General features: G+C 38.5%; 1 protein-coding gene across 4 annotated transcripts; it reads right to left on the bottom strand.

Annotated features, from left to right (window-relative positions):
• Positions 1-12,809: 12,809 nt before the first annotated feature.
• VPS8 (VPS8 subunit of CORVET complex) lies at positions 12,810-249,372 on the bottom strand. 4 transcript variants are annotated; one of them, XM_024244828.3, is made up of 47 exons: positions 249,287-249,372; positions 236,621-236,866; positions 235,186-235,254; positions 228,561-228,691; positions 226,776-226,869; positions 222,770-222,802; positions 221,765-221,819; positions 212,544-212,668; positions 211,690-211,776; positions 209,152-209,219; positions 207,706-207,859; positions 207,543-207,602; positions 205,895-206,002; positions 201,648-201,728; positions 198,708-198,878; positions 194,825-194,899; positions 193,715-193,750; positions 192,735-192,825; positions 192,256-192,302; positions 190,969-191,058; positions 175,638-175,684; positions 166,940-167,162; positions 163,065-163,154; positions 160,738-160,789; positions 149,088-149,130; positions 147,584-147,656; positions 147,164-147,283; positions 142,309-142,380; positions 137,463-137,582; positions 135,807-135,863; positions 133,907-133,989; positions 132,770-132,854; positions 131,865-131,963; positions 125,997-126,086; positions 122,088-122,134; positions 104,804-104,951; positions 97,756-97,845; positions 95,599-95,641; positions 91,890-91,993; positions 80,958-81,039; positions 80,512-80,594; positions 69,811-69,891; positions 67,388-67,557; positions 64,060-64,225; positions 41,029-41,082; positions 16,913-16,993; positions 12,810-13,539 (listed from the first exon to the last, which is right to left on the bottom strand). In XM_024244828.3, exons 2-47 carry the CDS (start codon positions 236,771-236,773, stop codon positions 13,390-13,392), a joined length of 4,281 nt encoding a protein of 1,426 aa, XP_024100596.3. In that variant the 5' UTR covers positions 236,774-236,866; positions 249,287-249,372; the 3' UTR covers positions 12,810-13,389. The 4 variants fall into 4 exon arrangements, with proteins under 4 accessions (XP_024100596.3, XP_054409074.2, XP_024100597.1 ...); XM_054553099.2 differs by lacking the exon at positions 147,164-147,283; XM_054553100.2 differs by lacking the exons at positions 12,810-13,539; positions 16,913-16,993 and adding an exon at positions 34,157-34,355.
• Between the last annotated feature and the right edge of the window lie 5,095 nt (positions 249,373-254,467).

The following is a 254,467-nucleotide window of genomic DNA, read 5'->3' as shown; positions in this document are numbered from 1 at the left end:
AATGTTCAGACCAGTTACCTGCCTTCCCCAAATGGTAATAGGAAGGGTTTTCCCAGATCCTCCTTATCACCCATCATAGCCAAATGGTGGGCATGTGACCTGGAAACACAGCTGGAGCCCCCTGGGGCTGGAGCAAGGCAGGTGCAGCTGCTTGTTTTCATATCCTGGGCCTGGCTCCTAGCCTGCTTGTGATCCTCCAAGCTCCCAAGGCAGTATCAGCAGAACCAGGTGCTATTGCTGAGTCTAAAGATATTTCCAGATAAGAGACTTTGCCCCCAGGGACCTGCTAGTAGAACGTGCGCTAAGTGCCACGAAATGGGACAGGGTCAGGCTTCCTGATGGCAAGAACTGGGGCTCAGCTCAGGCCTGCCACATCTCCAGGGCCTAGCACTGCCCAGCTCTCAAGTCTGTGTCTCATCTACCATTAGATGAGACGAGAGGGCTCTTCAAACCCAATCCAAAGCAGATGCTTAGGGAGGCATGACCTGAATGTAAAGATGCTGCAATTTACTCAATTGTGCTGTGACTTGAATGACAACTAAAGGAACTCTTGGGGCTGATAAAATAGGAAAGGGGCTGAGGAAGAATAATTTGTTGGTGTGTGCTGGTCCTGGTTTGAACAGAGGTCCTGATAATCCCATAAACTGCCTTGATTTATTTTTTAAATTGACAAGTACAATTTGACATATTATGGTGCACATCATGATGTTTTGATATATGAATACATTGTGGGATGGCTATATCGAGCTATTTAAATGTATTACCTTATATACTTATATTTTTGTGGTAAAAACAATTAAAATCTACTCCGCTTGCAATTTTCAAATACACAATATGTTATTAACTGTAATTACCAAGATACATGATAGATCTCAACTTATTCCTCCTAAATGAAATTTTGTGTCCTTTGACCAACATCTCCCCAACCTCCCAGCCTCCAGTAACCACCATTTCACTCTTTGTTTCTGAGTTTGACGTTTTTACATTCCCTATATGTGACATCATGCAGCATTTATCTTTCTTTGGCTAGCTTATTTCACTTAACATAATGTCCTCCAGCTTCATCCATGATGTCATGAATGACAGGATTTACTGCTGCTGCTTCTTTTATTTGTTTATCTATTTATTTTGAGATGGAGTCTGGCTCTATTGCCCAGGCTGGAGTGCAGTGGTGCAAGCTCAGCTCACCGCAAGCTCCACCTCCCGGGTTCACGCCATTCTCCTGCCTCAGCCTCCCCAGCAGCTGGGACTATAGGCCCCCGCCACCACGCCCAGCTAATTTTTTGTATTTTTAGTACAGACGGGGTTTCACTGTGTTAGCCAGGATGGTCTCGATCTCCTGACCTTGTGATCCACCCGCCTCAGCCTCCCAAAGTGCGATTTGCTTCTTTTTAAAGGCTGAGTAGTATTCCTCCGTGGATATAGACTGCATTTTCCTCATCCATTCATCTGTTGGGGGTCACCGAGGCTGACTCCTTTTCTTTGGTATTGAGAATGCTGCTGCAGTGAACATGGGAATGCAGACAGCTCTGTGACATATTGATTTCATTTCCTTTGGATATATTCCCCATTGTGAGATTGCTGGATCATATGGTAGCTCTATTTTTAATTTTTCAAGGAAGCGCCATACTGTTTTCCATAATGCCCATACTGATTTACACTCTTATCAACAGTGTACAGGGGTTCCCTTTTTTTCGTATCCTCACCAACACTTATTCTCTTACCTTCTTGATAACAGGCATTCTGACAGGTGTGAGGTGGTATCTCATTGTGATTTTGATTTGCATTTCTCTGATTAGTGATGTTGAGCATTTTTTCCATACACCTGCTGGCCATTTGTGTGTCTTTTCTGAGAAATCTTTAGTCAGGTCCTTTGCACATTTTAAAAACCGAGTTATTTTCTTGCTACTGAGTTCCTTAGATATTTTGGATATGAGCCCCTTATCAGGTGTATGGTTTGCAAATAATTCCCCCCATTCCATAGGCTGACTCTCCATGCTGTTGTTTCCTTTGCTGCACTGAAACTTTTTAGTTTGATGCAATCTGATTTGTATTTTTGCCTTTGTTGCCAATGCTACTTTTAGGATCATATTCAAAAAATGTTTGCTCAGACCAATGTCATGGAGTTTTTCCCCTGTGTTTTCTTTTGATAGGTGTTTGTTTTTTGAGACAGGTTCTCACTCTGTCGCCCAGGCTGGAGTGCAATGGCATGATCATGGCTCATTGCAGCCTCAATCTCTCAGGCTCAAGTGATCCTCCCATCTCGGCCTCCCTAGTAGCTGGGACTATAGGTGCACACCACCACACCCAGATAAATTTTTTTGTATTACTTGTAGAGACCAGGTTTCACCATTTTGCCCAGGATGGTCTCAAACTCCTGGACTCAAGTGATCCACTTGCCTCGGCCTCCAAAAGAGCTGGGATTACAGGTGTGAGCCACTGCACCTGGCCTCTTCTGGTAGTTTTATAGTTTCAGGTCTTACATTTAAAATTTGAATCCACTTTGGTTGATTTTTGTACGTGGTGTGAGATGAAGGTCTAATTTTATTCTTCTGTATGTGGATATTCAGTTTTTCCAGCATCATTTATTGAAGATATTGTCATTTCCCCACTGTGTGTTCTTGGCATTTTTGTGGAAAATCAATTGACTGTAAATGTGTGGATTTATTTCTGGGCTCTCCATCCTGTTCCATTGGTCTATGTCTGCTTTTGTGCCAGTACCATACTGATTTGTTATAGCTTTGTAGTTAGTTTTCAAATCAGGTAGTATGATGCCTAGAGCTTTCATTTTCTCCCATAGGAAGCAAACAGTATTATTTATTGCTACATAACAAATTACTCCCAAACTTTGTTGCTTAAAATAACAATAAACATGTATTATCTCATACAGTTTTCAGAATTCAGGAATTTGGGAACATCTTAGCTGAGTGATTCTGGCTCAGAACCTCTCTCATGAGATACCAGTCAAGCTGTTAACTGGGGCACCAGTCACTTGGATGTTTGATTGGGACTGCAGGATCTGCTTCCAAGCTTATTTGTGGTTGTTGGCAAGAAGCTTCGGTTTTTCCCTTATGGGCCTGTACATTGGGCTGCTCACAAAATGGCAACTGGCTTCTTCCTGGGTGAGTTAAGAAGGGGAGGGAGGGAAGGAGAGAGGGGAAAGGATGGGGAGAGGGGGAGGGGGGTGGAGAGGGAGATGGGGGAGGCAGAGAGAGAGAGAGGGACAGAGAGAGAGAGAAAAGAGCACTAGCAGATGCACAACCCATATGAAAGTTGTAATGTCTTTTTTTTTAAAAAATTCAATTGACATATAATTATACATATTGATGGAGTACTGTATTAGTCCCTTCTCAAACTGCTATAAAGAACTACTTGAGACTGGGTAATTTATGAAGAAAAGAGTTTTAATTGGCTCACAGTTCCACAGGCTGTGAGGCCGCAAGAAACTTACAATCATGGCGGAAGGGCTAAGGGGAAGCAGGCAACTTCTTCCCGTGGTTGCAGGAGAGAAAGATCAAAGGGGGAAGTGATACACACTTAAACAGATCTTGTGAGAACTCACTCACTATCACAAGAGCAGCAAGAGGGAAACCCATCCCCAAGATCCAGTTACCTCCTGCCAGGTCCCTCCCCCAACACTGAGGATTACAATTCAACATGAGATTTGAGTGGGGACACAGAACCAAACCAAATCATTCTGCCTCTGTCCCCCCCCAAATCTCATGTCCTTCTCACATTTCGAAACCGATCATGCTCCCAACAGTCCCCCAAAGTCTTAACTCATTCCAGCATTAACTCAAAAGTCCAAGTCCAAAGTCTCATTTGAGACAAGGCAAGTCCCTTCCGCCTATGATCCTTTAAAATAAAAAACAAGTTAGTTACTTCCAAGATACAATGGGAGGGCAGACATTAGGTAAATGCTCCCATCAAAAGGGAGAAATTGGCCAAAACAAAGGGACTACAGGCCCCATGAAAGCCCAAAACCCAACAGGCAGTCATTAAATCTTAAAGCTCCAAAACAATCTCCTTTGACTCCGTGTCTCACTTCCAAGACACACTGATGGAAGGGACAGGCTCTCATGGCCTTGGGCAGCTCCATCCCTGTGGCTGCTTTTGTGGGCTGGTATTGAGTACCTGTGGCTTTTCCAGATGGTGTGAGCTGTTGGTGGATCTATCATTCTGAGGTCTGTAGGATGGTGGTCTTCTTCTCACAGCTCCAGTAGTCAGTACCCCAGTGGGGACTCTGTGTGGGGGCTCCAACTCCATATTTCCCCTCTGTACCACCCTAGTAGAGGTTCTCCATGAGGGCCTCACCCCTGCAACAGACTTCTGCCTGGACATCCAGGTGTTTCCGGACATCCAGGTGTTTCCAGACATCCTCTGAAATCTAGGTGGAGGTTCCTAGGCCTCACAGGCCCAACACCACATGCAAGATGCCAAGGCTTGGGGCTTGTACCCTCTGAAGCAACAGCCCAAGCTGTACCTTGGCCCCTTTTAGCCATGGCTGGAGCAGCTGGAATGCAGGGCACCATGTCCTGAGGCTGCACAGAGCAGGGGGCCCTGGGCCTGGCCCAGGAAAACATTTTTCCCTCCTAGACCTCCAGGCCTGTGATAGGAGGGGCTGCTGTGAAGGTCTCTGAAATGCCCTAGATACATTTTCCCTATTGTCTTGGCTATTAACATTCAGTTCCTCTTTACTTATGCAAATTTCTGCAGCTGGCTTGAATTTCTCTCCAGAAAATGGGTTTTTCTTTTCCACCACATGGTCAGGCTGCAAATTTTCCAAACTTTATGCCCTGCTTCCCTTTTAAATATAAGTTCTTTTTGGTTATGCAAATGAGCATAGGCATTTAGAAGTACCCAGGCCACATCTTGAACACTATGCTGTTTAGAAATTTCTTCTGCCAGATACCCTAAATCATCTCTCTCAAGTTCAGAGTTCCACAGATCCCTAGGTTAGGGACACAATGCTGCCAGTCTCTTTGCTAAAGCACAGCAAGTGATCTTTGAGGTGACCTTTGCTCCAGTTCCCAATAAGTTCCTCATCTCCATCTGAGACCATCTCAGCCTGGATTTCATTGTCCACATCACTATCAGCATTTTGGTCAAAACCATTCAACAAGTCTCTAGGAAGTTCCAAACTTTCCCTCATCTTCCTGCCTTCTTCTGAGCCCTCCAAACTGTTCCAATCTCTGTCTGTTATCTAATTCCAAAGTTCCTTCCACATTTTCAGGTATTTTTATAGCAATGCCCTACTTCTCTGGTACCAATTTTCTGTATTAGTCTGTTCTCACACTGCTATAAAGAACTACCTGAGACTGGGTACTTTATGAAAAAAAGAAGTTTAACTGACTCACAGTTCTGCAGGCTTTACAGGAAGCATGGCTGGGAAGCCTCAGGAAACTTACGATCATGGCAGAAGGGCAAAGGGGAAGCAAGCAACTTCCTCACATGGCAGCAGGAGAGAGTGTGAAGAGGGAAGTGCTACACACTTTTAAACACCAGATCTTGTGAGAACTATCACAACAGCAAGGGGGAATCCGTGCCCATGATCCAGTCACCTCCCACCAGGTCTTTCTCCCAACACTGGGGATTACAATTCAACGAGATTTGGGTGGGGAAACAGAGCTAAACCATATCAGGTACATAGTAATGTTTCAATACATATAATGTGCAATGATCCAATCAGGGTAATTAGCATAACCATCATCTCAAACATTTATCATTTCTTTGTTTTGGGAATATCCAATTTCCTTCTTGTAGCTATTTGAGACTACATTATTAACTATAGTCATCCTACAGTGGTGCTGAACACTAGAACTTTTTCCTCCTGCTATTTATTTTGTATCCTTTAAAAAATCTCTCCCTATTCCCCTCTTCTCCCTACCCTTCCCAGTCTCTGGTATCTTCTGTTCTACTTTTTACTTCTATGAGATCAACTTTTTTAGCTTCCACATATGAGTGAGAACATGCAGTGTTAAACATTCAGTTCCTGGCTTATTTCACTTAACATAATGTCTTCTAGCTCCATCCATCTGTGTTGCTGTAAATCACAGGATTTCATTCTTTTTCATGGCTAATATTCCATTGTGCATATATACCACATTTTCTTTAACCATTCATCTGTCGTTGGACACCTAAGGTTGATTTCATATCTTGGCTATTGCTAATAATGCTGCAATAAACATCAGAGTGCCGATGTCTCTTCAATATACTGATTTCCTTTCCTTTGGATAAATGCCACATTGTGGGATTGCAGGATCATATGATAGTTCTATCTGTAGTTTTTTGAGGAACCTCTATACTGTTCTCCATAGTGGCTGTGCTAGTTTACATTCCCACCGACAGTGTCTAAGAGCTCCTTTTTCTCCACATCTTTCCTTGCCAGCATTTGATATTTTTTGTCTTTTTGATCATAGCCATCCTGGAGTGAGATGATACCACACTGTGGTTTTGATTTGCATTTCCCTGATGATTAGTGATATTGAGCATTTCATCATCTATCCATGGCTATATATGTCTTCTTTTGAGAAATCCCTGTTCATATTATTTGCTCATTACAAATTTTTTTTTTCTGTTGACATGTTTGAGTTTCTTGTATATTCTTTTTTCTTTCTTTCTTTTTTTTTTGGATGCAGGGCCTCACTGTGTCACCCAGGCTGGAGTGCAGTGGCATGATCATGGCCCACTGCAGCCTCAACCTCCTACGCTCAGGTGATGTGCCCACCTTAGCCTTCTGAATAGCTGTGATTGCAGGGACACACCACAATGCCTGGCAAACTTTTTGTATTTTTTTTTTTGTAGAGACAGGGTTTCACCATATTGGTCTCAAAATCCTGGACTCAAGTGATCCACCCACCTCAGCCTCCCAAAGTGCTGGGATTACAGGCGTGAGACACCACGCTTTGCCTGTATATTCTGGATGCAGATATTCAACTCCTGTTGGATGAACAGTTGGCAAATATTCTGTAGGCTGTCTTTTCACTCTGTTGATTATTTCCTTTGCTGTGCAGAAGCTTTTTAGTTTGAAATAATCCTATTTATTTTTGCTTTTGTTGCCTGTGCTTTTGAGGACTTAGTCATAAAATCTATTCTCAGATCAATGTCCTGAAGTGTTTCTCCTATGTTTTCTTCCAGTAGCTTTATAGTTTTGGATCTTCCATTTAGGTCTTTGATCCATTTTGAGTTGATTTTTATATAGAGTGAGAGGTGGGGTCTAGTTTCTTTCTTCTACATATGACTATCCAGTTTTCCCAGCATCATTTACTGAAGAGGGTGTCATTTTCCCAATAAGTGTATGTGGTGTCTTTGTCAAAAATCAGTTGGCTTTGTCAAAAATCACATACATGGATTGATTTCTAGGTTCTCTATTCTGTCTATGTATATTCTTATGCTGGTGCCATGCTGTTTGGTTACTATAACTTTGTAGTATATTCTGAAGTCCAGTAGTGTTAGCCTCCAACTTTGTTCTTTTTGCTCAGAATTACTTTGGCTATTCAGGGTCTTTTGTGTTCCATACACATATTAAGATTTTTTTTCTATTTCAATGAAGAATGACATTGGTATTTTGATAGGGCCTGCATTGAATCTGTACATTGCTTTGCGTAATATGGACATTTTAGAAATGTTAATTCTTCCAGTCTATGATCATGGGATGTCTGTTTGTGTCTTCTCCAACTTCTTTTCTCTTTCTTTTTTTTCCCCCGATACAAGGTCTGGCTCTATCACCCAGGCTGGAGTGCAGTGGTGCCATCTCAGCTCACTGCAATCTCCACCTCCTGGGCTTAAGCCATCCTCCCACCTCTGCCTCCCTTTTAGCTGGGACAACAGGGTTGTGCCACCATACCTGGCTAATTTTTGTATTTTTGGTAGAGATGAGGTTTCACCATTTGCCCAGGCTGGTCTGAAACTTGTGAGGTCAAGTGATCCTCCCACCTCGGCCTCCCAAAGTGCTGGGATTACAGACAAGAGCCACTGCACCTGACCTCCAATTTCTTTAATCAGTGTTTTCTAGTTTTCCTTGTAGAGACCCATCACCTCCTTGGTTAAATTTATTCCTAGATTGTTTTTATTTTTTGTAGCTGTTGTAAATGGGATTGTCTTGATTTATTTTTCAGCTAGTTTGTTATTGGTTATTCAGCTAGTGTTATTAGAGAAACACTACTGATTTTTTCATGTTGATTTTGTATCCTGCAACTTTACTGAATTCATTTATCAGTTCTATGAGTTTTTTGGTAGAGTCTTTAGGTTTTTCTATTTATAAGATCGTGTTGTCTGCAAAGAGGGACAATTTGACTTCCTCTTTTCACTTGCCTGACTGCTCTGGCTAGGACTTCCATACTATGTTGAATAAGAGTAGTAAGAGTAGGCATCCCTGTCTTGTTCCATTTCTTGGAGGAAAACCTTTATCTTTCCTCGTTCAGTATGATGTTAGCTGTGAGTCTGTCATACGCATCCTTAATTGTGTTGAGGTACTTTCTTTCTAAACGTAACTTATTGAGAGTTTTTTTTTAATCATGAAGGGATATTGAATTTTATCAAATTATTTTTCTGCAGGTATTGAGATGATCATATAGTTTTTGTCTTTCATGCTATTGATGTCATGTATCATGTTTATTGATCGGCATATGTTGAGCCATCCTTGTATTCTTGTGATACATCCCACTTGATCATGGTGTATTATCTTTATAATCTTTTTGATGTATTGTTGGATTTAGTTAACTTGTTTTTTTTTTTTTGAGACAGAGTCTCACTCTGTCACCCAGGCTGGAGTGCAGTGGCGCAGTCTTGGCTCACTGTAACTTCCAATTCCCAGGTTCAAGCGATTCTCCTGCTTCAGCCTCCCAAGTAGCTGGGACTACAGGCATGCACCACCATGCCCAGCTAATTTTTGTATTTTTAGTAGAGACAGGGTTTCACCATGTTGGCCAGGCTGGTCTCTATCTCCTGACCTCAGGCGATCCACCTGCGTTGGCCTCCCAAAGTGCTCGGATTGCAGGCATGAGCCACCATGCCCAGATTACTTACCTAGTATTTTGTTGAGGATTTTTGCAGCTATGTTCATAAGGGATATTGGCCTATAATTTTCTTCTTTTTGTAGTGTCCTTGCTGGTTTTGGTGTCACGGTTAGGCTGGCTTTGTAAAATGAGTTAGGAAGAGTTCCCTCTACTTCAATTTTTTGGAATAGTTTGAGAAGAATTGGTACTAATTATTTTATAAATGGTAGGTAGAACTCTGTGGAGAAGCCGTTTGGTTCTGGACTTCCCTTTGTTGGGAGACTTTTAAATTACTGATACAATCTAATTATTTGTTATTATTCTGTTTGGGCTTTCTATTTCTTCATGATTTAGTCTTGGTAGGTGGTATATGTGTCTTGGAATTTATCTATTTTTCCTACGCTATCCGATTCGTTCGTGTATATGCTTGTCCACAGTCGTCTATTATGATCCTTTTTACAGTTGTAATGTCTTATCTTTCATTTCTGATTTTGAGTCTTTTTTTTTTCTTAAGTCTAGTTAAAGGTTTATGGATTTTGTTTATCCTTCCAAAAAACCAACTTTTGGCCAGGCACAGTGGTTCATACCTGTAATCTCAACACTTTGGGAGGCCGAGGTGGGAGGATCGCTTGAGCCAGGAGTTTTTTGAGACCAGCCTGGGCAACATAGTGAGACTCTGCCTCTACCAAACGAACAAAAAACAGTAGCTGGGCATGGTGGTGTGCCCCTGTAGTTCTAGCTACTCGGGAGGCTGAGGGAGGATCACTTGAGCCCAGAAGGGTGAGGCTGCAGTGAGCAGTGATTGTGCCACTGCACTCCAGTCTGGGTGACGAAGCAAGAGCCTGTCTCAGACAAACAAAACCCTCTTAATTTCATTGATTTTTTAAAATTATTTTTCTAGTTCTAGTCTCTATTTCATTTATTTCTGCTTTGATCTTTATTATTTTCCTCCTCTTACTAACTCTAGGCTTAATCTGTTCTTTTTTATAGTTCTTCAGGTTGTTATGCCAATAGGTTATTTGGAGTTTTTCTTCTTTCTTGATGTAGGACTTTATTGCTATAAACTTTCCTCTTAGAACTGCTTTTGCCACATACCATAAATGATATTTTTATGGGATGTTTCCATCTTCATTTGTCTCCAGATATTTAAAAATTTTCGTATTTCTTCTTCGACCCATTGGTTGTTTAGGAACATGTTGTTTAATTTCCACAGATTTGTGAAGTTCTTAAAATTCCTATTACTGATTTCTAGTTTCATGCCATTGTGGTCAGAAAAGATACCTGTTATGATTTTCAATCTTAAATTTGTTAAGACTTGTTTTGTGGCCTAAATATGGTCTACCCAGGAGAATGTTCAATGTGCACTTGAGAAAAACGTGTATTCTCATGCTGTTGAATGGAATGTTCTGTATATGTTTGTTAGGTCCATTTGGTCTAATGTGTAATTCAAGTCCAGTGTTTCTCTATTGATTCTCTGTCTGGAAAATCATTGTTGAAGTCCCCTATTATTGTATTTCAGTTTATTTCTCTCTTCAGCTCTATTAATATTTGCTTTATAGACTTGGGTGCTCTGATGTTGGGTGCATATATATTTACAACTGTTGTATGTTCTGGATGAATCCACCCCTTTATTATTATATAACTTTGTCTCAATTGACAGTTTTTGACTTAAAGTCTATTTTATCGAAGTACAGCTACTCCTGCTCTCTTTTGGTTTCCTTTGCACAGAATATCTTTTTCCATCTTTCATTTTCAAGCTACGTGTGTCCTTAAAGGTGAAGTGAGTCTCTTTTAGGCAGCATATAGTTAGTTCTTATTTTTAATCCAATCAGCCACTCTGTCTTTTGATTGGCACATCTGATCTATTCACATTCAAGGTAATTATTGATAGGTAAGGACTTACCACTGCAATTTTGTTCATTGTTTTGTAGATCCTTTGTTCCTTTCCTCCTCTCTTGCTTGCTTTCTGATTAGATGATTTTCTCTAGTGGTATACTTTTTATTCCTTGCTTTTTATCTACCTACTATAATTTCTTGCTTTGTGGTTACCATCAGGCTTACATAAATCATCTTATTTATTTTTTTGAAATGGAGTCTCGCTCTGTACCCCAGGCTGGAGTGCAGTGACACCATCTCGGCTCACTGCAACCTCCACCTCCCAGGTCCCAGCTCAAGCGATGCTCCTGCCACAGTCTCCCAAATAGCTGGGATTTCAGGCACACACCACCATTCCCAGCTAATTTTTGTATTTTTAGTAGAGACAGGGTTTCACCACCATGTTGGCCAGGCTGGTCTTGAACTCCTCACCTCATGATCTGCCTGCCTCGGCCTCCCAAAGTGCTGGGATTACAAGCGTGAGCCACCGTGCCCGGCCAACATCTTAGTTATAACAGGCTATTTTAAACTTATTACAACTTTGATTGCATAAAGTTCTGCTTTTACTTCACCCTTCCCACATACATTTCATGTTTTTGATGTCACAATTTGCTTTTTTATATTGAATACTCCTTTTGCCTTAGTTCTTTACACTATAAAAGAAGAAGAGGAATAATTGAGTTTTGCTTTGAGAATATCAAGTTCCTTTGGCCTTAATTTTAGGCTCAATGAGAAACCTTTTGATACATAACTTGGGGCAGGTAGCATCACTGGCTCTGGAATCACAATTCTGAATTCCGCCTGCTCTGCTACCTCTTTGGTATGTTACCTTGGTGAAATTACTTATCACCTCTGAGCCTCAGCTTTCTCATCTGTCAACTGCGGTTGAGACTGTCATATAGCTGTGGCAGGCATCCAAGCGGTGATGACTTAATGGTTCAACCACTTCCCTCAATTTTATCTCCTGATACCTTCATCAGGAAGCAGTACCCTTGTAGCCCAGGTCTTGGGAGAAGTTATATAATAAAAGCTAAGCTAGCATTTCTGGGGTATTTGCCATGTGCCTCAATGGCACATAGCAAACGTTTACATGTATTATTTCATCTTCATAACAGTTCTGTTTATAAAGAAACAGAGGCTTAGAGAGGTTGATTGATTTGTTGATTATACGCAGTACATGGCAGAAACAAGATCTATTTTCTATTTAAGGGTTAAAAATTTCTATTGGCCAGGTGTGGTGGCTCATGCCTGTAATCCCAGCATTTTAGGAGGCCGAGGCAGGTGGATCACCTGAGATCAGGAATTCGAGACCAGCCTGGCCAACATGGTGAAACCCCATCTCTACCAAAAATTAAAAAATTAGCCAGGCGTGGTGGTGGGTGCCTGTAATCCCAGCTACTCGGGAAGCTGAGGCAAGAGAATCGCTTGAACCTGGGAGACAGAGGTTGCAGTGAGCCAAGACAGTGCCACTGCACTCCAGCCTGAGCAGCAAGAGTGAAACTCTGTCTCAAAAAAAAAAAAGAAAAAAAAAATTTCTACCTAGTTTATACATCTATTTCCTGTGAGTTTGGTTAGTATCAGTCCATGAGAGCCTGATCATTCCAGTGCACTGAGAAAAGGATCATCTAAGTATGTAAGGTGGAAACCTAGGTGTCTGGGTGTGACGGCCTCCTGCGGTGGTTGGTTCAATGATATACGAAGTCCCATGGCCAAAAACTGAGTAAGTACTATTCTCTTTGGCAGCCCAGCCCCTGTCACAGGAGCATGTGGGTGGCTGGGCTGCTCTGAATAGAGCTGACGATGGAGCTGCTTATCTGAATTAAGGAGGGTTGTCACAGGCAGGATTCCTGACTTCGAGCTAATAAAATTGTGACAACAGGGCTCGAAATGTCCTCCATGACTTGACAGACTGAGAGCCAGCCAGCCAGGAGACCTGCAGAACTTAAACACAGAGCATTTATTGTTAGAAAGGGCAAGTCTTACACTCAAATAGGTTTTAACATGAACACATTAAAGGGAGACGGCCCTGGCCCCCACAATGTCTCTGCTTTCTCCAAGGCATGCTTCAGTTATACTGCAGCCTGGCCAACCACTGTTCCTGTAGAAGTTGAAGTTCCTCCGTATTATCCAGCAGCTGGAGGAGATGGAGTACGGCAGACTCTGGAATGCCATTTGTGTGAGTTCCTCCTACTTTCTAGGCTTCAGGGTAAATGGAAAAAGTCCCAACAGGCAAAATGTATTTTCTAAAAAGCTGGACAGAGGTATGTGACATTCCTTTGCTTAACAAGCAAAACAAAATCAATGAGTCTGGTGAACTGACGCCATGACAACAATGTGGAGAAGACTGGGAGTCTACACTGGGAATGGTGCTGTGGACGCTCTGGGCACAGGAGCCCAATTTGGAGCCTCTTCTCAGAAGCGTGGGAGGCGGTGGAGGCCAAGCCCACCAGAGGCGGGGCCTCTCCCCAGCTGCCTTGGGATCATCTCTGGTTCTCCTGTGCCAGGCTCCACGGAGTCATCAATCCTCAGTCACAGGTGGGGGAATGAGCTGTAGCTGGAAGTTCTCATTCTGGAAGATGCTGTTGAAAGCAGGAGCATTCTGCGAGCCACTGAATGGCCTATAGCTCTCGCTGCTGCGATTCTGGGAGAGTTCCGTGAGGAGAGCCAGCTGCAAAGGAAGGACACACATCAGCTAAGGTTTGTGGGGAGCAGAGGGAAGAGAGGCTCCTGAATCCACTGCTTCAGGTACATGAGAGACAGCGCTATGTTGCAGGAGTAGTAACATGCAGGGTTTGAATCTTAGGTCCATATATCACAAACGAGCAGTGTGACTTTGGGCAAGTTCACTTCATTTTTTAGGGCCTAAATTTCCTCATTCATTAATGAGACTGGACTGGTTCGCTCCCAAGGGCACTCAAACTGTGCTCTCCCTGGCACTGGAGAGCTCTCCCACTCTGGGCCGGCCCTGTGCTGAGGGCTCCTCCAGCTGCTATGGATGGCCCTGCTGCCACCCTTCTCTCCCTGTGGATGTGCCCTGGGCTGAGGAGCTCTGTTCTCAGCTCTGCTCGTTCCAGGCTCTCCGTCTTGGTGCACTCTCCTCGGGGTGAATGACTAATTATGACCACTGGCTCTGACCTCTCTTTTGTAACCTGGAAGGCTTCAAACAGACACCCAGCTGCCAACTCAAACTCAGGGGCTCCAGAGTGGAACCCCTGGATTCTACCTTTTCCTTCAAGTGAGTCCTTCCTGCTCCCAGCTTCCTTATTCCCACCAATGACACTAGCAGTACCCTCATTCGGTCAGTGGCTCAATTCTGGAAGACCTGCCAAGGAGGACAGAAGGATAGGAGGAGACGCTAATGTCGGCCTGTTAGGAAGCCAGCGCTCTGCCACTCAGGGGGACCATCCCTTTCACCTAAAGAGGGTTTCTGCAAAAGTAGGGAGCTGGCAGCCTGGCTCTTGAGATGCCCTTGATGGTCAGAGGAGAGACGAATTCTACACTCAAAGTCCTTAGACTTCCTGCCTGATTAGGGTCTTTGCCTGTTGCTTCCCAGAACATTGTGAGTTAACTTCCACCCCACAGAGCTAATGTGAAGGAAAACTCAGAGCCCAGATCAAAATGGTCCCTAATAACAGTAGTTGGGACCTGTGGGATGGGCCACCGTGTCCACTACCAACACTCTAAGGGACCCTGCGTAGGCTCACATGGAGGCCAGTGAAAGCCTGGTCCATGGGGAGTGCACAGCTGAGACGAGGGGGCCATCAGACTCCTCAGGGCAGCCCTGTCTGTGTCTACCAAACACGCCAGGAGTCCGAGGGGATGTCTAACAGCCTCTGGTGACTGTATCAAGTGTCTTTCCATGACAGGCACTTTGCTAGGTCCTTGACATGTGTGTTATTTCTCATCCTTCACAACACAGTGACTTGCCCTCGGTCACCAGCAGTGAGTGGCGGTGTGGGATTCACCCGCCAGGCACCATGTCTTTGAGGTGCCCTCCGACCTCCGGCAAAGGGTTTTTCCCTCACACAGGCAATGGTGGCACAAGCTCACATGTGTCCATGTGTCACTTCTGTGGAAAACTCAGTACCAGTGGCTGTGGTAACTGGGAAGACATCTGAAGGCCCCGAAGTTCTGTCAATTTATCAAAAGTAGTCCAGGTCCTGGCCCAGAGACACATGTACGGTCTCATTCACAACTCAGTAACTCTGACTCAAGCTCTGACTGCAAGTTGCCGAGCAGGCCCACTCAAGCACTACTCCAGGGGCCAAGAGATGTCCCTTGCTCTGTCCGAGTCCACTTCGTGCCACTTCCTTCTTCCATAACCCTCTCAGTTGCCCATCAGCCTGCGACGTTCTCTGCAATGACTGTTATGTACGATGCCTTGAACAGAATGAGCCACAGATGCTCAACTCAACGCTTTCACATCCTGACACTGTGAGGTGGGAAGATCAATTGCAAAAAAAAAAAAAAAAAAAAAAATTATTTCCCAGGAAAACAGATATTTTTGTATTCCACTTTGGTAACTTTGTGATCCGGAAATCAATGAGCCTTAAATAAGGGCTCAACAGTTTGAAGCAGAAGAACCTCCTTGGAAGGCCCAGAAACCCAACTCCTGGGGCAGAGCTTAGCTGAGGCTGGAAAGGGATGGGGGTGAGGCCAGTTCAATAAAGCTGCTGGACTGCATCCAGGAGACCCCTAGAGAAGCTTCCTGGAATAACAACCTCTGCCCAGACCAACTCTCAAAGAAGGAGCCCCACTCTTTCCTCCGGCTGCCAAGTAACCTAGTAGGTTCTGCCTAAGAAAGGGGAGTGCGTGAAGGAGGCCCAGGTAGAGAAGCAGAGGACACAGCAGTTTGCACAAGCTCGAGACAAGCTCAGGAACAAATGGGACCAGCTAGAATTGAGGTGTGATTTGGGGAGTAGAGAAGATGGCAGGGTTTGGACTCATTCTTTAGGTGGTGGAGATCCAGAATGTGTTGTAAGCAAGGGAGTAACATGACATACTTGGTTTTAGAAAGGGTAGCCAGGCAGCAGCATGGAGAAGGGACAGAAGGGTTTCTAGCCAATCAGAAGACCTGCAGTGGCCTCCGTGAGTGATAAGGAGGCCCCACCCGGGGTAGTGGTTGAAAGGGGGATTAGTAGACAAGATCCCACAGGATATCCCCAGTCAGGTGGCAGGAAGGTGAGGAGTGAGCCTAGTGCTGCCAGGTCTCTGCTCTAGGTGGCTGGATGACAGAGGTATCATTCCTGAGGCAGGCACTAGGCACGAAGAACAGGTCGAGAAAGCGATGAGTACACATCCAAAGTGCCTGGGGGACACCCGGTCTGATGTGGTGGCAGCGACTGCTAGAAGCCCTCCAGTCTGTACTCTTCTTCCACAGTTAGAGTAGACCAAGAATTGTAGCCCAAGGTCTTCTGGAATAAAAATCAATTTTCCCAGTCTCCATTGCAGTGAGGTATGGTCATGGGTCTAAATTCTAGACAATGGAGGTAAGTGGAAGCAACCATGTTGAACCATACGAGTTTAAGTCATGTGCTAAGAAAGGCAGAGCCACAAGACAGAAGAAAGCTGAAGGGAGGTACGTGGATGTGCCCTGGCTGCTGCATTTACACTTCTCTCTTGCTTAAACCACTATTACTTTGCATTTGTCTTTCATGGCCAAAACTAATTCAACCAATGCAGATGCCCAGGAGGGTCTAGGGCTTCGGACAGATTGGGCACCTATCCATATCCTAAGCAAAGCCCTCCTGGGATCAACCTTCTGGCCTGCTCTCTCTGGAGGGAAGTCAAACACAGAAGCCCTTCTGTGTCCTCACAGCTCATAGTACGTAGGGGACAGAGCTTTCTACTTCCTTTGCTCTCTTTGCCAAGCTCTGAGTGCTCCCTGGGGCCAGGGTCTGTTGTCCATGTAGCCATAACAGGGATACCAGGGCACCTTCCAGGCTAGAAGGAGGCTAGAAGGAGGTTCCAAGACACTGCCTTTCTAAAGCAGTAAATTATAAATAGGGAAATAAAAATATAAACAACCACACAAACATTACCCTGGAGCTTCCTCGGTAGAGACGGCAAAGCTGATCAAATGCTTGGATTTGCTGTGGATCCAGAACAGGTTCTGAGGTTCCCTGAAAAATAAAAACTGATACGATTAACATCACGTGGCTAGGCAGCCTCTGAACTTGCTCTACATGATGCTGAAGCAGAATATGGTGCTTCCTTCATTCTCCTGAAAACAATCCATGCTACCAGCAATTAGTGAGATATATACTGAGCATGAGTAAGAAATCGGCACGTCCCCTAAGATCCCTCCTTGGTGTGGCTGCAGGTTGACCTGTCTGTGGACCCTTTTCCCAATGGAGTTTCCAAATGTCCCGTATGTATAGGTTCCTTTCAGGTTTCTTGATCCCTCTTTGGCACCATTATGCAGAGCTAGTTAGTTCCTTGCAGCCTTGCATTCCCATGTCCATCACTTCATATGGCCAGCAAAGATACCCCTTTTCTCTGTCATGGTAACAGCAGATGCACTGTCATTTAAAAATCTCATCCTCTCCCTGTTTCATTATAAAGCTGGTCACCACCTATGGGGTTGCAAGATTCGTCTGCTGCTTTTGGGAAAAGGGCCGGTCTAGCCTGCTCTTAACAGCAGCCATGTTTTGTTCCACCTGTTATTGTGGTGGGACCTGCCAAACTGCAGTTCTTCTCTCAGTGGACCTGATCCAACTCATATGCAGAGAGAAGAAATGGGATCCTGGGGGAGGCGGCCATAAGCTTTGGAGTCAGAGGAGAATCTGGATACTAGTTCTGACAGTAACCTGCTATGTAACTTTAGACAAGTCACCTCACTTCTCTAAGCCTCAACTGCCTCACCTGTGGGAAGGAAGGGGTAATGCTTACCTTTTGAGATTACCAAAAATTAAATGAGATATATATTTAAAGTGTTGCCTGCCTAGTACCAGGCGAGGGCTCAGTATACGCTAGCTTTTCTTACAATTCAGAGATACCCATAGTTAACAGTTGATTTCAGAAGTGTTTTTGTTTATGTATAAGATTAGTAAAAGGACGTTTTTCTTTGCCCTATATTATGAACCTGTCCCAAGCATCTGCACTGCACAGGTTGGTGGGTAAGAGCCTGCACTGCAGAGTTCATCAGCCTAAGCCCAAACCCTGGCTTTAGCAATTATTAGCAGCATAATCTTAGGCAAGTTCTCCGAGTTGGGTACTTTTTGCTTGTTTGTTTGTTTTTGCTCACATAGGGATAATGACTATAGCTACATCACATAAAGTGGCTACGAAGATTCAAGAAGGTAATGCACACAGAACAAGTAGTAGATGCACAGGACTCTGCAAGTTCTCACTGAGCGCTACTAACTAGAGAGCACAGGAAGGCCCGCAGGTACTGCGCACAGAGCCAGTCTCCAGGAAGCAACATCGTGTGGCCCTCGTCCTGATGTGGCTACAGAAACAGAAAGGAAGGGGACATCAGAGCAACGTGCACAGGCAAAACTGGGTAATGAAGGAGGCTGGGGGATGTGCAGGAGAGGGTATGCGGAGCGTGAAAGGGAAAACTTCATGGAAATGAGAGCTGCTAAGGTCAGCTCCCTCTGTCTTGCTCCCAGTGCCCAGTACTGTGCTTGCACAGAGCAGCCACAGAGTCATCATCTGCTGATCAAATGAAGGGAGGGGAGGGCCGGCATGCAGATTTCTGATTTCTTACTATTTATCACTGGCGTTGTAACCAACCCTCGCCATGCAGTAAGAACACAGGGCAGGGCTCTGACACACTTGGGCTCAATCTGGACTCTGCCCAAGACTAGGTGAGTGGCTCTGGGCAAGGAATTTAGCTTCTCTCTGTCTCAGTTTCTTTCTCTGTAAAATTCTACTTTGCAGAATTGTTGTGAAAATTAGACATAATGTATGGGCTTGGCATCTATTTGATGTTCAATCAATGGCAGTAATTACTGCAATTGTGTTGTTTATACTCCTAGAGAGAAGTGCCCCCCTAGAAAGAACAGTGGGATGAAATCAGGAAACATGAACTCCAATCCTGTTACCAGCTCCCTGTATAACCTGAGGAGGTCACATCTCCCCTCTGAGTCTATGTTCCAATTGATCAAAGGGCAATGCCACCTCAGGCCACACTCCACCATCCAGGGAAGAGGTGGGCACCATGAGATTAACAGGCATTTAGCGCATGAAAGTTTCAAGAAAAATAGTAATGTTTACTGAGCCTACTCATGGCTTTTATCTTTTATTGCATATTCGGAAGCAAATTAGGGGCAATGTCACAAAGACACATGGCAGCCCTGAAGAGAATAACAGTTTCTGTCTACAGATGCCAAATTAGGGTCAGACAAAAAATAAAGGGGGAGCAACCAAATATGAACATAATCTCTGTTCACATCCAAAAACATAAAAGTATTCTCAGACCATTAAACCCCCCAAAGATAAAACTGGTTAGGAGTGATTTTCCAATTGGAAGAGAAGGAAAAATTTGCTGCTGTCTGTTAGAGCAAATTTCTTTCTTCCCATGTAACAAAGTCCAGTGTTAAGAGCTAAAAATTAAACTATAGAGAATATGAGAGGAAGAAACAGTGGCAATCCTGGAAATGACCTTGTAGTACTCAGCATTAAAGTAAATCCTGTGGAAAACGAGGTCCTGATGATCTCTGAGAGCCCCAGGGAGAGGGGTGTTGGGCTAACATGCGGCGCCAGCACATTGCAAATCTCAGTGACTCACAGATGTGGAAGTGGGAGCAGTAACTACATCCGCTGGAAGGAAGAAAACAAACCAGGCCTTTCAGGATCCACAGACCTCTTTTTTTTTTGAGACGGAGTCTCGCTCTGTCGCCCAGGCTAGAGTGCAGTGGCGTGATCTCAGCTCACTGTAACCTCAGCCTCCCAGGTTCAAGCGATTCTCCTACCTCAGCCTCCTGAGTAGCTGAGATTACAGGCGCGCACCACCATGCCCAGCTATTTTTTGTATTTTTAGTAGAGACGGGGTTTCACCATGTTGGTCAGGCTGGTCTTGAACTCCTGATCTCAGGTGGTCCACCCGCCTCGGCCTCCCAAAGTGCTGGGATTACAGGAGTGAGCCACCGTGCCCGGTCACAGACCTCTTAACAAACATATCAAGCTCTGATATAGGAAAACCACCATGATCCACTGCCACCCTACTGGCCAAGTTCTCAAGAACAGGGATGGTACTACTCCTAGGGATACTGGACACAAAGCCTTCCAAATCATACTCGAAGACACGGACAGTCACAGAAGCCTGAGCTCTGCTTGTTCGTTTCTTACTCTCTACAATTACTAAGATCCTGAAATCAAAACCCTAACATTTCCTTTCCTAATTATCTTTCCACGCTAACACGAGAAGATCAAACCTAGTTTGCGAGAGACACGGGCCACTTTGTATAATTCGTAACGTGATCATGTCTTTTCGGTATTCTAGAAGCCTCCACAGGTGCTTCTGTAAATTTCTGGTGGCAATGAAGGTGGAGATGGAGTAGGACGAGTGGAATGAGCAGCATATTTCCCCCTTTTCTCGCTGCCTGCCCTCCACCTCCCTTTCAAATCTTTCCCTGTATCTGTTATAGCCTCAGCCAGCCTTTTACCACCACCTAAGCTGTTTCACACTGGAGGTCCTTAATATTTAAAAGTTTTGCTTAAATCAAAGTTTGGCTTCAGAGATAAAGGAAAAGCCACACACCTCCTTCCCCTCTGCAAACAGGAAATACCTTTTCTAAATTCCCACCCACAACAGAGTTTGCTCTCAGATTGAACCTGACTCTTCAGAGCCCCTCATTCTCCAATGCCTCAAAACTCTCAGTAGGTCACAGCTAATAATGAATTAGGTAATGAAATAATACAACAGGCAGACAAGTTGCGAAGCTGCCTAGAGAGAGGAGGGGAAATGTGGCAGAACGTCTCTGCAGGAGATTCATTTAGAGTAGTAGTCACGACCCGAGAATGAGCAGCTCTAAGGGAGGCGAGTGCTTGAGGTCACACAGACAGATTGAAAGGCTCAGTGAAAAATAACCTTAAAAACCCAAGCCCTTCAATACCACAATTAAAAAGAAACAACATGGTGACCGTTCACAGCACAGGGGAAAAACGCTGGTTTACGTGTTCTCAGATGCAACAACCCTCCCTCCCCTGCTGCAGCGGCTCGCTTTATCGATCGTGTAATGACCATGTGCCGGCCACTGTTACAGGTACTTAGCATGGATCATCTCATTTAATCATCTCAAAAACCCTACGACATACGTACTTTTCTTATTGTTATTTTACAGGTGAAGAAACTCAGGTCCTGGGATTCAGTGCTATGCCAAGGTCACTCTGGTTGGTGACGGAGCCCAGATCTGAATTGGGAAAGTCCAGTTCCAGAGATGCCTTTCGTCTGCCATTCTCTTGGCAGCAGTATGGAAGAAGCCTGATGAAAGTCACTTTTTTTTTTTTTTTTGAGACGGAGTTTCACTCTTGTTGCCCAGGCTGGAGTGCAGTGGTGCCATCTCGGCTCACTGCAACCTCCGCCTCCCGGGTTCAAGTGATTCTCCTGTCTCAGCCTCCCAAGTAGCTGGGATTACAGGTGCATGCCACCATGCCCGGCTAATTTTTGTATTTTCAGTAGAGACGGGTTTTCATCATATTAGTCAGGCTGGTCTCGAACTCCTGACCTCAGGTGATCCGCCTGCCTCGGCCTTCCAAAGTGCTGGGATTACAGGTGTAAGCCACTGTGCCCAGCCGAAAGTCATTTTCAAGGGACCTAAAAGGTTGTGTGAGGAGCAGTGTAGGACTTGCCTAGGTCAATTTGCCTAATCTAGCTCCTGTGAAACTGACGGACACCTGCCCTCCTTCTGGGGATCCTTCATGATTCTGCTTTAATTTCAAAACTCATCCCATCATTCTATAAAGTATAAACAAAAGACCCAGGAGAGAGAACGAGAGAACAGCTAATGGAAATAAATATAGCTACTAGTGTTCTGCTTAAAAATGACTTTGGAAGCCTAGACCAAAGCCCAGTGTTAAGAACTAAGCTTCATTCTGCAGTGAGACACTTCACATACAATGTCATGACAGTTTTGGGTACACACTAGGCGTTCACGAATGCCTTCTGCCATCACAGAAAAAAGTCTGAACTTGGCTCTGACACTAATTAGTTGTGTTGATATCCCTCATATCAGTTAGTTCAACTACAAACGGGGAAATCTCTGCACAGCCTACCTTACAAGGCTCTTTCTTGTGAGGGAAGGGCTGGGAAGGGAAATGGAGAAAGCTCATTTCCTGTTGTGCATTATTCTCTGGCCTTCTGCTAGCTGCATTTGTGTTTAATGTATACATTAGCCCAATGAAGGAGAAATTATTTTCTCTAATTTACCTGTGAGGAAACTGAAGTTTAGACATATTAAAATACAGCTTGTAAGAGACAGGGTAACTCTTGATAACAGGTCTAACCCTAAAGCCCACTATGACATGTTAGTGACAAACATAAGGTGCTCTGAATGTATACAGTTTCATGGGCTGCTCGTGGACACCCTGGGTTGCCTGGTCTGTGTCTGTAGGGGCTGATGCTGCATCTGCCCGAGTGCCTACCGGGATCCTGTGTGGTGCCATCATAAGGTTAGCACTAGGTGAAGGCTGTGTCATTAGATGAGGGTACCTAAGTATATTCTATTTGGTGTTGGTCACCTGCTTTTGCTCCCTTACAAAGGAAAATATCCCCTAATTGGTTTAAAGTCTTTGAAACCCACATACTGTTCCCACACAGGATTGGTGTTCCATGCCCAACCTGCTTTGAAAGGCAACAGCTTGGGGGAAAATCTGTGGTGACAAAAGCTGATCATCTCATTATATATTTAAAAACATGGATTAAAAAGTGTAGAATACAGTTTGACTTTTTAGATAACTAACGTAGCTCCTTGGTCAACTTCATGAGGGCCTTCCTGTTGTCTTGACAGGGTTGGAGAGGGGGGCATCTCAGCGTACCTGCTTCACAAGGCGGAAGCTCCAATTCCCAAACATTAAAAATCACTGCCGGATGCTGCCAGCCACAATGTAACGGAGATATTTTCCCAAGTCATCATTATCCCGAGATGCCAGGACAGGGAGCAGGACCATTACAAACGGGGACACTGATAGATGACAGTGAGACTGACCCCCTTCCAGGGGCCACTGTCCCGTGCAAACTTGGAGTCTTGCCACATGGCATACTGTGGCCATTCCATAATTACATTTTCTTTTTGTCAGTACAGGAAGATCTTTAAAAAATCCAGAAAGATTTATTGTTAAAGGGCATGTACTAGGGAAAGGGATACTGGGATACTCTGGGGATCTGCCCTAGCAGAACTTCAAAATAAGCCTCAAAAATAAGTGGCTGATTTAACAGTAATAGCTTGCCAGAAAAAAACCTCAAAAGTCTCTAAAGGAAGACAACACAATCCAGATGCTCAACAACACAGAGTAGGGGCTCTCTTTTAAGGAGGTGTTATGATGTCTGGAATAATACCCACCATCAGTTGCTATTTCATGGAAAACCAGGGAGCAAAATTTCAATATTAGGATGGAAGAAATGTAAATTCTAACTAGAACACACCTAGGATATTTGTAGAAAACAAGAAAACATAAAAGTCCCAAGGCTGTGACTTGTCAGACACAGCAGACTGCACCAACCACCTGCCCATATTTCACATTCATCTCCTCCTCCTTCCCTTCTGCTTTAGCCAATGGAGAGTCCCACTGTTTCCCAAACATGCCCAATCCAACGTTTGATACTATATGAAGAAGTGGGAGCTTTCAGGGCTGGCACAATTGATTTGAGACAGAGGTCCAGGCAGAAGGCTACGCTCTGCAGTGACAGAATGTCAGCCATCAGAAAATACCACACACATTAGAGCAGCACAATCTGCGAAGCTCTGTTCAAATTCCATGACCTTTACAAATGGGTGATAATTCAGCACAGTGCAACTAAGAATGGCCTACTGAGTTCTTTTAATGCACAGTAACAGGCTGCTAGTGGCTCTGCCACACATACTGAAGAGAAAGAAGATAACTGCCATGTATTGTAGGAAGTACCTAAAAGCTTCATCAGGAAACATGTTGGAGGGGAAAGGCCCATTTGTAACTCGATCAATAATCTCAGCATCCAAGAAGATGGCAGCCGTGAGGGAACTCCTGTTTTGCTGAGGGAGTTCCCTTCCATACAGAGAGGGCATAGGATAGTATAGAGAACTACTGGCACTGAGATGGTCTCACACACAGCCCCATAATAAGACACACATATGACAGTCTGAGCGGGAACAGACAACTACTCAAGCAGAAGTGTCATATTAAGAAGCGCAAAACCCACAGCCATTAGCTCTCAGTTGCATTGGCAAGGGAGCTAATAAATGATGTTAGCTAAGTCTCTGATGATGAGCTGTAAGGCTCTATCCTTGGTTTTTTTTTTTTTTCCTTTGAGATGGAGTTTCGCTCTTGTTGCCCAGGCTGGAGTGCAATGGCATGACCTCGGCTCACTGCAACCTCCGCCTCCCAGGTTCAAACAATTCTCCTGCCTCAGCCTCCCGAATAGCTGGGATTACAGATGCGTTCCACCATGCCCGGCTAATTTTTTGTTTTTTTCAGTAGAGACAGGGATTCACCATGTTGGCCAGGCTAGTCTCGAGCTCCTGACCTCAGGTATTCTGCCCGCCTTGGCCTCCCAAAGTGCTGGGATTACAGGTGTGAGCCATCGTGCCTGGCCAACCTTGGCTTTTTTATATACAAATACTTTATCAATAGCTTAAAGGGAAAAGAGGCCTATCCTTGGGAGGAAAAAAATGATTCCTGAGGGTCAGAAACTGAAACAATGTAAGCAATGCCTTGCACTTATAGCTCCAGAAACCAAGGGTATGTGCATCAATAGCACGTGTGAACAGAATCGGGAGTTTGACATCAGTATGTTAGCTGTGAATCAACTGTGCAAAATGGCTGCTAAAAAAGTTAATGTGCTTTTGGTTCCATTTACAGAAACAGAATGTAGAGTAAGGAAGATGATGATGTCATTTTGTTCTAAAATGACCTCACCTGAAGTACAATGGTAATACTCAAGGACATGTGGTATGATAGGGTGGAGAAGATAGAGGAAATGGATTGTGGATGTTCTGCCTGGACAAGAGACCACCAAGGGCTGGAGATTCAGGACCTCGGCTACATGAAGGACTGGAAAGTCTGCTCTCTAACAGAAGGATTAAGCTATTTTTGGTAGGTCCTAGGGGAAGGACCAGGATCAATTGGCAACACCTACTACAAGGAAGATTTATCTTAGTTAGAGCTTCCAAAGATGGAATATCCTGCCTTAAGAAGGTGGTTTTCAAGCAGAGGCAGAACACTGCTTGTTAAAATGGATGAGGAGAGAGGCTACTTCTAGCACGACAGCCTGAGGAGCTCTGTTATAGTCTGGATGTTGTTCCCTCCAACACTCATGTTGAGATTGGAGCTCCAATGTTGGAGGGGCCTAATGGAGGTGTTTGTGCTATGGAGGTGGATCCCTCATGAATAGATCAGTGCCTTCCCTGAGGGTGGGAGGTGAGTGATTTCTCACTCTATTAGTTCCCATGAGAGGTGGTTGTTTAAAAGACCCTGGTACTTCCTTCCCCTCCCTCTCCTGGTGCTCCTCTTGCCATGCTGAAACAATGCCCAAAGAGTTAAAAACAATCTACGACTAACAGAAATTCTTGAGTTTGCAAGATAGCAGATAAGGAACAATTTGCTAAAATGCTGAAACTTCCTCTACTTGTGAGATTAAAAAACAGGTTGAAATTGGCTGGAAGCAACATGGCTGACTGGAGTTTGTGCAGAATGAGCTCGCTGATGTCACAGCTCAATTTCTACTGCGTATTTCATACTAATTCTTCCCAAATTTGCACATGAGACCCACGAGGTAGCATGCAGAGATAAACACGCATCCCTGAGGACTTTCCAGACCTTCTTTTTTCTTCTACTAATCACCTGCTAATCCCAGAATCTACCCCCTGAACCTTTTCTAATAAAATTACTGCCTTAAAGCCAGCATAGGGAGACAGATTTGAGCTGGACTCCTGTCTCCTTGTTAGTCAATTTATAATAAAAAGCATTTCTTTTCTAAAAAAAAAAAAAAAACCCCACAGTGTCATAGCGTTGGCTTCTAACGTATCAGGCTAGTGATGCCCCTTTTTCTTGGTAACAATGTGATCTCTGGACATGTTGGCTCCCCTTTGCCTTCTGCCTTGAGTGGAGGCAGCCTGAGGCTCCCACCGGAAGCAGATGCTGGTACATGCTGCTTGTACAGCCTGCAGGACCATGTGCAAAATAAACCTCTTTTCTTTATAAATTACCCAGCCGTGGGTATTCCTTTATAGCAATACAAGTGGATTAAGATAAACTCCAAATAAAAACTGGTGAAAACTATAAAACGAAAACTCCAAGTATTTAAAGACCAAATGAAGAAACTATCCTCCCTACACTATGAAAATTTGATGACTATGGTTTGTGAACTGACTGCTCCCTTCCCCACCTTCAGAACTCAGTAAGGTAGAACTCCACACTACTGCAACCAAGAACAGCAGGCTCTCTTTATCCCAAGATCACAGTTGGAAGGCTTTCTTCCCAGTAGGAGCAGGACTTTGGTATTTTTCATCCTGCCATCAGTGTTGCTGGGGCTAAGTCCTAGGTGAGTGCAGTCAAGAGGTAATGGGGGTTCCCTTCTTCTGGAAGCCTCTACTCATGGAATGGAAGCTCTACCTTGGGGGCTGTGCACTGCAAAACTTCAGTCTCTGATCACCCTTGCCCTGGATTATGAGTCCAGGAGAGGCAGTCCAGGGGGCTGCTTAGGCTCTCACCTGAGGCTGCTGCCCCTCCCCGCTTCCAACAGCATTCAACAACTAGACTGGGGGATGACATTCAGAGAAAAGCCTGCCATTGTCCCTTCCCCCAGCTCCAGAGCCCCAGCTCAGAGATTTTTCCTTGGGAAAGAAGTAGGCTCTAAAATAAATAACTCCTAATCTTTTCCCAGAGGAACTGACTTCACTTGCAACTGAATATAGAGAATTTCAATCCTAAGTGTGTTCTTAAGAACAGTGGAGTTAGTGGTGAAATGCAACTGGGAAGAGACTTGTGGATTTAATGAAGATACAACCTAGACTATAGGCTGGCTACTTTGCAGAAGATAACTGAGGAAAAAGACAACTGCAGGAGACCTTGTGAGGTCAGAAGAAATATCAAAACTAGCTCCCAGAAACTATTACTTAAAAGAAACTGCAATTTGACTGGATTAGTTTATAGACAATTTATGTCCTAAGGCGTTAGTGGAAACAATAGAGCAATCATCAGGCAATTTGTAGAGCTTAACAATGGGGTATGGTCAGAGAAAAACGTCATTCCAGGGTGACTACAGACATACCCAAGGCTACACCTACTTGAGAAACAATATCAGAAGCTTAATATTGTGGAGAACAACAGACTTTACTAAATTCATCTAGCCAGTCACCAATAACAAGCCCTGGGGGTAGGGAGACCAGTACATAGGATATACAATATATTTTTCTAAAATGTACAGTTTCCATTAAAAAGTTATGAGGCATGCAAAGAAACAGGAAAGTATGATCAAACCCCAGGGAAAAAAGCAGGAAACAAACTGCCTGGAAGAGTAAACAGATGTTAGATTTAACAGAAAAAGATTTCAAAATAGTCATTATAAATATCTTCACAGAACTAAAGGAAAGCATGGTTTACAAAGTAAAGGAAGGTATGATGACAATATAACATCAAATAGAGACAGTATCAATAAAGAGATACAAATTATAAAAAAGAATGATTGAAAATTCTGGAGTTGAAAACTACAACGGAAACAAATTCACAAGAAAGGCTCAACAGTAGATTTGAGCCAGCAGAAGAATTGGTGACTTAAAGACAGTTCAATAGAGATCACGCAAGCTGAACAACAGAGAGAAAAAAGAATAAAGAAAAGTGAACACAGTCTCAGAGAAATGTGGAGTTATCATCAGCCCAATATATGCATAAAGAGAGGACCAGAAGAGGAGAGAAAGGAGAGTGAAAATATTTGAATACATTATGGCTAAAAATGTCCTATGTTCATTGAAAAACAATAACCTACACATTCAGGAAGCTTAACAAATTCTAAGTAGGATGAAAACAAAGAGATCCACAAACAGATACATCATAATAATATATCTGAAAGTACATAATAATGTAATGCCAAAAGTCGGTAACAATGTGAAAAACTTGAAAACAGCAAGAGAAAAATGGCTAGTAATTTATAAAGAACCCCAATAAAACTAACAGCAGAAACAATGGATGCCACATATTCAAAATGCTCAAAGAAAAAACTGCCCACTAAGTTTTCTATATCCAGCAAAGCTAGCTTTCAAAAATGAAGGTGACATAAAAACTTTCCCAGATAAACAAAAACTGAGAGAATTTGTTGATAGGCAGACCTGGCTTATAAGAACTATTAATGCAATTTCTTTGGCATGAAAGCAACTGACTATGGAGGGTAATTCAAATCCATGTTAAAAAAAAAGGAACTGCAAAAGGTAAGTATGAAATTACAAAGTACAGTATAAATGCATATTTGCTTTTTTCTTCTAATAACTTATTTTAAAAAGCAATCATATAAAGTGTATAATAAAATGTTGGGCTTATAATATGTGGAAATGTAGTATATGTAACATTTGCACAAAGGAGGTGGGTGAAAACAAAGCTTTTACTAAGCTACGGAAATGACTACTGATGGTAAAGTAAAAATTACAACAACATATTGTGCATTTGTAACATTACTAGATGCACTACATATAACAATATAACTATATATGTACTATATATTACTAGAGGTACTAAATATATTTTGTGGTATGTGCAATACCACAAAAGTGGGGGAAAGGGAATAAAACTATATACGAGTATATATATAAATGGAATTAAGCTACTTTAAATCAAAAGCTGAATATGAAAAGCTAGGATGTATATGGTAAATCCTAGGCCACCACTAAAAAAAAACCTGAAAAACTGTTAATCATTAAAGACTTCATCAAAAAGATATACAGCACCATTTATTAAATAGGGAGTCCTTTCCCCATTGCTTGTTTTTGTTGGCCTTGTCAAAGATCAGGTGGTTGTAGGTTTGAGGCTTTATTTCTGAGTTTTCTATTCTGTGCCGTTGATCTGTGTGTCTGTTTTGTAACAGTACCAAGCTGTTTTGGTTACTGTGGCTTTATAGTATAGTTTGAAGTCAGGTAGTGTGATGCCTCCAGCTTTGCTCTTTTTGCTTAGCATTGCTGTGGCTATTCATGGTCTTTTTTTGTTCTACATGAATTTTAGAATAGTTTTTTTCTAATTCTGTAAATAATTATGTCGGTAGTTTGGTAGAAATAGCACTGACTGTAAATTGCTTTGAGCAGCATGGTCATCTTTATAATATTGATTCTTCCAACCATGAGCATGGACTGTTTTTCCATGTATTTGTGTCATCTCTGATTTCTTTCAGCAATGTTTTGCAGTTCTCCTTGTAGAAGATATCTTGGTTAACTGCCTTCCTAGGTATTTCATTTCATTTCGTTGTTTTGTTTTGTGGCTATAGAAAGTGAGATTCTGTTCTTGATTTCATTCTCAGCCTGAACACTGTTGGTGTATGGAAATGCTACTGATTTTTGTACACTGACTTTGTATCCTGAAACTTTATTAAAGTCATTTATCAGTTCTAGGAGCCTTTGGCAGAGTCTTTAGGATATTCTAGGTATAGAATCATATTATCAATGAAGAAAGATAGCTTGACTACTTTGTTTCCTATTTGGATGCCTTTTATTTCTTTCTCTTGCCTAACTGCTCTGGCTAGGACTTCCAATACAATTTCGAATAGGAGTAGTGAGAGTGGACATCCTTGTCTTGTTCCAGTTTTCAAAGGGAATGGTTCGAGCTTCTGGCTGTTCAGGATGAGGTTGGCTGTGCATCTGTCAAAGATGGCTCTTATTATTTTGAGGTATGTTCCTTTGATGCCTAGTCTGTTGAGGGTTTTTATCATGAAGGGATGTTGGATTTCATTGAAAGCCATTTCTGCAAATATAGAGACGATCATATTGTTTTTGCTTTTGATTCTGTTTATATGCTGAATCACATTTATTCATTTGCATATACTGAACCAATCTTGTATACCAGGAATAACGCCTAGTTGATTGTGGTGAGTTAACTTTTTGATGTGCTGTTGGATTCGGTTTGCTGGTATTTTGTTGAGGATTTGTGCATCTATGTTTATCAGGGATATTGGCCTGAAGTTTTCTTTCTTCATCGTGTCTCTGCCAGATTTTGGTATTAGGTTGATGCTGGCTTCATGGAATGAGTTAAGGAGGAGTCCTTCCTCAATATTTTGGAATACTTTCAGCAGGATTGGTACCAGTTCTTCTTTTGGTAGAAAGAAGTATAATTCGATAGAACTTGGCTGTGACTCCATCTGGTCTAGTGTTTTTTTTTTTTTTTTTGGTTGGTGTGTTTTTTATTACTGATTCCATTTTAGAGCTTGATATTGGTTTATGCAGAGTTACAATCTATTCTGGATTCAATCTTAGGAGATTGTGTATGTTTCCAGGAATTTATCCATTTCCTCTAGAATTTCAAATTTGTGTGTATAGAGTTGTTCCTGATATTCTGAGGATCTTTTCTATTTCTGTGGGATCAGTTGTAATGTCATCTTTGTCATTTCTGATTGTATTTATTTAGATCTTCTCTTTTTTCTTTGTTAACCTAGCTAGTGGTTTATCAATCTAGTTTATTTTTTTCAAAGAACCAAGTCTTGGTTTCATTCACTGACCCTTGGCAAATAATTTTTTGCTAAGTCTCCAAAAGCAATTGCAACAAAAGCAAAAATAGGCAAGTGGGACCTAAGTAAACTAAAGAGCATCTGCACAGCAAAAAAAGCAAAAACAAAAACAAAAGCAAAAATACACACAAAACAACAAAACTATCAACAAAGCAAACAGACAACCTACAGAACAGGAGGAGATATTCTCAAACTATGCATCCAACAAAGACCTAATATCCAGACTCTATAGGGAGCTAAAACAATAAGCAAAAACCAAATAACCGAATTAAAAAATGAGCAAAGATCATGAAAAAAGGCTCAGGATCACTAATCATCAGAGAAATGCAAATCAAAACCACAATGAAATATCATCTCACACCATCAGGATGGCTATTATTCACAGTAGCAAAGACAGGTAATCAACCTAAATGTCCATCAATGATAGACTGCATAAAGAAAATCTGGTACACATGGAATACTACACAGCTATAAAAAAGAATAAAATCACATCCTTTGCAGTAACACAGATGAGCTAGTGGCCATAATCCTAGGCAAATTAACACAGGAACAGAAAACAAAATACCACATGTTCTCACTTATAAGTGAGAGCTAAACATCGAGCACACATGGAGATAAATATGGGAACAACAGACACTGTGGAATACTAGAGGGTGGGTACTATGCTTACTACCTGGGTGACAGGATTCACACACTAAACTACTTAGCATCACTCAATATTCCCACGTAGCAAATCTGCACCTGTATCTAAAATAATAAACCCTGTATCTAAACAAATACACCCTGTATCTAAAATAAAATTTGAAAAAAAGATATGCAAATGGAAAATAAGCATATGAGTCAAAAGACAACATCCTATATCATCAGGGACTTGTGAATTTAAGAAAATGAGATACCACTACATACCTATTAGAATGGCTAAAATTCAAAACACTGATACCACCACAACACCAAATGCTGGTGAGGATGTGGAGCAATAGAACTCTCACTCATTACTGCTGGGAATGTAAAATGGCACAGTCACTTTGGCAGACAGTTTGGCAACTTAAAAAATGTAAAGATAGTCTTACCATATAATCCAGCAATCATGGTCCTAGGTATTTACACAAATGAGTTGAGATGCCCATACAAAATTCTACACATGGATATTTACTGCAGCTTTAGTCACAATTGTCAAAATGTAGAAGCAACTAGGATGTCCTGCAGTAGGTGAATGGATAAACAAATTATAGTCCAAGCAGACAAGGGAATATTACTCAGTGATAAAAAGAAAAGCGCTATTAAGCCATGAAGACACCGAGGAACCCTAAATGCTGACTGCTAAGTGAAAGACGCCAAGTTAGAAAGCCTATAAACTATGCAATTACATGCCATTCTAGAAAAGGGAAAACTATGGATACGGTAAAAAGATTAGTAGTTGCCGGAAGTTTGCAGAAGGCGGCAGGATAAATAGGTGGAGCACAGGGATTTGGCGGGCAGTGAAGCTATTCTGTATGACGGTGTAATGGTGGATACATTTCATTATACATTTATCAGAACTCACAGAATATACAACAGAAAGAGTGAACCCTAATGTAAACCATGGACTTTAGTTAATAATGTATTAATATTGCCTCATCAATTAGAACAAGTGTATCCCATCGATGCAAGATGTTAATAATAGGGGCAACTGTGGGGGTGGCGAGGGAAAACGAACATATGGGAACTCTGTGCTTACTGCTCTACTTTTCTGTAAACCTAAAACTACGGTACTCTTAAAAAATGAAGGGGCCGGGCGCGGTGGCTCACGCCTGTAATCCCAGCACTTTGGGAGGCCGAGGCGGGTGGATCACGAGATCAGGAGATCAAGATCATCCTGACTAACTCGGTGAAACCCCGTCTCTACTAAAAATACAAAAAAAAATTAGCGGGCGTGGCGGCGGGCGCCTGTCGTCCCAGCTACTCGGGAGGCTGAGGCAGGAGAATGGCGTGAACCCGGGAGGCGGAGCTTGCAGTGAGCCGAGATCGCGCCACTGCACTCCAGCCTGGGCGACAGAGCGAGACTTTGTCTCAAGAAAAAAAAAAAGGCTATTAATTACAAAAATTATTAACAAAATCAAAATGCTTATTAACTGATAACCAAATTTTGGTTAAGCTTCTTTCCTTTCCCCAAGCCCCTGAACTCTGACCCATTCTCAGCCTGACCCAGAGTACAGAATCTCTCCTTTAAGGGTTGCTTCTGAGAATCGGCTGACCACAAGGAAAAGCATCTCTGATCAACTGTCCATTCCCTCCATCCACTCCTTCATACCTGGATCTTTCTAGCTTTGTTTACCCACCCCCTCTTACGAAATAAATTTCCTTTCTGTGTGATCTTTGAGACCCTTGCAGATCTTATGGTTGGAACGTTCCCCTTACTGCAATAGCCCTCTCACCATAGAGGTGAGATTTTTCTGAATGAAGTCTCTCTTTACATACATCCAGATTTTTCTTTGAAAGACAACACATTCTATTAGTTTAGGCTGTTTAGTTAGTTTTAACTAAAATCATTCACTACATCAGTGAACATGCAACTTTTTTTTTTTTTTTTTTTTTTTTAAGACGAAGTCTCGCTCTGTTGTCCAGGCTGGAGTGCAGTGGTGCAATCTCAGCTCACTGCAACCTCTGCCTCCCGGGTTCAAGCAATTCTCCTGCCTCAGCCTCCCAAGTAGACTGGATTACAGATGCCCACCATCACACCTGGCTAATTTTTGTATTTTTAGTAGAGATAGGGTTTCATCATGTTGGTCAGGCTGGTCTCGAACTCCTGACCTCAAGTGATCTGCCCGCCTTGGCTTCCCAAAGTGCTGGGATTACAGGCGTCAGCCATCGAGCCCAGCTGCACTTGTTTTTAATACAATTATAGACTCATAAGATTTTAATGCTTCAAGGGATCTAAAAATCAACTAGTCCAAACTCTGACCAAAGGCAGGAGTTTGACCAACAGATATTCTGTCACCGACCAAACACCTCTAGTAGTAGGTAATGTAGTGTCACTCAAGATAGCTTGTTCTACCATTATGAAATTCTCATACCAAGCTGACATCTCCATTCACACAGTAGCTACCCACAGGTACCAGTTCTGTCCTCTCAACAATTAAGGATGCCTATGCTTTCTTCCAGTTAGTGTCCTCCAGATCACTGCCCTCAAGGTGTCTAAAGGCAACTAGACTCCAGCTTCTTCACATCCATAAAAAGGCATCTGTCTTACTGAGGTTTTCAACTCTGCCGATGCAAAAACAAAGATCAAATCATGTTCTCTGTTTCCTTTTTTGGGGGGGTGTTCGGTAGAGGCAATGAAGTCATATTTGGAGTCCTATTAAGACAAATACTCTAGAGAGAGAAGCATCGCTATCCATCAAGGGCTATCATTTTGTTGTTTATGAGAACTCGCATCTTTGCAGGAAAGAGTTAAGGATGAGGCATCAAAAGGTGAATGTATCTTTATTTTATTTAAGCCTCCATCAAATGATGGCTAGAAAATGCTGCATCTATCTTAGTGCTTTCTTCATTTCCCTTGACTTCTGTGAAACTATCAACCAGCCATTCTTAGGGCCAGTGAGCTGAGACACTGGGGCCAGCTTTTCCGGTTGTTATGGAAACAGTGGCTTTGTGAGGCTTTTTCCCTAAAAAAAAAAAAAAAAAAAAAAGCCAACCTGTAATTCAACAAAAATTATGAGCAAGTATAGCTGTCTATATTGCTGACATGAGCAGCAAGACTGGGAATTGGTTATAAAAACCTTACTTCATAAGAACACCTGGAACAACAACCAAAAAAAAAAAAAAAAAAATCAGCCAGGCATGGTGGCTCATGCCTATAATCCCAATTACTCAGGCGGCTGAGGTGGGAGAATCGCTTGAGCCCAGGAGTCTGAGGCTGCAGTGAGCTATGATTGTGCCACTGCACTCCAGCCTGGGCAACACAGTGAGACATCATCTCTTAAAAAACTCCAAAAATCAGCTCCAAATTCTTATAACTTACCTGAATACTTAACAAACTGAAAATCAACTTCTGAGAGGCTTGGCTATGATATCCACCAGTTCAGTCACCATTAACATGTAAATGTGCTGAGAGAGGGAACTGTATTTCTTCACTGTCCTTTGTCCCTCTGAACCCTGGCACCTAACAGGCTTACGGAATATCTACTGAATGGACTCACAGAACTATTGGAAAGGCTTTCCACTGTCTCATTCCCTGTGCATTGTCCCTAACTGGAAGAAGTTACTTTGAGGAGAACAGCTGTGGACCTTCCAGTGGCACCACCAGCCTGAGGACAGTCTTCAGCCAGAGCACCTGGCCCCTCAGCTTCTGCAAACACACCAGCAGAGAAAGCTGATCTAAAACCAGGGGTTGCTCAGAGAGGTAACCATGTACCTGAGATCAAGACACAAGACAAAATGCTTTCTCTAGTTATCATAAATGTAACAGACCCAACTTTTCTGTGAAAATTCTTGGTTGGTGTTTCTTTGGTAGTCAAGAAGAGATGCATCATAGCTGAGTGGTGTCTGATGCTGCCCCCAACTAACTCTCCTGATCTACCTTAAACATTGTCAACACCTCCATTTGGATCTATCGTGGGGAGTTCGCTGCGATGGGTTTTATGTCAATTTTTATCTGAAGGCAATGATTCCTGATTTTTAAATTTCTGGTCATACATGATCAAACACTGTAAAGGTCCTAGGGAACCATGTGTATCTTCCAACTTCGTTACTGAAATTATCAACTAGAGCCCACTAAGAAGAAATTTTATATAAAGTAAATACATACCAATTTTATATACAATAAATATTGCCCATCTAAAGCTTTTGTAAAGAATATCTATAATGCAAAATGCTAGTAAAAAGATACGTGTTGTGGGCCGGGCGTGGTAGCTCACGCCTGTAATCCCAGCACTCTGGGAAGCTGAGGTGGGAGGATCGCTTGAGGTCAGGAGTTTGAGACCAGCCTGGCCAACATGGTGAAACCCCTTCTCTCCTAAACATACAAAAAAATTAGCTGAGTGTGGTGGTGTGTGCTTGTCCCAGCTACTTGGGAGGCTGCAGCAGAATTGCTTGAACCTGGGAGGCGGAGGTTGCAGTGAGCTGAGATCGCACCACTGCACTCCAGGCCGGGCAACAGAGTGATACTCCGTCTCACAGAAAAAAAAAGATACATGTGTGGAATGTGATGCACACTCTGACATGCAGCGGCAGAGTGGAACAGTGACATTCTAAAGAGTGACTCCTACATGAAATACCTAAAAAGAAGCCCCAGGAAGTTAGCAGAGTCCTACAGAACACGACTCTGGTTTCCTTAGCACTTGAATCCAGCTCTTGGCAGGGCCAATATTGACAGCAGAGTCACCAAACACTTCCTTCAGTTATCGGTCAACAGAGACTTTTTGGCTAAATCAAGAACACTGCTGCTTCCTTTGTGTTTCCTACACATGTCACTTTGGCAGTCACTCTGTTCAACAGACACTACTGCTGCTTCCATCTGTCAATGCAACTTTGGGAAGAGACTATAGCTCAAGGATAAGAACCAGAATATATACATAGATGTACATGAGCATACAAGCATATCCACACAAAAATATAAACCCAACTAAGGAAGTAATAATTAGGTGTTGAGTTTCACATTGATCTTCAGGTAAATCTCACTCCGAGTACTGCTGATTCAATAAGGAACTGACCATGCCTGGGAGACAAGCCTGAAAGAGCAATGATGTTTCATTTATTTTTCCTCTAGTCATCGGAGCCAGAAATTTCTTTTCCCCCTCACTTCTCATAAACAACCAGGAAGTCCTGTGAAATCTCTTCCGTGTATCTCTCATTGATTCAACAACGACCGAGTGACTACTTTGTTCTACACTTAGGGATACAACTGTAAACAAGACTGATGTGGTTACTGCTCTGCCCTCATGAGGCATATGGTCTAATGGGAGATGGGCATTAAGTAGAGAGGCAATCTCAACCCACCCAGGTATTGGTAGGGACTAATTCAGGGTGCTATGAGCTCAGGGAAGGAAGGACACTTACTCAGACTTAAGGAGGGTGTCAGGGTTTTCTGAGAGAAAAAATAGCTAATATTTGAATCTATTTAATCTCCTTACCCCATTAACACAACCTAGGGTTAGGACCTTTTTTCTTACCTGGACAAGTGTCTTACTCTTCTAATTGGTCTTTCTGCTTTCAGTCTTACCTTTGCTGGAAACCTTATCCTCAAGATAGAAAGCAAACTTCACAGACTGGGGCTCTTTGTGGTCCGAACCCCTATTTATCTTTTACCAGACTTCTCCATGCTTTCACATTATATTGAAGACATGCAGAACCATTCCCATTTCCGACAATGTGTTATACTCACCACTATCTGCCTAGGTTACCATTTCCCTTGTTTCTTAAGGCTAGGTCAAGCTTTATCTTCACTGGGAAGCCTTTCCTGACCCCTAATCTGGGATGGCCACCCACTATGATATACATTTTCAAGTAACTATAGACGGCATAAACAGCGTGATAATAAGTATGTGCTATTTAGTTTTGGGCTTCAACTCAGGGATGGTCAATGGCCCAAATTAAGAATCTATATTTCGGGCGAGTCCAGCTAACATGAACTCTGCAAGACAGCCACTAAAAAAAGCTCTTCAGCTATTCATATGTTCACCAACACTAAGACCTGGCTCATTAGCTAAAAAATGGAAATATTTTTATTGGTGAAAGTAATGACTTGTTAACCACCATGGTGAATATTGGAAATGGACTCTCATTGATAAAGTAAAAGGTATTTGAGATATGTATATTGAATAAAATATTTTAGAGATAGTCCCAAGTTTTGCATAAACCGGGAATAAGTCTGCATCTGATCACAAAGGAATGCTGCCCGGGCCACTTGTGTCCAGTCATCGGCTTAGGAAGCTTCTGTTTGCCTGATGCCAATTCTAAGAGTAACAAAATCCTGCTTCTGTAATGTCACATCCCTGACAGAGGTCAGACACCTAAAATGACAAAGAGCTGGGACATTACTCAGTTTGAAAAATCGGTTGCAGAACCTATTTCTAAATGAGTATTTATTTAATAAATGCCTATATACATGGCAAAATTTGCTGTCACTCTAATGTGATAACAGTATTGTAGGGGAGCAACTAACGGTTCCTCAAAGTTCTTCATGGAGGTTTCTGCCATAAAGAACATAAGAGCCGGGCGCGGTGGCTCACGCCTGTAATCCCAGCACTTTGGGAGGCCGAGACAGGCGGATCACGAGGTCAGGAGATCGAGACCATTCTGGCTAATACGGTGAAACCCCGTCTCTACTAAAAATACAAAAAATTAGCCGGGCATGTTGGCGGGCGCCTGTAGTCCCAGCTACTTGGGAGGCTGAGGCAGGAGAATGGCATGAACCCGGGAGGTGAAGCTTGCAGTGAGCCAAGATCGTGCCACTGCACTCCAGCCTGGGCGACACAGCGAGACTCCGTCTCAAAAAAAAAAAAAAAAGAACATAAGAACTGCACTAAGTTAGCTCACTCATCTCAAAATAGGGCCTTTCCTTGGCGCCTTCACAGAACCCTGTGCACCTTCCATGGTATGTGTCAAGGTGTTCGGTAACTGTCAGTTTACCCGTCTACTTTTGTCAATAAATGCTGAGGTCTTTGAGAACAGGACTGTATTTCTCTTCTCTAGTCCACTGTTTATCACAGTTAATAGTGTAAAGAAATACAGCCAGCCAGGCGTGGTGGCTCATGCCTGTAATCCCAGCACTTTGGGAGGCTGAGGTGGGTGGATCATGAAGTCAGGAGATTGAGACCATCATGGCCAACATGGTGAAATCCCGTCTCTACTGAAAATACAAAAAAATTAGCTGGGTGTGGTAGTGGGCACCTGCAGTCCCAGGTACTCAGGAGACTAAGGCAAGAGAATCGCTTGAACCCGGGAGGCGGAGGTTGCAGTGAGCCAAGATTGTGCCACTGCACTCTAGCCTGGGTGACAGAGTGAGACTCTGTCTCAAAAAAAAAAAAGACAGTGGCTCATGCCTGTAATCCCAGCACTTTGGGAAGCCAAGGCGGACAGATCATGAGGTCAGGAGTTCGAGACCAGCTGACCAACATGGTGAAACCCCATCTCTACTAAAAATACAAAAACTGGCTGGGTGTGGTGGTGCGTCCCTGTAATCCCAGCTACTCAGGAGGCTGAGGCAGGAGAATCGCTTGAACCCGGGAGGCGGAGGTTGCAGTGAGCTGAGATCATGTGACTGCACTCCAGCCTGGGCAACAGAGGGAAACTCCATCTCAAAAAAAAAAAAAGAAATACAGCCATCTCTCGGTATCTGTGGAGAATTTACTCTAGGACCTCCTGTGGTTGCCAAAATCTATGGATGCTCAAGTCTTTTAAAATGCATGGTATTTGCATATAACCAGTGCACATCCTCCCATGTACTTTAAATCATCTTTACATTACTTACAATACCCAATACAATGTAAATAGTTGTACTGTTTTTTATTGTTGTATCATTATTTTTTATCATTTTTTCCCCCATATATCTTCAATCTGTGGTTGGTTGAATCCACAGATGCAGAACCCACAAATGTGAAGGGCAGACTATACTTGCTGAATGAACAATATTATACAAGCAGCATGATAAAGTAAGAGGACATCTGATTAGGAGCTGGGAGACCTGCATTTTAATACTAGTGTCAACAACAGCTTGAGTACTTACTATACATAAAACATAGTGTTATACTCTTAAACAGTAGAGTATTTCATTTAATCTTCAGGACAATTCTGAGAGTAGCATCACCATTTTACATAAGACGAAACAGAGGGGCCAATTTACACAAGGTCACTCAGATAAATAAGCAGAAGAGTAAATCTTTGAACCCAAGTCTGGTGGTATCCAAGGCACATGCTTGACATCACTATGTTAGAAGTGTGTTCCATAGCTAACATTGGAGAGCTAAGACAAAAAACTGGAATCCCTCTGGATTCCTATTTCCTCGTCTATTTACTGAGCGAGACTAAAATGACAGGCTCCCCCAGCTCTTCGCGTTACAGTGTGATGGTTCTAAGTATCAACAGTCATTGCCTCAGTCTTGCCTGCCCCTACTGCCTTGACAAGAGTGAAAGAGATTTTTATGTGCAGTATGTTATAGGCCTTTTCAGACAACATATTTTGTTTTTATTCTCTTCTCTTCTGAAAAAGTCTCAGGGGATTCTGAAGTCAGAGGAGGGGGACCCATTTTTGGAACATTGCTTTGAAGCTAAAACCTGCTGTTAGTCAACAGAGCCAGCAGGTGGTTATTTTTGTTCTACAGTCCTTCACTGATATGGATGCTGGCTGAAATGATAAAAAAGGGCAAGGGAAAAAAATACTTCGACTATTAGAGAAAGAAAAATGATGAAAGAAACAAGCAGAAATGTCAATTTGTTTACCATGCTTCAACTGCACTTTTGCAGCTGGACAAAGGAAAAGGATTTTAGTGGTTCTCTTGACATCATCTATGCATCACTCAGATAGGGTGTAAAACCATCAGTCATACCCTATCTGTGGTCACGAAGCTTACAGTCAGGAACTGAAGTGGCACACATGAGAGCTCTCTTCTGCCAGCATCTATTGAAGACCTTCTTATATGCTGTTAATATCTCAGGCCAGTTTTTTTTAGGCACAGCTCTCTAGAAGTAAAGCACATTTTTTCTTTTTCTTTTTTTTTTTTGAGATGGAGTTTCACTCCTGTTGTCCAGGCTGGAGTGCAGTGGCTTGATCTTGACTCACTGCAACCTCCGCCTCCCGGGTTCAAGCGATTCTCCTGCCTCAGCCTCCCAAGTAGCTGGGATTACAGGCATGCACCACCACGCTGAGCTAATTTTCTATTTTTAGTAGAGATGGGGTTTCATCATGTTGGCCAGGCTGGTCTTGAACTCCTGACCGCAGATGATCCATCCACCTCAGCCTCCCAAAGTGCTGGGATTACAGGCATGAGCCTCTGCACCCAGTCAAAGTAAAGCACATTATTAAGACAAACTATATAGCTTTCCTCTGAATATCTTTCACCTGCTACCACTCATTGATACCACGATACCATGCCTGGTATAGAAGATGGAAATTCTAGAAACTGATAGTTGCTAGGAGACTGATGTCGAAACCCAACTTGATTTCTCTGGAGAAGCCAAGGAGGAGGTCTGGAGACATGTCATTAAAGCATCTAATCAGAAATAACCCTTGACAGCATTAAGATGATTAAAAATCATTGCCATGTTGAGAATATTGTTCCACATAGGAGAATAAACATACAGAAGGAGGAACTGGTTTTTTTGCCTTTAAAACAAACTCACCTTTTTAGCAGTGGGATCCCCTTTGGACTGATGATACGATGGAGACATTTTTACCTGGAAAAAAAAAGGCAAACATTTTAATACTCTTTCAGTTATAGTCTAGTTTTGTCTGACCCACATTCAAAATAATTCAACTAGAATTGGTATAACTAAGATAAAACAGACATTTCCAGAGGAAATTAATAGATTAATAGATTTTGTGTTAAGTCCCCTTGAAATTTTTCCGGAGATCAAAAAATCAGTAGTGAACCAAGAAAACAATATGATTTGGGTAAGAAAAGTGGGTCTAGATTGGTTTTAACCAAATGGTGAGGGACTAAATAGATAATAGATCTTTGGTGATGATGTTAAGCAAATGAAGTAATAAACAATGATCAGCATTTCTTGCAGAAGGCAACTCAAAATCTCTATTGTGATGTAATATCCCTTTGAAGCAAAGCATGCACAGAAGAGTTTGATAATTGTGAAGGATTTAGAAAAAGTATCAGCCAAACCATAATAAGAGGATGTTTAGTCCAAGGAAGAAAAGATAATGGTACAGAAATACACTTAAATATTTGAAGAGCTGAAATATAGAGATTTTAGATTAGATAAATGAAAAAGAACCAACTACATGCTGCCTACAAGAAACACCATTTAAATATGAAGGCTCAAACAGGTTAAAAGGAAAAGGATGGGGACAATATGCCATGATAACACTAAATTTTTTTTTTATTATTTATTTTTTTTTGAGATGGAGTTTCGCTTCTGTTGCCCAGGCTGGAGTGCAATGGCACGATCTTGGCTCATTGCAACCTCTGCCTCCCAGGTTCAGTGATTCTCCTGCCTCAGCCTCCCAAGTAGCTGGGATTACAGGCATGCACCACCACGCCCGGTAATTTTTTGTATTTAGTAGAGATCACCTGACCTCAGATGACTGCCCGTCTTGGCCTCCCAGAGTGTTGGGATTACAGGCGTGAGCCGCGCCCAGCCAATAGCACTAGATTTTAGAGCAAAGACTACTATCAGGTACAAAAAGGGTCATCCCATAATAATAAAGGGGTCAATTCATTAGGAAGACACAACAATGCTAAACATCTATGTACCTAATAGCTTAAAAATACATGATGCAATCATGCAAATAACTATGCTGAGTGAAAGAAGTCAGATAAAAAAGTATATCTATTTTATAGTTTCATTAATCTAAAATTCGAGAAAGTGCAAACTAATCTACTGTTTAATTAGTTTGTAAAGATAATCAGTGGTTGCCAGGGAACAGGAGGGAGGGATTAAGTAAATTTTTGGTGGTGATGGGTAGAGTCATTATCTTGATTGTGGTGACAGATCATGAATGTATACATATGTCAAATTTATACACTTTATATATGTCCAGTTTATATCAGTTATTACACCTCAATAAAGCATTTAAAGAAATTTGAAGTATATAACTAAAACAGTGGTTAAAGAATTTACAGCCCATATGTTATATTGGAAAATAAGAAAGGTTTAAAATAAAGGATCCAAATTTCCAATTTAGGGAACTAGAAAGAGATCAAAGTAAAACCAAACTAAGTAGGAAAGAAGTAAATAATAAGCAGCAAAAATCAATGAAATAAAAATAAAAATAAACAACCAAGATAATTATCAGAGTCAAAATTGGTTCTCTTTGAAAAGATAAATAAAACTGATAATCTGCTATGGAGCTTGATCAAGAAAAGGAGACTAAAAATTACCAGTATCAGCAATGAAAGAGGATATATTACAACATGCAACATCATTTACAGGTATTTAAAAGATGATAAGAACCTTTTGTGAATAATTTTATGCCAATAAGCTTGACAAATTAAATGAAAAGGAATGAAAGGATACATTCCTTAAAAACAGAACTTATAAAAATGGACCCAAAACAGAAAATATGAATAGCCTTATATCTATTAAATAAATTCAGTTTGTTATCAAACATCCTTCTGCAATGAAAATTCCTAGCCCACAGGGCTTCAGCAGTGAATTCTAGCAAAAATATTAAATATACAGAGACCAGAATATCTACTTATTAATTTACAGGGGTTAGTCCATTCTCATGTTGCTATTAAGAAATTCCTGTGACTGGGCAATTTATAGGAAAGAGGTTTAATTGACTCAGTTCCATATGGCTGGGAAGGCTTCAGGAAACATACAATCATGGTGAAGGGGAAGCAAATATGTCCTTCTTTATAAGGCAGCAGGAGAAAGAAGTGCCAAGCAAAAGGGGAAAACCCCTTATAAAACCATCAGATCTCATGAGAGCTCACTCACTATTACAAGAACAGCATGAGGGTAACCGCCCCATGATTCAATTACCTCCCACCAGGTCCCTTTCCTGACACATGGAGATTATGGGAACTACAATTCAAGATGAGATTTGTGTGGGGACATGGCCAAACCATATCAAGGGCAAAATATAATTATTACTATAAGTAGTTCAATGGATACTCGATACTACCTGACTAGAATGAGGTACTGGTAAACAGTTACAAGATCTCAAGCCTCTTTCAACTCTGCCTAATTATAAGAGACTATAGTACAGATGATATATACTATAGGAAATATAGTATTTCCTATCACTGTCGCATCGCTATTCAAGTAGGACCACGTTGCAGGTTTTGTTTAACCTCTCTGATTTTAAGAATAACTTTAGAGAACACATCTCAGCTCAACAATCAAAACTGCTAGCTGTCCAGACTGTCCTTTCAGATTTAGCAGATCTGCAAAAATTAGACTTGACAGTCTTTGCTGTAACATACCATGACATTAATACTCTGGAATTCACTCCAGATGTATGATGTAGCTTGCTAAAAATGATCCAATTTTAACTTCTGGTATGCTCTTTTTGAAAAGGGAGAAAACAGATTTTCAAAGCAAAGTAGATATTTAAGCTTAAAAAAGTGACCTCATGAAAGAATCTGCAGACTTTTAAAAACAAGCCAAGAACTAGATGTGGTGGTGGACAATTTATCTGAGAAGCCTGTTCTCTAGAGATTAAGTCAGAAAATGTTTGAAGAGGCAATGGAAGTGGTCCAGCATCCCTCATGAAAGGCCTTATTTTTTCATTTAACAGGATTCCTTCTGGAAACGCCCCAGGCAATGAAGCTTAAAAGAGATATTTTAAATCCAGGTGTGCAGACACTAGATCTGGGGATATGGATGATGTACTAAGCTAGGGCCTTAATAATGTTGAACTTGTTGTGATCTTTGTTAATAAAATGATTCCTAACTTAATGTAGCAATCTGAGCTGAAGTTTAAAAGCAATATGAATATCTTCTTTATCATCTTGTTTTTTGTTTTTCTTTGAGATGGAGTCTTGCTCTGGTTGCCCCAGCTGGAGTGCAATGGCATGATCTCAGCTCACTGCAACCTCCAACTCCTGGGTTCAAGTGATTCTCCTGCTTCAGCCTCTGAGGTAGCTGGGATTACAGGTACACCCCACCATGCCCGGCTAATTTTTGTATTTTTAGTAGAGGTGGGGTTTCACCATGTTGGTCAGCAGGTCTCGAACTCCTGACCTCAGATAATCCACCTGCCTTGGCCTCCCAAAATGTTGGAATTACAGGCGTAAGCCACCACAGCTGGCCTTTTTTTGTTGTTGTTGTTAAAATAGGGCTAGGAATGGTAGCTTATACCTATAATCCCAGCAATTTGGGAGGCCAAAAGGAGGTTGGCCTGAGCCCAGGAATTTGAGACCAGTCTGGGTAACATGGCGAAACCCCATTTCCACAAAAAATTTAAAAATTAGCCTGGCGTGCTGGTGTGCACCTGAGGTCTCAGTTACTTGGGAGGGTGAGGTGGGAGGACCGCTTGAGCCCAGGAGGTCCAGGATGCAGTGAACTGTGATCACATCACTGTACTCCAGCCTAGGCAACAGAGTGAGGCCTTTTTAAATGTAAAAAAAAAAAAAAGCCTTAATTTTTCTGATCACAAAAGAAATACATGTTATGTTCAGTGACAGAAATTTAAGAAATATAACAGCTCAAACAAAGCAAATAAAAAGCACAATCCAATCACACAGCAACAACTGCTATTAAAATTTGGAATCACTGCTTTGTGATCTATGTTGCACATTATGAATGTTTACTTCGACATATCAATATTCTTCTACGATATGATTTTTCATGGCTACAAAGCAGTTCATTCACTGCCTAGACATACCATGACTAATTTAATCAACTGTGGGCTATTGGGACATTTAGGTTATTTTCAATTTTTAAAAATTATTTTTTAAAATGTTGTATCCTTGTATATAATATTTGGCACACAAACTTGATAATTTCTGTTGGACAGATTCTTGTAAGTCCCTGCTTAAAAGGGTGTAACCATTTAAAAATACATATTACTACTTTTTCTTCAGATAAGTAAGATGGGTCCACAACTCCCTTTCCTGTAATTCTGAAATCCAAAAAGCTCTGAAACCAAAATGATTGTTTAAAAAATATTTTTCACACCAAAAGTCATCTGGCAGCAAAACCTGGCCTGAACCAAAGTGAGGCTATTTATAGTCTTCACTTATCTCTCAAAAGCATTTAATTATGAAATAAAGACTAGTCCATACCAGGAATTGTTGGGAACAGGCCCCCAAATCTAGCCATAAACTGGCCCCAAAATTGGCCATAAACAAAATCTCTGCAGCACTGTGACATGCTTGTGATGGCCATGACGCCCACGCTGGAAGGTTGTGGGTTTACCGGAATGAGGGCTAGGAACACCTGGCCCACCGAGGGTGGAAAACCGCTTAAGGCATTCTTAAACCCCAAACAATAGCATGAGCGATCTGTGCCTTAAGGACATGTTCCTGCTGCAGATAACTAGCCAGACTCATCCCTTTATTTCCTGTAAGAAATGCTTTTAGTTAATCTATAATTTATAGAAACAATGCTTATCACTGGCTTGCTGTCAATAAATATGTAGGTAAATCTCTGTTTGAGGCTCTCAGCTCTGAAGGCTGTGAGACCCCTGATTTTCCACTCCACACGCTGTATTTCTGTGTGTGTGTCTTCAATTCCTCTAGCGCCGCTGGGTTAGGGTCTCCCTGACTGAGCTCGTCTTGGCAAGTGGTGCCCAAATGTGGGGGCTCAAACCTGGGTTGAAGGGTCGCTGGAGCAACAGTTGGAGAACATGGAACTAAGCTGGAGGACACCAAGTACTCTTAAGCAATCCCCGTGGTGAGTAAGAAGGGGAACTTGGAAGCATCAGGGTAACAATGGGACAAGTGTGGGCTCTGGTTTGTTCCACCTTGGAACCTTTTCACTCTAATGATGAGGAGGAAGGAGAGTACAACGAAGTAACAGAAGAGGTAACAGAGCAGGTCTGTTTGCCAGCTAAAGCTAAAGCAGCAAAGGAGGAAGAAGTTCATCCATACCCTTCTACATCCCCTCATTATTTTGAAGAAAAAGAGTGGCCTGATCCTCCAGATCTTTCTTTTCCAGAGGACACTGGGTGGAAAGTAGTTGCCCCAGTGACTGTTCAAGCAGTGCCTCGAGCGACCGCTCTCAGTTCTATTCAGGCAGGAATTCAGCAAGCTAGAAGAGAAGGTGATTTAGAGGCTTGGCAGTTCTCTGTTAGAATACACCCCCCAGATCAACAGGGAAATATTATAGCTACATTTGAGCCTTTTCCTTTTAAATTACTCAAAGAATTAAAACAAGCTATTAATCAATATGGACCAGGTTCTCCTTTTGTAATGGGACTGTTAAAGAATGTTGCTGTTTCCGGTCGGATGATTCCTACTGACTGGGATGCTCTTACTCGAGCTTGTCTAACTCCTGCTCAGTTCTCACAATCTAAAACTTGGTGGGCAGATGAAGCTTCCATTCAGGCTGCTTGCAATGCCCAGGCCCAACCTCAAATTAATATAACTGCAGACCAACTTTTGGGGGTTGGCAGCTGGGCTGGTTTAGATGCCCAAGTGGTCATGCAGGATGATGCCATAGAGCAGCTTAGAGTAGTGTGAATTAGGGCTTGGGAAAAAATCACTTCAGGTGGAGAACAATACCCTTCCTTTAGTGCTGTAAAGCAGGGACTGAAAGAACCGTATGCAGATTTTATGGCTCAGTTACAGGGGTCTCTTAAAAAGGTGATTGCAGATTCGGCTGCTCAGGAAACAGTGTTGCGGTTATTAGCTTTTGACAATGCTAATCCCGATTGCCAGACTGCTCTGCGACCTATTAAAGGGAAAGCATGTTTAGTTGATTGTATCAAGGCCTGTGATGGTATTGGAGGTAATCTGCATAAGGCTACTCTACTAGCCCAGGCAATGGCAGGACTGAGAGTGGATAAAGGAAATACTCCATTTCCTGGAGCTTGTTTTAACTGTGGGAAGCATGGTCATACTAAAAAAGAATGTAGAAAAAATCAGTGAGTCAGGCCGCCAGTTGAGGGAAAAAAAAGAAAACTGCTGAGCCTGAAATATGTCCAAAATGTAAAAAAGGAAAACACTGGGCTAATCAGTGTCACTCTAAGTTTGACAAATATGGGAAACTGATTTCGGGAAACGTCATGAAGGGCCGTCCTGGGCCCCATTCCAAACCAGGGCATTTGCAGCTCAGGCCATTCCCTCACCCCCGTACAATGTCTGTCCCCCGCTACAGCCGGTAGTGCCACAGTAGATTTACACTGCACAAAAGCTGTGAGCCTTCTGCCTGGGGAACCCCTGCAAAAAGTTCCAACAGAGGTCTGTGGACCCTTGCCAGCAGGAACAATAGGATTACTTTTAGGAAGGTCTAGTTTAGGTTTAAAAGGGGTACAAATACATACAGGAGTCATTGATTCAGATTACAATGGGGAAATTCAAATTATTGTATCTACTTCTATTCCCTGGAAAGCAGAGCAAGGAGAGCGTATAGCACAGCCCCTGATTGTGCCATATGTGGAAATGGGGAAAAGTGAAATTAAACGAACAGGAGGATTTGGAAGCACAAATAAACAAGACAAAGCAGCTTATTGAGTAAATCAAATTACTGATAAACATGCTACCTGTGAAATAACTATTCAGGGAAAGAAATTTAAAGGTTTGGTAGATACAGGAGCAGACATTTCAATCATTTCTCTATAGCACTGGCCGTCCATGTGGCCAACTCAACCTGCTCAATTTAACATAGTTGGAGTTGGTAAAGCCCCTGAAGTATATCAAAGTAGTTATATTTTGCATTGTGAAGGGCCCGATGGACAACCTGGGACTTTTCAACCAATTATAACCACTGTACCTATAAGTTTAAGGGGAAGAGATTTATTACAACAATGGGGAGCACAAGTTCTAATTCCAGAACAATTATATAGCCCTCAAAGTCAACATATGATGCATGAAATGGGGTATGTCCCTGGTATGGGACTAGAAAAAAAGTTACAAGGTTTGAAGGAACCGCTTCAAGCAGAAAGACGAAGTTCCTACCAAAGTTTACGATATCATTTTCGATGGTGGCCATTATTAAGCCTCCAGAACCTATACCTTTAAAGTGGTTAACAGATAAGCCAATTTGGGTAGAACAATGGCCACTAAGAAAGAGAAACTTGAGGCTTTAGAGGAATTAGTTACTGAACAATTAGAAAACGGACACATAGCTCCAACATTTTCCCCTTGGAATTCTCCAGTTTTTGTAATTCAGAAAAAATCAGGGAAATGGAGAATGTTAACTGATTTAAGAGCCATTAATTCAGTTATACAACCAATGGGGACATTAAAGGCAGGATTGCCTTCTCCTGCTATGATTCCAAAAAATTGGCCTTTAATAGTCATAGATTTAAAAGACTGTTTCTTTACTATCCTCTTAGCTGAGCAGGACTGTGAATGGTTTGCATTTACAATTCCTGCAGTAAACAACCTGCAGCCTGCTAAGCGTTTTCACTGGAAAGTGTTGCCACAAGGCATGTTAAACAGTCCAACAATTTGCCAGACATATGTAGGACAAGCAATTGAACGTACTCGTAAAAAATTTTCACAGTGTTACATTATTCATTATATGGATGATATACTTTGTGCTGCCCCACTCGAGAAATATTACTCCAATGTTATGATTACTTGCAAAATTCGATTTCTCATGCTGGTTTAATTATAGCTCCTGACAAAATTCAGACTACTACTCCTTACTCCTACTTAGGGGCCTTAGTAAATGACACTACCATTGTGCCACAGAAAGTAACCATACGTAGGGATCAGCTGAAAACATTAGATGGCTTTCAAAAATTACTAGGGGACATTAATTGGATACGACCTGCTCTAGGCATTCCTACCTATGCCATGAGTAATCTATTTTCTAACCTTAGAGGATATCCTAGTCTCACTAGCCCTTGGCAATTAACAAAAGACGCTGAGGCAGAGCTGCAGCTAATTGAAAAGCAAGTCCATAAAGCTCAAATAAATAGAATAGATCCAGAGAAGACTCTAGATTTGCTAATTTTTACAACTCAGCATTCACCCACTGGTGTTATTGCCTAAGAGCAGGACTTAGTAGAATGGCTTTTTCTTCCACATACTAATTCATGGACTAACTCCTTATTCGGATCAAATTGCTACTATGATAGGAAATGGAAGAACTCGGATTGTTAAATTACATGGATATGATCCTGGAAAAATTACTGTCCCTCTCAGGAAGGCACAAATACAACAAGCTTTTATAAATGGTCTTACTTGGCAAACCCACTTAGCTGACTTTGTGGGTATTCTCGATAACCCTTTTCCTAAAACAAAACTCTTTCAATTTTTGAAATTAACTAATTGGATTCTCCCTAAAATAACTAAATTTAAACCAATTGAAGGTGCTGAGAATGTTTTTACAGATGGGTCTAGTAATGGTAAAGCTTCTTATTCTGGATCAAAAGGTAAAGCTTTTCAGACACCCTATACTTCACCTCAAAAGGTGGCACTTGTAGCTGTAATTGAGGTATTGACTGCTTTTGATATGCCTGTTAATGTGATTTCTGATTCTTCATACGTGGTTCATTCCACACAGTTAATTGAAAATGCTCAGTTACAATTTCATACAGATGAACAACTGATGACTTTAACTGCAAACAGCAGTTAGGAGTAGAATGCACCCTTTTTACATCACTCACATTAGGGCTCATACACCTCTTCTAGGACCCTTAACTGCAGGGAATCAAATGGCTGATCACCTAGTATCTAATGCTAGACACTTTCACAATTTAACCCATGTTAATGCCTCTGGTCTCAAACACAGATACAACATTACCTGGAAACAAGCTAAAGCTATTATCCAGCGATGCCCAACTTGCCAAATGGTGCATTCCTCATCTTTTACAGTAAAGGAGGAGTTAATCCTCAAGGACTGGAACCTAATTCTCTTTGGCAAATGGATGTCACACATGTTCCCTTGTTTAGGAGACTAGCTTATGTACATGTATGTGTGGACACCTTTTCTCACTTTGTCTGGGCTACATGCCAATCAGGAGAGTCTTCTGCCTGTGTTAAACGTCACCTTTTGCAGTGTTTTGCGGTGATGGGCATTCCAGCTTGTATTAAAACAGATAATACCCCAGACTATACTAACCAAGCTCTAGCTACATTTTTCTCTACATGGAATATTAAACACATCACTGGCATCCCATGTAATTCTCAAGGACAAGCCATAGTGGAAAGAATGAATCTCTCCCTAAAACAGCAGTTACAAAAACAAAAAAGTGGGGAGAAACAGGGACGATGGGACACCCCATATGCAACTGAATCTAGCATTATTAACTTTAAATTTTTTGAGCCTGTCTAAAGGCCAGATGCTATCAGCAGCTGAAGAGCATCTACAGAAACCAGCTGCAAAGACAGAAGCAGAACAACTGGTTTGGTGGAGAGATCTGATAGCAAAAACTTGGGTAACAGTTAAAATAATAACTTGGGATAAAGGTTATGCTTGCGTTTCTCCAGGACCAAATCAACAACCGATTTGGGTATCATCAAGACACCTGAAACCTTATCATGAGCCAGATGCCGAGGAAGTGACTCTGGGAGGAACCTGAGGACCCCCCGGTTACAGCCATGTTGAGACTGATGCTGAGGAGGACCCCAACTGTCACGAGCAACACCCGTCGAACACAGCCACCTACTTGGGGACAGATCAAGAAGCTGTCACAGATGGTGGAAGAAAACCTGAGGAAAGCAAGACAACCAGTCACAGTGAGTAATTTAATGGTAGCTATGATAGTGGTGATTACCATTGCCATGAGTATTCCTTCAACAAGGGCTGACAGAGAACAATTATACTTATTGGGCATATTTATCAATCTTGGCTGGCAGTAATGCCTGGATGTAATCACTCTATGACACAGTTACACGTGCTTTCTGATCTCAGGATTTACCATAATAAAGCTGCTCCTATAATTGAGAGATACCGCCCTCAAAAACCTATTTGTAAACAGGACTTGTCCCAGTTAGAAAAAATGAATGTACTTGTTTGGGAAGATTGCATTGCAGAAAAGGCAGAGGTGCTGCACAATGATTCCTATGGAATCATTATTGACTGGTCCCCTAAGGGGATGTTTAGCTTAAATTGCACATCTCAGTCTGTGTGCCATGGCCACACTGTGTTCAGCTGGTCTGAACAAAATGGTCAGATGGTAGAAATGGTAAGAAGTATGGCAAGAGTTCCTATTATCTGGAACCATGGCGGTATAGCGGCTCCTCAATCTCAAATGATATGGCCTGTTGTAGGAGCTAAACATAAGGATTTGTGGAAACTATGAATAGCTCTTAATAAGATCAAAATTTAGGAAAGAATAAAAAAGCAACTAGAAGGACACTCTACAAACTTGTCTTTGGATATTACAAAATTTAAAAAAAACAAATATTTAAAGTATCCCAGGCACACCTGACCTTAATGCCAGGAACTGGAGTGCTTGAAGGAGCTGCAGACAAATTAGCAGCTAGTAACCCATTAAAATGGATAAAAACACTTGGAAGGTCTGTGATTTCAATGACAATTGTGCTTTTAATCTGTGTTGTTTGTCTTTGTATAGTCTGCAGATGTGGATCCTGACTCTTGCGAGAAGTAGCTCACCGTGCAAAGCTGCCTTTGCTTTTATCACTTTGCAAAACAAATAAGGGGGACATGTTGGGAAGAGGCCCCCCCAAGTCTGGCCATAAAGTGGCCCCAAAACTGGCCATAAACAAAATCTCTGCAGCACTGTGACATGCTCATGATGGCCATGAAGCCCACGCTGGAAGGCTGTGGGTTTACCGGAATGAGGGCAAGGAACACCTGACCCGCCCAGGGTGGAAAACCACTTAAGGTGTTCTTAAACTCCAAACAATAGCATGAGCGATCTGTGCCTTAAGGACATATTCCTGCTGCAAATAATGAGCCAGACCCATCCCTTTATTTTGGCCCATCCCTTTATTTCCCACAGGAAATGCTTTTAGCTAATCTATAATCTATAGAAACAATACTTATCACTGGCTTGCTGTCAATAAATATGTGGGTAAATCTCTGTTTGAGGATCTCAGCTCTGAAGGCTGTGAGACCCCTGATTTCCAACTCCACATGCTATATTTCTGTGTGTGTGTCTAATTCCTCTAGCACCGCTGGGTTAGGGTCTCCATGACTAAGCGGGTCTTGGCAAGGAATGTCATATACAATACGTGCACCATATTAACTTACTTTTTAGGATTTTAAATGCCAGTTTATTGTCTTCTGGCCTTTTTTTTTTTTTAAATGAGAAATCAGCCATCATTCTTATTGTTGTCTTTGGCACCTTTTAAGATTTCTTCTTCATCTTTGGTTTCAGCAGTTTGACTATGACTATTATGTGTTTGAGTATGGTTTTCTTTATATTTATTCTGCTGGAGGTTTGCTGAGTTTTTGACTCTATGGGTTGATGTTTGCTATGAAATTTGGGAAAATTTCAGATATTATTAGGTCCAATGTCCCCAGCTCCCATTCTCTTACTCCTTATGTTCCAGAAATCCAATTATATAAATATTCTACATATGTTGTATATTATATTCATATATAAAAATTATAGATATATGTACATTATATCTATATATAAATTATATATAATTATATAAATATATAATATATAAATTATAGATACATGTACATTATAGATCTATAATTTATAAATATCTAATTTATACATTAATATATATCTATAAAATATAGATATAGCTATAATTTGTATATATGATAGACTTCTAGATATTGTTTCACAGGTCACCAAGAGTTTTTGTACTTTCTTCAATTATCTTTGCCTCTGTGCTTCAGTTACAATTATCATTTCTATTGAACTGTATTCAAATTTACTAATTTTTTTCTCAGTGTTAAAAATGCTGTTGACATCTAATAAAATTTTCACTTTAGATATGTTTTTTAGCTCTACAATTTACACTTGCTTTTACTTCAGAGTTTCTATTTCTGTGCTGACGTTTCCCCATGTGTTCAATCATTCTGCTAATCTTTTCCACAAAATACTTTAACATATTTATAATTTCTATTTTAAAGTCCTTAACTGCCAATTCCAGCATCTGGGTCATTCGTAGGTCTGCTTCTACTGATGCTTTTTCTCTTGATTATAGTTTACACTTTCCTTCTTCCTCCTACTGATCCTATGATAGTCTGGGCTTTGGCTTTGTTAGGATTTATTGTGCTTTTGCCCTTAGTCCTGGGAAATCCCTTAGTCCTCAACCATAGCCCTTCTGCAGTTTCAACACAAAATTTGAGGTATTTTTCAATCCCCGTAACATAGCAACATTTACATTCAAAACTCAGCACCAGGCAGCTGCTGAAATCTCTGCTTAGTTCTTTAGTACCTGATGCTGCTTTCTGGAAGCACTGTCTGTTTGTACACAATTTGGAAAACTGCAAAGAGAACTTGGGGCTCCCTCTTCTGTGGCATGCTTCTTTCTGAGATTTTCTCCCTCAATTTAGAGCTGCTTTGGTAGTCTTGTACTTTGACCTCTGTTTCTTCATCCCAGTAAGAATGATACTTGGTATTCAAGCTCTTTTCTCCAATACTCCATGGCAAGCCAAGAGGCACCCTAGAAAAGCTGGTTAAATGTAGAGCTTGTCTAGTTTGCTTCCCTTCTTTCAAGGTTTGCATTCCCTATAGTTTCTGCCTGCTTCCAGTTGCTCTCTAAACAATGTTTTTTCATATTTTGCCTAGGGCTTATAATTATTAGCAGAAAGGTCATCTACTATAGGCTGCTCTGCTATTACTAGAATTAGAACTCTATTATGTCTCTTTAAAGTTTTTTTTTTGTACTCTGTGTCCCTACTTTTTTTAGGATTCCAATTTGATGTATATTTGGCCACTTGAAGTTGTTCCATAGTTCACCAATGATCTATTCATTTCTTTTTCTTTTTTCTTTTTTGAGATAGGGTCTTGCTTTGGTGCCCAGGCTGGAGTCCCATGGCACAATCATAGCTCACTGCAGCCTTGACCTTCTGGGCTCAAGTGATCTTCTTGCCTCAGCTCCTCAGCTGGGACCACAGGCATGTGCCACCACGCTTGGCTAGTTTTTTAAAAATTTCAGTAGAGACAGGGTCTCATCATGCTGTCCCGACCAGTCTAAAGCTTCTGGGCTCAAGTGATCCTCCTGCCTTGGCCTCCCAAAGCGCTGGGATTACAGGCATGAGCCACTGTACCAAGCCCTGTTTCTGTTTAGTCTTCTTTCTGTGTTTGATTGGGGATAGTTTCTATTGCTATATTGTTAAGTTCACTAATCATTTCTTCTCCAATGCCCATCCTGCTATTAATTTTATCTAGTATATTCTTCATCTCAGACATTGTAGTTTTAATCTCTAGATGTTCTACTGGTTCTTTGTAACTTCCATATTTCCATTTGACGTATTCAATTGTTCTTCTAGCTTCTTGAACATATGGAATACAATTATAACTTTAAATGTCCTTGTCTACTAATTTTATTATCTGGGTCATTTCTGTGTTAGTTTCAATGGGTAGTTTTTTTTCCCTCATTATCATGGCTTGTATTTTCCTGCTTCTTTGCATGCCTAGTAATTTTTGATCAAATACTAGACATTGTGGATTCTATCTTGTTGGGTATTGGATATTTTTATAATTCTTGAATACATTGCTAAGCTCTGTTCTGCGATGTGGTTAAAATACTTGGAAATAGTTTTATCTTTTTAGGTTTTTGCTTTTAAGCTTTGTTAGTTGAGATCAAAGGGGCAGTTAGTTTAAAGTTAATTTTTTCCCCACTACTGAGGCTAAGAACTTACTTAGTACTCTCAATACTACCTTGTGATTTATGAAGATTTCCAGGCTGGCTGGTGGGAGCAAGCATTATTTCTGGCTCTTTGTGAGTCTGGGACATTGTTCAATCTAATCCTTTTGGGTGGCACCTTTTTGTTTTTTTGACCTGAAGTAGTTTCCTCACACAGTGGGTAAATAAGTGGGTAAGTACTCAACTGAATACTCAAAAGTTAGCTTCTGCAGATCTATGGAGCCCTCTGTACGGCTCTAACCTAATACTCCACCCTGCAAACTCTAGCCCCCTTGTCTTTCCTGGACTCTGAGCTCTGTCCCCTTGACCCAGAGAGACTAAGCTCTGCCTTGGTTCTCCCTCTCTGAGTCATGGCGTGAAAACTTTCTCCAGGGAGTAATTTGGTAGAAATCTTAGGGTTTATGTCATTTGTTTCTTATCTTTCAGGGGTCACTATCTTTCACTGCCTGGTGTCCAATATCTTATGAACCATTATTTTATATATTTTGCCCCTTCCCCGCCCCCCACAAAAAACTCCAAATGCATCTTGTCCTGAAGTGAAAGTCTTCATGTTACATTTATAAAATCCAAAAAATTCTGTATTCTGAAACATATCTGGCCAAAGTGACTTAGACAAGGGCTTGTGGACTTATACAAATATGCATTCCCACTAGTAGTGCATAAAAGTATCTGTCTCCTCACATCCTTATCAATGTAAATGCATATGTATTTTTAATGTGTCTCAGTTTAATTATGTATTTTTAAATATTTACCAGCTTAATAAGTAAAAAAAATGGTATTGTATAGTTGATTTAGCTTGTACTTCTTTGATCACTGGTAAAATTGCATTTTTTTCACATTTTATTGGACAACAGAATTTCTTATGTCCTTATCCCATATTTCCATCAAAACCTTAGTTCTATAAAATACTAAAAACAATTTTTTGGTATTACTTTCATCCTTAGTTCCCTTTGTATGAAGATTTTTCTCCATCAAAGGGAAATGTACGAATTTACAGAACTTCAAAAGTCTGACTGTTATCCAGCTCTGGAAAATAAGTGAGAACTGGGCTGGTAATACAGATCTGGCTATCTATTCATTTTCTACAGCTGCAATCACCATTCAATGTTTCCTAAGAATAAAAACCAAACTCTTGACCGAACAAGTCATTTGTCTCCTAATCTAAAGTAGGTTTCCCTCATGTTACTCTCCCCTATTCTTTCCCTTTATGTCAATTAAGTACCTATCACAATTTGAAACTAAATATTTGATATAATGCTTGTTTACCTGTTTACCAGGGTCTTTAAGGCTAACCAGGCCCTGTCTACCTACCTCTTCAACCTCATTCCTGGCCATTTTCCCTTTTAGGCACTACGTTCCAGCTGCTGATCTTTTTTCAGTTCCTTGAACAAGTCATTTGTCTCCTTAGATCCTTTGTGCTTGCTGTTCTCTCTTGCCTGAAATTTCTTGCCTAAAATGTTTTTCACGTGGCTGGTACCGCCTTAGCCTTCAGGTCTTGGCTTAAATATTACCTCTGCATATAAAGATTCCCTAACCACCTAAAGTACATTTCCCTCATGTTATTCTCCCTATAATATTCTATTCTTTCCCTTTATGCCAATTATGTACCTATCACAATTTGAAGCTATATATTTGATATAATGCTTGTTTACCTAATTATTTATGTCTAGCTCCCTTACTAGATGGCAAGCTACATGATAGTGGGACCTACGGTTATTTTTTTGTTCACCAATGTATCATCATACCAGGAATAGTGTTTGGCTCAATGCAGGCATACATTAAATACTGGCTGAAGTAATGAATCACTTAACATTAAATATTGGCTGAAGTAATGAATCACTTAGTACTACAGTATAATAACAAGATTATTGGAAAATGGGCAAAAGTCTCCTCAAAATGCTGCATTTATATTAGGATGATCAATCATCTCTATGTACTTCTGAGACATATTAATCTTCATTTAATTTATAAGTTTAATGTTGAATATACTCTTTTGAGAAACGGCACTACTGCTGAACGCTGAAATCTCATTTTTTAGTATTTGGTTTAATTATAGTAATATATATTGAATTATAGAATATAGTATTGATATGACCTATTTATATCAGAGAGCTAATATTCTTTTTAAATGGACAAATGAAAACAGGCATTAATATCACTGTTCCTATTTCATTAAATGGCATGTAAACTGAATCTCCTAGTGGGAATTCAAAATAAATAAGCAATGTGCAATGGTTAATAGAAAATTATGGCTAGTGAACATAAATATCATTTACTGAATAATTACTTGGAAGTTGTTCATACTTCCTCCTGGCATTATTTGTAAATTTACCCCAAAAGACGAAACATTTTCCTAGAGAACACTAAGCACCAAGAAATAAGACCAATTCCAAGTAGTGGGGAAAAACTCAGTTGATTTTGAACAATACCATATAAAATTCCCTGAGTGTCTAAGAATGCTCTTGGGTTTGAAGTTTTAAAAGGAACAACAACTTGAATATTCTGGTACATAACAATGTGCTAGCTTATTACCTACTCTCAAGAACTCCAAGCCCTGTTAACTGAAATCTAGCAAATCTTAGATATTTTTCTTTGAATTTATATCGTTACCTGTTGACTAAAAAATACTATTTTTTAAACAATTAATAGCAAGCTAATTTCTTCTCATGCTAATCAATGCCAAAGAAGATTGTTATTTGCTACTATGAATTTAATACAGGAATAATCAAAGGTGAAATTTAAATTATATGATTGTATTAATGTAAGTAATGTTCGTTGAGAAAATATACTAGAATGTTGAGTACTTCAGCTGAAATTAGTTTCTCCTGTGGGTAATATGTAGAGAAATCAGAAAGAGAATCAGATAGATTTACAAGGCCTATTCTATAGATCTGATTTTCAGTAAGCCTGGGGGAAGGCGGAAGAGGGGGAGATAAGGAAAGAAAGTAATTTGGGTGATTTCTCCTTTTTTTGAAGATTAAAAATGCTCATTACAGAGGAAAGCAGGCTTTCTGGGGAATAACCCCCATCACATCTATGTAACCTTGTTGGCAGGCAACTATTATGTCTGAATTATTGGTTGTATATATTGACCAGTTATGAAAAAAGCAGTGAGATAGAAGTGGCAGGAAGAAAGACTTTATCTGCCATGACCATAGTTTTGAGGGTAACTACTGCATCCTGTAGAGTTGGAGCCAGAAACTGAAGAAGTAAATGTTAATTATCTCAAGTCTTGGAAAAAGATGAAACAAAAATCTATTTGACAGAAGGATTGCATTACAAAGGCAGTGAGGGGATTCCAATGCATTCACCATCTTCTAGGTGTAGACAGCAACAGGCGGAAGCTGCTTGGCTGTTTCAGCTGGATGTCTGAGTCACTGGGCCCTCTTGTGCTGCTCTCCATGCACTGGGTAGGAACTTAACCAGGGATGACGGATTTTTAAAGGAAATTAAGGGAGCAAAGTAAAACTTTCATGTAACAAAATTTAATAGAAACCATCATAGTAGAATTAGTATTTTCATTTTAAATTTTCTTATAACTGGAAATGTGAATGGTTCACACAATGGTGGGAAATCTTAATTAGGACTGCCAATATGGTATGGATGTATTTGAAAAATCAGCTTTACCAGGTTTCAATAAAGCCAGAATAAAAACAGAACAGGCTGGTGGTAGGACAATTCAGGGTGATGATGGTCTTACAAACTTGAGGTCAAATACTGGCCCTCACTCTCTGAGCTACAGATAGTTCCTATAGCTGTAAAATAAGGATTATATCACCCTCATAACTTGATGTAAAGACTAACTTAACATAAAAACATCTAACACATGTATTTGATAAATTTCATATCCTCTTCCTTCTTATATTACCTAACCCACTAGATCTTTTTACAATATCTTATGCAAGAAAATCAAGGGACACAGACAGCTAGAGGAAAATTTAAGAAAAAACAAAACAGTTCTCATTCTGTCTTCCATACAATTACAATAAAGTGTCTAGATTTGATCTTACTGAAGTTTCCTGTTAACGAAAATGCTGGGTCATCTCTCCTGTCCTGCAGAATGGGATAGCCTCAGAAACAAACTGCTGCTGATGTGTAGATCCCATTTTAAAATGGTTTCCCCTGAGAACTGCAACAAGACAAGGATGCCCACTTTCATTTATTCAACATAGTACTGGAAGTCCTGGCCAGAGCAATCAGACAAGAGAAAGAAAGAAAGGACACCCAATCGGTAAAAAGGAAGTCAAACCATCACTGTTCGCCAATGACATGATTGTGTACCTTAAAAACCCTAAAGACCCATCCAATAAGCTCCTAGATCTGATAAAGGAATTCAATAAAGATTTAGGATAAAAAATTAACATACCCAAATCAGCAGCACTGCTATACACCAACTATGACCAAGCTGAGAATCAAGAACTCAATCCCTTTTACAATAGCTGCAAGAATAAATAAATAAATAAATACATAAAATACTTAGGAATATACCCAACCAAGGAGCTGAAAGACCTCTACAAGGAAAACTACAAAACACTGCTGAAAGAAATCATAGATAACACAAACAAATGGAAATACATCCTGTGCTCATGGATGGGCAGAATCAATATTGTGAAAATGACCATACTGCCAAAAGCAATCTACAGATTCAACGCAATTCCCATCAAAATACCACCATTATTCTTCATGGAACTAGAAAAAAAATCCTAAAATTCATATGGAACCAAAAGAGAGCCCACATAGCCAAAGCAATACTAAGCAAAAAGAACAAATCTGGAGGCATCACATTACCCAACTTCAAGCTATACTACAAGGGTATAGTTACCAATACAACATGGTACTGGTATAAAAATAGGAATGTAGACCAATGGAACAGAGCAGAGAAACCAGGTATAAAGCCAAATACTTACAGCTAACTGATCTTTGACAAAGCATACAAAAACACAAAGTGGGGAAAGGACACCCTATTCAACAAATGGTGCTTGGGATGATTGGCAAGCCACATGTAGAAGAATGAAACTGGATCCTCAACTCTCACTGTATACAAACTCAACTCAAGATGCATCAAAGACTTAAATCTAAGCCCTGAATCCATAAAAACCCTTCTAGACATTGGCTTAGGCAAAGACTTCTTGATCAAGAACCCAAAAGCAAATGCAAACAAACAAATAAACAAAAAAACAAATAAATAAATGGAACCTAATTAAACTAAAAAGCTTCTGCACAGCAAAAGAAATAATCAGCAGAGTAAACAGACAGCCCATAGAGTGGGAGAAAATATTCACAAACTATGGATCCAACAAAGGACTAACATCCAGAATCTACAAGGAACTCAAACAAATCAGCAAGAAAAAAACCCCATCAAAAAGTGGGCAAAGGACACGAATAGACAATTCTCAAAAGAAGATATACAAATGGCCAAACGTATGAAAAAATGCTCAACATCACTAACTATCAGAGAAATGCAAATTAAAACCACAATAAGACACCACTTTACTCCTGCAAGAATGGCCCTAATTAAAAAATAAAAAAATATTAGATGTTGGCATGGACGTGGCGGAAAGGGAACACTTTTACACTGCTGGTGGGAATGTAAACTAGTACAACCATTATGGAAACCAGTATGGAGGTTCCTTAAAGAACTAAAAGTAGAACTACCATTGGATGCAGCAATTCCATTACTTGGTATCTACCCAAAGGAAAATAAGTCATTATATGAAAAAGACACTTGTACATGCATGTTTATAGCAGCAACAATTTGCAACTGCAAGATGTGGAACCAACCTAAATGTCCACCAACCAAGGAGTGCATAAAGAAATGTGGTATACATACACCATGGAATGCTACTCAGCCACAAAAAGAAACAAAATAATGGCATTTGCACAACCTGGATGGAGTTGGAGACCATTATTCTAAGTGAAGTAACTCAGGAATGGAAAACCAAGCATCTTATGTTCTCATTTATCAGTGGGAGCTACACTATGAGAATGCAAAAGCATAAGAATGATATAATGGACTTTGGGGACTCAGGGAGGGGGGAAGGACTGGAGCGAAGTAAGGGATAAAAGAGTACACACTGGGCATAGTGCACACTGCTTGGGTGATGGGTGCACCAAAATCTCAGAAATCACCACTAAATAACTTTTCCAAGTAATCAAAAACCACCTGTTCCTCAAAAACTATGGAAATAAAAAATTTAAAAATAAGATTAAATGGTTTCCGAACCTTTCTTGATGCTCGAGAAGGTAGGAAGAAATTCAGTGAAACAGATTACCTTTCTTCACTGCAGGAGGTGTGGGGAATATGGGAAGAGGGCAACCATTGTAGTGTAAATGGCTTTCAAAATTTTACACCAATTCATGAAAAATTTCAATTCATGAAAAAAATTACACCAATTCATGAAAAATTTACGCCAATTCATGAAAAAAGAAAACTTGGAATAAAAAGGAATTTCCTAAACATGATATAAAGGTTACAGCCTAAAAGCCTACAGTTAACATTACACTTACCAATGAAAAAATATGCCATAAGTATTGGCACACATAAGTACTTAACTTGGTCCTTGCTTGCCTAATGAACCTCACCTCATACCACTCTCTCTGACCCTCTTGATTCCATTCTACTTACCTTCTAGTTCTGTTTGTTGCACTTAAATTTGTCTAGCTTACTCCTTTTCTTTTCCCTTCAAGGGAAGCTAACAGAGCACTTCTAGGAAGGCTTCCATGACCTCTCATGTCTATTTTATATCTACTCATTATCTGTACTTGCAGCATAGTTCATCTGTAAGTACTTGTGATATAATAAAAATACATAAATTTGGCCTTTGTCTTAGGTTCCTGGCACACAGCTCCTAAAACCCTTGGAATCTCCTGAGTGATGAGAGTGTCTTTTGCATGAGAATAAGATGACTGGTGGCTGGAGACCCCTGGATAGCTTCAGCATGAGGGCTGGGTGCCAGAAAGACCAAGCCATGGTTAGAGGTTTGGAACTTTCAGCCCCATCTCCCAACCTGTGCAGAGGGGAGAGGGGCTGGAGATTGAGCTCAATCATAAATAGCCAATAATTTAATCAGGCATGATTACATAATGAAACCTCCAAAAAAAACCTGTAAATGGTGGGGTTGAGGAGCTTATGGGTTGGTGTAGACATTGATGTGCTAGGAAGGTGGCAGGCCCAGAAAGGGCATGGAATCTCTACCACTCCTCATCTCCCTCCCCAACCTTGCCCTATGCACCTTTTCTATTTGGCTCTTCCTCAGTCGCAGCTTTTATAATAAATTGGTAAATGTAAATAAAGTGTTTCCTGAGTTCTGTGAATCATCCTAGTGAATTATGGAACCTGAGAGGCAGTCATGGGGACCACTGAATTTGCAGCCAAGTCAGACAAAAGTAGGTAGCCTGAGTACTTTGTTTGTGACTGGCATCTAAAGTGAGGACTGTCTTGTGGGACTAAACCCTTAAACCATGGATTCTCTAACTCTAGCTAGTATCAGAATTGAACTGAATTGGAGTCAGAAAAAACTTGAGAGTACTTAGTTAAAAATCCTTTTATAAGTGCATTGACTGTAAACTCTGCAAGACAAGACCATGTTTGCCTTGTCTACCATTGTATCCCCAGGCACCAGGCACAGTGCCTATCACACTGTTCAATACAAACTTGGGGAAGGTATAATTGGAAAGGCTACCACTGGAGAGTAGAAGTTCTACATTGTTATCTGGAGAGAAGTTAGTCAGGAGGTTTTCCCAGGCTCTGCTTCTAATACAATGCTGATGGCCGATGAAACAAAAAGAGAGGCAGGGTGTGGTGGCTCATGCCTGTAATCCCAGCACTTTGGGAGGCCGAGCCAGGCAGATCACGAGGTCAGGAGATCGAGACCATCCTGGCTAACACGATGAAACCTCATCTCTACTAAAAATACAAAAAATTAGCAGGGCGTGGTGGCACGCACCTATAGTCCCAGCTACTCGAGAGGCTGAGGCAGAATGGCGTGAACCCAGGAGACGGAGCTTGCAGTGAGCTGAGATCATATCACTGCACTCCAGCCTGGGCAACAGAGCGAGACTGCATCTCAACAACAAAAAAAGAAACAAAAAGAGAAAAGTAACAAGCCCAACTTTTCACTATGTGATGTGAATGTGAAGGCCAACTATAGGATAGGGTAGCACAGAGGAAGGAACAGGAAGCCAAAAATATGATACTACTTCAAAGAGGAAGTATAGCCGAGTAGAGCACAATGATCAAGTCCCAGTCCCAGTAACTTCTCCACATTGAACCCCTCATGTTGTCAAGCTCTGCTCTCCTGAAAACTATCAAGCGGTAGACTTCAAACTCTGCTCCACTGTCTGCTTTAAAAAAAGGCTGCAAAATACATAAAATTATCATCTAGTCCAGTAGTCAGACTCCAAAGGCAGTGAAAGAGCATATGTGTATGCACCTTGTCCATCATCAGCCCTACTTAAAAGTCATAATTCTGCACTCTTTTCATATAGGTACTCATTGGTACCTGCAAGTACTCAGCTGTACTTGCTAAGCTGTTACTCTATCAAAAGGTCTTAAAAGCAGGCTCATGTGTGTACACCTCATCTGTCCAACTAGATCTTAAGCCATTTAAAGACAGAAAATGTCATCTGTTGCTCTCAAATTCATGTTTTTCCATACTGAGTAGAGAGGAGAGGCTCTTCAAACACTAAATAGGACTGAAAAGCACATTTCATGTACCCAATACCCATCAGGTAAATTTGTTGAGACCTATGAGAACCGAAGGAAATGAGACCAGGCCCAAATGACATTAGTAAGAAAAGACCATTTCCATTTTGCCACGAAAACAAGTCTTACCTGTGATGGCGTTATCCTTCCCTTTTTAATTTCAGATGAATTTTCACTGAGTTTTCCTACTTTGTTACTTGAACTGCATTTGTAGCATGTCCATCTTGTTTGGCCCTCAAATTCCACAGTGCATTCTTTGTTTTGTAGGCAGAATGAGTGATACAAATGGCCACAGCTGCAAAACGAAGGCAACCAATTTGTACTTTTTATTATCACAAAATCCATAAATATAAGCTTGTAAGTGTACTTAGAAGCAATAAAAATCTCTAACAAGCAGAAATGCACTGATGGCTGTACAGGGTAAGAAACAAGACAGGGAATGTACTTGCTGTTGTCCTCTCTTTTTAAAAATCCACATTCATATATTTGTATACTTATGTTGTGAGTACGAACAAATCACAGTTCTTTGACTAAAAACTACCTAAAGGATGAGTTGAACTTCTGTTCATTTCTCAAACTATGAAATCCAGATAGTATTTTTAGATAGTCTGAAAAAAAGGCAACTGGGGGCTGGGCGTGGTGGCTCATGCCTGTAATCCCAGCACTTTAGGAGGCCGAGGTGGGCAGATCAGCTGAGGTTAGGAGTTTGAGATCAGCCTGGCCAACATGGTGAAACCCCGTCTCTACTAAAAATACAAAAAATTAGCTGGGCGTGGTGGCGGGTACCTGTAATCCCAGCTACTTGGGAGGCTGAGGCAGAAGATTTGCTTGAACCCGGGAGGCGGAGGTTGCAGTGAGCCAAGGTCGTGCCACTGCACTCCAGCCTGGGCAACAAGAGCAAAACTCTGTCTCAAAAAAAACCCCAAAAAACCAAAAAATTAGCCAGGTGTGGTGGCACACACCTGTGGTCCCAGATACTCAGGAGGCTGAGGCACGAGAATCGCTTGAACCCGGGAGGCAGAGGTTACAGTGAGCTGAGATTGCGCCACTGCACTCCAGCCTAGGAGACAGAATGAGAGTCCATCTCAAAAAGAAAAAAAAAAGCAACTGGAAAAAATCATAATTATTTAAGTAGCTTGATAACAACATGAGTGGTCTGCTCACCAAATTCAAGGCAAGGGTTGTGATTTGATTAAACATTTACAAAAATGTCACTGCTGTAGTAAATCCTTATGCTATTCTTATAAAGAAATTCCCTAATGATTACACTAAATTACCAAATCAGCCTCCCAGAAGTTGAGTACTGAGAATAATTCTCAGCCATCTACACTGATTTATCTTCATTTCTCTAACCTAAAATGTCGGACATTCCAGAAATCAATCTTTTTCTTTTCTATGGTCTTCATACTCTTTTTCTTTTTTCTTCCTATCTATCTATCTATCTATCTATCTATCTATCTATCTATCTATCTATCTATCTATCTATCTAATCTATCTATCTATAAACTTCCTCTTCTATACTCTGTTGTTGTAGCTACCTTTGCTCCTTTAGCGATTACTTCCAGGTTCCATAGCTTTAAAATACCACTTCCCTCCAAATATATCCAGAATCCTACTGCTTATTACTTCACGACTGTTACCTAGACCATCTCTCACATGGGCTACTACAACAGCCTAAGTGGTCTGTCTGCTTTCCCCTTGATCTCTCTAGTCCTTTCTTAACACAGCAGTCAGAGCAATCCTTAAGACAGAAGTCAGATCCTGTCACCGCCCCAGTCCTCAAAACCATCCAGTGGCTTCGTATCTCAGAGTAAAAGTCTCACTTTCATTATAAAAATGAGTTAGACTTGGGCCAGCTCCTACTGAAGTCTCTTTCACTGTCCCCTTCCTTGGCTGCTCAGGTGCCACTAGCCTCCTCACTCACTACTCCTCAAGAATGCCACGGCTCTCCCGCCTCATGGTCTCTGCACTCGGCTCCTCTGCCTGGTGTACTCTCCTCTGACATTGCATGGCCACTTCCTTTAGATCCCCTCAAATGTCACTTAAACAAGAAGGCTTTCCTGGACTACTCTGTAAATTAGTAGCTCCCAACATTCCTTTTCCTCTGTAGCATAGCTTGTTTTTTATTCATGTAACTATTATTTTTCTATTAATTTTTAAGTTGTCTGTTCATAAGTCACCTTAACAGTGAGCCTTTCCCTGACCAACCTATATAAAATATCTGCACCCCCCACCAAACACTCTGTATCTCCTTTAACATTTTTTTCCCCCATGGTAGTTATCAGTATCTGGCATTTCACTTGTTGGCTTATGGTTTATCCCTGCCACTACAATGTAAACTCCATAAGGGCAGATCCTTTGTTTTGTTCATCCTGTATCCTATCCCCTTGAATAGCAGCTTGCATACAGCAGGTGCTCAATAAATATTTCTTGCCTGAACGGGCTCTTTGTATGAAGAGAACTACTTCCCCTTCCAACCATCAAGTCTACCAATCTTCCTGCAGAGCTAACACTCAGACAGTGCTTACTCATGCCAGGCACTGCTACAAGTGCCTTATATAAATCATCTCATTCAATCCTCACAAAACTCTATTATCCTATTTACAGATGAGGAAACCAAGATATAAAGAGGTTAAATAACTTGTCCAAGGTCTCACTGCTGGCATGTAGCAGAGTCAAGATTTGAACTCAGGAAGTTTGGTTCCATGGCCATATCATGTTACCTCTATCCATACACTCTAGATGAGCTGTCTTTGCTCCTGAGACCAACACCTTCACTCTGCACTAGGGTTCCTCTCTCTTTGCAATGTAGTTTAAATATCATATGCTGACAACTTCTAAATTAAAATTTTCCAGTCTCAACACATCTCCAGATTTCTGACTTGAATAACTGTCTAGCTGGCATCCCTACCTGATGTCTAACAGTACATTTCAAACCTAACACGTGCAAGACAAAACTCTTGATTTCCCCAGTTCCTTGTACCTGTTCTTCCTCATCTTAGACAATGGTACCATGTTTACCCAATTGCTCAGACCAAAGACTCATTTTTCTCTTATACTCCACATCTAATACACCAGCAAGTTATCCCTACCTTTAAAGGATACTCGGAATCCAAACACCTCTCAGCACCTTTGCTCCTCCCTCTCTTGTTCTGCTCAAAGGTCACGTCCTCAGATATGCTTTCCCTCATTCAACAGCACTTGTCCTGAACTCGTCATCCTTCTATCTATTTGTCTTGTGTTTTATTTTTCTCCATAGCTCTTATTTCTCTGTATTTATGTCTTTCCTGGGCACCCTAACCTCCACCCCAATGCAGAATGTAAGGTCTGTGAGGGCAGGAACTTGCCTATCATGTTCATTGCTAGAATGAATGCCTGTGTATCCATGTGTATTCTTGCCTGGTAATGCCACAGATGTACATGTACCATACATGTAACATTTCTTTCCCTTTCTTACCTAAAGACAATAATTTCATCAACCATTTCTTGGCGTCTCTTGTACTGCTGCAAACATATAGAGCAGTAATCTTGTTTGGGATTCAGTCCTCTGGTGACCGAAGCTCTCAGGTTACACAATGACCAATGGAGATCTTGGTTTAGAAGGCTAGTTGTTGTTTCCAGCAGGGTCTATGAAACACCAAAACAAAAAACAAACAAACAAAAGGTTATAAAATGAAAGAGATAGAGATGAATGGTGAATAGCACTTGTTTAGTTTTCAACTACCAACAACTAAAATTGAAACACACTATAAAGGGATAAAATTGTTGAAACAAAAAAACATCAAAACCTCCCAAATTCAAGTAGTTAACCTCAATGTGCAGAATAATGGTGAGTGTATACATTACAAAGATTCTCAAATCTGTCATTAGTTTCTACTGCGAAATGTGAGCTCTGCCATTCTGCAGCTTAATTCAGTATTGATGGCTTTCAAATGACTAGATAAGCCCAAATCTATTTATTACACTTATATAATAACTGCTCTCTGAACGGCTCAGAGTGTTGTAATAAAGAATACAGCTAAGTCTGAATCCCAGATTTTTTATTGAAACTGCATTCATGGTAATGTTTCAAATATCTTTTCACTAGTAAAGCTAATGGCCATTACTCTATTTTCATCTTCCTTGGGCAGAGAGATCACATTTTCTTGATCAGCACTTAGAAGTCATTTGCATCTACTCAAGACCATGACATCTATCATTAAGTCACATAAAGACATTTTAACAGCTATCACATTAAGTCATTTTAAGGCTCTATGTATTTATATAGTATTGTTTTTGTACTGTATCTCATTCTTAACATTCATATATATCATCTGGCTATGTATTTGGGTTCTTTTCTCTCAGTCCCAAAGGGGAAGATAGAGCTAGGTACTGCCTGCCCTCCTTGCTATACAGCTTAACTCTTTAACTTTACCTGTAATGCAAAACTTTTGGTTCTAATGGTCTATTCTAATTCTTTCCAATCAGTATTATCTTTTTCTCCTCTTCCATAGTTCCAAAACTGGCAAACATTTTCTGCCTTGCACACAACTATACTTCTGCTAACCTGGAATCTGTGACTGCAGGGGTATCAAGCTTCACTGGGCTATGCTTAGCCAAACTGCAATTCTTACAACATTCTAAGAAAAGCTGTCACCCAGATTTTCCTTTTCTTCTCTCGGATTCTTAAAAAAAAGCAGACATTGTCTCCAACAGACCTAAATGGTACTTTTCCTAGGTGGCTTCATGAGTCACTCTGCAGTACGCTAAGAAAAAAGCCCATACACCAAGCTGGCTGTTACTGAGACTTAAAGCTAAAGACAATTTTGAGTTAAGGGAAGACTAATGACCATTTATGGTGATATGGTTTGGCTGTGTCCCTACCCAAATCTCATCTTGAATTACCACATGTGGTGGGAAGGACCCAGTGGGAGGTAATTGAATCATGGGGGCAGGTCTTTCCTGTGTTGTTCTCGTGATAGTGAATAAGCTTCACAAAAGCAGACGGTATTATAAGGGGGAGTTTCCCTGCACAAGCTCTCTTATCTGCTGCCATGTGAGACATGCCTTTCACCTTCCGCCATGATTGTGAGGCCTCCCCAGTCACATGGAACTGTAAGTCCAATAAACCTTTTCTTTTGTAAACTGCCCAGTCTTGGGTATGTCTTTATCAGCAGCATAAAAACAGACTAATACAATGGTTAGTGACAATTGTCTGTTTCAGAATGTTTAAAATAATACTCATTTAATTTTATTTTACAATTTTCTATATTCATGTTGATCCTTCCTTTTCATGTGGTATAGCTTTGTATTAAATTATTTTTCCAAAAGTTTCTCACACTTTCATTTTGAAAAAAGATATTTGTTTCATTGCCAATGAATTAAAATAAACTAAATTTGAATTAGATGCATTTCTACATTCTGAAATGTGTGTGTGTGTACACAAATTAAGGTCAAGAGAATTTTTTTTTTTTTTCAGAGACAGGGTCTTGCTCTGTCACCTGGAGAGTGCAGTGGCACAATCATAGCTCACTGCAGCCTCCAACTCCTGGGCTCAATTGATCGTCCTGAGTAGTTACAATTATAGGCACATGCCACCATGCCCAGCTAATTTTTTTTATTTTTTGTAGAGACAGAGTCTTGCTATGTTGCCTGGACTGGTCTCGAACTCCTGGCCTCTGGCAATCCTCCTGTCTCAGTCTTCCAAAGTGCTGGCATTACAGGTATGATCTACCATGCCTGGCGAGAGAAAAACTGAAAGAAATACACACACATACACCTCAGTCTACCTAACTGCCAGTAAATAGATGGTAATTTTTTTTTAAGTATAGGTAGAAAAGAAAAAAAAATAGCATTTTTCTACCTTAGGACAGACTTAGATGTAACAAGTGGCTTACTTACTTGTTCATAGTTAAAGGTATCTAACATTCCCAAGATAAGTCCCTGGATTTCTCCAAGTTTTCCTTTTCCATAAACTGGATCCTAATTGGAAAAAATTATAATTCTGTTACAATTCTGTATTTTAAAATTACTTTAAAATGTAAGTTATCTGAAAAAGCCAAATGCTTTTAAGTATTTTTCTACAGTCACAAAATATTTATTCTTCCATGAACTTTCCACTGGAAATGTACCATAGTCTTCCTCTGACCATCTCAAATATTTTTGAAAAACAAAATTTAAATTATCCAAGCCCCTTTCTTAACAATCCTTACAAGTCTAATTAAACTTTACTTTTATTTTGTTTCTGCAAGAAGCTTCCTCTCCTTCATATAAAACAGCAACTCTCCCTCTTTGAGCTCATATATGTGTTACATTAAAACCAATGTACTCAGGAATACCCAGAATCTGTCCACCAACTCCTCCTGTGATCCCATTTAGCCACCTCCTGCCCCTAACCAACTCAATTGCATCCGTTTCGGAGACAAACAGGTTCTGAGAAAACAGCTCTCAGTTTTTTGAAGTTTTTTTCAATAACGTCACTACTGATAAACAAAAGATACCTAGATACCCAATGTTCTCTCCACTGCATTTCATATGAGGTATGCCAAGTAACTTGTTTATTATGTGCATTTTGGAAACACTGAAGTGTACCAAAAAAACAAAAACAAAAAACAAAAAAACAAAAAACAAAAAACCACACCAAAAACTGAAATCCAACCAGAGATAAACACTGTTGATATTTTGATGTATATTTCTCTAGTCTTGTTTGTGGGAAAGGTGAGAAGAGGAAGGGAAAGAGGGATATATTTTTTAGTGTATAAAATTTGAGTATTTTACAAAATATTTTTATCTTTTTTTAATTTAATGGTATATTGTGAGCACTTTTCCATACCAGCAAATATTTCTTTTTTTTCTCTACTCTTGTGACACATTACAAATATTTCTTAATAGGTACAGAATATAAATCATGTGAAAATATCATGTTTTATTCATTTTCTGCTTTGAACACTTAACTTTTCCCCTTTCCCAAACTCTAGCCACTATTATCAAATGCTAGTGGCTGCAAATCTCAACTGGAATCTCTGATTCTTTCTTTAGAGATTTCTAGACAGAAAACTATAGACTCAAAGGGCATTTTCATGGCTATCAATATATATTGCCAAATTGCTCTACCTATTTTAGGATTTTTATCCCCATCAGCATATGTATGTGCTCACTTTACTGACCTTTGGCTAGACTAATAATTATAATTTTAAAACTGCGAATAAATGAGTCAAATCTATTACTTTTCTCTAATATCAAGTTATATATGACATAAATGACTCTTTTCCATGCCAAATAGGAGAATCCAACTACACAGTTATGATAAAAGTAGCTGCTACTTTAAGTGAGTAGCATATGCCAAGTACAGTACTAAGCACTTTATGTTTAACATATTACTAAATTCCTTCAACAGGTTTTATGAGTAAAGAAACTGAGGCTTAGAGAGGTTACAAAAACTTCTTTAAGTCACAAAACTATCAAGCAGGTAAGATGGGATTTGAATCTAGGTACTTCAGAAATCATGCTTTTAATAAACACGCTATACTGGTCTCCCAAGTATGGATACAAAAACTAATAAATTAAGTAATAAATTACTTTTTGCTTGAAAATATGGGTTTTGAACATAGGTAACTAAATGATAAACTAATGATTGCTGGAAAACACGAGAAACATGTCTGGCTATTTCTTAGGGAGTAAGGGTTATTAAACTCTTGGTACTGTTAAGAGTTACTGTGAGTTCAGAAGGAAAAAAGGCTATGGAAGCAGGAAAAACCTGTTTAAGAATTGTCTCAGGATTTGCTTATTTTTCTCTTCTGGGTTCTAGTGATGGCTCTTACAGAATAGGTTGTGTAGTTTCTAACTAAGATTGGTTTTCAGTGCTTTGAGTCTGTCTAGAGCAGCATGAGATTGTCTGCCAGAGGTTTCTCTGGCTTCTTCAACTGCTAGGGTTATGCTGAAGAAATCCAAGGCACAAAATAACTATGTATTTGTGTAGTAATTATCAAATTAATAAGTTTGGGCTTGAACACATCACTTAAGCTTAACAGAAAAAATTTCTATTTCACAGCTAGAGATCATATCACTAAGCTAAAGATATCCGTCAAATATGTGGAAATCATTTACAAAAGGCAAGATACAGATATTTCAGACTAGTCCTTCAGAGAAAAGCAACTCAAAGCCATATACCCACTGGACATTTTTTCTTTTTATTTTCTTTGCATAAAAATAGACCCTTGTTAATGCTTAATTATACTTTTGGTCAAGTTCTTAATAAGTACACATTTGTCAAATATCAACAGATGGTACAATTTCTTATTAGAAAAATCTATTATAATATTTACTATAATATGTGGATCCAGTAAGACAACAGAGCTCTGGCATGTGTTTTTGACAAGGGTGGTTTGGAGAACAAAGAGGTCTTAAAAGGTTAAATTCTGGAAAAAGGAAATCTTTATAGGTCATTTCTATATTTATATCAGTACATCTCACTGTAATATACATAATTTAAAAGCAAAATCAAGAAAACGACCTCATGCTGGGACAACATATAAATTATAGAATGCAAAAGGGAGCTCAAAGCTTCTAGCACAGCATGCTCCAACCCACTAGCTCTTCAAATTATTTTCCAAAGATGTCAGCTAGATTCTTCAGCAATGAATAAATGCTGAAGTTTCTCTTAAGTTGTTTGTTTGCAAACTATGAAGGAAGAGCATACTTGGGTACCCAGGTAAATCTGTTTTTCAAGACACACACTAGAAAAGATGTGATGACCACTTTTTTTTCCTATTGCTTTCTGGTACCTATTGTATCATGTATGTAGGTGTTTAAAATAAACATCTTTATTAATTGAGCACTGCTTTAAAGTATGAATGATGCCCTGAACGGGAGAGTCTATAAGTAATTTGTTTGCCTTTCCTCAGTGAGAAAGTAATAAACAGCTTCTCAGAAGCTAAAAGTTACTTCAGCCATAGAGCGAAGATAGAATGTATATAACGAAAATATGGTCCTTTAAAATGTTCTTTTATCACCAAATATTCATGAAAAAACAAACAAACAAACAAAAAAAACTACAGTGTAATTTGGGTCCCAGGCATCAGTCTGAATAAACACGTGAAGACCAAGAAGATCTGTGAGAACCTCTTATCATGTGACCACTTCTTTTGGAAAAACTAATTTTTTCAGTTGTATCTGAGCAATTGTGCATCTAAGTAACTGTTGCTCCCTACTTTTTTCAGTGGGGATCTGATAAAGTGAGGTGGGTATGAGAAACACCTTGATTAGTGTTAGACACAGAAGAAAAGCCCTAAAACTTGAAGTTAGCAGACCTGGATTAATTCTAGTGGTTCCCATTTCAAAACTGAATAAACTAAGACAAATTATTTGACCTTTCTGAGTGGCACTTTCCTCATGAGATATATGAGGTGCTGCTGCACTCCCAGCTTCATTTACACAGTTAGAGACCAGAGAAGATAATGAACACTACAGTGATTTGTGAACTGGTGAGGACTAGAGAAGGACATTAGGTGAGGGAGTCAACTAAGATTTAATGGGCATATACTGTGTTTTACGCACTACACTGGGTGTTGTACATAAATAGTGAACAAGGGAGACATGATCTCTGCTTTTATAAAACTCACAGCCTAGAGGGTAAGCTAATATGAAGGTAGGGCTCAAAAAGAGTTTATATTTACAGGTGTGACTGGGGCTGCAGTGAGGGTAGAAAGGCAAGGGAGAAAAAACTTAACTCCTAAAATATTCTAGGAGATAGAGTAGAGAGGATTTAACGTGGATTAAATACTGGGACTGCTGAGGAAAATAATGAGGAATTCTATCTCACAGTTAAGGGAGAAATTATACAAACTGTCTACAATCTATTCCAGAAAACAGAAGCAGAGGGAACACCTGTTTTTTTTCTTTTTTTTGTAGACAGTCTCGCTCTGTCGTCCAGGCTGGAGTGCAGTGGCGCAATCTCGGCTCACTGCAAGCTCCACCTCCTAGGTTCACACCATTCTCCTGCCTCAGCCTCCCGAGTAGCTGGGACTACAGGTGCCCACCACCACACCTGGCTAATTTTTCTGTATTTTTAGTAGAGACAGGTTTTCACCATGTTAGCCAGGATGGTCTCGATCTCCTGACCTCATGATCTGCCCGCCTTGGCCTCCCAAAGTGCTGGGATTATAGGTGTGAGCCACCACACCCCGGCCAAGGGAACACTTCTTAACTCATTCTCTGAGGCCAGCATCACCCTAATACCAAAACCACACACAGATATTATAAGAAAGGAAACTATATGAACAGAGATGCAAAAATCCTCAACAAAATATTAGCAAATTGAATCCAGTAATGTATAAAAAGAATTATACATAACAACCAAGTGGGATTTATCCCAGGTATGCAAGGCTGGTTCAACATTTAAAAATCAATTAATGGGCTGGGTGTGGTGGTTCATGCCTGTAATCCCAGCACTTAGGGAGGCAGAGGCGGGAAGATGGCTTGAGCCCAGGGTGAGACCTGCTTGGGCAACACAGTGAGACCCCATTCTCCACAAAAAAGGAAAAAGAAAGACAAGAAAAATCAATTACTGTAATCCATCACATCAACAGGCTAAATAAGAAAAATCATATGATCATATTAGTAGATGCAGAAAATGCACTTGATAAAATCCAACGCCCACTCATGATAGACAAACTGTGAGCAAACAAGGAAGGGAGGGACACTTCCTAAACTTGATAAACAGTATCTATAAGAACCTTGCAGCTAACATCATACTTACTGGTGAGAAACTAGATGCCTTTCTTCTAAGACAGAAAATAAGGCAGACATCCCCTCTCACCACTCCTATTCAACATTGTACTGGAAGTTGTAGTTACAGCAATAAGACAAGAAAAGGAAATAAAAGATATACAGATTGGGAAGGAAGAAATAAAACTGTCTTTGTTTGCAGATGACATGATTGTCTAAAAAACCCTGAAACAATTAAGTGATTATAGCAAAGTTACAGGATACAAGGTTATTATACAAAGTCAATTGGTTTCCGATATGCCAGCAACCAACACTTAGAATTTAAAATTAAAAAGATACTATCACATTAGTACCTAAGAGAAATATTTAGATATGTCTAATAAAATATACACAGTTTGTATGAAGAAAACTATAACACTCTAATGAGGGAAAGCAAAGAAGATCTAAATACATGGAGAAATATTTCATGTTCATGAACAGAAAGATTTGATATTGTTATAATGTTAGTTCTTCATCTGATCTATAAGCTCAATGTATTCCTAATCAAAATTCCAGCAAGTTACTTTGTAGATATCAACAAACTGTTTCTGAAGTTTAAAGCAGAGAGGCAAAAGACAAGGAATGGCCAACACAATAATGAAGAAGAGCAAAGTTGGATGATTGTCACTCCCTGACTTTAAGACCTATTATAAAACTAGTCAAGACAGTGTTGGTATTGGTGAAGGAATAGAAAATAGATCAACGTAAAAGAACAGAAAACCCAGAAATAGACCCATATGAATATGGTCAACTAAGCAAAGAATTCAGTGGAGAAAGGGACAGTCCTTTCAACAAGTAGTGCTGGAACTAGTTCCAACTGTGTATATCCACATGCAGAAAAATGAATCAACACTGACCATATATTTTCCCCTAAAATTAACACAAGATGGATCATAGCTCTAAATGTAAAATGCAAAAATACAAAACTTTTAGGAAAATACAAAGGAGAAAAATCTGGGTAACCTTGAGTTTGGTGATGAGTTTTTACATACAACATCAAAAGCATATTCCATGGAAGAAAAAGTCAATAAACTGGACTTCATTAAAAGCAAACACTTCTGCTGTGTGAAAGACACTGTTAAGAGAATGAAAAGACCAGTCACAGAGTGGGAGAAAATATCTGCAAAAACACACATGTGATAAAGAACCTTATCCAAAATATACAAAGAATCCTTAAAACCCAACAACAAGAAAACAAACACTTCAAAAAGCACATAAAAGCTCAATATCACATGTTGTAAGAGAACTACAAATTAAAACAATGATGAGACTACTACATCTACTAGAATGTCTAAAATCCAAAACACTGACAATATCACATGCTGCTAAGATATGGAGCAACAGGAACTTTCATTCAGTGCTGGCGGAAATGTAAAGTGGTATAGACATTTTGGAGGAGTTTGGCAGTTTCTTACAAAAGTAAGCATAGTCTTATATAATCCAGCAATCACATTCCTAGGTATTTACCCAAATGAGTCTAAAACTTAAGTCTGCACAAAAAGCCTGCATACGAATGTTCATAGCTGTTTTACTGAAAATTTTCAGAACTGGAAGGCAACCAAGATGTTCTTTGATAGGTATATGGATAGACAAAACAGTGGAACATCCATACAATGGAATATACAGAGATAAAAAGAAATGAACTATCAAGCCCCCAAAAGAAATGGAAGAACTTTAAGTGCATATTGCTAAGTGAAAAAAGCCAATATGAAAAGACTACGCACTCTATGATTCCAACTATATGACATTCTGGAAGAGGTAAAACTATAGGGACAGTTAAAAAAAAAAATCAGTGCGGGCACAGTGACTCGCACCTGTAATCCCAGCACTGTGGGAGGCAGAGGTGGGCAGATCACTTGAGGCCAGGAGTTCAAGACCAGCCTGGTCAACATGGCAAGACCCCATCTCTATTAAAAATACAAAAATTAGCCGGGCACGGTGGTGTATGCCTGTAATCCCAGCCATTTGGGAGGCTGAGGCATGAGAATCTCTTGAATCTGGGAGGTGGAGGTTGCAGTGAGCAGAGATCACGCCAATGTACTCCAGCCTGGGTGACAGAGTGAGACTCTGTCTCAAAAAAAAAAGAAAAAAAATTAGTGGTTGCCAGGGGATTAGGGTAGGGAGGAGGATGAAAAGGTGGAGCACAGGGGCCTTTTAGAGCAGTGTATGATATGGTAATGGTGGATACAGGACATTATACATTTGTCAAAACCCATACAACTGTACAACACAAAGGGTGATTCCTAATGTAAACTATGGACTTTAGTTAATAATTATAATGTATCAATATTAATTTACCAATTGTAACAAATATACCACACTAATACAAAGATGTTAACAGTAGGCAAAATTGAGTGTGGGAGGGAGAAGGGGTAAAAGGGAATTCTCTGTATTTTCTGTTTAATTTCTCTGTAAATCTAATACTGCTCTAGTAATTAATAACAGAAATACTAAACCTCAGTGAAAGGCCTGGTTGTGTAACTGAGGCTTGCTGACTGATGCAGCTCTGTGGAGAGTGACAGGACAGTTAGACAGCCTTTTTCTTGAGGAAAACCTGAAGCATCAAATCTGTTTAGGGTTTACTCCTCTGAGATCATTCAGTGTCTCAAGAAAATGAACCTCTGTCTCCTTCGTGAGAAGTGAGCGCGTCTGATGGCTGCTGGAAGGGGGAAGAGGAGCACGGGGAATCCTATCAGTAGACTTTCCCCAAATCCTCATTTTCAGCCCTGTGTTTTACTCCCTCCCCTTGTGTCTGAGTCATTCCTCTGCTAAAACTCTTGATGACAACTGATTTTAGAATAAAATCCAAACTCCTTATCATGAATTACAAAGCAATTAAAGACACAGTTCCTGCCTATCTCTCAAATTTCAGCTCTGTAATTTTTCTTTATTCTTATCCTATGTTCTGAGCACACTTAAAAAACTTCTAACTTTCCAAATGTACCATGCTTCCACCTCAAAGTCTTTGTGTACATAGAATAATCCTACCTCCTTTCTTTCCTTGATTTCCTTAGACTCTTTTAAGAATCAGCTCAGACATCTCCTCTTCCAGGAAATCTTTCCAAATTTCTTAGTCTGTTTCAGGTATACACTTTTATTGGTACTCCTTTGGTCATATATAGTCATAAATACAACTCAATCTAACTTACTCAAAAAAGTTAATTATTGTAAAGATGCTAGGGTATTTCACAGATCCAAGAAGAGGAATGCTGGTAAGTCTTAAGAGTCACAATGAGAGACTCATGTGCATCAGCTTTTTCTCCCCACATCGTCTCCTCTCCTGGTCTCTATGTCTTGAATCCTCTTTATGCATTGTATCCATTTGTGTGTCTCTTCTTAGTGTCTACTACATTCGTCTCCTTCTCTTTACAGATTATGCTTTTTCACTCTTCCAGTCCATATAATGGAAAAACAGGAACTGTCCGCTCCTGAAATTTGTACCTGATGTAATCCAGAGACCTAACGAGACTTATAGGTCTTTTCCAAGTTCAGTTCCAAAATGTCCTGGAAAGCACACTGATTGGCCTTGTTTAGGCCACTTGCTCACCCTGAGTCAATCAGCTGGACCCAGGAGGCAGGGTCACACTTTCCCACAGCTCCTCCTGCTCTTATGCAGATTAAGTATAGAAATGTAGGCATGGCAATTATCCTACATGGATTCAGAGCAGATAATCCTAAAGGTGGCCACTATTACTTGAATAGAGCCCTATGAATAGTTGTATCAGAACATTTTTTGTCTCTTAAATAAGAGCTCTTATGGTTTCAGAACTATGCCTTTCATCTAAACAGCATAACATACAATTAATGTATTTAATTATTAATGAACTCAAAAGACCAGGGACATAAACAAATAAAAAAAAGCTCACATGACATAATAAAAAAGAACATGAATTAGGAAGTGAGAGACTTAGGGGGTGGTCCAGGTTCTGCTGCTAATGATAGGCTAAGAACTCAACTTCTCTATACTTCAGTTTCTTCTTTTTTCAGCAGAAATGTTTATAGTAGCCCTGCCTACCTCAAGAGATTGTTATGGGCTTCAAATGAAATGATATCTGTGAAAGCACCTTGAAAAATAAAAATCTCTGTACAAATATAAGGTAGCATAATTACAGTAATCACAAACATGCAAATGAGGAATTTAAGAAATAGCATACCTTCCTGATTAGTGGGAGTTAACAACCATTGAAAACAGAAAATGATAAGAAAAAATTATAATGAATGCCAGTATAACTCAAAATAAAGTGAAGATTTTCAAATATCAAGAGACTTCTAGATTCCAAAGTCTTGAAATATAAAAAATTTTAAAAATCGTGTTTTTGCCAAGAGAAAAACATGTTTTTGTTATAATTTACATATCATAATGTGTGGTTAAAGCTCAACATAAAGCAAAATGTATAACACAGAGAGAACCCATTTGGCTTTACGATTTCATTTCTTCTAACTTACTTGGAAAAGTATTCCCGCCCTTATGGAGATATTACTTTATATATGATTAGAAACCTCATAAGTAATAATGTGCTTTAAAATGGATATGTGAAGCAGTCTATATCAAAGAATTATTCAACACATGATAATTGCTAAGATCAAATGAAATAATACATGTAAAAATGTGTTCTGGCTGGGCGCCGTGGCTCATGTCTGTAATCCGCCCAGCACTTTGGGAGGCCGAGGCGGGTGGATCACCTGAGGTCAGGAGTTTGAGACCAGCCTGACCAACATGAAGAAACCCGGTCTCTACTAAAAATACAAAATTAGCCGGGCGTGGTGGCACATGCCTCTAATCCCAGCTACTCGGGAGGCTGAGGCAAGAGAATTGCTTGAACCCGGGAGGCGGAAGTTGTGGTGAGCCAAGATCACACCACTGCACTCCAGCCTGGGCAACAAGAGTGAAACTGTCTCAGAAAAAAAAAAAAAAAAAAGTATTCTAAATGATAGTATACCATGTAATGACAAAGACTACAAGATGTAGTCATCTTTATCAGAAAAGCCCCAGAAGCTTAATATCAGATGGGAAGTAGAGCTTGCTGAGTCTTAAAAGAGAGCTGATAGGAACATTCTTGATTGAATAAAAATCATTTGAAAATTATAAGGACTAATGGCATCATATTACGGTTTGCTTTGTGTGTGTGTGTCGGTGGAGGGGAGGCGCGGGGTGCATGCTCATGTCTGCCTATACTGAATAAAGTGAGGAAAGAAAAAATGGATTCTAAGTATAATTCCTGTTGTTTCCCCAAGAACGCTCACAGGTTTTTTTCTAAAAATATATCTTGGAGTATTTAGAGTGTTCTCTTTTGATGAAGCTGAGAAGGTTCAGGCTTTTTTGCTGAAAGAAACAAATTGAAATGATGCTTCCTACAAAAGCTTTGGACACAAAGCCAGCTAGAATTTAGAGTCAAGGATGAGTATACAAGACAAAAATAATTTTAGGATGAGTTAGACAGCCTAAATAACAACCAATGCTTAGGAAATTCCTGTATTAATTTTTAGATTATCTTTTTGGAATCTAAAAATTATAATTGGCTGGAAAGAAATAACACCCTCCCAGTTAGCAAACCAATAAGAAACTTGTATATCTGAATCCCAAGGCAACAGGGAATATCTGAAGGCTGCACGCCCTTACTGAAGGTCACAAGCTTATGTCAGGCAAAGTCACACCAATAAACTGACAGAAAAGATTCAAGAATGAGGGTCAGAAGTTAGATATTTAGCTATTGCCAAAAATTAGCTGTATTATGCTTGAGATCCATTTAAACATCAGCCCAATTGACTGTTATTTATCTATAACTAAAATGTTAGTTGAAATCAATCAATATTTAATATTCACCCCTTTTAACTCACCTGTAAGATTCTTTGCAAGATTGATGGAAGGGCAATAAATGCTGCCATGCTATTTAAAACTTGCATGGTCAAAGATTTCAGAGCTGTTATAACAAAATATTAATGTTAAGATTAGTTTAAAATAAGAGTTTTCAGTTTTTCCTGTAAGTCTGTGGAAAACAGTGGATTTATATAGCTTCTTAGAAACTTAGCTAACCAAGGCCTATTTGATATTTTAAAATTAACTGTTGACAAGTTACAAAGACTACAATTATTTAAGATAAATTATATGAGTGGAACAACAGAAAGAAACATGAAAGATGAGATCAACCATACTATATGGTTTCATTAAGGAAAAATCATAAGAATATGCTATTGGAAAAAGATATTATACTGATAGTTTCTGCAGACAAATATTGGACTGATGATACAGGTAGACTCAGTCACTTGAATTCTGAAGAACTTACCTTCAGAGTGTAGATGAGGAATGGCTGAACTGGACAGCTTCTGAGGGGCCATCATTGCCTCCAATAATGGAAACCAAAGTGCCTTTAATGTCAGAGAAAAATCAAAGAAAAACAAAAGTGGTCAAAGAAAACAATGAAAAACAAAAGAATAACTAACATCAGCATAACGTTTTACAGGTTGAAACATACTTCTCACATACATTTGTTGGTAAAAATTAGAAAAATAAAAATGGAAATATTTGGGGGGAAAAAAAAGACAATACAAAGCAGAAACCGCAGCTAGAACAGGCATCTTTATCATGAAGCCTTGGGAAACATAAGGAGGCCAACGTTAAGTAAGTCTAGGCCTTGGAACTGCAGTCTTATGTGTCTCAGGGGAGAGCAGGTTCAAAGAAGCCAGGAAAGAGCTTCCTGCTAGATTCTTGTCTACTCTATTAAAAATTTATCACTGACAAAGTTTAAAATAACACTATTGCTGCATAAAGAAATAAGCACCCCCACTAGCTGTCCCCCACCCAATTTCCTTTAGCTATGTCAAGCAAGAAAAATGAGTAAAGGTTATCCAAAGTTTTTTCCACATCAAGCATTATCTTATATTTCCTAAGTCATCATGGACCAGGAAATAGAAGTTAAAACTGTATCAGTTAACATGATCAACCATGTCAAGAGATTTAAAAAAAAATCTATCATTTATTTATATTATGTTAATCACTATTAAATGCTTTACATTTACATTTTTGCATTTCAATCTCATAATAACCTTATACAGTAGGTATTATCTTCACTAGAGATGTGAAATTGAGGCTCACTGAAGTTAAGTAATTTTTCAAAGATCACACAGCCAGTCAATTACCTGACTCTAAATTCTGTGTTCTTCCCAAGCCTTAGGAAAAATATTTATTATAAAAATGAATGGCCGGGTGCGGTGGCTCACGCCTGTAATCCCAGCACTTTGGGAGGCTGAGGCGGACAGATCACCTGAGGTCAGGAACTCAAGACCAGTCTGGGCAACATGGTGAAACCCCGTCTCTACCAAAAATACAAAAAAATTAGCCAGGCGTGATGGCAGGTGCCTGTAATCCAGCTACTCAGGAGGCTGAGGCAGGAGAATCACATGTACCTGGGAGGTGGAGGTTGCAGTGAGCCGAGATCACCCATTGCACACTCCAGCCTGGGAAAGAAGAGCAAGACTCGGTCTCAAAAAAAAAAAGAACCCACTGCTGCCCTGCCCCCATGAAGATGCTGCCACCCCACCCCTGCTGGTGTGCAGCACACCGCACACCACTGCTGTCCATGCTGGCACAAGCATGTGCACCTGTCATACCGCTGTTGCTGCTGGCGCACACACACACACACACACACACACGGATGGACTCTGCAGCCACTGCCTCAACAAAGTGCTTTAGCTGGCAGCCCCCACTGGAGCGTTGCTACCAGCCGACCAAAAACATTTTAGCTCCTCCAATGCAGCAAGTACATAAGCTTGAGGGGCCAGAGCACAAAGCCATAGGCCTGGTCTCAGCCGCTCAGGGTTAGAACAAGCAGCCCAGTAGTGCTGAGCTGAGCCTTGGCCCCCTGAAATCTTCCAGAAATGAAGACAGTTGACTGACTCACATTATACCACAGTCAAACCTTCAAAGGCATCAAAGAATACAAAAGCAAAAAATGCCATCCAAACTACAGCAACTTCAAATATTAAAGGTACACCAGCTTATACAGATGAGAAAGAACTCTGGAAACTCAAAAAGCCAGAGTTTCTTCTTAACAGCAAACAACCCCACTAGTTCCCCAGCAATGGATCTTAACCATGCTGAAATGGCTGAAATGACAGATATAGAATTCAGAATCCAGATAGGAATGAAGATGTTTGAGATTCTGGAGGAAGCTGAATCCAAATCCAATGAATCTTAGGAATCTAATAAAATGATACAAGAGCTGAAAGATGAAATAGCCATTTTAAGAAAGAACCAAACTGATCTGTTAGAGCTGAAAAACTCACTGCAAGAATCATATAATACAACTGGGAAAATTAACAGCAGAGCAGATCAAGCTGAAGAAAGAATCTCAGAGCTTGAAGACCAGTTCTTCAAATAAAAAATGAAGACCAGTTCTTCAAGTAAAAAATGAAGACCAGTTCTTCAAATAAAAAATGAAGACCAGTTCTTCAAATAAAAAATAAAGACAAAAACAAAGAAAAAAAATGAACAAAACCTCCAGGAAATATGAGATTACGTAAAGACACCAAACCTTTGGCATTCCTGAAAGAGAGGGAGAGAGGACAAGCAACCTGGAAAACATATTTGAGGATACTGTCCACAAAAATTTCCCTAATCTCGCTAGGTTCTTGACCTTGAGAGGCTGACATTTAAACTCAGGAAATACAGAGAACCCTTGTGAGATATTATACAAGATGGCCATTACCAAGACACATGGTCATCAGATTCTCCAAGGTCAACATGAAAAAAAAAATTAACGGCCGCTAGAGAGAAGGGGCAGGTCACCTACAAAGGGAACCCCATCGGACAAACAGTGGACTTTTCTGCAGAAACCATACAAACCAGAAGAGATTGGGGGCTTATACTCAGCATTCTTACAGAAAAAAATTCCAACTCAAAACTTCATATCCAAACAAACTAAACTTCATAAGCAAAGGAGAAATAAAATCATTTTCAGACAACAAATGCTAAGGAAATTCGTTACCACCAGACATGTCTTACAAGAGGTCCTTAAGCTAAACATGGAAACAAAAGACTATTACTGGCCACTACAAAAAACACCTAAGTACATAGACCACTGACACCATAAAGCAACTACAACAAAGTCTGCACAACAACCAACTAACAACATGATGACAGGATCAAATCTGCACATAACAATAGTATCCTTGAGCATAAACAGGCCTTAAAAGGCACAGAGTGGTAAGCTGGATAAAGAAGCAAGACTCAATGGTATGCTGTCTTCCAAGAGATCCATCTTACATGCAATGATACCCATAGACTCAAATAAAATGGATGGAGAAAAATCTACCAAGCAAACAAAAAAACAAAAAAGAGCAGGGGTTGCTATTCTAATTTCAGACAAGAGACTTTAAAACAACAATGAACAAAAAAGACAAAGGCATTAAATAATGATAAAGGGCTTGATTCAACAAGAAGACTTAAGTATCCTAATACATATATACCCAACAATGGAGCACCAGATATATAATACAAGTTCTTAGAAACCTATGAACAGACTTAGATAATCACACAATAATAGTGGGAGACTTCAATGCTCCACTAATAGTATCAGACAGATCATCGAGGCAGAAAACTAGCAAAGATACTCAGGACCTGAATGTGACACCTCACCAAATGGATCTAAGTGACATCTGCAGAACATTCCACCCAATAATAACAGAATATGCATTCTTCCCATCTCCACCTGGCACATACTCTAAAATCAACCACATGATTGGCTATAAAAAATACTCAACAAATTCAAAAAAACGAAAATCATACCAACCACATTCCCAGACCACAACATTAAAAAAGCAGAAATCAGTACTAAGAAGATCTCTCAAAACCATGGAATTAAATGAAAATTAAACAACCCTACTGGATGACTTTTGGGTAAAAACAATGAAATTAATGCAGAAATCAAAAAATTCTTTGAAACCAGTGAAAACAAAGATACAGCATACCAGAATCTCTGGAACACAGCTAAAGCAGTGTTAAGAGGTAAGTTTATAGTGCTAAATGCCCACATCAAAAAGTTAGAAAGATCTCAAATTAACAACCTAACATCACACCTAGAGGAACTAGAAAAACAAGAGCCAACCAACCTCAAAGCTAGAGAAGAAACAACCAAAATCAGAGTTGAACTGAATACAATTGAGACAAGAAAAACCATATAAAAGACTAATGAAACCAAAAGATGATTCTTTGAAAGAATAAATAAGATTGCTAGACCACTAACTAGTAAGAAAAAGAGAGGTCGGGTGCGATGATTCACAGTTGTAATCCTAGCTTTGGGAGGCTGAGGTGGGGAGACTGCTTGAGTCCAGGAGTTCGAGACAAGCCTGGGCAACCTGAGGAGACCCTGTTTCTACAAAAACACAAAAGTTAGCAGGGTGTGGTGGTGTGTACCTGTAGTCCCAGCTACTCTATTTGGGAAACTGAGGTGGGAGGATTGCTTGAGCCTGGGAGGTCGATCATACCACCGCTCTCCAGCCAGGGTGACAGAGCAAGACCCTGCCTCAAAAAAAAAAAAAAAAAAAAAAAAAAAGAGAAGGAAGGAAAGAGGGAAGAAGACAAGGAGGGAGGGAGGGAGGGAAGGAGGACAGATGGATGGAAGGAAGGAGGGAAAAAGAGAGAAGATCCAAATAAATGCAGTCAGAAATGACAAGGGGACATTAACACTGACCCCCAGAAATATTTAAAAAAAAACCCTCAGAGACTATTATAAACACCTCTATGCACACAAACTAGAAAACCTAGAAGAAATGAATAAATTCCTGGAAACATACAACCTTCCAAGATGGAACCAGAAAGAAATTGAAACCCTGAACAGATCAATATAACAAGTTCCGAAATTGAAGCAGTAATAAAAAGCCTACCAATGAGAAAAAGGCCAGGACCAGATGGATTCACAGCCAAATTCTACCAGACATATAAAAAAAACCTGGCCCCAATTCTACTGAAAATCTTTCAAACAAATTACGGAGGAGAGACTCCTCCCTAACTTATTCTATGAAGCCAGCATCATTGTGATACCAAAACCTGGCAGACACAATTAAAAAAAAAAAAAAGAACGAAAACATCAGGCTAATATTCCTGATGAACATACATGCAAAGATCCTCAACAAAATACTAGCAAACCAAATCCAGCAACATATCCAAAAGCTGACCCACACCCACAACCATCTGAGCTTTGAAAAAGTTGACCAAAAAAAAAAAAAAAAAAGGCTAAGCAATGAGAAAAAGACTCCCTATTCAAGAAAGGGTGCTAGAATAGCTGGCTATCCATATGCAGAAGAATGAAACTGGGGAACTATGTATCACCATATACAAAGATCAACTTAAGATGGATCAGACTTAAATGTAAGACCTCAGAGTAAAAAACTCTTAGAAGAATACCGAGGAAATATTCTTCTCAATATCAGCCCTGGTAAAGAATTTATGGCTAAGTCCTCAAAAGAAACTGCAACAAAAACAACAACTGAAAAATGAGACCTAATTAAACTAAAGAGCTTCTGCACAGCAAGAGAAACTATCAATGGAGTAAATGCACAACCTAGAGAATGAGAGAAAATATTCACAAACTATGCATCTGACAAATGTCTAATATCTATAATCTATAAGGAACTTATATCAACAAGCAAAAAACAAATAACTCCATTACAAAGTGGGTAAAGGACATTAACAGACACTTCTTAAAAGAAGACACGCAAGTGGCCAATAAACATACAAAAAAAATGCTACGTATCACTAATCATCAGAGAAATGCAAATCAATATGATACCATCTCACATCAGTGAGAATGGCTTTTGTTAAAAAGTCAAAAAATAGCGGACATTCACAATGCTGAGGAGGAAAGGGAACACTTATATATACTATTGGTAGGAATGTAAATTAGTTCAACTACTGTGGAAAGCAGTTTGGAGATTTCTCAAAAGAACTGAGAGTTGAACTACCATTTGACTCAGCAATCCTGCCGTTTGGAATATACCCAAAGGAAAAGAAATCATTCTATCAAAAAGATACATGTACCCGTATGTTGACTGCAGCACTATTCACAATAGCAAAGACATTGACTCAAGCAAGTGCCCACCAACAGTGGACTGGATAAAGAAAATGTGTTACATATACACCATGGAATACTATGCAGCCATAAAAAGAATGAAATCATGTCCTTTGCAGCAACATAAATGGAGCTGGAGGCCATTATCCTAAGCAAACTAATGCAGAAACTGAAAACCAAATACCACGTGTTCTCATTTATAAGTGGGAGCTAATCATTAGGCATATGGTCATAAAAATGAGAACAATAGACACTGGGGAATATAAGAACGAAGGAGCGGGATAAGAGTTGAATAAAAACTACCTATCAGGTACTATGCTTACCACCTGGGAGACAGATTATTCATTCATACTCCAAACCTCAACACCATGCAATATATCTAGGTAACAAAGGCCAGCATCATTCTGATACCAAAACCTGGCAGAGACACAACAAAAAGTCATGTACTCTCTGATTCTAAAAGAAAAGTTGGGGGGAAGAAAGAGCAAGTTAAATGAAAAAACAAAAAAAAAAGTCCAAATACATGCTGCCAATCAAAAGACGAATAAAAATAAAAATTTAGGAATAAAAAAATTGTAACAAAAAGACTGGTATGATCTACCTAAATAAAGGTTAAACAACTATGGAAATTATAGACACAGAAAAGAATGTGTTATAAACCTTAATTAGGTAAAACACTGTGATTAATTAAAATTAGTAGGTATGTGAAGGGGAGAGTAGGAAGCAAGTATGAGTCCATGGGAATTTCATTATTGGCATGGCATCATACATATCATAAAAATGGAAATGTATAATAATTATAAACATATACACATAATTACAATGGGAGCTAAACATTGGGTACACATGGATGTAATGATGGGAACAATAGATATGGATGAATACAAGGGGGGAATGAGGAAGGAGGACAAAGGTATATGCAAATTTTCAACTGCAAGGGGGTTGGGACCCCATGCCTTGTGTTATTCAAGGGTTGACTGTAATACACCATGATTAAGTGTGATTTATCCTAGAAATGCAAAGATTCAACATGTCAATAAATATATGTGATACATCACATCAACAGAATGAAGAACAAAAACCACATGATCATCTCAATCAATTCAGAAAAAGCATTTGACAAAATTCAACATCTCTTCATGATACAAATCTCAATAAATTAGGCAGAGAAAGAACACACCTTAACATAATAAAGGCCATATATAACAAAACCCACAGCTAACATCATAGCAAATGGGAAAAAGCTGAAAGCTTTTTTTCTATGAACTTGAAGAAGACAATGATGCCCACTTTTACCACTGTTATTCAACATAGTACTGGAAATCCTAGCCAAAGCAATAAGGCAAGAGGAAGAAATAAAAGGCATCCAAATTGGAAAAGAGGAAATCAAACTGTCCTTATTTGAAAATGACATTATCTCATAGATATGAAAACCTAAAGACTCCACCAAGAAACTGTTAGAACTGATAAACGAATTCAGTGAAGTTGCTGGATTCAAAAATCAACATTCAACAATCAGTAGCATTTCTACATACCAATAACAAACTATCTGAAAAAGAAGTCAAGAAAGCAATCTCATTTATAAGAGCTACAAATAATAAAACAAAATACCTAGGAATACATTTAACCAAGGAGGTGAAAGACCTCTATAAGGAAAACTACAAAACTCTGATGAAAGAAACTGAATATACACAAATAAAAAGACATCCCACATCCCATGCTCATGGATCAGAAGAATATTAAAATGACAATACTACCCAAAGCAATGTGTAGATTCAATGCAATCCCTATCAAAATACCAGTAACATTTTTCACAGAAATAGAAAAAGCAATCTTAAAATTCATATGGAACTACAAAATTCCCGAATAGCCAAAGCGATCCTGAACAAAAAGGATACATCTATAGGCATCATACTACCTGATGTCAAAATATATTACAAAGCTGTAATAACCAAAACAGCACAGTACTGATATGAAAACAGATACATAGACCAATGGAATAGAACAGAGAACCCAGAAATAAATCCACATATTTATAGCTGACTGATGTTTCACAAAGGAGTCAATAATATACATTAGGGAAAAGACACCCTCTTCAGTAAATGGTGTTGGGTAAACTGGATATCCATATGGCAAAGAATGAAACTAGACTCTTATATCTCACAATATACAAAACTAACTCAGCATAGATTAAAGACTTAAAGGTAAAGCCCACACGCATAAAACTACTGGAAGAAAATACAGGGGAAATACTTCAGGACATTGGTCTAGACAAAAATTTTACAGCTAACACTTCAAAATCACAGGTAACGAAAACAAAAAAATAGACAAGTAGCATTATGTTAAACTATAAAGCTTCTGCACAGCAAGGAAATGATCCAAAGAGTGAAGAGACAACATGTACAATGAGAGATAATATTTGCAAACTAGTCATCTGACAAGGGACTAACGTTTAGAATATATAAGGAACTCAAACAACTCAACAGCAAAAAACAACTAAATAATCCAATTAAAAAGTGGGCAAAGGATATGAACAGACATTTCTCAAAAGAAGATCAACATGTCAGCCATACAAATGACCAACAGGTTCATGAAAAAAATCTTCCAACATCGCTAACCATCAAGAAAATGTAAATCAAAGTCACCATGAGATATCACATCACACTTCTTAGAACAGCTATGATAGAAAAGATCAGAGATGAGTCTTGCTAAGGATGTGGAGAAAAGGAAAGCCTTGTACATGGTTGGTGAGCATGTAAATTAGTACAGCCATTTTGGAAAACAGTATGGGGGTTCCTGAAGAAACTAAAAACAGAACTACAATATAATTCAGCAATCCTATACCGGGTATTTATCTAAAGGAAATATATTGTAATCAGTATATCAAAGGGACACTTGCACCCGTTTACTGTAGCACTTATTCACAATAGCCAAAATATGGAATCAACCTAAGTGTCAATCAACAGATGCATGAATAAAGAAAATGTAGTAAATATACACAATAGAATGGTATTTGGCCATAAAAAAGGATGAAATCTTGACACTTGCAGCAACAAGGATGGAAGGGGAGGTCATAATGTTATGTGAAATAAGCCATGCACAGAAAGACAAATACCGCATGTTCTGACTTACACGTGGGGAGCTAAAAAAGTTGATCTCATGGAGGAATAGAGTAGAATGGTTACCAGAAACTGGTAAGGATGGGTGGGGGGATGAGGAGAGATTTGCCAATGGGTACAAGCATACAATTAGATAGAATTTTAATAAGTTCTAATGTTCAACAAAACAGTAGGGTGATTACAGTAAACAATAATTTATTGCATATTTCAAAACCGCTAGAAGACTCGAAATGTTCCCAACACAAAGAAATGATAAATGTTTGAGGTGACAGATATCCTAAGTAACCTGATTTGATCATTACACGTTGTATGCATGTATCAAAATATCACATTAACCCCATGAATATGTATAATTATTATGCATCAATTAAGAACATTCTTTAGTTTTACTTAAGTTTCCTATGGGAAGCTGAGTAATATACATATATTTTTTGAGTACTGTATTTTTAAAAGCAAGCATTATTTAATGCAATTTTACTAAAATTATATCAACCTAGGCAGACAAAAAATATCTAGAGTTATGTTCACCAAATGATAATGATGGTTATTTCTGAGTGATGGAATGAATATATTTTAATTAAAAAAACCCATTCTTCTGCATATATTTCATGATTTTTAAAAATGATGAGTATGTATCATTTCACAGTTTCTTTTAATAAAGAAAAGCAATCTCATTTATGTAACTAGGCTTGTTATACACAATTTACATTCTAAAGACTTTTCATAATTTATGACCTTGAAAAATTCTGGACAAAAACTTAAAGGAGAAATTTACTCATCTCAGAAGAACAGAAAATATGCCATGATTTATTGTTTTCATTGTAACATGTATGGCTAAATACAGATATATAATTAACCTGTTCCCCATTTCAAAAACCCAGGCATTAGAAAGAGGCCAGGCAGTGTCAAGTCAGAGGCCTGAGCCCCGGAAGGGCAGGCAAAGAGTTAAGCCATATCATGATACAACTTTACTTCTTAAAACTATTGCAGAATATAACTATCAAATCACATCTCGCCCCCTTAGTTTCTGCTTCACTGCTGTAACTCCCACCTGCACCTGCTGCTCAATGATACCTCCTTCAGTTTTGTTTTCTTCTTTTGTGCCATCTGGGATCTGTGATAGCAGTGGTTCCAACCTTGGCTGCACATTGGAATCATGAAGGGAGCTTTAAAACATGGTGGTGGCTGGGTCTCATCCCCAGAGACTTTAATTTAATTGATCTGGGGTGCAGCCTGAGTACTGGAATTGTTCAAAGCTCCCCAGGTGACTCTAGTGTGCAACCAAGGTTGAGAATTACTACACCATAGCCTTCTTTAACCTTTCTTCAGCTTTCTCTGTAGCCCTTGAGGGCTTTCCTCCAGTTCTTCATGCTTACTTTCACCACAGGGAATAGAGATGATGATAAATGATGACCTATCTCTGGTGCAACTACATGGAATACACAAAATCTCAGTCCAAAGAGAACAGGCACATCTAGTATTCATGCACCTTAACTTTTGCAGCACAGCCAAACCATGAATATAAAGCCTTTGGTGAGAACAAAGAAGCCACACACTCTTTATAATAACTTCAGGAGTCTCCTACTCCTGGGAACACTAAGAAGTGATTAAAATCCACTTGAATTAAACCCGGGTGGCTGAGAGGGCAGTGGAAACAGAACTGATTCCTAGTTTCAGACAAGTACAGGTTTTTTTTTTTTTTTTTTTGAGACGGAGTTTCATTCTTGTTGCCCAGGGCTGGAGTGCAATGGTGCGATCTCAGCTCAACGCAACCTCCGCCTCCTGGGTTCAAGCGATTCTCCTACCTCAGCCTTCTGAGTAGCTGGGATTACAGGCATGTGCCACCACGCCCGGCTAATTTTTTGTATTTTTAGTAGAGATGGGATTTCTCCATGTTGGTCAGGCTGGTCTCGAACTCCTGACCTCAGGTGATCTGTCCGTCTCAGCCTCCCAAAGTGCTGGGATTACAGGCGTGGGCCACCATGTCTGGCCAAGTACAGGCTTTTAAATACCTAAACAGTCATTCTCCTACCTCACGTTGCTGCTGGTTCAAATTATGCGAATTTCTCTGGCAAAGAGCAATGGTCTCCACCATAGTATCTTCAACATCCTTCAATGAGGGATCCTCTTTGGTATCTAGATTTAGAAAAAGTGTAAACATCATTTAAGGATATGTTGCTGATAATCTCAGAGCCTCTGCGAAAAGTTAAACTTTTTTTTCTTTGCATTACCTTCATTTTCTAGTATATAATAATTAATAAAACCTGATACTAATGTTTTGTAGATTAAAAAACAGATTATTCTGTGAAATAAGAGTTTCCCACAGAAATGTTTTACATTTGTAGGACAGATAAAGCACATCACACTTAGCATTTCAATATGCTATGGAAATATGGAAAATCCCCAATCATCTGTCTAAGGATTAGTTACTAGAGAGATTATCATTCACCTTTCTTGGTATACTATCTCTTCTTCTGCCTATTTCTTAAACGTAGATATTTCCCCCAAGATGCTATTTTAGGTCTCTCTTCATTTTCTCAATGATTTCAGCCATTCTTGTTTCAACTCTCATGTCTTTGTTCATAACTTTCAAATACACATCTCCAATCTTTATTCCATTCAAAATCTACAGGTTGAATTTTCTAAGGAACCTAAGACATTTATCTCCACATGGATGTCCTGCAAGCACTTTCAACTTTATATGTGCAAAACCCAACTTATTTTTCTCATTTCAAATCTGCTCCTCCTCCTCCATTTACAAACCAAGTTAATGGAATCATCATCTTTAAGTCAACCAGTTTATAAATCTTCACCTTTGGTGCTTCCCTCTCCTTCATCCCACACATTCAGATGACTTGCTAATTTTTGTTGATTCTACTTTTGTGCTTGCATATGACCACAACTTCTACCCGGGTGGAGCTTTTCATCACCTCGTCTATGCTACTGCAACAGTCTCTTAGTTGAACTTTTGGCATCCCAATCTTGCTCCCTCATTCTCTTTTATACTGTCACTAGTGTTCTCTTAAGCACAAGTTCAAACAGATCATTCCCTTCCATAAAAACCACCAAGGACTCCTAATTCTGACAATTAGCAAATCCTCCCAAATACTTAAGCACACTATCAAAATTGAATATGAAAGTAGATGGGGCCGGTCTTGGTGGCTCATGCCTGTAATCCCAGCACTTTGGGAGGCCGAAGTGGGTGGATCACCCTGAGGTCAGGAGTTTGAGACCAGCCTGGCCAAGATGGTGGAACCCCGACTCTACTAAAAATACAAAAATTAGCTGGGTGTTGTGGCTGGTGCCTGTAATTCCAGCTACTCAGGAGGCTGAGGCAGGAAGAATTACTCGAACCTGGGAGGCAGAGGTTGCAGTGAGCCAAGATCGCACCACTGCACTCCAGCCTGGGCAACAGAGTGAGACTCCGTCTCAAAAAAAGAAAAAAAAAAAAAAAGTGAGAAAGTAGATGGCAGGCATGAGACTATTTCTGGAATATTTATTTTCACTGGAATTCAAAACACTGGCCTTTGCAAACGTACCACCTGCAAATGTCTGTAGTGATTTTGGGGGAATGCTCTTCTTAATTTTTTTCTCAGTCTTTCATGTACTGTCTTGAAAAGTTATTCTTGGCTGGGTGCAGTGGCTCACGCCGGTAATCCCAACACTTTGGGAGGCCGAGGCGGGTGGATCACCTGAGGTCAGGAGTTCGAGACCAGCCTGGCCAACATGGTGAAACCCCATCTCTACTAAAAATACAAAGATTAGCTGGGAGTGGTGGCACATGTCTGTAGTCCCAGCTACTTGAGAAGCTGAGGCAGGAGGATCACTTGAACCTGGGAGGCAGAGGTTGTAGTGAGCCGAGATCATGCCACTGCATTCCAGCCTGGGCGACAGAGCAAGACTATCTCAAAAAAAAAAAGGGGGGTGGGGGTGGGTACGGTGGCTCATACCTGTAATCCCAGCACTTTGGGAGGCCAAGGCAGGCAGATCATGAGGTCAGGAGTTCAAGACCAGTCTGACCAATACGGCAAAACCCTGTCTCTACTAAAAATACAAAAATTAGCCAGGTGTGGTGGCACGCACCTGTAATCCCAGCTACTTGGGAGGCTGAGGCAGGAGAATCGCTTGCACCTGGGAGGCAGAGGTTGCAGTGAGCCAAGACTGTGCTACTGCACTCCAGCCTGGGCAACAGAGTGACACTCCATCTCAAAAAAATTGAAATGCCTTAAAAAGGAAGAAAATTCTGACACATGCTACAACGTTTATGAACCTTATGGTAAGTTAAATAAGCAAGTCACAAATGGACAAACACTATATAATTTCATTCATATGAGATACTTGAGTAATCAAATTCAGAAAAAGAATAGTGAAAAAATAAAGTAAGACAGTGTTTGCCAGGGGCTGGGAGGAGAGGGGAATAGGGGAGCTGTTGCTTCATAGGTACAGATTTTCAGTTTGGGAGATTAAAAAATTTGGAGGTGGATGGGGGTAATGATTATATAATAATGTGAATATACTTAATGCTACTGAACTGTACACTTAAAAATAGTTAAAATAGTAAATTTTATGTTAGGGTATATTTTACCATAATTTTTTTTTTTTTTTTGAGATGGAGTTTTGCTCTGTTGCAACACCCAGGCTGGACCGTAGTGGTGCAATCTCGGCTCACTGCAACCCCCGCCTCCCAGGTTCAAGCGATTGTCCTGCCTCAGCCTCCCAAGTAGCTGGGACTACAGGTGTGTGCCATCACGCCCCACTAATTTTTGTATTTTTAGTAGAGACGAGGTTCACTATGTTGGCCAGGCTGATCTCGAACTCCTGACCTCAGGTGATCCGCCTGCCTCAGCCTCCTGAAGTGCTGGGATTATAGGTGTGAGCCACCACGCCCGGCCACCACAACTTATTAAAATAATTTTTTTTGAAATATCAAGGAATATGATGAAAATTTTGTGTTTGCTGAGGACACAACCACTCAAGATACTAAATTGTCAACTTTTACTGCTTTGGGTTAAAACTATATAAATTCGGTTTGGAAACACTGGCTACGTTCAATGTCCTACTAATTAGAAGCTCTGATTTGCTGTTGTTTGGCACATTAATTTTTAGGATGTTAGTTATATACCTCATTTAAACATAACTAAACCATAGTTTTGTTATAGCAAAAGTATAAACAAAAAGATAACCAGCCTAGCGTGGTGGCTTATGTCTACAATCTCACCACCTTTGGAGGCTGAGGTGTGCAGATCACTTGAGCCAGGAGTTCGAGACCAGCCTGGGTGACAGGTGAAACCCCATCTCTACAAAAAATACAAAAATTAGCCAATGTGATGGCATGCGCCTCCTGTAGTCCCAGTTACTTGGGAGGGTGAGGCAGAAGGACTGCTTGAGCCTGGAAGACGGAGGTTGCAGTGAGCCAAGATTGTGCCACTGCACTCCATCCTGGGCAACAGAGCAAAAGCCTGTCTCAAAAAAAAAAAAAAGATAACCAACAAACAGTGCCTAATTTTCTATATATTTAACTCCACTGAAAATTAGCATCACAAAGCCACAATGGTTTCTATGATTTCCTGTTGTGAACTCCTGAAAATTAGCTAAAATTTGAATCCATGTTAAAATGAATAAACAGTAATTATGCATTTATGCAAGTGTAATTATTACATACATCAATGCAATTTATTAAACATCTTTTAAAACATGGGGTCCATGGATGAAAAATGTTGTAATTATTTTCAAGAACTTACTTTCACCTTGATGTGTTATCTCTTGAAGTTTGCTTTGTAGTCTCTAGGAGATAAAAAGAACACAGGAGTTAAAAAGGAACACTTTATAGTTCTACCCACCCAATACTTGAATTAACATATTTTAAAGGTAAACCCCTCAAAACTACAAGGTTATTAAGAACAGTCCTTTACTGTCAGTCAGAAGTAAATTCTTGTGTTTATAGAAAGTACAGCTAGCAGTATGAAAAGGGACCCAAAGATCAAGTAGCACTCATTTTGCCCACCTCTGCTTCTGTCATCCCACCACAGTCACTTTGGATAAGGAAATCCAATTCATACTGGGTGATATAGTTTGGATATTTGATTCCTCCAAATCTCATGTTGAAATGTGATTCCCAATATTGGAAGATGAGACTCAGTGAAAGGTGTCTGGGTCATGGGAGTGGATCTGTCACGAATGGCTTGGTGCGCCCCTCTGTGGTAATGAGTGACGTCTCCCTCTATTAGTTTACATGAGAGCTGGATGTTTAAAAGAGCATGGCACTCCTCCCCCAACCCCACTCTTGCTCCCTCTCATGCCGTGTGACACGTCAGCTCTCCTTTACCCTCGCTTCCTGAGGTCCTCACCAGAAGCAGATGCTAGATGCCAATGCAGCCTGCAGAACTGTGAGCCAAATAAACTTCTTTTCCTTAAAAATTACCCAGCCTCAAGTATTTCTTTAGAGCAACACAAAAGAGACTAATATACTGGGTTATGAGTAAAAGGGGTGTAATATACTGGGTTATGAGTAAAAAGCTTATAAGCTAAAATCATCAACTACTTCCTCTCAGTTACCTCATACCATATACGAATGATCAATAACTTCTCAAATCTAGCCTTCTTCTCTCCACTGCCACTGACACACCCAGTTCAAGCTCTCATAGACTCATACCTGTACCATTGCAATGGCCTCCCAAGTACTGTCTGCTTTGTTTTACCTCCCTCTTCTCTGTATCCTGCCTCCCATCCCCCAACAGTCACCAGAGCAGTCTCTATGAAATAAACATCAAATCCGTTTCTTGCTTAAAAACCTTTATTTGACCCCGTGTGACAAGAAGATTAGCTACAATTCTTTAGTGTGTCCAACAAAATCTGTCCAAATCTGGACCTGGCCATTGTTTCTCGCCTGACCTGCCTATATATTACACAGCGGAGCCCTAGTGAAGCTGCTGGCACTCTCTTGATCATGTATACTTCTTTGCTTTGTATTCCTAAACCTTTATGAATGATGGCCTCATTACCCACAGAGATCTCCTGTTTCTCCTCTCATCGATGTCAGAAATACTCTTATTTATTCCTTAAAACTAGGTTCATGGTATTGTCAACAAATAAATTGCAAGAAAAAAAAGAGGTATAGGAGTAATTTACAGATTAAAAGAGATTAAGAGCCTACACAAAGCTTCTGTGGATGATTCTTCCTGGCTTATTTTAGAACCATATGGCTAGAAAGAAACGAGAAGCCAATATGGAACATTTTAAAATATAAATATGATATCCCTAATCTATTCCTAGCCATATGGCAATATTAAAAAACACAACAAAACAAAACTGCTACGTCACTTCACCCATCAGGATGGCTACTATCAAGAAAACAGAAAAGTGTTAGCAAGAATGCGGAGAAACTGGAACCCCTGAGTGTTGCTGGTAGGGATGTAAAGTGGCATAGCTGCTATGGAAAACAGTAGGGCAATTCCTCAAAAAATTAAAAATAGAATTGCTGTTTGATCCAACAATTCTACTTCTGGGTATATACCCCAAAGAAGTAAAAGCAAGAACTCAAAGGTGTTTGTACGCCCATGTTCACAGCAGCATTGTTCACAACAACAAAAAGGTAAAGCAGCCCAGGTGTCCCCTGAAGGAGGAATGGGCAAACAGATTGTGGTATATACATAAAAATACTTGTCAAAAACTCATCAAATGGTACATTTGTGACATTTTACTGTTGTACATTTTACCTTTTAAAAAAGTACCACCAAGAAATATTAAACTCTGGTTAATGCTATGCATGATAAAAATATTCAGGGGTAAAATATATTACGGTCTGCAGCTTGCTTTGAAACATAAGTAATTAAGGTGGATTCATGAATGAATACAGGAATAGACAGAAATATGATGAAAGAAACATAGTAAAGTGTTACCTCTAACATTATTAGGAAGGCACCATGAATATCTCCTTTCTTTTCCAATAGATAAGCAGTGACTTCATGAAGTTGATACTTCTGAGTAATCTAGGAAATAAAAAAGATAAATATTTTTATTCACCAATCTTGTTTGTGGAGTGGGAAGATCCCACTGAGGATGAAAAAAACTCATATGACAAATAATGAATTTATACCTTATTAGTATGATACTTTACAGTATAATATGCAAATAACTGACTTTCTAGTCATATAGTAGATCATTTGGGAGTTCTAACTGGATGAAATTCACTCATTTTTTTCATTTATTTATTTAAAAAAAATGTTACACACCTGAATTAGGTATACACACTGGAGAAAAGCTAACATATATACATACATACTAACAATACAAACTAGAACTTGATCAAGTATAATTATTAAAAAATTGAAAATGACAATGAAAACATTACACATCAACTTGTGAAATATTAATAAACAAAATCTCTAGTAAAAAAAGAAGTATCAGTTAGGCTAGGGAGAAAAAAGGAAAAAAGTACAGAAATGACAGCAAACAATAGGGAAACAATAGAGAGATTTCACAAACTCCAATGTAGTTTTTTTGAAAAGATTAACAGGTTAGAAAAAATATTTATTAGAACAAATAACACATTAACAGTTTAACAGAACAAAGGAAAAAAACGTGATAGTCTCAATAAATGCAGGAAAAGCATTTGGCAAAATATAGCACCCATTCATGACAAAAACAAAACACTCTTACTCAAACTGGGGATAACATTTTCTTAATAAAAATTATCTACCAAAATCCTATGATAAATACCATATTTAATGTAAAATATTAGATATGTTCCCTTTCAAATCAGGAACAAGGTTAGAAGTCATACTGTCACTGCTTCTATTCACCAATACCTTAGAGATCCTAGACATCCAATAAGAGAAAGAAAAAACTACAAGATTGGAATTAAAATAAAACTGCCATTATTCTTATTGTCATAAAAATCTAGAAATTGAATTTTGAAAGAATTCTGCCTGGTTGCTCCATACAAAACAATGTATAAAAATTAGTAACATTTTAAAACAGCACCAGCAATCAATATAGAAAGGTCATCTTGAAAAATCTCCTTGTACAATATTAACAAAAACTATAAAGTAACTATGAACAAATTTAATACGTGCAGGAACCTTATATAAAAGCTATAAAACCTCACCAAAGAGCAGAAAAGGCAGTTTAAGAGGCAGACACTTTCCTGAAAGAGAAGAATCAACACTATAGAGATGTCAGTTCTCTCTGAATTAGTCTATAAATTCAATGTATTCATAAATCAAAATTCCAGAGAGTTTGTTTCTTTTAAAGAAACTTGACAATGTGATCTCCAAATTCATGTGGAATACTAGGAGATGTAGGACACCAAAAATAGCCAAAGCATTTTAAAGAAAAAGAATAAGGATGGAGGATTCTCTTTCCAAATAATAAATCTATTGAAAAGCTGTATTAATTAAAATACGTGGTATGGATATAGGGAAAGACAACCAAAGGAAGAGAATGGGACCCACAAACAGAGTCATGTATATTTGGGAGTTTAGTGTATGGCAGTATGGCATCACAAACCAGTGAGGAATGGATAAGAAAATGCCACGTGGACCATCAGCCATCATGTGGAAGATAAAAATCCTTCTTTTGATCAGCTTGCAAAAATTAACTCCAGATGGATTAAAAGCCTCAATGTAAGAATCTAAACTATAAACTTTATATATATATGAGAATGTCCTTTATTCCATTAAAATAGGAAAGGAAGTAAGACACACACACACACATGCACACACACATGCACACACACACACACTTAAGCCTTAAAGAATGGTAAACTAAAACAGAAGTCACTAAAAGCCAAGTTAAATGATCTGCCATGATAAATTGGAAGAAAGTACCTCCAACACATAAAATTAGCAAAGGATGAGAGATTAGGAAATCAGAAAAAACTTCTAGAACTCAATAAGAGAACCATAGAAACTCAACAGAAAAAATGGGCAAATGACATGAATAAATAATTCAGAGAAAAGAAAATTCCAATGGTCATCAAACATATGGAAAGATGTTTAATGTCATGAGTAATCACTAATACCCACCATGGCAAAAATTAAGAAGACTAAAAATACTAGGCATCAGCAAGGATGTGAAAAACAGCAAATGTCAGACACTGCTGATGAGAATAGAAACAATCTGGAAATGAACTTGGCAATCAGTAGAACTACACTACTTTGTGGTCTAAACAATTCCATTTGCAAGTATATTACTCAGAGAACCCTCATATGGGCACACAAGAAGATATATACAAGGATGTACACCGTAACACTGTTTATAACAGCAAAAGATTGGAAACAATCTAAATGTTTACCAACAGGGAAATAAACAAACTGGCACATTCATTTGATAGATTACCGTAAGATCATTAAATGAATGAAGTAGATCTACATGCATAAAAATGTTTTAAAAATTTAGTAAAAGTGGCCGGGTGCAGTGGCTCACGCCAGTAATCCCAGAACTTTGGGAGGCCAAGGTAGGCGGATCACTTGAGGTCAGCAGTTCAAGACCAGCCTGGGCAACATGGTGAAACCCCATCTCTACTAAAAATACAAAAATTAGTATGGTGGCGTGCACCTATAATTTCAGCAACTTGGGAGGCTGAGGTAGGAGAATCACTTGAATCTGGGAGGTGGAGGTTGCAGTGAGCTGAGATCATGCCACTGCACTCCAGCCTGGGTGACAGAGAGAGACTGTCTCAAAAAAAAAAAAAAAAAAATTGGTAAAAAAAAAAAAAAAAGCATCTTATAATAAAATATCTACTGTATGATATTAATACAAATTTTAAAAACATATAAAACTAACATGTATTTTATAGATACATACACATATAGAAAAAATTCAAAACATAGATCAGAAGGATAAACATCAGTTTAGGATGGTGGAGACCTTAGGGGAGCGGGAGAATAAGACAGATAATGGGTGATCTACTTTTAATATAAACAAACAAGAACAATAAGATAACAAAGATCTAAGGCCAGTATGGCAAAATGTGAACTGTAAAATTTGGTTGGTGGGTATATACATAATCGATATTCAGCACATTTCTGTAAATTTGAAATATTTCATAATTAAACATTTTTAAAAGTGTGTGTGGGCAATTCAGGAGGTAGATCCAGAAAATACAGGCAACTGTTTCAGGAGTGTTGACAGCCAAGGAAAAAGAGATACATGACAGCTGAAAAATAAATGTTAAATGGGAAAGATACTAATCTGTTATAGAAAATAATGTGTGTGACTGTACATTTTCATTTAGAAACAAGAGAAAATAAGGGAAGAGAATTAGGGCAATGAATGTGCTAAAGTTACTGAATTGCTATTTAGCCTATTAAGTTTTATGGCACAACAAGACTAATCATCTGTGTCTGCAAACAAGAGTTTGGTCTCCTTTCAATATTTTTACTATGTTCCTTTTTCTATGCTTATTGAGTTGGTTAGAATTTCTATCATGCTTGATCAATAACAATTTCTATAAAGCTGACTTTACTAAAATAAATGGAGAGGCAGTTTATCCCAGCAATTAAGAGCATGCACTATGGAGTCAGACTATGTGGGTTCAATCTCAGGGGCTACCACTTAGTAGGTATAAACTTACACAGGTAACTTCATATGTGAGTCTGCCTTTTAATTATGACTTTGACTTGTGAATTACCATTATTTCACAGTGAACTGTGATCCTATTCTGATCCAATCTTTTAAACCTTTGACATGTTTGACAGGCTTCTCAAAATCAAAGTTCAGATTCTAAAATTGAGTCTTTCTAACCTCAACCTAATACTGGGATGTTGCAGAGGGTCCCTGAAGCATACAAAAAAGAGATAATACACCAGCTTATTTGATGTGCTAAATTATATGGGAAACACTGTGACATAAGAAATGATGTTTCTTTGAGTTGAATTTGTATATAGTGTTATTAATATGTGTTCCAAAATTCTATGAGATTCCTAGAAATCTGGTTATATGTCTTGGTATATGTTATCAGTCATATTTTGGGTTATTATGTTAAATTGTTGTAGGCCACAGAAAATAACCAAATATCCTTGACAACTATGCCTTTAATCACAGCCATTTTAAGTCATTTTGTCCATAGTTACTTTATTTTGACGCTTTTTTTCTAAAATCTCCTTGCAAATTCTAAAGTGTTGCATCTTCAAGGAGGTCACGAAAAAGAGTGCAACACTATTCACAATAGCAAAGACTTGGAACCAACCCAAATGTCCAACAAAGATAGACTGGATTAAGAAAATGTGGCACATATACACCATGGAATACTATGCAGCCATAAAAAAGGATGAGTTCATGTCCTTTGTAAGGACATGGATGAAACTGGAAACCATCATTCTCAGCAAACTATCACAAGGACAAAAAACCAAACACCGCATGTTCTCACTCATAGGTAGGAATTGAATAATGAGAACACTTGGACACAGGAAGGGGAACATCATACACCGGGGTCTGTTGTGGGGTAGGGGGAGGGGGGAGGGATAGCATTAGGAGATATACCTAATGTAAATGACGAGTTGATGGGTGCAGCACACCAACACGGCACATGTATACATATGTAACAAACCTGCACGCTGTGCACGTGTATACTAGAACTTAAAGTATAATAAAAAAAATTAAAAAAATAAAAATAAAAATAAAAGAATAGAAGGGAAAAAAAGAAAAAAGAAAAAGAGTGCAAGAAATACTCTTGAATACAGGTTTCTGACAACTGTGACACCATATTATCACTGGATTGGGTAAAAATTTCCCAAACCCCAGTGGAAAAAGCAAACAAACCTGGCCTCATAAAATTGCTAACCTGACATTAAGAAAAATAAGAATAATTACACTGGACTGAAAAAATTTTTTATGACTTGTTTGAAACACTGCTGATACTTTTTATGTGTTGCTTTCCAGAGTTAAGAAAACATTTTTTTTTCTGGGGTTGGGGGGGGGTGGCTAATTCATAGCATTACAATAATTTGGTAAAGTATATTTTTGTGGCAAAATTAAAACATTTACTTTTTTCTATACCTGATCCTTTCCAAATTCAGAAACTGAATATTCACATTCTATGGCAATATAGTTAATTTCATGAGTTCAGTAAGAATTTGTTCTGTTTGTAGCAGAAAAATTGGAAACACGGGTTATATTACCAAGGCTTTGACTGGGATGTCATTATTTTTAGATATAACCAGACTCCTTTAAGAAACTAAGCTTAACTTTAAGGAGGCAATAAAGGCCTTGGAAAAACTGGCCTGGTACCTTGTCAAGATGGTGTGCTTACAGGGTTCCTAGCCTTGCAGTAAGTAAAGAATGTCACTTCCTGAGAAGCCCAGCAACTTCAGAATATTTGGGGGCCTCAAGAAAAGAGTATACCCAGGTACTACAGGTAAAATCTGATGATGGCAAGCCCATGGCTTCGTTTCCCAGCCTGAAGATGAGAGACTTTTAAAGGTCTACTCTGAGGTTTCTTGTAAGTTTCAGCAGAGGAGATTTTTAAGAAGCCTAAATGGCCAATCACTACTCTTGCAGTAATTATATACATCATCAGGCCAAATATAATGACACTAAACTTATTATACAAGTCAATTGAACTTACTCTGATTATTTTTGGTAAAAATGGGGGAACTGGAGAAAAAACTATTTCAGAAAAAAAAAACCACAGTAAACATTATGAGATTCTAACTCACGGTTTTTGAGATTTTATTATTTACTTGCAATTTGACTAAATCTGAATTTTTAGTTTCCTCCAATATCTGACCAACTCTCCAAACTAATATTTGAACATTTTCTCCCATTTTTCTGACTTGGAATCACTGAAATTAAAACTGCTTTTCCTGAAGCTCTGCACACTAAAGCTAGACAACTTGATATTAACTTTGGAGGAATCACAACAACAACTTATTTATGGACAGAAAGTTCACTGGAACACCTCATTCAAACGGCAATCCAGGAAAATCTGTCTGACTGCCATTTCCTACTTCCACCCCAACTATAGATACTTTAAACACATATCTTGAAATATTCTCAGCTGGCTCCCCTCTAGACTGAGAGACAAGCTTAGAGATTGCTCCAAACATTAACTTTTGTTTCTTTTTTGTTTCTATAGAAACGTCTTTTATTAAATGCCTATGTACCTATACCTGACTTTGTCGAAAACACACTTACAACAACACCACCTCCTAAAATGAGATGCAACTATTTAACTAAACTGACCCATTTTCACAACCAAGAGATTGTTTCAATAAGATATGGGACAATGTACCTGAATTTGTTCCTTTCCACTTGTTCCAATCTTATGATTTTCTCCCCTCTGCCAATCTATTATGTCAAAACCACTAACCCAAATCTCTCCACAGTTACCCACCTGGCGTTTAATATGTGAAACTTTCTAAAAGTAAAGTTTCAAAGGGGGCACCGAACAAAACCAAAATACATTTCCCCCAAATACTGAGGATTGTTAAGTTAAAGACAATGAAAATGCAGGGGAATCCTCTGCTCCCGCCTCTATCTGCCTGATGGCAGGACATACATTCTTTACTGGAGATAGCACTTGCTTATTGGCCCTGAGAAGGCACCAGCAGGCACGGGAGGAATCTGGGAACACAGTTAACTATCTTCCCATACATGTTCCCACCTTTTACTAGGCTGGAACTGCTCTCTCCTGTCTTGTCACTATGTAAGATTTAAGGCTCTTTGTTAAAATACTGTTTAAGCAAAGCCCCTAAGCCACTGCCTTGAGAAAGGTACTTTTGAACTGAGGCCTCTCCTACATGATGGGTATAGCACATATCAATAAACCTCTGTTTGTTTTTCTTTTGTTAATCTGACTTTTGTTTTCAGGAGTGTGTCTCAACTAAGAATTTATAAGGTTTAAAAAAGAAATGACATATTTTTTTTCCCTTTTCTTTGATCATCTGTCAAATGGGGAATGTTAAGAAGAGTTTACTCTTGTCTCTTCTACACTGTTCATCTCACCTGAATAGTTTCTTCCAGACGGTAGCACTCAAGGACTTGCAGAGTCTCTATAACTTGGGATGGGCTGAACTGACACAACAGCTCAATGAACTGCTCTGTGATACAAGGAGATATTTGCAGTAATTCTTGATTTATATGAATACCTTCCCTAAAAACACAAAAGATAAGAGAATACTCAATTGTAGCATTATTTAATCACATCTATAATTAAAAGCTACCAGTAAAAAGCACATTACATTAAAACTAGGACTACCTGCTGGTCAGATAAAAATATGAATTGAAAGTCTCAATGTTATTTAGGTTACTTGAGCAAACTGTACATTACATAAGAGGCATTGTAAGTTGCAATATTACTCAGGTTATGTTGAATAATTAAGGAAGTAACATTCAGTTGAAACTCTTCTAAATCATACCAAAAGTTGTGTTTTATTCTAAAAGAAACAAGAGCCACCCAGTTTAGTCCTAATACTTTGATCTCTAAGTAACTATATATAACCATCTTCCAATCTCAGTTAAGTGTTTCTTCTTTATGTTCTTCATAGCACCAATCATATTACATTGCAATGACTTCTTTAATTATCTATCTTCTCTAAAACACTATAAATTCTGTGAGGGGTAGGTACCAGGTATCTTCTCAGTGTAAATTTTTGAAGCTAACCAATGTCTTGCACATAGTGAGGACTAATTTTTTTGGTTATTGTTACAGTAAATAAAGGAGTAATACTAAAATACACAATATTTATGGGTTCATTTGCCTAGTACACCAGCTACTCACATAGCCCGCTATTCATAATGCTTACACAAAAGTTTTGGAAGTAGAGTATTAATTGCATCATACTGGGCACTCAAGCACTCAACTACTGACGGCCGAAAGTAGCTATTTAGGAAATCAACTGTTCATTGGAGACCTAAGAATCATCCTCTCTTTAGCTTCAAAAGAAGTTAGTTCCTTCTGAGAGTCCTATCTTCTCTTCAGAATTCCTCAACTAAAGCTCATTATTATATAAATAACTGGAATAGGGTTAATAAGATACAACAATGATTGCTTGGAAAACTAGCCCAGTTCTGAAGAAAGGTTAAAGCACACGGTCTAAAGAAGTAGTTTCCAGCTTTTCTCATATTGTGGCACACAGAAAATAAGATATTTGTTTGGTCCACTGTAATGAAGTAAGATTGCTCACAAGGGACTCTGGTTGTCCCAAGAGCTGAGATAGTCTCCAGGCACACTTGTAACCATGTACAGTACATCAACAGCCACAGGGTAGGACTCTCTGGACTCCAGAAAGAACAATTTGGATTTTGTAATTATTCATAAGCGATGGTAAGCAGAGCTTCTACTTTTACTAATAAGAAGCTTGGGTTAAAGAAAAAGAGACTGTAGTTAGACATAGGTCATTTTCCCTAATTTAAAAGCTTTGTGATACTCAGTCCTGACCAGAGGTGGGTAAACGATAAACTAAAAAAATTCTGCTGCTTGGAACTTTCAATACTTGCTGATGGACTAATTCAGTATCTCCTCAAATTGGCTATAAATTCCAAAGAAAGAGTGTTCTTTTTTTTTTTTTTTGTATCTTATAACTGCCTTTAATACAGAAGTTTGTTCAGTGACTGGCTATTCCCTATCTATACCACCACCTTAGTTCTTACCCACAACTTGAAAATCATCTGTTTAAGTAGCTGTGTCCCCAACCACACTGTGAAGTCCATGGTACTGCATTCATAATTGTTTACCTATCATGAAGACATAATAAATAGTGCTCAGTAATCTGATGTAAATATATATTGAACTGAACTGAAATGAATGTAGACAGTACACTGGACTGCCTTCAAACCGAGGAAAACGTGTAGGGTCCAGCCCTACGGGGCTTAGCAGGTGTTCTCCCCGTGTGTGGAGACAAGAGATTGTAATAAATAAAGACACAAGACAAAGAGATAAAGAGAAAATAGCTGGGCCCGGGGGACCACTACCACGAAGACGCAGAGACTGGCAGTGGCCTCAAACGGCTGGGCGCGCTGATATTTATTGCATACGAGACGAGGGCGGGCAGGGTAAGGAGGCGGAATCTTCTAAGTGATAAGATGAAGCAAGTCACATGATCATGGGACAGAGGGCCCTTCGCTTTTAGGTAGCCGCCGCAGAGAGAGACAAGGCAGCATATGTCAGCGTTTTCTTCTATGCACTTATAAGAAAGATCAAAGACTTTAAGATTTGCACTATTTCTTCTACCGCCATCTACTATGAACTTCGAAGAGGAACCAGGAGTACAGGAGGAACATGGAAGTGGACAAGGAGAGTGACCATCGAAGCACAGCACCACAGGGAGGGGTTTAGGCCTCCGGATGACTGCGGGCAGGCCTAGATAATATCCAGCCTTCCACAAGAAGCTGGTGGAGCAGTGTTCCCTGACTCCTCCAAGGAAAGGAGACTCCCTTTCGCGGTCTGCTAAGTAACAGGTGCCTTCCCAGACACTGGAGTTACCATTTGACCAAAGAGCCCTCAAGCGGCCCTTATGCGGGCATGACAGAAGGCTACCTCTTGCCTTCTAGTTCACTTCTCACAATATCCCGTCAACACCTGACCCTATACCCGCCGGTTATTCCTAGGTTATATTAGTAATGCAACAAAGAGTAATATTAAAAGCTAACGATTAATGTTTATAATAATGATTGATAATTGTCCATGATCATCTCTATATCTAATCTGTATTATGACTATTCTTATTTTAACTATTTTCTTTATTATACTGAAACAGTTTGTGCCTTCAGTCTCTTGCCTCGGCACCTAGGTAATCTTTTGCCCACAAAAACGTAGAATAGAGGGGCTGAAAACTACAGGGACTAGGGCTATAAAGTCAGAGATAATTAGGAATAAATCCTATCAGAAAAGTCCCACATGGAGAAATTAGAAGCAGCACATGATAAATCTAGGGACACGGCAGTTCTCTATGTGGGAATATAATATTGTGATATAATAAGCACACAGTTCCTAAAATCCTTAAGCTTTCCAAAGTGTTATCTTCTTACATGCTAGTGAGATGACTGAGGGCTGGGGGCTCCTGGACAGCCTCAGGATAAGGGCTGGTTGCCAGGAGAGCCAACCACGTGATTAGAGGGTTGTAACTTTCAGTCCCACCCCAGCCCTGACACCTCTGGAGAGGGAAGAGGGGCTGAAGGTTGACTTGATCACCAATGGCCAACGATGTAATCAATCACGTCTACATAATAAAGCCTCCATAAAAACCCCAAGGACTAAGTTCAGGGAGTTTCTGGATCGCTGAACATGTGGAGGGTCCTGGAGGGCAGTGTGTGCTGAGAGAGCATGGAAGCTCCCTGGCCCTTCCCACATACCTCTCCCTATGCATTTCTTCTATCTGGCTGTTCCCATATATCATTTGTAATATCCTTTATTATAAGCCAGTAAATGTAAGTAAGGTTTTCCCTGAATTGTGTGAGCTGCTCTAGCAAATTAATCAAATCTGGGGAGGAGGGTCAAGGGTATCCTGATTTAAAGTCCTATTTGGTCAGAAGCACAGGTTACAGCCTGGGGCTTATGCTTGGTACCTGAAGTATGGGCTAGTTTTGTGGCACTAAGCCTGTGAGAAGAGAAATAAAAGGAAAATCCTAAGCTCTCCAACCAACTTAATGAAACTGAGATGGAACAGGGGCCTCTCTTAGCAGCCTGCCACACACCTTCCCTTCCTTCAAGCATGAAAATAAAGAAAAATCTTGAATCTCTTTGAGGGAAATTCCAGGCATCTAGCTGGTCTTTAGAAGTAAATGAGTAACCTGATAACAAAGAAACAGCTTACAACAATAGCCACCCAAGTAGGTTAAAGCCACAAGATGTTTGATTCCCTGTAGAAATTAAAGATAACATCTTAACATATGTCCCTGAGTTGTTTTTCTGAAACCTGCACCACAACCAGATGGAAAATGCCAACCACTGTCATGCAGAACTCAGATAAGGGGGCCCCTGAGGACTGAGCTCTGTCTGCTGTTGTTTGCTCTAGATTGCTTCCTAAAGGGTCTGGAGAGAGTCACGCCCACAAGCCAAACCTTAATATTCCTTCTGCTGACCCCAAGTTCTCAGGCAAAGCCTTGCTTCCTTAACCAACTGCAAATCAAAGAATCTCTGAATCCACCTATGCCATATAGGACCCCCACTTCAAGATATCCCAACCTTTTTGAGCCAAATCAATGTATAAAACCTCCATATAGTGATTTGCAATTTGGCCTGTAATTTCTGCTTTCCTGAAATGTTCCCCGGCCTTTAAAAACTCTTCCTGTAAGCCATCAGGGATGTCTGGTCTTAAGCATGAACTGCCGATTCTCCTTGCTTGGTGCCCTGCAAAGAAATGCCCTCTGTTCTCTCACCGCAAACCTCAATGTGGGTGTTTGGCTTTACTGCACCAGGTAAGTGGACCCAGGTTCAGTTTGGTAACAGACCCCATCTTAAAAATTGAGTTCGCAGCCATGACAGGGTGGCAGGTCAGATATGCCTCACTCAGTATGCCCCTTCCTTATTAACCTTTAACCAGTATTCTTTCCTAAGGAGTAAACAGAAACCAGCTCTGGAAAACAAAAAACAGATGGCTCATTCTTTCATTGCCTTTAGCCAACTATCTGAGGTTGTGACCAGACTCTTCCTCCACCTTTGCTATTTCAATGTGACAGCTCACCAGTTTCACAACACATCCTTTCCTAAACACCACCACCTCCACAACTGTTTTGCCAAATGGCAGAGGACATGCAGTGAGGGTTTTCGTGTCATCTGCTTCACCTTTTGACGTCAGAGGGCTGAAAACTGCCCCTTTGGATTGTGCTAATGCTGCCATATTTTGAACATGGGTCCCACGAAAAGGCGTGAAGCTTGATTGTGCATGTGCTTATTTCTCCTTTCATAAATATTCATGACTCTTCCTACAGGTTACTGAATATATATACTTAGCTACTCTACTCAGCATAAATTACTGTTCCTTATACCCCTCCCTTGAACTGCTTGTTTTCAGCTTCTGCCAGAGGCTACACTTCTCAGCCTGTAGAATGGCCACCTTGCAGGCTGCAACTCTTTATCTGAAATAAAGCTCTCCTTTCAAAATTTATGAACCTTGTGATTCTTCAGTTGGCAAGGATCTGACAGTAACTCCAGATACATAGTGTCAGAAATGAGTGAAATTGTAGGCTACCCACTTGGTGCCCACTAGAGAACTGCTTGATTGGTGTGTGGGGAAAAATCCCCACACACATCACCAGCACAGACTGGTTTATCTTATTATCAGAGGGATCAGGGTTGTGTCTCAAGAGAACACTATTAGGTAAAAGAAAATGGGAATGTTAACCAATGTTTCCCCATATTCAGATGAGCCAGTGTGCTTTCCAGAGGTTTATGCCAAATTGTAGGTTGTGTTTTATGCCAAATTGTTGGTATTTCATTTACATCAGACTTCTGTTAATATGTCTTAGAAATGCAAGACTATGGAGGAAATTAAGACTAGACATAAGTATGAATAATAGTACTTAATTCTTTCCAGAAAATTTATTGACACAACCATTTACAAGAAACAAAGTTGTGAATATGCATCAAACCAAGCAAATCACCCAGATGAATAGATTTTGATGGATTCATTTGTGAGAGAAATAATGTGTCTGATGGGAAATGATCAGGCCACATCAATATAATCAAAACTTCAATAAATTAGCTGGAGCATTAATGAATTTACATCCATTTCTGACTGTTGCTTATCAGTCTTGCACATAAATTTGTTATATCCATTTCCCAAAGCTATCTGTTAGTCTTCTATTAACTATCTGCTTTGCAATATACCCACTACTTTCTTTTGTCAGTTTTAGAAGAAAGCATGTGTGTGCCTTGTGAAACACACACACAAACCCTGCCTACTACAGAATTCAGGTTGGAGCACATATCCACTCTCACTCAGACTGTGAAAATCATTTCAAATTATAACTCTGTAAATTTCTAGGGAAGACTAAAAATATATATCAGTTTTGAAAAACATACATCAAATTCTTTTTTTTTTTTTTTAGACAGTCTCACTCTGTCGTCCTGGCTGGAGTGAAGCAGTGTAATTTCAACTCACCGCAATCTCCGCCTCCTGGGTTCCAGTGATCCTCCCGCTTCAGCCTCCTGAGTAACTGAGACTATAGGTGTGGGGCACTACGCCTGGCTAATTTTTGATTTTTTTGTAGAGATGGGGTCTCACCATGTTGCCCAGGCTGGTCTTGAACTCTTGGGCTCAAGCGATCCACCTGCCTCAGCCTCCTAAAGTTCTGGAATTACAGGTGTGAGCCACCATGTCTAGCCCACATTAAAATTATTCTAAAATTCAAATTCTGTAAATTAGTTCAACCATTGTGGAAGACAGTATGGCAATTCCTCAAGGAGCTAGAACCAGAAATACCATTTGAACCAGCAATTCCATTACTGGGTATATACCCAAAGGAATACGAATCATTCTACTATAAAGAAATAGGCACACGTGTGTTTATTGCAGCACTATTTACAATAGCAAAGTCATGGAACCAACCCAAATGCCCATCAATGATACAGTGGATAAAGAAAATGTGGTACGTATATACCATGCAATACTATGCAGCCATAAAAAGGAATAAGATCATGTCCTTTGCAGGGACATGGATGAAGCTGGAAGCCATCATGCTTAACAAACTAACACAGGAACAGAAAACCAAACACCAGATGTTCTCACTCATAAGAGGGAGTTGAACGATGAGAACACATGGACACAGGGAGGGGAAGAACACACACCAGGGCCTGTTGAGGGGTGGGAGGCGAGGGGAGGGAACTTAGAGGATGGGTCAATAGGTTCAGCAAACCACCATGGCACATGTATACCTATGTAACAAACCTGCACATTCTGCACATATATCCAAGAACTTAAAGTAAAATAAAAATTAAAAAAAAATAAAATTCAAATTTTGACTTCCTAATATTTGACAAAGAAAATAAACATTGTGTTGGAATTTTTTTAAAGGCTAGTCCAGTCCCACCCCCTCACTCTAAAAACTGTATCTAAATAGGCCAGTCTAGATTAATCTCCCATTTCTCTAAGGAAGAGGATTTCACAATCTCCTTCATATATTGTTTTTACAATTTAGGTCCACTTTGGCTTAGCCTAAATCCTGTCTGCTTAAATTCTCTGCTCTATCCCATATATCCAGTCTTTAGATGTGGTGGCCCCCTTTTGACTACCCAGTACCTTTTAGACTGAGAATGCAAATATATCATCCACAACAAGCTAGAGTTAAAAAAAAAAAAAAAAAACCAAGAAACTGCTGGGCATGGTCGCTCGCTCATGCCTGTGATCCCAGCACTTTGGGAGGCTGAGGTGGGTGGATTCCTTGAGGCCAGGAGTTTGAAACCAGCCTGGGCAACATGGTGAAACCTCATCTCTTATTAAAAACACAAAAAATTAGTCGGGCGTGGTGGTGCGTACCTGTAATCTCAGTTACTCGGGAGACAAAGGCAGGAGAATCACTTGAACCCAGGAGGTGGGGGTTGCAGTGAGCCGAAATCACGCCACTGCACTCCAGCCTGGGCAATACAGTGAGAGACTCTGTCTCAATTAAAAAACAACAACAACAGCAACAAACAACAACAACAGCAACAAACAACAACAACAACAAAAACCCCTATTTTCCCTATAGTTGTCATTCAAATCACAAGGCCTTTAAGCTGAACTTTCAGCTTTCCATACACATTCTGAGTTAAAAATGCCAAATGTAATCCTGTGCCAACTAAGCAAAACATAAGTGAATGTTCCAATCTGCCTGAAAAATACATTAAATGTGATTATTACAGGTAGTAAAGACAGTATCTATAAAATCTGTATGAAACTGTAACATACAAACACAATGGTCTCTACAAACTTGACAAGCAGTGACTGAGACAAAAACTTTCCTCTGGCAAGAAGGAATCCAGTGCATCCTTGGTCTCTTTGCTCCCCATCAAGACCGCCACGATCCACAGAGCTAACAGTATTTCCACATATAGGAACAGCCACAATCCCTCATAAACTTTTAAGAGGCACAGAACAAAGCAGGCAAGCTCATCATTGCCTGACAGCAAAGATTCTGACACATCTAGTTAATGTAACAGCAGATCTAAGACAGTTGGCTGTAGGGGATTTGGTCACTTTCCACTTTCCTGATTTGACTAATAATCAAATGCCAAAATGTAATTTTTCAAATCTTTTTTTTTTTTTTTTTTTTAAAGACAGAATCTCACTCTGTTGGCCAGGCTGGAGTGCAGTGGCATGATCATGGCTCACTGCAGCTTCGACCTCCCTGGCTCAAGCAATTCTCTAACCTCAGCCTCCCAAGTAGCTGGGACTATAGGTGTGCACCACCACGCCCTGCTAATTTTTATAGAGATAGGATTTCACTGTATTGCCCAGACTGGTCTTGAACTCCTCAGTTCAAGCAATCTGCCCATCTCAGCCTCCTAAAGTGCTGAGGTTACAGGTGTGAGCCACCTCACCCAGCCTAATCTTTCAAATTTTAATAAAATTTGTTATTTCTCTGATAGTCATGAAAAGAAAGTACATATTGTTCTCCTACATAGGAAGGAAAAATGAGCTTTATAAGCTAATAGAAATAAGAGCCTAATGATTTCAGGGACAGAAAGAATAATTTAGCTCTATAACCACATCAGGTATAAATGTTATTTGAATCATTCTAATTCTATACAGGCTGGGATGTTGTATTTTCAGACTACTTTAAGAAACTAAGGTTAACTTTAAGGGGCCATTAAAGCCCTTAGAAGAACTGGCCTGGTGCCATGTCTACATGGTTCCCAGCCTTGCAGTAAGTAAAGAATGTCACTTTCTGACAGGTCCAGGAACCTCAGAATATTCTGGGGACTCCAAGCAAAAATGAATTCACCCAAGTACTACAGGTAATATCTGATTACTATGCTGGCCACTGATTTACCACTGGCAAAGTCCATGGCTTGACATCCTACCCTGAAGAGGCTTTTTTGTGTTTTGGAGACCGGGTCTCCCTCTGTCATCCAGGCTGTAGTGCAATGGCAGTGGCGCAATCACAGCTCACGGTTAACTTCAAACTCCTTAGCTCAAGCAATCCTTCTGCCTCAGCCTCCTGAATAGCTGGGATTATAGGTGTGACTACTATGCCTGGCTAATTTTTCATTTTTATTTGTTTTAGAGATGGGGACTCACTATGCTGCCCAGGCTGGTCTTGAATTCCTGGCCTGTAGAATCTTTTCAAGGTATAATCTGAGGTTTCTTATAATAAATTCCAACAAAGCAGATTTAAAAAAAAAAAAGAGCCTATATGGCCAAGCACTATTCTTGTTGCACTTTATGCAAATGATCAGGCCAAGTATAATAAGGCTAAAACTGGTATTTATAATTAAATTAGTGTAATTACTGTAAATATCTTTAGTAAGAATGGGGGTAATTATAAAGAGAACTTATGTTTCAGAAGAAAACTATAGCACATCTGTTATTAAATTCTAGACCTGTCTACTGTTTTTGAGTTTTTTTATTACCTGGACTAAATCCTGAATTTTTAGTTTCCTCCAATATCTGGCTATGACTCCCAGACTAATGTTTCTAATTTTTCTCCTACCTTTCTGACTTGAAATCATTAAAAGTTTAAAGTATGCTTTCCCTGAAGCCCTGCAAGCTACAGTTACACAACTTGATATAAACTTCGAAGAAATCATACAAATTATTTATGGAAAAAAGTTCACTGAAATTTTGATGCAAACAGCAATCCAGAAAAATCTGTCAGAATTACCAGTTTACTTTTACTCCAACTGTAGATATTTTGAAAACAAATATAAAAATCTTCTCAGCTGACTGCTCCAGAATTAAACTAGCTAACAGACTGCTCCAAACATTAACCTTTGTTTTTCTTTTGCTCCCATAGACATGTCTCTTGCTAAACATATTTGTCTATACCATAGAGTTAATTTTGATTTAAAAAAAAAAAAAAAAACAACCTGCCCACAACATCACCTCCTGAAATAAGATACAACTGATCAACTGAACAGAGTAATTCTCATGACTAAAAGACTGTTTCAATAAGGTATGGGACAATGTACCCAAATTTGTTCCTTTCCACTTGTTTTAATCTATGATTTTCTCCGCTCTGCCAAACTCTTATGTCAAAACCTCTAACCCAAAATCTCTCCAGAGCTACCCACCTAGCTTTTAATATGTGAAACTTTCTGAAAGTAAAGTTTCAAAGGAGGCACAGAACAATCAAAATACGTCTCCCCAAAATATTGAGGATTGTTAAAGACAATGAAAATGCGGGGGAACTCTCTGCCCCACCTCTATCTGCCTGATGGCAGGATATAACATTCTTTACTGGAGACAGCACTTGCTTATTGGCCCAGAGAAGGCACCAGCAGGTACCAGCGGAATCTGGGAACAGATTTTACTATCTCTCCACACGTTTCCACCTTTTACTAGGCTGGAACTGCTCTTTCCTGTCTTTTCACTATGTAAGATTTAAGGCTTTTTGTTAAAATACTGTTTAAGCAAAGCCCCTAAGCCACTGCCTTGAGAGAGACACTTTTGAACTGAGGCCTGTCCCACATGATGGGTATATCACACATTAATAAGCTTCTGCTTGTTTTTCTTTTGTTAATCTGAGTTTCGCTTTTTCAGTAGAGTGTCTAAACTAAGAACCTGAAAAGGAAAAGAAAGTTTTTTTCCCTAAAATGAGTTTACAGCTATTACTACGTATAAGTAAACTGCTCTCAAGAAAACAGTGTGGATGAGGAGGGAGGAATAGGCATGCGAAGGGAAGAATGGCAACGTGTAGTGCACCTGATGAACACATAGGCCAGCACTGCTCAGGAATAAAAGAGAGAAGAGACATGGGAAGATGGAAGAAAATGCTGCTGGCCAGGTGGGCCTGAATCCTTTTGTACCAAGAAGGGCCTTGTATACCAGGAAAACTGGATTTCACCTTAGGTAATGGGAACTGAAAGAGCTTTAAGAAAGTGGCAGAGAACATTATCATTATCTGCCTGTTCAAAAACGGAAAAGGAAGCCAGGCTGGTTATGAAGCTGCCACTGCAAAGATGATGACGGTGAGAGAAATCTAGCATGGCTGACTCCGTCTTGTGACAAGCCTCATAGGCTGGCTGTCCTCGCTCATTCCTGGGCACAGGCCAAGCTAACCATGAGTGGAATTTAATTTACAGTTTAACTTTGAAGCAAGGATGATAACAGTCCCCCTAAAACTAACCCCCTCCTTGCTCAGGGACCAAAACCACCTTTGTAAGACTAATGAAAGACTACAAGATTGGGATTATGGGAAGAGCCTGAATTCTGCTAAAATATAGGTGTAGCTAAATGATAGCCAGCCATTGTAACCTAGCTTGCCTTTCTATAATCCCTTGCTGCTCAAGGAGTCATATGGCCAGACATCATAAGATTTGTGACTTCCCCAACTGCTCCTATAGATAACACCACTATTGTAGAACCTAAGATTGGTCTTTGGAGATGTTTTCAGGCTTTTGCATTCTGACCATCTTCTGACTCTAACCAGACCTGGGACTCATGACTAAAGTGGTCCTGTGGCCCCCACTGAGGCACATTCAACACACAAGGACCATTTTCCACACTACTATGATTTCATCTCCAACCAGTCAGCAGTGCCCATTCCCTAGCTCCTTGCCCACCAAATTATCCATAAAAGCCCTAGCTTCTGAGTTCTCCAGGAAACTGACTTATGTTATTACACCAGTCCTCCCATGTGGCTAGCTCTGTGTTAATTAGTCTCTTTCTCTACTGTAATATTGTGGTCTCAGTGAATTGTTTTTTCTGTGTAGCAGGAAGAACCTGTTGGGAGATTACAGTTGGGAAACCAGCAAAAGAAACCAGAGGAGGGATGTTGAGTGCCTAAACCACGGCAGTAGGGGTAAAGACAAGAAGAAAAATCACACATAAGAGATAGAGAAGAGGTAGAGTTTATAGATTTTGGTAACTGTTTCTGTGTGGTGTGGTGACAAGGTGGTGTGGGAATGGATAAAGGAAAGTGAAAACTTGATCATCACGCTCAAGATTTTATTTAAGATACTTATACATAATTACCTGCTTTTGCCTATCTTCCTCCATTAGAATGTAAATTCTCTGAAGGCAGGGCCCTGTCTTATTCATCATTTTATCTCCCATGCCTGTCAAGTGCTTGGTATGCTGTAGTTACTCAGTAAATTGCTACATAAAATAAATGAGTTTATGATATTAATTATTAAGAGAGAAGAGGTTTAGGTTGGAAAAAGTGAGTATAAATAACAATTTCATTATAGGTAAGTACTGATTAAAGGAATAAAGAAATATATATGTAATAAACATATTATATAGAGAGAGAGAAAGAGAGAGAGAGGAGCTGACTGGTGATTAGGAGGTGATGATGTGTTACAATTTAAAAGGTTGAATTTGAGTTGCTAGCAAAATACTAACCAAAGATATACGATCTAGGGGTAAGCCAGGCCAAATTAACAATCACCTTGGCCACTGTAGGCACTCATTGAAGTAGGTATTTTTTTTAATATGTCAAAGTTCATGAACATATATAATCTTCTAATTTTGTATTTTAACTTTGAAATATACTATTTCAATACTGAGTGTCAATATCTTAAAATGTCCCTTCAAAAATATCCATAGAAACACTGACAGATTCAACTAAAATCCAATGCATAACCATTTCCATAATCTATATTTTGCTCCTTGACAAAGTTACTCATTTTCTTAACAATGTTCAATTTTTACTTTACTTTGATTAAAGACTTTCAGATACAATGTGACGTATGTGTTTTTTTCCTACAGGAAAATCATACTATATGTTTCAGAGGCCTTCAGAATATTGTTAACAAAGGCTAAATCAGCATTACCAGGAAAATCATACTGAGGAAAATATTCAGAATATAAATATACTTGCACATTCTCTTTACTCCTTATGCAGCTCATGGCCTCACAAAAAACACGTGTCCTTTTGTATTATCCTTTAAGCATCCCCACTGCATAAGGAACCTGCCGCTGGGTGTAAGCACATCAGGAGAACTCCTGTGAGAATTCATGGCCAGCAGCAATGCACCCCGGGGGGGTGGGGGTAGAGTGCGGCTTTAAGTAGCAGCTGTCCCAAAGGAAATAATTGGAAGAGGATGCAAAATCCTCTCTCCCAAGCTGTTGGCCTTAATTCAGGCAAGTAATTTGCTTCTGGAGGATTAATCCCCCCTTCCCCTAAAACTATCTAATCTTTCTATGTACAGATGCCACCAATATCTTCGCAGGTCAATTAATTTGACTGAGGAAACTATTTACATAACAAAGATGACATAAAGACACTGGGTAAAGACATAGAGAAATATACACACGAATTCAACTGGATGACCTATCCTTTTAAAAATGCTGTTGACAAAATAAAAACTACCCCCTCAAAAACAACTTGATACTTGTAAATGTTTGTGTGTGTGTGCAACCTCTGCCTCCCAGGTTCAAGCGATTCTCCTGCCTCAGCCTCCTGAGTAGTTGAGATTACAGGTGTGCGCCATCACACTCGGCTAATTTTTGTATTTTTAGTAGAGACGGGGTTTCACCATGTTGGCCAGGTTGGTCTCGAACTCCTGACCTCAAGTGGTCCGCCCGCCTTGGCCTCCCAAAGTGCTGGGATTACAGGCATGAGCCACCGCGCCTGGCCATACGTGTAAATGTTAAATTAAATATGCATAAACTATACATACAAAAATGAGAATCCTATTAACTCAGGTGTTGGGGGCAAGAGCAAAAAAAGCAACACTCTGAGATGATACATACACACCAGCAGTCCTCATCTCAAAATAACTGTTTTCTTTCATAACGCTGCTTTAGGAGTTTCATGGGGGAAAAAACCTGGAGGTTAAAAATATCTATTGCTTAAAAAGAACAAAAAGAGAGGAAACAAAGGCAAAAATATTTCACAGTTGGCTGTCAAGTAAACTGCTAGTGGGCCAGTCTACCTATTCTTGATGTTGTTTTGACCCTATATCCGTATTCTGTACTCCCTCATTTTTCCCAGTACCTGAAAAGACTCTAATCCTTTACTTTAGGTTAGTTAACAAGTATAGTCACTAAAAAACAGCTAAAATGTAATGAGAAGTTAGTCAATCAGAGACTAATATAAACCAATCCATGTGCTCTGCTTTCTTCTTACCCTTGAGGTCAACTGTATTAGGAAAAGGTGTTGAGTTTTTTCCCCATCTTTTATATGCTTCATTGTTTTCATATGTTATTTATATATTCCTCATTGTAAAAGGGGCCATACAATACAGAAATTGACAAAGCAACTAGAAAACAGTTTTGACGGGGAAATGGAGGAAGATAATTTGGATCTTTTGCATCTATAAAGAACACTCTATATCTGAGTGTGCCTATAATGCAAACAGCTTGAAGAAGTGTGTGTACCCTGCATCCCTGGAAAGAAGGGAACGGAATGGGGTGGAGGTAGGGTTCAAAGGATACCAAAAACAACCTTACACAAATCAAAACTTTGTCTAACAACCACTCTCAAAGCAAGAAAGGAAGAACTTCCTTTTTTCTTTACTCTCTCGGCACTCAACCTTCTTAACCTACCTTCTCTCCCTCAATCCAGAACTCAATATGTTACTAGTATTATATATTTATTTACACTGTGGGTTAAAGAGGCTTTTATGGATTAGCTTGAGATACTGTCATTTAAAATGTTCTTTATATAAAAATGATTGAAATGCCAAACATTAAATTCAAAAATAAGTTTAGAGCATAATCTAAATCAATGCCTGCCTCCTATGGAAGACATAAAGTAAGAGGATAAAATATGATGAATCCAAGAATCGGGACTCTCAAAGCAGAACACTCGGTCTTTGATATTTTGGAGGCAGATCAATACAAAAGTGAGCTCTTTTTAAAGGCAGAGCTAAGGTAAGCTGGTTACTTCAAGGCTCTTTATTTCTGGTAGACAAAAGTAAAGCTAGAAATTTGGCTATCAGAGTGAGGTCATTCCTGGTCATGTCACTTTTTGGGGAAGGGGAAAGGAAGGCCTGTGAGCGTGCTGCCTCTTTTCAAGGTTGGTAAGAAAGGACCTTGCGCCTGAATTGATATGACAGGAAAGGAATCATGTGTGAGAGGTAATTATCCTGGTTAGGGTTAGCTTAGGGAAATAAAATATGCCTGTTTCTCAAGTAAAATGATTTGTGGTTTACTGGTGAACAAAACAACTTTCACAGCACTCGTAAAGGGTCTTACCTAACTAACATCTTTCAAATCTAGATAAAGGTAACAATGGAGCAAGACTGTCCATTAAAGACCTTTGATACTTGTGATATGCCTTTTTTTTGGTAATATTTATTTTAAATAGTGACTGCAATACCAAATCAGGTATATTATTTGTATTTGCTTTTTATTAAAAAATGATTGAAATGCCAAACATCAAATTCAAAAAGTTTAGAGCATAATCTACATAAATGCCTACCTCCTATATAAGACATAAAGTAAGAGGATAAAATATGATGAATCCAAGAACTGAGATTCTCAAAGCAGAACACTAGGTCTTTGACACAGATATTCACATTACCTAATACTGTTTTTTTTTTTAATAAAAAAATATATATTTGGTCACCATCACTTTCCACACTTCATTTGAGAAAATGCCAAGTTGAAAGCTGACCTTCCCCTGTCGTTCCTGCTTGAGTCTCTCCAGGTAGGATGGCAGAGGAAAAGGACTTGATTAAAATAAATTATCCTAAGGGCAGAGCAGTGAATGGATCTAACACTGGGAAAAGTATGGGAGAGGAAAAGAGGGAACTGTGCCACAGAAAAAGAGGTGGGCAGGCTCTGGAGAAAGGGCTGAGAAGTGGGGCTAGCATTTCCTTCCTCATCCCCTGAGCTCCGTCCTCTGCCCTACTTTCATGTCTGCCCCTCCCAGCTCTCCCCACCTCTACCCACCTTCCTTCCTTCCCTCCCACTCCCAACTCCAATTCTAAAATCTTTCCATCAGTCAGTTCTGGGAGTAGAAAAGGGCCCGAACTGACTCTGAGGGAAATACACATGATTAATAGGAATTAAAAAAAAAAAAAAAAGATGTCTACCCTCAGTAATAATCTGAGGACAGAGAATTAAAACACAGATACTTTGAAAAGGTCTTGAACACAAGTGGAGGGGGCTTTGTAATCAGTCTGCTTTTAGTAAACATCTACACATACATATTCGTTTAACTAAATTTAAATGTACCACAGCCTATTCAAGATTTAAATGGTTGAGCTTTCAAAAAAATTTTACAACCAACAAAATTACTGGTATTTTGGTATTTTAAAATCTCACAGAACACGGAAATAACCAAAGCTGATATTACAATTGCTAATGTAAGTAAATAGTTGTTTTCAATGGCCAGCATATATTATAATGAAACCTAAAGTTTGTATGTCTGATATGAAAGCTATGTCATCTGGAAAATTACACGTAAACCATGCTTAACTCTAGGTGTGCATCAAAATATTCCAACTCCCAGTGATTCTGTGGGTTGGGACAAGCCATCTGAATTTTTAAAAGCTTGTAGGTGATTCTGATGCACACTACTAGTCAAGAGTAACTATCTTAGAGGATATTAAATATTACTGCCCTCAACTCCCAATGTACTCTATGTAGTTACAGCAAAACTTTAAAACCTCATATGCAGAACTGCTTTGCCTACAAATCCATTATTAATTTCATCATCTCCTTGAGTTTGCTTTTATTTGATATAAACATCAGAGTAGCAGTTGAAAAAACACATTTAAACTTTCCTTCCCACACCATCAGGAAGTTGTTTAAAACTAAACATACTAAGTCAGAGTATAAAAGGTAATACATTTAGAGGTAGGCTGGGAACCAAGTGTTAACTTTGGAAAGCAGAGCCACCAACAATCTCCCACATGAAGTCAGGAGTAGGCAAGAGTGAAACAAGGGCAGGAGGGGAAGCTAACTCTTCTGAAACATGTCCTTGTGGCATGGCTTCATTATTTTATTTACACCCATGAGAACTCACCATATATGCTCATGTTCAAATGGAAAGAAAAGTATTATCTAGATATAATCTATCATTCAGATCTTCTATTTTCACATTATCTGTGTAACAGTTGCTCCTACTAATATAAAAAATTAAGAGCTAATTGTATTATTTAGATACCATGGGCTGGTAACTTTATTTATTTCCTTTTATTTTTCATATATATATAGATATATATATAATGAAAGACTAAAGTTTAGCAACATACCTTGGGTCAAGAAGACTCCTCAAAAATTTGAAAAGCAAAACCTGGTTCTGAATAGAAAAACAATAAAAATTACAATTAAATATTAAAACAAATTTTTCAAATATTCCATGGTAAAGAACTACTTTAACCTATCCCTTTATGCACAGATATCTGAGTATTTCCACAAAGCCCTCTGTACAGATCTAACAAATTCTAAAGAATCATTTGGAGGTTCTTTATGTCTTCTCAATAATTCTAATCACTGTCGCACATTCACTTCTCAGTGTAAACGGAACACAAACACCCTATTATTGCCCAAAAAAGTCCTCTACTGAGACAAATCCCCAAGCTGTTTCCAGCACAAGGACCCTCAGAGTGGCAGGTGCTTGGAACTGCTCTGTGGATGCTGAGCTCTGGCTGCACTGATCGGTTTCACCCTGCCTTAACCTGGTCCTCCTGTGGCAATGGGTTGCTGTGAGATAGTTCATCCAGGGAGGGTGGGAGTTTGAGGTCCAAGTTAACAACCACCACCAAAAAAGCTCATGAATATAAACAACTACAGAAGAGATGCCAATCAAACTGCAACATGTTAGCAATCAATACACCATCAAATCTGGGTTCTGTTTTTGCCATTTACTCACTTACATGACTTTCTGTAAGTTACTTATCCTCTGAGCAATTCAATTTCCTTATGTGGAAAAAAAAGAGGACAGCAATATCTTCTCTGCCTTCCACATTGAGTAGTAGTGAGGGTTAAATGAGATAAACCTTCAAATACTACAAAAATATGAATATTTCTAAATTCTTGGGAAGCCTATGCAAAAATTGTTATTGTTTAGTTTTTCTTTGTTTTTCATTTTTTGACACCCTCACACTTTATCTGTAAAAAATGGGGGACTCTTAAAGATGAAAAAGATTAATATAAAATATGATTTAAAAATATATTTATTTTTATCAGTCTGATTTTCTATTTTTTCACTATCACTTTGTGTTATTTTACATGACTTTCTTTTTGGTTATATAACATAACATTCTGGCAATTTTTCATTTAAAAATTCTGAAAACAATTGGTCAGAGGCATATTTCTTGCCATCAAAAGTATACGTACTTTGTAAGATCTATGTGGGATTCTTGCACAATTTATAAAGCTATGCAATAAAGTAAATACTTCATTTCTTTAAAATAAGTGTCTAAGACTCCACAAACAGACCTTTTTTTTTTTTTTTTTTTTTTTTTTTTTTTTTTGAGACAGGGTCTCATTCTGTCACCCAGGCTGGAGTGCAGTGGCATGATCACAGCTCACTGCGGCCTCAACCTCCTGGGTTCAGGTGATCATCCCACCTCAGCCTCCCATACAGCTGGGACGAAAGGCACCCAACACCACATCCAGCTAATTTTCTGGATTTTTTTTGTAGAGATGGGGTTTCACCATGTTGCCCAGGCTGGTCTTGAGCTCCTGAGCTCAAGCGATCTGCCCGCCTGGGCCTTGCAAAATGCTAGGATTACAGGTGTAAGCCACTGTACCCGGCCCATACTTTACTTTTATATATTTGTCTGATGAATGACATTATATTCACCTACTGGGCCTGTCTCTTAATATCATTAGAGACTACAAAAAAAAAAAAAAAAAAGAAAAAAAGAAAATCCTACAAGTGATCATTTTAAATCTTAAAGGACAATGACAACACAGCCACCACCACAGGCAAAATTTACCAGAAGTGCTGACTTTTAAAGGGGAGAGAAGCTCTGGAGGTTGAGAGTAGTTTTGGTAGAAACCTCCTCCCACCCTCCCTCACTAGACCGGATTTCATGTCCTTCCATGTACTACTTTAGTATCCTGGGCTCCATTAGCATTCCAATCAAGCTAGTCTGTAATTGTCTTTTGGCTTATTTGTCTTATTCCTAGAGAGCAGGATCACACATGTTTTTGTATCCTCAGCACTTAATGTTTTTGGCCCAGAGCAGGTACAGGAGTATTTACTGAATTAATGGGTGAGTCTTTTTCTTGAGTTAATGGACCTCATCATTATCATGCTGGACAACCAAGCCTGATATCTGGGAGTTGTTTTTAACTCCTCCCATAACATTCAACTGATTTCCAGATCCTATACATTTTACTTCACAAAAATGTCCTAAATCTGTCCTCTCCAACTGCCACTGACTTAGTGCTAGTCCTCTCCATCTTTTGCCTAGACCTTCTCTCTCCTCCATTTGCTCTCCTTTCCAGTCCATTCTCCCCACTGCCATCCAAAGTTCACCTTCTGTAAAATGGATCTAATGATACTGCTCTTTAGCTTTAAAAAACTTCTCAGTACACAGAAGACAGTTTACATTTCATAGCATCACATATGAAACCGTTCCGTATTTGTCTCCAAGCTGTATTTTGCAACCCCTCTAGTTTAGCTCCTCCCCTCCAGCCTATCACTAGTAGCTTAACCTAATGCCACTTCCACCATCACCCCCCGCCGATGTCATGCTTCACACAGACCTGACTGTTCTCTGAACATGCATGCTGCTTTATGCCTTCAAGGCTTTTATACCCAGAACCTTTTTATTAAGAAAGCCCTGCCCAAGTCTCTGCTTGGAAATCTGACATTAGGCATTCAAGACCAGATTAGGGATCTCTGGGCATTCTTGTCTTTCTCGCAATCCATCACCCTCTTCTCCTCTTGTTCCTACAGTACTTTCCACATATCTCTAGTGTAGCTCTTTCAACACTGGACTATAATTATGCAAGTGCTTCTCTGTTCTAGAGGAAAAATTTAAGAAAAGGTTGTATTCTTATTTCTGTCCCTAGGGCCTAGCACGCTGGTAGAGAGTGGGGCTGCGCTGTGTTCGAATGAATGAATTCCATATTTCTGTCTCTCATGCCAGCTACCTCCTACTCACTGCTCTGATTTCCTTCTTGCACAGCTATTCCCAACCACTATTAATGTCACTTGAGGACTCTGGGTGGTGCTTCATGTCCCTGTCATTGTCCTATTCCCTGCCTCTATCACTTGTGGCTACAATGACAGGGAGCAAACTCAACATCAGCACTGCCATGGTAAGTGGTAAGTGGAATACCTTAAACAGTCCATTCAATAGTACTTCTAACTGAGCTTCTCAATATTTACCATGCATATAGCTGTATTCCAGTTAAGATTTTCCAAGAAAAATTCTAAACAGTGCACTTTCAGGATGACAAAGTTTTGAATAAATATGAATCTCAAAGAAAACAGGGTTGTGGGCCAGGCGCGGTAGCTCACGCCTGTAATCCCAACACTTTAGGAGGCCGAGGCAGGCGGATCACGAGGTCAGGAGATCAAGACCATCCTGGCTAACATGGTGAAACCCTGTGTCTACTAAAAACACAAAAAAATTAGCCAGGCGTGGTGGCAGGCACCTGTAGTCCCAGCTACTCAGGAGGCTGAGGCAGGAGAATGGCTTGAACCCGGGAGGCGGAGCTTGCAGTGAGTGGAGATCACACCACTGCACTCCAGCCTGGGTGACAGAGCGAGACTCCATCTCAAAAAAAAAAAAAAAAAGAAAACAGGGTTGTGGATCCTACAGCAAAAGAAAATGGGAGAAGGGAGGATCTGTGAATTAGGATTTCTAGAATAAGTACATTATAGTTCCAGAAATGCTTCTTTGAAGCTCATATTTGTATGCACAAAGATGAACTCCCTCATTTCCAAACTAAGAGATCATCATATAACTGCTCCCAACCACACACACACACACACACACACAGTATTAGGTTGGTGCCATTAAAAAAAAAAAAAAAAAAAAAAAAAAGGCAAAAACCACAATCACTTTTGCACCAACCTAATAGAAACTGCTAATAAATGTCAACTGAAGAAATCACTACAATCAAAACTTCTTAGGTGAAGATTTAATAATTGTCTCTCCACTAGATATTTTTCCCCAATATATATTTGCAATATGTACCTGAAGTTTTTTAATAACCGTTTCAATATGTCCAGAAAAGTGGGTGGCAACCAGCTCCGCAGCTTTACAAGGCTTCAGGGACACAAGTTCCTGGAGTTAAAGGAAAAGACAAAGCCATCTTTAATGGCTCATTTAAACAGCATATCCACAGATGTGAGGCATGATTACCTACCTCAATACAGTCGCAAGCTTCCATACTGCATTTCAGCAGACCTTGATATAGGGCCTCAATTTAAAGCGCACTTTGCAAATGAGCAAAATTAGAAATGTGCCATGTAAAAAAAAAAATCAAAATTTAATTTAAAGAAAGGTAATTCAGAATTCTTAGAAAATGAAAGCACTATAGAATTCTGGATTTCAGCCATGATACCTGCAGGAGAAACAGAAGGAACAAAAGCTTCCCAAATTTCCTGTCAATGCATTTCACCCTGGAGCTTAAAGTAATAACTTGAAGAAATGAGAAAGAATAGTTGTAATTTATCTGGCTGAGAATTTTAAAACTTTACTTCTGGTGCCTAGTGGATTTAGAAACTGCAAGCATTTTAAGAAATAAACTTCAGGTCTTAAATTTTATATGAGAGTAAAATGTTGACCACTTTTAATTAAACATTGTTAATAAACTCTATTTGTCAAATATAAGACTTTTAATTTGACCTCCCCTTGGACTTTCCTGGACACTACTGGCTATCCTTTTTAAAACTGTCTTCTTACTTGGTTTCTGTCACCTAATATTCTACCTTTCCAATTGTACCTTCTCTGTGGGGACACTATGATCAAACACAACCACGATACACGGCTAAAACACAAAGACCAAATGTAGACCAAAATAGTGTATTATTAAATAAAACTCAGACAAGCCACTATGACTGCAACATTCACAATGTATCTCTTAATTATTGTATTAGGTAGTACTTGTAGATTCGTAATAATTAGCTGCCACAAATAACTATAGTTTACATAACTTTAATGCAATACTCCTGATGAGAGAGAAGGTATAACTAAATATTACAAAGGAGACACTATTACTGATCTGTAGCCATTCAAAAATAAGCTACGATGAATGAATTTACGCCAAGAATTTGGAAATTCAGACAAAATAAATTCCTAAAAAGTATAATTTAATAAACTGACTTGAGAAGAAATAGCCTGAATTGTTTTTTTTTTTTTTTTTGGTAGAGAGGGGGTCTTGCTATGTTGCCCAGGCTGGTCTGGAAGTCCTGGGATCAAGAGATCATCCTGCCTTGGCCTCCCAAAGTGCTGGAATTATAGGCATGAGCCACCATGTCTGGCCTTGATTTGATTTTTAACCATTAAAATAACTGAATGATAGTTTAAAAACTTTCCATATGAAAAACTGTAGGCTCAAATAGCCTCACTGGTAAGTTCTAGCAACCATTTAAGGAAGAAATAATTCCAACCTTAACTAAACCTCTTACAACAGAGAATAGAAAAAAGAAAAATTCTTCAGCTCATTGTATGAGGCTAGTAACATTTTGACACCTAAACCCAATAGGACAAAATTACAGATCAATCTGAACCACAAATATTGATATAAACATCCTAAATAAAAATGAAATTCAGCAATGTATAAAAAGAATAATATATCAGGATCAAGTTGCACTTATCCGCATAAATCAAGGTTGGTTTAATACCAATAAAATTTAACACAAAAACAGAATAACGAAGAAAAAACATGATAAAATTTAAAATCCATTCATGAGGAAACTCTTGGTATACTAGAAATAGGAGAAAACTTCCATAAAAATCCTTATAGTAAACATACTTATGTTGGAAATGAAATTTTTAAAAATGCCATTAACAACAGCCTTAAAAATATGAAGTTGTGACAGTAAGTATAACAAAGGATGGGCTGGGCGTGGTGGCTCATGCTTGTAATCCTAGCACTTTGGGAGGCCAAGGCAGATGAATCATTTGAGGTCAGGAGTTTGAGACTAGCCTGGCCAACATGGTGAAACCCTGTCTCTACTAAAAATATAAAACTAAGCTGTGCGTGGTGGCCACATCTGTAATCCCAGCTACTTAGGGAGGATGAGGAAGGAGAATCATTTGAACCCAGGAGGCGGAGGTTGCAGTGAACCTAGATGGTGCCACTATACTCCAGCCTGGGTGACACAGTGAGTGAGACTCTGTCTCAAAAAAAAACAAAACAAAACAAAACAAAAACAAAGGATGGAAAGTCTCCACAGAGAGCATTATAAAACTTTATAGGAAGATATTAAATAAAGGATTATACCATACAGTCATAGATACAAAGACTCAATATTGTAAAGATTGCAAATTATCTTCAAAATTATTGATAGATTCAGTGCAATGCCTGTCATAATCACGAAGTTAAAAAAAATTTTGGTGGAACTTGATAAGCTGATTCTAAAATGTATTTGGAAGTATCAAAAGTCAATAATAGCCAAGATTCTGTTAAAGATATCAAGACTCATTATACAGCAACAATATTAAAAATAGTGTGATACTGATGCAGAGATGGACAAACAGACCAATGGAACGGAAGGCCCAGAGAAACAGACTACGCATACAGATCCTTGTACTCATCACAAAGGTAGCATTGCTGAGCAACAGGAAAAGGCAACCTTTAAAAATAACTGCTGCTGGGAAAATTGGGCATCTATATTCTAAAAAATTAACTCGACTTCCATCTCATACTATGTACAAAAATTACTTTCAGGTGGAACTCAGAGCCAAAGATTAAAAAGAAATAAGAAAGAAAGCAGGACATAAAGGGGGGCGGGAATCATTATTTTGACCACTTAAAACACACACACACACAAAGATCGAAAGGAAAAGCCACAGAATGGGAGAAGGTATTTGCAATATATATTGCTAATAAAAGACTAACATCCACAACACATAAAGAAATCTTCCAAAACAGTAAGCAGGAGACATTCAAACAGAGAAGTGGGCAAAAAACTTCAGCAGGCACTTCACAAAAGAGAAAATTTAAATGCCCAATAAACATATGAAAAGGCTGTCAGTCTTATTAGTAATTAAGGAAAGGTAAATGTAAAACATAATTAGGTATCATTACACATCCACTAGATCGGGAAAGATTTAAAGTCTGCCAAGGATAGAGAGTCCATAGGAACTCTCATACAGTGCTGGCATCCAGTGAAATTTAAAATATTAATCTCAACTAACTAGGAATTATATACTCTAGAGCAGAGATTATGAGTTAGCATACATCAGAATAATGTAGGGGATTGCTGGACCTCACCCCCAGAGTTTCTGATTTAGGAGGTCTGAAGTGGAGGTCCAAACTTTGCATTTCTATCAAATTCTCAGCTGATGCTGTGATGTTGGTTTGGGGACGAAACTAAGAATCACTGCGTTAGAGAAATGTATGTGGCTATGCTCAAGATGCACATATAAGAATGATTGTGAACAGACTATTCTTAATAGTTAAAACTAGAAACAACTGAAATGCCTAGCAGCAGTAGAATGGATAAACTGTGATATACTTATAAAATGGAATACTATACAATAAAAATCAACTGCAGCTATGTAAAACAAAAGGTACAATCTTCTCAAACAAAATACTGGGCAAAAATAAGAAAATAAAGTATGATTTCATTTTCACAAAGTTCAAGAATAGGCAAAACAAAAACATATATTTAGGGATGCATGCATATGCAGTAACAGTATACAAAAAGGTAAGAAACTTGTCATAAAACCCAGGATAATGGCTATATGTATGGGGGAAGCAGGGAAGAAAAAAACTGTGATCAGAAAAGAATATATGGGAAAAGTCTGAGGTATGGAAATATAATATTTCTTGTTGAGGAGCTAGGATGTTTGCTTTTTAATTTTTAATTAAGCTGTACATTTGTTTTATGTACTTTTTTGAATGCTTTATAAATTTCAAAATATAAAATGTCAACACAATCTCAGGAAACCTTCCATATTCAAAAAACCATCTGAACCAGGGACTGGTCATCTAAGAAAGACTTTTAGGGATCTGTAGATCCCTGAAACTTTAAACAGAATCATGTATCTATGTACATGTGCAATATTACGAGGCATAAATCTTTCATTAGAGTCTCAAAAAAAGTGTTAAGAACCACTAAGCTATAAACTAAGTGTATCTTGTCAGAAAACTTCATTATGATGACTTTTGTCCTATGTATTTAATGTTGATTATATTTACATTACTGAAGACACAGAAGTCCTTCAACAAAAGTTTATACACCTGTCATTGTGGCCTTAAGAGATATTAAAAAGTTCAAGGTGAAAAAATATGCAGATGTGGGAAAAACTAGTCAGCAAAAATAATTATTGTGTAGCAAAAATACTTCTTGCTTCCCAGCTTGAGTTTTTTGCTGAGTAATCTGTTTGCTCATTGATTAATTTATCACATTTCACATAATGCAGAGATGTGGCTTCATTTTTGATGTCTGGAATCCATGTGCTCAAATCGCTGTATAATGCAGATGAGGTGAAATGAGAACTGAACCATAATATAACCATGGAGACTTGAAGAGGAGGATGAAAAAGAATACTAAATGATTAAAGGGAAAAAATATAAAACACAAAATCAGAGAATGACTTGTTGGGTTATTTGGCCAAGATATATTCATCTTGTTGTTAGCAGGAATATAACACCACTAAATAATATATTCCCTGTTCTCAATCCTATACACAGCAGTGTGGAAATCACTTCAGACCACACATCTCAGGACCGGCTATACTACCTTTCGTGCCAGATATTTCACAAGAAGATGCTGTTCACACCTCTGATCTTTCTAAACTTTACAACCTTCAGGAACTAAAACAAAGTATCCACATCATATCCTTTCTTATAGTTTTTCATATCTGTAAAAAATGTTCAAACACGTTGAATAATCATATCTTTACTACATCTCTAAATCCACCACCTGACTCTTGCTATAAGAAGAACGAGAGCAACTCTGTAGATATAAATGTTATTTCCAAAAGTAGGATTACCTCAGTTTAAATGTTATTTCCAAAACTAGGATTACCTCAGTTTAAATGTTATTTCCAAAACTAGGATTACCTCAGCTTAAATGTTATTTCCAAAACTAGGATTACCTCAGTTTAAATGTTATTTCCAAAAGAGGATTACCTCTTTTCTTACTACTTTTTTTTCAATCATCAGAAATAAACAGAATAGATAAAATAACATAAAACATAAAAATAAGAGATTTCAACAAAACTGCTAGTTCTGTTGGATTCTGGGGTAAGGAGTATGTTATGAACATAAGGACACTAAAGTAAGAAGTGATTTTTGGGTCCCATTTCAGAACACATTGTGATCACAGCCCTCATCACGCAAGTAGTCTATTTGTATATCTAGAAGCGTTGTTTCTTAATAAGAACTTTTTGTTTCAATAGAAGTGAATACTTGCATCCTCTGTAAAATAGCAGGCATCAACAAAATCAGTGAATTAGTTGACCACAGCCAGGTCAGAATCATCATCCTGTTATATAAGGAAGAGAAATACATCAGAGAGAAAACTCATTGCAGTAATTTTTCTAAAAGTCCATTAGATGATTGGAGGGAATGGTACCCATCACGTATTAGGAAAAAAGGACAAGCAGTACTCTCAGAATCATTCTACGAACTTTGTAAAAATGCATTAATAATAGTTTGTCACTGCTGATTGAACATGGGCTAGTTTCAGAAGTCATGATGTAATAGATTGTGTGTAACACAGACTTTATGGATACAAATATGAGGTAGAATAATTACACAGAAAAGATTTCAACCCTAAATTAAATCAACTTAATATGATACATGCCATTGCTTAGTTGGCATAAAGTTAACTTGGGTTAGATGACCATTCAGATGGTGAAGTATGAAGTTTTGCGCATCAGTACCTCAATATGATCCATTGCTTTCTGCCATACAGACTGCTTCTCCTCTGCACTGTGTCCGGGAATGGATAAGATATCGTGAATGTAATTAAAGACTTCTTCCTGAAGAGCACAAGACAATATAATTTATTCATTCACTCACTCAAGATTTAGTCCCTACCAACTGAACCAGTCTTGGTAAACATCTATTATCTGAAGATGAAAAATCATCTGGAGATAGTTAACTGATGGAAAACTCTGTCCCTAAAAAGAAAGAGTAATTGTTTAAAATTTAGGGTAGACTCTTAGAAGCAAAAAAATCAGTTCTAATTAATTTTGGTTTCAATTTATTAATCTTCAGTGACCTAATGAAGGAATATCACACTTTGGCTTTTGGGGATCCCATTGTCAACATTCCCAATTTCAGCACAAACCACTCCTGCCCTTGTCTATTATGCTCCACCTATACTGATTTTCACTTCATCTATATGATCTCTACTCAGCTCCTTGAACACGTCAATTTTCCCCACCTCAGGTCTCTTGCATATACAGTTACCCATCCTGGAACACTCTTCTTGACTCTTTCCTTCACTGGCTTCTCAAATTCCAAAACTCAGTTTATATGTCACTTTCTCTGAAATTCCTTCTCTGGCTAGTCTGTATAAGTCAGTTCCCCATTATCCTCTAAAGTTGCACTCGGTTTCTCTTCCCTAGCATTTATCACAATTTGTAATCATATTTGACTTTGTTTACTGTCAGTTTCCACCACTAAATTATATATTCCAAAACTGCAAGAACTGTATCTGTTTTAATTATCAATGTATATTTGGCTCATACACATGCGCAAATATTTCTACTCAACAGTTATTTGTACTCAATAAGAGGGAAAGTTGAGTAAGAAAAAAGACTAAAGCAGTATCTTGACTCACCTCTCTCAGAGGGTCACGTAAGTAGCAATCAATAATTTTGTCATATTGGTGTTCTCTTTCATACATAAATTCACAAATTTGATAGCTAGAATGTAAAGGGGAAAACTTCAGTGTACCAAACAGGGAGGTTTTTGAGACATTTGCTCTGGCACACAGGTTAGTATTAGGAAAAGTGGGCCGGGTGTCCTGGCTCATGCTTATAATCCAGGCACTTTGGGAGGCTGACGCAAGAGGATTGCTTGAGACCAGGAGTTTGAGATCAGCCTAGGCAACATAGCAAGACCCCGTCTCTACAAAAAAACTAAAAGTTAGCCAGGCATGGTGGCATGTGCCTGTCATCTGAGCTACTACGGAAGCTGAGGCAGGAGGATTGCTTGAGACCAGGAGGTTAAGGCTGCAGTGAGCTATGATCGCACCACTGCACTCCAGCCTGGTCAACAGAGGGAGACCTTGTCTCAAAAGAAAAAAAAGAAAAATTAATACAGTAGATGTAATTTCTACTGTTAAATAAAGTTACAGTGAATATCTAAGGGAGATGAGTAGTTGCCATTCCTTTAGCTATAGGATCAAGAGGCTGCTAAATATTATGTTTATAAGAAATTTCAATGCTGAATACAAAAGAAATACTAAAACAATAATGTATCACATAAGAAATAGTGAATATGTTAGATATTAATTGATAATTTACAAAAATTTTACATAAAGTTCCTCTGTTCAGAATTACATGTCATATAGATACAGCATACTAGGTAAGTAGCAATGTGATCATATCATCTTGTTTGCTATGTCAAATACTGCATTATCTCTAATATATCTAAGATAACCATCAACAATTTATGAAACATGGAAATATTAAAGAAAAAATCTAAAATAATAAAACATCATAAGACTGTTATTTCACTTTATGTTTAAACAATTATATAAGAGCTTCATATTTGCCCTATCAATTTCTGCAAATTTTACTAATTTCTAGAATTCAATTAAAAGGCAAAAATTTTCACACTTAGCTTTTTGTTATTTGTATAATCTTTCCTAATTAAAAAAGCAGCAATTTATCAATAAACTGGGCTTTAAGTTAGAGAAATGTAATTTAATATTTCTATGGCAAACTAATATAACAGCCTCAAAACAACTCACAACTCAGCTTTTTCTGCCATCCGGATGAGTCGACTCTCTTCAAATTGAACTATGCCTCCAGCCTGCAGCAACTCTAAAAGGACCTGAGCATTTACAATAAATGAGTAAAAACACTTGAGAATTTACTAGCTCTTTAAGAGTGCATTCAGCCATGCAGACCATAAAGCCTAATTTTTTTCTTTTGTATTCTTAGTTGATGATATTTTGGCTTGCTGTCACATATGGAAGGGGTTAGACTGACATTATAAACTTGATCATACTGCATTTAAGCCCTATAAAAAGATAAATGGCTCCGCTTTTCAAACATGGAAAGAACGCCACAGTGTTTACGAATAAAGTCCTATTAGACACTGAGCTGACTCTCTGCTAAGCTAAAATGTCCATATATATTCTTTCAAGAAGTGAATTTTTATCTCACTTTTATGTCTTATGGTTCTTTACAATCTGTCTATCCACAGCTGGTATCCATGTTTATATGTTAATTTTTAAAAAATTAAGTATTGGGGCTTTTCATAGCAGCACTATTCAAAATAGCCAAAGGGTGGAAACAATCCAAATGCCCCTCAGTGGATGAATGAATAAACAAAATGTAGTATATGCATACAACGGAATACTGTTCAGTAGGAGGAAAACCTGATACATGCATGCTGCAGCATGGATGAACCTTGAACACATTCTGCCAAGTGAAATAAGCTAAATACAAAAGAACAAATACTGTGACTGCACTTACGTGAGGGACCTAAGGTAGTAAAATTCATAGAGACTGGTAGTTACTAAGGGCTGCGGAGGAGAAAACAGGGAGCGGGAGTTATGATTTAATTGGTATGGTAGTTCAGTTTGGGAAGATAAAAAAAAGAGTTCTGGGAATGGATGGTGATGAGGATTGTACAACAATGTGAATACCACTGATGCATACACTTAAAAATGGTTAAAATGGTAAATAATGTGTTATGTCTATTTTACCACAATGAAAAGCAAACAAAAATATTGGGGCTCATAGAATTAATTTTTACCACACTAAGTAGCTGAAATGAGGGGGCCCATATTACTATTTGTATTCAATATAATTTAAGAGATAACCAAAATTTTACCAGCTGTTCTTTTACCTGGGATACTCTGCAGCAGTCACTGGGCCATAGCTGTGCGGATAAAGAGGTCACTGTTGCTATCCAATAGTCTCAACTTCCCAGCTGTGTATGATTACCACAGTGCCATAAAGCCATACTTCAGCACAGCTCTCACGGTACTTAATTTTACTAGTTTACTTACCTGACAAAATCTGGCTGTCAATAAAAAATGGGTTGACTCTCTTAGTGCCCACAATTATGGTGGGTATGCTTTTTAAACAATCCTACTTCTCAAGGCAACCTCAAGAAAGTGGCATGAATAGAAAAAGTAGTACTCAAACAGTTACTATCTCACAATAATTAGTGGAGGGACAGGTGGATTCTAGTCTCCAGAATGGTCAGCCCTAATGCAGTGGGGTTTTAGGGCACTCTCAAAAATTAGGTATGTCAATACTCAGGACCCTGCAGCTTTTTTGTTTCAGGACCACAGCAGCTAGCAGTAGTTACCAGATTAATGATGCCAATGGAATGCAGGGTACAAGAAGTCCTAGCTGTTGCTACATAATAAGGGAAGATGAAGTAGTTTCTTTGATGTCATGGTAGATACAAGACAGATCCAGTCTACCTAGGAATTTAGTTTGATATAAGCTTCTTACACGTGTACCTCTAACAATCATCCACTCTATTTTCTGGTTCCCACTGACTCTAACTTCGTATTAGGGTTTGGCACAAGTAATTGCCCCTCATGTGTAGTGAGGTCTAGCACAGAAGAATTCTTTCTGGCTTACTCTTCTTTCCTATTTTTTAGCAAAAAGAGTTCTAGTAGTTCATACCTGCTGTCTTTCAGAGTGTCGGGAGTCATCGTCAGGACTACAAAGGAATTCAAGGACCTGGGCGAAGAAAAAGTATTTTTTATTCGATATCAGCATCTAGACATTAATATCCTCATAATAAAAATAATAACTACCTTTTCAAATAACCAACTCATTTCACACGCAGCCATAACAAATACCACAGGTGTAGGGTACCTTCCCAACTGATTAGCCTAGTACATGTAACATCAGGTTCAGGTGTGCTAACTATTTATTTATTTATTTATTGAGACAGAGTCTCGCTCTGTCGCCCAGGCTGGAGCACAGTGGCGCGATCTCGGCTCACTGCAAGCTTTGCCTCCTGGGTTCAAGTGATTCTCCTGCCTCAGCCTCCCGAGTAGCTGGGACCACAAGCGCCTGCCACCATGCCCGGCTAATTTTTTGTATTTTTTTAGTAGAGACAGGGTTTCACCGTGTTAGCCAGGATGGTCTCGATCTCCTGATCTCATGATCCGCCCGCCTTGGCCTCCCGAAGTGCTGGGATTACAGGCATGAGCTATCGCACCTGGCCTAGCAACATAACCCTAAGAGGCTGGGCACAGTGGCTCACACCTGTAATCCCAGCACTTTGGGAGGCTGAGGAGGGCAGATCACTTGAGGTCAGGAGTTTAAGACCAGCCTGGCCAGCATGGTGAAACCCCGTCTCTACAAAAGATACAAGAAATTAGCTGGGCGTGGTATGTGCCTGTAATCCCTGCTACTTAGGAGGCTTAGGCAGGAGAATCACTTGAACCCGGGAGGCTGAGGTTGCAGTGAGCCAAGATCGTGCTGCTGCACTCCAGCCTGGGCGACAGAGCCAGACTCTGTCTCAAAAAAAAAAAAAAAAAGAGAGAAAGAGAAAAGAAACATAACTATAAGGCAGTGTTGTCAATATACCTTAAGTTTCCTGATACGATACCATGGACCTAGCAAAGCATGGGCTTAGGAGTCAGGCCACTTGAATTTGGATACTAACTCTATTAAGACTTAATATTTACTGCTAATAATAACACAGTAAGTACGACCTTACATGAATTATTTAATCTCTCCAGGCTTTAGTTTCCTCATCTATAAAAGGAGGATAACTGTCCCTATTTTACAGCTGTTGAGAGGACTAAGGTAACATACACACATAAAGCTTTGGAACAATGTCCGCCATTGTGAAGTACTCAGAAAATACTAGTCATTTTTAGTTACTTTCTCCAGACAAAAAGTATTTTCTTTGCCACCTGTGGAAAAATAGCTATTTAAGCGGGATTACAAGAAACCTTGAAAGTCATTTGTAAGTAAATTGAGATTGTACAAAAGTAATCTTTTCTCCAGGTGACGGTCATAATAGTCTTACTACCAATGAGATGGGGGAGATTCTTAAATTGGGAAACTCTTGAGCAAAGAATTCTACGCAATTCAGAGCAACAGAATAATTGAGAGAACACAATCTCTACAAACCAATCTCCACAAAACGTACCCATACACCCATATACACATACCCCCTCAATTTAGGTCCAAAACCTGAACAGGCCTCTCCTTGATAAGCTATTTACCCAATAGTGTGTCACATCAGGAAACAGTGTAATCCAGGGAACTGTGCACAGTAAACAGGAAAAAACCTTCTAGTTTTCACTGCTAGACACTTACCTGATCAAAAAGTGTTCTGTTTACAAACAAGGTGTTGTCAGGCTTTGCAAGCTGCCGAGCAAGGAAGGTAAAGAGACATCCTACTTGTGAGGGGGTAAAGTCTGAATTCTCCACCATAACCTGAAGAGCAAAGAAGACCATTTATTCAATACACCATTTGGTTTGACGCAAAAAAATATACAATTAGAAGAGGGGATAGCCTCATTACTGAAGACGCATAAAAAGATTCTTTTATTGACTGTGCAACAATTGAACTCAACGCCATTTAGAATAAGCACAACCACTTGCATACTCTGAGAAGAAAACATTTTAGTGATTTTTGGCCTATTTCTATCACAATTCGGATGAGAACTGAACTGATAGAGGTAAAGATGTAAAGTGTAGTATTTCAAAGAAATATTAATCATATTTCCCTCAGTAATTCTTAGAGAAGCCTTCTACAACTATTTTTTTTTTTTTTTTGAGATGGAGTCTCGTTCTGTTGCCCAAGCTCGAGTGCAATGGCGTGATCTTGGCTCACTGCAACCTCCGCCTCTTGGGTTCAAGTGATTCTCCTGCCTCAGCCTCCCAAGTAGCTGGGACTACAGGCGTGTGCCACCACGCCTGGTTAATTTTTGTATTTTTAATAGAGACAAAGTTTCACCATGTTGGCCAGGCTGGTCTTGTACAATTAAATTTAAATAAGCCCTACTAAAAATCTGTCCATCAACAAGGGAAGAAGAGAGCTGCTTTGAGGTTTGAGAGTAAGATAACTGAGAGTCAAGGTAGCTCAGAGAAGTCAGCTATCACACAGACCAATGAAGTGAACGGCTTCCGCCTTCTATCAAGCAGTTCCTTGAAGACATGGTTTTGTATAACAGGCTTTTAACAACACACACAGTTATCAAATCATAGTTATTCCTCTGGCTTTAACTCAGCTCTCATTTCCTAAGTACTCACTATGTGTAAGATGCTATAAGTGTCTTTAAGAAAATTAGGAACAAGAAGGAAAAGACAGACACATCTTAAATAAAAGGCATAATATAATGACTGCTATTATAAAGGCACAAATGATTACAGAAGCACAGTGGAAAAATTTAATTCAACTGGTTAGAGAGGGAATTGGAAAAGAAATGAGAAGGATAGCTTTTAAGCTAAGTTTTAAAGCCCGTGCAGAAATTTTGACAAGGGGTAATGTCAACAGAGAAAGCAAACTTGGCAAAGAGAAGAGTGAGAGCAAAATCATGGACACAGAAAAACACATTTGTTAGGGGAACAACAATATTTATTAGAATGAAGCAGCATGCAGGAAGAGGGAAACAACAGATGAAAAGGGAAGATGAGGTCTCAAATGTCATCCTAAGGAATCTGGAATGTATTCTACAGAAAACTGGGGAGCTACTAAACGTGTTCCGCCAGCGGAGTTGATCATGACCAGTACTGTGCTTAGGAAAATTATCCTGTCAGCAGTACATGGGATAAAATTAACAGAAGAAAGAAACAGAAGGCAGGGAGAGCAAGATACAAGTGACTGCAGGAGTCTAAGGGAGAGACCAAAGGGCTCTTAAGTAGGGCAGTGATCATGAAAATGGAAAGAGGCAGAGAGAGGGGGGACAGGACAAGTATTCCTATGTGTGGAAATGTGGTTAAAGGAGCAATGAAAAAGGACATATTTGGAGCCTGATTGGCAGGTGGGATAATGATGCCATTAACAGAGAGAATGCAGAAGTGTGGGAGGGAAGACCATGTGCTGTTTTGGGCGAGCTGAATTCATGGGGGCAACTCTACAACAAATCAGGGTATAGTACCCTCACACATCTATTGAAAAGTTCCAAGTTCCCTCCTTCCATCCTCCATTCAAAGATAAAGTTCCAATTTCCCTCCTTCCATCTTCCATTCAAAGATAAAGTACCAGGTTTCTCCCATTATACAACATTCCCTCGCTTTTGACCTACTTCTTCTCGCATCCCTTTCTTTCGCCCTTTCTGCTTTTAGTCCAGTAATCATCACTTGTCAAGTGTAAACTCATTATTAGAATATGTGGGTATTTCAAGTTATAAAAACTCTATCTCATATATAGATATATTCTTATATCTATATATGAGAATTCCCTCATCAACTCAGCGAGTGTCTAATTGGTTATTACCCTACGAAAGGCCATTTCCTTTCCATTTCTTCTCTTTAGCCTATTTCAGAGACCATGCTTACAAATTTTCTGGGCAATGTAAAAAGTCACAAATTAATAGATGTTTCCTCTCTGTCTGCAGCCATTCAGCACACATGATAACATCCACTGGCCTGTTCTCTGGTCACTGCCTATACTCTTCCTCTCACCGGCTCCCTCACAAGTACACTTTAACCAATTAGCACATCTCTAGCGCTAGAAACGAAAAAATAATCTCAAAATCTCATTCTTCATTGACCCAAGGTAAACACTATCAAGACAACATACAAGAATGGCAAGTCACCAACAGAAATAGTCGAATACTTATGGAGCTTTCTCTTCATTTGGCTCACTCTTCCAACTTAGTATAGTTTTAAACTCAAATTACAATGTAGCCAACTTACATTTATCTGACATCTACTGGGTTACAGGCATTGTGCTGGATCTGTTCTAGGCATGCTAAAACAATGATCAAAACAGTAATAATAATAATAATTAGAATAATCCTCACCATCTCTACCTTCAGGAAGCTCAAGTCTAGATAAGACAGATAAGAAAATATGTAAACATGACACTACAGTGTGCTAACTGAAGCATAAAGTGTTGCCTGAGCACAGACAAGGAGCAACTAATCAACCTAGATGTGTGGGAGAGCATTCAAAACAGTTTCTCATAGAAGGTATTTCAGTTAAGTCTTAGAAAATGATTAGGAACTTGCCAGTCCGTGAAAGGAAAGGAAAAGGCATGACAGGCTGAAAGAAAACCCTTGCAAAGAACATAAACTATGAATACACCACAGAGAGAGTCTAGTGAATTCTAATAATTTAATATGGTTGAGGGTCCTAATACAAGGTGTGTGGGGCAGGATGACGAAGTGGATGAGAGAAGGGACCAGTTATAGACACCTATTCAGGACCAGAAAATATAGAGGGATCTTGGATGTTCAACAGTTTAGACGAGTATGGCAGAAACTATTACTTATGCTCCAACATCTCGTCTTCCCTCCTAACTTAGAAACAGAACTTCTCAAGGCTGGGTACAGTACCTCACACCTGTAATCCCGGCACTTCGGGAGGCTGAGGCGGGCGGATTATCTGAGGTCAGAAGTTCGAGACTAGCCTGGCCAACATGGTGAAAACCCCATCTTTACTAAAAATACAAAAATTAGCTGGGTGTGGTGGCAGGTGCCTCTAATCCCAGCTACTCTGGAGGCTGAGGCAGGAGAATCGCTTGAACCCAGGAGTAGTGAGCTGAGATCGTGCCACTGCACTCTAGCCTGGGCAACAGAGCAAGACTCAGTCTCAAAAAAAAAAAAAAAAAAAGAAGAAGAAAAACAGAACTCCTCATGTTTAGCTAAGCACATGGTTACAAGAATACAGACTATGTTTCTCCATCTCCCCCACCAACTAAGGGGCCTTATATGGTGTAAGCAGAATTGTATTACACAGCTTTTAAGAAGTTTCCTTAAGGAGAGGGAACATCTTCTTCATCTCTTTCTACATTCAGGCTGGCTAGAATGCAGAGGTAATAGCAGGAGCCTGAGCAGCCATTTTGGATGGAAAGACGGAAATCACATACTAAGTGTAATACCAAGACAGAAGGAATCTGCGTCCCAGAGTTTATGAAGTCACTCTACTAAACCAGGTTGCCTACTTCCAGACTTCTATGAGAAAAATTAATTCCCATCACAATTAAACTCTTGTTATTTTGATTTTTCTCTCACTCACAGCAGAACTTAATTCCAAATGACCAATAGGAAGCCACAGAAGAGTATTAGGTAGAAGAGAGGCAAGGTCACAAATTAAAGGAGGACAGGACTGGGAATAAATCTAGGTGAAAATTCTCCACACTAGCCAACTCAATCAAACTGGCATCATCTGACAGGTCAGCAATCCTATTTTCATAATCATCACTGCCTGTCTTACAAGGTTAAATTAATATTAATTGATAGCTCAAAAGAAATAATGTATATAAACATACAGAACTATTATAAAGGCAGCATACTGATGTTATGCACAACTAGAAAACACTTTAATTCTGGTGTCTTGTCCAAAATAATTTGACAAAAGAAAGAAACCTCTACTTTACAGCCAAATGAACAAAAATAAAAACTCTAAGCTTTCAACTACAAGAGGAAACTGGCCTGCCTGAAGTCATGCAGATGGAAAAGCAAAGAACCTTTCCCTGCATTCTTCATTAGCAACAGCATCAATCTCAAAACAGCTTTCTCCTGAATCTAATTAGATTTATACTGGGATGATCATTTCTGTGTGCCTCAAATCATTCTTAAGTGTCATCCAGCATCTCAGTGCCATAAGAGAATACGGCACTGCCTTAGCAACAAAGTGAAGTTGGCATGAGACACAGGAAGATTCTTCACATTAATTGTTTTCTCAAAGCACTCTGAAGTTAGTCTCTATTATTACACGTAATCATACTAATATAGCAATTATCACCATATGCCTTTCTCACAGTAGTGCTCTCTATTCCGGTCCCCAGTCTAAAGCCAACATACACTAAAATTTTTTTAAAATAAATAATTAGTACTTAATTCAGCTCTTGAGGACAAAGACACCACAATAAAATTTTAAGATATGATTCCAAGAAACCACTTAACAAGATTACTTCATAACCTGCTATAAAATAGCTCAACTATCTTAATATAAATATCAATATAAAGACATGTATTCTTTGAATACTTACTTTCAACAAAATATCCACAATTCGCTGTTGATATTCCACAGCTTGCTTGTCATTTTTAAAGTCTTCAAAAGTCTAAAAGGGAGAAATAAATTTTTTAAAGTAATTATTATTTGCACATTGTAGAAGAAAACAAGTTATTAAATTCTTGTTAATAAAATCCAAGTAATTTCCCAAATAAGATAACTATTCCTCATTAGGTTTTATCTTATACACCTTACGTGACGTTATTTTTAGTGAGTCAGGTAGAAAGCTATGGCATTTAATATTGCACAGTATTCTGAGACTTAAAAAAAAATCACAATAAGAATTTGAGAAAGGAAGGAAGACAAAGTCCATAAGGAAAAAAAAAAGAGAGCGATAAACACTAATGAAAAGAGGTAATTTGGGAGCAAAGGTTTGAGAACAGAAGGATAAAATACTACATGTTCAGCCATCATTCAATCTATGTTATTTGGAAATAACTAAGACACATTTTATTAACTGTCATAAAAATAACTTTCACAATTTCCATGACAATTAAGAAAAATGATGTCCAAAGATAGGCATTTTTAAAAATTATTATGGTAAAAAAAATTTTAAAATTCTCAAGCCTACTTACTATTCTCAAAACACTGCCAACTATAGCAACTTTTATTTATGTAACTGATCAAGCACAGCCAAAATACTTTGAACATAACATGCATCAAAATAAATTACAATACCAGATTCTGTTTGTCAGTATACGTAACAGCATGTCACAAAAAACCTAGTACATATAGTATATATGAAGAAATTGAGATTATGTCCACTATTAAAAAATGGAAATGAAAATTTTTACTAAACAATAAGAATGATGAAAGACTTAAAGATTGTTCCTATGGTTTTCACTTAATTCATTTGATTCTGAGAAATGTTTAAATCCACATAGCACTAATTTATTGCCATTTCCTTGAAACAAGAAAATGAACTATGCATTGTCCCAGTAGACTAAAAATAAAAAGGAATTTCACAGCCATGAACTTTCAACACTACATCATAGTCCTGTTCAAACAAGAGTAGTTACTGTTCTTTAAATGGGCCTGAATTTCCCCCAGTTTCTCCAAAGTACCTTTGTTCATGCTGTTCTCTTATTAGCATGTCCTTCCCTTCCTTCTTCTGTTTGATGCACAGAAAAACAAAATATTCTCAACTTTTTTTTTCAACTAGTCTGCTTTACTGCCAGGTAGCTGGGAAATGCTGAAACGAGTTATCAAGGAGACTGTAGGAACACTTACTATGGAAGGCTCAAATAGAAGTTATTCTGATGTATGTGTGGGTTGAATATGACCCTGACTGAAGATAGGAAGACGGACTACAAAGTCTCTCTCAGTTCTATCTTCGCATTCATGAGAACAACAAACACACACATACATAGACACCCATCCCTGCCTGCTAAAGTGAGATGACACTCTGCAGGTACAAAGGGAAGGTACCATCCACTAATATAAGTGCTATTCAACTAAAACACAAAACCATGGAGAATTAACACATGCATTTAAAAACTACGGCAGTGACAGCAAGTAAAAAAGAATTTCCTTCACTATTTTCCTTTTGGCAGCATGTAGTCACTCCTTTGAAACAGATATTGATAGTTTGATTCTGTGAACATAATTAAGTGGTGATATACCACAGTGTGAATATTATGATATGCTTAATGACTATTTTGGTGGTAGTTAACATCTGCCACCAAAATGGCACATTGTTAGACCATTATCATCCCACAAAAATGCTTCTAATTATGGATGTTTACTAGAGGAATAATATGCAAAGATGTCCTAATGGAGAATTACAGTTTCTGAAGTACAAAGGTAGACCTAAAACCCAAGTTGTAAGTCATCTGTGAATTTGGACATAAAAAATTATTTCTGTAGTACTTCAAAAATTACTATGGGGTTTCTGTAAAACAATGATAGTAAGCTACCTCCTAATCCACGGGTCAACATTCTCTGTAAAGAGCCAGACAGTAAATATTTCCAGCTTTGGGGCTACACGTGGCCTCCATCACAGATTCTTCTTCTTTATGAGGCTGATTTGCCTCTTAAAATATCTTTCAAATCCTTTCACATCTTGGTATCCCCACTGCCACTGCCCAAATTTAAGCTACCATTATCTTCTATTTAGATTACTACAAAATTTACTAACGGATCTCCCTGCCCCCATCTTACCTCATTTCAATCCATTTGTATGCCCCCAAATTCATGTTGAGAACCTAATCACCAATGTGATGGTATTAGGAGGTAAGCCTCTCAGAGGTGTGCCTAAACCAACAGAATCTGCCAGCACCTTGATCTTGGACTTCCTAGACTCTGGAACTGTGAGAAATACATTTCTGTTGTTTATGAGCCACCCAATCTATGCATTTTGTTATAGCAGCTCAAACAGACTAAGACACAAGAGTCAAAGGGAATCTTTTTAAAGTATAAAACTAATATATTTTTCTTCCTAAAAGGCTTCAATTGCTACCAACTGCTGTAGTATAAAGTCCAAATTTTGGCCAGGTGTGGTGGCTTACGCCTGTAATCCCACCACTTTGGGAGGCCAAGGTGGGCAGATCACCTGAGGTCAGGAGTTCGAGACCAGCTTGGCCAACATGGTGCAAAAATTAGCCAGGTGTGGTGATGCGTGCTATAATCCTGGCTACTGGGGAGGCTGAGGCAGGAAAATTACTTGAACCCAGGAGGCGGAGGTTGCAGTGAGCCAAGATCGTGCCATTGCACTGCAGCCTGGGAGACAAGAGCAAAGCTCCGTCTCAAAAATGAAGGAAGGAGGGAAGGAGGGAAGGAAGGAAGGAAGGAGGGAAGGAAGGAAGGAAGGAAGGAAGGAAGGAGGGAAGGAAGGAAGGAAGGAGGGAAGGAAGGAAGGAAGGAAGGAAGAAAAGAAGGAAGTCCAAATTTTTTATTGCAGGTTGCAAGACTCGGTATCTGCCTACCTCTCTGGATTTGTTTCTCTCTGCACTTCTCCTTATACTTAAAAGATGCAGCTGTATTGAATTTTTTTCAATTACTTGAATACTCATTGCTCTGTCTCATTTCCAGGCCTTTTTACATATTCAGCCCTCTGCCTACAATATTTTTTCCTACCCTTCCCCTGACTAACTTCTATGCATGTTTTGAGACTCAGTGTAGACCCCATTTTATCTAAGAAACATTCCCTAATGCTCCAGCAGGTGCCCCTCATTAAGTGTTCCTATAGCATCCTGTACTTCCCCTATTGCACTGTGCTATAATTATTTATCTACAAGTCTGGATCCTCTTCCTCCACAAAAGCAGTTTATATCTTGTTGGCCAAGGCTGCATCCCCTAATGAGGATAATACATGGGATATACCATGCACTCAAATATTTGTCAACCAAATCAGAGACTGTTTTGCAGCCTTACTATAAATCCCAGTGTCATAATTCAGACATCAGCATAATTCCAAATGTGTTTCGGTGCTACCACAGCCCTTAAAGAAATAAAAATTACATTAAGTTCTTTGTTTTCTCTAATACTGTTTCTAAACCTCTTCCCCCATCACTTCCTGTTTCTTTTTTTCCTATGTGCCAGTCAGCAACTACCCTTATGTTCCCCTCTGGACATTTAAAATTTCCTAAACCAACTAGATCTGACTTCTAAGTTTCTCCCTCTCTCCTTTCTATGCAATTAAAGTTACTACTTCTGATGTCAGATTTTCAAATTAAACCAATTCAAATGATAAAAATCTTCTCATGAGTACTTATCTTTTAAAAATAATTTAATAGTTTATTATATTTATATAATTCAATTTATAAAAGTGGTATATGCTTATTAGGGAAATTTGCTTCATCTCACAGAGTTAATCACTATTAATATTTAGGTGTATTTCCGTCCTGCCTTTTTTTCTCCAAATACTGTGTATAAGTGTGTTTTGCATATTCGTGTGCCTGCTGCTTTCGCTAAACACTACAAGCATTTTCCATAATATCAAAAGCTTTTCAAAAAACAACTACAATACCATTTAATTCAGAAGATACATTATGTTTTATCTAATTACTCCCCAGGGACATTTGCACAGACAACCTGGCTCACCCAAATCGTACATGTTCATCTCTAATTGAACATGTATAAGGGTGTTTTTTCAGCAAAAAGCTTCCATGTTCCATTTCAACTCCAGCTGTTTTTACTATCATCACCACCACATCTCCTTTAGCATCTCCTTTCCACATTTTGTATGCCAGGCAATATAATTTATGAAATCAAAGATGCACCACATCTAACTCAGTTCTCCTTAACTTTTTGATGAGTGTGTGTTAGAGAGAGAGGGAGAAAGAGAGAGAAGGAGAGAGGGAGGAAAGGAGGGAGGGATAGAAGGAGGGAGGGAGGAAGAGGGGAAGGGAGGAAGGCAAGGAACTAGAGAAAAAAATGGGTAGCACAACAAAATTAAACATTTGAAACCCTGACTTACTGCTAGTGCATAAAAACTGTACCTGCATAAGAATTATGATTTTTCTATTAAAAAATACTGCTTTGTCTTTTTTCTTTTTTTGAGACAGAGTCTCTCTCTGTAGCCCAGGCTGGAATGCAATGGCACAATCTCAGCTCACTGCGCCCTCCAGCTCCCAGGTTCAAGCAATTCTCTTGCCTCAGCCTCCCAAGTAGCTGGGATTACAGGCACCTGCCACGATGCCTGGCTAAGTTTTGTATTTTTAGTAGAGATGGGGTTTTGCCATGTTGACCAGGCTGGTCTGGAACTCCTGACCTCAGATGATCTGCCCGCCTCGGCCAAAGTGTTGGGATTACAGGGGTGAGCCACTGCACCCCGCCAAAAAATTATTGCTCTGTCTTCTTTGAAAACACCTTAAAATAATACTATCTCTTACCAGTGCCAATACATTAAGAAATTCTCTTGTGTCAAAATGTAGCAAAGTCCGAATGTAAGGATAGATTTCTTCCTCAGGAGAAGCCTCTGCTGAATGCAGGCGAATTAGAAATTCAAAAACCTGCAAGTTGGGGAAAAAATGTTGATTATTTTCTCACCTGACAAAGTATCTTGCTGAAGCAGTGATTCTCATTTGGATAAAATAAAGGCAGGCTGAATTCAGTTTAAATTGCTACTGTATTTTAAGTTCTCTCTTAAATTCTCTCTCAGCTCTAATTATTGACTTTAGTAACAGTGTGTAAGCGCTCTCCTGTAACAGGTGATTGCTCCTGACCCACGGTAAGCCTCAACTGCAATTTGTCTTCAGTGCATCTTAACAAGAAACGGAGAACAGTCAAAAGGCTATAAAAATAGTACCAACCTGGTTTTTAACCAAGGGAACAAGATCTTCAGGGATGTCACCAAGGGGATAGGCACGACCTGCTAGACAACAGCTAGAAGAAAAGAATGAGAACGGATCTGGTGACTTGTAAAGGGGATAACTTTCAAGCGAGTAACACATTGTTTCTCAAACTTGAGATACTAGTTCAATTTGTAAGTAGGCTCAGCTTTTGTCAGTTAGGTCAAGTTCCAAAGCAGGTCAAGATGACACCCGGTTTAGAAAATGTGGGCAACAGATATGGAGGTGAGGTAATGCATCCTGTGACTGAGTGGGAGCTTTCGTTTCTTCGTATGTTTCCTAAGAAAAACCAATGCTCTATTAAAGGGGCAAGAAGGAATGAGGACAGACTTCTAAAGGCCTCATACCCAGTGTTTAGAAAGATGGTGCCTAATGGCACCATTATACTATGATTAACCTGTTAAAAGCCTGGCGTTCTCAGATACTGTTAAACCAGGGGCTCTAAGAATGGTATTAAAGATGGGGACAGAGCTAGGCTAAATGTCTGGGAAATGTCTGCAACAGGACAAACCAGGGAGAATTAGAATCTGAAGAGAAATTCACCCTACAGTTTTACCTCCAAATCAAACCTTCTTCATGGCTAAAGACTTGCCTTGTGAGCTGAATTACTACAAATGTCATCTGAACATGTCTACCTTTTTTCTATTTTTTTGGGGGAAGGGAGGGAGCAAATTTTAAACCTTTTTGAACTACAATTTTCAGTGTTAGACTGGAGACAACTGGACACCAGCATATCCTGAAGAGTTTAAAGTACAGATGATAAAGCACTAAGTAAATGCGTATTTCTTTCATGCTAAAGAATCAATGTAACAAGTGTGAAACAGGTTTCAAAGTTAACTCTGACATTAGATATGAACTAAAATGATGTTCTGCTAGGTTCTGCCACCTTCCTGCCAAACAGCCATCTACCTAAAAGTTCTACCAGGGCTCAATTCCAAGCTGGCATAGTCTACAGGAATGAACCCTGCTCCAGGAGTCAGGAGATAAACATTCTAGTTTTACCTCTGTTACTAACTTTTTCATGATTTGAACAAGCCTCTTGCCCTCATATATAGAAACAATACACATCCCACATAGTTGTCACTAGTAAACATAAAAAACCCGGGTTTCAACACCAAGGTTTCTCAACCTCAGCCCTACTGATATTTCGGGCCAGATAATTCTGTGTTGTGGGGACTACTCTGTGCATTGTATGATGCTTAGCAGCATCCTTGGCCTCTGCCCACTAGACACCAGTAGCATCCCTTCTCTAGCCCCAGTTATAACAACCAAAAATGTCTCTAGATGTTGCCAAACATCTCCAGGGAGTAGGAGACAAAATTATCCATGGTTGAGAACCACTGCTCTACATAAAAGAATTGTGCAAAATGAAAAGTACTATACAGATAAGATCATAGTATCTCTAAAAATATAGGAAAAATATAGAAAGAACATACATGCAGATGAATAAATAAAACAATCTTACCTAATATATACAAGAAGCTTATTGCCCATAACAACTTGTTCATCTAAAATAGAAAGAGACATATCTTCAGCAATTTTCTCTCAAAACCTTTTCAGAAAAATAACCTTTATGTAGAAACAAAAAAATAAAACTTGGCATTTAAGGTGAGGTAAATATATTCCCAGATAACAGGAAGTTGAGATAAGACCACTTGATTGGTTTTTAAGTTTCCATTAGATTCTTGTCACAGACACAATAGCAATATAAGCTATTCTAAGATAGATGTAGAAGGAATAGATCTGAGGGTAGAGATCTATGTATTGTTGGCCTAACTAACTTGTGACCAAGGGAAGGTGTAGGGCAGGCAATGAGTTGATGAACTGTACATCAGAACCAATTAATTAGTGTTAAGGCATAACCATACTGTCTTCTTTTTTGTAATATGGACTTTCACCACCCACAGTACTCTAGGGCTGAAAAGGCCATTGTTCCCAAATGTTTAAAGTAACAGAACTAAACTAAATGATCTTTAGGGCCCTTTCTATTCTAAGTTACATAAAAAATGTAAGATTCTGCCATCTTGTGATATGAGCCTGTTCTTTGACTAAAGAAATCAGAAAGATAATACGACAAAGTTTGAAGCCAAGGGGTCAAGGGCAACACAGAATGGAGCAGGAGCGTCAACAGGGTGAAGTGACTGGGAACACCCACAGCACGCAGATGATGGGAATCTGTGGTTGGCAATAATGAAGAGCTGGAGTTTCTATTTTTGGTATATGAATACTGGACATAATGCAAGCAAGTGTATGTCTTTATCAGTAATCTTTCACAAATACTCAAAATCTGTAATGTTGTTAGTGCATGTAAACTTGAATTGCTCCAAATGTATGAATAACTACATTTTGCTTCCGTTCCAAATGTTATTTGATTCACATCAACTAGTATGATACATGGTGATCATCACCTGCATGGCATAACAACTTAATGTTTATTGGCTAACTAGATAAACACGAGTAAAAGAAAAATAAAGTCTCAGGACCCCAAACTCGCTATGCCAAAAGGAAAAGTTAAGCTTCGGAACTGAGTCATGTAAAAAACAAAAACAAAAACAAAAACAAGCAAACAAAAATCCTGGCTCCCTTTGGTTCCTAAACAGATTGCTGCAAGATAGAAGGCCATGTCTCCCCAGCTGGCCTCCCTCACCCTGACAATGTAAATTAATAGCTGATCTTCACAGGCACTGGACAAAGATAAGACTATAAATTATTCCTCAGCCCATCCCAAGACAAATGCATATTTGACTTCTTCCTCTATTCTATGTTTACTTTACCTTCGGTAAAATGCAGATTCACTGAGCATGAGACAAATGCATAATTAACTGTTCCTCTTTTCCCTCTTGCCCACTCTCTACCCTTTAAACACTGAAGTTCTCAAAACCCTCTGTGGAAAAAGCACAGGCGGAAGATCCTACTGTAGCCTGTGTCTCTTTCTTCCAGTGTGTCCTCAACCTTGGTAAAATAAGCCTCTAAATTGATTGAGACTTGTCTCAGACATTTTTTGATTTACACACCTTTCTTGATGGAAATCTCAGGTAGAATATATCTAGCTCATGATATTCCTAGAGAGAGCTAAACGTTATTTGTTTAACCTACCCATCTCCATTATTTCACTACTGTGAGCTTCTTATGAGCAGAGTCTGACATTTCTGTATTTCTACCATCGAGTATAGTGTCTGGCACATACGTAGGTAATTAGCAAATTGTATGCTGAAATGAACTGACATAGTACTTAATTTTCTACAAGCCTTCTCTTCCCAATATCTTCTTTTAGACAACTTTTCATTATAAAAGATCATCAATTCCATTCAGACGTTTTAATTCTCCACCTTCATTTCTGGTAGACAGAGATGTGAAAGGCAATTTTCAACTTTGCCTCAAAAAGATTAGGTTCAGGGCTACTATTAGGTACGGGGAGTTAAGACTATAAAATGACTCCCTCACCCCCACCCTTATAGTAAAAAATTATAAAACCTGGACATCATACAGAAAGTAACTACCTGAAGATACCAAAGAGTTACTGAGGAGTGAGCAGAAGCATGAACTGGTGAGGACTTCAGCCTCATTTGGGGGAGGAGAGACAGGCAGCCACACTGTTCTTCCTTCTGGCCTGTCCCTGACGTAAGCATACTCTGAACTGCACACATAGGGAGGCATGGTAAGGCCCCTAACCTTCCTGGCACGGGGGGGATCAGAAAAGTGAGGTCAGAGAACCATGAATATGGAAGGGAGTTGGGGAATCCCAAAAGGTAAAGAATCAAAGAGGAGATCCCCAAATTGTCTGCCACATCTGGAGTGGATCCATTTACTAAACCACCATGCAGGAAAAAGACTCAAAGCAGCTTAGTCAAAGACAAAAAACCAGGATCAAGAATGCAGCTTCCTCTCTGAAGGTTTTGGAGTGAGGAGAGAAGCACATGGGCTCTGGTGGAGAGTTCCTTCACTTGGAGAAGTGAAGATAGGGAGTTAGCTGTACCAGTAAATTACCACCTCTGTGGCTTTTGGCCTGGGTCTAAGTGCTGTCTGTGTGGCAAGCACAGCAGAGCTGGAGGCCATCATGGAAAAAGCAACAATCTTTCTGGCAAGGGAAACGTGAAGTTAAGAAACATAAACAGTTTAAAAATTAGGAGAATCTTGCCGGGAGGCTGAGGCAGGAGAATGGCGTGAACCCGGGGGGCGGAGCTTGCAGGGAGCTGAGATAGCGCCACTGCAGTCTGGCCTGGGTGAAAGAGTGAGACTCCGTCTCAAAAAAAATAAATAAATAAATAAAAAATAAAAATAAAAAATAAAAATTAGGAGAATCTTGCAAAGAAAAGAGAAAGAGGAAGGATCCCCAAACTCTGTCTACCCTCATCACTGTCTGACCGCTGAGCCATGAGTGTGGATCAGAATCAAAGCACATCAGCCATCCAGAAATGACCTGAGGAGAGACTGGAGCTGCACAGAGAGAGGGTTTGCAATTCAAGCCCACCAAGAAAATTATCTGATAAAACAATGGAAAACGATACTCAGTGGTGAAAAATACCTGATAGAACAATGGAGAATAATACTCACTGGAGATCCCATACTCTCCACACAATGTAACATTCATAATATCCAGATACAGCCCAAAATTATCCAGCATGAAAAACCAAGAAAATAAAACATACTCTTCTTAAAAGTGAATGAAGTCCAATCCTGAGATGAACAAAATGTGAGAACACACAAAGATTTTAAAGCACTATTATAATTATCCTTAAGCAAAGGAAATGGTTTCATTGCATGAAAATTTCAACAGATAAATGAAGAGTTGCAGCAGAGAAAACAGAAACAAGAACTAAATGGAAATTAGACCGAAAAATGTAACTGTTGAAAGTAAAAAATCACTGAGCAGATTTAACAGTTGAATTGACATGAAGGAGTTAAGAGCAAATGAATCTGAAGGAAGAGCAATAGAAATCATCCAAGGTGAAAAACAGAGAGGAAAAAAGACCAAACAGAACACAATCAAAACCCAAAGAAACAGACCTCAGAAATGGTGGAGTAAGGACCTGCAAAAATCTCCTCCATAAAAGCAATACAAACACCGGTAAAAACCGTCAAATTGGCTTTTTCAGAACTCTTGAAATTAACTAAAAATTTGCCATAATCTGAGGAATGTTTATTCAGAAAAATGCCTGAATCTCAGGAAGACCAGTCAATTTTAGAGTTTTAACTTTATTTATTGCCATCTCCCTTTCTCCAGCTCTACTGTAGTTTTGAAAACCAATATTGCCTTACAACTTGGGCAGCTGTGAAAACAAGTGGAACACAGTGGGTTTGATAGCGACAGGAGGCAGCCAAATGCCTAGGCAGATAGGGGCGGGTCCCTCGTGAAACCCCACCTTCAAGACAAAAAGCAGCCTGAAGGCTGAAAGACCAGATTACTGGTCTGGATGAAACCTGCAACCTAGAGTGAGAACTTCTGTTTCTGTTTGCACATCCTTTCCCAGTTGATTCTTTCCGAATAATGCCTTTTAACCAATCGAATGTTGCCTTTTCCAATACTGCTACAGCCTGCCCCTCCCCTATTCTGAGCCCACAGTAGCCCCAGACTCACCACATCGAGGGGACATGCCCACCTTCGGGTAGTGGGGCCACCCCCGCATCCCCTCTCTGCAGAAAGCCATTTCATCACTCAATAAAACTCCCTACCTTGCTCACTCTTCAATTGTCAGTGTATCCTCATTCTTCTTGGATGCTGAACAAGAGCTGGGGACCCACCAAGTGTGGGTACCCAGAAAGGCTGTTACACTGGCCTTTTGCCTTCGCTGGCAAAGTGCAGCCACCCCACACAATGGGGCCAGGGGCCGAACGAGCTGCTAACATGCTGCCGTCCATCAGGCTGTGGATGATAAAACTGAAAGAGCTAATTAGCACACTAACACCCCATCTGGGGCTTCAGGGTCATGGGCACCCTTGTCTGGATACTGCTGCATTCCCCTCAAGACCGTGGGCCTCACATGGAGCTTGCTCCTGTGTCAGCACTCGGAGTGGCCAGCTGGATCCCATACTGGCTTGCTCATGTGCTCCCTCCCACGAGGGGCTGAGCACAGCAGGCAAAGTAGACAGGGTGCCCCTGCTGCAAGTCCGGCAAAGGACCGAGAGAAAATTCCTGTGTCAATCTTGTAGCCCCTCAAATGCCCCACTGTCAGAGAATTGTCACTATTTGACCTATCTGGCAGCTTACTTAAAAGTTCCATTTTCAGGGCTTATCTTTTTTTGCCCTAACTCAGAACTCAGTCTGTGGGAACAGCACTATCCCCAGGACATTTGTGAAAACAGTCAGTGCCATTGTTCAACATTACAGCGGGGCTGAGACAGTGTTAGTAGTTGGGACTAATAAGTGGTGCACCAAAAACCTTAAAAGGAAAAACTGGAGAACGGGAGATCTGCAGGGGCTTTTGAAAAGTTCTAACATATTCCTGGAATGCTAAAAGGATGTATGCATATAAAGGGCTTTGCACATACCCAGGGAAATTCTCAAAGGCCCTAATTTATAACCCATGGCTGACTTTGCAGCTCTGTGCAAGCAGGAAGGGAAGGCTATAGCAGAATTCTAAACTGCCTGCCAAAGAACTGAAAATTCCAACATAAAATGAAGCAGGAACTGATAGGATTAAAGTGAGAGAAGGACAATTCAACAATATTTGGAGACTTCAATATCCCACTTTCAAAAACAGATAGAACAATCAGTAGAAGATGAACAGCAAATAGAAGACTTGAACAAAACTATAAGCAAACTAGACCTAACAGACAAAGAAGCCCAGAGAATTTCACCCCAAAATATAGCACCATGGTGTGCAGATTATTTTAAATTAAGGGTCACTGAAAGTCAGCATATGCTGGGAGAGACTTGTGAAAGGAAAATAAATCTTGGGACCCCAAAATCACTAAGCCAAAGAGAAAAGTCAAGCTGGGTACTAATGTCAGGCAAACCTGATTCCATTCTATCCCTAAATAAGATAGCTACAAAGAAGCTACATACCTCCCTCACAATTTACACACTCCTTGTGGACAAAGGACAGACAGAACTCAAAGTCATCTCTCTGAGGCTCACCTGAGACAAATGCATATCTAATTGCTTCCTCTGCCCTACTGTTTATGTAAAAATGCAGATTCACTGAGCCAGACTAAATTGTGTATGCAGTGGAAGGCTGATCAAGGACTCAAAAGAATGCAAACTTTTGTCTCTTACCTACTTCTAACCTGGAAGCCCTCACTTCAAGTTGTCCTGCCTTACCAGACTGAACCAATGTACATCTTAAACATATTGATTGATGTCTCATGTCTTCCTAAAATGTATAAAAGCAAGCTGCCCATCTTGGACACATGTCGTTAGGACCCTGAGGTTGTGTCACGGGTGCATCCTTAACCTTGGCAAGATAAACTTTCTAAATAGAATGAGACCTGGGCTAACAGGTCTCAGATAACTTTAACAGGTTAAAGATATTTTGAGTTAACAGACTCTACTCTGATATTATGTGATCTACCTTAAGACCGGACCCTCCAAAGAAAACACAATTAATTGCCTTCCATCCCTTTCCTGAAATCTCTTTATCTACTGAGGAAAAGAAACCTAAGGAATACAATCGCACCTCTACAAGCTTTTTCACAAGATAATGTCCGCCTCTGAACAACGATCCAAATATTATTGGATCATTCAAATTCCAAAGAGGATCCTTTACAAGTTAACTTCTGTCTCCCAGGTCCATTCATTCCCCTAATAATCATTTACGACCCCTTAAAAGAACTGCCTATTTCCCCATCTCCCTTCTACCCCTAAGAAAGGATGCATCTGCACCTCATTGGGTTTTTGAGTAATCATGGTCCTTCAATTACCCCATGTTTATGCATGTTAACAAAAGTATATGCCTTTTTCTACCCATTAATTGATTATTAATTCATTTCAACACACTTAGACTCAAAGTTTCAGAGGGAAAGTTTAAATTTCCCTACACAGACATCTATGTAACACTCTATCCAACAACAGAAGACATTCAACACATTACTATGCTCAAGTGCACATAGAACATTCTAGAGAACAGACCTTACGTGAGGTCATAAGTCTCAACAAATTCTTAAAAGATAGAAATCATAAAAAGTACATTTTCTGACCACAAAAAAAGTAGGAATCAATATGAGAAGGAAATGTGAGAAATTCACACATAGGTGGAAATTAGACAACACACTTCTAAATCACTAGTATCACAAAAGAAATTATAAAATACTTTAGGATGAATGAAAATGAAGACAACATACCAAAACGTATTGCTTAGAGGAATATTTGTAGCTGTAAACACTTAATTTTAAAAAAAACACAAAAACAAAGACCTCAAATCAACAATATGAGCTTCTACCTAAAGGGCTGAGCTTCCAAAGGGTGTGAAAAATTCTAAGGCTTCTGATACATATATTGTGCTAAACTGCTCTATAGAAAGATTGAACCAATTTTACTCCCACTAGCAGTTTATGATAGTGTTCATTTCCTTAAGAAATAAGTATGATTTTAAAAAATATTTATTAATTTGTTTGGTTAAAAAAAACCTCTTCATTTTAACTTGCATTTCTCATATTACTAATGAAGTTGAACACCTTCTCAATGTTTACAGGCTAAGTTTCTTTTGTGAATTGCCTTAGTGTTGTCTATTCTTCTATTAAGGTGTTAGTCTTTCTCACAGATTTTATTACTTTTTATATATTGATATTGAGCCCTGAACCAAAGAATTAAAAATATTTTCCTGTTCTGTCAAAAAAAAAAAAAAAAAAAAGAGCTGAGCTTCTACCTAAAGAGCTTCTGACCCAAAGAACTGAAGAAAGCAAATAGACTAAAGTTGAATGCATGAAATCAAAATTGGTTCTGTGAAAAGATCAACAAAACTGACAAACCTTTAGACAGACTAAAAAAAGAGAGAAGAGTCAAATTACAAAAATTAGTAATGAAAGAGACATCACTACTGACCTTACAGAAATAAAAGGAATTATGAAGGAATACTATAAACAACTATATGCCTACATATTAGATAATGCAGATTAAATGGTCAAATGTCTAGAAATTAAAAAACTACTAAAACTACTGAAACACTCAAAAAGATAATCTGAGTAAACTCCAACAAACAAAGAAACTAAACTAGTGCTATGGTCTGAATGTGGCACCCAAAATTCATGTGTTGAAAACTTAATCCCCAATGCAACAATGTTGGGAGCTGGGGGCCTTTGGGGAGGTGTTTAAGTCATGAGGGTTCTACCCTCATGAATGGATTAATGCTGTAGTAAAAAGGGGCTTGATGGACTGGGTTCACTCTTTTTCCACTCTTCTGCCAAGCGAGGACACAATGTTTGTTCCCACTTGCCCTTCCAACTTCTGCCATGTGAGGACACAGCAAGAAGGCCTTCATGAGACACTACGTGCCAGCACCTTGATTTTGGACTTCTCAGGCACCAGAATTGTAAGACATAAGTTTGTGTTCTTTATAAATTACCCAGTCTTAGGTATTCTGTTACAGCAGCACAAAACAGAGCAAAACAACTAATAATTTTAAAACTTCCAATAAAGAAAAGCCCAGGCCCATATGGCTTCACATTGAATTCTGTCAAACATTAAAAAAGTTAACACTAATCCTTCACAAACTCTTCCAAAAAATAAAAGAGAGTATACTTCCCAACTCATTCTATGAGGCAAACATATCAAGATACACTCATAACAAGACAGGTATTCTTTTGATAACAAGATATCAAAAGAAAACAAAACTGTAGAACAATATCTCTTATGAATATAGACACACAAATCCTTGAGAAATACTAGCAAACTGAATCCAGCAACATATTTAAAAGATTATATACCAAGTGAGATTTATCCCAAGAATGCAAGGTTGGCTTAACGTACAGGATCAATTAAATAGATCATATCAATAAAATAAAGGACAAAATCCACAAGATAATCTTAATAGATGCAGAAAAAGCATCTGATAAAGTTCAACAGTCTTTCATGTTAGAAACACTCAAACCGGGTAAAGAAAACTTCATCAAATGGGTAAGACCATCTACATCAAATTTAATGATGAAATATTGAGTGCTTTCCCCCTAATATCAGGAAAACAAAAAGACATCCATTCTTGCCACTTCTGTTCGACACTGTATTAGTGGGTGTAGCCAGCCCAATTAGGGAATAAAAAGAAAGGCATCTAGATTAGAAAGAAAAAAGCATAATTATTTTTATTTCCAGAAGACATAATCTATATTTTCCTTAAAAAGTTCTAAGAAATTAAAAATTAGCACTAATAAATGAATACAGCAAGGACGTAGGATACAAGGTCAATATACAAAAGTCAATCTATTTCACACTAGCAAATCCTGAAAATAAAATTAAGGAAACAATTTCATTTATAACAGCATCAAGGTGAATAAAATACTGAGGAGGAGGAAAAGAAGTATATGACCTATACATTAAAAACTGCAAAACATCATTGAAAAAAATTAATGAAGACCTAAATAAAATGAAAAGATGTGCTGTGTTCATGAACTGAAAGATTTGGTAATATTAAAACAGTAATAAAATTGATGTACAGATTCAAAGCAATCCTTATCAAAATCCCAGCTGCCTTTTCTGCAGAAAAGGGGAAAGCAAAGTGACTTTAAGACCAAAATAAGCTGGGTACAGTGGCTCACACCTGTAATCTCAGCTACTTGGGAGGCTGAGGTGGGAGGATTGCTTGAGGCCAGGAGTTCGAGACCAGCCTGGGCAACATAGCAAGAATTTTTTTTTTTAATTCAGCAGGGCATGGTGGCCTGTAGTCCCAGCTACTTGGGAGGCTGAGGAAGGAGGATCACTTGATCCCATAAGTTTGAGGCTGCAATGAACTATGATCACACCACTGTACTCCAGCCTGACTGACAGAGTGAGACTCCATCTCTAAAATAAAATTAATTAATTTTAAAAAGATAAAAATAGAAAAACATATCACATTCATACATTAGAAAATTCTACAGTGTTAAGATAGCAATTCTCTCTCCCAATTAATCTATAGCATCAATGCAATCTCAAAGAAAATCAAATGAGCTTTTTTAAAAAAACTGATGAGCTGATTTTAACGTTTATATAGAAAGGCAAAGAACCTGGACTAGATAAACCAATTTTGAAAAAGAAAAACAACATTGTAGGACTTAAAATATGTGATTTTGAGACTTACTATGAAATTACAATAAGCAAGACAGTGTATTACTGGACAAGGATAGACATATAGCTCAACAGAACAGAACAGACAGCACAGAAACACATCCACAGTTATATGGTCACTTGACTTTTCATAAAGGTGTCAAGGTAATTCAATGAAAATAAGATAATCTTACCAATAAATGGTAAGACTTACAGGAATAACTGATAGCTGTATGGAAAAAAATCCTTGAACTTTACCTTACATCATTTATAAAAATTAACTCAAAATGAATTATAGACCTAAATACAAGAGTTAAAACTACTAAATTTCTACAAGAAAATGCAGGAGAAAATATTTATGACACTGAATTGAACCAAGATTTCTTAAACAGAATAGCAAAAACCTAATGACAAAAAAAATTAATAAGATGAACTTCATGAGACAGAGTCTTGCTCTGTCGCCCAGGCTGGAGTGCAGTGGCAAGTGGCATGATCTCGGCTCACTGCAACCTCTGCCTCCCAGGTTCAAGCAATTCTTCTGCCTCAGCCTCCTGAGTAGCTGGGACTACAGGCACCCGACACCACAGCCGGCTAATTTTTATATTTTGGTAGAGACAGGGTTTCACCATATTGGCCAGGATGGTCTTGAACTCCTGACCTCGTGATCTGCCCACCTGGGCCTCCCAAAGTGCTGGGATTACAGGCATGAGCCACCACGCCCGGCCAGCTTGGGAACTCTTAACAATTCAATAATATGAAGACAACCCCAGGTCATCTCCACCAATTAAAAAAAAAAGGGGGGCTAAATATTTAAACAGAGAATTCACAAAAGATATGTGAATGGCTAAACAAGCACATGAAAAAATGATTAACATCACTAATGATCAGAGAATAAAAATTAAAATCACAATGAAATACCATTACTTACTCCTTAGAATGGCTAAAGTTTTAAGAAGATTTTAAAACACCGACAGTATCAAGTGCTTGCAAGGATGTGGAACAGGAACTCTCAAATATTGTTGATGAGAAATGGTACAGCATTAGGAAAAACCATATAGCAGTAGCTTAGAAAGTAAAACATATATTTATCATACAATCCAGCCATTCCACACTTAGGTATTTGGCCAAGAAAATGAACACATTTGTCCACACAGAAACTTACAGCTAGGGGTCAGGAATGGAGGGTAAGAGAACAAGGGGGGATACTTGAGGGAAGGAAAGTTTTCTATATCTTGACTTTATTAATATGAATTCAATATGAATATCCAGTTGTGATATTGTACTTTATTTTTGCAAGATGTTATCATTGGGGAAACTATGTAAAGACTATATAGGATCTCTATGTCCCATTTCATATAACTGCATGCAATTATCTCAAAAAATTTAACTAAAAAAAAACAAAAAAAACCCAAAAAACTTAAAAAACTTGTCCACAAATGTTGTAGCAGCATTATATTATTCATAGTAATCCCAAACTGAAAGCAACTGAAATATCCATGAAGTGGTGAATGATTAAACAGCTTATGGTATATTCAATCCATGGACTATCATTTAGTGGTAAAAGGGAACAAAATATTAATATATATAAAACAAAATGGATGACTCTCAAAAATATTATGCTTCATCCACATTAAGTGAAAGAAGTAAAACACCAAAGATTACATAGTACATAATTCCATTTACATGAAGTGTAGTGACAGAAAGTTGATCAGTGACTGCCCAGAGCAGGGCTGTGGGGAAAGGATCAAGTACAAAGGGGAAGGAGGAAACTTTTTAGTATGAGAAGCTATGGCTCCTTCTACAGCTTGATTATGGTGGTGTTACATGACTGTACATGATTACCAACATTCACACTGCACACATATAATTGGCGAATTTTGTGACATTTAAATAATACCTTAAATACAGGAAAGCAAAAAATTAAGGCTTAGAAAATAAATACCTGTTAGCGTTTTTCCTGCATTCAGAGGAGGAGCAATGACTCTGAAAAGTTTCTGCATTAAAATTAATAGGAAAATAATCTTCATCATCTCAAATGATATTATTTAAAAAATAAGAATCTCATGCTATTCATCACCATTCACTAATGGAATTAGTCATTTACCATTAAGATTAAATATGAAAACCTTTCATCTGTACATGAAATGTTTAGAAGGTTCACTGAGAAACAATCACTGTTGTCATATTCCTCACCGAAAAAAACCATTTAATAAATACTAGTTACATAAAGGGCTTACCTGAGATTATAATTTTGATATAAAGTATCCTTTGGTTCTTAAACGCTTTATTCTTTTAAAAACTAGTAAGCAAGTGAAAGGACTTCCCACTAAAGTGGTAATAGAGATGATTTTAAACTGAAAACACCCAATCAGCAGCCACAGAAAGATATATCATCTAAACTTAAGCAGAGTCTCCCAAATACTTAGCTGCCATGGACCCCCTTCAGAGGGAGATTCCTATCTGGGAAAAAACTGATCCTTAGCATCAGGAAATGCAAATTCAGCTCTCCATTAGCATCAAAAAGCCCAAAAGAACTTTCCATGCTTTCCCACTGAAGACCTAACTACCTGCTACCCCCATTTTGGTTAAGCTGGTATATAAACGTCTACCTCTGGCTACTCAGCAGAGATGCTTATTACTGAGTGTTCCTGCACATATGTGAATAATCCTTATCTTTTCTCCTGTTAATCAGTATATTGTCAGTGAATTCAAAGCCTTCAATCCTTTCCCTGTACCTCCCACCACTGGGACCTAAATTGGTAAAGAAAAAGTTTTTCCTCCCAACTCAAGGCACTATTCTTACCTTAGTCAAAACTAGAAAAAAGGAAAGATTTCTGAGACTATAGTAGTCATCTCAAATGTGATGACACGCTTTCATTCTAAAAAATCTAGACAATTTCAAGAGACAGGACACCTTCTCTTAATTCAGACCTCTTTAAGTACTAAAATAGCTAAACTTTAAACACTTCGAACACAAAACAAGGTAACCTCAATAGCTCAGTGTTCCATTTGAGATGTATCAGTATAAATGCAAACCAGATTTTATTAATATGAGGAATACAAAACCCACACAAAACAAAAATTTCAAAAGCAACGTAACAAAAATACAGCAATCATCTTGTCAATGCAGAATGCACCAAAATAGAATCTGTTTTGAGGGATTATTTTGAGCAAAACTAGAAACTGTATTAATTCTTCTGAATTGTGGCTTAGTTGTGGCATGCAGGGAGGCACTGGACCTCCCTGAGGAGGAAGCCAATGACTCTTTTTCAGGGAACTACTGGACCTTAATGACGGAGCAGCCGAGAGGTGTTCAAGACAAAAAAAATCCTTGAGATTACAGACAATCAGGGCCAAACCCCCAAAACCAGGGGTAGAAGGGTGGGGGACTAACTTTAGAAACTAACCGAAAGAAGAGAGGTGCAACCAAAACTGAAGGGTTATGAATTAGAGGGGTACTCGCCCTACCAAACTGAATGTGCTTAAAGAAGCCTGAACTATCATAGAATGCTGACTTCTTAATACTGAAGATAGTTTTGGATAGCAATAAATTAGCTAAATGGTTGACTGGATGGCCTTCAGCAGAGGCCTGCTTTTTTTGAGGGACACTATAATAAAGCATTGGGCTAAGAGGGCACTACATGTGTCTACAACTCATTCTCCACTATTCTGCCATCAAACTGAAGACAAATAAGAAAACAGATATGGGGTTTAGTTCTTCCAAAAGTAAGTCCAAATGTTTTTTAGATTCTCTTGGTAAGGAGAATAAAAAATTAGAATGAATGCTATAAAATTCTGAGTTAGTAAAAGCAAAAAATGATCAATTAACAGATAATGGCCTCCCACCATTTTCAGGAGCCTTCCCCAGCAGAATATATCTACAAACAGCATTACTCAATAGTACATTGATTATATAAAATAATTATACAAAATAAATTTTTCATATCTTTAGAAAAAGTTACTACAGTATCAAAAATTCTTAGGAGAAAAACATGTAAAGCCTAACAAGCAAGCATTAATTTAAATTTTATCTATTGTTCCCTGGTATTTAAATACCTACTTATGTAGATAAGAAAGCAAGCAATGGCAGAAGGTGTAAAACTGAAGAATATCTAAAAGCCCCAAGCTAAAATGGGTTCAAGGTCAATAAATCTGTAAGAATTTTAAAATAATTGGATAAAACTAGAAACTATTAAAAGCAAATGGAGAATAGGAGAAAAAACTTAGTAGACAAAATTAATTATGTATCCAAGTTAGGAAGTATCTTACCTCCATTGGACTAATAAATTCATTCATGCCTCTGTTGTAGACATAGATCATAGCATCATATAAACGATTTTCCCAACACATGAGAACTACCTGTGAAAAGGAAAAGCCACTTGGTCCATACAATTCAGAGTCACCAATTATTTTCCTTAATGCTTTAAGAACAGGAAAGGTCTTGAATTCTCTTCCCTAATTTTTCTTGTTTCTTCTCTGATAAAAACTGAAATTCAAGTACTCAAACACAATGCAAGGGTAAGAGCTGCTGTAGGTGAAATTACTACTTTTAATAGTACAACGCTTACTTTAAGACATTCACAGTGTCTAATTTTGTTTCTTCTCTATCCTCCCCCTTTCTATATTCATTTTAGCTTTGATCAATAGTTCTACAAATATTTATTGAACACATATTCAGACCCTCTTGTAGGCACTGGGAAAAAAGTGTTGATAAGATAAATCCAGACTTTGTCCCTACCTTTATAGAACTTACATTGATCTTGGACACCCACCAAAAGGAGGTAGGGGTAAAAAATGGCATGTGAGTTAAGTCTTGGGGAAGATACTCAATTACACAAATAATTCATTATTTACAAATGTGGTAAGTGCTGTTAACCTGACCTGTCTGGAGTATTCAAAAAGTCACCCCTGAAGGAAAAACATTAAAGGTGGGACCTAAAGAATGGATACATGTGAGCCACAAGCAGAAGTGCAAGCTAGGAATTCTGTAGGAAGAAGCAAGAGGAAGGATGAAGGACCTAATATGGAAGTGAGCTTGAAGTGCTTAAGGATGGAGAGAAATCAATTTGAGAAAATATTTAGGAGGAGGACTAGATATGAGTTTGAGTATATGGTACTCTATATTCTGTCCCTATGACAGCTATATAATACTATAAACAGTGGCAAGAGAACGGCAGAAGTCGGCAAAGGAGAATGACAAGAGGGAGTGAGAGGTAGGAAGGAAAATGGAAGTGAGATGTGCTGGGAGAGTCTTTCTAGAAAAGGCCTGTTCTGGGACTTCTACGACTCCCTCTCTACCCCTTTCAGCCAGTACCATGATCATGCATCTCTTCACTGATGACTAACACATTTACAGCTTCAGCCCTAACCTCCCCTCTAACCCATAAATATATCCAACTACTTAATTTGATATCTTCGCCTGAATGTCTAGTAGCGATCTCAAAATAAAATGGCCAACCAGAACTCCTGATTTGTCTCTCAAACTTAGACCTGCCTTAGTCTTGCAATCTTCTCAAAGGAATCACTCACTATTCACCCTGTTTCTCAAACCAAAAACTAGTCATCATCCTTAAATTCTCTCATTCCCACACTCTCACACCCTCACATCCCAATTCACCAGCAAATCAATTCTATCTCCAAAACATCCAAAATCAGGCCATCTCTCTTCATCTCACTGTTACCATCTCTGGCCAGAATCACCTCCTGGGCCAGCTTCCTAACTAGTCTCTTTGCTTCCTCTGCACTTGGCCCTCATCCCTGATTCTGTTACCCCTAAAACACAGAGTGATCTTGCTTAAAACTTTCTAATGATTTTTCATAGCATTTAGAATAAAATGGAAAGATCTACACCCTTCCCTGCAAGATCTACCTCTGTACCAAGCTCCAGATCTGCTTCCTTTTTTGTTACTTGAACACCCGAGACAAAAATCCTTTTTTTTTATGCTAGCTATTGCTTTTACCTACAACAATCTCCTCTTCCAAGATCTTTGCATTACTGATTCCTTCTTGTCATTCAGCTCCCAAGACTCAATGCTGCCTCCTCAAAAAGACTATCTATAATTAGCCAATCTAAGGTAGCCTCACATTATCTCTTTACCACATTTCCCAGTTTGACTTTTAACATAATACTTGTATTGAAATACTTTCTGGATTTTTGTACATTGATCTGTTCACTGTCAAACTTTTCTGCTAAAATTTAGGCTTTATGAGAGGACAAGCTTTGTTCACTAGGGATACTGAAGCATCCTCAGAGCCTGACATTCAGTAAACGCTTCTTAAATTAATGAACAAATGCTGTTAAAAGAGTAAATAAAATAAGGATTGAAAAATACCATTTGGTGTAGTGGACAAAGAGGCCATTGTTGACTCTAGTAAAAGTAAGATTGAAGAGTTAGGAAGTGGGGGAAATAAATGAAAATAGCAACCTAGACAATGCTTTCAAGAAATCCAGCTGTGACTGGGAGGAGTGAGATGGGGCAGTAACCTAGGAGGAAAAAGGGGAGAAGACTTGATATGGAGACGTAAGAAACAGACGGGAGGATTTTGAAATTGTTGTTTAACATTAAAAAGACTAGAGTATATTTACATGGTACTGGGGAAAGACTGAAAATGTTATAAAGTATTATAAACAGAAGAAATTAAATTTTTTTCCTGTATGTGATAGGCAAAACTAGATGGACAACATGCTCTCAAGTCATCAGACCTATTGTCAGACTATGAAGACTATGCCAAATTACCCATGTAATACAGAGGCAGGTATAAAACCGGATCTGGCTTTACTTTGCAAACTCACAGCCATTCATAAAGAGCTTCCAGAAATAAAATAATCATTTTTCCAAACCCTTAATTTCTATGTGATTTTGCACACTTTCAAAAAACTTTTAGTCTAAGACTTTTGTTAGTCTTCCATATTCAAGCTCAAGAGGGCTTAGCACCTTTGCAGGAGTAACATGCTCATTATTAGGACTAATGTGGAATTAAAAAATTAAATTGTGGGCCAGGCTCAGTGGCTCACACCTATAATCTCAGCACTTTGGGAGGCCACGGCAGGCGAATCACTTGAAGTCAAAAGTTCGAGACCAGCCTGGCCAACATGGTGAAACCCCATCTCTACAAAAAATACAAAAATTAGCTGGGCACGGTAGCGTGTGCCTTTAATCCCAGCTACTCTGGAGGCTGAGGCACAAGAATCCCTTCAACCCAGGAGGTTGCAGTGAACCAAGATCAAGCTACTGTATTCCAGCCTGGGGGACAGAGCGAGACTCTGTCTCAAAAAAAAAAAAAAAAAAAAAAAAAAAGAAGTGGGGGGGAGGAGAAGGGGGGGGAGGAGAAGGAGGGGGAGGGGGAGGGGGAGGGGGAGGGGAGGGGGAGGGGAGGGGAGGGGGAGGGGGAGGGGGAGGGGGGAGGGGGAGGGGGGAGGGGGAGGGGGGAGGGGGAGCAGAAGGAGGAGAAGGAGGAGGAGGAGGAGGAGGAGGAGGAGGAAGAGGAGAAGGAAAAAATAAATTGTGAAATGTCTTAGGCCAGAATAAATACTGCACCTCAATTAAGAAACTTATTTCAAGAAACTCAATTAAGATAACTTATTGTGAGAACCTCAGATACACTGGAAGTATTTATCAAACAATGGCTGGCTATTCATGCTAAAAAGTTCTATAACTTGCCTGTTATACCATGCTCTGTATTTCAAAACTCTGGACATACATATCAGCTCTTTTTTAAAATGGCATCATATTTTTCAAGGTAAAAATATTCTATAATTCATGAGAAAGCAGCCATAGTTGAAATTCACTTGCTTGATGAAAATTATATTAGTGAACGAACAAGCTGATGAAGAGGGATCAGTTAACAAGCATTTATAGAGCAACTTCTAAATGTAAACTCTACACCAAGTGCTATTGGGGATGTGAAAGAAACAGAAGACAACATAATCCCTGACTTGCAAGGCACTTCTATTCTAGCTTTCACTTAAATACAGTCCTAGGAAATATATTGACAAATATAAGTTTATAATACATCTTACAAAAAGTGCTCAATAAATAATTACGGTTTTTAGAAGGCAGGGTCAGGCCTGATCAGTGAAGTAAGTGTAATCAATAAAGGAATGAAGTTTATTTCATAAGTTAGTAGACTGTCTATAAACTCACCTGCTGAATATCTAGGCTGGTGATATCCATATGTACAATGAGCGCTTCCACATTTTCCATTAATTTTTTATCTTGGAAATGAACAATCAAGTCTTTCATTACTTGGGGTGTGATTCCCACCAATTTATCACTTAAAATATATGGCTCAAGGCACTCCAAAAATACTCCTTTGGCCACTGAATTCTCACTTAATTTATCATACATCTGACTAAATAAAAGATCCCTGTAACAGAAAGGGGGGGAAAAAAAAACTTTTAGGAACATGCCAAATATCCATTAAATTTAGTCTCCCAAGTATATCTCATCTTTTCCCTATTTCAACTTACTCATGAGTTTATTTAAAATGGCAATAATATTCACATAGAGTTTTATATTGCAAAAACTTTGTGTGTGTGTGTGTGTGTCTGTGTGTGTGTATATATATATATATGTATATAAAATCTCAATTAATCCTCCCAACACTTCTTTAACAAATCAGAAAAGGTAAGATAAATTGTTTGCTAATAGTGACATATCTAACAAACAAGAGAGTCAGAATTTGAACCCAGCCTTCCGGCCTAAATCCTGTGCTCAGTCTATTGTGGCATATTGCTTCTTAAAGACAACACTGACATGGGAACAGATAATTGGGTGGACATCATGAAGTAGGAAAAAAACAAAAGGACTACTCATGATTTATCCTTCCCTCCTTCCTGGTATTTAAATATTCCTAGCTGACCTGCAGAGTCAATATGCTTCTTTGTCTAGCTATAACCCTTTGCATCCCAAAATGTTTGGCTAGTGATATTCTTGGAAGAAGAAGAAAAAAATGTTTAATACTTAAAATATAAACCTAGAAACAATTTTATTGCAGAAACATAAATTGTTTTAAATTACTTTAAATGTCAACAACCTCGACAATGTTTATTTCATATTTCTGGAAACAACCCATAAATAATTTGAGTTATATTGACCACAGACAGAATTCTGAATTCTGTTTTCATACAACATTATATGATAAGCATTATTCTAAGTTGCTATTCTTTAAAATTACCATTTTGTCTAACACAATACTTCAACATGCTGAAAAATCAGAATATACTTAAGTATTCCTGTACTGTTGGATATATTACTTATTTCCAGTATTTCGAGTGATACTACAATGAACATCTACATATAAAGCCTTTCCCATTTGAAGGGCTTAATTCCTAAATCAGTCAACTTTTAGAAATTTATCTTTAGTGAAAAGATATGAAAAAATCTGTGGCACTTGAAATGTGCTGTGAAATTATCTTCAAAAAGCATCACAGCATCAATTGACACTACCACCCACAATGTATAATCCTACCAGTTTCACCAGACAATTGAAAATTTGGTTTTTCTACCCTGACAATTTAATAATTCTTTTATGACCAGCAAAATTGAATGTTTCCCATGTTTTCATTTATAAATTGTATTGCCTTGTATCATTCACTTCTTTGTTCATTCCGTTTTTTTTAAAATACAAAAACTGTGAATTTTATTTACCTGTTGAGATTATTTACTTTTTTCTAAATGTAATTTCTTTATATGTATATCATGTCAATTGTGGAAAGTGGTAAATGGTTTATTTATTCACAGGTATGGTCTTTCATGACAAGTCCCACAAAAACGTCAAGGAAGCTCCTGAAAGGACTAGGATGGGGTTTTGACTCATCTGAAGTCCTGGAAGGGGACAGATGGAAAACAGACCGGCTACAACTGCACCAGAACTCCATGCCACCCTGCAATTAACAGCATTTGCAATATTCTGGGGGAAATCCAGAGCCATTTATTTTTTTCCCAAATGTACAAATGTAATTTTACATCATTTTTCCCCTCCATTTCATATTTATCAAAATATTTTCATGTCAGTTTCATTTGAATCAATAATTCATCATATTTTTGTGATGACCAATTACTAGCCAAGCAAAACAAACAGATTAGTGGAGTTTTACTGTAAGAAAGAAAACGTAACAAGATAACTAATGATTCAAAGAAAATGTCAGATTTGCTAGCCCTTGTACTCTGTAATGTGTTGTTAAAAGGAACATGCTAAAAAAGATAATTATATATTTTAGTTTAGTACAAAAAGCCTTGGGGAGAGAATTAAAGAGAGTTAAAAATTCAGTAAAGGCTACAAAAGTTAACTAACAAGGCACTCCTGTGACAAACAGCATGTGATGCTGGTAAGATAAATGCAAAACCACATATTTCTTTCTTAACCAATCAGAAGCTATAATATAAAGAAGCAAGAAAAATAAGGCTCAGCAACTCCTATTTGCATCTCTACCTTAAAATAAAATTTTTTTTATATTCAACAACAAATTCTCATCATTCTGGGAGAATATTTATTAGTGCATCAGGAAAAAGGGGAGTTAGAAAAGTACATACAGGCCAGGCCGGGTGCAGTGGCTCAAGCCTGTAATCCCACCTCTTTGGGAGGCCAAGGCAGGCAGATCACTTGAGGTCAGGAGTTTGAGATCAGCCTGGCCAACCTGGGGAAACCCCGTCTCTACTAAACATACAAAAATTAGCTGGGTGTGGTGGCACGCGCCTGTAATCCCGGCTACTCAGGAGGCTGAGGCAGGAGAATCGCTTGAACCCAGGAGACAGAGGTTGCAGTGAGCCTAGATCGACTCCAGCCTGGGCAACTGAGCGAAACTCTGTCTCAAAATAAAATTTAAAAAAAGGCAAGTACATACAAAAATTTTTAGCTCTCATATTTTTTTCTATATTTAGGCACTATTCTCCAGGGTACTATCTTTGTTTCCTAGAAGGGCTGACTTCAAATTTGATGTTTACCATTTCAAGCTTAGCCTCCCTATGGCCAGTGTAACAGAAAATCGATCATGAATAATAGAGGACCAAAGAGATACTTCTACAAACTTCACTTTATAACAGTACTCACATTAAAGATATTTTTGAAGTTTATCATTTATAACTTCAAAAAGAGGACAACTGTTAAATTTACTTTGTACATTATCAATTTCATAATTTTTTAAATGTGAAGAGCTGCTTTGGTTATAAGAAATTACAAATTTAGAAGTATGTGAAGGGGAACAAGGGCATCAATCCTAACCCTTGCCAATCCATACTAAATATATAACCAGAACCAAATAAGTAAATTCCCACCAAATACAAGTGGTATTTAATACATCCAAAGTTGATGTGGGCTGGTTTCCTTATTTATAAATGCAAAAGCAAAATTCAAATGAATTTTTAGAAATTATGTTCAAAATGCTCTATTTTCTGATACAAGTACCACAGTTTATAAAGATTTCCTTTAAAAAGGCATGTGGTGATAGTTACACAGCTGTGAATACACTAAAAACTACTGAATTGTATACTTTAAAAGGGTGAATTTTATGGTATGTGAATTATATCTCAATATAGCTATTATAAAATTAAAAAGGCCTTTTTTTCCCTAGCTTTGATATTAGGTTGGTACAAAAGTAATTGCAGTTTTTGCCATTACTTTTAATGACGAAATTTGCAATTACTTTTGCACCACCCTAATAAAATTTTAAACATCCAGTTCCTCAACAAGTCTTGATAATTAAGATCTTTTTGTTTCTCAAACAATAGTCCTGATTTTGAACAACATGAGTGAACAAATTAAAAGATTACTTCAAGTTCACTTTGGATTTAACAGAAACATTTTTGGTTCAGATGCATACGTAACACAAGCCATTGGAACGATGGCTTCTTAACAACTGTGGATATTCTTACAGTGATATAAACTCAGTTGGTATCATCCATGTAGAGCATCCATTTTGCTTTTTTTAAAAATAACTGCTTTATTGCTATATAATTCACATATAATCACATAACCCTATTTTTAAACAACGTTCAAAATTATAATTATGGTTTACATAAACTCTGGATCTATTTTCAAAGTAAAACTGACATTAGGGCTACCCATATATATGCTAATATATAGCCTATATTTTGCATAGGTAAAATGACAAATTAGAAGTATCCCACAAAAAGCCTTAGGATATTGTGTCTTTTGTCTAATACTGAAAAAAAAATACACAAAACCAAACTGAAATGAAATTGTGGAACAGAGACCAAATTATGAAAATAAAGTATGTCTTCAGAAACAGAATTCCTGTCATTTCTGATATTAAGTAATTTACGAAAGACTCTAATGCCAAATTTTAACCAAGAAAGATGTCCATAATACAGAGTAGTATGCCCTACAGAGAAAAACAAATGTGATTACTGTGACATAGTAAAAATGATTTTACACTATAAAAGTGTTATTAAATATAAATAGGAATACATATATACACTAGCTTAATTAATATTACTGATGGGTACTGAATTATCTGAGTTATGAAACTATGAGGTAACAGTGATTATAGTGTAATAATGGTTGTGCCACTAAGTTAAAATTAATTTCAGAGCATGTATTATGTTTATAATTTCACCCACATAAGAAACAACATAATATGTGAAAATAAAAGGATTGCCTGTAAAAACAACATACTCAATCAGAAGACATTAATATAAAAGGAATCTGGGGAACAGGATTGAGTGAGTAATGAACCTAGAAGTGGAAGAAGTTACCTGAAATTGGCTGGCTGAGTATTAGATGTCATTTTGTAAGACTGTGTTTGTATTATGCAAAATCTGAGCATTCCTTAAAGCAATGTTAATGTCACAGATATTTTGCAAATTTGGAAATGCAGAAGAGAAGACCTTAGACATAAATAGGACCAAATGTCAAAAAGGATAGTATAAAGAGAGCATCCAGTTTAAGGAGAAAAAATACTATACTGGAATGAAGCTACTTAACATGTGACAATCCTCCACTACAATTTAACATAGGGAACTGACCATTTTTAACCTTATTATCTATGGCAACTCTAAGAAAAAAATTTTAAAAACTCTACCATTTAAGTGGTTACACTGAACTATTTAATTAAACATAGAATTCTTATATCTAATAAATCTTTAGTCATTGCATGTTTGAAATAGAAGAGAAGTGAAAGATGGCCTAGATGCAAACAATTAAAGTTGATCACATGGCTTACTCAACCTTTCCTTCTAAGCTCAGGCCCATATATAGAAGAATCTTAACATTCTGATGAAAAAGAAAAGCCAGTATGGTGAGAAGCAAACAAGCACAACATAAATCTAGAACAAAAGAGGGAGCATTTGACCCAATACCTAGTTTCACAGCCCCAACCTTTCTTAAATCTCTGGGAATGCTGCCCTCCCGCTTTTTCTCCTATTAGAACCCAAAGAGTAGAATTAGGGAAAGAGACAAGGAGGGAAAGAAAGAGAATAAGAACACAAATGCTGGAACTTCTCCCAAGCAGAGGCAGGATCTAGTACAATCTAGTCTTCGGCGTTGGAAAACAGAATTGAGAGAGAGGGAAGCCATCCGTATGCTCTTTGTACTATGGTCCAGGGAAAATGTCCATGGCCTTGATCTAGGAGTGTGTATGTAAGAACAGGAGGAGGAAGAAAGAAAAGAGGTAGAAAAGGACCAGGAAGAGCTGAACTGAGGAAGGATTCTCTTCCTCTTGGAGGTGAGGAGTATATACCATGACTGCTGTTCCTGTTATTTCTGAGATCTCCAACAACAAATATTGTATTTGTTTCTGACAAAATACAGAGAAAGCATGCTAAGGAATCAGGAAAAATTAAAGGAAAGAAGTTGACAAAAATAAAGAAATAATAAATGGATCCGAATTTGGTGAAAATCTAGACCAGATTTTATCTTCTATGTTATATGCTGTGGTTCAATACAGAAATTATTGCATTCTCAGCCAGTCAATAGGTGAAATAAATGTTAGAGAATATTTCCTTTCCAAATCATATAAAAAAGAAAAGCTTATCTCCAGAATATTTTAGGGAATAACAAAATATTTTGGAAAAACATAATCAATTTTTTTCCCTATATAATCTTTCATCTTACAACTGTTAGGCCCACTTCAACTTTATATCACTGTGACAGTATTCTAGTATTCAAGATAATGATCACAAGTCACCCTGCAAACCAGGAGGCAGGATTACTTCATCAGTTCAACCATCAGGTATTGGATAGCTATATTGTGTCAGGTATCATTCTAGGTAGAAACAGCCCATTTTATAAAAATAAGCCTTTTTACTCTAAATAAAATTTAGTCTTTCAGGCACTTCACTTCATCTCATTTATAAATTATCTCAATTTGAATATCAGAGTTGATTCCAGTACTTATTAGTACTAGAAATACCTCTACACCTCCACTTCATCATCTGAAAATGAGGATAACATTATCTCTCTTTACACTGTATTTATGAGGGTTACGTAGAATATGTAAAACTGATTCATAAACTATTAAGGTTGCTTTAAAAATACAGGGCATATAACAAGGAATTGAGTGTGAAAGGGAGGTAAAGAGAAAACTAATTTAGAAAAAGATAGGGTCAGGTTAGCAGACATATCACGGCGCTTTGCTTTCTAGGAAACAATGATTAACTACACAATCACTGTCCATCAGCTAAAAGTCAACTAGCTATTCAAGAGACACAAAGGTACTTCTGGCCCTAACACCTGAAAGAAATTTCTCCCGTAGGCCCTCATAAATAAGACAATGTGTAATATAAAGTAATGTTCTTGGCTGGGCGTGGTGGCTCATGCCTGTAATCCCAGCACTCTGAGAGGCCGAGGTGGGTGGATCACGAGGTCAGGAGATCGAGACCATCCTAGCTAACATGGTGAAACCCTCTACTAAAAACACAAAAAATTAGCCAGGTATGGTGGTGGGTGCCTGTAGTCCTAGCTACTCAGGAGGCTGAGGCAGGAGAATGGCATGCACCCGGCAGGCAGAGCTTGCAGTGAGGCAAGATCACGCCACTGCACTCCAGCCTGGGCGACAGAGCAAGACTCTGTCTCAAAAAAAAAAAAAAAAAAGTAATGTTCTCAACAACATCCTTACTGTAAACACAATGTGTTTCGCTAATTACATAACACTAGAGTTAAAACACTGGAATAAATTTGAGCCCCAAGTAAGCAGAACTTACTATAGCTATCTGACTTCATCAAAGGTCTGACATAGCAAATTACTGCCCTCTTGATAACCTTTACTGATACTTCAAAGTATGACCCAACCTTTTATGAATCAGGCTACTAGAATTTATATAAATTCATGAACCAAGTCATGTTGCATAGGGTTTTGGGAGCATCTACATGAAATCTTCCCATTTGTTCTCTATCACTTACAAAGTGGTACAAGCTAGTGGTTAAAACCAAGAACACAGGAGCTAGACTCATGTATTTGAATCCCACCTTTGCCACCAAAAGCTGTGGGAGTGAGTTTTGGCAAGTTACTTAATCACTTTCTGGTTTTGGTACATCTTATATAAAACGTGGATGATGATAATCCCTACCTCACTGTTATATCTATAAAAATTAGATAAATTAATGTAAAGGGTTTAGAACAATACCTGGCTATCATTATTAGCGTAGGAAAAAAAAAGAAAAAAGAACCCTGTGCATTAGCACAGGTTGGTTAGTTTATTTTTTATTTATTATTGAGACAGGATCTTGCTCTGTCACCCAGGCTGGAGTATAGTGGTGCAATCATGGCTTGCTGCAGCCTTGACTTCCTGGGCTCAAACGATCCTCCCACCTCAGTCTCCTGAGTAGCTGAGACCACAAGCACATGCCACTATGCCCAACTAATTTTTTAAAAATTTTCTTGTAGAGACAAGGTCTCCCTATATTACTCAGGCTGGTCTCGAACCCCTGGGCTCAAGGAATCCTCCCACCTCAGGCCTCCCACAGTGCTGGGATCACAGGGGTAAGCCACCACATACAGCCAAGTTGGCTAGTTTATATAGTTACAATTTAAACTAACAAAGCCTAATCAAGAGTTTATTTATACTGATTTATTTTAAACAAACAAACAAAAAATAGTACTGCATAAGCACAATGAATCTAGCCTTTTTTGAGTAGTATAAAATACTATGTTCTAGTGATGGTTCATAAAAGCATATATACCAGGCCGGGCATGGTGGCTCACGCTTGTACTCCCAGCAGTTCAGGAGGCTGAGGCGGGCAGATCATGAGGTAAGGAGTTTGAGACCAGCCTGGCCAACATGGCGAAACCCCATCTCTACTAAAGATACAAAAAATTATCCCAGCTACGCGGGAGGCTGAGGCAGGAGAATCTCTTGAACCCGGGAGGCGGAGGTTGCAGTAAGCCGAGATCGCACCATTGCACTCCAGCCTGGGCGACAGGGCGAAATTCTGTCTCCAAAAAAAAAAAAGTATATATACCAAAAAAAGGAGAATGTGTGTGTATATGTGTGTATATATGTGTGTGTATATATGTGTGTGTGTATGTGTGTGTATATATGTGTGTGTATGTGTGTGTGTGTGTATATATATATATATAAAAAATGAATCATACACTTTCTACTTTTAAAACCCCTAAGTAGTATTGCTCTTTTGCTAGTTACGTTCTTTACCTCCAATATCCTGCCACACAGACAAATAAATGATATATCCATAGCATCTGTCTTAAGGAAGTTAATTTTATTAGGTAAATGAACTGAAAACTGTTAAAGAATCAAATTTCTATAGATTAATATTTTTCACTCTATTCAGTCAAATTCATAGAATTCCTAGCAATGGCTTATACATAAACAAGAGGCTACCTGGGTTCAAAATAATTGAATCTGACAGGCAATGCATACTCACTTTCGCTGCAGCAGAAGGCAGTAATCAACTATGACAGGCACCATATCCTGTAGAGGAACCATAAAGAAAGCATCAGCCCCACAACCCTGTCCAGTGGCCCACTGATAACGACAGGTCTGCTTAAGATGCTATTAGATTGTTAGGAGGATATAACTTCATATCATGCTTTTTGGTAAGCAATTTGGCATTATGTGTCAAAGTCTGAAAAACAGAACATTTTGACCTACTAATTCTATTTCTGGAAATGTACCCTAAATATGTTTAAGAATAAAAATTATTTTAATGCACTAAGGTGTTCACTGCATCTTTCTAACAGAGGGAGCAGAAGAAGGAGGGGAAGGGAAAATGGGAAAGAAAAAAAGAAATATGAATTACTTTCAATAACATGAGAAAATAAGTAAATTTTGTTATTTAAGTAAAATACTACATATATCTCACAAGCTTATCGAGTTTACAATATCATTAAAACAAATACTAGGTGAAAATATGTATTTGTCTCACAGATTTGTAAAGAAAACTCATAAAAAAAACCATAAGAAAATAAATCAAATTGATAATGGGATACAGTTGGTCCTGCTGGTGGCTCAGGTGATTAAAGTTGCCCATATTTTGTCACAATCCTCCAAATCTGCTATTTTAACGTTGATTGAACTTCTCAGTTTCATAATATTTTTATTGCTTTAAATTCATCATGTACAGATCATATCAAGTAAATGATAACCCATAATTTTGACCCTTTTCAATGGAAAGAGTCTGAGGGAGAAACAGTAGCTTATTATGACTGGAAATTGTCAAGTAACCAAGCATCAAACTTCGGCAGTATTCTTTCCTTTTCTGCTGGCTACAGGGAAATGGTTTCCTTTTAAAAATCCTGGAAGGGTTATGTTCCTGGCAGAAATATCATCAGGAGGGAGAAGGCACTACATGAAAAAGAGCTCTACATACTAACACCTGTCTGATAAAAAGGTCAAAACTAAGGAACTCTTATTATTTGAGAGAGAGGTGACTAAAGAAGGACCTACAATCCTGAAAGGATTATAGGGCTATCCCTGACCCATCCTGCTTCCTTTACTTATGAATATTACTCATGACTACATGTAGATTTGATTCTTCAAAAACAAGAGGTAAAATGATAGATTTGAAAAGTGTTAGAGCTATAGCAAATCTCAACTCTGAATGAGAATACAGTGGGCTAGGTAATGGGGAGTTGGTGGCAGGAGGACTTCCCTAGAAATGCTAGAGAAAATAAACATCTTTTAAAATACATAGCTGAGCTCCTAAGATAGTAAGGGCAATACCCAGGTCCAAAAGTGAAAAGGGAACTGAAAACCAAAGCAGTAAGTTCCAAGCTGTTACCGATCCTATCCTGTAGGTTTGCTGGTCGCAGAAGAGCTTGGGTTTTAATGCCAGAAAGAAGCTGAGGCCTTAAACCCTTTTAACAGAGGGAACTGAAGCAGAGGACCTGCCTAAAACTGGGATTCTTAAAAAGCCACATCCTCAATGAAAGGAAATTAGAAAAAAAAAATCTGCCTGTTAGCATAGGAAGATGACAAGGAAGTCTGTCTGTCTCAGCCTGGGCTCAGAGGGGGTAAATTTATACTCACCAAGAATCTGTAATCAAGACCCTGTCTACAGGTAGAGCTGGGATTTGAATTTATACTATCTCCTTAGTACGAGAACAACTGAGCCAAGAGGTTCACATAAAAAGTGATCCTGAAAATACTATGCAGCCATAAAAAAGGATGAGTTCATGTCCTTTGCAGGGACATGGATGAAGCTGGAAACCATCATTCTGAGCAAACTATCACAAGGACAGAAAACCAAACACTGCATGTTCTCACTCATAGGTGGGAACTGAACAACGAGAACACTTGGACACAGGGTGGGGAACACCACATACCAGGGCCTGTCGGCGGGTTGGGGGCCAGGGGAGGGATAGCACTGGGAGATATACCTAATGTAAATGACGAGCTGATGGGTGTAGCACACCAACATGGCACATGTATACATATGTAACAAACCTGCACGTTGTGCACATGTACCCTAGAACTTAAAGTATAAAAAAAAAGTGATCCTGAAAAAGGATACTCCTCAGATACTTGAAAGAAGCAAGTTCAAAAACTCCCCAGAGATCACCCTAAATACAGGCAAAATAACTACTGATAAAGTCCTACTGAAGATGTGCTCAAAATAAAAAATTTGAAAACACTTCATTAAATAATGCACCATACAAGAATGTCTGGAGGAACTATAAAGGGCAGTAGTATACCCCAAGACTTCAAATAATATAATTATCAGGTAGAAACTATTTTTTAAAGTATATTTAAAATAATTAAGGGCATAAAATAAGGAATTAAGTGCCTGGCCCGGTACTAAGTACTATGGATACACTGTAGGGCTTAACGGAGTGTGAAATCATCAGATTCATACATTTAGACAGATCACTATGGTGACTGTAGGATGGGGGCATCTGAAAAACCAAGACTGGAAACCAAGGCTATTACAGTCATCAAAGAAAAAAATGGTGGACTAAACTAGATTACTGACAGCAGGTATAAAGAACAGTGGACAAAATTATTTATAACTATAGGGTTTGGTGACAGATTGATCATGGTTTGGAAGGCATTGAGAGGAATATAATTCCTAGGTTTCTGGTTTAAGTGACGGTTGAATGAAGAGGTCACAAAATGACATAAGAAATGTGGGAAGAGGTGTTAGAAGGAAGAAGGTAAGTACAATCTGGTCCACAGCAGATTTGAGGAACACCTTCACTTTGATGTTGAATAAAAAGAAATTGAGTATAGTAATCTGAAACATCTGGGTTAGAATTACAGATTTCTAAGTTATCAGAGGAAACAATGAATAGAAATAAAATTGTCCAAGGACAATAGAGTGAGATGAAAAGCAGTCACAAATGGACTACATTTTGAGGAAGACCAATATTTATGAAATGGTCAGAGGATAGAAACAAACTGATTCAGGAAAAGTCACTGGGGTTTAAAATCAGAAGGGCACACAGTCACAGATATCTACAGGATATAGACTTTCAAGAAGGAAGAACTAATCATTGCTGTTTAATACAGAATTGAGAATGAACAAGATCTGAAAAATATTTATTGTGTTTAGCAATTTGGATATAATTGGTGTTTCTAGTTAAGGTGTTTTATCTTCCTGATTAGAACTGACAAACTTCTAGCAAGACTGACAAAGAATAAGAGAAAACATCAGGAATGAAGCAGAGGATATCATTATAGACATTGACGACATCAAAAAGATAATAAGGGAATACTATGAAAATTCTACACACATAAATTTGACAATTTACATGAAGTGCACCAATTTCTCAAAAAACACAACTATCAAAACTCACAACACGAAACAGCTCATTTGAATACCCCTATAGTTATTAAGGAAATTGAATTCATAACTTAAAATCTCCCAAAAATAAATCTCCATGTTTAGATGGTTTCACTAGAGAATTGTACCAAACATTTAAAAAGTATGAAAACAAATCCTATACAATCCCTTCCACAAAACAGAAGAGGAGTGAACATTTCTAATTCATTTTGTTAAGTTAGTATTACCCTGATACAAAAACCTGAAAAGCCATTACAAAAAAAACTACAGACCAATGTTCTTCATAAAGATGCAAAAGTCCTTAACAAAATATTAGGAATGATAATTCACAATTACATAAAAGGAATTATACCTCATGACCAAGTGAGGTTTATTCCAGGATGCAAGACTGGTTCAATATTCAAGAACCAATCATTACAATATGCCATATCAATAGCCTAAAGAAAAAAATCACACGATCATATTAATTACATAGAAAAAGCAATGACAAAATTCAATATCCATTCATGAAAACCCTCTTAGAAAAACCGTAATAGAGGGGAACTTCCTCAACTTGATAAAAAGTAACTACAAAAAATCTACAGCTAATATTATACTTCATGGTGAAAAACCGAATGTTTTTACCCTAAGACTGGGAACAAGGCAAGGATGTCTGCTCTCACCTCTCTTCAATACAATGCTGAAGTTTTAGCCTATGCAATAGAGGCAAGAAAAGGAAAAAAATAGCACACAGATTGGGAAGGAAAAAATAAAACTGTCTCTGTTGGCAGATGACATGATTGTCCACATAGAATAGCCCAAGGAATCTACAAAAAGCATTCTAGAATTAATAAATGAGTTCTACAAGATTGCAGAATATAAGATAAACATTCCATATGCCATTACTGAACATATGAATACCAAAATTAGAAATTCAATACCATTTAAAACTGCTAAGAAAAAAAGAAATATTCGGCGTAAATCTAAGAAACCATGTATAGCACCTGTATACTAAAAATTACAAAAAAAGTGAAATAAATGGAAAAACTAGGAAACTCAGCATAGTAAAAATATCAGTTCTCCTCAAACTGATGTGTTTAATGTAATTTATATCAAAATTCCCACAAGATTTTTCATAGATATAGACAAGATTATTCTAAAATTTATATGGAGAGTCAAAGAAATTGGAATAGTTGAAACAGTTTTCATAAAGGAGGAGGAATCGGTCTACCCAATTTCAAGACTTACACAGCTACAGTTATCAAGATTATGTGGTACTGGCAGTGGGATAGGCACACGGATCAATGGAACAAAATAGAAAACCTAGAATTAGATTCACCATATAAGCCCAGCTGATTTTTGACAAAGCTGGTAAAGCAACTGAGTGGAGGAAAGAAGGAAAGTATTGCCTTTTCAACAAATAATGCTGGTGCAATTAGGTATCTATACACACACACAAAGGAACTTCGACCTCAGTCTCATACCTTAAGTAAAAATTAACTCAAAATAGATCACGCATTTAAGTTACACACAAAACTATAAAACTTCCAGAAAAAAACACAGGAGAAAATCTTCAGGATCTTAGGCTAGGTAAAGAGTTCTGAGACTTGATTTCAAAAGCACAATCTATACAAGGAAAAGCTGATAAATTGGACTTCATCACAATTAAAACCTTTGGTTTGCAAAAGATCCTGTTAAGAAGGATGAAAAGAAAGATACAAACTGGGAGAACCAAGTCCAATAAAGGACTAGTGCCTTGAATATATTAAAACCCTAAAAATTCAACAGTATAATGAGAAACAATCCAGTTAGAAGAGAGGCAAAACCCACGCAGAAACATTTCACAAAAGAAGATATACATGTGGCAAATAAACACATGAAAAGATGTTTAACATCATTAGTCATTAGGGAAATGCAAATTAAAGCCACAATGAGATACCATTATGCACCTACCAGAATAGCTAAAATAAAACAGTGACTTCACCAAATGCTGGATGTAGACTAGAAACTGGATCACTTACACATTGCTGGGGGAATGCGAAATGGTACTGGCATTGTGGAAAACTATTTGGCAGCTTCTTTTAAAATTAAACATTCAACTATCATATGATCCAACAATTGTAAACCTGGACATTTCTCCTAGAGAAAAGAAGACATGTTCACACAGCAACCTATACAGAAATGTTTAGAGCCACTTTATTTTTAACAGCCCCAAACTGGAAACAACCCAGATATTCTTCAACTGGTAAACTTGTTAATCAAACTGTGGCTCATCCATACTATGGAATACTACCCAGCAATAAAATGCAACCAACTATTGATATGTGCAACAACCTGGGTGAATCACTAAGGAATTATTATGCCGAGTTTAAAGAGTCAGTCCCAAAAGGTTACACACTCTATGATTCCATTTATATAGCATTATTGAAATTATAGAGATGAGGAACAGACTACTGGGTAACAGAGGTTAAGGAGGGGGTGGGAGCAGGAGAGAAGTGGGTGTGGCTATAAAAGGGTAAAATGAGGGATCCATGTGGTGATGAAAATGTTCTGTATCTTTACCTTATCAATATCAACATCCTGGTTATGCGACTGTACCATAGTTTCGTGAGATGTTCTCTTATTGGGGAAAATTGGTTTAAGGGTATGGGATCTCTTTGCATTATTTCTTGCAACTGAGTATGAATCTACAAATATCACAAAATCACTAATTTTAAAAAACCAAATACACATAATTTTTATGCCTGCCACTAACTGTTCCTAACTCAATTAAGGCAAAACCATTCAAATTAACACTTTCAATCTGGCTTCTTAAAGAAGCCAGGTCTTTATCAACTTAGAACATTTAAAACCATAAGTAAAACAGAGTATTAGTTAAAGCCAAATCTATTTCCATATTTTAAGCTTTCCTTCCCAGAATCAGACTACAGAGAGACAAACTGTATTGTCCAGTGGATAATCCCTGATGGCAATCTCTTAGATGCCTGAAAATGAGCTAAGTGGGATCAGTAGCTCTCCATCTCCCCACTGGCAAGGGCTACACAAAGACTCAACTTCCTACAGAATCCTCACAGAGTTGCTTTGCTCCACAGAGCTGGGCAGCTGGCATTTCCAGGACTAGTAAACAACCATCTTGAGTAGCTGGTGCCCAAGCTCAGATAATATCCCTCTAAACTCATTTGGAAGGCTCCTCTCATGAGAGCCCTGAAGAAAGCAGAATGGGAAAGAACAAGCTCTTCTCTTGCAGCAAAGCCCTCAGTTCATACAGCCAGACCTGGTCTACATATGCCTCTCTACCGGATGCTGAGAGATTAAGGGCTTTCGAGATAGACACTGTGAGCAATACCTGCTTTAAGAATATTAAGAATATTCTACTCTGTCTCAAAAGCTTGCAGGATGCAAGAAATCACTGAATTTGGGGTCTCCAAAATTTAAAAAAAGAAAACAAGTAACTATTTATCTAATCTCTTCTTCAATGTATGGCCTATAATGGGCCAAAAAAGACTGTTTCTCTTGTCAGATATTCATGTATATTTAAGATGTATTAAAGAAGGCAATGTGGATATACAAATAAAAAACTGAGCTGACAGATAACCTAAATTTAAGCCTGTCAATGGTTTGAGTGACTGAATAGATCATTTTATTGCATTGTGACTATCTTACCATCTGTGAAGTGAAGATATAATCTCTGGTTTTCCCTATTTCATGGGATGATTTGAAAAGAAATAACAGATGCAGATTCCTTTGCTTTTTAGAGCGATGGTACTAATTCTCTTAATTTATATTCTAAAAGACTATCAGATAAGGAAAACTTCACTGTGTGAAAATGATTCAAAATTATATATACATACATATGTATACATGCATACACCAAAACAGATAAACATATCTATCTACACACAGATATACACACACAGATAAATCTCCACAGGCTATCAGAGCTAGGCAGCTGGTATTCCCAGGATTGGTATACAAACATCCCAAACAGCAATATATATTAGATTATCTCTCTGCATGTATATGTGTGTAAGTATTTTTCTTTTCTTCTTTCAGGTATGATGATAAAATAATCTAGGAAAGACCTGACTCCTCAGAACCAGCACTTTAATCAAGCCTCAGGGATAGGGCAATGTGCTAGACATCAACACTCTTTTCCTTTCCTCAAATCTTCTCAGAGGAAGTATGGGTTAGACAAGGAAAGCTCCTACTGCCTCGCTCTGTGTTTGGCTTGTAGTCACTGTCAACTCTTTGACATTACCTCTTAATGCAAAAATATATGCCTACAGCCGCTATAAAAATATCCTTGAATTATCTGACCCTCATAGAAATGTGAAATGAAGCTGGAAGGAGAGCTTAGTAATGATTAACATAAGGCTTCATTAAGATCTTTTAGGTCGGGTGCAGTGGCTCACACCTGTAATCCCGGCACTTTGGGAGGCCGAGGCGGGTGGATCACAAGGTCAGGAGTTCGAGACCAGCCTGGCCAACATGGCAAAACCCCATCTCCACTAAAAGTACAAAAATTAGCTGGGTGTGGTGGCAGGCACCTGTAATCCCAGATACTCAGGAGGCTGAGGCAGGAAAATAACTCGAACCCGGGAGGCAGAGGTTGCAGTGAGCCAAGATCATGCCACTGCACTCCAATCTGGAGGACAAGAGTGAGACTCCATCTCAAAAAAAAAAAGGGTCTTTCAAAATTATATTATTTTTCAAATCCTTTAAGCTTGATTCACATTACAGCATTAAAATGCCTCATATTTATACTTCTACGTTGTTTCAAAAACAAATAAAAACACATATATTAAACGTAGCAAAATAAAATAACCCAAAATACTGTTTCCACAGTTAACTGATTAGCATTAGTTTCTTAGTTTGAAAACACTGCTAGCAACTCAAATCAGTCCATTGTTCAGGTATATTTACCATGGTTATGCTAAAATTCATTTGTATTTTCTTTTTCATATATTTCAATATCCTCCCAAAACTCATAAATTACTTAGTCCTCTCTGTTTCAAAGTGAGTTACATAACAACACACTGGTCTGAGATTATCAAAGAATAAACTGTGGGATGAAACATAGTACAGTACAGGGTCGAGGCTCCTGAGCCAGGCAGCCTGGGTGTATATCTATGGTGGTTCTGTTCACCGGTTCAATGATATTGGGCAAGTTACTCAACTCCTTTGTGTGTCTATTTCCTCTGCAAAATGGACGTAAGTAATAAGCACTCCTCAAGTATGTTATAAGGACTAAATAAGATAGCCATCAGGCATATAGCACACCACATGAGCCATCATTATGACATATGTGTTGCAAATACTAAGTTCTACATTTGGTTCTTAGTTCAAACCTCTTAGAGTTAAATTGAAAGCATACTTTCAAAGCAAGCTCTACAACATAAGTTCACATATTTTTAAAAATTCTCTCAACAACTATTTATCAAGGACACTGAACCAGATGCTGGGCATATGGCAATGACAAAAAACAGACATGTTCCTAAACTTACACAGGTCCCTAAACATATATAGGCTAGTTGCAGAAAACTGACATTGAATGAGTGACTTCAGTGCATAGTATTTTAGAAAGAAATGGATCTGAGTTAATCTGGGGGACAATTACACTGAGACCTGAAAATAAACACAGCTAGTTGAGCTACAAAGAAATGAGAAAGGATTTTTTATGCAGAGAGAACACTGTGCACAAAGGCTCTGGGTAAAGAGAGAACGGGGACGTTAAGACACTGAAAAGAACTCTAGTATAACAGGAATACAGAGAATTAGGGGCAGTTAGGCAATGGTAGACCATGCAGAGCCTTAGAAAATGTTAGGGAATTTAGTCTCTACCTCAAAAACAATAGGAAGTCCTTAAAATATTTTAAAATTAGGAAAGCATCATATCTAGATTTGATATACATTTCTCTTTGGCTGCTGTGTAGAAAATGAAATGAAGTACAGTAAGAATGTGTACGAAGAGATCGATCTGGAGAATTCTATAATATACCAAGAGGGAAATCATGGGCACTTAGACTAGGATAGTGGTAGAATTAACAGCATGGTGGAAACAGATGAGAGAAACTGTCAGGAGGCAGAATAGCCAGGAACAAGTAAAAGACAAGAATCACCTAATTTGCGTTAGGTGCATGTTGGATCCACTCACTAACACAGGAATCCTCAGAAAAGGCTTTGTAAGGAAACAGTTATTGAGTCTGAGGTACCTACAAAACATCCAAGCAGAAATGTAAATGGGCAACTTACTCTATAGATCTCAGAATTCAGAAGAGCAATCTAGGTTGTTAACACTGGTTAGATAGTCATGTGCCTATATCACCTAGGGAAGAATGTAAAGCAGTGACTCGTAAACTTTAATGTGCTTAAGGGACATCTTGAGAGCTGACTACAAATCCTGGTCACCAATCCCAGAGAGTCTGATTTAGTAGGCCTGGGAAATAAGAAAAAGTATTTTTAACAAATATCTTCAAATGATTTTGAAGTAAATGGTACACAGACATCTTGACAAACATTGATATAAAAATAGAAGAGAAGGGTATTGTGAAGAATCCTAACATTTCTTGGTTAAGTAAAGGAAGAAGAATAAACAAAGAAAATCAATAAGCAGTCAGAGAGGTAGGGAAAAAACTGGAATGCATGATATCAGGGAAGCCAAAAAGGGACAGACTGTTTCAAGAAGTCTTCATGTGCTGAATGCTGCTGAGGACCAGTAAGATGAGAAATAAAAGGGTCCACAGAACTTATAGACATGGAATACGTTAAGGGATGAGAAGGAGGTAAGGAAATGGAGACAACTCTTTTTTTTTTTTTTTTTTTTTTTGAGACAGGGTCTTGCTCTGTCACCCAGGTTGGAGTGCAGTGCCATGATCTTGGCTCACTGCAACCTCAACCTCCCGGGCTCAAGTGAACCTCCCACCTCAGCCTCCAGAGTAGCTGGGACTATAGCTGTGCACCACCACTCCCAGCTAATTTTTTTTTTTTTTGTAGAGACAAGGTTTCACTATGTTGCCAAGGCTGTCTCGAACTCCTGAGCTCGAGACAAGTGATCCAACCGCCTCGGCCTCCCAAGGTGCTGAGATTGTAGGCGTGAGCCATCATCCCTGGCCAGAGACAACTCTTGTAAGACGTCTGGCTCTATAAAGAATGGGTGAACAAGAAAGCATAGGATATTAGAGACGGCGTGGAGCAAAAAAAAGAATTTGTTTGCTGCTTGACTTAGTTTTAGGGTGGGAAACACTTGAACATATATAAACGCATATGAGGAAAGCCAGAAGAAAAGGCAAGTCTCAAGATGTATAAGACAGAAAACACTGTAATTCCTTTTTATCCTACCATAATAGTTATGATACAAATAAATTATAATTATAGGTTGAAATCTTTTCTCAGATAAATAAAAGCCACAACCTGTCCAAAATGTGACAAGATCCAAAAGTTATTTTCTATAACTAAGACAGGACAAATATTGATTGATCTTTGGAGAAAAGCAAAAATAGTGAAGAGCCTTACATATTCTGACTCTAAGGAAAAGATGAGCCTCCTCACCAAGGGTAAAGATTAAAATTGAGGCAGCAGGCAGGAGGTGCCACCTGCTGGTAAAACACAAATTCTCAGTATTTTGACTGTGGCAGAAATCAGTCTTAATAGGAATTTCAACCAACCAGATTAGAGGTTACTTATGTCTCCAATAATAGCTTCTTGAGACTGATACAGAATCTGAGACCTTCCCACTGAGCAAAAAAAAAAAAAAGTGTTTTAAAAACACTTCCATCGGTTGGTCATCCTGCCTTTATTTGAATATATTCCATAACAAGAGATGCATAAATCCAAGAGCTGTTACATCATAAGTAGGTCATTTTAAACTGAAATACACCTTCTCCTAATTTCTACCCACTATATACTAGGCCTTCCCTCTGGAGCAATACAGCTAATCCCATAGGACAGCCTTCTACCATCTCTAGGCAGGGATGTCTCCACTTACTTTCTCCTCAGATTAAACAACCCAGTATTTTTTTTAACTGTTGTTTTTAAAACCTTCCACCATCTCAGTTGTGGGATGTGGCTGAGTTTATCAACAGCCTACAAAATGCCTTAGCAGTTTTATTTCAAACAGGCAGCCCAGTAGTACCAGTACTTTCCTGTATCTGGGTCTTAACACACAATTGGCTCATACTAAGTTTATGGTCAACTAAAACCCTGTCCACCTAGATCTTCCCAATCCAGTACTCACATAATTTGATTATTTGAATCTAATAAATCTAAGTCTTGATGTTAATCTTCATTAAATTTCAACTCATGATGATTTTGATTGCACTTTCTTGTCAACATCACTTTGAACCTTGATTCTTGGCACTACCTAGATTTGACAGGCCAGTCACTAAATCTTCACCCAAATCAATGATAAAAACTTGGGTATGAAAGAGTCCTAAGATGTAATTAATACTAAGCCACCAAAGAATATTTTTGGGTAGAAATATTTATCTAGCTGCAAATCTATTTACTATTTACTAATCTATTCCAGCCACGAAGATAATGGAAAAATTAGGCAAATGCTTTAATGAAATCAATTATGTTATGTCACAGGCATTCCAGGAATATACTATCTTTATATTCCTTTCAAAAAGGTAATTACATGAGTTTAACATGGTTGTTTTGAGGTGAATTCAAGGAAAACATTCACAAATCACACTGGGGATGTCAGCAGATAGTCTCCAAAGTCCACTCTACTTAAAAAAAAAAAAAACTTTAAAAGTCAACCTATATAATTATTTTATGATTAAATATGATTAAACAAAACAACGGATTTGTGGCTGATGGTGCATGCATTTCACCCATCCTAATGCACTAAAGGTCACGTTTTCCAGAGAAAACTGTCCTCCTGAATGGAATAAATTGTATCTCCCTGTATATACTCCACACTTAATCAAGAATGCCTTATTTGAAAATTGATGCAAAGTTACTTGCAAATTATTCATGTTGGCCCAGATTTTTTCAACAGTATCGTGGGTTATAATTCTACTGAGTCTTGAGAGTTGAACAATCATAATGGTATTACATATTACATATGGTAGGCTTCAGTTTTTTAATACACTTATCTGGACTTTTCCACTTTAAAACCATTCTCTGTGGTCATGAAAATTGAGTCAAAATGAGGAGCATTGTTCTGTGGTATAGTGTGGCAGTCTGGATGTAAACCCTGAAGCCCACTGCTTGAATTCAAATCCTAGCTCTCTCATTTATTAGCTTTGTGACCTGGAACAAATCATTTAACCTCTCTGTGCCTTGGCATCATTTACAAATGTGAATAGTAACAGTAGCCACCTTACAGAGTTACGATAAGAATTACGAGTTAATAAATATGTATAAAGGGTCTGTAACAGTGTCTGCCACACAGTTAAGTATTAAACAGTTTAGATGCTTGCTGTAATTCTCATTCTTGGTCATTTACTAACATCACCCCTTCTCACTCATCCTCTCCCTGTGCTTGCTCTTAAAATAACAGTATAATACAATGATTAGTTAAGAACTGGGCTTTGAAGTCAGAAAGACCTGGATATGAGTCTCATCTCCACCATTTACTGCAATATTACCTTGGAACTTCACTTCACTTCTCTAAGCCTGTTTCCTCATCTATAAAACGGGGATTAAAAACGACACCTACTGCCTGGGGTTGTTTTGAAAATAAAAATGCATGTCATACACTTTACATAGTATCTGGCACATCGTATGTGCTCAGTAAATCTGTTAAAAATCCCTATTTTGTACTCCACAGCATTGTGGTAGGCACAGTCTGGACCATATCATTCTCCTTTCTGACAGTCTTACAAGTTCATGATACTTCTGGTATGTATCTTTAGTTATATGCCTTTCTCCGTATTCATAGATGTTCTGTGATTTGCAGATACAACCTTCTTTCAACATTACTTTCTCCTTGAATGGTTGAAATTTTAGAATTTCTTGTTCCTTGTGAACCCATTCTTTTTTTGGAGCCTGTAGCCATGTGATTGTGCCCATATTTTTTTCTGAGATATTTGCTTTCTAAAATAGAGGACTCATGCTATGTATATTTTTCATCATTATTATGATTGTTAAAGTGATAATTTTTCTCTCAAGGATCTATCTCTTCTACTTCCCCAATCATTAGTAAAAATTAAATCCAGAGAAAGAGTCCCCTCCATTGTTTCCTTTACCTCCTATGAGATTAATCACTGAAAAATCAAAAATTTTATCAGATACTCTTACCAACAGAATGAGACTTCTAACAGGAAGCTAGATGGTTACAGAGCACATTACTACTAACATTTGTTTCTCTGCACGTTCTGCAGTCAGCATTAGAAACCACCATCTACAGGAATGCATCAGAAACCACCATCTACAGTTCCTGTATCTGAGATTCTTTACTATTTCTCCATCAGAACGTCACCTTTGTTTCTTTCATCTTTTAGAAAGAAGCTCTCTACCACGTTTTCCCCCAACACAGTGGTTTCTATATTCTCCACACACACATACACACTCATTCCATTCACCCCTCCTAGCTTTTTCTACTAGATGATTTTTTCCAACAAAGTATACCTTCCAAAGGCCAGAGTTCTTACAACCTCTTGGTGATAGGTATATTCTTGTTACAAATATTAAGTTTTCTATCTATACTGCATTGGTATACACAGGTACTTATATATAAAGTATTGTTTCCAAACAGTTTTGTTCCCAAATGCTTTCTTTCTACCATATGTCTTCTTTCTAAGTTATTTATTTTTATAACTTTATCTAGGCTTATTTCTCCTTCTCTACTGATAAATTTAATAAGCATCCAGCCAAACAGAGTAATAACAGTTACTCTACCAGAAGCTCACTAGCGTGGCATTGAACAGCACAGTTCAGGAAGCCAAATGCTTCTCTGATACCAGCCAACTCTTAACTGCCATATCTATTCTTGTCTTCCAATGTTACAAGCATCAAATAGAATATGAAAAGATGGGACCTGTGCCTGCTCTTTAGAACTTCAAAATCCCTAGATTTCTTCTAAATATTTCCATTAATGTAAACCAAAAAAACCCATTATTTTGACTAGACTACAAACTTTACGATAGTAAAGATCACGCAAATTTTACTATTGCCCAGTGCCAAGTACATATCAGACCACATGACGCACACTTCAGCCAAACCCTGCCCAAAGCCTGTTTCTGTATTGTTCACAGCTAAGAATGGACTTTACAATTTTAAGGGGTTGCTTAAAAAATCAAAAAACAAAAAAAAGGAAGAAAAAGATGTGACAGAGACCACTGTAGCCTGCAAAGCCTAAACTCTGCTGAGTCTTTTTAGAAAAAGTCTGCTGATCCCTGTATTGGACACTCAAATATTTGTTAAAAGAGGAAGCAGGCAGAGGGAAGGGAGGAGTAGGAATGGGGAACAGCAATTTGCAACAAATATAACTGGAGAGAACTGCAGAAAGTAAAACCTGCATAATAAATACATACACGTCTCTACATTGTTCTTTGGCTTTCATTTTCATTAAGTTCCAAGATAAACTAAAGGTCTTTCATTAGCATATTTTATAGATCATTTATATATATATATATATATATATATATATTTGTGATTGATCTATTATTCTTAAGTCATAGGTACTCCTAGGAGAACTAAATTTAAACCTTGGCAGTACTAAATAACTAGTTAACACAAATATTAGACAAGCAAGATGTCAGCCACTATAAGGCATCAGTTTACAGTAAAGGATCTTCACACGTATATCCTTTCCTTCCACACAGCACTAAGCAGCTAAGTGCTACGTATCACTCCACAACGTTTTACTCATTTATACCCATTACTTAAAAATATAATCATTTAGAATGTTCTACAAGCCCTGAAATAAAGTTTTGAATACTAAAAAAATGTTTAACCAAAAATGAAAGTCACATTCTCAAGTAACATAAAAGAGCAGTATTAGACCTATCCAGAGCATCGTCTACTGGAAGCACATGCAAACGTGTACCTGAAAATGCTGCTCCATCACTTGGATTTTTCCTTGGTCTGGGCACTTTTTCAGAGCTCGATCTGCATAATGGAATAGGATTTCTACCATCTGTAAGGAAAATAGCCTGGCATAGACATTAAAATACATCTCTGAAGTTTTTCAATAGGTATGTGGCTCTCCTAAATAATACAGAATTAGAATTTGTTATTACATTAAAATTTAATTGAAAATTTTAGTGGCTTTATTTACCAACTTTTTAAAACTCCAGCCTCATTTCTTCCAGTCTCAGGGCTAGTACTAACTTGCTAAACTTTCTTAAGAAATATCTCCATGTTCTAGACCTCAGTGGCATCTATACTGCTCAGGAAATGAAACATTCAAGTTCTTCAGTAATCCTCTGCTGTAGGTGTTTCCCTAAAGAGCACAGTTGAGCAAATTATCCGGAGTCTAAGGAGTAACCAATTTCTATCCAGGTTTTCTATAAATGTTTATACTAATTTGGAATATAACTTTTACCAATGCATTTACACAACAAAAGGGAGGGAATCCTATAGTCAATTAATTCAGCCCAGTCTAGAGTAGGAACAGAAGGTCAATATTAAATATTAGCATCAATTATATTGATGCTAATTAATAATAACATTAAAACATTAACCCTCTCTGCTAGTTCTGGGCAACACAAACATTTGCACATATACTAGTTCTCATAATTACTAGTAAGTTTATAAAAACTAACAAATGTCAATTTTCTGTGGGCTATTACTTGGTTTGGAAATAATCCCGATTCCCAGGTTTTCTTCCTCCTCTTTCCTGCTGTCTTTTGGCTATGTACTTTATTATCTTCATAAAAGAGTGAACAAGGGAAAAAAGAAAAGGTGATTAAGAAGAGATTTTAAAAGTATTCAAGATGACACAGGGAATTATAACCTGACTTTTTTTTTTAGATACAGGTCTCACTCTGTTGCCCAGGCTGGAGTGCAGTGCCACAATCATAGCTCACTGTAGCCTCAAACTCCTAGGCTAAAGTGATCCTCTGGCCTCAGCCTCCCAAGTAGCTAGAACTACAGGTGCACACCACCATACCTAGCTAATCTTCCTACTTTTTATAGAGACAGGGTCTTGCTATGTTGCCCATACTAGTCTCGAACCCCTGACCCCAAGTGTGTGTCTGTGTGTGTGTGTGTGTTTTTTTAATACACTCTCTTCTAGATTGTAGCCATTTACCTACTCATGCCCAAAGATACTGGCAAATGCCAAAAGCAAATCTGCACTGTATTCTAGTAAAGACCCTCTTAAAATACTCACCCGGTCTGCAACAATAGCCTTTCGCTTACTAGCATCCCCTGATAATCCTGCAGAGAAGGAAAATCCAACAAAAAAACAAAAGTTAGTCCACATCTTTAGGAGTGAAACTATGTCTGGTTTCATATTTATAAGATGTGAAACAACAGGTATAATTGTAACAATTCTTAGCTATCAAAATGTTGGATAATACGCCATAACAGGAACACCTCAAATCTACTGGACTGGATAGCATATCACTGTACTTCTCTTTCATTCTAATAGTAATTTCCTTACAAAATAATTTTAAAAGCGACATTTTAATTTCTATACTCTCTATTTGTCACATTAACCTTCTTAACTGAAAGTCTATAAGGTTTAATAGCATCCTGTTTATAAACACTTCAACACTCAGCTAAAAGTGTCCTATGAGTGGTTACTACTAACCATTCCCTCTACTCCAGGAGAACCATGTCTACTACACTGGAATTCTGTCTACTCACCCACTACTGCTTTTGCTTTTCCTTCATGGAAAGACCATGCAAGAGCCAAGGCTTCTGTAAGACAATCTTGTTTCAGGAGATGATCCACTCTCTAAAATGGAAAAATGAGAGAAACCAGTCCCCTTTGTCTGACCAGTCACCAGTCAGAATTCCTATTCCACCTAAAATCTTTCCAGAAGTTTATGCTTAGTGGCTAAAATTATTTTCATAATTATGTGAATATCTTGTTTCAAAGAAAAATAATATCTTCAAGCACTAGATAGTACAATGGCTGTATAGGCTAGTATAGAGAGCCACAGGGCCCAAATATGAAAAGGGGAAATAGCTGGAATGTCATTGTAGCAGAAATGGCTGGTTGTTTATCACAACATTCATTTCCTCCTCCTTGGTAGTAACAAACCCCAAGCTTATTTGAGACAGCAATATACCAGCTGAAGGATATTTCTAAGACTACCTTGTGGCCACTGGGAACAATGTGACTGAGCTCTGGCTAACGATAAGTGGAAGTGTTGTCTGGTATTTCTGGGATGTCATCTTAAGAGGTAGGAGATAGCCTTTATTTTTCTCTTTCTTCCTTCCTAAAATGTGGTAACAGCTGGAGCTCTAGCAACCATACTGAATTATAAAAGGGCACTGAGACCAGAATTCAAAGACAAACATGGTGGAACAGGACAGCATGCTTAAGCTTATGGAATTCCTAAAAAAGCTGTGGACCACCTAGCTCCAGGTTGCTTTTACATGACAGAGAAATCTTATTTAAGCCACTATTATTTTGAATTTTCTAATATATGTAGACAAACCTAATTCTAACTTATACTGTCAGTTCTAGCAAATCAAGTACCTAACAGCTATCATGGTTTTCTTGTACACTTCTGAAATTAAGAAGCTTACCAAATCATCTTCTTCTGAAAAGTCAAAACAGAAATGTTAAGAAGCTACCAATTCAGTAACTCTGACATGTGAAATTACTTGGAACTCACCTCTCTCCAGCTCCTCAGCATCATCACATAAACAGACTGGAAAGTAAAGAGATGGAAATTAAAATGATCACCCTTAACAGACTTCTTTGGGAGATACACTTGTCCTAGTCCCACATCTCATTTGATGTCCCTTTAAGTAAAACATTTCATACTACAGTTAGAAGTATATCTTAGAATTTACTAATGGGTCTCCAAGAACGCTTTTCTTTTTTTTGAGACAGAGTCTCGCAATGTCACCCAGGCTGGAGTGCAGCAGTGGGATCTTGGCTTACTGCAACCTCCGCCTCCAAGATTAAAATGATTCTCCTCCCTCAGCTTCTCGAGTAGCTGAGATTACAGGCGCCTGCCACCACAACTGGCTAATTTTTGTATTTTTACTAGAGACAGGGTTTTGCCATGTTGGCCAGGCTGGTCTTGAACTCAGCCTCATGTGATCTGCCCATCGAGGCCTTCCAAAGTGCTGGGATTACAGGTGTGAGCCAACGCATCTGGCCTAGAACCCACATTAAAGAGTAAGTCAAATATTTAAAGGTCTACAGTCCAAGAAGGAGTTGATTCCATGGACAAGAAGCAAGGAAAGCCCAAGCTCATTTCCCTCTACTGACTTGGCAATGTTTTGGTTAAATTTTAATAATGAAGAAATGTTTCTCCATATTTTTTAAAAAGCACAGGAACAAATTGAGATAAACTGAGATACAAAAAGTTCCTATTCCAACAATTCTATTCTAAGTCAAATACCTCAATACATTTTAATCAGCATCCTAAGCTGATCTAAGCTAACAGCCATCTTAATTACATGACAAATATCCATGATTAGGTAGCTGCCTGGTCATAAAAGCATAAACGTGAAGGAAGCTTACAAAAGCACATCTCTGAATCAAGAAAATAAGCATCCTATTAGCCAGCACCTAAACAAAAGTAAAGAATATGTCTAAAAGTGAATGAAAAAAATAATTAACTAAAAATCATGACTACCTAACCACAAAGCGTTTAGGATAATTGCTGATCAATATTCACTTTGCAATATACTGCCCTCTTTACCAGCAATCTCCTTCAGCCTCAACTGCCCTGATACATACAAATACCAACTCACAGAGTAAAAGAGCTTACTTTTGTCCCCAAATAAAAGATCTGACCACCATAGCTACTGATGGATTGATAACAAGCCTTCTCTCCAACCAAAGCCTGGAAAAAAAACATACATACAAAAAAGGTAAAAAAATTCCTTTGTATTTAATATATTTTTTAACAGTTCATCACTATTAATGACTTATTAGTTACACGTCTTTTTTAGTGATCACAGTTTACAATGTGTAACTTATCTCAGTCTACATTTAAATAATATTTGATGTATACTGTAAGAACCTTGCAATGATGTACTTTTATCTCCTACATCCTGGCACTATGTACTATTTTTGTTATATATATTGCTTCTATAGATCATAAACTTCACCACACATTATTTTTGTTTTAAACAGTCAATTGCTTTTGTTAAACAACAGTATTGAGATACAACATACATCATAAAATTCACTCATTAGGCACAGAATTCAATGATTTTTTAGTAAATTTACAGTTGTTCAGCCATTATCAAAATCCATTTTGAGAACATTATCATCACTCTGCAAAGATCCTTGTACCCATCTGTAGTCACTCCCATTCCTACCTCCAAACCCAGGTAACCACTAATGTACATCTGTCTCTATAAATTACATTTGCCTTTTCTGGACATTTTATATGAATAGAATTAAACAAAATGTGCTCTTATTGCATGTCTTCTTTCACTTAGTATTTTTAAGGTTCATCCATGTTGTAGCCAAGTATCAGTTGTCATACTTTTTACTGTGGAACAGTATTCTATTAAACGGCTATGCCACATTTTGTACATCCCTTTACCAGTTAGTGAATATGTAGATTGTTTTCACTCTTCGGTTATTAAGAATAATACTGCTATGTGTGTTCATATACAAGTTTTTATATAAGCGTGTGTTTTCAATTCTTTTGGAAACACACCTAGAAGTAGAACTTCTAGGTGAGATTGGTAATTCAATGTTTAACTTTTTTTTTTTTTTTAAGATGGAGTCTCACTCTGTCCCCCAGGCTGGAGTTCAGTGGCACAATCTCGGCTCACTGCAACCTCTGCCTCCTGGGTTCAAGTGATTCTCCTGCCTCCACCTCCCGAGTAGCTGGGATTACAGGTGCCTACGACCAAGTCTAGCTAATTTTTGTATTTTTAGTAGAGACAGGGTTTCACTACGTTGGCCAGGCTGGTCTCGAACTCCTGACCTCAGGTGATCCTCCCGCCTCAGCCTCCCAAAGTGCTAGGATTACAGGCAAGAGCCACCACGCCTGGCCTCAATGTTTAACTTTTAATAAAGTGCCAAACTATCTTCCACAGCATTTGCACCATTTTAGTTTCCCATCATCAATGTATGAGGCTTCCAATACCGCCACATCCTTGCCAACACTTGTTACTTTTTTTTATGATAGCCTTCCCAGTGGGTGTGAAGGAGTATCTCATTATGATTTTGATTTGCATTTCCCTAATACCTAATGATGTTGAGCAGCTCTTCAAGTGCTCACTGTCCACTTCTAAATCTTTACAGATCACTGCTGACTGTCTGATGAGAAATGTGTTCTCATAATTATTGCTCCTCTGTATTTAATGTGTCTTTTTTTGCCACTGGTTGCTTTAAAATTTTTCTCCTTATCATTAATTTTGATCAATTCGTATACAGTTTATTTTAGTTGTGCTTGGGTTCACTGAGCTTCTTAAATGTGTGTGTCTACAGTTTTAGAAAAGTTTTTGATCATTATTTTTTCCAATTTCTTCTCTCCTTTCCTTTAGAGATTTTAACTACACGTACATTAGGCTATCTGATGTGGTCTCACAGTTCACTAACACTATTTCTTAAAATTATTTTGCTGTGTTTCATTTTGTATAATTTATATTGTTCTATCTTCAAATTCATGAATCATTTTTTCTGTATTGCCTAATCTGCCATTAATCCCATCTAGCATATTTTTTCATCTATAAGCACTATAGTTTTCATCTCTAGAAGTCTGATGTGTATCTTTTCAAGTATCTTCCATGTCTCTACTTAACTTTTTTAACTAAAGAGTATAGTCATAATAACTACTGTCTTTGTCTGCTAATTCTAACATTTATGTCAGGTGTGATTTAGTTTTTATTTTTCTCCGCGTTATAGGTTGTTTTTCTTCTTTGCACACCTAGTAATCTCTAATTGGATGGGAGACATTGTGCATTTTACCTTGTTGGTTTCTGGATCTTTCTGTATTCCTATTAATATTCTTGTGTTTTGTTCTAGCAGATAAGTGATTTGGAAACAGTTTGATCCTTTCTGGTCTTACTTTTAAGATGTGTTAGCTGGGACCAGTGTGTCATTTATTCTAGTCCTAATGAGGCAAGATGCGTCTGAGTACTCTACCCAATGCCCTGTGAATCATGAAGCTTTCCATTCTAGCTGGTGTAACAAGCACTGTTTTCAGCCCTGTGTGAGAGCACTAGATACGGTTCCCTCTAAACCTTTCAAATGGCTCTTTCCTGGTCCTTGGGCAGCTTCCTTCTATGCATTTGCTGATTAGGAGTCTGAGGAACACTCAAGAGGGACTCTTTCATAATGCTCTTTTCTCCAGTACTCTCTCTTGCAAACTCAACCCAATTTTGTCTTCCTGCAATCTTGGCTCTGTATTCTCAAATCATGGAGTCTTCCAGGCTCCAATTGGGTTCCTCCACAGCCCAGATGCTCTCTCAAGGCTGGAAGCTAGGACAATCACAGAGTTCACAGCATTTGTTCCCCATTTGATGAGAGATTGCTGTCCGTCATTACAGATGTCCAGTGTCTTAAGAACTGCTGTTTACTTTTCTTCTTCTTCTTCCCTCCCCCTTCCCCTCCCCCTCCCTTTTCCTTCTCCTTCCTCTTCTTGGGTTATTTCAGGCAGGAGAGTAAATCTAATTCCCCACAACTCTCTCTTGGCTAAAAGCACAAGTTCAAAGTCCACTACTATTTTTAATACCATTCAAACACAAGGAAATAAAGTATGGAACAGTAATTATTATTATCACTTAGTGAATTATATTGCACTATCATTTCTTATTCTGACTTTTCTTGGTTTTTAAAGTGGGAGTCTGGAAGACCCTTTCATATATATTTTATACTCTGACGTTATAATATGAGGGAGATTTGAGCAAAGCCTACACATCATGCTGTAGTCACTCATTAAATATGACCATCATTACTATTTTTTTCAAAAAATTATCCAAGGAAGTCATACAATGGTCTAAATTTCTTACTTAAAGATTTGTGGTTTAGGAACATGAGATCACAATTCAAGGTGACTGAACTATAGACTATCTGTGGAAATTGCTTAAGGCCATTATGTAGTTGCTTAATGATACAATAAAATTAATGCTAAGGCCATAACTTTGTTGCGTCCTCCTCCTCTCTAGGCTCCTGCATCTCATCTATCACCTATTTCTAAACTATCTTCTTTCTCTCAAAGCCATCTTCGTTTTTTAATACCCACAGCTACCATACCTGTTCAAGCCTTTATCATTATCACCCAAATATTTCCAAAGCCTCATAGAGTACCTGTCTGTAGTTATTTATCCCTTAAATCTATCAGGCTTATTACTGCCAAATTAAGCTTTCTAAAAATATTTTGATTTTACAATTTTTCTCACAAATTTTCCATTATACTTCATTATTTTAGTATAAAAATTAAAACTCTTTGGTATTAAGTAAAATAAGTCACATTTCTGAATAGAAGGGAACAAAAATTATTGTTTTAGCTTGTATTCCTAAACACTTATAAGCATATCCACACCCACTTCAACCTAGTGGCTTTTAAAGAAACACCTCAAGACAGAAAAAGATAACTCCCCAGAGTTCCTATTTCTAAAACAACTACAACAAAATACCAAGTTTATCAAAGTATTTTCTAGGATACCAAGATAAGTGATTATCCTTACCAGTGCCTGGCTAACATTTCCTCCAGTGGCTAGTGATTTGAAATGGCTGCTATTGTAGACCAGCTGAACTTCTGAGATCTCCACTGTCTCCAGTTCCTCTTGTGTTTGCCGATCAATCACGTGCAACTTCTCTACGCTGTCTAAGAGCACAACTGTGCGTGAATTTATCCACTGTAATTCAAGCACACAACAAAACAAAAGTGAGACCACAGCCCGAATCATCATTTGGGTCAAGAAGAAAGCTTGGCTGCTCGATTAAATTACACTGAGGACTTGATCCATTTAACAATTTACATGGCAACACAATCAAAGCAAGAACTACTCAGTGACAGGCCAGAGAACAGTAGGTACAATATACTACTGACTTTTGAAAATGTTAAAATGACACTTTCATAGTGTAAAAGAAGACTAAAAGCTGTAGGTGGATTAGAGCATATCGTTTTTTATAAAAGATTTTTTAAAGCAATTGGCACAAATGACTTCAGTATCATGACAAACTCTGCATTTCTAGTTTTTATGATATTGCTGAAACAAAAGAACAAAGTAAAGCCCATAAACCTAGCTGGTCAAAGGACAATTGTTAGCACTGAAGCAATACATATTTTAAAATAGAAGCTATTTTAAAAATCTACTTCCTTCAAAATCTCTCTTAAAATTATGAGCGTCTTTTGTTCTATTTCTCTGTATCTCTCAAATTTTCTTTAATAAGTACTATTAAAATGTTAAAAGTATTAACAATAATAACTTTAAAAATCTTCTGAAGGATGCCATTTTAACAAATTTCTTGGGTTATGTATAAAATCAGATTTCTTATTTTCGAATTTTTTTTGGCAATCCCAATCCTTTCCCAAGAAATAAATCTTAAAATCTGCTCAATCAGAAGTCAGAAGTCGCCAGAACGAAGTGCTTCCCCTGCCCTTTATGTCTCTGGTATTCATGCTGGTGTATTTGTATGTTCTATTCCATGTCATCAGATATTATTTGCATAATGTCCAATTAAAGATAACCAGTTGAAAATCCTAAAAAATATACTCTATCACTGTATATTAGCCACTCTAAGGGAAGAGTGTGTTCCCCTCTCCTCCTCTAAAAAATCTCTTTCAGAAAACAGGGAGTTTGTCTGATATGCACATCTTTTACAGAAAGCTCTTATAAGGTGCTCTCTTAATTATTTTATTTAGAAAAAGTATTTTCTAGGAAAAATCACATTATTTAGCCTTATACAACCTTAATCAGTGCTAGTTCTTAGCTACTCTCACAGGTCACCTGGTTAAAAGAAAACAAGAGAATGGCAGAAAAAAATGAACCTCAATAAGTTTAGTAATTATTCCTGAGATTAGACCTGCAGAGTTGCAAGTGTTGACGTTGTTGTAAATAAGCCTTTTAAGGGTAATTTACAAAACAATGCAGTTAATGGTCACATACACTTGTGCAGATTTTTAAAGTACTGTATCTCAAACATCTTAAACAGAAGTTATGATGATAAATTCTGAAAAACTGTATGACATGATTCAACAAGACAGTTCTGGTGATGACAACACTGATGTCTTCTAAGAGTCTGAACAAAATTATTTCATAAAATGTGTATGGAAGAAAGAATTATTTCTAAACAACTGTCTGTGAGTTAAAAATGTAATGTACAACTAAATCAATAAATCATGTAAAGAAAAGATCTATTTCATCTATATGCTAAAAAATTACATGTTATCAAGTTGAGGAAAAAGCCCTTTTTCATTCTTTTTATTAGAAAAATGAGGCATTGCCTTATATTTAGGGTTGCCTATATTCATGCATCTACAGAATGTTTTACTGGACACCAGACACTGATGTGCTAAAATGTATTAATGATGGGAACCCAGAAATATTATAATTACATTGTTCTCAAAATTAACGAACCATTTGAGAGAGAAAAAATAAAATTTGATACAAAAAGAAATCTCTTTTTAAACCAAGAAGTTGGCCGGGCATGGTGGCTCACGCCTGTAATCCCAGCACTTTGGGAGGCTGAGGCAGGCAGATCACGAGGTCAGGAGATTGAGACCATCCTGGCTAACACGGTGAAATCCCGTCTCTACTAAAAATACAAAAAATTAGCCGGGCGTGATGGGGGGTGCCTGTAGTCCCAGCTACTCGGGAGGCTGAGGCAGGAGAATTGCTTGAACCTGGGAGGTGGAGCTTGCAGTGAGCCGAGATCGCACCACTGCACTCCAGCCTGGGCTACAGAGCAAGACTCCATCTCAAAAAAGAAAAAAAAAAAAAAAAAAACCAAGAAGTCAACTCAGGATTGAGATGCATGGTAGAAAGAGAACTCTGCAAAGTTTTTTGCCACAAGAAAAAAGGAGGTTGCACAAGCTGCTGAACCAATGAAGACAAAGCTCAAAAATACAAAAAATGCTTTACAGAGAAAGCAAGGCAATGATCCTCAAAAAACTCACCTAAACTCTTCTGAAGCCAAACTCCCCTTTGAGCTAAACAAGACATTAAATTTCTAATCCTGCCTGTGTTCAGCAGGACATAGGCTGAAAGGCAATAATTTGTGGCATCACACCACATTCAGAGTTTATTCAATATAACCAGGACTCCCTCTCTCTCTCTCTCTCTCTGTGTGTGTGTGTGTGTGTGTGTATGTGTGTGTATAATATATACTTTTTTTTTTTTTAAGAGACAGGGTCTCACTATGTTGCCCAGGCTGGAGTGCAGTGACTAGTCACAGGAGCGATCACTGAGCACTACAGCCTCGAACTCCTGGGCTTAAGCTATCCCACCTCGGCCTCCCAAGTAGCTGGGACTACAGGCACGAGCCTTGGTGCCTGGCTGTCCATATTTCATATGATCTTAAAGGTAATAATTCTTCGCAGAAATCCTGGTAGCTTTAATATATCATAGATTCAGAACAATTACATGAACTAAATGGGGATATTTAATTTGAATAATACTCACAGTAAAGTTGATGAGGTCATAGTATAGGTGAAGATGCTTTTGCTTAGTAACATGTATTGCTCCAGATTCATCTCTCTTTACCTGATGATGAAATAAAAACAACCTAAAAACCAGCTACTGTTTGAGGGACTTTTTTAGATATTTAATTATACTCCACCTAGAGTATCACATTTACCCATTATCCCATTCACTGTAGATAAGCCAAAAATACTGATAATTAAACAAATGATTATGAAAATAGAAAAAAAATTATTTGTTCCATTATTTACACCAAAATGCAGGGCATATCTGGGGGTGGTCTAGTTGTCAGTATTGACAAATGCTGTGACATAGTTTTCACTCTGTTATAATTCAGAACGACCTAACTTTATCACATCAATGACTATAATTAAAGTACAAAAAGGAATGGTGACATGGTGTGAGGAAGTCAAAAGTCCATTAAAGAAAAAAAGATGCTGCAGTGATATAAACCAGACTTTTCTGAACTATGACATTATTATGAGAGGACTTCAAAAAGTTCATGGAAAATGTATACTATGAAAAAACTATGCATGGATCTCAAAAATTGTTTGCACCAAAATAAACTCGTACTAACTTGTTATAACATGTCTGAAAAGGATCTAGTTTGAGGCATTAAAAAGGATAAGACATCAGTTTGAAAAGAGCCCCAAAGAGCAACATAAATTCTGCTAAAATTAAAGCAAGAACAAACATCAAATTTATGGTGAAGCTTCGGTGCAAGAATGGTAAAATCACTGATGCTTAATAAAAGTTTATGGGAACAATGCCCCCAGAGAAATCAGCAGTTTACAAATGGGTAACTAATTTTAAGAAGGAAGGAGATGATGTTGAAGGTGAAGCCTGCAGCTGCAGACCACACCCATCAATTAGTGACGAAAAATATTCATCTTGTTCATGCCCTAATTGAAAGAGATCAATGATTAACAGCAGAAACAACAGCCAACACCATAGACATTTCAACTGGTTTAGTTTGCACCATTCTGACTGAAAAATTAAAGTTGAGCAAAGTTTCTTTTTGATGGCTGCCAAAACAGTTGTGTCCAGGTCAGCTGCAGACAAGAGCAAAGCTTTTAATGGGAATTTTAAACATGTGGAATCAAGATCCTGAAATATTTCTTTGAAAAACTGTAACAGGAGATAAAACATGGTTTTATCAGTGTGATCCTAAAGAAAACGCACAAGCAAAGCAAAGGCTATGAAGAGGCAGAAGTGGTCTAATCAAAGCAAACGCAGACCAGGCAAGAGCAAAGGTCATGGCAACGGTTTTTTGGGATGCTCAAGGCATTTTGCTTGTTGACTTTCTGGAGGGCCAAAGAACAATAACATCTGCTTATTGTGAGTGTGTTTTGAGAAAGTTAGCCAAAGCTTTGGCAGACAAATGCCCAGGAAAGCTTCACCAGAGAGTCCTCCACCACAACCATGTTCCTGCTCATTGTTCTCATCAAATAAGGCCAATTTTGAGAGCAATTCGATCCACCATAGAGTATTGATTTGGCTCCTTGTGACTTTTGTCTCCTAATCTAGAAAAAGTCTATAAAGGGCACCCATTTTTCTTTAGTTAATAATGTGAAAAAGACTGCATTCGCATGATTAAATTCCCAAGACCTTCAGTTCTTTAGGGATGGAATATATGGCTGGTATCATCACTTTAAAAAGTATCTTGAACAAGATGAAGCTTATGTTGAGAAATAAAATTTATTTTTATTTTTTAATTCCATTTTTCCACAAACTTTTTGAAGTTCCCTTGTGTAACTCTAACAGCCCAAAATTTCCCAAAAGAACCTTGAGTGTCAATCTTTTATTTATATGTATATATGTACACACTCTATATCCTGTCATCCTTATAATTTGCTTCCTCCCCTTCTGCTCCAAGGTAACAGAACACTGAAGAAATATAAAGCACAAGATACACCCGACCACCTGAAATTCATGGCATTCAATTCAACCTGGGCTTTCTTGCACACTCCCCATAGTAGCATTATAGATGTTTTTCCCTTTAAGTCACCTTCTGGTCCCATCACTTACAGTGGTGACCTCACCTGATATCTTAACAAAAATCTGAGACCACTTAATGTGGGTCCTTCATGTGGACCCCTCTTCACTTCACTAAATCACTTCTCCCTTAAGAAAGGATCCTCTGGTAAAATGAACATGGGATCTAGAGCCATATATCTAGTTCTAAGTTCCACTATTATACCCGTGTGACCAAGGGCAGTCACCTACTCTTTCTCAGTTTCCTGAGAATATATGGTCCACAGATACTAAAATATTTACTGTGTGGCCCTTTACACAAAAAAGCTTGCTAACCCCTGATCTAGATTAATAATGGTTGGCCTAGACTGCTAATGGTGTCATCACAGGTTCCTAAGTAATTAAAGTCATAAAGACAGGATTAAAGTGACATTTTAGGAAGATCAGTCTTGAAGTAGCAAAAAGAATACATACAGAAGGCAGGAGAAACATTAAAGGTTTTTCTCTCATAACAAAGCACGTGTAAGGTGTTTAGACAAAGATGGTTGGTTGCAGTGAGAGTTAAGGGATGATACTTTCAAGGAAAAACAAGCCTTCTCATCATATTGGATCTAGAGACTGAAGGACATGAATGAAACATCCCATTTCTGACTTTACATTTTAGAATCAAGAAATATTTGAAGAGACACTGTTTAGGGAGAAAATGATTAAGGAATATTTCAATGTGTTGACTTGAAAGTAAAGGTAGGACTCTCAAATGTTGTATTGGGGATGTTCTAATAAAACTTTATTTATAAAAACAGATGGCTGGCCAGATTTGGCCCACAGGCCACAGTCTGCCAATCCCTACTCTCAATCCACCCCATCTATTCAATTATATTTTCCACCACAAGTTTCTCTTTGTCATTAATTCTATAAACATTTATTGAATATTTACAATATACAAGCACTGTCCTAGTGGCTGGAAATATAACAGTAAAGATGGTCTCTAGAGTTATGGAGCTTTCTGTCTAGTAGGGAAGAAAAACATTAGACAAGTGCTGAATGTGGCCAAGCACAATAGCTCACACTTGTAATCCCAATATTTGGGAGGCTGAGGTGGGAGGATCGCTTGAGGCCAGGAGTTTGAGAGTCAGCCTGGGCCTCAGTTGGAGACCCGCAAGACCTCGTCTCTCTTTTGTTTTTTTCTTAAGTGCTGAATGTTATCAAAAGATGTATGTAACTAACTTAGTTCAGAGGTCAGGGAAGGTCATGTTAATCATGAGCTCAGAGACAATGGAATATAGCACAGAACTTTCCCGGCAGAGGCAACAGTATATGTAAAAGGCACTGAGGTCAGAGACTAGCTAGGAAGCTACGGCAGAATCCAGGCTAGACATGTACATGATTTAGACTAAGGAAACAGCAATGGGGGAGACAAAAAAGGAGCAATTCAAGAGATTTTTGAAGGTAGAGTCAATAGGACTTGGTAATAGAGCACATATGAAGAGAGAAAGGTAACTGAAAAGTAACTCCTAAGTTTCTGGCTGGAGAAACTAGGTGGATAGTGGTGAACTTGCTTCGCTGAGCTAGGAAACGCAAGAGATTATTAATACAAAGGCACATTGTTGCCTCTGTGACTTCAGTTCATCTCATTTCCCCCAATATGCATACCCACCCTTCCTGCAGTAGTTGCAGTATATCCTTCCTAAAGCCATTAATACCCTCTCTAGTCCATACTAATCACTTTGTACTCTGAATTTATATCAGCTTGATTTTCATCACGTAGTTCAATCCTTAAACCATTTTCTGTAGTAATAATGAACACACTGATTTTGCTTTTCAAACAAGATTATAAGCTGCGTGAAAGATGAAATTATGTTGTATATTTCCTTCTTTCCTTTGCTGCTTGTGCCCATCACAGTGTAGAGGACACAATAGGTGCTCAATGATACTTGCTCTCTAGTATACACACATGTAGTTACACATACATTAACACGTATTCACCTTCATATCTTTATACATTTACATACACCATTAATTATTTGTCAGTCAAAGAAATGAAGCTGAGAAATAAACCATGAGAGGTTATGTAGCTGAGAGTGATCACCATTTTCCCATGCTAATCATTAAAGCCTTAGATAAAAATTAAATAGGTCACTCTCTCTCCAAAGACTTAGTATAGTAACACAAATTTCTTTGACACATTAATTGCTGATGAATAAAAAAAATTATAAGAGGCTTTCTAATGCACCTAGCATCATATTAGGACTTACCAATAGAAAATGAACAACATCTCCTCTGCAGAAGGCAAGCATGGGATTCACATAATTTTGCACTGCTACAAAGTGCCAGGCCAGCAGTGGCACACTGGAAGGATCCATCTATGTAGGGAGATGGAAAAAAAAATCATCACAGTTAATAAACAAGGGGACAAAGAGAAAACTATGGTTAAAAACAGCATCTGACTAGTGTTCCTTGATAAAAACTTTCCCCAATTTCTCAGTAAAGCAAGAACTAATTGGGAGGTGTCATGAGGGAACTTTCTGGGTTGATGGTAATGTTCTACATCTTGATAGGAATTTGGAGTTACAAAAGTGTTAAGCATTTGTCAAAGTTCGGCAAATGTACACTCAAGATCTGTGCATTTCTTTGTATGTATATTCTACACCAAAGGAAAAACCTAAAGAAGTATTAAACTCCAGCTAATAATATGCATGCTAAATATTTAGGGGAAAAAATACTGGTTTCTGAAATTTCCTTTGAAATACATAAAAAAATATAATTTGATAAGTGGACAGAGGGATGGGTAGATGGACAGATATGTAATAAAGGGCAGTAAATGTTAATTATAGAATTTAAATGGTAGCTATACAAGTATTCAATGTAAAATTCTTTCAATTTTGTTTGAAAATGTTTATAATAAAATGTTGAAAAAAACAATAAAAATACAAAAAGAAGCAAACACATAACACCATGAAAAAAATCTCAATTTGCCAATGAAGCTAATCTAACAAATGTTAATGGCCATCTAAGCCAGTTTTTCCATCTGAAAGGATAGACCTGCTTCCCCTAGGGCCCAGAGACACACAGGGTACCAAAAAGAAAACAAAAATGAGTTCCTTCACCATAGGGAACGCTTTCTGCACCAGCCAGAGTTCTGTACCACCATTCTCCATCCCATCCTATCAATACCTCTCCTCATATATACATTGGAAGATTACAACTCTGAAAACAATCAAGAAGAAAAAAAAGGGAAAACTGGGATATAAATAACACATGCTAGGAAGTATCATCCTCCAAAGTAAATTATCAGAGGCAGAAGCCAGGGAAAGCACATGCAGTAGCAATCTACGGCACATATTACAGTGGGGTCTACTCTATCCATAGTTCAGTGCCAAAGCTGCAGGCAGTGAGTATAAGCCTGTCTCAGCACAGCAGCCATGTAAAAACAAGTATCTTTCAAACACTGAAAATCAGGGCTTGGACTCAATAAATCAACTTTTCCTTCAACCTTAAATCTGATAAGGGAATTTTATTGCACTCAGAAGGGCAATGAATGAAGCTAGGAAATTCCATGCATGAAGTTAGGTGTGACCACAGAGTACCAGGACAGCAATATACAGGTACTGTCAAGTTGAGGTTAAGAACAAAAGCCAACTGTATGCTGTCTATGAGAGAAAAACTTAAAGTGATAAAGGTAGAAAAGTATAAGATCTCATGATCCCTAGGACACTGTGCTGGTCATCAGCTTATGATGCTTTGACCACCTTAAGGCAAGTCCAGCCAACGGTCTCTGGAGCACTGACTTTCATCCTGTCTAGTCTTCTGACAATCTCATAGAATTCACCCCTTGCAAGTCATCTCTCTCAACCTCCTGACATGGTCCTTCCTTTGGCCAATAAGATGGAGGGACGTACTCACCCGGCCATAGGGAAAAGTCATCCATACTTTCAAGGATGGTTTCAATCCAATGACCAGTATCTTTAAGAGAAAAATATGTTTTCAATATTGACCTTGTAATTTTCAAATATTTGGTATTCAAAGCTTCTAAAAGTTCTGAGTTTTAACTTCTAAATACACTTACTTTTGTCAAGGATGCCATGGCCAATAATGAAAACTGTGTGATGGGATGATCTTTCAACTCAGGCTTAGAATGCAAAGGCTCAATACAGCAGACTTCACCCTTGGAACCACTGAACAGACATCTAGATTCACAGGTTCTCACTCCCATCACTCTCCTGAAAATGTAATTAGAAAATTCAGAATCAATTTAGCAATGATCCAAGGCAGTACTATCTCTACGTGGACTACTTTCATAGCCTCCTGCCTCCTACCTCCTTAACCCCCAACAATCCAAGCTCCACAGGACAGCAGCATGATCTTTTTATTATACAAGTCAGATTCATTTATTTTTCTGCCAAAAACAGTCCACTGGCTTGCTACTGTACATAAAAAATAAAATCCAAACTCTTTCCCATGTCTTAAAAGGATATGATCTGGTTCCTCCCTTCACTCCTCTCCCACTATTGTGTTCCTGACAAAGTCACACTCCAGCCACACCTGCTTTCTTCCATTGCTCTAGCAGGCCAAGTCTGTGGCCACCTCAAAGTCTTTGTGTCTGAATGTTCTCTGCCTGGAATATTTTCCTCAGATCTGTGCATGTGTTGACTGGCTCACCATTCAGGTATTTTTCCAGATGTTGCCCCTTCTGAGAAAGGCATTCCAGAATTATCCTCAAGTACAATCTAGTGCAATCCCCTGTCTTGTTTTCTTTACAGCACTTACATCCATCTGAGGTGATTTCATTTATGTGCTGGTTTGCTGTTTCCTTACCCTTACCGCAGCTAGAATGTAAGTTCTCTTAGAGCAAAAACTTTGCTTGGTTCACAGCTATAACTCTGGGATCTAGATAAATACCTACACATAAGAGATGCTCAATAAACATTAACTAAATAAGAAGTATGTTTTTTTCAGAAATTACTTTCTGCTTAGCATTGTTAGAAGCTATGAGAAATACAAGAAACAAAGATAGTTGTTAACCTTGAAGAACTTATGGAAACATAATACACAATGAATATTATGTTCTACTTTTCAAAAAACTCTGCTTCCTAAATGTTCTTTGATGTATCTAGACAGTCTTTGCTCTTAAAGAGCAAACGTGGCAATTCTAAGATAATTAAAAACCTGTTTACACCTGCCCATTATGATTATAATCAACTGGGCCTTGAGCCTAAACCAAAATTAGTGAGCTACTCCAGAAGAGTGTGGTCCCAAGCTTGACAGCACATAAGAATCTTCTGGGGAGTAGGAGTCTAGAATCCCAACTCAGACCTACTGAGATAAAACTCGGGAGGACCAGGCCCAGAACTCTGTTTGTTCTATTAATATAAGCCTTCCCAGGTAATTGTAACACACAGTCATAATCTACTCTCAATTACAGGGGCTTTCTAGACCTCTTCATGTTCAATTTCAAATCATTAAAACAGAGCTAGTCTTTTCATTTGTCAACAAATGTCCACTAGTCTCTTACTTAAATGTCAATTCAAAAACAGAGCCTCCGCTGTCGTTGCAAATTGCAAGAGTTGGATCATCTGTAAACTAAACAGAGAAGGAATTTATTTTCTTGTACATTTTTAAACAGTCAAGTATTAAAAAGGAAAAAATTATACAATTTTGAAAAACTACAATATACACATTTAATAGCTTTTGAAATAACCTAAACTGGGTTCAGTGCTCATCACTCTAAACTTACAAACTTACCTTTATTTAGAGTAATAATGGTCCAATATCTTTAAAAAAACAGAGGCTTTCAAAAAGCAAAACCACCTTTCATCACGATAAAAGAAAAATACAAACTATGATTGATTAAAAACCCTAAAGTTCCCTACTTGGGTTCTTACAATAACTTTTTGTAACTTGCCATTACTAAGTAAATGAGATCCTTTGGTTACATTTACACCTGCCCAGTTTTCAAGAATAAAGACTCTAAAAAATACTTGGTATCTTTGAGAAATAAACTTATCTGAATATGTCTTCTGAATAACTGAAAAGTAAGTCCACTGTATCTAAAACATTTTAACTTTTCATATATAACTCTTCCCAAAATGTGCTACCTCCTTGATCTTCTTCCACAGCATACACTTCAGTTATCACTACCTAACTTAGAAAACTCAGAATAATAAGTAATGTTCACAATGACAGACAGTCCTAAGATGATCTGAAGTATGGTCAATGCTGCATGACACAAAATGGAACAAACTGAACTTCTACCATTTACAGTGACTATCCTCCCTAAACTCAAAGGTTAGTGAACCATCCTAAATGGCATGCCTCAGGTTCCCAGTCAGGGATGGCTGAGGTACTGGAGGCCACTGTAAAATTCTTCTTCCTTGACCCAAACACACGCATAGTTAAGAAGCCCCACAACTTTGCTCTTACAGCCTAGATGAGCAGTTGCCAGAGTGGGAAGCATATACCCTAGGTGTGTGCATGAAATGGTCCGCTGGAGTGCAGGAAAAATAACAGAACTTGTATTTCTGTTTAATTTTCTATTTCTTTTGTATGTGCTTTATAATGTACATAAAAATTAGTACAGTAGTGTATTCATATAAACACACACACACACACACACACATAAATATCCATAAAGAATGAAATTCCAAATTGTTATTGATGAGATACAGGCTTAAGTTTGGAGAACAATGTGTAGGAGTATTAAAATGCAAGTGGCTGATGTCAGTAGAAGACTTCAGAAATATTCAATCCTATGTATCTTACTCCAGTGTTATCTACATGTACCACCTTCATCACCATTGTCAAGCAACACAATGGCTCCTACTACATGTTATTTATCTCAACTGCATTCTTCTCTTTTCTCTCTGCCTTTATCTCTTCTGTTTCTTATTCTTTCCCTCAATATTCTTTTTTTTGCAAAAGGATTTCTCTTGTATAAACACCACCATCTAGTTTTTCCTTCAATCAAATATTTATTGAGCAGCTACTATGGGTAAAACACAAAAATAAACGACAAACAGATTGTGATTTCAAAGACGTTCATCTACTAAGAGAGATAAGACATATATACAAACAACTATAACATATTAGAAGTTGGCACAAGCCATATGAAAAGAGGTCAAGATATTTTGCCATAATGCTCTGAAAGAGAAGAAATTCTCTCCACTTGTCTTGGTTGTTTTCATTGTTACTAAATGCTTCAACGCTGCTCTGCCACAGAAGACTTTTTTGTAACTAACTTAGATACAGACATACAAACTCCAGATGCTTGCAGACTTTAAAAAGCATACTTATGGATGACAGAGCTCTGCAGAGCTAAGCAACAAAATGTGTACATGATTAAAATCTAGAAGATCTGATTTTAGACTTCTCTAGTTATAATCCTTTACCTTTTATGCTTCTGAACATGGGCTTGACAGCACGGAAGAATCAACATTCACATTGTATTTATAAATGAAATCTGTCACCTAAGTCAGTTTATTTTTTCAGGCCTGTAATGAGAAAGCCAAGACTAGGATCTTAACGCTTTCCCTTTAGAGGCCTGAAAGAAAATAAACCAATAGACTCATTTCTAAACATAATCCAAACCTTGATTCTTTCACGATCTGTGCCTTGAACCTCAGGCAACTCCCAAAAAAGGGTGACAGAGTACACCACCTCAGCAATAAAATTTTGATGAACTAAACAAAGGTAAAAAGACCTTTTAAGAGCTCCATATGAGTTTCAGCAGGGTGCTGCCCGTCTTTACGGCCAAACTCTAGTCTAGCAACACACCAATTTGCCCTTTTTGCTGCTGTATAGATTAGACCTCAATACAACTTGAAGCTGAATATTTCCATACTAGCCCATCTCTAGTTTTAACCTGGAAAAACATCATGTTGGGCTAGTCAAATAAAAGACAGCTCAATGTTGAGGATTCTATTTATAAGGTAATGTTCAGCTTCATGTTAAATACATTTTTTGGACTCTGATGATCAATATAGAGAAATTTACTTTAAAATAAACACAAAGGCATAATAAAAAAATTATTAGAAAAAGAAAATAAAGCTCTTACCTTGATATGCAATATTGCTGTTCCTGGAGGATGAGCATCTGTTATTGATCTTAGAAGTTTTCCACTGGCCAAATCCCACATGGTGATCTATAAGACAACTAAGTGCTTTAAAAACAAATTTATTGCTCTTTTTTTGGACTTAAGTATCCTGCCTTCTGGCTGGAATAATCTATTCCTTGACTATAAACATTGCAGGCAAAGAACTATAAAGTTAAAACATACCTAAAGGTTGCAGATCCATTAAAGCATAGAGCCTTTATTCGATCTTCATTTACCCCTCATCCTGCCCACCCTACTTTTCCCTTTAGATTTTAAATGTTGTTCTCATACTGAGAGACAAAAGATATTTCTCTAATAAGTCAATCTGTTTAGCACTGGTAAAAAGTATCGGAAAGGCTTACTGCCAAACTAGCTAGTGATGTATGAATCAGAAGATGAAAAAAACCATAACCTAATGCCAGTTTCAGAAGAAGAAAGAAATGCAAAAATCGTTATCCAGGAACACAGAATCTTTCTAAAAAGCAGCCTCCATTATTTACATGACTGTAAGGAAGTACATTTTATATAACATCCCTGGTTGGTTTACAAAAATTATTTACTCAAACAGACACATGAACTAGGATATAAAAAATTACAGACTCTGGGTCAGTCGATAATTATGTAAAATTTTGAACAAGACAAAACTCAGATTCAGCAATCTCTGGTTAGCTCTACAAGATTCAGCAATCTCTGGTTAGCTCTACAAACATATTACTTCGTAACACATATTTTGGTCTTTGATCTAAGATATAAGTTTTTTTAAATTGATCTTATTTTAACATTGTCTTATGAATTAAAGGAGGTTCATATCTTACCTGTCCTTTAGCAAAGCCACAAAGAAGTCTTGAGCAATCATTGTTGATACTGAGGGCAGAGATAGCGCCATACTGACCTCCAACACTAGTGCTACCCAGACAGAGTCGCAAAGCTTGATTCTGATCTAAAGAAAGCAGTTTTTAAAGTCAAGTGAAGGAAATGCAAGAGAGTGAATACATCTAGTACAGGCATGCTTTCAAAGACTTGGGAGGTGACAAGAATCAAAAGCAGCAGACAATGAAGTCACATTCATTTTTAAATACATTTATTGAGCAACTAGCAGATGCTGGGCGTTGAATTAGACACTTAAAAATACAGGAAAAAAAGGCCAGGTGTGGTGGCTCATGCCTGTAATCCCAGCATTTTGGAAGGCTGAGGTGGGTGGATCACCTGAGGTCAGGAGCTCGAGACCAGCCTGGCCAACATGGTGAAACCCCATCTCTACTAAAAATACAAAAATTAGCTGGGCATGGTGGCCCACGCCTGTAGTCTCAGCTACTCGAGAGGCTGAGGCACAAGAATCACTTAAACTCAGGAGGCAGAGGTTGCCGTCAGCTGAGATCACACTACTGTACTCCAGCCTGCACAACAGAGTGAGACACGGTCTCAAAAAAAAAAAAAAAAAAAAAAAGATCTACAAGGAAACATAATAAAAAATGCTAACGATAAGCCAAAAAATCCACATGTAATCTGTATCTCCTTAAACAAACTGTCATCTGTCTCATCCTAGAATTGTATTTCTTACTATTTTTAAGATGCAAAATTATGGGGAATACCATCGTCTTTTAAATTAACTATAAAACTTCAAAACTCAAGAAATTTAATTTAGAATTTGGCTGAAATTTACATTCATATTATCCATAAAGAAAATTTACTAAGCAAATTAACAGTGCAAATTACAGAGTAAACATTTAAACGACTTCAGAAAATTATTTCAAACATCAAAATTTGATATGCTAAAAGTGGCTAGGCATGGTGTCACACCTGTAATCCCAGCACTTTGGGAGGCTCAGGAAGGGAGGGTCACTTGAGGTTAGGAGTTCAAGACCAGCCTGGCCAACACAGTGAAACTCCATCTCCACTAATATAAAAAATATAGCCGGGCGTGGTGGTGGGCACCTGTAATCCCAGCTACTTGGGAGGCTGAGGCAGGAGAATTGCTTGAACCCAGGAGGCAAAGGTTGCAGTGAACCGAGATCATGCCACTGCACTCCAGCTTGGGCGACAGAGAAAGACTCCGTCTCAAAAAAAAAAAAAAAAAAAAAAAAAAGCTAAAAGCAAGCAATTCAAATATCTATTACATTAAGTTTGCTAAGGGTGATAAGGGCGAGGATCTTGCCTTAATCACCTCTGATTTCTCCAGGAGGCACTCAAATATTTATTAAATTCTGTTATCTAATAATTAAAAGAAATTTCTCTAGGGTTTCTCCTAGGCAATGCTTATTTTGTCTAGAGTTCATTATTATACCCATTGAAAACAATGAAATTAAAAATTTAAATGTCAGAATGCATGCCTACAAAATTTAACTATTTAGGAAAAAGTAAAAAACACCATTATTTCCACACCTTGGAGTTTTCTCAACTTCTCCAGCACTGTTTGTGTCTCCCTTAATTATCTACATGTGAATTTTGGGTATGTCTTACTTCCCCTATTACACTATGACCTTTCTGAGGGCTAAGATCATGAGTGAATTAACACTCCCAAAGCACCTTGCTTAATGCCTTGCGCTTAGAAGGCATCTGACAATCATCTGAATAGCCTTCACACTTGCCAATTCTCCTTCTATAAAAGTAAATCTAGTTATCAGACACAGTCATTCATTCTCAGGTCTAGGGAATAATATTAGGTCAGTCCTTTTGCCCATTCAGAGTGAATACTGTAAGAGTACTTTTCTGTGCTCATAAACTGACTTAAATAGTAATCCCTCCTTCCCAAAAAAGAGTTCTGAAACAATGAGTGTAACTACATAGCACATAGAAAATACTCGATTTTTTTCAATCATTTTGGATTTTAGCCTTCCAAGGTGAACACTAAAAAGAAATAAAACTCATAAATATACAAGGTCTGATGTATTTTAAAAGTTACTGTCTTTATTTACATCTAGAATTTTACAACTACAGATATTTTTCAATACATCCTGACTGTTCTCCTCCTTACAATTTTTTCACCCTTCCTTGATTTAATCCAAATTATAAAACTTCCCTTTATTCTGTAATTTTCCTGACTCTAAATATAACATCACATTTTATTTTGCTCTTCCAAAACTACCTACCTAAAATAATGTTTTGCATGATCCTTATTTCATCAGAGCCACCCTGTATAGTTAGTGGATTCTCCACATACCTTAATTTGCAAACTGTCATGATATGATGGTTGGGCAACAGTATTCCATATATACCTCTACTCTGGGTCACATGTATAGGTAGCAGATGGACTGAAAGTAAGAGGACAAAGATAGAGCTGGTATGAAATTTCATACCCTGGAGTTTGGACCGCTTGCCTTCCAGGCACAGAGCGATGTCTAAGCAGCATACTGCGAAGATCCTTTGTAGTCCCTGCTTTGAGATCCAAACTTCACAGAGTTCTGATTCACCAATACTTAAAGACTCTTACTACTACTTTCTAATTTAACAACGTTCATACTTTAAATTGGACTATTTCAGGCACAGGAAGTATGAGCAGGAGAACTGAGGATATGATAACAAAGAGAATAAGGGTGCCATGAAGAGGAAATAGAAAAGAGTGGCAATGGACGAAATGAGGGAAGGAAAAGGACATAACTTCTAGATTAAAAACAAACATGACTGTGCTTTCCTGACTGTTGTTCCCACATACAATCAACTAGCTAAGACAGGGAAGTAAATTATCAATCTTAGCCATTCCTGCAATATGGATTAAATTTACAGCCCACAAATCTGTTAATGGAAACATTCTCAACTTTTTTCTGGATTTTTTACAATATATTTGTTGTTTTTATAATGTTCCTTTAGAAGGTATCATGACTATGAAACCAGATACCTGGATTTTAATTCCACCCCTGCCCCACAGATAGTTACAAGCCTTACAACTACAGCATGTCTTGGTAATTTTAGGAATGTTTCTTAAATTCACTTAGCCTCCCTATCTTCATTTGTAAAATGTAGAAAATGCCCATTATCTCACTGTGTTGCTAAGTGTAAGTAAAGTAAGATAATGCACAAAGGAACCAATTCAGTGTCCCCTGAATATTACTAAGTGCTCATCACAAACTAATTTATAGATTACATTCATATATACACTCAAAAAAACAGCAGTGATGGTGACAGACATGATGGACAGTATAACAAATGGAATCTACTTTGACTCCATATTATTTATCAAACTCTTATTGGTATCTTCAAACATTTTTTTTTTTGAGACGGAGTTTTGCTCTTGTTGCCCAGGCTGGAGTGCAATGGCACGATCTTGGCTCACTGCAACCTCTGCTTCCCGAGTTCAAGCTATTCTCCCGCCTCAGCCTCCTGAGTAGCTGGGATTACAGGCATGCATCAACATGCCCAGCTAATTTTGTATTTTTAGTAGAGACAGGGTTTCTCCATGTTAGTCAGACTGGTCTCGAACTCCCGACCTTAGGTGATCCGCCCGCCTCAGCCTCCCAAAGTGCTGGGATTACAGGCTTGAGCCACCGTGCCTCTTCATACATTCTATCCTTATAGTACCATGTTAACAAACTTGCTGTTACATAATTTAGACTAAATTCAGAAAAGGCAGAATTTCTGTGGAAAGAAGAAAGCAGTCGTATTGAAGAGGTTTCTCCTGCTAGAGTAACTAAACATTCTGTAGTCCAGAAAATTCTGGACAATTTGGATATTTGACCAAAATAAACATAAAACCTCTTCAAAACACTTAAATTCCACGGATACATGTAAAGAACAAAATGACCTGGACAGAAGGTGAAAATGAGAGCCACTCCAGGTTACTCTTGATTTCATGAATTTAAAAGGAAAAATTCTATTCTCCTCCTCCCCTCTGAAGTCTCCTTTGTCTACAGTTGGGAAAAGTTATTAAATTAACAGTATATCTAATTTCATTTACAAAGTCACATAAAGGTATAGTTGGTTAGTACTGTCAAATTTGTGTTTTAAAAAAATTGCAGGGGTCTTAATAATGGTTACCCTGGCAAGAAACATGAAATGAGACTATCACCTTTCTTATAAACTTCACTGAGTTGACAAAGAGTTTTGCCTATGAAAAATTAGAAAATCATCAAATGGCACAAATGCAAGGAATTACTGTTTATGACAGTAATATAGCTTACCAATTAATTTAGATAACTTGAAGGCCAAATATCACAAACAGCAAATCTATTTGGCATTGCCCTGAATTATATCTGTATCTTTTATTAGTATGTCTTTCAAAGTACACTTTGCTTAGAGTAGATCTCCTCAGCATATTCTGGACTTAAGAATAATATGCTGAATAGCAAAGAAAAGTCACAAATAATGTACAAAGTCTGTAATAGCCCTAAAATCTAAATTTGACATACTTCAAGAATTTCTGTTAACTCTTTCCATATACCAAAATTAGCCCAATCCTCTATTTCTCAAAGAAGGAAATACCTACATCCTAGCAGGAATCCAATTTAATTGTGTGTGTGGAACTCTACCTTTATTGGCCAATATTCACTATTCTTTAATACTATTCTTTTCTTATTTTTTATTTTTTTGCGAGTCTCACTCTGTCACCTAGGCTGGAGTGCAGTGGCACGATCTCGGCTCACTGCAGCCTCCACCTCCTGAGCAATTCTCTCGCCTCAGCCTCTCAAGTAGCTGGGATTACAGGCAAGTGCCACCACACCTGGCTAATTTTTGTATTTTTAGTAGAGAGGGGTTTCACCATGTTGGCCAGGCTGGTCTCGAACTCCTGACCTCAAGTGATCTGCCCACCTCAGCCTCCCAAAGTGCTGGGATTACAAGCATGAGCCACCACATCCAGCCTTTTCTTATCCTTTATTCACACTAAAATATTCTCTAGGACCAAGGGAGAAAAGATCTAATCAGGAAACATTTTTCATCGATGATCATAAAACAACAGAAGCACTTTTACCTGATCACCATCAAACCAACTCACAGAATTCAAGTTCTCCTTCCCTCTGTAAGGCTTACTGACTGAAGCCAGGGCATACTGAATCCCCATGGCTAGTTGGATATCTTCCAGAATGCTGATGCTTACTATAAGTCAGCTGTATTCATTCCCAAGCCTGTTCATGCCATTGTAATGTTACTGTACTTTAAAACTTAAACAGTAAATAAACCAGTGAAACAGAGTGAAAAAGAGCTGTTGTTTCCATGAACATTAAATGGGATGATTTAGAAAAACTTGGTAAAGATGAGTTTCTACAAAAACTGTCACAAAATAAGGTGTTCATAACAGGAAAAGATTGAAAGTTTTGTTAAAATCTAGGATTTTGCACACATTGATTGATTCACAGGTGCTTAAGCTTTTACCTTATTTTTAAAATTTAAAATGGCAAATTTTGCATGACCCATTAATGACAAAGTTTATGCCAAAAAAGATACTTCAGGACTCCAAGTGGCAAATACAAACTCAAAGAAAAGGTTTGAGACTACATCAAAAGATCAAAGGAAAAATGAAAATGTATATATTTTCAGTTAAAACATCGAAGGTATATATATACTTATAGTTTTTCACAATTTCCTGCTTAACTAATTTTTCAATTAGCTGGCTTTTTTTCAATAAGCATTTCATAAGAGGACATTGACTATAATTGGTAGCATTCTCTTCCAACATTAAAAAGACCAAAAGAAAAGAAAACATTCATGCAAACTAGAATTACTTACTATACCTTTTCCTTTTGAATCCATGAAGAAAAGATCAACAGAGAGAAAGAAAAGCAAGAAATCAGTTCAAAAGTTCGAAGAAAAGGCAGGTAAAAAACTTCAAGAATATAAGTGACAAGCTTTAGTTATCTGTGGGAATGATACTAAATTTGATTAAGTGATGCCTCTAGCATTTATGATTATGCTCAGCTATGGATTATGGGAAAAAGTCCATAATACTCTCATTAGAGCAAAGCAAGTAAATCCATGTTTAAGTTAGATAAAAACAAAACTAATTTCAAAAAGATAATCTACTAAAGTACACTAATAACCAAAAAAAAAAGAGGAAAACTAAGGACCCTGGGATGGGGAAACATCTTTATTAAGATTTGAACTTTTGAGACTCTGTATAAGGTAAGTACCAACATATTTTTTTAAACGCTATATGCCTATAATTACTTAAGAAGAGGCAATAAACATCAGTTTTCAAGAAACTTATAATGGTTTCTATCTTAATGACCTGGGCCTCTGTTTCAAAGGGAAACATTTAGTACTTAAACAAGTATAGCTCTTCCTGCTACACTTTCTCCTATGATCAACACAGATGTTTAACAGAGGTAAGATCTAACCCAGGCCTCTAGACACTTTATAGTATTATTACTCTGCCATTTGTTCCCAGGCTTTCAAGCATATTTTAATCCATTTGTTAAAACACATTGTCCAAACATCTGATTCCTATAAACAGTAATGAATAAAATTTATTAGCTACACTATTAATACCCAAAGCACAACCAGAATATTATGATTCTTTCTCAAAATGTTCACTTTGACATACTTTCTTTTCTGTGAGACTGTAATGAAAGATTATTTCTCCATATCTACAAGAAAGCTGCTGGCGTCTAAAAAAAAAAAAATCAGGAACCAGGCCCAAGGAAATTAAAAAGACAGTATCAAAAGACAATGTTCTCTTTTCCTCTGTTAGTTTTTATTTGTAAAGTATTCATTTTAATTTGTTTGCAGTAAGCTATACTTGAGTTTGATTATAAGCAGTCACATATTCTTATAACATTGACAAGAAAGGGATGTTAAAGCAGATAGAGGTGAGGAGAAGTGAGTACTGGTAAGTGGGAACAAAAAATCAACATGCAATCTGCTGACAAATGTATGCATTATAATCTATTCTCATTCACCTTAGTTCTTTTATTCTTTTCTTCCTATGTTAGAATTTGCCTCCTTTTCTCTCAGGATAGCAGAATTGCTTAGAATAGTGGAAATACACTTATATAGGATTCAGCATTCCTCAATGAACTTGGCTGAACTTGGCTCTGTGCATGTCACTTAACCTCTCTGATCCTCAACAGCCTCAGATGTAAAATAAGGGGACTGAACTAAATGACCTCATAAGATTCTTTCCCAAAATTCTATTTATCTAACATTAATTATGCCCCACAGGAAGACCACCATTCTGAACACCTGATAGGAGAGCAGGCTGACAGAACTTTTCTAGAGGGCCATTAGATAATACATATCAAAAGTCCTTAATGTTCATCTCCTAATCCAAGCAATTCCACTTTTAGGAATATCTGTCCTAAAAAAGTAATCATGGACACAGAAATATAGTAACAAAGATGTTCATCACAGTACTATATGTTTACAAACAACTTAAATGTCTTATAGTAGGAAATGATTAAGTAAATTAGGAAGAATCCATTTAATACAATACTATGTAGCCATTAAAAATGATGTTACAGACAAAATATATAACTGCATGGAAAGATATTCATTAAAATAAAAAGCAGTTTACAAATTAACATGATCCCATTTGAGGGTGTATAGATACCCATATACAGGTACAGAAAAAAAGACTAAAAGGTTACATACAAAAATGTTAGGGATTATTAATACATGGCAGGATTTGGTATATCTTCAACTTTTTGCTCATCTATATTTTCTATATTTTCTACTATGAATATATATCAACTATATAGGTTTTAAAAGTCCTTTTCAATCAATTCTAAATTCCTTCAAGGGAATTATAATTTTTTCTACTCTTCTGGTCCCCAAACAATAAAACTCTTATTTAAATCAATAACCTTTGAAAAGACTAGGTTTTACAATTACATTTTAAAAAGCTTTTGTCATAATACAAAATTTATAATAGTAAGTCAAATCATTCAAAACCAACAGAAAATAACTAGTTATCCACTTCTATGGTAAATAAGGATGCAAGGCCCCACAGAAATCAAATTGTGGTTCTGCTATTCAGTATTCTCAGGTAATCCATATAAAAGTCTGTAGATTCCTTACTAAATACAGTGTCTCAAGTCTCTCATTTAAGGGAGATGAAACGACTTAATATCCAGAAGAGAACACCAAAAATGACCCCCCCCAAAAAAACTAATAGTTTTTTATTTATTATCATTATTATTATTATTATTTTGAGACAGAGTCTCACTGTGTTGCCCAGGCTGGAGTGCTGTGGCACAATCTTGGCTCACTGCAACCTCCGCCTCCTGGGTTCATGCGATTCTCCTGCCTCAGGCTTCCGAGTAGCTGGGATTACAGGCGCCCACCACCACGCCCAGTTAATTTTATTTTATTTATTTATTTTTTCAGTAGAGACGGGGTTTCACCATGTTGGCCAGGCTGGTCTCAAACTCCTGACCTCAGGTGATCCACCTGCCTCGGCCTCCCAAAGTGCTAGGATTACAGGCATGAGCCACCGTGCCCGGCCACAAAAATCTAACAGTTTTTAAATTGAAAAAGAACAAAATATTCTACTCATACATTGAATTCAAAAGCAAAGAAGGTTAATGAAACTATAGTCATTTAGTCTCAGGTAGAAAAAAATGAGAAAATACAACTATCTTCTACTATACAAATAAAACTAGTTCTCTTTCAACCAAGAAAGCAACGCGGTTACAGGCCAAAAAAAATTCAGTTTAGAGTGATTTACAATGGAAATTTTAAAAAAAAGCTTATTGTCAGTGAGAGCTCCTGAAAATTACTGAGAAAGCCTGTTTTCCTGAAGATCTTTTAGAATACCCATTAATGGAACGTGATTCAGAATCAAAAATCCCCACCACCAACAACCGGAGGCAGACAAGATGATAACCCAAGGTTCCCTTCAACTTTATTCTTTTTGTCTAGGTTTGCATAGAGATCAATAGATACGATAGCTTATAAATTCATGAAGAAGAAAATAAACTTGCAATAAGCAGCAAAACAAAGCTGTGAGGCAAATAATTTTTAGCTATAAAAATATTGACTGCTACTTTTCAAGTTTTTCTGGTTTTGTTCAAGAAAATCAAGTACACTATATAAACTGTGATTAAAGGACATTATAAAACCCAAAAGGACACTTAATATTTAAAAGCAGGAAAGCACTTAAAAAATTTACCAAATATTAAAGCCAATCCATGAGATGTACCCACTGCTATCAGACTGGACACTGCCTGAAAACAAAAGGGAAGATTACATTTTAAGATATTACATTAAGAATCTTGAAATAATCAGAGCTGAATTTGTTGGCCTTCCTTCCTCTAGGCACCAGATGACATACAAACTATTGTAAATAAGAAGAATTTCATCCAGGAGGCAAAACGGGAAATGAAACTCAGGACATTTTATTTCTGAGAATCCTTTTAAATTTACTCTAGGGGTAACACTATCAAAATATCATATGTTCAACATTATAGGCAATAACATGCCACTTAGCTTCCTCTAAAGCAACTTTCGAATAAAAAATTAGGAATCCAGGCAAAGTAAGAGGCACTTATGCTACCCAACTTAGAGCTTCCTACAAGGCGTGGGGAAGAGATGAGAACACACTTCCCTAGTTTATCCACAGGGACCTAAAGGCATCCAAAGTGTTCAAAACTCACCCACTTCCTTACCAAAGACTGACTAAAAGGAAAGCTAAAAAGGCACTGGAGGAAGACAAGAAGAGAGAGTACCAGCGTGCTTTCAATATCCCCTAGTTCTCTACAATACTGCAACAGAGTTTATTTGGCAAGCCTGGCAATGGAATCCAGAGCTGTTAAATGTACTATTTTCCACAAAGTGATCCTATCAAATGATGCTTTCCACTCCTTGTGGAAGGGGAGCCAAATCACAGAAGAAGCAAATTTACTTGGGCAGGGTGGTACCACAAACAAATAAACCTGGAGAAGGCTAATATTACTCCATTATCTGCTTCTCAAACAAAAGCCTAAAAAGTAACAAAAAATTAGGAAAAAAGAAAGCATTCAACATGGATAAATGTTAAAACTGATTACTGGCAGTATAATGACTTATGAATTTATTACCATAATAACTTATGTAATATTTTGAACAATGTAATGATAAATCTAAGAAAACCCAATCAAATAGAAAGCTTACCTTTAAAAAGTTAAAGTATACTTACAATTGCTGTAGGCAAGCCAGCATCTACTTTGTCCTAAATGAAATTTTAAAGAAAGTATTTGAAAAATATTCTCATTTTAAAACAGAAAATGGTATATGGCTCTTGCTTTACATATGCTTGTTCCAAATCAATTTAGATTAGAGGTGGAACCTTTATTTTTGCCCCCAACTAAGAGAAATTACAAAAGCTATATATATCAACAAAATACAAAGGGCATGAAAGGGGATTGTTTTATTTTACTAAGTATATAAGTGCCTTTACTAAGTAAGATGCCTCAGGGAGGGTACTGATTATAATGGAAATGCAAAGGAAAAAGAGGAAAGATGTTCCATTTTCTATACTTGAATAAACTATAAGCACTATGGGGTCAAAATGGTAGGAGTACATAAAGATTTGAGAAAAGTAAACATGTTAAAGATGTTTCTACTACTAAGTAGGACTTTCCTATCTAGCAATTACCTAATAACCTCTAAATAAACCCCAACAGGATATATTAAGTCAGTTCTCAAGCGTAAGAAATTAAAACATAAAGAAGTGGTAGTCCCAGCTCCTTACCGATAACTATATGGCATTCAAAAAGTCACCTAACTTTTCTGAACATTAGTCTCCTCATCTGTTCAAAGAAATAGCAAATACTGCCCTGTTTACCTCAGTGAGCTGTCCTGAGGATCAAATTAAATGTGAAGAATCAAATAAATACGTAAGAGTATCAATTCTATGCTCACATAGCTTTAAATAACCCTAAGAGTTTGTAGTGATACAGTATTGTAGCAGCAAAGAGCTTGCGTATACAGATATTACACTACTTGATTCTCAGACCTAGAGAGATGTATGGAACAGGCAATGTTATTCTGATTTTCCAGATTTTAAAAACAGACATTTCCAAGAGTTTAACTGACTTGACAAAGGGTACTCAGTAAGTGGCAGAACTATGTCTCAAACTCAGAGCTTCCAAATCCCAGGACAGGCTCCTTGTATCACTTATACATCTTCTTTTCTATGTCTGTCCTTGTCAGTGTGGTCAATTATTATCATTTCTCAGAAGGCAGACTCTACAGACTCTATTTAACCAACTCTGTAGAGCTTCCTGGGCACTCACTTAAACTTACTCCAGTACATGGAAACAGAAGAAAAAAGCAATGAGCAAGGCTGCTACACACAATGCTCTGGATAGCAGCATCTGTCCAACTTTGCATGTATATATCTGTGTGTCAAACATGCCTAACATAACACTCGACAATTAAGAAGCATGTAATACATAGTTGATAAATGACTGATTTGCATCTAGACAGGGAAAGAGAAATGGGACAGCAGATGAAGGTCAAAAACTCTAGTAAGACCTCACTTAATGTTGTCAGTAAGTTCTTAGAAACTGACTTTAAGCAAAACAACTTAAACCAATTGTTTTTTCTTCATTAACATTATATCAAAATGACATTGAACAAAATGATGTTATTCGAAGGTCTGTTCTACATTCAAAATAGAACCTGAATAATGGAATCAGAAGTCACCTGACTTCAAAAGCTAAAAACAACACAGATATTTGGAAGCATTGTAGAGATTACAGAATTTCAGTACTGGTGTTGCAATATCTGAGGGTAGTGGGTCTCAAAAGCCAAAATGCATGGGAATCACCTGGGATGCCTGTATGCCTGGGATTCTGTAGGTTTGGGGTGAGCCCCAGGAATCTGCAATTTAATCAGTACCCTAGGAGATTCTTATAAAGTGGACGCATTTTGAAAAAAACACTACACTAAGCTATCTCTAGTATTTTAAAGTTGATCATAAAAATAATGAAGATCCTTAAAAAAAAAAAGTTACTTTGAATTATTTTAAAGTATAGTCACGTGTCATACTACTTTGAAAAGGATCCCAAATTAAAAAATGAGCTTCACAACTGCAAAAATTTCATCTCTCCAAGTGTTTTCCATGCATGAATCCCAAAACTGTGATCAAGGCCCAAAACAGCCCTAATAACATCACTAACCACATGGCTGAAGGCGCTATTGAGCAATTATTCAGGGAGAAATATCCAAAAATATAACTAGCTTTACATGTTAATAAACCAACCATCACAGAAAAGCATGCAATTTAAATTGAGCTGGTAATCCAAAAATAGGAAGGCACCGTATGATGACTGTCACAGGAAAGGCAGTTTTCATTTTAACATACCAAAGGAGCTCAGCCATAGCAATCAAATAAAAACAGAATGCAAACACTCTGGGATTTATTAGAATTTCCCCTCCTCTTCAAGGGGAAGGAGAAACCCTTTTAAATAACAGATTTATCTAATCATTGTTCAGTGTCTGAGTTTTAGCTCAGTCTCCATTATTCAAAATATTTTTAAAACTGCACAGGTGGGTCAAATGACTGTTCTGGTTCATCTTGATTTTGAAAGGAATGAATTTCATCACCTACATAAGGATTAAATTCAGAAAACGTCATGGAAATGTAATCCTCAACAGGTGGTTCCCATTCTAGCAAATATGAGTTACTCTCCACCTAAAAGAGGAGGAACTATTGCCCAGGTTTCCTCCATTGCTTGAGCATCTCTCTATTTAAATTCACTTCATGATATATGAGCTAGGTCAGGATACCCCAATTGTTATAGTAAATACTTTTTTTTGTTTGTTTGTTATTTGCACTAAGGGCTTTTTCTGATAAACTTGAACATTGAAGTGCAATTGTGGTATCTTGTAATTCTGTATCAATCTCTCACCCTCTTGAAAAATCTAAACTTGGCTGGATGAGGTGGCTCACGCCTGTAATCCTAGCACTTTGGGAGGCTGAGGCGGGCAGATCACAAGGTCAGGAGATCGAGACCATCCTGGCTAATAGGTTGAAACCCTGTCTCTACTAAAACTACAAAAAATTAGCCAGGCACTGTGGCAGGCGCCTGTAGTCCCAGCTACTGGGGAGGCTGAGGCAGGAGAATGACATGAATCTGGGAGGTGGAGCTTGCAGTGAGCCGAGGTCGTGCCACTGCACTCCAGCCTGGGCGACAGAGTGAGACTCCGTCTCAAAATAAAAAAAAAAAAAAAGAAAGATCCAAACTTTTATTTCTTGTCCAACTTGGATATGCAAAATGCCAATTAAATGCCCCAAAAAGAACATAAAAACACATTAAACTTCCTGGAGTATAAATCTGTCATTATCATTATATACAGAATCTATACATTGTACTCAGAAAACCAAAATTGAAAGACTACATAAAACTATGGGCTTTGAGGTCAAAAGAAAAGTCTGATAGTGTCAAACGAAAAGTTCTGCTGTCTATGGACCATTAAATATCGTTTACATTAACCCAGTGCTCTACATAATTTTCAATAAAGGCCACAGATACTCTGTTCCAGCCATTTTACACACTGACCACGTTCACCAATGCCACCTCCATTTCACAATAGAGGCACTACACTTGAAGCCAGAAACCCCAATTTTGAATAAATGCCTTGCTACTTCCTAACAGAATGATCTAAGACAAGTTAATATCACCTTCCTGAGCCTATCTTCTCATTTGTAAAATAGAATACAGCTTTACCTAGTTTCCAAGTTGTAAGAATAAACGAAATAAGGGACATGAAAATACTTTTGTGAATTATAAAAAAAATCATTCAGTTGTAAAAGATTCTGATCAATCATTTCTCCATATGAAAAGAGAAAAAAAAAAAACAAGCACACAATCTCAACAAATACACAAGACGGCAACTAAACTGAAAGGAATTTAAAGAAAAGGCAAATAGTATTTATTTTAGGCTTGCTGCCGTATTTCATTTAGGCACAGCCTAGACTCTGAGCAGAACTTTATTTTCATGGCTGTGCTAATTTCTGTCAAGACGTGTAGCCACGTCTCATAAGTCAAAAATCATCACACAAAAACCATGAAAGCCAGATTCTATTTTTCTTAAGCCTCGGGCCAAGAGAAGTGCTGTATTTTGTTTTATGCTCATTCCTACTTCATTACGCCATTGCAGGTTACAAAGTTGAGGGAAAAGAACAAAATACTTACAGCTGCAGACACTATCTGGGCAGAAATTCCCTTCAAAAGTGAATGGCGCATAACTGATCCATGAAGTGAAAAAGAATCAGGTAATTTCTTCTTCCTAAAAAAAAAAAAAAAAGAAAAACATTTAAAAACAGACAAAAATAGTGAAAAGGCGAGGTCCCAAAGCTTTGAAAGAAAACACACATGCACAAAAAGCAGAAGACAACATTGTATGTAATTTGTTAAATCTGTTTTTAAAAGAGGTATGACGGATCTAACAATCCCATCTTAAAATGTATTAAACCCGCCTTGAACCTCAAAGAAGCACAAGCAGGAAAATGAATCAAATCACCATTCCTTTCTCACGATTCAAACTCCTCCATGCCCACCTTAGGGAATGTGGCAGTAGGTTCTCATGTTCTCCAGAAGGCTGCCTACAGAGCTCTCCTCTGGCCTGCAAGTCCACATTACCCTACTGCCTTCTTACCCTTGCTCACCTTTCCTGTGCTGCTGCTTCTCCTATGACCACCCTCTCATTCTTCAACCGCCTCCTCAAATTCCCCCTCTACTCATCCTCATACAAAAAGTAACTTTTAAACTTTTACCCAACATTACTGAGCACCTCTGTATCACTGGAAGTATGCTCTGGGAATACAAAAATAAAGTCACAGTTATTACTGTCAAGGATCTCATAGCTGAGGGGCTGAGAAGTAACTCTAAAGGATAAATGTTATACTAGAAATATGAATTAAGTGCCATATAAATGCAAATGAAGAACAGTTTAATTCTGTTTATTTGGGGGACATTAGGGATAGCTATAGAAAAGAGAAGATGACTAATTTGACCTTGATGGATGACTAGGAGTTTGTCAGGCAAAAAGCACGGGCAGAAATATGAAGATGTAAAGGTGTACTGTGTGTCTGGGGTACACATACAGAAAAGGTACAGACTAGGAGGGCTGAAGTGTGAGTGCTTAGAGATCAGGTCAAAACAGCAAGCGTGGCCCAGACTGATGCCATGCAGAGGAGTTCTGACTTAATTTTGTAGGCGACAAGATGACACCATATCTTTTAAGCAGGTAGTGACCAGATCATCAAAAACATTTAAGTTATCTATTTGAAGGACACATTGTTGAACAGGTTAACATATCCAGCAACAGCCCCTATCCCATAAGAGATAACCTAAAGAAAAGAGCATTGACACAGGCAAAATCAAAGAAGAAAAACAGATCACTTTATCAATATTAAAGTTACACGTGAATTCAATAATGTATTTATAGTATGATTCCTCCACTTCTCTTTCCTTTTCACAGTCTCTCCAAGAACTTGGAAGGTGAAAAGCAGCCTAAATTTAAGTTATTTAGGGTTAGAAGTCCTTTTCCCTAATTTTTAATCGTCTTTGTGATTCTCTGAACTCACTCCAAGAGAATGAAGGAAGGCTGATCTTAGAGAACGCAGATGACAGGGAGGTGCGGGAGGGTGCGCAGAACAGTAGGGCAGTGAACCAAGCTGCATGTTTCCACCACAGACACTGTGCCAGGTTTAATCTGTGCTTCCTCCAAGGGCTCTCCTGCTTCCAGAAGTCCCTGGCTATCATTATGGCTTCCTACCGAGAGTTCAGACTGTGGTCATAGCACCCACCCTTTTACATTCTTCCTTAACGGTACCAAAATTTTCAAAATATTATATCCCTTCTACTTCCCATGCAAGGCTTCAACAGACCATATTGTACTTTAAAAAGTACAATATTTACATTTGAAACAATTGAATACTTCAACTGTAAGCAAGTATGATTGACATGAATACCTACCTTTTTAAGTTGGTCCTGTCACCACTATCTGAGCTTGCCACAGATGAAGTATCATAGGAGTGAGAATCAATAGTATCAATGTTTAACAATGTAGGATCCTCAAGAACAAAAGACTCATCTTCATCATCAGTCTAAATTGGAAGAAGATAAATCAATACATTCAAAATCCAAATACTCTATGAAATGAGTCAGGCATTAATGGGTTTCTCCAGGGCACACAAGTACTTATTTCTGCTTTTCACCTCTATTCCATGCATTCTTATTGACCAGAAAGAAACCATACAGAATTACTAGTATTAAATTCTAGATAGCTATTTCTCTCTACAAAGAAGTCACCCCAAAAACTTCTTTCGTGTAGCAGGAAGAAGCAGGAGCAGTTATGCAGATTACTGTTAGCTGTAGAATATTTCTTAAAAATCAAGCTTTTACAGATGATTTAGCAGTTAACTAACAGCCAATGGCTAATTTGAAGAAAACAAACAGCATCTGACTATAAACAGTCTACTATAAAAAAAAATGACAAGTAGACAGCAGAAAGGCATTCTGGGTAGGAAACAGTGCAGAAAGGCATTCTGGGTAGGAAACAGCGCAGAAAGACACAGTGATTTCACAATACAGATTTTGTCCATGGGAAAAGTAGTAGTCCAAAATGTCTGGAGGATATAAGCAGAAGTTGGAGATGACCCTAGAAAGATAAGCTGGTACCCAAACCATAAAAAGCCTTATATTCCATTACACTAGATGGCAGCAGGGCCCATGTCTATCTTGTTCATCATTGTACCTCTAGTGCCTAGTATAATGCCTGACACATAACCAGTACTCATTTAATGAATATTTAGTATATTATATATAGCAGACAGTGGGAAGGCAACTGACATTTTTAAGAAGTGGAAAGACATGATGGGAACCATGTTTTAAAAAGATAAATGGGGCAGTATGAAGAATGGATGAGGGGAGACAAGAAGACTTTAAGGACCAGTAAGAGGGCTATTGCACTATCAAGGAAAAACGGGAGATCCCAACCTAAGAAGCTGCAGAAGAGGTCAACAGAGGGAATGATAAAACACATTACGGAGAAAAAATCAAACGTCTCTGGTTACCATTGAAATGGGGGGTTGAGTAGGGGTACGGATGGGAGGAGAGGTACGGGAGAAGTCAAAGAAGAGTACAAGGTTTCCACCTTCTACAACCGGTAAAAGGTGACTCTACTCACTGAAATTAGAAAGTAGACAAATGGCAGAAAAAGCAGGATGAGGAACTTGACTTTGCACAAGTTGATTCTGAGTGACAAACATCAGAGAACGATGTCTCACCATCTCTTTCAGCTGCACTACCTTCTGCCTTACCATTTCCAATCAATGTACTTGAGAGATTAATGTCTACTCACTACCTCAATCCACTCATTACAAGCTCCTACCGACCTTGCTGGTGCTACTAGCCAAATCCACTGGCCTGCTTTCTGTTAGCACGTTCTTGTCCTCCAGGCATCATTTAACCCTGTTGACCATTCCCTGTCACCCAGGCCGGTGTGCAGTAGCACAATCACAGCTCACTGCAGCCTCAAATTCCTGGACTCAAGCAATCTTCCACTCCAGCCTCCAAGAAGCTGGGACTACAGGTGCATGCCACCACACCTGGCTCATTCACTACATCTCGAAGCTTTCTTTTCCTTTAGTTTTCAGTACATCTCTCCTTCCTGGTTCTCCGCTAACTTATGTGTCCTCCTATTAGTCACATGCTAGCTTCTTCTCAGCTCAACCTTTAAATACGATTGTCCCCCAGGATTATATTCTAAGCTATCTTCTTCTCTTCCTACTTCATGGACTTCCTATTTGAGTAAGCTCGTCCATATCTATAGCTTTAAGAACCATGTTATCTAATGATTCCAAAATCTGTGTCTTTAGCATCAACATTTCTCAAGGTTTAGGTCCAAATTTACCACTGCTTTCCAGGTATCTCTACACATAGGTCTTCTAAAAAGAGGGTTAGGACTGGCAATAAGACATTATGTTGCTTGAGTGCTATAAAGATTGGAACGATTGCTGTAGGAAAAGGGAAGGAAATAATTCAGAAATAAATACAGCAGCATCAAGATCTTAAACAAGAGAGTCAATCAAAATGTTATTTGATTTTCTTAAAAAGCCTGGGGACACAATTAAAGAAAATGGATCAGATGAATTAAGCCAGGCTTACAGGATAAGTGAAAGAAAAAGTGAAGGGAAAAAAACAAGTGAAGATGTCAAGACTGAATTTAAAACTACTGCTACACAGTAAAAGTATCAATTATCCCCAAACTGATGTGAAAAAAACTGCACAATCCTTTCAAATTTCAGCTGATTTGTGTGTGTGTATATGTGTGTGTATGTGTGAACTGATAAACTAATTCTAAAACTTACATGAAAATGCAAAAAAAAAAAACAAGAAATAAGGCAATCTTGAAGAATAACATCAAAGCTGGAAGATTTTAAACTACCAGATATCAAGACCTATTATAAAGTTTCGATCACTAGAATGTGAGATCGAGGCAAGTATGGACACACCAATGGACTCAGATCCACACATATATGATCACCTGATTTATAACAAAGGTGACACCAGATGAGAATACTCTTTTTAGTACATGGTGCTGGCTCATAGCTCACACTATCACACCCAAAAAAAATTCCAGATGAATTACAGATCTACATATGAAAGGAACAACAATGAAGATTTTAAAACAAAATAGGGTAACATCATCATAACATTGGAATTGCAAAAATTTTCTTAAATAGGACACACACACACACACAAATGGAAAATTTTAATAAGCTGAACTATATTAAGAAGTTGTGCTCCTCAAAAGAAACCATTAATAGAGTGAAAAGGTAATGTACAGAAAGAAAGAAGATACAATATGTACATCAAATAAAGGGCTTGCATTAGCATATATAAAGAACTCCTATAAATCACTTAAAAAATAAAACAACAGAAGTGGGCTAATTATATGAAAAGGCAATTCACAAAAGAGATATTCAAACAGTCAAAACCTATGTCAAAGTACCCAATTTCATTAGTCTTTAGGGAAATTCAAATTAAAATCATGATGTGATAGCACTACACATCTGTTAAGAATGAAAGTGAAAAAGACAGAAAAATTCAAAAGTTTACAAGGATATAGTAATCAGAAATCTCATATACTGTTGCTGGAAGTGTATATCAATGCCACCACTTTCAAAAACGGTGCCAATATATACTAAAGCTGAATATAACTATACCTGATCACCCACTAATTCCCCTCCTAGGTATATGCCCAACAGAAATGTGTATAAAGCTGGGCACAGGGGCTCATGCCTGTAATCCCAGCACTTTGGGGGGCCAAGGCAGACAGATCACCTGAGGTCAGGAGTTTGAGACCAGCCTGGCCAACATAGCAAAACCCCGTCTCTACTAAAAATACAAAAAACTTTGCCACATGTGGTGGTGCATGCCGGTAATCCCACCTACTCGGGAGGCTGAGGCACGAGAATCACTTGAACCCAGGAGGAGGAGGTTGCAGTGAGCCCTGATCGCGCCACTGCACTCCAGCCTGGGTGATAGAGTGAGACTCTTGTCTCAAAAAAAAAACAAAATGAAAACAGATAAAAACCAGAAATGTGTGTAAGTATGTACATGCCAAAACACATGAATAAGAAAATTTACAGCAGCACTCTTCATGGTAGTCAGAAATTAGAAACTACACAAATACCTATCAACAGTAGAATGAATAAAGGTATATTCACAAGGAATTTTACACAGCAATGTGAACAAATCTAAAAACATAATATTAAGGGAAAGAAGTCAGAAACAGAAGAGTACACATTATATAATTCCATTTATATAAAGTTCAAAGCAGGCAAACTAATCAATGCTGGTAGAAGTTAGAGTAGTAATTACCCTGGGTTTGGGTACTAAAGGGACACAAGATGAGCTTCTGGGGTACTAGTAATGTTCTGCTGCTTTATCTAGATTCTGGTTACATAGGTTGTTCAGTTTGTTAACATTCACCACACTGTACACTTATGATTTGTGCACCTTCCTCTATGTATGATATACTTCAATGAAAAGTATATGTATACATATACTTCAATGAAAAGCCAGAATTTCAAAAGAAATTTCTGGCTGCACAATCCAAAAGCAGGATTGAAGTAAACCTAGGACTATATTCAGAGACTGGGAGATTAGAAAGGGTCAAAGACGTGGTCTTAAAGAGGCCAAAAACAGTTTCAATGGAAGGGAACAGGAGAAAAAGGTTATAGTTAAAAAATGGAATTTCAAAATTAAAAATCTCAGAAGAAGCATAGTTTCGAAGGATGGCAATACCTAGTAACATTCTTTCATGCCCTAAATTCTGAGATCTAGGATGTCTCAGTAATCTCTAAATTTCTACTTTAAAAAGTATCGGCCAGGGACGGTGGCTCATGCCTGCAATCCCAGAACTTTGGGAGGCCGAGGCCGGCAGATCACTTGAGGTCAGGAGTTTGAGACCAGCCTGGCCAACATGGTGAAACTCCATCTCTACTAAAAATACAAAAATCAGCTGGGCATGGTGGCGGGCACCTGTAATCCCAGCTACTCGGGAGGCTGAGGCATGAGAATCGCTTGAGCCTGGGAGGTGGAGGTTGCAGTGAGCCAATATCATGCCATTGCACTACAGCCTGGGCGACGGAGTGAGACTCCATCTCAAAACAATCAAACAAACAAAAACAAACAAAAAAACTTGGATGTCCATTTCTTCCCAGTCTCCTTTAAGGTTGATATTAATGAACATTATAGAATATATGCATCCACATATCCTGAGAAAAGGTCTTACTTATGTTTTCTACTTCGGCCCTTTTCATTTTTCCTTCACTTTTCTTTAGTACTCCCCACAGCCCCCTTATAGTCTTCATAATGGTCTACAATTTGAACTATGTTTTCTTCCACTTACGACTTGCCTGGTTCCCTGGAGGTGTAAAGCCTGGCCAGTTCCCAGCCTCATTTCCCTCTCAAGCACAGAGATAGTCATATTGCACTTTATAACCCCAACATCTAACACCATGACCCAAATACACTAGGCACTCAAACTACTATTGAGGATGATAACAGTGTTATCTTCTTAGTAAACCACTAATGACTATACTTACCGTTACTCATAGATAAAAAAGTTGTTGTGCAGGAACAGTTTTCCTTCATTATGAACCACAGCTCATTCGCATGAGCATTATTTTCTTTGCTGATATTATATAATAATTTACAAACAAGGCCTTATACACAGTCCTCTAAGATTATTTTTATTTTACACTTAATTGAAATGAGGATGCAATTAAGGCCATTTTAACAAAACTGACTAAAATTAATCTTCTCACCTCTAAATGAAAGATTTCCTCTATATTAGAAAGTAAATAAAGGACATTTCACTGTAACAGAATATTCTTTCATGGACCAAAGCCTTCTTTGTCAAAACTAAAAATGCTTAAGTCTTCACACAGAACATATAGAACACTTCTGAAGTTAAAACACATTCAAAGTTAAAATACACTCAAAGTAACAGCAACATCAAACTGATATAAAACATAGAAATAAAAGCCTTACAAGAAAAATAAAACACATAATTGACAGAGAAAGTAGTTTGCATCCTATAAAGCGCTGCCTATCACCCTCATAGTATAGGCAAAGAAATAAGAAAGACAGAGGCCCAACTCACTCGGAGCTTTGGTATACGTGGGCCTTTCTGTCAGGGAACTTTTGGATCTTTATCTTTTGGAAAACATAACTGTGGATTTGAAATAGATTTATACATTGCAAGATCTTTCTCAAATTAGAAGCTAAAACCTCCAAGGGAAGTCCCAAGCAAGTTTTTAAAAAATGAAGAAGACTGAGTTGAAGGGTTGTCAGCAGATGCAGGGTACATAAAACAGGCGTGCTTCACCAACCATGTACTCTCACAGAGCCCCTTTAGAAAGCCTTTGATCTCCCAATTCAGAAAAGAATAACACCATTTCAAAACTCTGAAAAACTTTTCATTAGAAATGGTATTCATAAGATAAACTATAAAAGATTAGTTTTCTTCATGTAGAAGAGTGATGAAGCTTATTATAAGGTTGCAAGATGTTCTTTAGTGTCAGAGGACAAGCTATTTGAATATCAGTGGTAGAGAAAACTTAACCATTAGCAACACATAATACAAACCTCAAAAGTGACATAAATTTTGCATCTCAATTCACTTAATAAAATATATTTTAAAGTCTGCCAAGTATTAGGCATTGTTCTGGGCACAGAGACTCTAAAGATGAACAAGAGATGGTTTATGCCCTTGAGAAGCTCACAATCTAGACTACTGCTGTCCAAGAGAACTTTCTGTGATGATGGAAATACTCTTTATCTATGCTGTCCCCTAGCCACATAGTAGCCACTAGCCACACGTAGCTATTGAGCACTTGAAATGTGCCTTGTGCAGCCAAGGAATTAAATTTTTATTTGATTATAATTAATTTAAATTTTAAACTGACACACACGACTACTGGCTACCCTACTGGATAGTGCGCATCTAGGTGCATGTATGATAACTAATCCAAAAAGTATTAAGATTAATGCCACAAAATGACAGTAATCATTAATATTCACTTACCTCATTTAGTATGCTTTCCAGTGTTGGAGGAGTATCAACTTGAGGAATATCAAACTCCTTGTCATCAATCTAAATAAAGAAAAAAATAATGCTCACAAAATGATGCCTTTCCGCTTATAATTGTGAGGGGTTTTAGTTGATTAAAACCACCATCAATTAAAAGACAAACTTACCACCAAAATGATCGACTCAAAAATCCATAGTAATAATCAAGTCAAGACTACAGAGTGGTTTCCTTTCCTATCTACACATTCAGTTACTATCAAGGACATATATGCACTAACTGCACTATCCTGACAGCCCTTTCCAGAACACTTTTTTTTTTTGAGACAGAGTCTTGCTGTGATGCCCAGGCTGGAGTGCAATGGTGTGATCTCAGCTCACTGCAACCTCCACCTCCCGGGTTCAAGCAATTCTGCCTCAGCCCCCCGAGGAGCTAGGAATACAGGCACGTGCCACTACATGCAGCTAATCTTTTTTGTATTTTTAGTAGAGATGGGGTTTCACCATAAAGCCAGGCTGGTCTCGGACTCCTGACCTCAAGTGATCCACCCATCTCAGCCTCACAAAGTGCTGGAATTACAGGTGTGAGCCACCACGCCCGGCCTACTTTCCAGAAAACTTCTGTTGAAAGACTTTTGCATCTGCTTTCTTAAACATGACAAAACAACATCTAAGAAAACCCCTAATTTTCTAAGTTTAGACATAAGTCATAAGCAATAAGCAAAAGTCTGACATCAATTTCTTAGTTATTTCATAAATTATGGTGAGAGATAATTAGGTCAAGCAACATGTTATTCTCATACTCACAGAAACCCATTAACATAATATTAACTCAAAGGGAGGAAAAAAATGCTGTGCAAGATAAGGAAACTACCACTGGCTCTGTGACTTTGAGAAGTCATTTACATAGCTGCATGCCAGCGTCTTCATCTATACAGTGGATTATCAGAGTGTTGTGAGAGTTGTGAAGCTCAAATGACAACATGAATCAAATTGTTTCATAAACTGTAATGGATCATACAAATGAAGAGTAACGTTATCTCACAAAACTATACATGTGGGAGGCCAAGAAGGGAGAATTGCTTGAGTCCAGGAGTTTGAGACCAGCCTGGGCAACATGGCGAGACCCTCTCTACAAAAAAATTAAAAATTAGGCGGGCGTGGTGACACACACCTGTGGTCCCAGCTACTTGGGAGGCTGAGGTGGGAGGATCACTTGAGCCCAAGAGGTTGAAGCTTCAGTGAGCCATGTTTGCACCACTGTACTCCAACCTGGACAACAGAGTGAGACCCTGTATCCAAAAAAAAAAAACTATACACAGACTCTTATTAACCCATGCAAAAATGACAGACTTAGAGTCTCTGGGTCACAAAGCATACTCTAATCTACACTGGTTAAACATTATCACTTGACAGAAATTGAAATTTTTACCAGATCATTTTTGAACTCCAGTTCCTTGTCCAGATCTATGTAAGAGAATTTTGAAAGTGAAGCTTCTAGATTGAAAGACTTATTCAGCTCTTCTTCACTCGTCTTGGCACAGAGGCTCTGTTCCACATTTTCATGGTCTGGTTCATTTTCCATATTTACTTCTAATAACAGTATTCAGTCCATCACAGCAAGTGTTTTTTTGTTTGTTTGTTTGGCCTTAGCTCACAAAGACCTGAATGATTATCTCTTTTCAAAAAAAGAAAAAAACAAAAACAAAACAAAACAGTATCATTTAGATTTCCTCCTTGTCAACTGGACATTCCAAAGACTTACTTGGTCAGATTTCACCTAAACATCCGATTGCAGGCAAACTGAAATTAACAGTGGGGTACAGGGTATGTTATTAGGAGAGGTTTTCAATGAGAGCATAAAGGAGGAACAGCTAACTTGGGCTCAAGGACTTTGGGAAGTGGCCCGCCACCCAAAGTCATGAAACTGGTGATAGTGATAACTTAATAGGCTCAGCCACTAGACCTGGTACCAACTAGATTTATTTACCTAACAGCATAAGGGTAAATCGGTGCCAAAAGCTGCAATTAATGCCTTCCTTACATTCCAAACTCCAGGGTAGTGCTCCAGTTCCCCTGGAAATAAGCATATAAACCAGTTTTGTTGTTGGCCTCTGCACAGGGCCACAGACGTCTCTGGGAGCTTAGCAGAAACACTGAGGATGAACAACTAGCTATTTAATACAACACGAGCAAACCTAAGGGTTCAGATCTATTAAAGGAAACAACAATGACCCCAAGATAAAATAATTCCATAGCCTACCACAGATTTCTAAAAACAGAGCTAGTCACAGAGAAACATGGACATTTTCAGAGAAAAATGAAATACTAAAGAAAACTAGAAACGTATACAGCTTTTTATTATTTCACAGCTCTAAATGATAGATCGCACTTATATCAAAAATCACAGATAATTTGGTTTACTTGCAAAACTGTCATTTTTAGAAAGCTAAAATATACTGAAAACATTACTGTAAGTTTAATAATTAAGTCTGCTTTTAAATGATTTTACTTTGTGTTTCAATTAGGCCACAAGTGACCCAACTTTAACAAGTCCAATTAGCTTTACCTATTTAGGATAAAGCAAAAATATGAAAACAGAAACAATGCCCTAATAATAATAAAGATCATTTTGTTTTCTAAACTAGATGTTTTTCACAGTACCAAACAACTGGCAAGACTCTCAGTGCAAAGCTCTTTCAAACTACACACTGCCTTTAGTGTGTATAAACACCACTACCACCAACAACCCTTGCCCTTCAGTGAGCTTCTCTTAGTAAATTAGATTGTGTATGTTAGTAAAGACGGATTGTGCATGTTAGTGAAGGCAGAAAAAAAGGACTTGTAATTACTGAGCCACTTAATTTCTTTTAAGAAATGGAGTCTCACTATATTGTCAACGTGGCCTCCAACTCTTGGGCTCAAGCCATCCTCCAGCCTCAGCCTCCTGAGTAGCTGGGACTACAGGCATGTGCCACCATGCCTGGCTTGAAATAACTAATTTTTTAAAAAGTGAACTGAGATTAATTGTTTTTAAACAATATGCTAAAAATTCACTGACAATTTTAACTAATGAAGCTCATTATTTTAGTACCTATAATTAATTTCACTTCCTTTGATGTTTCATTTTTATCATATTAAAAGAAATGAATAGTTACTTTGTATAAATCATGGACTCATGAAACTGACTTTTCAAGAGCTGAAACCAACTATTCTAGCTATTACACTATTTGGTATATTACCAAATACAGACTAATTTCTTTCACATGCTACAGAAAATGGGTTTTCTGTTTATAGGGTTGTGTCCTAATAAAACACACACTATCAAACACATTCCTAGAACACATAACTGAGGCCACTCTTTGCCTGGCAACATTTTAAAGTTATCTTTCCAACATCAGGTTCTAAATATAGGGCTCCTTTCGCAATAACCCAAATGCAGTAGCAATACTAATGTTTATATGCGTTTCTTCAAAGACCTTAGCTCATGACAAATTACTTTTTAATAAAGTCTTTCAACTCCTATTTGTATCACTAAGCAAAAATGGTTGCAATTATTTAACAACTATTTACAAACATGCACAATCTAATTCATGTTCAGTGGTTTCTAAAGATAGTTATTAACTTTTATTCTTATACATTTTTCAAAAATAGTGGGAAAGACCATACAGGAAAATAATATTTAACTGATTTAATAATCTAAAATGTTTCATATTTTATATTTGTCTTTCCAAAATAACTCAGAAAGGAAAACAATTTTTTCCAGCTCTTTTTATCTCATATCTGGAGTTATTAAGAGGTTCCAAGACCATATAACAATTCAGCATCTGTGAACCCCAATATCACACTGAAGAAGTGTCAGGTGATCAGGCACTCCCTGAAGACATCATCCCGCCAAGCTACCCTACCCCGTTTCTGACCTTCATTTCACTGAGCTCCTTTTACCGACGTAATGTGGTGGCAAAGTGGAAAGAACACAAGCCAAAGAGTCTATTAAACTCAGGTCTGCTGTTGTGGCCACTTTTCTTAGAAATGACCAGGAAATAATCACTTCTCCCCACCCCTGACCCCCCAAAAAATAAAATAAATCAATCAAGTCTGAATCTGGATTTTATGAGTTCCTATCTGTGATCCCGGTTAATTTACCTTTTCTGAACCTCTCTATTTCTATATCATTAAAGTGGAATATTGTGGACATTTGTGTTGTTTGCTCAGAACAGCGTCTCTTGTTCTGGGAAGGGCTCCTTCAAACCATGTGTTCTTGTAGAGGCTGATGGTCAAAAATCCCTTAGTAAAAGGGATTATGTGATAGCCAGAGTCTTTCACCAGGATTCATTAAAATGGAACTGATGAGGAAGAGGTATTTCCATTGTTCTCTATACAATGAATAATGTGGCTGAGCGGATCCCACACTCCCCACCCAGCTCCCTTCTGCAGAAAAGAAATCATTCACTTAACACACACCTAAACACTAAGCATCTGTCACTGGAGATGTACCTCTATTGATAGAACTTAGGTTCTAGGTACAGATTCTCTAGCAAGAATGAAACCTATCTAAAAAAACGAAGTAGAGACTGGGCACAGTGGCTCACACCTGTAATCCTAGCACTTTGGGAGGCCGAGGCAGGTGGATTTCCTGAGCTCAGGAGTTCAAGACCAGCCTGGGCAGCAACATGGTGAAACCTCGTCTCTACTAAAATACAAAAAAAAAATTAGCCAAGCATGGTGGCATGTGCCTGTAGTCCCAGCTACTCAGGAGGCTGAGGCAGGAGAATTGCTTGAACCCGGGAGGCGGAGGATGCAATGAGCCAAGTTCGCGCCACTGCACTCCAGCCTGGGCAACAGAGCAAGACTCCGTCTCTGAAAAAAAAAAAAAAAAAACAAAGTAGAGAAGAAAGTTCTGACACTATTCAAGCCTCAGATTCTAGTCTTCTATGAAGTTAGCTCTGCCCATAGCCTTCTGGCAGTTTGGCTATATAAACCAACATATACTCTCCCAACTTCCCCCTTTCTTTTAGCACTTAAAATTGAGAGTCCTGGCTCTTATAAATGCAACTACCTACTTTGCAGGGCTCCTGTGAGGAACAAATGATATGACTATAAAGCATTTAGAATAATGTCTGGACATAATTTTCAACAGATATTAGCTATTATATTTAAAACCTCAAAATTTTCAAATTTTTCTAAAGTTAAAGATTCTAAAACAAAATCCAGTATTTTTGTAAAGGTCTAGCCAGTGCTAAGCATATCAGAACGATATCCTGGATATTACAGCAGTTCTTCATGAGCTGAATGGTAGGGGTTTTGTCTAAGACTAGTACAGCCCCCACCAAAGCAATAGAGACACTTAATAAAAACTTTAATTATAACAGAAGTGTCTTATTGTTACTAACTCATTCTAAAATCATGTTTTAGGTTTTTTTAACATCAACATTAGTCTATGCTATATTAGTGAAGCCAACTATGTCCCCTTCCCAAGTTCCTCTTCTGTTACTTACCAGCAATTATTCCTTTCTTTATTTTAGTCAGTAAGTTTTTCCAACTCAAATAGACCCGATGAGTCAAAAGGTCATCATGCTCAGATTTTTTTAAAAGGAGAGTTCACATGAGCAGCTTCTGTGAATTTTTCAGAAAGTACCTGAGCTGGGCATCTACTGGTGGTATGCAGTATGAGGATATCCAACAACGCCAGTCCTAATTCCCAGAAACTATGAATATGTTACTTGATATGGCAAAAGGGATTTTGCAGGTTAAATTAAGACCTTGACAGGAAGGTTATTCCGGATGATTTGGGTGGGTCCAATGTAATCACAAAGGTCCTTGAAAGTGGAAGAGAGAGGCAGAAGAGAACGCCAGAGAAAGAGATGTGACAGGAGAAGTAGAATCAGAGAGACACCATGTCACAGACATTGAAGACGGAGAACGGGGCTCAGGAGCCAAGGAGGCAGGCAGCCTCTAGGAGCTGCGAAAGACAAGGAAACAGATGGTCTCCTAGAGCCTCCAGAAGGACTGAAGTCTTGTCTTGACCTCTTAATTTTAGTGAGACTGGGGTCAGACTTGTGAAGTACTGAACTGTAAAATAAATCTGCATTGTTTTATACCACTAACTTTAAGGTAACTTACGGCAACAATAGGAAATGAATAAACAGTTGATTCTTGAACAACACAGGTTTGAACTTCAAGGGTCCACTTACAGGTGGGTTTTCTTCTGCCTCTTCCACCCAAGACAGCGAGACCAACCCCTCCTCCTCCTCCTCAGCCTACTCAACGTTTAGACCAGGATGAAGGCCTTTATAATGATTCACTTCCACGTAATGAAAAGCAAGTATATTTCCTCTTCCTTAGAATCTTAATATCTTCTTTTCTCTAGCTTACTTTATTGTAACTAAATACAAATGACACACAAAATGTGTGTTAAACGACTGTTAATGTTATCACTAAGGCTTCTGGTCAATAGTAGGTAGTAGTAATAAAGTTTCTGGGGAGTCACAAGTTGTACTTGGATTTTCCACTGGTTGAGGGGGCAGTGCCCTTAACCCCTGCATTGTTCAAGGGTCAACTGTACTAATAAATATAAGTTAATTTGTTTCTGGTCACATATCCAACATTCTGAAATATTAACCCTTCCCTTGTGGGTTGGTGTTGCCCATGTGCTTATTAAGCAGGCCCTTCATTCCAATATATGCACCAATGATGAAATGCTTAATATATGATGCTTAATATTTCACACTTGATACCGATCCTGCTTCAGCTATCCCTTAAATGTTATCCCAGTAAAAGGCTGATAATGAACTACTCATAAATTCCTGTTGGGATGCAATTCTACAACTAGTTCTTCACCCAACCATCGTGTGAGCTAGTGTTTTTATAGTTCTTAAGGGGATGCCATACCAGACAGTACTTGCACATAACAAAACAGGCTACATGATTTCTTAGTCTTTCTTAGAATGAAATCAGATTAATCTAATAGGAAATATATGTCATGGAATCTTAATTACCCAGTATGCTGTCCTCTTCTGAGTGCTGATAAACGAGTATTGTAATAGTTCAGACATAAGATTATCTGACATCTTGATAATTCTGTTATTTCCTCTTAATTGTTGTTCCCAACCAATTAATAGATTCAAGGACCATTAAAAAAAAGATATGTGCCATATACACAGCAATGACTTAATTATGACACTGGCTAACTGAATAAGAACTCTAGAATGTGTGACCTATATTAGTCCAAGTTAAACTTGCACCAGTTTTTTTTTAAGAGATGGGATCTTGCTATGTTGCCCAGGTTAGCCTTAAACTCCTGGCCTCAAGCGATCCTCCTACTTCACATCTCTCAAGCAGCTGCAACTACCAGCCTGTGCCACCATGCCTGGCTTTTCACCAGTTTTCACCTTGACAAACATTTATTCCTAACTGTTCTCAAGTTCCACGATCCTGTTTAATCCTGACATTCTTTTCCTCCTAAAAGTGTCATATGAGATACTTTTTCACATTACAATGAAATAGAATCAAGTTTTTATTTACTATATAATGCTAGAAAAAAATCACAAAATCATGATACAGTAACAACATTACATGCAAATTTTATTTTTGGCCTTCCCAATCCAAGCATTTCTCTTCATTCCTTTGTTTTGTTTTGTGGTTTGTTTTGTAAAGGGAAAAATAAAACGCAATGGTGGGTTAACTTCTATTAGTTTTCTATTACCTTCTGGCAAATGGACTTTTTTTTTTTTTTTTTTTTTTTTTTGAGACAGGGTCCCCCTCTGTCACCCAGGCTGGAGTGCAGTGGCATGATCTCGGCTCATTACAATCTCTGCTTCCCAGGCTCAAGCAATCCTCCCACTTCAGCCTTCCAAGTAGCTGGGTCTACAGGCGCACGCCACCATGCCCAGCTAATTTTTTGAATTTTTCATAGAGATGATGTTAGCCAGGCTGGTCTCAAACTCCTGAGCTCAAGCCATCTGCCCGCCTCAGCCTCCCAAAGTGCTGGGATTACAGGTGTAAGCCACCATGCCCAGCACAAGTGGACTTATTTTTAACAGATTCCCAATGCCTCCAGGATAAAATCCCAAATTCTAAGCCTGTGACTCCAGATATCACACGAGCTGATCCTTCTGCCTCCTTCCCTTACAACTGAATTTATTATTTTTGCACTGAGTCCTTCATGAATAGCTTCCACTTTCCCTCCATGTCTGCTCAAGCTGATTCACCTTCCCTTTCATTTCCTTTCCTTTTTCTCTACATTTATCTAAATTCCTTTCTTCCTTCTGGGCACTGTTCAAACTGGATCTGCCTATATGACCTCTTCCTTCCCTAACCATCCTCTGAATTCAGAAAACATGTCTTCTTTTAAAACAGTGGCTTGGCTCTTTCCTCATGCTGATTCATTAGTTAATTAACCATGTGACTATCTATTCTCCCCAGCTATATAATAAAAATGGGGCCACTCTCCTTTGAATATTCCACATCACTGGGCTTACTGGCTTGCATAGCTAGGTAGACATTCGAAAAATGTTTGATTAACATAGGAACTAGGAGAAGGAATAACATCTGTGTTGCAAATTAAATCTATCAGCATTATTACTTGTAATTGTTAAGCTCCAGAGGATATTATTTGACTCACAGCATATAGAAATCTATGCCATAATAAGTAAGCCAAGTTATAATTGAATACTACTTATATGTAGTCAAGCTTGTCAACCACTTCAGGTCACATTTATCAACTATTGGCTAAAACTTTGCTCCCTTAGAAAGGCCTTTTTTTGCCCTGCTCAACTAGGCTATGTTCCCTGTTAATATGCACCCATAACATCATTCTCCTCTTTTACTACACTTACCACATTGTAATCATTTCTTCATTGTCTAAACCGCCATTCCTTGCCCCCCGTTGGAATGCAGGTTCCATGAGAGAGCAAAGACCAGATCTGCCTTGTTCACCATTCTATTCCCCGTGCTGATATGACACAGTAGCTGATCAATCCACCCATCTACCCATCCACCCATCCCTCCCTCCCTCCCTAGGTAAATGCCCAAGCAAGACTGCCTCACTGGCTTCCAGAATCTCAAATAGCAGTTCTGGTCATGTAATATAAAGTATGGTTAGTTACACTACTCCAAAACACCTCCATCTGTGCAAGTTCCATTCTTTGCATCTAGGAGAGATATTTTTAAATCATTTAGCTCATTTATAACATGATGCAAATCCCCCAATCTCAGATGTTTTATGTTCTTTTACGTTAATTCAGCTTAGAGGCCAAGATGAATACAGTGGAAATGTACCAGACTTCCGTTCAATTTACAGGATTTCATCTATTATCTTCAGCAACGGGAAGGAGAGAAAAAGAAATGATTCGCATAGAGCCAGAGACTCTGCACGCCTCCACTCAATAACTTCTTGCTTCACAGTGAGCACAGAACAGGAGATGGTCAGCTGCTGTTCTATGTCTCAGTTCTCACATGCCTCACACCCAAGCAATTCACGTCACCTGTGCTCAAAATAACAAACGCCATGCAGTTCCAACATGGAAAAACAAGATCTGGCCGTATGGGCCTTCCTGAGAGACCCACCGCTTGTCAGTCTCTGATATGACTCCCTCTTGGCGTACTTTGAGGGTACTCAATTTCACCTTATTCATGGCCTTTAGATACAGACCCTATTTAGAGCAGCATTACTATATACTGGAATGGGCTGCTTTACTTGACCCTGGAATTTCTTTCCAAGAAGGCACATTTAGGTCATTGTAGCTCACAGTGCCAGAACTGCCACAAAGAAAAAGCCCAACCCTCTGTTTCTCTTTCTGTTCTGTTGGTGAATGTCTAAATGAGGAGAGTGATCATAAGTACATACGGATTAAAAAATGTTAAAAAGAAAAGTAAGGGGAAGGAACAGTGCCTAAGACCTTCCTGTATACAGTGCTAAGTTACTGCTATGAATTGTCAGACACAATCAGCTCCAGTCTAGAAAAGAAAAATCTAATCCCCTATCACAATATACAAAACAATAATATGAACTAAGTCTACAAATATCTAGATAATGTAGAAATTCTAACTTTATTGATCAGTTTTATATCGATATGTGTATGAGGTAATCAGTGAAATAAATAACAGAGAAAAATGATCACTTCCAGCTTCTATAATACTTCTATAATACTGTCTATAATACTTCTATAATACTGTCTCCACTATCATGAGAATCTCTCTTCTCAGATCCACTTCAGCTCCAAAGAACTCCTCCTAAAAAGCACAAGGGCCTTGTGTAGGCTGAAATATATTCCCTTTTCTTCTTCACATAACTGATGCAGGTAAATTCTTGTAAGTTAAATGCGCAAAAGACAGGATTCCACTTAGGTAAAGGCTGAGTAGATGATGGCCTTCTTTATTAACCGTCATCTCAATTTCTCTTTGTTAGGCGTCAAGAAGGATGTAGAGTCACGACAGATTTATTCTGTTCTTTTTTTTTTTTTAAGAGCAAGAAGTAACTGGAAGCATCTTGCTGAATTGCAAAGGAAAAAACAAAGGTTAAAAACACCCCAGCACCTTTGCTATCTTTCCTGGAAGGCAACTGCTTCTCCTCCATTCCAACCATGTGATTTTGGTGGTACTGCCAATCAAGTACCCTATCTGCCTAGCTAGGGGAGCAGAAGAGTAGGCACATCACATTCTTGTGTCCTATCTGGCCAATCAAGGTCCTTCTGGAATTGTAAATCCTAGAGGTAGGAGATTTCTCTTTACTCTGGGGTGCTTGATCTTGGATGACATTAACACTGGAGTCGTCTGCAGTCACATCTTTTATGCATTTATATACGGTCATGTGCCCCAAAAAAGACATTTTGGGTCAACGACAGACCACATATACAACCATGGTCCCCTAAGATTACACATAATGGAGCTGAAAAATTCCTGTAGCCCAGTGATGTCATAGCTGTTGTAATGCAATGCATTACTCATCTGTCTGTGGCGATGCTGGTGTAAACAAACCTACTGCACCGCCAGTAGCATAAAAGCTAAGCACATACAATTACGTGCAGTACATAATACTTGATAATAAACTATGCGCCGGTTTATGTATTTGCTATCCTATACTTTTTATCATTAGAGTGTACTCATCTACTTATTTAAAAATTAAAAAATTAGCTGTAAAACAGTTTCAGGCAGGTCCTTCAGGAGGTATTCCAGAAGGCACTGTTATCATAAGAGATGACAGTTCCCTATGTGTTACTGCCTCTAAAGACATTCCAGCAGGACCTTCCTGACTCTGTGTAGGCCTAGAGTAATGTGTGTGTTTGTGTCTTAGTTTTTAAAGATTAAGATTTTTTTAAATAGAAAAAAGCTAACAGAATAAGGATATAAAGAAAATATTTTTGTACAGCTAATTGTACAATGTGTTTGTATTTTAAGCTAAGTTTTATCACAAAGAAGTTAAAAACTTTTTAAAATTAAAAAGTTTATAACATAAAAGTTACATTACAGTAAGCTAAGGTTAATTTATTATTGGAGAAAGAAAAATTTTTAATAAATTCAGTGTAGCCTAAGTGTACAGTGTTCAAAAAGTCTACAGTAGTGTACAATAATGTCCTAGGCCTTCACACTCACTCACTACTCACTCACTGCCTCACCCACAGCAACTTCCAGTCCTGCAAACTCCATCCATGGTTAAGTGCCCCATACAGGTGCACATTTTTTAATCTTTTAAACTGTATTTTTACTGTACCTTTTCTATGTTTAGATATACAAATACTTGGCCATTGTGTTACAACCACCTTATTGTGTTACAACCACCTACAGTATTCAGTACAGTAACATGCTGTGCTGGTTTATAGCCTAGGAGCAATAGGCCATCCCACATAGTCTAGGTGTGTAGCAGACTACACCATCTAGGTTTGTGTAAGTACACTATGATGCATGCACAATGACAAAATTTGCCTAACTACACATTTCTCAGAACATATCCCCTAACTGTCCCATGACCATAACAGGACAGAATGAGGCTTGCAATTACAGTTGCAGAGGAGATAGGGAACTGGGGGTTACTGGTCCTTTGCAGAAAGGGAGAGAGACACAAGTACTCCATCACTGGAGTCACTGGATTTAGTGATACCCCAGCCCCTTCCAGGTTTGGAGCCAATAAATCCCTTTTAGCTTAAGCCCATTTGAATTTTCTGTCACTTGCAACAGAAATATCTTTGACTAAAAAAAGTATAATGCTATTACAGTAAACCTAAGAAATTCATAACAGTGAAAAATCCAACGCAAAGCTATATTTCCTTGCTAAAACACACAACACATTTAATAATGTCATACAGCGTGAAGATAAGTCAAATATTCATTCAAGATTCAGTTAAGAATACAACAGTTTGATTTTACCACTATGTACAGATGACACCTACAGCTGTGGATCAAGAGAACATACGATCTAAACTCTATGAAAGCTATCAATAGATCCAAAGTTAAACACACTTCATTAAGTTCAAAAGATCTTACTTCTCATTCACATACATAACTGACATTTGTGTCACACTGGTTGAAATGTCAATGGAATAGTGAGATACAGCTAAGAATCACCAACATGTCCCAATATTCTGGAAGACAGAAAACATCCATCTGCTGACAATGGTCCAGATACGAAGCAAAAATATTAAATATAAAGAAAAAATCAACATATTACTCTCTTAGAGCTCTGGAAAGAATTTTCTCACATATGCCTCTTTGACCATATAAAGCCCAGTAGTTCAACGAATTTTTTTTCCATTTATCTTTATTGCATATTCTATGGAACAGGCCAGCTATTGCCAGAGGATTCAATACCTATTCTGTGCTTAAATTTAACCATGAGCAAACCCATGTCTTACACAAACATATGCAGATTGTCCATCCACATTTATATGAGATATACCTCATACCCACACAGGCAGACATAGACATACACAGACAATTAACATGTAATTATCTCCCAAATGCAGACATTTGGAATAAGGTTAAGCACCACAAGCTAACATCCATGCTTGTTTTCCTTGGGTTTTGGGGTTTTTCAGTAGCGGAAAGTAGAGTATGGTAGAGGGTGGATGGTGCAGAGGCCAGAAGCCTTCCTATTCATTCTAACAAGAATCTAAGAAGTGGAGGGGGCCTGCTTATTTAAAGAAGGCTCCCCAGCTAGCCATTCCTGATAACCCACGGCCATGGAACCTCTCACCGATCCTACCTCCTCCCACCCTATCCTCCTGTGAAGCACCCCCATTTTGTACACCCAGACACTCTGAGCAGCTGTTTCCCTCCTTCCCCAGCTGCCAAGCACGAAGAACTGGCCAAGGCACAGGAGTAGCCTCGAACTTCAGAGGCCCACCTTTCACCCTGCTGCCCTCACTCTGGTGCACAACTTGCACGTGGAGACAAACTGGAACCAGCCTCACAGGGTGCGCACCGATCCTAAGAGGTGGACACCCCATCAAAGCCTCAGGCTCAGGCACCCTGATATCAGCCCCTGGAGGATAAAGGGGTCCACACCTGTTTTCCAGGCCCGACAGACGGGCTACACACCTGTTCCGCCCGGGAGTGGGGAGGGGCATGACACCCGACGCCTAGGCTCACAGTCGGGGGGGCGGGCGCGCCAGTCCCTCAGCCTAATTGTCGCACGACTGTAACAGGACAGAATGAGGCCTGCAATTATAGTCGCAAAGGAGATAGGGAACTGAGGGGTTACTGGTCCTTTGCAGAAAGGGAGAGATACACAAATACATCACTGGAGTCACTGGATTTAGTGATATCCCAGCCTCTTCCAGGTTTGGAGCCAATAAATCCCTTTTTACTTAAGCCCATTTGAATTTTCACATTCATTTGGAACCAGTAAGTGGAAATTGCCCGACCCAGTTCCGGGCCAACGTACGACACGCCCCTCCACTCGAGAATCAACCCCGCCCGGCCCGTGGCTCGGGTCCGGTTAGCCCGTCAGGGACTACTCTGTTCGCTCCCCGAGGTCGCGCCGCTGTCGCGCGGGGAGGAGGCGCCGAAGCTCAGAGACGTGTCGCGCGCTCTCCTCCTACCCTGAATACGGCCCCTCAATCCTGTCTCCTCCCCACGGGCCCGCTCTCTGGAAAGTCGTTACCTGAGCTTGCTGCCATTCCGGCCCTGGACCGCCGGCCCACGTGACCGCACCCCCTCCTCTATCCTCACGCACGCGCACTACCTACCGCTACGAGCAGCGCTTCCGTTTTCCTCCTCGCACTGCTCCCCCTCCTGGGCGGTCCGCGCCTCTTCACCACGCCCCTATTTAAAGGGCCAGAGATACACTGTCTTCCCCCACGGAAAAAATGGGTGATTCACGTCTTGAGGACCAAGAGAATGGAAACGTCGAAACAGTAGCGCAGAAAAATAAATAGCAGTCCTTGAGGTGAGAGGAGAAAGCTCCTCCTTTAAGAAAGTGAAATTACTTGCAGCCAGACCAGAAGGAAAGTTGATTCCCTGCCTTCTGGAGTTTGCAACCAGTAAATGTTTTTTACCTTTTTTTTTTTTAAAAAGATGAACTCAGAATTGACAATTTATTTTGTCAAATAAGGACAATAGGCACACACATACTAAAATACCAGCTATTATCTTCTAATATATCATCAGTATTGCTCCCCAAAATACATCTTAACACCAAAAATATAGGAGAAACATAGTCTCAAATAAAGGAAATATCTGAAAAATGAACAAAAACGTATGCTTATTTCTCTTATCGCTCCTGAAGAAAGGTGAAAGCTAGAACAGACTGGTTTCTAGGGCCATCACTGTAGGTAACATTAGCCCCAGGACACAGATTTTAGGCCTGCTGGGGGCTATGGTCAAGAAAATAGGAGGAAGAACACCAGAAGATACTCTTGGAAGGAGATACAGAAAATACTCGGTTGGGCAGACATTTTTGAGCATCAGCTAGGTTCACTAGACTTCTGGGCCTTCAGAAGACCCGAAGGTGGGTAAGACACCGCCCTGCCCTCCAGGTATTTATTTTCTAAGAATTCAGTGTACAGACATAACAAAATACAAGGCAGGCTGTTTTGAGTAATATAAAGAAAGACATTGAACCACCATTTTCAGATCACAGACAAGGGGAAAGGTTGAAACACTCAAGGAAGGATGTGGTATCTTGTCAGGGCCTTGAAGGATTTCAGTAGCAGAGAGCAGGGAGAATGCCCAGCTGAGGGAAGGGTGGGATCAAAGGCAGTACAAAGCAAGTTTGGGAACTAGTTATTGGCCTGATGTAACCGTGGTGTGGGCAGTGGCTTTCAACCTTCTTTTAATCATCCCTCACAGTAAGAAATATATTTCAGGCCAGGCATGGTGACTCATGCCTGCGATCCCAGCACTTTGGGAGGCTGAGGCGGGTGGTCAGGAGTTTGAGACAAGCTTGACCAACATGGAGAAACCCTGTCTCTACTAAAAATACAAAAATTAGCCAGGCATGGTGGCATGCACCTGTGGTCCCAGCTACTTGGGAGGCTGAGGCAGGAGAATTGCTTGAACCCGGGAGGCAGAGGTTGCAGTGAGCCAAGATTGTGCCATTGCACTCCAGCCTGGGTAACAGAGCGAGACTCTGTCTCAAAAAAAAAAAAAAAAAGAGATACATTTCAGCCATGGCCTAGTATAAAAATACACACAGTATGCGCATATGTGTGAATGCGCATGATTGATAGATAGATAGATAGATAGATAGATAGATAGATAGATAGATAGATAGATATGCTGAGACAGTAATTGCCCTTAGAATGTACAATGCAACTTTGTCTATTCTATTCTATTCTATTCTCTTTTTTTAAGTGCTGGTTACTTAATTCATTTCAGTACTCAGTGGTGATGCAGAGCAACCCCATAGTTTTAAGACATTGGTGTAGTGTGTGTTAGAGATGTGGTGGGCTATGAGGCTGGAAAGGCTGGGACCAGATCCAGAAAGACATTGCACGCTAAGCTGGGGTGTTCTGCTCTTCTGGTAAGAGCCTCCAAAGGAACTTGAACAGAGGAGTGGCAAGATGATAGCTGTGCTTTAGAATGCTGGAAACCGGCCTTTGGTTCTGAATATCACATTTTTCTAGAAAAGCTATTAAACTACAGACTGTCTACAGAAGGATAAGCAAGCTGGTGAGACCAGAAAGCCTGTGTGACAGAGAACTTTTGAAAGTATCCAGAGGAAAAGAAATTAGCAGAAGTAGGGGAGAGCAGGGTCATAGGGGCAAGCAGTGGAAAGGTAGCTATTAGGTTGGTACACAAGTAATCGCGGTTTTTGCCATTACTTTAAAAAACTGACCCTTTTGAAATATCTCTGCAACACTCATAGACTTATTCTGAATAGCTGTAGAAAGAAAGCAAGGCTATGACCTGTGTATGGATGTTGCAGAGAAGCAGATTTCAACTTATAATAAAGAATATTTTAGGATGGTCCAGACTGACTCTGAGACCTCTCCAAAGTAACAGCCCTTTTATGTACCTCTGTTCACAGCAGGAAATAATGTCAAATGCTATCCTTTCCAGGGCTGTTTGCCTTAATAATAAAAAAAAAAAGTGTGCTTATTGTAGAAAACTTGGAAAATTCAGGAAATATTTTAAAATAAAGCAGGAATTACCCACATCCCAGAAAAAGACACTTATAGTTTTGGCTTCTCTGTTGGATCTTTTTCTTTGTATATTTACATTTTTGATGTAATAGAACTGCATAGAATATTTAGTTGTGTATTCTATATATTTATAGGATATATAGCTAATAGTCCATCCTCTTTTTTTCACTATTATATCTTGAGCACTATCCACCATCACTAAAATTGTTCACACATATTGTCATGTCTATGTAATTATTAATGATATAGTTTCATGTGTTTCATTATTCCACCATTTTTGGACATATACAGGAGTTCCTATTTTTTACTGCTAACAAGAACATTGCCATGAATATCCTTATACATAAATCTTTGCCCACATTTTAAAATTATTTCCTTCCTTAGGCTAGCAACCTATAAGTGGAATTACTGATTCAAAGGCTTTGAAAGCTCTTAAGTCTGTGAATACCCGTGGTCAAACTGCCTTCCAGAAATGTCAGGCCAGTTTTCATTCTCACCAGAAGCTCTCAATGGTGCCCATCAGACATACCCCCACCGGCATTTATTTTATCTTAAAAAAAAAAAAAAAGATTTGCCAATATGATAGATGAAATGGTCTCTCATTTTAACCTGTATGGAATTACTATTGGAGTGGAATATCTATATAAATTTATCAGCCCTTTATAGTTATTCTGGGAATGCAGTTTCACTGCTGGATTTGTGATTGCAAATAGTACTGAGTGAATTGTTACGGACTTGTGAGGAAAAAAAAAACAGAAGGATTTTTAAAATAAATGATGCGGTCACACCAAGTTATAGGCAAATTATATTGTGGTGTGCTGCACTAAAAAAGGATAGTGGGAGAATTGAGTCATCACACTGTATTACAATATTCATGTGAATATTGGCTTCAGCAAAATATCATTCCTTATATTAAATCAAAATTGTAGATTTGCATGTCCTCATTTGGTAGTTTTGTTTGTATTCAATTTTTTTTTAGTTTTATAGATGCATGAAATCTATAAAAATCAGGAGCCCTTAGTTTTGTGTTTGCATATATACATACACATATATGTATGCAACATTATAAAAAAATATAAGCTAACTCTAGATATCTGTGAGAATCTTTTCCCCTTACAAAGGATCTGAACAATATCCAAGTTTGAGAAACAGTGATACTGGAATTTCTTAAAGTATCATTTGTACTTATCTAAACATAGGTATTGAGATTTTTTTGCAAGGTAAAATTTGTATCAGCTTATATATTGGAATTTTTCCATATAGAATAGTGTAATGATTTTCTTCTTTTTGGAAAGAGTACCAAAATCTCTACTATGCTTGGGGTTCAGAGAGTATGTTTTGACTTAAAATGTACCATTCATCAGTTAACTTTCTACAGGTCAGTAAGACCTAGACAGAAGAATGCTTGCGTTTACTAAACTTGTAAGTAAGAGAAAGCAGTTGAGCAGATAGTGATTACAATGGAGCTTTTGTGAAGTGGTCTTAAGAGAAATTAAGCCAATCAGAAAAAAAGTTGCATGCAAGCTCTCAGAGCCTCGGGAAGCAGTGAGGGCTGGCCTGCGGGGTGCACAGGAGCTAGAAGGGGGCGCCACTGAGGGCTGCCACAGTTGGATGGTGTCCTTACACCAGCTCTATTGCCTCCAGCTCTCCCCAAGAGTGAAGGATGCAGACCTTGACCCAGACATCACTATTACCCCTGCATCTAGAATAAGCCACATCTCTCCTGAAGGAAAAAAATGTCTGTACCTGAGAACAAAAGGCAGACAAAGTAATCCCAGCACTTTGGTAGGCCAAGGCGGATGGATCACCTGAAGTCAGGAGTTTGAGACCAGCCTGGCCAACATGGCGAAACCCTGTCTCTACTAAAAATACAAAAATTAGCCAGGTGTGGTGGCACCTGCAATCCCAGCTACTCAGGAGGCTGAGGCAGGAGAATCGCTTGAACCTGGGAGGCGGAGGTTGAAGTGAGTCGAGATCATGCTACTGCACTCCAGCCTGGGCAACAGAGCGAGACTCTGTCTCAAAAGAATAATAAATACTAATGAAAATAATAATGATTTTAAAAGCCGAAACCAAAACCTGGTGTATGGGTTTTTTAATCTAAAAATCACGAGTCTTTAGTTTCGTGTTTGCATGTATACATATGCAAACTTTATTGAGTCAAAATGTCCAAGCAGAATGGAGAGGCATAAAATTGGTTCTCTGTAAGTGACTCAACCTAGTCCAGCTGTCAATCTCATGTTCCCTCTGCCTGGACCGTTCCTCTCTCAAGATAACCACTTGGCTCACTCGCTCACCTTCTTCAGGGCTTTGCTCAAATGTCACTGCGTTAGTCTGGGCAATAAATACAAGGAAGATGAGGAGCAGTTCTCTCCTCCATCCCGTTCTTGGGAACCCAGTTTCTTTCCACCTGGTGACACTGTTTTCTAAACACATGGCCTCTAAATGCTCTGAGGCGGAAAAGAGGGGCGCAGAAAGCCCACTGATTCTGAATTGCCTTGGCCTGAAAGTGACATGCACCCCTTCAGCTCACAGTCCATTGGCCAGCACCAGCCACCCAGCCCTGCTTTATTACGACGGAGGCCAGGAAGTGTAGAGGAGCACAGAATTCTAGGGAGCACAGCCAGCTTCCGCCACCATCACCTCCGGGAAGTCTTCCCTACACAGAATTCTAGGGAGCACAGCCAGCTTCCGCCACC

Source organism: Pongo abelii, chromosome 2 (genome assembly GCF_028885655.2).
Source record: "Pongo abelii isolate AG06213 chromosome 2, NHGRI_mPonAbe1-v2.0_pri, whole genome shotgun sequence".
Taxonomy (NCBI): domain Eukaryota; kingdom Metazoa; phylum Chordata; class Mammalia; order Primates; family Hominidae; genus Pongo; species Pongo abelii.
The sequence above is the reverse complement of the archived record's forward strand: the minus strand, read 5'-3'. Positions and strand labels throughout refer to the sequence as shown.

Bases quoted from the DNA above. Each gene is read 5' to 3' on its own strand.
- VPS8 (XM_024244828.3), bottom strand. From the start codon at position 236,773: ATGGAAAATGAACCAGACCATGAAAATGTGGAACAGAGCCTCTGTGCC. The intron at 81,040-91,889 runs GTAGGAGAATGA...CTGACATTAAAG, and splicing joins TGAACCAGCAGCAACGTGAG to GCACTTTGGTTTCCATTATT. The intron at 67,558-69,810 runs GTAAGTAAGCCA...GGTGTTTCATAG, and splicing joins ATACCTTTAACTATGAACAA to ACCCTGCTGGAAACAACAAC.